Source organism: Tachysurus fulvidraco, chromosome 5 (genome assembly GCF_022655615.1).
Source record: "Tachysurus fulvidraco isolate hzauxx_2018 chromosome 5, HZAU_PFXX_2.0, whole genome shotgun sequence".
Taxonomy (NCBI): domain Eukaryota; kingdom Metazoa; phylum Chordata; class Actinopteri; order Siluriformes; family Bagridae; genus Tachysurus; species Tachysurus fulvidraco.
In genome coordinates this window covers 24900891-25178325 of record NC_062522.1, presented here as the reverse complement: position 1 = coordinate 25178325, position 277435 = coordinate 24900891, and the positions used below count along the sequence as shown (strand labels likewise).

The 277435-nt window shown below is 37.4% G+C and overlaps 10 protein-coding genes and 1 long non-coding RNA gene across 36 annotated transcripts in view; 6 read left to right on the top strand and 5 right to left on the bottom strand.

Annotated features, from left to right (window-relative positions):
• Nucleotides 1-4113: 4113 nt before the first annotated feature.
• mych (myelocytomatosis oncogene homolog) lies at nt 4114-7220 on the top strand. The gene is made up of 3 exons (XM_027147473.2): nt 4114-4450; nt 5191-5734; nt 5998-7220. The coding sequence occupies exons 2-3, from the start codon at nt 5203-5205 to the stop codon at nt 6495-6497; spliced, it is 1032 nt and encodes a 343-aa protein (XP_027003274.2). The 5' UTR covers nt 4114-4450; nt 5191-5202; the 3' UTR covers nt 6498-7220.
• Nucleotides 7221-26936: 19716 nt separating this feature from the next.
• Nucleotides 26937-59407, bottom strand: mtss1 (MTSS I-BAR domain containing 1). 5 transcript variants are annotated; one of them, XM_027146686.2, is made up of 15 exons: nt 58522-59407; nt 47587-47648; nt 46989-47062; nt 45995-46079; nt 44559-44650; nt 43342-43416; nt 41774-41931; nt 41451-41558; nt 41185-41282; nt 40967-41057; nt 33396-33500; nt 33066-33222; nt 30346-30372; nt 29570-29850; nt 26937-29398 (listed from the first exon to the last, which is right to left on the bottom strand). In XM_027146686.2, the coding sequence occupies exons 1-15, from the start codon at nt 58591-58593 to the stop codon at nt 28637-28639; spliced, it is 2247 nt and encodes a 748-aa protein (XP_027002487.2). In that variant the 5' UTR covers nt 58594-59407; the 3' UTR covers nt 26937-28636. The 5 variants fall into 5 exon arrangements, with proteins under 5 accessions (XP_027002487.2, XP_027002485.2, XP_027002486.2 ...); XM_027146684.2 differs by having other exon boundaries at nt 33396-33506; nt 58522-59406; XM_027146685.2 differs by having other exon boundaries at nt 30346-30369; nt 33396-33506; nt 58522-59406.
• Nucleotides 59408-60892: 1485 nt separating this feature from the next.
• Nucleotides 60893-63709, top strand: LOC125141213. Its single transcript, XR_007140579.1, has 2 exons — nt 60893-60947; nt 61874-63709. It is a non-coding gene; the product is annotated as an uncharacterized LOC125141213 (long non-coding RNA).
• Nucleotides 63710-63834: 125 nt separating this feature from the next.
• osgn1 (oxidative stress induced growth inhibitor 1) lies at nt 63835-75066 on the bottom strand. 2 transcript variants are annotated; one of them, XM_027147023.2, is made up of 6 exons: nt 74860-75066; nt 70336-70402; nt 69980-70116; nt 69251-69442; nt 68848-68939; nt 63835-67458 (listed from the first exon to the last, which is right to left on the bottom strand). In XM_027147023.2, exons 2-6 carry the CDS (start codon nt 70385-70387, stop codon nt 66456-66458), a joined length of 1476 nt encoding a protein of 491 aa, XP_027002824.2. In that variant the 5' UTR covers nt 70388-70402; nt 74860-75066; the 3' UTR covers nt 63835-66455. The 2 variants fall into 2 exon arrangements, with proteins under 2 accessions (XP_027002824.2, XP_027002825.2); XM_027147024.2 differs by lacking the exon at nt 74860-75066 and adding an exon at nt 70501-70838.
• Nucleotides 75067-80263: 5197 nt separating this feature from the next.
• Nucleotides 80264-94655, bottom strand: pigu (phosphatidylinositol glycan anchor biosynthesis, class U). Its single transcript, XM_027146728.2, has 12 exons — nt 94288-94655; nt 94086-94150; nt 91996-92055; nt 89234-89296; nt 87832-87941; nt 87598-87698; nt 84663-84760; nt 84370-84524; nt 83867-84010; nt 83346-83470; nt 83039-83181; nt 80264-81245 (listed from the first exon to the last, which is right to left on the bottom strand). The coding sequence occupies exons 1-12, from the start codon at nt 94415-94417 to the stop codon at nt 81132-81134; spliced, it is 1308 nt and encodes a 435-aa protein (XP_027002529.2). The 5' UTR covers nt 94418-94655; the 3' UTR covers nt 80264-81131.
• A 3963-nt stretch (nt 94656-98618) lies between these two features.
• On the top strand, nt 98619-106850 carry si:dkey-6e2.2. Its single transcript, XM_047813660.1, has 4 exons — nt 98619-98669; nt 101017-101290; nt 102292-102367; nt 103780-106850. The coding sequence occupies exons 2-4, from the start codon at nt 101026-101028 to the stop codon at nt 104072-104074; spliced, it is 636 nt and encodes a 211-aa protein (XP_047669616.1). The 5' UTR covers nt 98619-98669; nt 101017-101025; the 3' UTR covers nt 104075-106850.
• Nucleotides 106851-110001: 3151 nt separating this feature from the next.
• Nucleotides 110002-136038, top strand: rbl1 (retinoblastoma-like 1 (p107)). Of its 2 annotated transcripts, none has more exons than XM_047813929.1 (22): nt 110002-110584; nt 115949-116082; nt 116318-116518; nt 118900-118964; nt 119857-119985; nt 120145-120290; nt 120366-120430; nt 121703-121889; nt 124156-124322; nt 125876-125988; nt 126630-126733; nt 127021-127158; nt 129037-129201; nt 129407-129548; nt 130372-130578; nt 133342-133511; nt 133846-134022; nt 134216-134287; nt 134364-134448; nt 134566-134714; nt 134821-134985; nt 135062-136038. In XM_047813929.1, the coding sequence occupies exons 1-22, from the start codon at nt 110423-110425 to the stop codon at nt 135230-135232; spliced, it is 3114 nt and encodes a 1037-aa protein (XP_047669885.1). In that variant the 5' UTR covers nt 110002-110422; the 3' UTR covers nt 135233-136038. The 2 variants fall into 2 exon arrangements, with proteins under 2 accessions (XP_047669885.1, XP_047669884.1); XM_047813928.1 differs by having other exon boundaries at nt 110007-110584; nt 130372-130605.
• A 5980-nt stretch (nt 136039-142018) lies between these two features.
• On the bottom strand, nt 142019-217811 carry chd6 (chromodomain helicase DNA binding protein 6). 17 transcript variants are annotated; one of them, XM_027147461.2, is made up of 41 exons: nt 217436-217811; nt 216379-216436; nt 215341-215436; nt 209501-209678; nt 200806-200858; nt 187659-188188; nt 186846-186990; nt 186379-186528; nt 184619-184684; nt 184458-184516; nt 183130-183247; nt 182773-182859; nt 182555-182689; nt 182230-182351; nt 180381-180624; nt 178417-178593; nt 172821-172964; nt 170922-171177; nt 170612-170822; nt 168262-168457; nt 167736-167900; nt 166462-166641; nt 163696-163806; nt 163019-163221; nt 158997-159196; nt 158374-158533; nt 157554-157643; nt 157297-157400; nt 157076-157205; nt 156615-156687; nt 156471-156519; nt 155757-156003; nt 154960-155168; nt 152992-154869; nt 151518-151663; nt 151212-151427; nt 150628-151098; nt 150346-150531; nt 148191-148334; nt 147988-148092; nt 142019-145108 (listed from the first exon to the last, which is right to left on the bottom strand). In XM_027147461.2, the coding sequence occupies exons 5-41, from the start codon at nt 200830-200832 to the stop codon at nt 144053-144055; spliced, it is 8790 nt and encodes a 2929-aa protein (XP_027003262.1). In that variant the 5' UTR covers nt 200833-200858; nt 209501-209678; nt 215341-215436; nt 216379-216436; nt 217436-217811; the 3' UTR covers nt 142019-144052. The 17 variants fall into 17 exon arrangements, with proteins under 17 accessions (XP_027003262.1, XP_027003268.1, XP_027003269.1 ...); XM_027147467.2 differs by lacking the exon at nt 209501-209678 and adding an exon at nt 198820-198869; XM_027147468.2 differs by lacking the exon at nt 209501-209678 and adding an exon at nt 193784-193906.
• Nucleotides 217812-231845: 14034 nt separating this feature from the next.
• On the top strand, nt 231846-258971 carry ripor3 (RIPOR family member 3). Of its 3 annotated transcripts, XM_027147207.2 has the most exons (23): nt 231847-232001; nt 238938-239046; nt 239753-239902; nt 240044-240122; nt 240328-240351; nt 240458-240511; nt 241067-241216; nt 241839-241902; nt 241986-242029; nt 243028-243153; nt 245420-245565; nt 245963-246038; nt 246150-246362; nt 246448-246831; nt 246934-247082; nt 247687-247867; nt 249746-249875; nt 251070-251231; nt 251310-251468; nt 256357-256559; nt 256665-256748; nt 257298-257388; nt 258530-258971. In XM_027147207.2, exons 2-23 carry the CDS (start codon nt 238949-238951, stop codon nt 258628-258630), a joined length of 2868 nt encoding a protein of 955 aa, XP_027003008.2. In that variant the 5' UTR covers nt 231847-232001; nt 238938-238948; the 3' UTR covers nt 258631-258971. The 3 variants fall into 3 exon arrangements, 2 of the variants coding, with proteins under 2 accessions (XP_027003008.2, XP_047669861.1); XR_007140602.1 differs by lacking the exons at nt 256665-256748; nt 257298-257388; nt 258530-258971 and adding an exon at nt 253337-253425 and having other exon boundaries at nt 231846-232001; nt 256357-256479; XM_047813905.1 differs by lacking the exons at nt 245963-246038; nt 246150-246362 and having other exon boundaries at nt 231848-232001; nt 246546-246831.
• Nucleotides 258972-264762: 5791 nt separating this feature from the next.
• LOC113643125 (bladder cancer associated protein) lies at nt 264763-265639 on the bottom strand. Its single transcript, XM_027147195.2, has one exon. The coding sequence runs from the start codon at nt 265511-265513 to the stop codon at nt 265250-265252; it is 264 nt and encodes an 87-aa protein (XP_027002996.1). The 5' UTR covers nt 265514-265639; the 3' UTR covers nt 264763-265249.
• A 7024-nt stretch (nt 265640-272663) lies between these two features.
• Nucleotides 272664-277435, top strand: part of tmem74b (transmembrane protein 74B) — a 6587-nt gene continuing 1815 nt past the window's right edge. The window contains exons 1-2 of one of the 2 annotated variants that reach the window (XM_027146296.2): nt 272664-272907; nt 276296-277435. The exon at nt 276296-277435 is cut by the window's right edge and continues 1815 nt beyond it. In XM_027146296.2, coding sequence (XP_027002097.1) covers nt 276346-276966 — 621 coding nt within the window. In that variant the 5' untranslated portion in view covers nt 272664-272907; nt 276296-276345 and the 3' untranslated portion in view covers nt 276967-277435. The remainder of the gene's footprint in view (nt 272908-276295) is intronic. The other variant, XR_003440642.2, reaches the window with a different exon arrangement.

Below are 277435 nucleotides of genomic sequence, written 5' to 3'. Positions count from 1 at the left end.
AAAAGTGGTTAAAATGTTAATTGATAAAATATTCCCTGCAATTAAAAAACAACAACAACAACATTGTTTTACTATACCCAGAAAAATTTCTAATGTGGTTTCTGTGGTCTATTGTCTTTGAGCTTCTTACCTTCCTTACTAGCTAGCTTGTTTACTATGAGGGTTGAAAGTAACGAGTAATTAAAATTGATTTGATTAGGAATCTGTGTGAATAAAAAAAAGGCATGAAAAGTAAAAACTTCTAAACTTTTCTAAAACTTAAGCAGTGTTTGATGTTCCATTGTTCAGAATAATCATTCATATAATTCTAGACTACTGCTATCACACAGGGTGATCAGATATAAAGATGAGTATATCCAGTATTCTCTGATAAAATTGATAATTGTTGGATTATTTTGCCTTAACTTTTTTGCTTCTTTGTTTATAAAATTAAAATGTTTTGGGTGGTATTTTTTTTTATTGTTCACAGTGAACTAGCTAGCAGAAGAAACAGGTGTCGGATGTAACTTCAAATCCGATGTTAAGCATTTTGAGTTTTTATTGCCAGTGACCAGACAAAATAATACAAGAACACTTAAAGAAACAAGTGTCTTTGTTGAATTTATTGAGTGCTTTAGGGTGCTGTAGGAACTCTAAATAAATGCTTTATTAAATGCAGGCATAATTGGAATATCCTTTTACACTTGTATTTAAACATTGGATAGAAACAGATGTTTGTCATTTCGAGAAATTTGTTCTTTTAATAATAAACATTTGTCAATTCATATACACATATTCCTTAGTTGTTATTAATATACTTGTATTAAGGGCTTGAGTAATGACAATGCCATGTAACAATAAAGGGCATGTTCCAAGTTAAGGCTGTTTTTCAGTAAAAATATTAACCACTATGGGGTGCTATATACACTGTAGTAGACAGCCATCAGCACAACACCACATTAGGTTCCAATTCTGTTAGCAGGTAACAGAAAACTGAGGCTGATGTTAGAATAGTCTCAGGCAAAGTCAAAGACTGGAAAAACATAGCCTGATCTGATGATTCCTAATTTCTGCTGAGACACACAGATGGTAGGGTCAGAATTTAGCAACAACTGCATGGTCCAGGGGGCGTAATGGTGTTTGGAATGTTTTCTTAGCAAACCTTGAACCCGTTAATACCAACCAATTATCACTTGAATGCTAGTGTATATATTATATGTATTGTTGCTAACCATGCATCTCTTCATGACCAAATGACAATTGCATGATGGATGATAATGCATAATGTCACAAAGCAAATGTCATATCAAGCTGGTTTCAAGAACATGACTATGAGTTTAGTTTAGTGGCCTTCCCAGTCACCAGATCTGAATCATATAGAACATCACTGGGTGTTTCACAAAGCCTAGAATCCCTGCATTTCCAACAAAGAGGCTGAACTGAGGTTTTCTGAGAGCAAAGGGAGGATATTTAAACAGTCTTAGGTCTTAGTTGATATTGTAATGCAACAATATAGTTTACAGTTCTTACAATTACAATTATTTAATTAACATTACATACACTGAAATATAAATGATTAAAATATTAAATAAAGGTCAGATTTAAAACAATTGTTATGTAATGGTAGCTCACATAATTGCTGCATGACGTGTATAATCTAATTAAAACTTTCCTTTATTCTATTCCTTTCACATACATCACCCTGAGTGTTTGCAAGTTGTTTAATTGCATCAAACCTGACTTCTACTTTCTTACAAGTTCAGATATCGTTTTCAACTTCCAGTTCAACTTAATAAGTGATACCTTGTCCAGTAAATTAATTTCTGTTTAGCCACATAAACTATTTTTTACTGAATCAAATATAAAATTGAAGTGAATCAAATTACAGTTACTTTATCTTTTTTTTTTTTATTCTATAACATTAAATCATTTCCTCAGAGTTGCAACAGGAAGTGTTGGTTGGATATTTTTTTGAAGCACCAATGCAAGTTGGCTATATAAAGGCAGCCAGTCCTGAAGCTGTGTTTCTGAGAAGCTCTTCACTAAACACTGGACTCTCAGAATGCCGCATCAGGTGGCAGGTCACCGAGGGCTTCAATGCAAAGCCTGTGCCAGTTCTCTGCCTTACATGGTGACAAGGAGTGTAAGTATACTGCCAGAGGCTGCAGTGAGTCTATGTCACCTGATGCCACTGGCATCTGGGGTAGTATGACCCCATAGTGATTCTACTGTCTTCTACAGACACTCATTTTGCATGCGCTAAATATAGAGTTACTGCTGCAGTGCTTTGCCGCAAGCTTGGTGGCTAATTCACACGTGGACATGAATACATGTCTTTTGGACTTATTACAGTTTATTACATCCTGCAGGCTGTATTAATTTTTTAAACGGATACACCAAATAACTGATTTGTCTATGGGAGAAAATATGGTAAATCGAGTAAATCAGTGGCACAAGCATTGGGCATAGCCAATACAACAATTTGGAATGTCTATAAAAAGAAACCACTGGTTGATTGCAACAGGTTGACAAAGGAAGACAACACCAGTTAATAAAAAAAAAATTGAAAACTGTGGAGGAAACCCCAAAAGCAAAAGGCCATGGGTGAAGGCATCCCAATCCACAATTCAAAGAAGATGCTGAGAGCAGAAATATGCTGGCCATACCACAGTATGCAAACCATTTATCAGCTTTAAGAGTCAGAAGGCCAGATTGGAATTTGAAAAGAAATACAGAGATGAGCCACAAAAGTTTTCGAACCAAACTTAACCTCTACCAAAGTGATGGAAAAGTAAATAACCACTCATAAACAAAAATATACAAGCTCATAGATCAAGTATGAATAACCATTTCACTTCCTGAAGAGTTAGCTGATGGAGGAAAGCCCCCAAAACAATCAACTGAATGGAGCCGCAGTACAAGCTCTGAAAAGCATCATTGGCAGTCTTGGATCCGCTCCAACACATTCAATCTGAGTCCACCTGAAATAGGTATTCTCGGCCTGATAGCGAACCAAATCTGGAGTGGTTTACTTTTGATAAGAAAGCAATCCCAACCCAAGAGGAGAAACTGGATATCAATGCATAAACACATTTTGGTATGGTTTAAAATTTTGCTAAGTGAAATTGACCTGAACTAAGCATATGCTGCATTGTAACAAATTAAATCTCCATTCATAACAAAATAATCCATGTTACTGGTTTTAATGTTATATGCTAATATATACACCGAGTAATTCATGTTATAAAAATGCTCCTATATCTGTAAGTAAAACAACATGATATGTCAAAGGAAACGGAATGTTGATACTGGAGAAGTTTTCCTCCTTCTCTGACTCACAAATGGAAAAAGTGACATTGTGTTTGAGGAACGAGAAAATAAACCATTTACTGCCTTTATCACTGCCTTAATCAGAACTTTAAAGGAAACACTGGAGCGATAAAACCCTTTGGATTTCGGTGCAATCCAAGGATGTTTACACATGAATTTCTATTCCAGGGTCTGCGCGTTTTGACCTATAGGGGGAGCCTGCATACAGCAGCCATACAGTCCAAACTAAACCCAAATTCTCCAGAGTCCACAATCATTACAAATATTCAGATATTCGTTAATATTCAGTATTAATAGAACACTTCCGGTCCAAAACGATCTAATGTGTTGGAGTTCTTGCCTCCCATAAAGCATGAAGGTAGAGAGAAAAAAAACACTCTTTTTTTGTGAGCAAAAGAGGAAGAGCACAGTGAGCTAACTAGACATTTTGTACGCTCTTTGGAGATTCCTACCTAAAAACATTCATTAACAGACGGGTTTGCCAGATGTTTCAACAGCAATTCGCTTATCTATGTGAATTTGAAGGGTTTATTTATTTTATTTTATTTCTACATTGAATAAACTGTATGGATACACATGTGTTTCGGAGTAACAGTCATCAGTTCCCAGAAGTGGCCCGCAATGGAACACATAAGGGAAAAAAAAAAAACAGCCGGCTTTTGTGCTCACTGACACGTGGAAAGTAAAACGCGCCTCCCGCCTTCGTTTTCTTGGAATTTCAGTGGAGCTTCGCCGGCAGTCAGATCACTCCGCGCCGCGCACTATATCCCCACACGTCTGTGTCTCACCTCCAAACCCCCCGATGGCACAGACAATTTACAACATTAACGATCTAACACATTTTCCACCACGCAGCGTTTGTCATAATAATAAACGCTCTGCGCATTGCATCATTTAGAGGTGGATTTTGGCGCGAATTTGGACGTGGAAGGACACTAATAAGCGCTTCGGTAGTATAACGTTAAATCCTTTCAGCGCGCCGCCCACCGCCTTTCCGTGCCGCGTGGTCTCGCGATATGGAGACGAGCCTTTTTTTGTCGATTTAATAAACTACTCTTCGCGTATTCGTGCTACTTTTGGCCTCTCGCAGCTCCTCGACGACGGGCTTCGCCTGCGTTCATTAGGGTCACTAAATAAAAAGGTAAGTCCTTAATTTTTCACGCCAAACGCGCAGCACTGCGACGTGGATGAAGCAGCATGGGCACGAAAATGCCGGCTGCGCCTTTTGCACGTGAGATTTTACCCCAGATACGTTTTTGTTTTTTTTCCTCCGTGTAAAATCTAACGCATCTTCGGATAAGACCAACTTTAATTTTTTTAAACAAGACCGACTATTAAATAAGATATTTTTAAATGAACCCAAGTGAACCGAGTTGAGAGGAAATGCCTTTATAAATATTAGATTACGTGCAATATAAATAAAATTACTTGTTGGAAATGCATGTGAGGCTTAACAGTACATCTGTCACTTTTGTATATTCGAGTTGAAAGTTAGTTTAAGGGGTGTTTTAAGGTGCCTTTAATACACTTGTGAACCTAGCGGCCTTTCCAGCTGTTGCATGACGTAACCATAAACCTGGGAGGGGCGAGTGAAGCCCCGCCCACCGAGTGCGGCCCGTTTAAAAAAAAAAAGTTGCTGGTGTTCTGATGGTTTTTATCCGATCGTGTGGAAAACACACGGTATAGCGTAGAAACAAGTAACTGAACCTAAAACTACATCAGACACGTACAGCGAACTGCGCATGCGCCCACACAGTCTGGGTCGCATGAATGGGAGAACACGTGGAAAGTTTATCCGTGCAACCACGTGGCCGCGGAAGCGTCTCCGTTGTCAGCGTTTAATCGAACCGCATCTCACTTTAGGTTGTTTTTGTTTTCTAGGCTTCTGTGAACATGCTGCCGAGTCGTTCACCGCCACACGACTGGCTTGTCGAGTCGGAGCCGCTGCTGTTCGACGACGAGTTTTGTCAGAACTTAATCAAGGACCTGCAGTCGATCCCCACGCCGCCACAGTCTCCGCCGGGAAAGGGCGGCCTCGGCAGGTCCTTATCCAGCGTGGACCAGCTCGAGCTGGTGTCGGAGCTTTTGCTCGAGGACGGCGACTTGTTGCACTGGAACTGGAGCTGTGATCTGGGCGATGAACGCGTGAAGTCTGATGTCTCGGACGACTGCTTGTGGTCCTGCGCTGCGGAGAAATCGGCTGAAGAAAAAATGTCCGTCCTTTCCACGAGTCCCCTGCTTTCGGATATCGACACGGAAATCTTTGCCGAGATTGTAGGTTCTACGCTGGACTGTAGTGGCGCCGCTGCCTCGTGTCAGACGACAACGCAGAGCGAGAAGTTGATCCGGAACTCGCCCGAGTTCAGCGAGACATCCTCTGATTACGGCTCCTTGTCCGCGGCCGGTGAATCATCTAGCGATTCTGGTGGGTAACGTTTCTTATTCTTAGCACTTAATTTCCAGGCGCAACTACACCATGACTGTCTTAGTGAGATGGTCCTCTCCTGACCAGCACTTTCTTCAAGTTTTGGTATTCTTTGTTTTAATACCTTTGTATGTAAGCCTTCTTAATCCACATTTTGATGGTCATCTGGACTTCAGTAGTTTTGCACTCTTTTGCTTTAGGTTTCTGTTTTATTGTTTTTTGTTTTTTTTTAACATTAAGTGTTTTTGTTTATTGTGATACAGAGGAGGAGATTGATGTAGTGACTGTTCGACGCTGCAACACATTCACACGCTCAAAGCAGAGAGACTATAGCAAGCGTGAGCAGGAGCAGGCACTAAAGCGCTGTCACCTTGAGATCCAGCAGCAACACAACTATGCTGCTCCTCGTCCAGCTTCACCCCCGCCTCCTTCACCGAGTGTAAAACGTGTTCGCGGAAATACAAGACACTTCACCTCCCGCCATGCCTGTGACCTAGACGACGACAACGAGCGCCGTAGAAGTCACAACGTTATGGAGCGGCAACGGCGCAATGAGTTAAAGAACTGCTTCCAACGGCTGCGTGACCACGTGCCTGAACTATCTTATAATGACAAAGCATCTAAGGTGATGATACTAAAACGAGCTAAGGAGAGCATCCGCAACCTGGAAACAGAGAGACAGGAGCTTAGTAAAAAAAGAGACAGACTGCGGCATAAACAGGAAAATCTCAAGGCCAGATTAGAGATGCTCAAAAGACTTTGAATGGAGTATCATTTGTGGTATGGCTTAGAATTGACGGGCCGTCAGTGTTGCTGCACATGAGCAATGCAGCACTATTTATGGACTGTTCATCTCTAAGGAGATGGCTGCTTTTTTGTTTTTAGTTTTTGTAAAGTTCCTCTTGGAAATGTGGCTCTTCAATGATTGAGTTCTCAGAGTAGTTCTTTAAATGCTATTCCAATCGTCTTAATGAGGAATTAAAAAAAAATTCTTTAACCCTTTGTCAGTCTAAACTATCTTTAATCTGTACAAATTGTCACCTTTTGCTAATCCTTGAAAATTGACACCCCACACACCCTGTCACTGTAAATGATTGTGCTACTGAGGTGTGATTTTTGGGCTGGATCCAAAAATGGTCAGATTTCAGGGGATGAATGTAATGTCTGTACATGTTTGTTTATGCTGGTTAAGATGTTGATCTTATAATACAGTCTAGGCATTTATATACTGGAATGACGACTGTTGTTTGACATTTGCATTATAGTTTGGAGTGTCATTCAGAAAATGAGTTCATATTTGAATCTTTCTTTTTTTTTTTTCTTCTTTTAATTCCTTCTCTGATCTACCTCTTCCAAGGAGACTGGGATTATAATTATTGCCTTCATAATGGCAACTGTAGAATTGTTGTATTGTCTCACCTTAATTATGTATGATAAATTATTTAGGTGTTTTGTTTGCAAAATTAAAAGATTGTTGTTTTTAGCAGCACTTTTTATAATTTTTTATTAAAGATTTAGACAATATGTCTGCCAATAGATCACCATTATTTCCTGCTATGTTGCTCATCATTGATTTGTGTCAAGATTAAGATTTGAATAAGCTTAAGGTGTCCGATGTCATTTTCAACTTTTAAGACCTGTAAATGGCGGGAAGTGTTTAATTCAGGGTGAGTGGTTGTCATTGTTTAATGACCCTTGCTCACTGCATTGGGTCTGTAAAATTGTGGAATGTCATTTGGCAGATAACTTATCAGAGCCTTCAGAAGCTAATTGAACAGTTGATCTTTGGCTCACTCTTTTTGTATGAAACTTTAATATGAAGAAGCATTGAGGCCCTATAATAATGCTTCTGGGAATTACTTTTGAGAATGGTCTAAGAAGTAATCAGTCTTATCAGTATCTTGCATATTACTTATGAACACTGTATCACTGTTTATAGATTTAATGACACCAGTGAAATCCTAGTACTATAAGCATCATCTACTTTTCTGTTCAATCACAAACTCCTCCGCACCAAAATACAAAACCTACTAGATGCTTGGTGGCATAGAGACAGCATACAGAGAAGATTCGGGTTCAGTCTGACTTTCCAGGACAAGAAAGCTTGGGGGAGGGGGAAATACCAGAAGATTGAACATGCCTTTTATACACTGGCCCCTGACTACATTATTTTTTTTGTATCCACATCTAAAGTACTTTTTTACTTATTTTTTTTCTACTGATCATGTTTGTCAGTAGGTTAAATAGATTACATGTTTGGCAGTAAGTTATCAAACATCACACCTGAATAGTGGAGCACATTTCACTGCAAAGTTGTCTTTTTTTATCTTATGTAATTTCAAAGAAATGTTGAAACAGAATAATTATTTTTTTTTAAAAAAAGGCATTCTAAACATTTTTCCCATTACCTATTTTGTCTACTGCAGTGACAGCAGCTGTAATAGTAGCTCAAAAATCTTAATGCATAATTTTCTTGTAAACATACCTTGGGTGTCCATGACCCTGTCACTAGTTCACTGGTTGTCCTTTCTTGTGTGTGTGTAAATAATTTTTAGAATAGTAGACAATTGTTAATCTAAATATATGAACCTTGTAGTTTCAGTGGAAGATGCATGTAAATTGTGGAATATTTCCCATGATGTGGGAATGGAGCTCTTAGTTAAATAAAATGATTTATAATGTCATATTCAAATTCATATTACAATAACGGCAACAAGCTCATTATGCTCAAAGAAAAGTTGGTTTTCCCATTAGGAAGGGTTAGGAGAAAAACAAACCTATATATCCAACATGTAAACTAAAGAAAAAGGCAAAGCTAAATTATTATTTTATTTGCATTGTGGAAAAGCCTCTTAGCATGAGATGAGATCTTTCTATGCTTTAAATCACAGGTGTCAAACACAAGAGTACAACCTACTGCTAATATGTTTCATTTGGCTAGGGCAAACCTGCACAAAAAATATATAAATGGCCACAGTAATTATTAGTCAACGTATATACAGTCATGTAAAAAAAAATAGGACACCCCATGAAAGCTGTGTTTTTTTTAAAAAGTTTAACATTTTATTGTTCATTTTAACTTTACTTTAACTTTAATTTTAACAATATTGAAATATTCAAGTAATATAACTGATAAATAAAAAGAAAAATGTATTTTTTAAATGATCTGTAAAATGTATTTTTTTAAAAAAAAACAATAAATAAGGACACCCCCACATTTATTTGGACTTAAAATGGATAAAATGACCCAAAGGGGTGTCACCTCAGGTGCAAATTATTATAACATTATTACAGAGCATTTTGAAGAAGGCTTGTCTTATTTAAACCTCAGATATTTAGTTTGGCTTGCTCTTAATTGTTGAAGTGAGAGTTAATCAGCATGCTGAGTTTCAAAGAGCTCTCTGAGGCCATTGTTGATGCTTATGAGTCTAGTAAAGGATATAAAAAAAGATCTTAAAAGAATTTCAGATCGGCAATTACACTGTCTGAAAATCACTTATTTAAGTAGAGAACATTGAAAAAAAACTGCGGGCATGGCCAGGTCAGGCCATCCAAGCAAATTCATCACAAGAAGCAGACCACAAGATGCTTAAAGAAGTCTCCAAAAATAAAATATCATCACGGGACCTACTGTACAGAAATCTCTTGCTACAGTTTATGTCAAAGTGCATGAATCTACAATCAGAAAGAGAGTGCACATCTTTAATTATCATTGGAGATATGCAAGGAGGAAACCTTTGCTGCCTAAGAAAAACATGAGGGCAAGACTGAAGTTTGCAAAAGAACACAGCCCGAATTGGCCAAACGAATTGGCCAAACGTCTGCAATAATGTGCTTTGGACAGATGAGTCTAAAATTGAATTATTTGGAGATCATAACAGAGGGCATTTCAGGAAAAGAACCACGTAAAAAGTGTGAAACATGGAGGCGGAAGTGTTATGGTTTGGGGATGCTTTGCTGCAGGTTGCATCAAGTGCTTGAGAAACATGAGACCTTCTGTCAAAAAACTAAGCAGAAGTGGAACGGGACCTTGCAACATAACATTAACATACCAGTAAATCCAACAAGAACTGGCTGAAAAGTAAAGTAAAGCTCTAAATCCTATAAATCCTATTTCAAATGGACTGTGCATAAAAGAAACCCCTCAAACATCACACATCTGTAGGAATTCTGTATTGAAGAGTGGGGGAATCTTTCTTCGAGGTGATGTCAGAAACTGGTAGATGGCTACAAGAAATGTCTCATAGAGGTTATTTCATCCAAAGGGCATAGGGTTTCCTAACTTTTCCTCAGTTGAAATAATCATTTTGTTGATTTTTGCAATTACATCACTTTTATTTACAGGTACAAATTAAAACAAGATATAAACTAATAGTATAGAAATTATAGTATTGAACTGGTTGGAAAGCTTGCTTGGATTGCTTGGATGTTTGGTTTAAAATGTGTCTAGTGTCAGAGCTCTTCCAAAGTTGTCTGTCAGTGTAATGATTTACGAATGGTGATGTTCTCTTCTTTTTCTCCAATTAGAGTCCATTAGTACACCCTGCCTACAAGCTTATGACTTTATTTGAGGTCTCTCAAGTTCATAAAACAACATTTATAGTTTTTATTAGTTTTAATGTTTATCTTTATAGAACCCAGAATATCCTATAAACTTCTATAATGTTTCCAAGGGGAATCCTTTCAAACTTACATAAAAGATGCCCAAGAATCAGACCCTTGGAGATACCACAGGTCACTGACACCACATTATGGATTTTATATGGAGTTATTACATCTCTCAGCTGATATTAATTCAGGAGTAATATGAGATGGTGAGCTTGTTAATGTTATCGCGAGTGATGCTGGAGGAAAGTGATTGTCTAGCTTTTGAACATTATTTAATGTATGTGAGATTTCTTTGTGAATCTTATTCTACAATGTTCTACTAATTGTTTTAACATTTATGAACAATAAAATTCACATGCCGCATAGTGACCACTCACATTTTGCATAGTCCAACTCAGAGGGCAGAAACTCTAACTGAAATAAGCCTGCTGCATTTCAAGTCAAACTTATGTCAAAATGTAAAAGTCTGATTCAAGTCTCAATAGAGATTCAGAAGGGCATCTGATGTTAGTGTTACACTTAATTAATAAGGCTGACACTTTTTATGCCATGTCGAATTACGACAAAATACATTTGAGGGCTAAGGGTCTTTCTCAATGCCCCAACAAAAGCAACTTAGTGGCACTGAATTTGAACTTATGTCCTTCTAAACTATAGCCTTAACTACTGAGACTTCACTGCTTGCAACAATATTTACTTTGTGATGGACTCCAAATCCCAAAATGCATCACTGAGGCTAGAGCCCTACAAATATGATTAAAAAAAGTTAATGTGGTGCAAAGAAAAGACAGCTGGCTATTAAGGTCAAGTCAGGTCAATTCCAAATTCTTTTTCAATGTTTACAATAGGTGCATAACGTTTATACTTGGACTTAACTGGTAAATTAAGCTCTCAATGATGCAACAGTTAATTTTGTGGGCCATTAGTCTTTTTTTGAGTAGCTTAAATTAGTGGCAAAGATATAGAAGTGAGTATGTGGAGGCAGAAGTGCAATTCAAAAAATCACATGATTGTTCTCAGAAAATCCCCTAGCTGCCTGTCACAAAGCATGTTCAATGACTGCAAAGGCTTCGTGATTACTGAGGTGGAACCCCCTACATGCTGGAGGTTACAGATTGTAGTCATAGCATGCTGATACGCTTTGTTTTGTTACTAGTTGTGTGATACCAAAGGGTCAACTATGTAAATGTAGGAAAAAGTCCCAGACAGTGAGATGGGAAATAAAGAATGAGAGTTTAAGTGTTACGTCATAAAAAGAAGGTTTAATACTAGGTTAAGTTATATTTCTCTCATCAGTTTCTCATATCACTGTGGCAGCTGGGGAAAAGAACCACACATATATTTCACCAAATCTATGTGTAAATAGTTGTCTGAATATGATTTTTAATGATACCTAATGATATTTCTAATGATATTTTCCTAAAGATTGTCAGTCTACAATCTATGAATAAAGGCTGGTAGACAGATAGAAGTTTCACAATGTGAAGGGTTTAACCGGGCCACCGTCCATGTTTTCTGTGCAAAATGATCAAATATAGGGTTCAATTGGTTTTATTATGTTCTAGCTTTCAGGTATTGTCAGATTTGGCTGACATTATTAACCAAACAACCTATTAAGTTTTGTTAAATTATTAACCTGCATAAAATAAAATCTTTTTTATCCACTAGGACAAAGGACTGCACATTGTTATCATACGATGGAGATGTAGATGCTGCAGATTGTTCACATACTGGTGAATTCTGGTGTAATGGTTAATGCAAAATAATATAGCCACACACAAAGTGCCTTGTAAAAGTATTCAGACACCTGACTAATTATCTCATATTACTAAATTACAAATGGTGCATTGAATTTTCCCTCATATGTTTTATTTTAAAATGCTGGAACACAAAACTAATTATTATAGGGTAGCCGTTTTTTAGTTGGGAATTATTTACCACTGTGATTTAGCAGCTGACAAGTAATACAGATGAAAGAAATTGCCTTAAGAGAACACAGATACTTTATTATTGGCATCTAACTACATTCTTGAAGTTGCTGTGGATAAAATGGATGGACTTAAGATCATTCTGAGATCTCATCTGGAGTTTGCCAGAAAGCATATGAGTGACCCAAATGGGATGTGAGAGAAGGTTTGTGACCATAATAGTGCTTTTTGGCTTCTCAATGTAGCATGTATGAATTCTAGGAAACCTAACATTACCTATGACTCAAGACACAACCCTATGGTGGTGGCAGCATAATGCTGTTGGGTTGTTTCTCATTAGCAGGTCCTAGGCATCTTTTTAAAATTTAAGGAAGAATGGATAGAGCAAAAATAGTGTAAAAGAACACTTGTTTCAGTCAAATTAAAACTGAAGCTTGGGAGGGAATTCACCTTTCAGCAGATTATGATCCCAAGCAAAATACCCAAAGAACATTGGAGTGGATCAAGACCAAATAGATAAATGTACTACAGTCACAGTCCTGATCTCAATCTTAGTCAGAGTCTGTGGCACTATTTGAAGATTGCAGTCCACAAATGTCATCCAACCAACCTGAACAACCTGGAGCCAATTTAACTTAATCTTTGTGTGCAAAGCTACACCGATCAGGCATAACATTATGACCATCTTTCTAATATTGTGTTGAACCCACTTTCGCTACCACAACCCTGACCCCTTAGGCATGGAAGTCATTAGACCCCTTTATGGGGTGCTGTGGTGTCTGGCACCAAGATATTAGCAGAAGATCCTTTAAGTCCTGTAAGTTGTGCGGTGGGGCCTCTATGGATCGGACTTGTTTGTTTAGCACATCCCACAGATGCTCGATTGGATTGAGTTCTGGGGAATTTGGAGGCCAACACCTCAAACTCGTTGCTGTGCTCCTCAAACCATTTCTAATCAAGGAGAATTTTCACCCATGACCCTGTCACCCTGTCCCCAACCTCTCTGACCAGGTCGTCTAGCCATCACAATTTGGACCTTGTCAAATTTGCTCAAATCCTTATGCCTGCCCATTTTTCCTGCTTCTAACACATCTACTTTGTGGACAAAATACCTGTCAGTGCTTGTAATGTTATGCCTGATTGGTGTATGTACCCAAAAAGATATAAAGCAGTCATTGCAGCAAAATGTGCCTTGACCAAACATTAAAATGTGTGGGTTGAATACTTATGCAAGCAAAATATTTTAGGATTTTTTTCTATTTAAGTTTTTTTTTCACAAAAATATTTCCCACCAAAAAATGTCGCTTTACAATAGTTGATTTTTAGTTACAGTGTTTTAAAATAAAATATATTTGGAATTTAGTTATATTTGATAATTGGTCAAGGGTCTGAATACTTTGGCACTGTATATACGTATATAGTTTTTTTTGGTACAAAGGATTCACTAAATTGTGCAGTAGCAAAAGCCCATTGTCAAAAAAAGTATCGCAAACAATGGAACACCTGTGCAACAGAGAAAATCCATGTGTTGTCACATGAAGGTACAAATTTTTACCCCCTCTGAATTTTTTTTTTTGTCAAAAAAACACCAGGGGACATCCCCTTTATGATCAAAATGCACAAAGGGACTTTCATGCTGACAAAATCTTATTGACGTTCTGTTTTGCTATATAGTACAGTATATGTTTTATTAGAAAGTCTTTGGATTTAAGTCTTCTGAATGTTTCTTGCCAAAAACATAAGGATACAAAAAAATCAAACATTTGTAACAATAATTATCATTTTGGTTTGGAACCTACTTATGAACTATGGGAGTGTACCTGTAAAATGTGTCAAATAAAATGTTTAAGCACCATTATTTTTGCTTCTTTTAGTAGATTTTAGTAGATTTTGAATGAATGAATGTATGGTGGATTCTGATTATAAGAACAGAAGGTGGATGTATATTCAAAATGGTGTGAAATTTGTGAGTCATACCACAACGTATGCACATAGGGGAAGAAACCCTCCTTTTACAAGAACTGCTAAAACTGAATGTGAGCGTGGTTTGGGGTGGGGGTAGAGGGGTAAGGTGTGTGTGTGTGTGTCTGTGTGTGGTGTGTACGTGTGCAGGGTATTTCGTAGTACCTCAATTAGTAAAGGCAGGGGGCAGAGCTTTCTCTTACAAAGCCCCACAGTTACGGAACTACCTTCTAGTTAGTGTTAAAATCTAGCTTTATATGAATAGCTTTTCTTAGGTAAAGGAGCAGATTTGGAGGGTTATTGGTGTTTGGTGAACTGGGATGTTTGGATACTGTTGCCCTACCAACCTTGCAGGTCACTCAGGTTTTCTGACTGTGAAGTGGTGGGAAGCATTACTGTATGTCCCAAGAAGCCCTCATGTCTGTGTCACCTTCTGGCTCTGCCTTTCAGATATGCTGTCATAACTAGTTTTGCCGGAGTCTATTTTTAAAAAGCACCACACAAATAAGTTTGAATTGAAATTTGAATTGAATCGATCTGCATGGACAGCCAGTCACTCATGGTTGCTGTGGATGGGGCCACCCGGTGACAGTCACGGGATCTTTGAACCACTGTTGCATTAGCCAGCTTTATGGTTGGGTCATGTCGATAGGAAGTGAGCTCGGAATTATTACCTATTATTTCAATCAACTACAAACTGTTTTATGAAGGACATTATTTACATTTACATTATTCACTGTCCAGTGTCACCCAAATGAGAGTGGGTTACCCTCTGAGTCTGGCTCCTCTTAAAGTTTCTTCCTCATACCATGTCAGGGAGTTTTTCCTTGCCACTGTTGCCTTCAGCTTGGTTATTAGGGATAGATGCTAGAGATATATAGTAACTTAATTTTACACTTGAACATGAGAGAGAGAGAGATAGTGAAAGAGAGAGAGAGAGAGAGAGAGAGTACATCTACAGTTAAACACATATTACATTTTCACTGGAGCTTTCTCAAGTATTTTATGGTGTCTATTTCCTGTTAGTTTTATTCTTCTTCCTGTTTTTCTGTGGCTTACACTTTGTGGTATTTGCCTCTAAGTTCTTCAACAAAGAAAATGAGAAAATAATATTGCTTTATTTTGGGCCAATCATAAGGAAAAGTTCAGCTTTGTTATTATCATGATGCCTGACCTTAAAATTTACTAGGTAAACAAATCACCTCCTGTTGACACCTTAAGTAAAACTTTTGTTATTTGCTGTTGTATTTCATTTAGATAAAATGCCCACCATGTATAATAATCTTTTGGTCATGTAACAAAAAAATTATAATTCAAAAGACATTTGCCTCAACACAATGTCTGCATCATCAGTAAAGCCTAATTACGTGGGATTAAGTTTACATGGGGATCTTGTTTAATTTCACTATTCCACCTCCTCTGAGAAAATTGACTTGCCTCTGAATTTGCAAGCAAATTCTGCCTTAAAGTTTTTGACTGCTGCAAATCTACAGTAATTGTCACATGTGCATATTCATGTTAAGTACTTCTGAATACACAAACTTTGTTGTGCCTTATTACTTCAATTGCTCTCGGCATATGCCAGCCTTTACCATGTCAAAGCAGGTCCAGATTTTTAAGAAAAAAACAAACAAAAAATCAACAGCCCACATGGCACTGATTTTCTTTTGCTGACATTTTTAAATAAAGCCTATGGCTTCTGGGGAAAAAACTCTTTCATTTAGTGTTTTATTTAATTAAGTCTTGTTCAACTGTAGGACATGCACAAGTATATGGCTGTTAAAAATTATTAATCTTGACAGACATTATTGGCAGACCCATTTTCATCCCATTTTACAATTGCAAAATGTTTTAATGATTTAGGGTCATAATTAAATATGCTTCAGACAAATATAACCTTTTATGTCAGGGGTGGCAGATGCGGACCCAAATAAAAGACTCAGATGAGAGTACAAATTACGAATCTTTAATAGAAACAGGGAAGGGTGAAGGATAAAATGATAAGAGAGAACTCAGAAATGCATCCAAAAAAAAGAAGAGTCCAAAAATGCCAGGCAAAAATCTTAGTGAAACACAGTCCAATAATCTAAAACTGACAGGCAGTGACAACAACATAGAGCAGGCAATAGTCCAAGTCAACATACAGTAAAAAAAAACAAACCCAGAAATAACAGGCAGAAAAAAACAGTGAGCAGGCTTGCACAGGACTCTGTGGAGCTTGAGTAGAACTGCCACTGGGTTTACACTTGGTTTTATTGGAGATAACGAAGTACCTAACCAAGATCGGGAAAGGACACGACAAAGTGTGGGACTAGCTTACTGCAGGCAACAATTAGTGGAAAGTCCCTGCCCAATGCTGTAAGGAGGTGCTGGACAGCATTTATGTTTGGCCCAACGGGCATATCTTTTAAAAGATGCACTGAAAGTCACTGAAAGCACAGAGCGGGCCTTTCTCCAGACAACATTGAGCATGGCCAAGGCATGCCTCCAGCTCCAAGTCTCAGTCTTGGTCCTGAGGTCGTGAGGTAGGCCATGCCGGTTAATGGTGTGCTGGAGCAAGAGCTAATCGATTTCCTTGGTGGATGGTAGCTTGGGTAGGAAAAATGAAGTGGGCCATCTAAGAAATCTAGTCGAATAGATGGTGGTGTAGCCAGCTGATGGGGAAAGACCATTGACAAAGACCAGCAGTGTTGGTAGCTGTTCAGGATAGGGCTTTGTGGAGGACTGGGCAACGAGGCCGGAACTGCTGGTGACAATGGAGAGCAAAGAGTTGTGTGTTGTGGACTGGGTGGCCAGGTGTGTTGAAGCGTCCTCCTGGCAGCTCTCGGGCAGTGAGTTTGACTTTGATCTCCTCGTTGAGCCCAAAATAGGAGACATTGCACTGACAATGTTACTGAACACCAGTGACAGACCTAATGCGGCTAAAGTGGTCACGGTGGAGGGCTGATTGAGGTGGCGTACAAGTTCCTGGTTCACAACGGCAAGGTCCTGAAGTCTATGCACGTATGTGACTAAGGTCTGGGACAGGGATTTAAGGAGAGAGTGCATGCTCTTCAGACGTCTCCTGGGTCTTTGTCTGGCCAGATGGTACCATCAGGATTGGCAGATGCATACCCAAATACAGGACACAGAAAGTCTTGTCTTGATAATAAGATGGAAGTGATGCAACAGTGACAAGAGAGAGCAGGTAGAAAGGCAACAGCAGACACAAAGAGTCAGAAAACTAAAGGCAAAAATCTTAATTAATAATCCAAAACTGACAGGCAGTGAGAATAATATAGACCAGGTAATTATCCAAGTCAACAGACAGTCCAAAAGTCCAGAAATCACAGGCAGACACAATCACACGATGCAGGCAATAATCCAGGTTGATCGACAGTCCAACAATCCAAAACGGATAAACACAGCAATGAAATCCAAATTTGCAGAGTGTAATAGCAAAGTGGAACATCCCAGTTCCAGTGACGTACAGTAAAAGAGAATTGTCATTGTTTAACAACCCACACACATGGAAATGGAACCTACACATTCTTTGTCATGCACACACACCTGTTTCTTTGAGTTGCTAGAGTGGGCTGGTGTTTTTACATTGGTGGTCTGACTGGAAATGTTCAGTGTGGTTACCATAACATATGTGTTGGAGTACAGCACATTCATACATTACTCTTTAGAAGCACGGAATTTTCATAAAGAGAAAGTTTTCATCAATTTTCAAATTAAGCCATAAGTGAATCCAAAAACCAACAGCTGCTGACCTGAAGAATAGTTCAAGCTTTTAGGTAAATGTGTTTATTATATGTAAAACCTCTTTCTAATAGTTATAATATTTGGTAAGTTTGTGAAAGGTCTTCATGGTTACAAGTGTTGTATTCACTTATTTTAGTTTAATTTAATTTAATTACACGACTAAAAACTATTTATTAGATTTGAATTAACAGTTCTTTTCTTGGAGTTCTTGCCATCTTATGTCTGAATCATTAACAACCTTTTTTACTTTAAGGAATGAGGCCATATCAATTATAGTAATGCAACAGTTTTAAGTGCTGTACAAAGTTCTCCAGCCTCTCCTTAAACAAATGGCGGGTGATTTTCAAAGCATATCTGTCTTCAGCATAATCAACCATTCTGCTTGGCATTTGAGTCATTGTGATTTTTATTGTTCTCTAAAGCTAGTGCTGGGAGGGATTTAACATTTATCAATGGAAAAAAGCAGCTTTTCAACAATTCAGATCTAGATCTATAATGATCCAGAGGTGAAAGTGGCAAGGAAAAAACAGTATACTGTGGAAGATGCATGAAAGTAAATAGTATAAAGTGAATTCAATGGATGGAGTATGATAGCTAAGAGTAGAATTTATAAATATAATCAGTGTGAATTTGTTTCATTATTTCAGTTTGTTGATTTTACTCGTGAACCCACATTTGCAGGTATTATTCAGTGTCTACACTGAGTTTTCACAGTTATGCCAATTCTTTTTTTTATTTGGGCTTGGAACTGATCTGGAACTGACTGAATTCCACTGAAGATGAATAAACTTCATTTTATACTTCAACTACTTCACTATAACAAGTGCAATGGAAAAATGTTTAATTGAAACAAATATTATAAAGTTAAATAAGAAATAAAGCTAGATCGTATTAAACATCTGACAACATAGATCGTATTAAACATCTGAAGAGGTATACAAAGTTTAGGGTATGGATCTCTATAGCGATTAAAGTTTAAATCTGTGTTTCTCAAAAACTGAAGATCCTATTGAGCTGAAATTGTTTGTGCTCCATTGGGTTACTTAAAAATACAACCAAGTTCAGTCAATCAGCTTCATGCAACCTAATACTGAGCAAGTTTCCTGTTGATAATATGTCAAAATGTGTTTTAGCTGAGAAAAGGAAAAAAAATTGTGCTTGAAGCCCTAATATTGTTTGAGGGCGATTCACAGTAAACGTGTGATCTTGAAGCTTGGCAGTTAACAATGTCTGTATATTCTTTGAATTCATCTTTAGACGAAAGAAATATTTCTAAAGGTTTCAAAAATGCTCACACTGAATCTTTGAAAGTATTGAACTGATGTGTTCTTCAATGTTCTTTCAAATGGTTTTCAAGTTTGTCATGTGTTTATGGCAAAATGGCAGTCAAAAGAAATGGTGTACACTACTGTTCAAAAGTTTGGGATCAATTTCCTTGTTTCTGATTTTATGTTTTTGAAATGGATTAAAATGGGGTTTTCATTGGAACACAAGGAAATGTCCAAGTGATCCCAAACTTTTGAAGGGCAATGTATGTTTTTTTTTACCCATAAATGATGGAATTGTTGACATGATTTTCATTTAACTAACTCCAGCAAGTGTTTTATGACTGCTGAATTTCTTAATACTTGTTTAACCATATTTACCTCTGATTGTTCCTCATCAAGGCTGACGTGGGTCGATGTCAGGTTTTTTAATCAAAGTTTTGATAATCGCTATCTTAAAAGATTTTGGCACATAGCCAGTGTGAATTTATTATCTTTAGAATGGGTTGGATAGCTACTGGTAGAATCTGTTTAAGGAAACATATGGGTAAGGGATCCAGTATGCAGGTTGATAATCAGAAATCAGTGAAATTAAGTCAGTCTCATGAATGGGAATAAAACAATCTAATTATTGATCAAATATTAAGAAAATTAGAAACATTATCTACGGCATTATCTATCAAATTTAGTATTAAATTAATGGTCTGAACTTTCTGCCTGATGTTATAAATTTTTCTATTGAAATAATTCAATAAAAAATAGATGTATGCTTTTTGACAGTGTTTTTATTCCTAGTTAATTTTGCTAAAGTATTAAATAAAAATTTAGGATTATTTTTGTTTTCTTGAATTAGGCTGCAGAATTACACCAAATTAGCAGCCCTAAGAGATGTAAAAAAAAGAAAAGGATTCAAAACAACATTGCAATGAGGGTTATACACATACTAGTTTTATAGCTTTTAAAAACATTAGAATTATAAGGTCAAATTCTAATACATTTGTTAGCAAAAAAACCCTGATGCTTTCTATATAAGTCTATAGATGGCAAACAATTTGTATGGTGGCCGAGAAGTGCAAAACAAAATAATAAATCAGAAAACAAAACAACAAATTCAAAAACAAAATAAATTACAAAACACAATGACAATGCAGAAAACAAAATAACACATCAGAAAAACAAAATAACACATCAGAAAACACAATGACATTTCAGAAAAAATGGTTCTGCTGCTTGGATTATACATCTGTCACTCAAGATATACAGGAGGTACAGCAGGCTGTGGCAGTAGAAAGTATCATGTTCATGAAAGTATAAAAATGTATTGTCCTTTCTGTGGATTAAAATATGTCAAATGTCAGCAGTTCATGTAGAAAATTTCAGAAGGTTTTAAAAGAGACATGGACTACACGGGAATAGCACTGAAAGTGGAAATTATTCTTCAACACAGCAAAAAAACTACAAAAAGATTGTATACAATAAATAAGTAACAAAACAAATCACACAATATAAAAGCTAAACTTTTTTATAACCCATTTTAAAAATGAGGGAATATAAGGTTTAAGAGACAAAATTGTATTAAGCCATGAAAAGGAACATTTATTTTATGGTAGAATTATGATATTTCTCTTCAAAGTTACCATGTCTACAATATAATTTATCCAGAAAGCTGTGGAATATTTTTAATAGTTTCTCTTCAATTTCACAATATCTGGCAATATAATTGTGCCAGGAGGCACTTTTTAATCCAATATAAAATGCTTATTTCAAAATGTTAATCATAGCATTTCAGAACATTTCATAGTTACCTACTCAATGCTCATCCAATTTTCTGTGGATTTTTGAAGTAATTGTTTTATTAAATTAATAGACAATGCAATCAATTAATTTTAAACATTGTTCACAATAAAAACAGATTAAATACACAGCAGTAAAATTCTCCCAGCTTAGAGATCTTGGAAAGATCTCAATTGGCTCACAGTCAGAATATAATAATGTAGCATGCTTAGTTCAAGTCAAGTGTTAAATGCATTGCATAATTTGAACCTTCTTTATTTTCTTCATGTAAAACATGCAACTTGTGTTTCTGCTGAAGTCCTAAACACATTGTCCAGTAACCTAGTCCATGCATATATACTCGTATACTGTAGCATTCCTTACATTGTTTAATCTGGGATAGTTTTGTCTTCGAAACATACCTGCATTCTTTCTGCAATTTCTTGGGGAACAGGATTCAATTCTCAACTAAAACACTTGCCCATCAAACATGCAATTGAATATCCCATATAGTCCTTTATTATTATAAACCTTGGGGATTTGCCCAATTAGCAACAAGATTATTAATAAGATTGGACACTGATGTCAGGCTTGAAGGCCATGTTTGCAGTCAGTATTCCATTTGAAGGTGTTTAATTTGGTTGAGGTCAGGACTTTTTGAAAGCCACTCAATTTCTTTGTGATCTTCATGAACCTTGTTTATGCATGGGGCATTGCCATGCTGGGTTTTGGGTTTTTCATTGTGGGGAAGTATTAATGCTCCAGCATCCAAAGACATTCTTGACAATTCTGTGCTTTCAACTGTGCAGCAACAATTTTGGGAAGGCCAACATACTGTATGGGTGTGATGGTATGGTATCCATAAATATCTGCTCTATGGTCTGTGTGTCTTGGGTCATCATTCCATTCATGTTTAAATAAACGTGATTTTCACACAAAAAATATAATGGGGGTCGTCTACAGAAAAAATCACTTAGTTTGAGCTGACAGGAAATATACAATAACTCAAATAAGCACTCTTTACAAGTCTCTTTACCTGAATTCTGAAAAAGTTGGGACGTTTTTAATTTGAATAAAATGAGAACTAAAAGACTTTCAAACCATATGAGCCAATATTTTATTCGCAATAGAACATAGATAAGATAAATGTTTAAACAAAGAAATTTTACACTTTTATCCACTAAATGAGCTGATTTCAAATTTGATGCCTGCTGCTGGTCTCAAAATAGTTTGGACGAGGGCATGTTTAATATGGTGGGCACAACGTCTGGCTGTTTAGCAATCACATATGTAATAATTTATTTAGCACTGCAACAAATGATTCCTATTATGTCATTATTGTGTAGTCTGTCCTTTTTGATTTATGATTTATGTATTTTGATTTTGCATTATTTAATTACATACAGTGTCATATCAGACCAGCTTTGGCTTAATTGATATACCCAACATAAACAAATCTTTTAAAATCATGAATAATACAAGCCTGTATTATAAACATAAAATGCACAGTCTAAAATTCATAATATTCCAGTTACACCAACCAGTCAAAAGGTCTGCTGCCTGTAAATTAGATGTTGTATGTTTGTTAACAACGTCTTTTCACGCACCCACCACATGCTTCCTCTCCTTGAGGCCCCTCAAAGTGAAAACTGCATCTGACAATGAGGGCAAGTATTTTCAGCATGGGAAACAAAATGCATCATCTACTTCCACAGAGTATTACACCCACCCACCCACATGAGGTGTACTATGACACAACAAATGACTGTAGTTGGTTGTTGCAAAAGTAAAGGGGAAAATGTAGCTTGTAACTTTAATTTATCCGCACCAGGCTTGAGAGGTATTCTTGGGGGACCAAACATACTCAAGGCACAGGGTCAGGCGCTGTTGGTGTAATGACTTGCAACCCAATACTGGGATGACTATGTCATATATTGTTTTTTTCTTATATACCATAATAGTTATTTTAATTTGGCATTTTAGCAAGTAATCATTGACAAATCACAAAACTGCAACATGTTCACTAATAGGTCTTGACAGGTTTTTGCCTAATCTGTATTATTGGCAATAATATAACAAATCGATGTGTAAATTAGATTAGTGTAGATTTCTTTAAACATTTTTTACATTCTTTCAACAGCATTTAATGGCGGTTGTTCTTTCTGCACCATTTTGTATAAATGTTTTACTCTGTTGTGTGTGGAAGCTCCAGGAGTTCAGCAGTTTTTGAAAGTTTTTGGCTCATTAGATAATTGCATGAACGTGCAGGTGAACAGTGAGAGGATGTGGTTCAAATATGTTTTAACAGAAATGTTTGAGTTGCACTTCACTGCTTATTGTTTTTTTGTGTAACAGCTAATAGCTACTACTTTTGGGTCATTCTGTTACTCTTTTCAAGCGACTGCTGTCTTCCCTTTTCATGTCTTTGTATTACCGAACAATCTGTTCGCATGTATGTTTAAGGTCTTTGGTCTATGGCTCTGTAACATTTATTTAAGTGCTTTTCCCAGTCAGCCACATGAGCATCAGAGATATCAGGCACTGATGTTGAGTGAGAAAGCCTGGGGTGTAGTCCGCACTGGTGCTCAGTGGGGTTGAGGTCAGGGTTTTGTGTAAGTCACTAACCTTCTACCAGTCCGAGCTTGCCAAACCATATCTTCATATTTTTTTTACCCCTTATTTCTAGTGTAGGGAAATTGAGACTCTACAGCACACAAAAACATCCTAAGCAACTTTGTGTCAACAGGTGTCCACATACTTTTGGACATTTAGTGTACTTTCTGTTGTATGTAAATATGAAGTGGATATATGTATTATACATATGGGAAATAACAAAAAGAAAATGTATCACAATTCACATTATGTAAAAACCCAGGAATTCTCTCACTCTTTTTCTTTGAAGAAGAAGATTCTTTGAAGAATGCACAACTTGCACAATTTCAGTTATGTCACTAACAGGCCCTCCCTTTGTCAGAAGCACACCCCATTATGGAATTCTCTGCCATTGGCTGGAGGCCTCAGGCTTTCACTCCCCTCACACAGTGGTCTCAAATACAGGACAAAAGGTCAGTGGTAAGGGTTAGGTGCTTTTATGGAGAAATCCAACACACACACACACACACACACACACACACACACACACACACACACACACACACACACTCTCCGCCTCTTTCTCATACAAATAGATACATACATGGACGCCCACACACCCACACCCACACACGCACACGCGCACACACACACACACACAGAGTGTCATTCTCGTTCTTACACACACAAGCACAGCTCACTAAGTCCCTCCCTCTAACTGAAAGATAATACCAGTCTGTTGGAAAATATTCGCTGGGGAGATGGTTGGTTAAGAGAAAGATGGTAGAGGCAATGACCTAATGCAGATGGTTTGCAATTACTGGACTCAATGCTTTCTCCCCAACTCCCAAATTTAAATATAATTTAATTAAATTTAATTAAAGAATTTGATCTGGGCTCATAGTGTGTTGCACTCTAGAGAGTTTGATAAGTCTATAACTGAAAACAGACATTTACAGCATTTGGCAGACATTATAAAAAGCAACTTATTATACATAAATACATGAAAGTGTGAGAATTGAGACGATTAAGGCAAGTTATGTGGCTAGAATGACTCTTATTGCTGAAACCTTTGTCCTCTACAACCCACAGAGGTATTTCAGTTCATTCAGAATGTCACTTTTCCAGGTAGTGAAATTACTGGAATATGTTACACACTGTCCCACACTGAATGAAATATATTTCTGAGCCAATATTACAGAGGCACCTAGTGGCAAAGAAAGGTTATAGCACAAGAACTGTGTACATTAAAGCCTCCAAATATGATGGCATAGAAGAGACGTTTCCTGTTCCTGTTCCTCTCGGCTATTAAAACACACCCATTTAATGACCCTCAAACTCACATGTTGTTCTGTTTTGGTTTCCACAGCAACCATGGACATAGATGGGGACAATGGCTATTTGATCATAATCATAATCTTGCTGGCTAAACATTGCCTTGCATGGATCTGTTGAGATATAAACATAATCTTTATTACTCATAAAAATCCTACAAAGGAGTTTATGATTGTCAGTATAAGTTAAGAAACAGTGACAAGTAAAACAACCTCCAGAAATATCCTTATTGGGATATCCCCAAATCCTCCCTTTGAGCCATATCAAAATGTCCCTTCTACTTGTCCAATGCAAGCAAAGTACTTCATGAATCTCACTTCAACAATACCTAGCTTTTATTAATATTCCCGAACAAAAGTGATGCCTGTGAGCAAACCTCCAGTCGACCACTTCCACATGTTCAGGACATGCCCCTAATCAATTTTTGGTCTAATACATTTGACACACTTAAGCAAGCCTTTAATTGTGATTTACACCCTTATTTGGAATTGCTTTGAAAGCTTGAAGCCAACTATGGTACAATACTGCCTTTATACCCTACTGGGAAGGTATGCCATGCTCCTCAATTGGAAGCATATCCCTTCTATTCTTTCATACAACCTGGAACCCAGTCTTTGTACTTTAAAAACAAACAAACAAACAAACAACAAAAAAATCCATACAAGATGATATATAAATCACAAGCATACATAAAGTTTGTATGTGATCCTGCCAGTGATCCTGAGTGCTTCTTCTCCCTGGACCTTCCTGATGCCCCACTTCTGGTTGGAGTCTAATCACTTAAAACCCAAGCTGACAGCCTGAAGATAAATGGGACTTGTTGTGAATAATACCACTTGGAGAGCATGACGGTGGCTTTGAATCACTGTTTGATTTTGCGCTTAGGTCTCCACAGCAGTAAACATTTCATGGCTTCAGCAGGAAGGAATTCCTTTTAAAACTATAATGAATTCAGAAATTATGCGGATGATCTTGTTTATAAAGGCTCCTGGCTACACAACTCCACTTGACTATTTGGGAGCTGTAGAAATGTAATTATTTATAATAATTACTGTATGTCACTGCGTCTTGTTCCTCTCAAGGTTTGTTCCTAATATCACATCACAAACCTCAGGCTTGCTCATTGGGGATAAATTTACATTACATTTTTAAACTTTGTAAATTTAATTCAGAATTTGTATATTTCTCTAAAACTGAAGATAATGTCTATTGTTAAAAGCTTTATATAAAAGTTAAATAAAATAGCATTGAAAGTGCAAACCACTCATTAGTTTGAATCAGAATTGAATATCACAATTAAAAAAAAAAAAAAAATCAGCTAAAACAGGGCTACATTCATTTTCAAATATTCTTCTTTTTTTCTTTAGTAACAATGTTCAACTCATGTCACATATTTAATGATACAGATACAAATGATAATTAAAAAAAGATTGAATACGAAATTTATTAAATGCACTACACTAACTGCCTCAGTTATATGAAATCACCATGCTTTAGCAACACAAACTGCAATATTTTCACAAGGTCAATACTAATCTTAAAATGCTAGTAAAATCGCAGCAAAGATGTAGTGTACTACAAAACACTATGAATGCTTATGAATTGTAAAATTCCTGCTATGAGGGTGTACAAGACACTTTTTCAATCTGAACGGTGACAGATACAAGTGTGAGTTTCAGCTAGGAGCTAAAACTTGGAGTTAAACTCCCAAAGGCATTAAAGGGTGCCATCATTGCTTAAAACAGTTTGGAGCATAAGGGTAATCTACAAATAAAAATGTAGGAGGACTAGTAAATGTCAGCCCATAAACATTTGACAAAATTAGTAATGTGTGTAAAGTGTTACAGGCCCATTTTAAAATTATTAAATCATTTCCCTGCATCATTTAAGTAGAAAAAACTAATCGGAACCATGGAACTATGTATTTGCAATATACAGTAAGAATATAAATTTTGTGCCTCACACAGAAATACACTAAAGTAGGCATTAAGGTATGGCATATCAGACTTTTATTACAATAATTCTGTTCCGTGTTTGTATACAGTACCTAGTAAAACTACAGTTTTCTCCAAAAATTAAATGATGTACTAATGAATTCAAATTAGCTGCTCTTTGGATAGGATTCTTCCACAACTTTAACACTACACAAGATGTTCCCATTAATGTAATTCTTAGATTAAGAAAAGATTGGCTGATGATTTAAAGTTAGAACAAAGGCAATGTGCTTGCTGTCCAAAAGCCCATGACCAGCATTAGCTTTCTCTATTACACAGGACAGCTAAACAAGTAGAGCTATAAATATCATGCAACCAGAAAATAACAAAAAAACAAAATCATCTTTCTTTAAGCTATTTCTTAGACAAAAGCATCGATATAGAGCTAAAAAAAACTTTAAATGAAAGCCCAAACTGCATAAAACATTTTACAATAAATGGCACAGCTTTTATCTCAAATGCCAAGGACAAATAAAGCGAAAACACACAACTATATAGGTAGACTATTTAAGATAAAGATCCATTCAGCATAATATAGCATGTCTAAACCTATCAAATGTGTTTGGAAACTGCAACAATTCAGCCTCATAGTTTGTTCTGCTATAAGCAAACAGATCACCACTTATGTATGCCACAAGAACAGTGGCTTGTGCTACTAAAACTGCAAGCTTCTCTTACACTTTTTTTTTTTTCCATTTTAAAAGACTAGATGATGAAAAAAAAATTCACCAAGTGGAAAAACAAGGCTTTTCAACAGTCACCAGCAAAAAAAACAAACAACAAAAACCCCAAAACACAATAACCAATAATGACTGTTTTCAGAATATGTAGACACATACAGTATATTGCTTAGACAGAATCACTTCTAACAGTTGGCAGTGTAGAATTTATAAGTGTCACTAAACCTGGAACACAATAGCATTATTCTGAAATGTTTACAAAAAATAAAAGAGGTGAACGTGAAAGAAATCATTACAGAAAAATACAATTATTTAAATAAAAATTAGAAGATAAATCCAGAATTCAGTATCTATTCCAAGTATGACACAAAAGTCTATAGGTTTCACCCAACAAGAAAGCAGCAATTACTAAAATTAAAATTCCAATAATGTTTGATTCTACTTTCTCTAAAGTCTCTAAAAAATATCCAAGTTTTTTAGAACAGCCTAAGTTTTCAAAGCTTTGGTCAAAATGGATCATACATTTCTAAATCATTTCAAAATCTAGCAGATTATACAGCCACAGTGATTAATATAAGCAATGAAAGAATGGCCACATTCTCCAGAAGTTTCTTCATCAGCATATCTGGACTCCACACAGACACTGAATAAATCCAGACTTCAGGCAGATAAAGGCAGTGGAGCTGTAATTCTTCAGATAAATCTCTATAAAAGTACATAATAAAATCAAACAAATCTAATCTAAATATATTCTCTTCTCTGAACAAATACAGACTGGAATCTGTATTGTTTCATATCGGACAAAAACAATATAGTAAAGTTGAGTATATGAAAGCTGACATTCACATGGACACACCAGTGCCAAAAACTCCTAATTATAATTAAGCAGCCAAATAAAATAATTTTTTTTTGGGAAGGCAGACTGTCTAACCCTGATGGTAAGCTTAAAAAATTGAGATGTAAAAGTAAAAAAAAATAATAATAAAGGTAAAAATGCCTAAAGCATGTAAAATAATCTTCAGTTGAGATAGTTGGTAGTGATGAGAGGTGCTGAGCGATCATTGGTGATTGTGCGTCGTAGTTTGACCCCCCTGCGGATCATGCTTAACATATCAATTCCACCACTCTCCATCTGTCTGGAATCATTCATGTCGTCTGATTGATTTGCAGTATCTGGAGCTGGAGCAGATGACCAGCACTGTAGTGCAGCATTCTGTTGAGGTAGTTGACAATTCTGTTGATTTTGCTGCTTTTGATCATGCTGTTGGATTGAATGCTGTTGTTTGGGAAACTGTGGATTCTGAGCTGGTTTGTGCTGCATCTGTTGCTGATACTGTTGCTTGTAGTGATGTTGAGGTGTGTACTGGTGTTGTGCTTGAATGTACTGTTGATACTGCAGCTCCTGTGGTGTTTGATTGCAGCGTTGTTGATATTGTATTGGGTGGTCCTTTGTGTTGTAATCTTGGTGATATTGCAGTTGTTTTTGGTTGTACTGTTGATGATTGTCGTTGTGGGGTTGGAACTGCCTTTGCTGTTGCTTGCTAGTCTGGGTGACCTGTTCCATGATGCCTACTGGTGGCTGTCCAGGGAACATCGCATAGTACGGGGTTGGCACTGTACTTGTGTTTTGAGTAGAGGTACAGTGTGACAGCTTGACATGTGCCAAATCTGAACTAGGGTGTTGAGCAGCTTGAGGGTGCACTTGAGTGAACACTGCCTCCTCACTTCCACTACGGCCTGGAGCCAAACCTGCTTGGGATTTAGCAGGCTTCAGTGGCACCTATGAAGATACGTCCGCATCCATTAAAATAAACTCTCAAAGTCAATATTTTCAGAAATGTTGACCCATTATACAATTTACACAAAACCACTAAGACATAATAAACAATTACAACCCACAAAAACAGAACAGCATATCATCATCACAGGACTGTTAACACAAAGGGATTACCTGTGGTGTGGAAATGGGGATGGGCACTCCTCCACTGATGGTGCCACGGCGAAGGTTGGCTTTGCTGGACGGCTTACGCCGGATGGTGGCCGTGTGTGTTTGATGTAACAGTAGTGACTCAGGCTCAGACAGCAGGCTCACGGTGGATGCTGGTCTCTTGCTTTGGAATAGTTTACGGTAGTTCAGGCTCAGCTCACTATTTCGTGGAATTGTACAGGACTTATCAAAATCAGATGGACTGGGGGTGTCGTCACCTCCATGGAGGGAAATATAATCATAGTCTGAGAAAGCAGAAAGACAAACACATAAGAACATCAGGAAAGGACAAGATCAGTATAATTACAGACCTGAGGTGGTTTATAAGGTGTGAATATGTATGATTCGTGTAGAAAAATTATACTGGCAGAGTTTAATGTGACCAGGTGAAAGTGATGTTTCTGGAATGTTCAATGGAATTAGTTTATCAGTTTGTACAACTGCTTTGACTGATTTATTCACTGAGAAATTAGATACAGTATGTAAATCTGAATATGGGATGAGGTACACATTAGATCTTATGTGACTCAGCACTTGTCAACTGATGAATAAAACATGTACATGCTTGCCAACACAAATACAGAAACAAACACAGACACATTTTGCAGTGTGCGTATATAGGATGGCATTGTTCTATGAATAGAAGCAACTCATTCCTGAAATATTGGTTACATTTTCTGATGACCAAAATGAAATAAACGGAAATAAAATGTACTCTACAATATTAGTCAGAAACCTACCATAGAGAGGAGGTTCTTTCTTTACTGCTGGAAAAGAATAATACATTGTAACTTGTATGCAAAAAACTGTTTGGCATACAGGCAGCAGTTTGACAATATTTAAGCTATTGATCTTTACTGTATATTGAAACTAACGTCTAATCTTTAGCAATGTGGAAAAAACCAAGACACCCCATGAAAGCCTGTTTTATTTTTATTTTTTTAAATAGTTAAACATATAGCAATTTTATCTTAATTTTAACAATACTGGAAGATTCATGTAATATAACTAAACAAATAAAACCAAAGAATGGTCTTTTTAAAATGATCTGTAAAATAATAATAATAAAAAAAACTTGGATAAAATTATCTACAGGTGCGTCACCTTGCCTTATTTAAACCTCTGGGCCTGTATTCGTTAAGATTCATAGTGCTAGAGTTGCTCCTAGTGACGTAACTAAGAAAATTGTTAGAAATCTGTGCATTTCCCCTTAAAATTAAAAGAGAAGAATTAAAGATACTAGTAAAGATAAAAGTAATTCATAAAGTATATTATGCATCATGTATTAACCCTTAAAAGGTCTCAATGTCAAAAAGTGCTAGGACTACAGAGGAAGACTTTAAGAGGTGAAGGTAAAAGGTGAAGAGGGAAAAGTGTATTGATTACATTTAATAATGAACGTGGGTTAAAAAATGCTACAGATTAGATCATCTAAGGATTATTTTTATGATCAAGACATTTATTATTACTTTTGTCAGATTAAAGTTTTTTCTGTGACCATTGTGTTTTTCTTTCATTGACCGAAGGGTACCAACAATTTTGTCCACGTGTGTATATATATATTAAATAATAAATATAATATATACACAGCTTGTATAACAGTGTAAATTTGCTGTCCCCTCAAAATAACTCAACACAGCCATTAACGTCTAAACCGCTGGCCACTATAGTGAGTACACCCCTAAGTGAAAAGGTCCAAATTTTGCCCAATTAGCCATTTTCTTTCCCCAGTGTCACGTGACTCGTTACAATGTCTCAGGTGTGAATGGGGAGCTGGTGTTAAATTTGGTGTTATCGCTCTCACTCCAGTGTGTCTTTCATACGGTCAAGCATTGTGGAGCGCAAGGTCTCTAACATCAACCAGCTCCATGATGCCATCATGGAGGAGTGGAAGAAAACTCCAGTGGCAACCTGTGATGCTCTGGTGAACTCCATGCCCAAGAGGGTTAAGGCAGTGTGGGAAAATAATGGTGACCACACAAAATATTGGGGACAGCAATTTTACACTGTTATACAAGGTGTACACTACTTTATATTGTAGTAAAGTGTCATTTCTTCAGTGTTGTCACATGAAAAGATAATATAAAATATTTACAAAAATGTGAGTGGGGTGTACTCACTTCTGTGAGATACTGTGTGTGTGTGTGTGTATGTGCGTGTATATATATATATAATTTCCTTTGTTGTAATACTAATTTTGTTGATTTTATTTGCTTAATAAGTGAAAAGGGATTTTCGTGTTTTTTTTTGTCGTTTATAATCAATTACACCTCTTTCTTCTAAAAGCACAAATTAAAGCAAGATCAGAATGTTGAAACTGCTTTATAAAGAACTTCATTTCCTTTAATATGAAATAATAGGCTTCATAAAATTGAGATAAAACAATATATCGTGAACCTGTTCTTGGCAACAGACTGCAAATAATCACATATGTTGATCCACAAGAGCCACATTGACAGTGAAAGACAAGTTATTAGTGCCTTGCAGATTGTCATGTTCTTTGAAACATTTTTGTTCAGTCTTCCTCGTCAAATCTGGTATAACTCAGGGTTGTGCACCTTGTTGAAATTTTTTTTCAGTTCATCCCTCAGCATGTCTGTGGGATTCAGGTGGATCTTTGAAGACAACTTTGGAGGTATACTTAAGCTCATTGTCTTGCAGGATGACACAGTTATGAACTAGTCTTTACTTTCTGATAGATATCTTGAGGCTTTGCTCCAGTACTTTCAAATAATCCTGCTTCCTTAAGATGCCATATATTTTCTGAAGTGCAACAGTCCCATTTCCAGTAAAACACCCTCACAACCCCCATGCTTCACAGATAGAATAGTGTTCTTCAGTTCTTCTATTTCTTTTTTTTTTTTAAATGATGGACTTTTAGGCCATGTAGAATCTTCTTAATAGTGGATGTACATTCTTACCTGATACTCCGTGACCAGTTTATTGGTTTTTTGTTTTGGGGTCCATCTGAACTGTTCAGACCAAAGTATGTTTATTCCTGGGAGTTAGTTTATGCCTCTATTTGTGAATAGTGCAGTGTCTGGATCCTAAGATTTTTTTTTTGATTGTGGTACCTTAAGTTGTTTTTTCAAGAAAGAAATTGCTCGGAGATATGAAGTAGACTTTGGATGTCTTTAAGATTAATAAGAGACAGTAAATCTTGTAAGATTTGACCTACTGGAATTCTGAAACATTTACCCAAGCAGAAATAAATCTGCCTGTAATAAATAGTTTTACAATTTCCTGATGTGAATGATGACAACTGACTTTCCCCAAAAATATTTTTGTTTACAAGAGATATGTGGAGTTATGTGTATGACTTTTGTAAATACTGTAAATATAAAAATGCCAATCACAAACAAATTTTAGAGTGACATGAGGGGGGAAAATTGCATTAGGTAATATTTTTTGTAAAAAACTGTAATAAGGGGTGTGAGACTAAGGTTGTGTGTGTTCTCACCATGTTGTGAGGGTATTGCATCTTCAGAACAGGATGGGGTTGTTGTCTGAGTACTGTATCCACTGGAGCAGTGCAGAGAGTCACGACTAGTGTGAGGAGTCTCAGAGTTGAGTGTACCTGCTAAGGTCAGAGCTAGTTGCTCTCTGGCTGTCTTTGCCTATATACAGGAGAGAAAGCAGCAGTTGATGCATCATGATATATAAACTAATACAGAGCCATCAGACCCATTCCCAAACACAGAAATCAATGACCAGCTTTTCAGCTACTAGTTTCACTAACTCAAACTTTGCACTGATACACAGCTAGCTGGTTAGTCACATACGTGTGTACCTTTCCTGATGTGGACTGGGCTCTAGCTCTTTCCCCATAACCACTGTAAACTTGGTGTGGATGTGGTCTAGAGGTTCCATTCTCTGTGCCAGCGATATTGTGAATCTGCTCCTTCAACATACGAACAGACAAAAGACAACAAGATCCACAATGATGAAAAAAAGGGTAAGCATAAGGCAGCAATAACAACTGCACCAGTGTTGATGGCATACTCTCTGCACATACTGAAGAGTCATAAGATTGAATTTTACTACCCTATCATACCTTGCCATTGCATCTTAAAGACATGTTGGGTATTAACATTCCTTACTGAACATTTTTAAGCTGCCCAAGCACTACTCCAAACAACAGCAAGTTCCCTGAAAAATTGCAGAATTGACTCGGGGTCAAATGACAGTTCTATTCACAGAACTACTATTATGTACATAATGAGCATTCTGTTTCATCCTCTATATAAGCAAGAGGAGGTGGTGATCACTTAGATGTCTAGTCTAGGCCATAATGTAATGTGGAACTGACCCACCTTAGGACTAACCAAAATAGTACTGGGAGATGATCTCTATACTGAAAGAGGTGATGTTAAACTTCTAGAACCTGGAGAAGTTACAGAGTTACATTCATCCAGCAGCAGTGTAGACTTAAGTTAGTGATTGTTGGCAGCTTTCAGAGAGCTCAAAGACAAACTGCATAAGAGCAAATCCTTCAGTATGGCTCATCATAACTTAAGCATTGAAAAAAGGAAGCTAAACTGGTGACCAACCACAGGGTGCACATGTTGCATTGGACTTTAATATGCACACAGCAGGATATATAGAAGCTAAAGAATGCTTAGAGTAGAGAATAGGGGTTAGCAGAGGAAAATCTACTTCACCTGTGTGTTGGCAATCTGGCTAAGGATAACCAACATACATGTGTTTGCGGAAGGGGATCATTGCAAAAACAATGGAAATTTCTGAGAACTTCAGAAAAAGAGTTATTGTTGCTCATCAGGCTGAAAATGGATAGAATATCCTCTATAAAGAGTTTTGACTCCAAAAATCTATGGTCATACAGATTCTGTACGAATGGAGGAAATTTAAGACCATTGGTAAATTCCCAGAAGTAGACACCCAACAAAGATCACTCCAAAAGCAAGACATGTAATATTCTGTTGCGACCTAAGGCCTCTTTTACTTTGGTTTATATTAATGTTCATGAGTCTGCTATCAGGTCAACACTCAACAACCTCGTTGTGCAAGCCAGAGTTGCAAGGAGAAAGCCACTACAAAATAATTTGTGGAGGAAGGAGATCAAAATAAAACCTTTTAACATTTTAAGTTTTAAAATGAGAAGCATTATTTTTGGAGAAGGGAAAATAATGAATTCTAGCATTATAACCTTATACGTTCTGTGAAACACGGTGGTAGTAGTATCATGCTTTGGGCCTTTATTGCTGGATCTAAGCCAGGACAGCTTGCCATCATTAATCTAACAATGAATTCAGAATTATGCCATTAAATCTAAATGAAAATGGCTCACACACCAAGGCAAGATCACAAGCACCCAAGTCTGTCTACCAAAGAATGATTAAAGAGGAACAAATATAATGTTTTAAAATGGCCAATCAATGTCCTGACTTTAATCCAAAAGAAAAATTGTGGCTGGACCTGAAGAAAGCAATTCATATAAGGACACCCACCAAAATTCTGAGTGTTGAAGCTTTTCTGTACCAAGGAATGGAAAAAAAACAAAGCTGTTATGCATTACTAATCAAAAGTTACCGGAAACTTTACTTGCAGTTATTGCTGCACTAGGGCTCATAACAGATACTGAAATCAAAGTTCAACATATGTAATGCTGGATGACCTCTCTCAATAATGAAATAAAAAAGTATAATATTGTTTGCTCATTTATTTGATCGCTTTGTTTACTTTTAATACTTGTTTGAAAATCTGATGTTGTTTTGGGTCATGTTTATGCAGAAGTATAGGAATTTCTAAAGGGTTAAACTTTCAAGCGACACTGTACATCAACCTGCACCAGCCATGTGACCAAAACCCAGAAATACAAAATCACAATACAAAAAGAAACATTTTCAGCACTTACACTAACCAAAGAAGCCTGTAATAAACTGGAAAACAAGCTTTAATTTTTTGGCATTAAAATCCTCATGTTTCCTTTTTTTTTTTAATGAAAAGAACGAGATGATGATTAGGGCCACCTTTTGCTCGGCATAAAGGTTTGGTGGGAAGTCATGAAAGGTACATGACTTCATCCTGCTGTTCAGCAAGCCATTTTAAATAAATGATTTTAGCAGTATGTATGGACACCAGGATGAGTATCCATATGTGCATACATACTAAGTATCAGAATATCATTAAATTTTAAGGTACTCAAGAAATCATCTAGATTACAAAACCTGGTTATAAACATAATTGGCTTCTTTTACAGCATGAGAAATCAAACTCCAGCCTAATCCATAATGCAACATTGGTTTGGTGAGGTATTCTAAATCATGCTTTTAAAGAATCATGGTCACCTTCGAAACGCATGCTCTTTCAAGCATTTTCTTCAGTACATCAGTATGGGATCACACAACACAAAGCTTAACTCAAAGGACAAAGCCAAAACTCCATGGCTTTCAGATGTATTGTGCAGCAATTGAAGAGAGCAATTGAAGAGAGCAAGTGGAAGAAATCACAACTCGATGCAGGTCTTGCCTCTTACCATACACTCCTGTCCATGTTTTCTTCAGACGTGACTTCGGTCAAGACTACTGTACCTTCTACATGGAAAAGCTTGAAGCTTCTGCACAAGAACCTAGTAAGATCCACAACATCTCTTCTCTTCTCACCCCCCTGGTTCCTCCTGCTGCATCTTCCCTGACTGTGGAAGACTTTGCTTCTTTTTACCATGAGAAGATTGAGAAAATCTGCTGGACCTACACTTCTGCCCGGACTGCACACACATTTCATAGTCAGGATTCCCTTACTCCTTCGTTGTCACATTTCTTAACTGTAGCAGCAGAAGTCTTTACAACTCATCTGGTTTTGCAATCCTACCGCCTCCCCACTGGATCCACTCCCTACACTATACTTCAGACCATCTCAAGACATTCTGCCCCCATCACCACAATCATTAATGGATCCCTAACATCTGGTCATGTACCAACTACCTTCAAGGGAGCAGGGATATTTCCATCATGAAGAAGCCTGATCTGGATTTATCAGATGTGGCATCACTTCTCTTTTTTCTTTTAAAATTTCTGTCTGTCTTTAATAATCAACTGGCTATATATCTCTCACAGAACAACTTGCAAAATCCCAAACACTATGGCTTTAAAGCAGTACATTCAATCGTCTTGAATGATGGCTCATCAGTTGAAGCTCAATTCCAGCAAAACTGAACTGCTGATAATCCCAGGTGATTCATCCCCAGGTCATGATCTTGCAAGATCCCTGCACAACGAATCTCCCCATCATCCCAACGAATCTCCCCTTCAATCACAGCTCGCAACCTTGGGGTAACCATGGACAAACAACTGTCCTTTTCCATGCATGTTGCTAATGTTGCCTTCTCTGCAACGTTAGAAGGATTCGGCCATTTTTGTCTTAAGACATGTTCAGTCTCTTGTCATCATAAGACTGGACTACTGCAACTCACTGCTGGCAGGTCTACCTATAAACGTAATTTGTCTTCTGCAAATGATCCAAAATGCAGCTGCATGACTTGTTTTCAACCTTCCTAAGTTTTCTCATACCACCCCATTGCTGCGCTCCCTCCACTGAATTCTAGTAGCTGTACGCATCAGATTATGCCTACAAAGCCAAAAATGGACCAGCTCCCTCTTACCTGAAAGCCCTTAGCACTCCGCGCACTGCACCTCACACCCTCAGAGCTACCAGCACTGCTCGACTGGTCCCACTAGCTCTGTGTAAGAGGTAGATATACTCTATAGGTGGACACTTTTCTGTTCTGGCACCGAGGTGGTGGACAGCTGATCATCTACAAATGCTGGTTGAAGACCTACTTCTTCATGAAATACTTGAACTAGCACTTTCGACCCTGTTTGCGCACCAGGCAATCTATGTGTGTGTGTGTGTGTGTATTTATACAAAAATAATAAAAAAAATTGAACAGTGGTTTAGTCTCTTGGTGTGTTAAGGCTGTAACCAGAGTTAATGTATTGCGTGATAGTAACTTAAAAGCATTTTTGTTTGTCACTCTTGAAATGGGCACCTGCCAAATGCTGTAAATGAAAGTGTAGTAGATTTATAAACTGAGGTAGTAAGATGATGCTGGACCGGTCAGATAACTATGATCAGGAGGTGGAGTAAATCTATATCATGTTAACTAAAAATATTCCTCAGGGCTTGTTTGGTATTAATATATTCCATATTTCCTGGAGTTCAATCTCCATGCAATTTGCGATAGTATATTATGCATGTACTTTATTTTGTATAATAAACCCTTTTATTTTATCCTCAACTACTCGGTAGTTCTTCTGCAAGGTAGTATTAAGAGTGCATTATAATGCTAGAAATATTCAAAAACGACATGTTAAAAGGCATGCAAATTAATAAATACTACTGACAAGTAAATAGGAAAGGCCTAAAGAAGCTACTCCATTAGTTTGTCATAGGGGCCAGTTCATAAAAAGCATCCCAAATGAGGGGCCATAGAGATAGGAGCCCATATGTTGTATTTTTGCACCATAAGACACCTAAAGCATTTTCCCCTACATTTAAACATACAACAAGCAATTCAACGTGTTGTATTTTTGCTACCTTCAAATGGGTAAATCAGAGAGCCATATCACATCCATTTTGCACATCAAAAATTTTACAATATGAAAAAAAAAAGTTTGTTATTTTTTGTCAAAATAAATTATTTTAGTATGCCTATTTAAACAACAGCCATCCCAATAATTGGCTAACATTTAAACTGCCTTCTAATTAGAGAAATTTCATTTTTTAGATTCCGCAAGAGCGGAGAAATCAGATGTATATGTTGTCAGAGCAATACACATACAGTAGAGCAGGTGCTAGGCTGTGAGGGATGCACAATTACTCATTTTAATGCCATTAATGACTTTGCACGTGTAAGGAGAGCTAGGGTAGTAGAATAGGGTTAATGTTCTTTCTCAGAATGTTCAGATTTTTTTAGTGAAAAACTGAAGAAAGAAATAACTAACAATACTAACAAAAGTTCTCATCAGTCATTGTCCTGTCAGTAATTGCATCTCACAGGAGAGGCTGCTCTCGCTACTTGCAGACCTGCCAACCTTGGAAAAAATTTTTGAGTAGCAACTTACTGCAGGGACACGGTGCAAGATCAGGCACATTTGCTGGTCAGTGTTGATTAAGTTCACATGCTCACTCATCACAATTTTTTACTTAGCACATAGTTCTCACTCACCACCATATCTAGTTATTCAACATACAAGTAAACCATGAACAACTCTTTTATTGAAAAGGCAACATAAAAACTATTTTAACAACTCTATGTATTGCCATAAATTAGATCAAATGAACTAAACAGTAATTTCATATCTGACAACACATACATGTGTTAATTTTCTCAGCAATAATGCAAGACTCTAGACTTCGCTATGGTTTTGACTGGCTGATCATATCATGACCTCCCCCTTTCTACTTTCTGCTTTTATTTCCCTGCTTTTCACAAAAAATCTGATGTCCATCAGATGTGATCTACAGGACTCAGTAACAATAGAGTAAGAATACGATTGATATTTTAAAAAATACATTAGTTTCATCTTTATAGCATGACTGCGTGATATAAAAGGGATACACAGACGCTCGCGGATATTGATTTCTGCGTGCTCGCGCCAGTTTGTCTTTTCAGTTAAAGTACGACGGCAATGACTTACGTTTCCTACATAAATACTGGAAAATAAAGTACAACTTGATCTGTGCGTAAAACTTAAACTTGAGGCACAACACCGGACACTTGGGCCTAACGACGCCTGTGGTTCGGCAGGCTTATTAAAAATTCTGGCCATTTAACTTTGAAACGTTAAGTCCTCACTTGTAAAAAACAGTCACTGTAAGAAGAATTGAAGACGGACAGAGACAGATGAAAACCACATTCGTTTTGACGGCTCTCCGCTTGTAACGTTGAAGAGTTATGATTGGTTGAATTATTATTTTCCCAGGTTGCTGCCCAATGCGGTTACACCCATAGGCGCATTGCCTGGTGCGCAAATGCAAAGACAGTTGTACTCAAAGGCATCAATGTTTTCTTACAATGCGTATTTTGAAGTGACAAATCGTAGCAGCGTACTTTGATGTCTAAATGCGTATCTGCTACACAAAATGCGTAAAGGCTGGCAGGTCTGTACTTGGCTAACAACTCCTGCTCTGTGCTGTAACTGTAGCTCGTGTTGAATGAAACAGGTGTGCTTCACTTCATAACTGTAGAGTCCATTGTCCGACTGAACTAAATTTATTATAGACATGTCTTTCACACTAGGCTGTTTGAAAAGTCGGAACAAATTACCTTGCAGCCAACTGAATAGCCCGGGCCTAGATAATGCTGAAATCTCTAAACTGCTAAAATTGCTTGACAAGCTACATAAAGGTCTTTGACATAGAAACATCATTTCATAATGAAAGCTTATTATGAATCTGTTTTAGATTAAATATATTTTGAACATAGATAGTTCAATTCTAGCACTAACTCTAAGGTTATTGCTTGGAATAAGTTGCATTTAATGAACCTGGTCACATCATTAACCATTACTATAAATTGGATTCAGATTTCTAATTAAATGTATTGGAGAAAGAAATTTAAGTTAAAGTTAAATTTTTTTTGTAGAGTTTTCTGTCGTAGGAGAGCAGCAGCAGACTATGATACGATCATTTTATGTTTTAATTTAGACAATATAGGATAGAAGGCAAATAATTCAACTAACACAGCAGCTGATATCAATAATGTATAAAAACATTTGGGGATCACATGCAGTATTAGATTTTTTGCTAATCAACAAAACACCTTCAGACATTGCATACATGACTGGTTTACTAAAGGATGGTGATATCACCAATGCTATTTGCTGGGGCCTGTACAAGCAACAGAGCTGTTTTCAGCATAAGGTTACTTTTCTGAAACAGGCACAAGCAGATGAATTTTCTCTTAAAAATGAGGCAATGCTGGAGCAAGTTTGTTTTTCCACTGAATCCAACTACATAACATTGAAGTGAATCATACAGTGATGCCGGGAGTGCAAGAACTCCATCAAAACAGATAAAGCCAGTTACAGCTACAATTAAGAATATATAATAAAAACATGCAATAGTTTAAATACACTAATTTGGTGTTTACATTGTTCTTGTAAAAAGGTGTTGCACAAAAGCGGCCTGAGCAATGAAAGCAAGAGAGGAGCAAGAGAGGAAGAAATGGCAAATAAAATGAGAGCATAATCAAGGAGTGAATAAAGAAAAGCAATAGGGGGGGATCCTTTAGGCAATGTGTAGAAGTGCTCCTTACCTAGAGTAACACTACAAACAGATGAATTTGTCACCAAACGTTACACAGTTGTATATATTTGGATGTGTGTGCACTCACGCTACCTGTCGTACGTCTTGCATTTGCAAATGCAGGCCATCCATAACACTGGAGATAGAATCCAGAGAGGGAACATGGCGCACTGAGGCATAGTTACTAGAAAGAGGCACACGTTCAGAGGAAGGACAAAAATAAACAGTGTTATCATTCATTACATTATATTCTTTAGACAGAACACTTTCACTTGATGTTAACAGAAATAAAGACACAAACACACAGACACCTGCTAATGCTGCTTTTGCGTGACAGTGTGTTGCTGGGAGATGCCGGTGGGGTCTGGAATGTGTAGCTGTATTCAGAACCTTTAAGGTCAAGAATAACCTGCAGATAAGAAAGGAGGGAAGGAGGGGTGAGAGATAGAAGAGAGAAAGATTTACAGTATCTGAATCTTGACCTTTATCTGTAGTCTGCCAAGTGCTGTAAATGTAAAATGTAAATGTAGTTACAATATCCATGCTGTAGGTGTAGCATGTGTGAAAGCTGGTGTACCTGTTCACTGGCAGGTGGTAAAGCACTGGGATCTACAGTCAAGTTACAAAGGTCTTCAAGAATGGACTGTAAATGTGTTACTTCACCAAGCACACTAATCTCTTCATCCTACAATAAACACAACAAATAATGAACAAAATCACAAGCAACATACAGGCCCATAAAACAAAGCACTCTGTAACAAAGAGTAGCACCAAAAAAACAACAACAAAAAAACAATAAAAGTTTCATGTGTGTGTGTGTGTGTGTGTGTGTGTGTGTGTGTGTGTGTGTGTGTGTGTGTGTGAGAGAGAGAGAGAGTGAGTGAGTGAGTGAGAACTCACAAGAACAGGTTTTAGCATTGTAACAAAAGAGCAGAAGCGTCCTCTTTCCTCAATGAGTGCTCGACACGCAGCTCTCTTCTCGGTCTCTTCTAACTCGGTATACCGAGTGTTAACATCCTGCAAGGCACTGTCCAATTGCATCCGCACCTCGTCCTTACCTGTGCACATCCATGCAAAACAATTGTAAAGTATTTATATAGTAAAATGTGTCTGGAAAGGCATATTTATTCATCCAGGTCATTTGACTGTCTTGTAATAGGATGAAGTAATAGAAAGAATCCTGATGACCTGACATGGGCCTTCTACTCTACTTAGTTCTAACAAAACAACCTCAGGAAACTAAAAAAATATATTAATCAGTGGACAGCTCAAACATACTGTACATTTAATAGAATTACTCCTTGCATATCACACGACATGATCATGGACACATGTTACAAGCAAAAAGAATCCAGGTTTCTTTTTAATAGGGGTGCAATTATGCAATGCAAAAACATTTGAACACCTAATCTGTGCACCCCACAGTGTGTGCGTTGGTCCTGATCGCAACAATTGACACACATTGAATGTTATGCAATTTCATGACCATTTTATAACAGATAAAACAAGCTCTTCACTAGCTTACAAATAATACCATCTAATCTGAAGGCCACACGAAGTTTGAAGGTCTGTAGCTATTGACTCTGCAGGAAGCTGGAATCTGCGCACTGTGCGCCTCAGCACACGCCAACCCCGCGCTGTGATTTTACATTACCTACAACTTTGTGGCTGAGTTGCTATTGTGCCCAATTGCTTCCATTTCCAGATATACTTCCATAATACCACTAACAGCTGACCATGGAATATTTAGTAGTGAGGAAATTTCACGAATACCAACCTATCACGGAGCAATGCTTGAATGTACTGAGCTTCTGAGAGCGACCCACGCTTTCACAAATGTTTGTAAATGCAGTCTACATGCCTAGGTGCTTGATTTTAATACGCCTGTATGATTTACAGGGGTGTCCAAAAACCTTTGGCAGTATAGTGTACATCACGTCTAAGTTGTTTGTTTAGCACATTTTGCTTTTTAGTTGTCAACTGAGACATCAACTCCAAATACAAAACACACAAATAGTACAATCCCACCCCCAACCTGATTGACAGGTCTTTATACAAGGCAGCGGAAATGCAAATGCCAAGGAAATGGCAATTCCATTTGAATTCTGGCAGACTTCATACACAATGCTAAAAAAGTGAAATTGCAAATGAGGTCATTTCTTTGTTTTTTTTTTTTTGTTATGACAGGATCATCACTTGTAAGACAATGGAATTGCAACTGGAAAGGGACTTTGATTTTCCATTTGAAATTGGATTACACAGTACATTCCTGTAAATAAAAATGTAAATAAAAAATTTTTTTTTGCATCTTTATTTGAACTATGACAAATGTATGCATCCACAAATAGAAAATGCAAATACACTTTGTAAACTTTTGAATTTTTTTTTATAATGTTAAAGTGCTGTATACACAATTTTATTAAAATGTAAGTTTTTATACCCCCCCCCACTCTTCTTCTAATTCTTACCTTTTTTTACTTTCTTCTGCAGTTTGATTGTATCAGATGATTTCTTCCTGATGTCTGCTCGTGCCTTTTTATACTCTACAGAGATAAATATTGAACATTTCAAAACCTTTATAAAATAAATGCAAGTTTCAATAGCAAGAAATCATACACAATACTGCACATTTTCTAAAGATATTTAAAAATTCGGCAGGGTTTGGGTTTTTTTTGGTGAAAAGTAGTTCGAGTTTTTTTGAGCAAACATTTCGAATCACATTGTGTCACGCTTACTTTATATAAATGACTGACCATTTTTTGTTGAAATGCTAATAACATTAATAATAACAAGACAAATCCCTTCTTAAAAATTTCACATTCAGGGTTATAGGTAACATGCATATTTGTGTAAATATGCTTCCCGGCTTGGAAATTTAGTCAAAATAACCCAGCAACCTTATGAAGTGATTTCTACTACAGAAAGTGTACCATAAGTTTCTATATTTTTTTATGTTTCCCTGCAAAACACTGCAACATTCGTAGAGGTTGCTTCTGAAACCAATTTGTTCACTTATGTCTGTGTACAGCTTTCCTAGTGCTTAACTTACTCAGTTTTCCCAAAGTGACAAAAAGACCCGAATCATGGTGAAGTTTTACAAAGACAAAATCACACCTGGCAGGTATGGCTATGCTAACTGGCTCCCGTCAAAGACGGAACCAATGAGATGGCCGCTTGCAAGTGAACGATAGCAGGCACATGTACATGACAGCTACTACTGACTACATGGCGAGACAGTTGCTCTCTTCAATGCCATTCCGGCTTTGACCGAGTTTTCACGATTCACCACAGAAAATATGAAAAAAAAAATTATGGGAAGATGCTCTACTATCTAACTGATAATACTGGTACTCGGGTACTCCACCTTTTAGGGAGTACAGTACAATCTCATGAAGAAGAAGAGTACAATACTAAACAATATTGAGAGCAAAAGAGTACTGTACTCAACTCCAAGCAAGAAAAAGGGTATTGTACTCATGGTTTGAAGATAATTATATAAACCCCTGTGGATTTATAATTGTATTCTTAGAATGCTGCTGATATTCTGGTTAGTAAAAGAGAAAAAGTATAGCATGTTTCCAATACCTAGAACACCAAACAACTACACGACAGATCAAAAAATAAATAAAAGAGGTGGATGTCTTGTTCAATAAATCAAGAGGTATTGGTCTTTAGAAATCTAAACCTTTAGCGTGATCCTTATCAAGCTGATTGGCCACTTTTTTCCACTCCTCCAACGTCAGCTCCAGTGGACTGATCAAGTTATCCATGAAAGCGCTGTAACACAAAAGTGCACACACACACACACACACACACACACACACACACACACACACACACACACACACACACACACACACACACACACACACACACACACACACACACAAAACAGTGTATAAAGATCAAAGGAATAGAATATGATAATAGAAAAGGTCATACAGGAATGTGTAGACACAGTTCAGAGAAACATGTACTGACATGATGCCTGATTCTAGCTTAAAGCATGAGAATACTTTTAAAACCTCCTTATACAGGTTTGGATAAATCATACATATATTAACTAGCCTAATAGGCAAGTAAAAGCTGCAATGTGTTGCCCAGTCTCATTTTTGCAACCCCTCCACTGACTTAAAGTTGAGGCTGAAAGTTTACGCTTAACCACAAGCACATACCACAGGGTTTTTTGTCCCCTTTCTCAGACACACTTTTCCATGGAAATCAGGTCAGAGCTTTGTGATGGCCATGCCAATATGTTTACTTTGTTTTCTTTAAGCCATTTAAGCCCCATTACAATTTGGGAGGCAAGTTTAAAATCACTACCCTACTGGAAGACCCAGAGACAAGTTTTAACTTGACTGTGTCGTCACTATTTCTACACAATTCCCCTTCTTCATGATACCACCTATAAGATTGAATAAGACCAGAAAATAATTAATGTAGTAACTATGGTGTTAAATTCAAGTGAGCTACAAACTGTCTTTTTCAGCTGAACCCCTTCAGTATAAATTAAGGAAAAACCTATGCTTGTTGAAAACACATGTTTAGTCATTTACAAAGTTGATGCTGTTTTCGTCTATGTAACCTTGCCATTCATTTACGTTTTGCTTAAAATTGCTCCCGCCAAATGTTCTTTTTAAGAAAGCTGGATTTGGATTTTCATTAGAAAGCTGCTTAAAATAGCAAATGTAACACGGCTTGGTTTTGTAAATGCTGATGCACATAAATACAAAATTTTAAAATAGTCGTCCATGTCTTTTAGATTCTTTTTGCACTTTTTAGCACTTTGACTGACCTGTGCTTGAGTTTCTTCCTTGATTCTTTTCTGAGGACAATGTGTCAGCCCATTTTAAGGAGTTCTAGTAATTAAGATACTTTGTGCAACAAAGAAAGAAATGACCACACCCCCCCCAGTCTTATGCATTGACCCATGTGTAATTCAATGAGCTATCACTTTTTCTGATAAGGTGAAAGTCAAATGCTACAGCGTTTAAGGTTTTAACAAAGTTAATTTTTCACTTGTAAAAATATCATTAATATCATGAATATATTTTCTGTGAGCAAATGAATGCAAAGTGAAAATGGCTGCTAAAGGAAAATAAAGATAAAGAACATCCTTACGTAGTGAAAAGTTTGAGTTTATTCTCAATGCTTCGATGTCTCATGCACATTCTGGTCAACGCTGAGCCGATTTCTTTTGTTGCCCCTGTCAAAAAACAAAATAAAAATCTTAAAGGTCAGAACAAACAGACTTTACTTAGCTACTTAGTTAAACAAACAGTTGGCTATGTATCTTGTTAATTCATGTGCCTGGTCAGAACAACTTATTTATAATTATTTAACTGTGCACAAGCAGGCAAAGGAAACAGTATTATCACGTCATATTTCAGCCTGATTTATAGGTAAACACTGACTCTAATAACGGGAATTTCTGCTGTCAAATCCAGGGGCTCCTTAGGGTAACATTTACACTATTAAGCAGCGATTGCAAGGTCAATTCTTAACTATGCCACAGAATTCTCATGACAATGAGTACAAAAGATTAAAACTGACAATGCTCTGGGTGGAAGGGGTGTATATACTCTATAAATAACTAGCCAATAATTTACATCTGTGAGCTAATGCCTGCAGAAGTGGGAAGATAACGCTTTTTACAGCGCCTTATGTTAGGAGACAGCTAACTGGCAGATGACACAGTCATATGTTTCAGCAAAGCCAGATTAGAAACACTGCTTAGTCTTCTGATTAGTGTCATTATTTCTTGCAGTTTTTAAATAGTCTCATTTTCTCTAAGATACAGACAAATAAAGCGTCCATGGTTTTATACCTATTCCCAGATCTATATCTCGACACAGTTCCGTTGCAGAAGACTGCAGAGAGTTCCTGAACTTTCTAAATCATGTCCAGTCAATTGCATTTGCCACAGGTGAACTCAACTTACAGCAAGATAATAATCAAAGCAAACATTAACTTGAGCTCAGTTTGCCTTTGCATTTACATTTCATGCCTAGTTGTTTGTGTATTTCAGAAACAGTGAATATGTGTATATTGTATTCATATACACACTACTTTTAATTACTTATTTGATGTCAAATGTGAATAAATGACTTCTCACCACGTGTTCCAGTTGCAATATCGGCAACCTTCTGGAAAGCATCCAGAAATGAGCCAATGACAATGATGGTTGTTCTAAGTAGAAACAAAGATAAAAAAAATAAATAATACATTACCATAAGTTGCAAAAGTGGATATAATGTGTATATTAAACCGAAATAAATCAGAGCCATGCAATTTTCACTGCAATATCTATGGTGTCAGGACAGAATAGTATAGTATAGTGTAGACATTTATTAATTTGTTACAATGGATCATTGTTGTGACTAGCAAGTGCACAAGTGTACATGTCTGGGTAGTCAAAGAGGAAATTATTTTTAGCTAAGCCAGTGAGAGCCAGATGATCATTGCTCATTACACCCTACCTTCCTACACCCGCCATTCTGGGAGAAAATTAAAAAGTGTAATAAAATAACCCTCCCATATGTCTACATAGGTCTATGTTTTTATAAAGTGTTGAAACAAACATCCTAAATAAGTGCCTCATATAAGACCATGAGTTCTGATCATTCTCTTTGTGGTCACACAGTACAATATAGCTACATGTATGCTCCTGAACAAAACAACAAATGTGTATGTAGGAAGCAGTCAGTTGTTACCTTAGTTGAGACTGTAACTTGGCCCCTTTTGAAACAAAGTCCTCCCAGGCAGGGTAACTTGCCTAAAGGCAAACAAACAAACAGAGGAAGGAGGAAAAAGAGCAAGGTTAGTCAGAATAAACAGATGTAAATCATTAGAGTCAGGCAAAGTCTCAGTTATCCTCCAGTTGACCTCCTTTTACTCCAATGTCATAAATAAATAAACAAACATACCAAAACAATGAAACTCAAATTGGATTTCACCAATAAATCTTTTCAGAACATTTTGATTGAAAATACTTTTATAAAAGTATGAATCCACGGTGTCATTTTAGGGTATTCAAAAAACTGTCTTATTGTTTAAATAAATATATATAATGGTATATATAATGGAGCAAAGTACGGCAAAGGTGCCAGGGCAGAATTTCAGAAAAAACATGACAGAAAAATTCAAAGCTGTATTGTAATGACACCAAGAGTCGGTTCAACACAAACGTGTGAATTTGCAGATGTGTGAATTTTTCTCCAAAATCTCTGAAAATCGAGCAATAATGATGGTAATGATTAACATAAACTAGATTTTCTTTATGATTTAATTCTTGCGTACATATTAATCCCTTGTTTTAACAAAATTTACTTTTATGTTTTTCAGATTTTTTTTTTCCAGAAATTCCTGTCAGAAGGCCCAGTATTAAGGAATAAAAAGCTAGCAGAAATTTCAGAAAATCCCGGTAGCTGCTACACCATGAATACATCAGCTTTTTCTAGTTTGGACTATTTAGCTTGCACTGATGCCACAAGCTGGGGGACATGGTGGCTTAGTGGTTAGCACGTTCGCCTCACACCTCCAGGGTCGGGGTTCGATTCCCGCCTCCGCCTTGTGTGTGTGGAGTTCTCCCTGTGCCTCGGGGGTTTCCTCCCCCGGTCCAAAGACATGCATGGTAGTTTGATTGGCATCTCTGAAAATTGTCCGCAGTGTGCGAGTGTGAGTGAATGAGCACGTGTGCCCTGTGATGGGTTGGCACTCCGTCCAGGGTGTATAGGGGGTGTATATACAGGGTGTATATCGTCCTGAGATAGGCATAGGCTCCCCGTCACCCAGATAAGTGGTGTGATGATGCCTCCCGAGTGTTCTCTCATCCATAAACAAGATTTCACTAGCACAATATACAGCATAGTGACATTTATTGTTGATCATAGTATATTATCAGGCCTTTATGCATTTTGTGCAGGAGCTCTGTGAAAATATCAGGATACAATACTAAGAGCAGTCTTTTACTGTGAAGATCTGTGCAAGTGTTTTAAACTCTTCAGTAGTAACAATTAATATAAATAATTTATTTTTCCCCTCAGCTGTTCCCTGCTCCGGGTCGCCACAGCGGATCACGTGGTCTGCATAATATATTTGGCAAAGGTTTTAAGCCAGATGCCCTCCCATTTTTATGCGGGCTCGGGACCGACACTGAGAGTTAACACTTCAGTGGCTGGGTTAGCTCCATGCCTGGGAATCGAACCCAGGCCATGGCAATGAGAGCACGAGCTCCTGCCGGTGGACCACCTGGGGGCTTAATATAAACAATATATATTAAGTAAATTTATTTAGAATTTTGTTACATTAGGTCAGAGCCAGCATCAAATTCCTATTGAAAACCTGTGAAAGAACATGACAAGGACTGTGGAAGCAATCCCATCACAATCTCTCTACTAATCTTAAAATGGAAATGACTGTAAAAGGTGGTGGACAGGTGAGTAAGTATTAAAGTACGCTTAAATACAGAACTCATTTGCAGTGTTGGTACTAAAGATAAAAAAAAAGCTGTTCTTGTCTCATTTTTTGTCTCATATTGCACTTCTCCAGGATGCATTTGTACAGCTGAATGGTATTACAAACATTTACTCCAACTCCTTTTTTTTAGCCTATGCTACTAGGTTCCTAAACAAAGCAAAGAGGAAGTTTAAGCTAAGGAAATGCTCTCAGTCCCTGCTGATTTGTTTAGGTGTTTGTCAGGGAAAACATTAGCTGTTACATGCAAATAAAGTCTTAAGCTCATAAAACATCTTGGAAGAACAAAAACAGCCTGTCAGGACATTTTATTTGCTAATCATCTAAGAATTGAGAATTTTTTTTTACACCTGTGCTCTCTATATAGTACACATGCATGCTGAAATGCAGCCATCTCAGTACATTTCAGGGTTATCCTGAGGAGAGTCCTCTTAATGATGACAATGTTGGCATACATTAACCTGGTGTTTCACACCACCACTGGCAGCTCAAATTAGTGACAACTGTGGTCTTTATGACTGTTTAATAGTGGTACTGAATTGAAATATTATGTCATACATAACTGAGATCTACATACAAACAAGGTTTCCACATTTCACAGCGTGTCTTTGTTAGCAGAGTTTTACAAAACAAGTCACTTATAACAGCACTTTTCTTGCTACTTTCTGGTTGGTAATGCTTTGTTTGTTTGTTTTGCTTGTTTGTGACCTCCCCGCAGACACTTTAACCATAAGGTTGTCACAAGAAGTGTGTTATCATCTAGAAATAGCCAGTGGGTTGCTCAGTCAAAAGCTTCAGAAAAGAAAGGTTTTAAACAAATGAATGCCAATCCCTCCACGTTCCATCTCCCACAAGTTCAGGGTTTGCCTTCATCTACACAAAAACCCCCATTCAGTTAGAGTGTCTTCTTTTACAGTTCTACAGTATTATAGCTTTCGCAAGTGAAACAATTTGAACCAAAAATAAAGGAAAATAACCTGTTGGTCCAGTCTACTGAATCACAAAATAGCAATATGTAAAGAGCAGCAAGCAGTAAAGGAAAAATCTTTTAAAGGTTGATGCTTTTAATTCATATTCTAGTCTGAAGCAATAAAGCAGAGAACAGAACATCAGCTTTTATGATGTTCACATTAGATCCCTCTCCTGCTTGCTCAATACTAGCTAATAATTCAGATCTTCTTACAGCACAGTCCAATGAAGTGCGTACTTCTGCTATTAGGTTTTAAACAAACTAGAAACATTGCCATATGTAGAATACAGACGAAAGCTCAGACTGTTTAAATTTAGGTATGACTTAAACCGGATAAAGTTGAACAGGTTTAAAATAATCGGCCTAAGTAAAATTTTGGGGGATTAAATGAAATTCTTTCACATGCTAGAATTCAGGGAACATATGTTTTTTAATCAGCTATGAACAAAACTTCACAAGAAGCTGAACTTAGTATGTTTTCGTCTATAATTGATCAAAAATGGCTTATAACATGATATAACCTATATATAATCAAACTTACTTATAGCTTTTTGGCACCTTTTTATGTTTCGCTCTTCCAAAGTGGGCGAACTGGTTTTACACATGACCTTGATTCTTAGTTAGCGTGACAGAGTAAATGCTTTTGGTAATACTATGGTACGTATATGGAACAAGTAGGACTTGATTTTTACTAGTTTACTAATAATTTTAAAAAGTAGGCAGGTAGTTGCCTTCCCCATAAGCAAAAAGAAATACTAAATGCTGAAAAATAACAATGCGTCAGACTGAACTTCAATGAACTGTCGCATGCAGGCTACGCGTTTCAGGTTTTAATGGTTTCTAAGGCTCGACTGAACGACAAATAAATAACCTGACTAACTAATTCAGTGCAAGTATTTGCTTTAAAAGAAATACTGATATAAGCTGACTAGGTTGACTACTAAATCTAGTATTTCAGGAGAATTTTGCAGACTTTCTTCATTTAAACTTCACCAGGTAACCAGACTAGAGCTACAGAACTACAAACTTACAGAACTGCAAAATTAAAAAGATAGGCTAACCACTTTTTACTAGGAACACATGTGCATGCATTCAGTCATTCCAACCAGCCCGTCCTGTGGGAGTGGTGCAAGACATTACATTAGACACCAGTCAAGAGTTCTTATGTTCATATCAAACATCACAAAATGGTTCAACAGATTAGGCTAGATGTGGTGGTGTAAGGGTAATATTAAAGGCCATCAAATGTATAAATGCTACAGCCAGCTGAGCATTGCTGCTGAACACATGCATCCCTTTATAGCCACAATCTACATTTTAATGAATAATACACCACATCCTACCAAGAATTATAACAAAATCTATGGTTCAAAAACATAAGATATTGCCTCCCTTCCTGCACTCAAAAAAAAATTAACTTTCAAGATTCAAGATTTTTATTTGTCACAAACACAATTATATAGAGCATACGAGCAGTGAAATGTGAATCAGGTCCGGTCCATGGACAGTGCAATTATTAAAATAAATTAAAAAAAATAAAAAAAAAACACAGATGAAAATATAGCTATGAAAGAGTGAAATAAAAGTAAACAATAAAAATATAAGAATAAAATATAAACGATTATGTATAATCTGGAATTAAATATAGAATGAAAAATGGTGTGCATGAAAGTAAACTGTAGACATAAATATTGAGATACACAGGGATGTAGAAAAGGCAATGTGCATATGTACATTATACTGTAGTCTTAAATATTAAGATACACAGGAATAATTGTTAGTTTTACCAAACCAACCCTCGTTCACGGTACAAGATTGCAAAGTACACTGTAAATATTAAACTAGATTAAAACATTATGGCCACAGTTATAGTTTCCATGCACTTATTTGTATTGAACAGCTGTCACTGAATAACCCTGAATATATGTTCAAACATAAAAGCTATCCTTAGTATAATCTCATGTCTCTTAAATCTGTAGATTGCTGCAGATTTCACTCGAATCACTACCGTCTCATTAATTCAGGCATTTATGCCAAAACTGAATGGTTATGCAAGCAAACAGGCTAGCATCTACTGGAGAAAAGGAGTTGTTGCAGGACATCAAATTTGCAAACTAATGGCTGCCAATAAGCAGGTTTGTGATCTGTATTATGCTTGTAAATATTTTCCACTTTGCATGGTGATTCCTCACGGTCTTTGCTTTTCTACAGAATTATCTTATCTCAAAATCAGAAGGTGTACATTCTCAAAACACTTTTTGTATCTTAATAAACCCTATGAAAACCTCATGATATGCATATGTTCACGTGCATTCTTTTGAGAATATTTAAAGTAAAAAAAAATAAAAAAATAAGATCACTAGACAATGCAATACAGCACTTATATTTGGGCAAAATGTACATAATATAGTCAAGAAAAATGGCTTAAAAATTTTGAAATATCAAAAACTGGCTGCTGCAGAATTTTGTGGCATGCTGCCCATCTTGAACAAACTATTCTTTTAAAGTAAAATCATTTATTACAATATTTGAAAGCAGTTGCACATTAAAGAATTTGTAAAGAATATTTGCTATTGACCAGAATGATGTATTTATCAATTTAAAGCAAAATAATTAGCATTTCTTTAAGGCAGTTGCACTTTAAAAGTCCTAAAAGATTACAATTACTATTACAGGTCACTTCCTTTGTTTGAATCATTTGCCACAGGTTTCATGCCTGTCTCAGCGTTTAAATTGTACTTTTTTTCTTTTTGGGTAATATTTTACTCAGTCACTTTCGTTTATTATTATTAATTTTCTTTTTTTAACCTTCCTATCGCAGTTAATTTCATTCTTCCTTGTTTCCAGTCTTTAAACAGCTAGCAGAGAAAAAGCTCTACTTTTTAATATTCCAATCTCATTCAAGTGAAAGATACCTTATCATTAAGTATGTCATACTTTTATCTTGTCCATTGTGTGAGCTGCAGGATGTTATTAGCATTAATTTTTCTCGTGATAAGTGTGTGTTAGTTACCTTTCTGATGGAGAAGATCTCGATTTTAGAGGTGAGCATTCAGTCAGTAAAGAGGATTAATGATAGTTAGAGCAGTGTAGCTTCTGTACGGGAAAATCTGGATGCATTAAGCGGAGTTAGTAACCCTCCAACTCTGGTATTAGAGCCCTTACAGTGGGGCGAATTGGTGACGACTCGTTGGCATAGCCGCAAAGCCAAGGCTAACGCTAAGACTTGCCCACAGGATCGCCGCTCCTCTCTCCTCACCACTTCTTCACACGTCTTTCAGGTTTGCTCTCCTCAGTGAAGCACCCGTTGAGAAACCTTAAAGAGCTCTGGTTATAGGAGACTCCATCTTAAGGCATATGAAATTAGATACCAGATGCCATATGTTCTGGCCCCATCCCAATGCAGCGTGGCAATGTAGCTTATAGCAGGTTATGGTCACTGAACTGCTGGATCTCCAGGTGGTGCTCTGAAAACAATGTGGGCTTCATAGATAACTGGAGCACTTTTGAGGACAAAGCTGGCCTGTTAGGACAGGACGGTGTTCATCCCACTCAGGAAGATGCTGCTCTCAATTCTTGCAGCATAGCACAGTTTAAGAACTATGGCTATGGTTTTAAGTCAAGTTAATCAGTGACAGTCCAGAGCCAGGGCCACGGAACAGACAAGCAGGCTAATCTGACTGTCTGCTAGCTGCATGAGTCGTCACCCAGGGTTCACAATATAGAGACTGTCTGTTTCCCGATCTAAACAAAAGTCTATAAACACTATATTTGTTATAGTAACCTTATTAGCATAAAATTAGATCATAGTGAATGCACAGCCAGCACCTTTGATATGAAGCTAGGACTGTTAAATATAAGATTTCTTGAAATGATTTCTGATCAGAAGGTTAGTGTTCTGTGTTTAACAGAAAAATTGATCAAACCAAATGAGTTTGTCACATTAAACAAAGCTTGTCCAGCCAGTTAAAGTTATATATATCAGCCACGCCTAACAGGCAGGGACGGAGGTTATACATGATGATTAGCTAGGCGGCAAGCAAGAATCTAGACACGTGTTCAACTCATTCGAAGTTCTTCATACTAACATAACATATAGAACAGCTAACGTAACAGCTAGAAAATGAGAACGTTAAAGCAGTCTAATAGATTATCAGTATTTCAATTAGCTTGAAAGGAAAGCCTTCATAGCTACAAAACATCTCTTCAGTGTATCAGTGATCAGTGTATTTTTTCAGGATAACTACTAAAAATCATACTTTTTTATTTAATACTGTAGCAAAATTAACTAGGAATAAAAACACTGACGAAAAGCGCACACCATCAATTTGTAGCAGTAATGACTTCATGAATTATTTCAATGGAAAAATTTATATAAGGCAGAAAATTCAGACCATTCATTTAATACTAAAAAATTTGATAGCTAATGCCATAGATAATATTTCTGATCAGTAATTAGACTGTTTTACTCCCCTTCAAGAGACTTAATTTCACTCATTTCTTCTTCAAAAATGATCATCAACCTGCATACTGGATCACTTACCCAGTTTTCTTTAAACATATTACTAGTAGCTACCAAACCCATTCTTATAAATTATTCCCTTAGCATCAGCATATGTGCCAAAATCTTTTAAGCTAGCGGGTTTCAAAGCTCTGATTAACAAAAAAACCTGACCTTGACCAAGCCAATTGTCAAAATAAAGGCCAATATCAAACCTCCCCTTTATCTCCAAGATCCTAGAAAAGGTTGTAGCTCAGCAGTTATTGTTCATACCTACATAGGAATAATATTCATGAAATGAATCAGTTGGGATTTAGGCCTCATCATAGCACAGAGACAGCATTGGTTAAAGTGCTAAATGACTTGTTACTGGCCTCTGGTCAGGGTTCTGTCTCATTGCTGGTGTTGCTTGAACTTAATGCAGCTTTTGTTACCATTGTCTATGCTATTTTACTTGATAGGCTAGGTTGTTGGTGTTAAAGGGACAGCCCTCTTCTGACTCAGGCCTTATTTGACTTATCACTATTAGTTCGTAGATCTAAATGATGACTACTCTAAACATTCTACGGTAGTGTCTGGTGTTCCGCAAGGTTCTCTTTTAAGCACATTGCTTTTTTCTCTGTATATGCTACCCCTTGGTGAAAATATTATATGATTCTAATAATAATCAGTGCATTGGCTCCCAGTCAAATTTCATATTGATTATAAAATACTATTACTAACCTATAAACCACTTAATGGGCTCGCACCACAGTACCTGAGTGATCTTTCATTTTTTATGATCAGTCCCGCCTATTTCGATCAAAAGGTACAGGCTATTTGTTATGGAACAGCCCTCCAATTAGTGTTCGGGACTCAGACTCATGTTTAAACCCCGGCTGATTTAAATATCTCACTCACTCATTTTCTACCGCTTTATCTGAACTACCTCGGGTCACGGGGAGCCTGTGCCTATCTCAGGTGTCATCAGGCATCAAGGCAGGATACACCCTGGACGGAGTGCCAACCCATCACAGGGCACACTCACACTCTCATTCACTCACAGACTCACACACTACGGACAATTTTCCAGAGATGCCAATCAACCTACCATGCATGTCTTTAGACCGGGGGAGGAAACCGGAGTACCCGGAGGAAACCCCCGAGGCACGGGGAGAACATGCAAACTCCGCACACACAAGGGGGAGGCGGGACTCGAACCCCGACCCTGGAGGTGTGAGGCGAATGTGCTACCCACTAAGCCACCGTGCCCCCCCCCATTTAAATATAATACATTTAAATAAGTTTAGCTTTTTATGAATAGATTTTCGTGGGTAAAGGAGCAGATATTGAGGGTTCATGGGCATAGAAGTGTTTTGGGATATCTGGATGTTTTCAGGTTTGCTTACTGTGTAGCTAAACTATAAACTGTTGTACAAAGGACATTATTTTACATTTACATTATTTACTGCCCAGTGTCACAACCATCATTCATCCATCAATCATTATGTCAGGGAGTTTTTCTCTACCAGCATCACCTCAGGCTTGCTCATTAGGGATAAGGATAAATGTTAGAGATATACAGTAACTTAATTTTAAACTACACTTTTTTTCCTGGTTCTACACTTCTGTAAAGCTATTTTGAAACAATGGGAGTGGTTAAAAGTGCTATACAAATAAACCTAATTAAATTGAAACAGCTATGCTTAATAATTTAAAAACCTTTTCCACCCGAGAGCCCCCGGTACAAGGGGTAAGGCTGCACCATTTTCACCGAAACAAAACACAATTCCAACACTAAGTAGCTAAAAAACGTAAACATTGTGTCCATAAGAAAACTGATCCAAGAAATCCTTCACTACAAGATACAAACAAAAGCTAGGGTTACACAGAAAGCTAAAATTCTACTTGGGGAAAAAAAAAAAAAAAAAAAAGAATTTCGTACAGCCATGACGCTACATTTGCTCTTACATTTTTGTTTCAGAATTATAAAATCATATGCCAATATAAAACACATCCTTACAAGAAACACTAATTCCTTGTAATAAACAGAATCTAATCCCGTTTTTGATTTAATATTGAAAAATGGTTGGGAAAAGGAAGACGCTGTGTATACGACAAGAGAAGAGCTAGATTTATCGACAAAAACAGTGTGGGTTTTTAAAGTTTTTAAACCCACAGCTCATCTGACTAGAACACATGAATAAGTTAAATCAGCTATCAGGTATGTAAACACATTATAAATTAGTTTTGTTTATTTGGTCCAAAGGTTATTGCTGTTTTTATTTGCAGAAGTACTGGCTAGCTCACAGAGATGCACATCACTGTATGGTGGAGAGACTCCAAAGCAAAAAAAAAAAAAAAGTTATATTTGAATGTAATGAACACATTTAGTGATTATATAAATCAATTATATTAAGTTTTTAGTTTGGTAGCTGAGAAAACACATAGCACATGTGCCAACACAGCACTGTAGACATTCCTCTACAAAAACCTCTCTATAATACCTCTGATACACAATAGATAAATCAAACATGAAACGTTTAATGATGAGATGTCATAAAATAGATATTCTGAGTTTTTAGGCATTCACTACATGTATCCAAAGAGATTTACAATTTCTCTAAGACTGTAAAAATTGTGCGTGTTCATTCTTCCCTTACTCTGACCTGGTAATATATAAACGCATTTTAACTTTTGCAACAATATTATGTATTACCTTTATGTGGGTACCAGAATTATTCAAAATACACCTCGTAGTTTTTGAGATATACTCATTTTAATTGAGCATGTCGTTTTCAAACAGGAGGCCTATATCTCATATGTGCCATTGCAGTACAGGAATAAATACAGGAGCACTGTCTTACTTAACTGCTATTTTCCCATCATTTATGAAACTAATCTAAAACAACTGGGTTTTTAAAACAATAAATAACAACATTACAAATGTGTGTTTGTGTGTGAGCGCATGATCAAATAAGCAATTAAAATTGTACAATGAATAAAACTACAACACATGGTGTAAAGCTGATTAAGTAAAGCTCTCAATAGTAATACAAAACATCTTCACTGGATTTTCATGAACACTAAATTTCATGTCTATTCTCTGACCAATTTCCGAATAAATTTGTCCTTAGTCACCACCATAAACAAGGCCAAATGTAAGTAAAAAAAATATATAAATCGACGAGGTTCCTCCAAAATATTGGATCATTTGGAACAACGTCGTTTAAAGAAGCAGTTACTTCTTTGTGAAAAGGTTTTCTATACTTCCTCTAATTTGCAGGAAGAGCTCTTGGATTTGCTTATACAGTAATGCTGATCAGTTAGATAGAAAATATTACTAATAACAACATCAATCACCACTTTCAACAGCTCACTCATTACTTTAAATAACAAAAATTAATCCCCAACCTAATAAACGCCTACATTGCAAATGCACGAGGATTTTAAGATATTAAATTTTTACACTTATACTGTGGGTGAATCATTTCCAGTGATTTAGCACAAACACTTATTACTGCTGTTCTTCCCCCTTCACCTTTGAGTCGACCAACCAGAGAACTGTTGCTAGCCGAAACGGAGCCTCACGTTATGTAGCCAAACAGCTGATAAATAACTTATGCAACGTTCACATGGCAGAACAGAGCACATATAACACTCAAAGATTCGTATGTAGTTCATACAATAATCATGTTTTGTGTCCCGTGATGTTTATTTTACCTTCATGTCGTTCATGATGGACTGGAACAGCCCTCCTAAAGCACTGCACTCCTTCTCCATTACCGCATCCATTTTCCACCAGCGACAAAAAAAAAACACAACTCACCAAGACCTAGTTCTCTCGATGTGAAGAAAATGTTTGGATATTAAAAAAATAAATAAATAAAAAAGGGAAAAAAAAGATACTGGAAGTAATGTTATTCGGCTGCCCAGAGAAGTGTAAATGCTGTGATAAAGTAGTGGGAAAGTGCGTATATGTGTCGGTTAGCACAGCTAATATCGGTTTGCTAACCGGCTAACTAGCTTCTACGGCTAGCCTGGTCAAATGTAAACCGCTGTAAATTCATAGTGTTTGTTTGTTTTTGTTTGTTTGCCAAATGAAAAAAGTCCTCAACCGCGTTAGAAGGCAACCGAGTCGTAAACCAGACGCATTCGAGCAGATAAGTCGCCTCTTAACCGCAGGGAACTCTGTTAAAGACGCGAGGAAACTGTCTGTCTGTCTGTCTGGTTACTAACTTAACGTTAATCCCGTTGGATCGATGACGTTCGCCGGATTCACTTCAGGTTTATCTTGGTGTTATTTTTTTCTTCCGTCCGGTTTAATCCGAGTGCCGTCGAGCTTGCTAACGTGTTCGTGAGTGCATTGGGTCGTTTAAGACTCTTCTCAGTACACAAATAACACGGCGGTTGTATTCCAGAGAAAAACTGACACGGTTGTTTCCACACGCTCCGTCCGTCTCTGCGTGCGTGTAAGAAGTTCCTCCAGGCTGGTTGGAGTCCAAACAACTCCCTGTTCCCTAAATAGGAGCCCTAAGAACGCGCCACGCTGGTTACTAAACCCTCCCTCTGTAGTGCAATACAATAAAGTCCTTTGGGTTCAGTCCTCGTTAGTGCACGTTTGGGGCGTGGCCACATCCTATCGGTCCCGTTTCCGTAGGGATAGATTTAAAAATGACAAATATAAAAGCACGCGAGCCACGAGGCCTGCGCGAGCCAATGAGCATCGCAGCGCACGTTTATAGGTAATTAAAGTGACTATAAATATGGAACAATTTGCGACTCGGCTAGTGGCTACACTGGACTGTGAATTGAGACGTTTGGTCACTTTGTCATTGTAATGGATGAAGATGGAAATCTGTTAACCTTCGATAGCTTTTGCACTACACACAGTATCTCACAGAAGTAAATAAACCCATCACATTATTGTAAATATTTTATTATATTATATCTTATTATATATATATATATATAATAAGATATAATATATAAATAGATATATATATAAATAAATAACAGATTACAGAATATTGGAAATTCGATCAATATTACGCTCAATTATAGTTCAATCCACATTTTTCAAGATTTAAGCAAAAACTAGAATCTTTTGTAAACTCTCCTAAATTAATGATTGGTAGAGGAACTTTAGAGCTGTCTCTCAAAACAGTATGGAAGCTCAACCTACTTTTCAGTCTACAGTATTTAGGTTGTTGGCCACAGCCTTTAAAGCAGTGTTGTATAAAGTACTAGAAAGCAATACTTGAGTAAAAGTACAAGTATCGTACTAGAAAAAGACCTGGGTAGAAGTGAAAGTTACCTTTTAGAATATTACTCAAGTAAAAGTCTTAAAGTATCTGATATATAATGTACTTAAGTATCAAAAGTGATTTTCTGATATTTAATGTACTAAAGTATTTGAAGTAAAAGTAGAAAGTAAAATTTTAGTGATTTTCGCTAGGCATAGTCCGGTCGGGGTGGTCGTCTACGACAGAGGATGCCAACCCGCGGCTCCTGAGCCGCATGCGGCTCTTTGCCCGGTTTTATTCGGCTCTTACGTTCATATCGAAGTTTGTATTTGTGTCTTTTTATTGTGCGTGTTGGCTTCGCATGAGTTCAATACGGTATTTTCGTCAGTTTTCCAGTAGGAGCAAGATCATTTGAGTAAATAATTTGTGTCAAGTTCGCTCTCAAAATGGCATGGCATCTCAAAATGTGGCTCTTGTTCTCTGACCGGTTGGCCACCCCTGGTCTACGATAACGGGAGGTCCTCCAGCAGGTGCTTCCATGGCGGTTTCAGTTGTGCTTCCGCCTACTTTTGGCAACAATAAGCAGTGATTCGCCAAACCTCCCTTATTGCAGTCACACACATTTCTTCTGATTTTATTTTGTAGTAACGAGTAACGAAGATGCTTAGTGGAAATATAACATAGTAAAAGTATACATTTTATCTAAGAAATGTAGTGGAGTAAAAGTGAAAGTTGACATAAATTTAAATAGCGAAGTAAAGTACAGACAGATACGTGAAATTTCTACTTAAGTACAGTAACGAAGTATTTCAGAATCAGAATAAGAATCAGAATCAGATTTATTTGGCCAAGTGTGTTGACACACACAAGGAATTTGGTTCCAGTAGTTTGTGACTCTCAAAGGTACAGACATAAATAACACAATGCTATACAAGAAAACAATGCAGATGATGAGATACAATGTAGACAGAATGAGTATAAAATGAGGATATAGAATGAATAAAATATCTGAATATGGAATATGAACGATCAGTAATGTACATAAAGTGTATGAGTGCAAATAACAATATTGTGCAATATTATGCTTTTTGTGCAATATACAGCAGCAGTAGTGTGTGTAATATACAGATGATTTGATGACTGACAGTCCTGATAATGCAGTACTTATGATAAGAAGCAGTGAATATAATTATGGTGAGATGTTGATCAGGGTGATTGCCTGGGGAATTATTATATATTATAATTATTTATACATGTACTCCGTTACATTACAACACTGCTTTAAATTATAACACTGTCTTATCATAAATAAATATGTTACATGACATATGGGCCAGTTATATTTCCACATCTTACATACATACTTTGTCATTTCCTGTCCTCGGATAAAAATGTGTGCCATGTAACATGCAGATGATCCTTCACTTAATGCCTTTTCCAGGTTGAAACAGATCATCAGCAAAATGGAGCTTGTTTTCTCACATGAAGGAAAGGTTTTTCACAGCCTTTAAATTGCAATCTCTCTAGGACCTCAGTGAAAGTTGCTAAATAATAGCTCTTGATTTGGTGTTCAGAATCAGCTCATTTATTAATGAGATTGGAGAAGGTAGAGATGCCAATATTATATAATGATGAAGGTCCAATTGCCTGTTGATTTGCAAAGAGTTATACTGTAGGTAGTGAGGGAAACAATTTCTTCCATTGTGATGTCCACAGCTGACATGGTGCAAGCTTAATCCTGAAAGGATATCAAAACGTTACAAGATCGTACTTCAGACATGTTGTTTTCACTCTTTTTACATTCTGTTCCTTTCGCCACTCAACATTAGTTTGTCTTAGGATGAACATGTTAGTCAAATGAAGAGGAGAGAGAGAGATGTGTGGCGGAGTGGAGGATTCGTAACAGCAATTGGAGCAGTGAACAAAGTGGATATTTAGGAACTCCAACGGCTGGTTTGCTCTTGCTGGGACTCCATAAGAGGGCTGTGTAGAACTCCTGGCTTGACAGCTTTGAGTGGCTTCGCTTTCACCTGTGAACTGTATGGAAAACAGCAGTTCAGGCAGAACTGCTTACTTTACTGGATACCATAACAGGATACTTTAGCTTGAAGAGGCTATGTTTTTGATGCTTTCAGAGGGAGGGAGTAAACAGTTTTCCACTTTGGAAAAGGTTAAAATCAAGTCAAATTCGTGGGGATATTGAGCAGTTATAAGCTGCTAATTTATGTGAGATAAGGGAGAAAAGAGAAAATCTCTGCCATATTGTTGCAGTTACTGTATTTTTGGCCAGCCACAGCCATGATAAAATGGAAGGGTTGGATCTGATGATCTGCTGTGGCGACCCCAAACGGAGAAGTTAGCGGACTCTAGTAGCTAGAGAAGACATTAAGAAAGAGCATGGAGAAAATTAAGACTAGCCCAAGTAAATGGAGCTCCTAGTACAATTTGACATTTTCCTGCAAATGTCCTTAATATATTTAGATATTTAGATCATTGTAATGCCCATGGTCTTGTTTATACTATATGAAGTCACAGTTGTTGTTTTTTTTGCTTAATAAAGAGAAATGAAAAATAAATGATTGTTCATTTCTATTTGCATGACGTAACTTACACTGTAGTTCAACATAGTTTTAAAAACCTACATGTGTTCAGTACAGAAACTGCTTTTACAGGACATTAATATCTGGAATTGCAAGCATTTTCTGGAGCAGAACTATTCAAACTGACGGACTTAGCAGTGACAGAAAATTCAAAAGCTTTTTAAATGACCATTTCTGACCTACTAACCTTTAGGCACCAGGAGATTTCCATTTTAACAATTTAAATAGAAAGAGACCAAATGTTTAGTCTTAAAATATTCCTTATAACTGCTCCCCGGGTGCCACAGCATAAATGGCTGCCCACTGCTCTGAGTGTGTGTTCAAGTGTTTGTGTGTTCACTGCTGTGTGTGTGCACTTTGGATGGGTCAAAAGCAGAGAACGAATTCTGAGTATGGGTCACCATACTTATCCGTATGTCACGTCACTTAATGAAAATGGCAGATCAGCCTCTTGGCATAGGAATTATAGGAATGATTGACTTTTACATAGGAGTTTTGAGTACTGGTTGAACATCAACAGGACACTGAAATAACAGAACATTAAAGCCACCTGCCTAATACTGTGTAAGTCCTGGTTGTGCCGCCAAAACTGGTTTGACTCATTGAGGCAAGGACTCCACAAGATCAGTGGTCCATTTGTAAGTTTGGTCCTTAACATATTGGACTTGTTTGTCCAGCTCATCTGACAGATGCTCAGTTGGAATGATGTCTAGGGAATTTGGAGGCCAAATCAATACTTTGAACAGTTTGTCATGTTCCTCAAATCATACCTGAAAAGTTTTTGCATTGTGGCAGGGTGTATTGTCCTGCTGAAAGAGGCTTCTGCCATTAGTGAACAATGTTTGGGTAGGTGGCACGTTATTTTACGTGTCAGATTAACATACGATTACCAGGACCCGAGTTTTCTCAGCAGAACATTGCCTATAGCATCACACTGCCTCTTAACCTCCTGGTGCCATCTCTGCCACACATAAGCAAACACATGCAGCTGGCCACCTTGTGCGACACTGATGCTCTGACCCCCGTCTATCCAGCATTAAACATTTACATTTTTCCAAAAAGTTACATAACTTGTGCTATTTGAGTTCTTTTAAGCTAGCCCATCCTTTACGATCCCACAAAACAGTGAATGTTTGCTGATTGGTGTACATTTAACCTCAAAATCTGTGACTAATGAATGTAATACAAAATGCATTATTTTCTTATTTATTTTTTAATAACCAATGAACATAAAAGACAGAATAGACAGTTAGGCTGACTGAATATATATTATCTCCCCAGGCATTATTTCTGCCTAAATAGTTCTCTTTTAACAGGTTTTTAATCAGCAATCTGCAGTTGTCACCGGGTTCCAATATATCTAACATTATTTAGAGTGTATCACAATATGCATCTGACATGCACTGTACACTGAAAGAGCCCTTCATGGTTTCTTTTAACAAAGAGCATAACACATTTAGAGACCGGAACACAAAATACACAAGACATTCTTTTTACAATTAGAATTTTTACAAAAAACTTTTAAACTGTCAAACCAAAAAGGGTGAAATTTTTTTTATTAATGCAACTATTCATTTAAAGGTTCATGTATGTGTTATTAGTAAAATACCTATTTAACGGTGTTTCAAGTAATAAGTAGTATCTTATCTTGTTGGTCTTAAACCTGGAAAGGTTAGATTCTTTTCTCAACCAATTCCAAAAAAAAATAAAAAATCCTAAAGAATGTCTAATAGCAAATTAGCAGAATTGGTTCAAATGCAGTTTTTCTAAACATAAAGCCTACTCGATGTAATCTCTCAAAGGGGAAATTCTCTAAAGTAATTATTAGAGTATAAAGTTTATTGTAAAAAAGCAAAAAAGTACTTTAATGTATCTTAAAGTCTCCTTGTCTCATCCAGCCACTGACTGCTTAATGTTACCAGTATACCATTAGTAATACTAATAATAGTAGCTGACTGCTAATTGACTAAAATAATTTCCATAGAAAATACACTTGTGCCAATTGGTCAACTTCTGTGACCTGCTTCAGCTACTAACTTGCATCTGAAGATGTATAAACCATTTCTCAGTGCAGTGTTAAGCCCCGTGGGTTTATCTAAAATAATGTTTCTCGATTTGCTGGGGCAACTCAAGATTGTCTCCCCATTCATAAGACATTCTAACTAATTTGCTAATATTACCTGGCTATAATGAACTACATCAGCCTGTTTTCTTTGCTATGATCTTGTTAGATTAGCATTGGTTGCAATAGCAAACAATTAAACTGGCTAAACAGCAGGACAACTTTTAGCCAAATGTAAATATCAGTTATTTACAGGATATCTTACTTGTCATTAATGAATTCATTAGCAAACTATATAGTAATAATCATGGTAGACAAATGTAATTACATCCTAGGTAAACAATTATAGAGGGTGCATGATTTCAGAGACTAGACTCTCTCTCTCTATATATACACATATATACATACATACATACATACATACACACACACACAATACATTTGATATATTTAAGCAATAACTGAAAAAGTACCAAGACTGATACAAAAACGAATTTGCTTTGCAAATTTCAATTTTCTGCATGAAGAATCTTCTCCTTACACACATTCTTAACATTTTCATTGGAAAAAAACTCGGCATAATTACAAACATATTACATAGGATATTACACAATCTCACACATCACTGTTAGCAGATTTGTTAAAAGACAATAAATAAAATCCCTGATTCCTTTGAGACCAGCAGCTCAAGCTGTTGATGTATGTAGAGTCACGAAAAGTAGCATTCTGAGGTCTCATTGTCTTGCGGTGAGAGACTGCTGATGTTGCAGAGTGTGTGGATTTGGTTGAAGAAAAAAAATAGATAAGTTTAAGATCATCCTCAGCTATTTAATCAGACCAGATCAGGATGTTGTGGTGGTAGGGAACCTATATAGGGAAAGTTTTTAATTGTGTACAGGAACGATAAGAAGTGAAGGCCACACGGTTGAGCCAGAAAATGGCTTTGAATGACAGAAAAGTTTGTCTAAGAATTAATTTTTTTTAGAACAAAAAGAGCCAATAAACACCCTTGAATTTACACAAATATGACTAGTCATTAAATAAGAAATGCTGCTATATGAAAGGATCAGTACACATCTGTTTTGTTTTACATGGCATCGTCTTTTAATGCACTCAAGCTGCAATGTCTCAAGCTGTGAATGTGGTGTACAGTATTCGAATCAGGCTTCCTTTGCCTTCCTGTTTTCCCCCAGTGCTGAATTTGGGAGGGCACAATACTGTGTAAAGGATTTCTTGGTAAACAAGATGATTTAATTTATTTTAAAAAATGTAAATATTGCAGTTTCCCAGAATTTGTAGTGCTAGGTTCGCACGATCAACTGGCTACATTTTTCTGATTTCATGGAACAAAATTCCAGAAACTGAATTTGAAGTTTAATTTTCAGGTGCTGTTATGCTGACTTATTCAAAAAGACATTACTGAAAGAGTTATTTTGAGCCATTCAAGTGTTTTCTCGTTATTTTAACACTGTGAGCTTAGCCTTTTAAACTTTTGTAAATCTGGTGAAAAGTTATCAGGGTTTGACTTACATTCACCTTCACTGAAAGACTGGTAAGTGTGACCAATCATTCAATAATAAAGGCTCCCTCAATGGAGTTTACCTGCTCATAAAAAAGAAGGGAATCAGTAAAGACTGAAATAACCATTGGACTGTGTGGAAGTGGGTGGGTACAGTATAGAATCTTCAAGCTATCCCTTTCTCTTTTTTGTTCTTTTCTCTCCCCTACATCCAAGCTGTGATTGAATGGTCACTGACTTTCACTCCTCTGTCCCCTTTTTTTTTGCATCAGATGGCATGCCGTGCCAAGTCCACCACCCTTGAGAAAGCGTACAAAGTTCTCACCCACTAAAGGACCCAGGGCATACATCCCTACTTCCTGCACACATTCATAGGTAAAGGGGTCCACCTTAACTGGGTTGCGCCGACAGCTGATTGGTTGTCCTGGCTCCATCCCCAGTTTCCGTCCGTCCTCAGGCAAAAACGACAGATTAGGTTGTGAGCCAATCAAAACCAGTGCCAGTGAAACCTGAAGCACAACCTGTTGCCCATCCTCTGCCTCCAGGACACACTTGCCGTTGGGTTTAAAAGACACAACACGGTGTTTTGGGAAGCTCAGATATCCAGGGTAGGAGCAGGATGAGTTAGTGTGTTCATTGTCTGGTGATGCCACATGCTGGGAGAGAAAAGTGTGGACTGAATGGCTTAGCTGGTGCTGCTGCTGGCTCATCATCTGGTGAACTTTGTGGTACTCAGGGTAGAGAAGACGGGGCAGCTGGTTGAAAATGAGTGCTGGGTCTAAGACACCCCTGCGAAATGTGTGATACACAGGCACGTTAAGGTGGTGGGTGCAAAGAACTGCGTCAGCTGCAGTTAGCCCTGCTCCAACCACCAGGACAGGCTCTGATGTCCTGCACAGACGTTCACTTGAGATGACTGCCTCAAACTCCTGAAAGCTGTGGCACACAAAGGGTAGCGATTCTCCTTCGACTCCCAGGTGAGCTGGGGAATCACTGGTACCTGTAGCCAGCACTACATTCTCTGCCTGGACCAAGAAGGGCGTCTCATCTCCATTATTGTTCTTCTGTGTTCCCTGGATGTGCCAACCGGAGACACCTGTGCGAAGAGAGACTCGCTGCACTGAGGTCACTGTGGTATTATGGGCGAAGTTTTTACTAAGGCCCATCTTATTCACATAGTGCTGGTAGTAGGAGGCAATATCCGCTGGTGTGGCACGGTCATTGCGAACATTCCTAACAAAGCCACACACAAAATACAAAAGGTAATAATTAAACATTTATTCTCAGCATATCAAAACTAGCCTTTTCATTAATAATAGATTATTTAGTTTTAAAAAATTAAATAAATAAACAAACACTTGGCTTCTCTCTAATTTTAAGACCCATTTACTTTTACTTTTTTTTAAAATTGTGCTTGTACTATTTAATGTGCACTTCTATTTATGCTCATCATGGAAGAAGCTTCTAATTAATCAAGTTATGACAATAGAACTGCTTCCGATTTACTCCTTGGTTAAAAGTTGGATTCAACTAAAAGGTCCTAACTTGTAATTTCTACACCAAAATAAATCTCCTCCTCTACTTATAACTCTGACCCTACCATCTGTGTGGTTTAGAAGAAGAGATTTATTAGACAAGGCTAGGTTTTTGAAATCTTAAACACTTTGGTAAGCCTGTTCCAACTGCTACCTCCGCTTTCTGTTCTTGGCTGACAGAAGTGGAACCCAACGTGGTCTACTGCTTTTGTAGCCCATCCACCTCAAAGTTCTCAGGTGCTCAGAATATTCTCAGATGCTTTTCTGCTCACCAACATTGTACACAGTGTTGTCAGATCAAATCAGTCTGGCCACCTAGACTGAACTCTCAATACTGTGATCAAGGTACCAGAAAGGCTATTTCACAAACTGTTGGTCTCTTACGAACACTGCACTTACATTATCACACCTTATTTTTATTCTAATAATTAAGTGAACATAAGATGAGGCTGTTGACTTGTATCTGTGTGATTTTGCATTGTGCTGCTACTGCTACTTGATTGGTTGACTAGACAACTGCATGAATGTGCAGCTGATCCAAACTGGAACATTTGGTCCATTTCAGGAGCCAATTGTTATAGGACATATCAATCCTAAATTGGTCAGTGGAAGACTGAGAGTTCATAAAAAGTAGACCAAACTTTCCTTTTTGATTTTATGCTGTTTTAAAAATGCCCTCTTTCACAGTTAGCGTTGTGCTTTTTATCTGTAGGCATGGCTAAATATCATTTTGCAAATTAATTTAATAGGGAAAAAATAAAATGCTCTGGAATTTTAGCTGTGTTAATGTTTGCTGCCACCGTCAGGTGAAAGGAAAAATTGCAATGTGCCCTAACCAGTACACATAGAGAAGAATTCAACATAGACATCCGAGTATTTTTTAAATCTAAAACAGTGACTATACATTTTGCTGTTTTGAGAGGAAAATTATAGATCATCCATATTTGTCCCCTACTTCGCAGCACAAAGGAACGGAAGTTTGATTTCCTACTTCTGAAAGCAAGTACTGATCCATAGCACTTCCTATTTTTAAAAATGTGATGTCTTACAAAGCATATTTGTACAGATCCTTAAATGACTTTCATACCTGCGTTTCTCCCTCATCCATTCCTTCAGGTTGATGCCAGGAAGCTCCATCCAATTGGCAAGGCTAAGTGTTAACATGGATCCCTCCATGGCCTGTAAAAGAAGCAGAAATACCAGATAGTATACTAGAATCCAAATGGTATAAGGATGAGCACTCTGACCCAAAAAAAAAAAAAAAAGGCAGCGGTGTTGCTCTTTACCTTCTCTTACTCTGCCCTGGTAATATATATATATTATATATATATTCTAAATACCAGAATTCTTCCAGTACTACCAGTTTTTTTCCATTTTAAATTAAGCATGTCGTTTTCAAGCACGAGGCTCAAAATAGGCCTAGGGCTGAACAGACAATGCAAAGTTAATCTTCACTCCACTCAGTGACAGCTGTTTCTGTGAACACTTACATGCCATGCCCCTCCAGGTGGTCCTTTTCCAAGCACGAGGTGGGTCATGGCTCTTTCTGGCTCATACTGCCATAGCAATGGTGAGGCACAGTCCAAGCCATAGTCACCGTCTGGTAAGAGCAATGAATCAAAGAGTACAGCCAAAGGATTTGAAGATCTCCCTTCCAAGCCTTCACACATGTACTCCAGGTCCTAAGAACATGTTTGAACATTCGGAGACAAACAAAGGCATAAAAAGTTGATTTCCTCAAGCAGTTTGAGCTTTAATTTTTTTTAGTTTTCCCCCTGGGGTGACTATTAAAAGCATGCAAAAATGTACTGAAATTGGCATATTAACTGCAAATATCCATGAGGGTTTTATGAATAGATTTACCTGAAAGAAAAGTTAGCATCCCCTAATCCTAAACTAATTAACCACAAAGAGCTCCCATGACCGTTAACCTATAACCCCACCTTTAATAAGCACACCAATCATTTTGGAGCAGAGCGTTGAAATATGGTTCTTTTATCTTGTAAGGGCGAGGATCGCAACCTTACGTCAAGCAAACAGGACATAGATCTCTACTTAGTACCGAGAGGAACAACCACCAAACATTTCTTAACGATAAAGAACATCCAATAAATGTTTGTATGCGCACATACAAATCATACAATTAAATAACTATGATTAGGTGTTCAAAAGGAAACCAAAAAAGAAAGAAAAAATGACAATATGTAGGTTTGTATTACCTGTTCAAACAATGACAAATTCGAGTTCTCTACTAGTTTTTGGTGCAGGATTGGATTGGGGTGGAAGGCCTCACGGGAGAAATAGGGTGTATATCCTGATAGTAAGTATGAAAGGCAAATTCCGGAAGGTCCATTTCCTGTTCAAAAGACAAACTATTTTAGATTTAGAAGGAAAAAAAAAAGTCTTTATTCTTGCTTCACATTTAAAAAGCAGAACTTAAAAATAAAAATACATTTTAAAATAACAATTCATTAAAAAATCCTCTTCATTCCTCTGAATCATAAAGTTACAATTCTGTTATTCCAGCAAACATCCAAATCAAAAGGTTTTCACAAGTAAGCAATGACACACTTACCAATAATGACCACAGGTAGGATATCGCCCGAGTCTTTATTATGCAGATCCATGACTGGAGCATTCAGCTGTGTCAGAAAGAAAAATGCAAAGTTTCTCACATACAGAATTGATTTTTATTTTTTTTTATTAAATTTTTACTTTTTATGCCATTGACAAGACTTACTTCAGCTTCAGTTGCTGCAGTGGTCAGACAGAAGTCACTGATATGACGAGGTGTGAAATCAGTGTGTGATTGCACGCAAAAAAAAAAAACAGCGCAAAGAAAAATCGAGAAGCAAGTCCAGCTTAGCTGAGGTGAAGAAACAGAGCGCCTCTACTCGTGTCTAAATGCTCCTACTATAAGGGGTGTGTTGCATAACACTATACAGTAAGCGTGACTATGCAGAAAAATTTAAAGGGACAGCACGACACACAGCACTTACACAACGCTCACACAGCACTTACTGTACACAACCCTCACACAGCACTTACTGTACACAACCCTCACACAGCACTTACGGTACACAACCCTCACACAGCACTTACTGTACACAACCCTCACACAGCACTTACTGTACACAACCCTCACACAGCACTTACTGTACACAACCCTCACACAGCACTTACACAACCCTCACACAGCACTTACGGTACACAACCCTCACACAGCACTTACACAACCCTCACACAGCACTTACTGTACACAACCCTCACACAGCACTTACACAACGCTCACAGCACTTATACAACTCTCACACAGCACTTACGGTACACAACGCTCACACAGCACTTACACAACCCTCACACAGCACTTACGGTACACAACCCTCACACAGCACTTACGGTACACAACCCTCACACAGCACTTACACAACCCTCACACAGCACTTACGGTACACAACCCTCACACAGCACTTACGGTACACAACCCTCACACAGCACTTACACAACCCTCACACAGCACTTACTGTACACAACCCTCACACAGCACTTACACAACGCTCACAGCACTTATACAACCCTCACACAGCACTTACACAACCCTCACACAGCACTTACGGTACACAACCCTCACACAGCACTTACTGTACACAACCCTCACACAGCACTTACGGTACACAACCCTCACACAGCACTTACGGTACACAACCCTCACACAGCACTTACGGTACACAACCCTCACACAGCACTTACGGTACACAACCCTCACACAGCACTTACGGTACACAACCCTCACACAGCACTTATGGTACACAACCCTCACACAGCACTTACACAACGCTCACAGCACTTATACAACTCTCACACAGCACTTACGGTACACAACGCTCACACAGCACTTACACAACCCTCACACAGCACTTACGGTACACAACCCTCACACAGCACTTACGGTACACAACCCTCACACAGCACTTACGGTACACAACCCTCACACAGCACTTACACAACCCTCACACAGCACTTACGGTACACAACCCTCACACAGCACTTACGGTACACAACCCTCACACAGCACTTACACAACCCTCACACAGCACTTACTGTACACAACCCTCACACAGCACTTACACAACGCTCACAGCACTTATACAACCCTCACACAGCACTTACACAACGCTCACACAGCACTTACGGTACACAACCCTCACACAGCACTTACGGTACACAACCCTCACACAGCACTTACTGTACACAACCCTCACACAGCACTTACGGTACACAACCCTCACACAGCACTTACGGTACACAACCCTCACACAGCACTTACGGTACACAACCCTCACACAGCACTTACGGTACACAACCCTCACACAGCACTTACGGTACACAACCCTCACACAGCACTTACGGTACACAACCCTCACACAGCACTTACGGTACACAACCCTCACACAGCACTTACACAACGCTCACAGCACTTATACAACCCTCACACAGCACTTACGGTACACAACCCTCACACAGCACTTACACAACCCTCACACAGCACTTACTGTTCACAACCCTCACACAGCACTTACACAACGCTCACAGCACTTATACAACCCTCACACAGCACTTACACAACGCTCACACAGCACTTACGGTACACAACCCTCACACAGCACTTACACAACCCTCACACAGCACTTACACAACCCTCACACAGCACTTACACAACCCTCACACAGCACTTACACAACCCTCACACAGCACTTACACAACCCTCACACAGCACTTACTGTACACAACCCTCACACAGCACTTACACAACGCTCACACACAGCAAGCACCTTATTAAACCCCCTAACAAAGATCTATTTGCTTGCACAATCCCCAGGTCCATTAATAAGCCCCAGTGAACTAACTTTAACAGTACTGTCCATCCATCCATCCATCCATCCATCTACCGCTTAACAGTACTGTCGTAATGATATAACTAGAATGTTTTCCCCTTCAAGCATTTGGGAAAAGTCGAGTCCCTGGGTAATGGGAAGAAGAATGCAGAGCAATACACATTACTCCTGGGACGAGGGGTGTGTTTTTATTTTATTAGGTCTGTTCATGTGAAGTTCCAGATTGCAGAAGCAATTTGTACACTTGTGTACAAGACCAGTGAGTGAATTGCACTTTTGTAATTGATATGACAATCTTCTGTCCACTGCAGCAGTTTGTAAACAAGTGATACTGAATTCATTCGTTCATTCATTCACTCATTTATTTTCTACCGCTTATCCGAACTTCTCGGGTCACGGTGAGCCTGTGCCTTGATACTGAATACAAGACTACAAATGTTGGTATTTGATGGTGAAGCCACACTTAACCTTTTACTAAAAGTGGTTTTAAATTTTAAGTTCTTAACTAACTTTAATAAATTCAGATTTCTGATTCATTAGCAAGCCATTTACATAAATGATTTCTATGCCTCTTCCCATTCAGATGCAGGAAAGAATAACAGTTTGGACATTTTTGTGGAGCACTTCCTCTCTCGTGATCATTCACCCTTCGATTTTTCAAACAGCATTTTCCTCAACGTCATGCAAATAAATCTAGGTGGCCAGTTAAGCCCTTCTCTTTATGGTGAAGAATTCTTTACTCTAAGGGAAAAATCTTTCTTCTTAAAAGTACAATAATTTTGATGAAATTAATTCTAAATACAGTGGTGTGAAAAAATGTTTACACCAGATGTAACGGGACACCCACATTCCAAAATGTTCAACTTTTGCTCGTCAGTCCACAGAGTATTTTTCCAAAAGTCTCGGGGATCATCACCATGTTTCCTAGCAAATCTGAGATGAGCCTTTATGTTTTTGCTCTGCAGTTCTTTGGATGTTGTTTTGGGGTCTTTTGTGACATCTTGGATAAGTCGTCGCTGTGCTCTTGGGGTAATCTTGGTCGGTCGGCCACTCCTGGGAAGGTTCACCACTGTTCCATGTTTCCACCATTTGTGAATAATGGCTCTCATTGTGGCGGGACTCTGGAGTCCCAAAGCTTTAGAAATGGCTTTTCCCAGACCGATAGAGCTCAATTACTTTCTCTCTCATTTGTTCCTGAATTGCTTCGGCATGATGTGTAGCTTTTGTGGATCTTTTGGTCTACTTCACTTTGTCAGTCAGGTCTTATTTAAGTGATTTGTTGATTGTGAACAGGTGTAGTGGCAGTAATCAGGCCTGGGTGTGGCTAGAGAAATTAAACTCAGGTGTGATAAACCACAGTTATGTTTTAACAGGGGGGCAAACACTTTCACACAGGGTTTGGATTTTGTTTTCCCTTAATAATAAAAACCTTCATTTAAAAACTGCATGTGTTTACTTGTGTTACCTTTTACTAATAAAAACATTTTTTGATGATCTGAAACAGTAAAGTGTGACAAAAAATAAAGATAAAAAATAAAACCAGCGTGAATGCACATTCAAATCACGATGACGTCACAGAGACTCCTCGTTACATAAAGTGCAAAACTCGAGCTACTTTCCTCAGAAAAGAATCAGAAACGCCGGTTATAGACTGTATTAGACATATTTTCACCAATATTGAAGGTTATTTCCTCGCCGACTCAAAATTCGTCGTCCGTTCGTTTATTTTGACAAAGAAAACCCTACGCGCTAAGCTTAAAGCTGCGTAGTAAAATTAGCATAACGTAAAAAAAAATAAAAAATAGCATAACGTAAAAGAAATTTGCATAACATTTTGGATTGATTTGTGATGAATAAACACCGAATAAACATAAAAAATTAATTTTGAAATGAATTTGGACATTTTTGATCCACTTTTAAAACGTCAGCGCTAACGCTAGAGAAGTGACATCACGAGGCAGCTTTGTGCACGTGCGTCATGCTGCTTTACACCGGTACAACAGACTGAACTTCACGCCTGTATGCGTCAGATACTCGTTTTGTACGCAGCAGCTACTTAGTGCATGTCAGTGTCTGACTTCATTATCACCGCTATCACATTTACACTAATAACTCTATGTGCTGGAGCTAAATTCATCTTTTTTTTAGTCCCCAGACTGAGGACGTGCTGCTAAGCTAACGCTGCTATTAGACAGAACACTTACCGGCCACACCGCTGAATGCTGGAAATGAAGAGTTCAAATATCCCACTATATCTATATAACGTACTTAAATCACGTAGAAACATTCGACGTCGTTCTCGTTCAGTTTGACACAAATCACCTGGTATCTAAAAAGACTTTTTTTCTTTCTCTTTTTTTTTTCGCCATATACTCAGTCCGGACCAATGGCCTGCGTCATGTAATGAGGCTATGAGCTGTGATTGGTGCGGATCTTAAAGTGCTACCGAATCACAGGTTGTGTTCTTTCTACGGGCGCCAAAAAAAAAAAAATCAATCGACGCTGATTGGCTTAAAATGGTTAACGTCTAGTTTTGACCAATCAGTAGAAACATTGTTTAAACCCCCTGCCCAGTTGATTTTTTTCCCCCAGTTGTAGACACGACTTTTTGCTCTAATTATTTACTCAAAGTAAAACATATGACTTATCAATAAAGGAATAACAAAAAAAATTAAGCATCTTCTATTTGGTAAAAGCATAAATATTATTATAATACTGTTACTGTATAATACTACTACTACTACTACTACTACTACTACTACTAATAATAATAATAATAATAATAATATTTCAACTTGATTTATTTGTATAGCTCTTCTAACAATTCACATTGTGTCAAAGCCGCTTTACAGAAGTATAGAAACAGAGAGAAAAAAGAAAGTAATACATACATTTAAAGTTAAAAATTTATTTAAAAATATCCATATAAAATACTACTGTATATATCTCTAAAATCTATCCCTAACGAGCAAGCCTGAGGTGATGGCGGCAAGGAAAAACTCCCTGAGATGATATGAGGAAGAAACCTTTGAGAGGAACCAGACTCAGAAGGGAACCTCGTCGTCATTTGGGTGACACTCTACAGTAAATAATGTAAATGTAAATAATGTCCTTTCTACAACAGCTTGTAATAGTGCAACCGAGAGCTCCTGAGGAACTACTGAGTCATCGCACAATGGACCCAACACTAATCCCTTCAATGGATCAGAAAAGGCATTACAATTACTTACATTTACAGCATTTGGCAGACACCTTTATGCAGAGGTTGCATTGGATGCATTAACTCTGGTTCACTAGGTTACATACTTAAGATACCGTGAGTTTAAAACACCGTTTAAAGTTTTTTATTTAGTAGACACATACAACAAACAGGGAAGAAAGTGCTAGTTGAAATGTTTCATGAATAAGTAGGTCTTCAACCGTCGTTTGAAAATATGAAAGTTTTCAGTAGTGTTGCATAAGAAAATGGGCCACCATGTATTTTTGTTTTGCTATATAAATTTTGATAAATTAATTTTTTTCCACAAATGTACAGCTACAATGGAGGAGTCTCTGTTATTACCGTGCACATTGCAGACCAAAAAGTGGTAGTTTGTCATCTTTTACCATTTTCTAGACATTGGCACTTTGAAAAATAACATCCAGCACAAGCAGAATGGCCAAAATGCAGAACCAACGTTTAAATGCATGTGAAGTGTCATGTAAGATGAGAAAACCACAACAGACAGATAATCCATGTACGATTGGCTGTCTTCAAATGAAATGACTATTTCAGGTCTTACAAGCACAACTCCAGCTGACATTCACAATGTTGATGTACATATAAATTCTGCAAACAGAAACAAACTGCCATACTTTGGAAGATCCACCACGTGTCTCTGTGTGTCTCAAGGCCGTTTCAATGTCTGGCATTCAGAGAATGGTCTGTGATGTGCCATTATAAGGGATCTACTATAAAGTATAACATATACAATATCTGTTTTTATTTTATTATTAAAACTGTATGTAGCACGATTTGGATGAATAATATTTTTTGTATGGACAATTATGTGAAAGCACCTTAGCAGACTTGCTTTACTAGCTATCATAATCACATAACAATACAACTTTCAAAAGACTATACACAGTTTTCTTATGTTTAGTATTTCTGTGTTTGCTATGGAGCAGATATTTACTGAATTTTGACATGTAATATTATATTTAACAAAGTATCGTATGTTTTGGTGTATATAGTACTTATTTAAGAATTATAATGTATTAGTTTAATGAGAGTGTGTGTGTGCCCTGTGATGGGTTGGCACTCCATCCAGGGAGTATCCTGCCTTGATGCCCGATGATGCCTGAGATAGGCACAGGCTCCCCGTGACCTGAGAAGTTCGGATAAGCGGTAGGAAATGAATGAATGAATGAATGAATGTATAAGTTTACTCCTAAGATCAGTTGTCTTTTTGGAGACACCAAAGTGGCCTTGACCAGGAAATGGTCTCAACCATGACAATAGCTGACAGGAACATTGGGTTTTGTGATCAAATTCTAATATATCACAAATTTGCTTATCCTGTATGGGATAAGCAGCAGTGAAGATGGATTGGATGGATGGATGAATGGACTCTCATTGGAATCCCATTTCAATTCCTGTCTCGTTTTTTGATTACAACCAATGTATCCATGATTCACTAAAAAAAGTGATACCATATCACTGGCCATATGAATTAGACACAGTGTTTTTCAAGTAAGTAAATAAATAAGGATCCCCATCGCCGTTGTTATAATTCTTACAACAAAATTCTTTCAATTTTGGCATTGATTCTTCTTTGAATTGGTGTTCACGTGGATTGGAGTGAAAGGTTGTTTCCTCAGAGACTGAAAAAACAAAAAAAAACAATATCAAATCAATAATTAAATTAAATGAAAATATGACCTAACTCATTGATTACATTGCAAAATGCAAAAGAACCCACAAACCTGCAGAGGATCTTCTTTTACCTGCTGCAATAAATATGAACAATGAGCTACTCTGCAAATCTTTGGCAACTTATATTGGGAAAAAAATCCCACAAGATTGATGTCTGAGGAGGGCAAAAAGAAGCGGACACATTGTTTCCCACTGATCTACACAGGCTAATATTTCAGCCATACTGAATGTACAGTTTGCAATTCAGTATTTATAGATAAATTACACTTAGTGCCCTTTGTGGACTTTCATGGTCAAATTTGCATGTGCTTTTACAAGCATTTTAATAGAGCTGCAAAAGTATGGGACAAGTTTTCCACCATGTTCACCTGCAAGGTCCAGCAGAGGATTCATCTTGGACCACTAGATTCCAATCCTTGTGCCAGATATCCTGAACTGGCTGTAAGAATCTAACCATGGATGTAGATTTGGTATGAACATCAGGTTTTGAGCAGAACTTTCAGGATCAGAATCAGAATCAGAAAGATCTTTATTGCCAGGTATGTTTTCACATACAAGGAATTTGTCTTAGTACAGAAGCTCCACAGTGTAAACAGAATGACATTGACAAGACACGAACACATATATAATATAGATTGTATGTGCAAATTGAAATGTGCAAATTGAAATATAAATAAGTAAGGATGTGTTTTAAGTAAATAATGTAAGAATAGTGTTGTGTGTTGGATTGCCTGAGGGAAGAAACTTCCTATGTCTGGTCGTTCTGGTGCTCAGTGCTCTGTAGCATCACAAAGAGTGAATGTGCTGGATGTGAGTAGTCTAGAGTGATTGTCTTTGCCCTTTTGCTCGCTCTGGAGAAGTACAGATCTTGGAGAGTGGGGAGAGTTGTGCCAATGATTCGCTCATTGATATATTAAATGATATATTTAGTATCATTATAAAATTTCTGCCCACTTGTCCTTAGCATATCCATTAAAAATGTTCACTTATGAAGGTTGTGGGGAAATGATTTTAAGTCATTGTTTTTAAGTCATTGTTTTGTTTCCTTTTATTTCTAGTATAATTTTGTGTCATGTAGAAGCCAAATCAAGTGACAATGCTAGTTAAATTCAAACTTTACATTAGTCTTGTGGTTCCTGTCTCACATTAATATAAAAAGAAAGTGCAAGGTAATTTGGGATATCAACTGTCTCTTTGTGCCATTTGTCCCCTTGTTTAAGGTGGCTATTTGTTTCAAGGTCTGAGAGAAGGAATGCTGAGCATAAGAGGTGAACTCATTCCTATGATAATTAAATGGTCTAAGTAAGACTGTGGGATTCAGGGTGGATGAAATTCCAGGATCTGGTGTGGGGACTGTTGCATCCTTTCATGCTTTAATTGTCACCTGAGTGTTTTGTCTCTATCTGAAGGGACTGCCCCTAACAGGTATAAATACAATGCATTACAACTTTAAATCAGACTTGATGACTGCAGCGCCCATGTACACTCTGACTTGAAGACTCGCGTTCATCATGTCTCTACAATAAAGACTGCTGCACAAGGAAATCCAAGTCTCTTGGTCTTCTCTGGAAAAAAGTTCACAGAAAGGTACAAGTGGAAGGAAGTGTAAACTAGTCAAAAAGAATGAAAGTATTCACACAGGATGAGTCAATACTGTCAACGCTTCCGAATGTTTAGATATAAGAGATCCCTTAAGAGAGTAATCGATAGTTGCAGTTGTTGCAACAAATTAGCTAGTTAGCTGCAATATATGTGGAATGTCATTAGCTAGATTATACCATAAATATCCTACCAAGTTTTCATTGTTTTATCATTTATCTTAAACTTCCAAACAACTGGACAACTACAAATTTTGCCTGATATAATGAAATAAGTTCATTAGAATAAAAATCTTGTAAATCACTAACATGAATCGAGTCAATGCTAACTCCAACATATGGAACCGAGGACCTGGGGCTCGTACATTAGTTTATCACAGCAGTGTGATGGTTTGTCTATCTTTTCACTTGCACATGGATAGCTGAGCCACATTAACATGTAAAGAGCAAAAAGCATTTTTTTCCCTTTACCCTTTTAATTTAATTAAGATCACTTAAGTATCAGTGAAATTAAATATTTGTAAAGTATAAATACTTTCGAAATTATAGTATACACTGGGAAAAAAGCTTGTGGAACAGACTATTCAAATGTGTGCATTGATTCCATGTGACTGAATTAAGTAATATTAACACTTTTTTTTGCACTTTTGTACAAGAAACATGATTTGATACCATATGTTGCCCTTGTATTAATGCCCTGAATTAAATAACACTAAGCACTGAAAACCACACACACCTGTGTAAAGCACAGACCTGAACAGAAGCTGAGAGTTGAACCCACAACACTACCATTACAATTCCCATTTAAATCTATTACCATCATTAGATTTCACAATGTACAGTAATTTGTCTGTTTTTTTACTACATGCAATGATCAAGCTCAATGTGCCTCATTCAACTGGTAACTAAGAAACCTGTTTAAGTTTACTATAAAGAATGAAATCGTGTTTTGCTTGGAAACAATATATTTATGCAATTTTTAGCAAACCTGGCTGACCACATAGTTCTTTATTCAGTATTGTAACTAAGTATAATGGACATGACCCATGGCCACTAGGAATGCCATCCTACTAGAGCCATACAAGAGAAGTCAAATAAACAAATAGCAATTTATTATTTGCATGGTATGTTCTCATTTTCAGCTTAGAAACATTCCAACAGTATTCCACATAAGTCAAACTCTCCATTAAAACAACCCATACCAAGGTAAACAGCACATAAATAACAACTACAAAAAAAAACAAACAAACCCAAAACATAATGGTAATTATTACAACACTTTCTGATAATCATTGTAGATTTATCTTGAGGAAAATCCTGAGATGCTGCGGCAGCCTTAGCATCTGCTCCTGGAGCAATGAGCTATTGCTTCAAATATAAATTATATATACACAATAAAGAGGTGGCATTGAATTACTCACTTAAGTATGTAAGTTTGTTTAATTTTCTTACACCTTGGGAGAAAGGAAGATTAGTGTGTTTTGTTAGTAACTAAACCTGAATGATCACCATTCCCATATTATACCGAAGCATGAGCCTTTGAATGTTGTAATCTTACTTTGGGTAAGTTTAAATACACCTAATGATGCCATCTATGGTGAGGGACATATGACTAGTGGCAATAAATTCCACTAGTTGTGTGAGTAAATAGCCCTTTAACTGATGTCATGGTTTAACTGATGGATTTAAAGGGACCCCAACACCTTGCATTACGAATACAAGTTTTACACAATTGAAAGTATTCTGGCTCACTGGGTCACCTACACGTATTGAACGTAAAATGGCAGGTCACTCGTAATATTGTAATTTTGGTATTCGTTATGGTCTGAAAGGTGGGGGGATTTTACAGATTAATAAAATACAGTAAGTTTGAAAAAGAAAAGTTTACAAGTGTATAAGAAAAAAAGGTTTTTAATAAAAGGATGGAGGAAGAGAAGAGGTAATCAAGCTGCTAGTTTAGAGGTTATTTTAACACAAGTGTGGCCTCACTGCCATCCTTTCTTTGCAGGTACAGCCCCAGGCTCAGGTGATGCTCCCGACGCAAGTATGCGTAGAAGTAGTCCGACATGAGTAGAATCTAAAACACACAAAGTAATAGGTACACCTATTTATTATAGCGAAATCAAGAACATAATTCTTTTTTAATGTCCTATGGCATCTGCAGACTGTAGTTGTGTAGCTATAGGTCAATATTTTCACATCCAGGTAAATCTATGGTCAGTAAGGGCATACAGGTTCATGATTAAATGGATATGGACAACATTACTGTTACACAACTCAGGTTATATTGTTATACAACACTTATTTAGTGTCCTGTATTCCGCTTGTCTGGGTACAGAAAGCAATGGCATTCTGTATCATTCTATATCCACTAAACAGTCTATATTATTAAGTTCAGAAATCAGTGGAGAGGAGAACACCAGCCAAAACATTACTGAAGTGAGATGAGAAAGAGGACAGCACATCAGTATAACAACAAACTAATAAAAAAAAAAAAAGCATTTCAAAAAAGTTATAAATTGATTTGCATTTTAATGAGTGAAATAAGTATTTGCCCCCTTCACAAAACACACTAATACTTTTGGTAAAACTGTTGTTGGAAATCGTTTTTCAGAATCAGAATCAGCTTTATTGCCAGGCATGTTTTCACATGCGAGGAATTTGTTTTAGTGCCAGAAGCTCCTGTCTAACAGAATGACATATACAGTATAATTGTATGTACACATTTACAGATGTGAAATGTGCAGTTTAAATATACATATGAAATATACATATACAAATATAGACAATTGTATGTACAAATTTGCAAGTGTGAGAAATGTGCAATTGAGGTATGGGATTATTGTCTGGAGACCTTAAAGTCCTGGACCTTAACGTGCTTTGTCTTGAGCCACTCCTTTGTTGGCGTGGCTGTGTGTTTTGGTTCATTGTCATGCTGGAATATGATCCATGACCCATTTTCAATGCCCTGGCTGAGCGAAGGAGGTTCTTTTGATCTGGTGAAATTGTCCTGTCCCCTTAGCAGAAAAACACCTACAAAGCATAATGTTTCCATCTCCCTGTTTGAAGGTGGGGATGGTGTTCTTGAGGTCATAGGCAGCATTCCTCCTTCTCCAAACATGGCAAGTTGAGTGTATGCTCAAGCAATTGTTTTCTTGGTGGCTATGGTCCCAGCTGCACTGAGATCATTGACAAGATCCTCCCGTGTAGTTCTCAGCTGATTCCTTACTGTTCTCATGGTCACAGAAACTTCACAAGGCGAGATCTTGCATGGAGCCCAGATTGATGGAGATTGACAGTTATTTTGTTTTTCTTTCATTTGTGAATAATTGCACCTGTTGTCACCTTCTCAACAAGCTGCTTGCCGATGGTCTTGTAGCCCATTCCAGTCTTGTGTAGGTCTACAATTTTGTCCCTGACATCCATGAACAGTTCTTTGGTCTTGGTCTTTGATATAGAGTTTGGAATCTGATTGATTGGTTGATTTTGTGGTCAGGTGTCATATACAGGTAACAAGCTGAGATTAGGAGAACTCCCTTTAAGAGAGAGTGCTCCTAATCTCAGCTCCTTACCCGTATAAAAGACACCTGAGACCCAGAAATCTTGGTGATTGATAGGGGATCAAATGCTTATTTCACTCATTAAAATGCAAATTAATTTATAACTTTTTTAATGTGTTTCTCGATTTCTTTGTTATTCTGTCTCTGACTGTTAAAATAAACCTACCATTAAAATTAAACTGATCATTTCTTTTTCAAACAAACAAAATCAGCAGGAGATCAAAATTGTTTCCCCTCACTCTATTTTCATGTCTAAAATCTCTAGACATTATTTTTTAAATATTTTTAAGGAAGCATGAAACCTGTTTACCTGTCCAACATTGAACAGCAGTGTGATGGCATAGTAGAAGTTAGAGTTGGCACTGCCAGCATAGATCCAGAGATGCCAAAGCACAGGGAAGAGGACTGAACAGGCCAACAAAATGCAGGAAACCAGGAAGATGTTCCTCAGGACTGAGGAGAAATATGTCATTCATTTTTTTGTACATATAACAAAGAACACAGAATTAACTACTTTCATTCATTTCATGTAAAACCCTTTCATCCTGAACCAACTGCCCCAGCCTTGTTCCAGTCGGTTGTGTTTGAATCTAGCCAAATATGACCCTGTTACTCACATCTGTAAAGGTGGCTCCAGGCAGGCAGGAAGGCCATATAGAGTGATATGTCTCCCACAGTGGGGTATGATTTAAAAATAGAGATGATGGCAATCTGCATGAAGATGAGAAATACTGGATGATCCCTGTTTTAAAAAATAAAAATAAATAGAGACAGTATATAGGGTAAGAATATGAAAAATAGTCATGTTAATGAATCTTTTTCAAAAATGTATATTCACACGACTGAAATCCTAAGAAGAGATACTACTGTAAGTCAGCAAGGCATTCCATTTAATTTAGTTTAAAAGTAACCGTCTTTTCAAACATCCTTTTAAACCACAGCCTTCTTTATTTCTGTCACTCACATTCAAGGGATATGAGACACAGTCATGTGAAAAAGAAAGTACATCGTCTTAAATTCTATGGATTTAGATAGGACATAAAAAAAATTCTTTGGTCCTTAGCGGGTTTTAAATTGAGGAAAATATAACCTCAGACTGTATACAATGATGACAATGACAAAAGAAGCTGAGACTTACTTGAGTTTGATAGACAGAGGGATGGTGTACAAAAATATGTTAATCTGGAAGACGCAGATGAAGAAGAAACGAAAATGCTCAAACATCTCAGCAAAGAAATACCAGAAGAGGCCAATATTTGGAGTAAGATCTGGTACTGAGAGGCTATAAAACACAAACACAAAGTTATATACAAAATATCCACAACATCATAGGAAGAACCCAAATATAAATTCAAATATACTATTATACAATTCACTGAACTTGTGTTAGAGACAAAATGCATGTTTATTTAATATAAAGAAAGATGAAATAAAAGCCTGTAAAATGACATAAGTGTCAATCTCCATGTTGTCAGAAATTCAACAAAACAGCTAAGTCCTTACAACAAACTAGCCAAAATGTGACAAATGATGTAGCATTTGTCAGAGGCCATCCACATCTGATACTATTTTAACCACTTTTAATATCTTATCAATTATTAGATTAGAGGGGCAAGACAATTCTCCAACTTATATACTGACATGAATCCGTAGACTGAAGGAATAAAGTCCCAAGATCCAAGTAAAAAGAAAGAGAGGCAGACAATGACAACCAGACTTCCCACAAACATGAAGGCATACTGCAGGGTGAAGAACCAAAAACTCCTCCTGCATGGGTTAACTGGGATATACAACCTCTGTGAGAGAGAGAGATTAAAATGATGAGATATGAGACGGCACAGCTTATTGTTGTTGGTTGCCTGTAGCTCATTTCAAAAGCAATATAATACATTTTATTCTAGTATTTCTGTAGTCTAAATACAATGAAGCATCACCTGTAGCAGGAAAAGAAGGGCAGGTGCAAACAATGTGACAGGATAGATGCTCTGATAGGTTGCCAATGACAAGAATATTGCACTCAACAAAGCATTTCCTGAAAAATACACAAACAAAAATCACAGAGGCCATATACAATAAAAGACAGGAATCCTGGCTAAAACTGAAAAGTTGAAAGGGATATGTCCACAACTACGGCTTCATCTAAAATTACATTTCAAAAAATACAAAATCCTATTACATACTCAAATCTCTCTGTCAAGTGTAAACTGATTATATAATCCAGTTACCAAATTTGAATGATTTTCTATTATTTAATAATGTTTATAAACTAGAATATTGATATATTAACATGGACACAAATGCAAATATTAAAACCATCATTAAATCCAATAATCCTTTCTATTAAGACAAAAATCTTCTGCTTGCTGTTGCATTTCTTTTAATGCTTTAAGTGGCTGATAAGGTACGTCTCAATCGGCAGGTCTGTGTGTGTGTGCGCACGTGTGTGTGTATGTATGTATGTGTATATGTTCACATACACACACACACACGCATGCTTTAAACCCTTTAGAAATGTCTAGATTTCTGCAAAATATGATCCAAAACATGATCAGATTTTCACTGAAGTTCTAAAGGTAAACAAAGTGAACACAATCAAACATGAGCCAAAAATATTACACTTCATTTAATTATTGAAAAAAAAAAAATTATCTAGCATTATATATATCTGTGCATTGCAAAAGTATGAGAACCTTCATTTTCAGTATGTTATGAGCCCTTGCGCAGCAATAACTGCAAGTAAAGTTTCCGGTGTCAGAATAGTCTGCTGGGTTAGAAAGGAATACAGGGCAAGTTCTAAGCAAATAAAATCTTTTACTTTGGCTTATGTTAAATGTTCATGAGTCTGCCATCAGGTGAACAACCTTGGCATGCAAAGCAGGGTTGCAAGGAGAAAGCCACTACACTCCAAAAAAGTCCTAAAGATCATGTGGACAAGCAAGAACACTTTTGAAAAAGAAAATTTGTGGATGAATGAGACCAAAATAAAACTTTGTTTTAAAATAAGAAGCATTATATTTGGACAAAGGGAAATACTGAATTCCACCATAAAAACATTATACCTTCTATAAAACATGGTGGTGGTAGAATCATAATTTTAGGACTTGTGAAAATCTGATGATTTAGGTCATATTTATGCAGAAATATAGGAATTTCTAAAGGGTTCACAATCTTTCAAGTGACACACCCCCCACACACACGTATATACAGGTGCATTGCAAAAACATTGAATCAAATTTTTTTGCAAGTTATTTCAGAAAATGAAAAGTGTATATATTCTAGACTCAATACATAACAAAATGTTTAAGAGTTTTACAGAGTGCTGTATCAAACCATATTCATGAAAGAAAAAGGGCAAAGTGACTGGAAGAGCAAAGTGTGGTAGGAAAAGGTGCACAAGCAACAGGCATGATCATAGCTTTGAGAAAATTGCCAATGAAGCCGATTCAGGACCATGGGAGGGTTTCAAGAAGAGCGGACTGAGGCTGGAGTCTGTGCATCAAGAGCCACCACACAGACGTGTCAAGGAAATGGGCTACAAGTGTCACATTCCTAGTGTCAAGCCACTCCTGAACCAGAAACAATGTCAGAAGCATCTTACCCGGGGCTAAGGAGAAGACAAACTAGAGCATTTCTCGGTAGTCCAAAGACATTGTTTCAAACAAAATTAATCTTGCATTTCATTTGGAAATCAAGATCCCACATTCTGGAGAAAGATTGGAGAGACACAGAATCCAAGCTGTGTGAAGTCCAGTGTGACATGTCCACAGTCAGTGAGGATTTGGGAGTCATGTCAATTGATGGCAAATGTAGCCATATACAAAGAGAATTTAGAGCACTTCATGCTTCCATCTGCTGACAAGCTTTATAGAGATGTTTATTTTGCCCACAGTGCCAAAACAACTGGTTTGCTGACAGTTTTATTTCTGTGCTTGACTGGCTGGCCAACTCACCTGACCTGAACTTTATAGAGAATCTATGAGTAATTGTCAAGAGGATTTTGAGTTAAGTCATGAGCTGTGAGCCATAATTATCTAAATTAAAAGAGAAAAGGCTTGAAATATTTCAGTTCATGTGTAATAAATTAATAATATATAAAAGTTTCAAAGTTTGAATTAAATTGTGGAATTAATATTCTACAAACACACACACACACACACACACACACACACACACACACACACACACACACACACACACACACACACACACACACACACACACACACACACACAGTTCTGACAAGACTTCTGAAAGTGAGCTGTGGTATCTGGCACAAAGCTCTCAGTAGCAGATGCTGAATGTTGTAAGTTTGGGCTACCGTGGATCAAATTTGTTTGTCCAGCACAGATATTTGATTCCTATGCTTGCCTTACGGTTACGCGATCCTTACGCTTGCCCATTTTCCTGCTCACAACACAAACTTTGAGAACTGGCTGTTCACTTGCTGTATAATACTGTATACTCCACCCATTGACAGATTAAACATAACTTTAATGTGAATTAAATTGCTATCCATTACTCTACCTTCTGTACAGACGAAAAAAATGTGTAAAGTTAAAAAATAAAGTAAATGTGAGACAAATATGAAGTAAAATCTTTAAAAAGATACAAAATGTTCAGCATTTCAATCAATAAGTTTACATGTTTGGTATTTCAGTGTCCCTTCTTGCTAAATATATTCTGAATAGGTATTGAAAGCAAAAACAAAAACAAACAAACATGTATTTAATGTAATAACTACACTGAACCTACAAACCACATCTCTTCCTTTACTAAAGTATTGCTCTAACAATTAAATACAGAATATTTACACAAAGAGACACTGATTTTAAAATGACAATACGATGCATGCCGGTGAAATTTATTTACCTTTTAGCGTGCAGAGGATGAAGACTGCAATAATGGCATTGTTTAGACCACAGGTAGACTTTGCCACACAGGATAGGATACTGAAGGGATTCAACAGGTAACTGGATGCCCAAGAAATTTGAGAATAAGCAAATAACATAAAAAAATGTAAACTGAGATACCTGGTGTCATTTTTCCTTCAGTTTGGTATATTGATTAAATAGAAATAAGAAAAAAAATAATATCAAGACTTACAACATAGCCACTTTGAGAGGAATGTAGAACATCTCTTTGGGTGAGCGCATGAGCTCCAGACAATCATGTGGATACCGGTCAGCCTCCAAAGCATACTTCTGTTTTCTGAACTATAACCAATTGGAAATAGCATGTTTCAAGTACAAAAAGGTTTATTAGACAGACAGAGTTCTTCTTAGAACTGCTCATTCATTTCTCTTCCTTCCACTATACTCTCAATGGCACCTGCCAGAGCTCCTGAGGTTGCATGATGTTTATTAGCAGGACACTTGTGAGAGAATATCGATGGTCACACAGTCCACTGTTAGTCTACACAGTTCCATGCAAGGTAGCTTGTAAACTGGCAGCTTTAGCTTGCACTCTTAAATATCTTCAGTTGAATCCGGAGACAGCCCATGATATTGGACACGTACATTAAATTACTGCATGTGATTTTCCTTGCTATCACCCGTCTTTTTTCTTTTAAACCATGATATCCAATAAAGGATATAGGTGAATATTGCTAATATATGTTAGCACTGTCATGAATGTATGCAGTCTGACATGTACAGTACCATCTACCCAATCATGCAAAGTAACATCCACATGGATGCTAGGACCCAACGTTTTGGCGATGCTCTGACCCAGTCATGTAGCAATCACAATTGAATGCCAGAGGGTGTACTATCACAGTGAAGCTGAATGCATAGGGAACATTCAGCTACAGTTAAACCAACATATTAAAAGACTGCAACAAGATGTGCAAACCTGTTGGAAAAGTGTGTTCTACATGCTGCTGTCTGAAAATAAGCCGAAACATATCCTTTACTCGGATGATCATATTCAAATGCAAATATATAAACACTGGAATCTATGGAAAAAAGACATTCTTCAGCGTCTCAATTCGATAGAGCACCTGTGGGATGGGCTGGAAAACAAGTCTAATTCATGGAAGCCACACCTAACTTCTGTTGCTAGACTTTTAGGTGCCAGATTTGGTAGCAAAAGGGGAGCATACATACTGGTAAAACTACTGGCCTAATATTGTGTATGCCCCCACCTTGTGCCACCAAAGCAGCTCTGCCCTGTTGAGGGATGGACTCCACAAGATCTCTGAAGGAGTGCTGTGGCATCTGGCAAGATGATGTTAGCAGCAGAGACTCAAGTCAGATATAGCCTAGCTATATACAGAACTGACTGTCTCGGTACAGAGCAGAGCTTTGTAAGTCCATTAAAAAAAGCCAACAAAAAGTAAAGAAAGTAATTTATTTTTCAAAAATAATTAACACCACTACACTGCTTAACATTAATACGGACCTTCATTTAGTAAATGATTTAGCAATATTTCAAGATCATGATCCAAACACTTTTGGTTAAGTTTATATGCAATGATCCAAGTATCTCTTTAAGCCCTTATACTCACCTCATTTTTGTTATAGATCTTCACTGACAGATAGAGAGCCACTGCTGTGATTCCATCTGCTATCTGTTAACAGAAGTATAACATAACTGCAATAACCTCAGATCATAATTCAGACCATTCAGTCTTCCACTTCAGGGTACAACACAGCCCTCAAGGTAAGCTTGTACTATTCTTTTAATATTCTAGGGTAATTTCCTGGACTGCATAACCTACATCAATCTGCCCTCTATTCCAAAGTAGCAAATATCTAGCGTGGGGAGACACTCCACTCTGTTCATACGTGACAAAGAGACCACCAGAACATGTAGGCATTTAGGTGAAGCCCCACTGCCAAGCTATACATTTGTTGTCTTACAGGAGATACAAGAAACACCTACCTGTTGCCAGTATTTCTGATCACATAATTAAAATGGGTGGGCGTAAACAACAGGTACCATGTTTTAAGTTCAGGATTAAATATTGTGAAATAAAATCTGAAATTATGATCTGTGGTCTCATTCATCTTTTAAATCACAAACCCAAAATGTTATAAGCGTAAAGCTAAATCTATTAAGTAGAGGAAACCAGCTAACTCGGTGGGTTACTATGAAGAGTGAACATTATGCTAGAGGACTAAAAAGTGCATGAAACTGGATACTCCAGGACCAAGACCACTTTTGGGAAACTCAAGGCAGACATGAATTCTATTGTGGATTTAATTAAGATTATTTCTTGCCATACAGTGCATTCAAAGATTATCCAGACCGCCTTCACTTTTCAACTTTGTTATGTCGCAGCCTGATAGTACAATCGTTCAAACAAATTTTTTTCTCGCTAATCTACACTTTGTACCCCATAATGACAAAGTGAAAATAAAATTCTAGAAATATCTGTAAATTTAACAAAAAGAAAAAACCCACCTATCACATGTACATGTATTTACACCCTTTACTCAGTACATAAGTGAAGCACTTCTGGCAGCAATTACAGCCTCGTCTTTACACACCTAGATTGTTTGATTTTTTGCGATTCTTCTTTGAAAATCCTCTCAGACTTGGTCAGGCTAGATGGGACAGCCAATGAGGTTCAAGTCAGGGCTTGATGAGTCACGTCAAGTTTTTATTGAGGATATCTCTGCTGAAAAACCCCCACACAGCATGATGCTGTCACCGCTATGCTTCACTGTAAAATGATGACTGGTGCCTGGTTTCCTTCAGAAATAACATTTAGAATTGAGGCCAGACAGTTCAATCATGGTTTCACCAGAACAGAGAATCTTGTTCCTCATGGACTGCCAGTGCTTTTTTTTTTTAATTACAAACTCTAAGCAGACTTATGTGTTTTGCGCTGAGAAGAGGCTTCTGTCTAGCAACTCTGCGACTGGAACTTTGTTCCATCTTCACATGTGATCTGTGGAGTTCAGTCAGAGTGACCATTGGGTTCTTGATCACCTCTCTTTCTAAAACCCTTCTCTCTGATTGCTCAGTTTGGCCCGGAGACCAGCTCTCAGAAGTCCTGGTTGTGCCAAACGTCATCCATTTGAGAATTGTGGAGGCCATCAAGCTCTTGGAAATCTTCAGCGAGAGTCACATGAGCTAAATTTTAAGTGCAATTAAGGGTCTGAATACATCAATACTGGTTCGCTTGGTCTAAGGATACCATGAGTCTAAAACGCTGTTGAGAAGAATTATAGCACTTGTGTGTGTGCGTGTGTGTGTGTGTATATATATTTTGGCTTTTCCCGTTAGGGTTCACCACAGTGATTCATGTTTCCACCGAACTCTATCCTTGGCATCCTCTACTCTCGCACCAGTTACCTTCATGTCCTCATTTAATACATCCATCTCCTTTTTGTCCTTCCTAGTCCTCTTACCTGCCAACTCCATCTCCAACAACCTTCTACCAATGTAACCATCTCCCTCCTATGCACTTCCAAAACATCTCAATCTATCCTCTCTGACCTTGTCCCTAAAACAGCCAACCTGAGCTGTCTCTCTGATGTGCTCACTCCTAATCCTGTCCATCCTAGTCACTCCTTAAGTGTACCTCAACATCCTCATCTCTGCTACCTCCATCTCTGCCTCATGTCTTTTCTCACTGCTACATTCTTTTTTTTCTTTGATTCTTGCTTACACTTTGTCACACAACACTCCTTACACTTTTCTCCATCCATTCCAACCCATCTGTACTCGCCTCTTCACCTCTTTTCCACTACCCATCACACTGGAAGATTGAGCCCAAATATTTAAACGCCTGCACCTTCTTGACCTCAGCCCCCGTAACCTCACTGTTCTTCTTCCCTCCCTCTCGTTCATACACATGTATTCTGTCTTACTAGGACTGACTTTTATTCCTCTTCTTTTTAAAGCAGACCTCCACCTTTCCAGGTGTTCCGCCACCTGCTCCCTAATCTCTCAACAGATCACAATATCATCTGCAAACAACATTGTCCATGAAGATTCATTGTTCTCATGTTTACTTTATTCGGTCCTTTATACGTCCCACTTCTTTTCAGCTAGCCTGAATGCTGTCCTGTACTTCCTTGTTTCACCACCATGTTTCCTTATCTTGTTTTCTCCTTCCAGATGGCACACCTAACACTCTCCTCCCTGTTTCCCTGATAACTTCTGCTGTAGATTCCCAGTCATCTGGAAGCTGACGACTTGTATGTTTAAATTTGGCACATTCTACGCCGGATGCCCTTCCCTGGCTTGGGACCGGCAGAGAAATCACTGGCTTGCAACCCTTGTGGCTAGATTAAGCAAATCAGAAAAAGTACTTACCATAAACACAATCTCTGCATAGTCCACCAAAAAATGAAAGAGGTATATGATAAGGGGTGTCTGAAAGAAAGAAAGAAAAAAAAAAGACATTTACTTGTGATGCTCATGAACTCAGTGTTGTATGAGGCCTTTTTTGTGCACACATTATCTGTTGAAATTAAAGCTTATTCACAGATTAGCTCTGAACACTACTGAGCACCTCCTTTCTACAATGAGGCTATAATCAGTCTTTCCCCTTGCTGGTATTTTAACACTTAAAAGAACAATCAACTTTAAATGTTTAATAAATAAACAAATAAATAAGTAAAAATAAATAAATAAATAAATAAATAAATAAAATTCACAGCATTTGATTGCATACATGATTTTTAATATAGCATTGACAACAATATTGAAATATAATTGAAATGCAAAATATATTATATAGAAAATCCATACAAGCAGCTAATTATTTTTATCTTTTACATAAGTATGACTTAAAAGTGGGTGCTGTCAGTACAGTAGTTACTCTATTTTCAGATGATTGAGGTCTACTTCTAAAATTATTTGTCTGGTAAAGAGTTTGATCTTGTTAACTGCAAATAAAGTTTAAATAATTACACTTGTTGCTAAATAGCAGTCAAGAAAAAAGCTATAACTCAACGGCACTCAATGGAATAAAAATGTACTCAATTAATTCGGCTAAAATTGTTTTAGAATGCAAGTTATAAGTTGTTCTCCTTAACATTAAGTGATTACTTAATCTACTTAAACTGCTTTCTCTACTTATTTCTCTACTTATCCACTTTGTTAAAAGTACTATACAAATAAAACTGAACTGATCTGAACACTGTGCTATCCTCATGAAACTTTGGATAGGGCTCCACTACTGTCTGATGCAATATAAATGGAATTGGGGCATTAAGTGGTTTTGTTTGTGCTCAATCAAATCATTTTTCAGCAAATGCATTTCCCCCCCCCCATTTTCCACCACCTGAAGTTATTTGCATAATATGTAAAACACAATACCCAAATTAGCTTTAGGGTATTTTTTAAATGTTAACCTCAATAATTATCAAAAATATGTTGACATTTGGTGTATGGATTCACAAGGAACTATAAAGCAATCACAGCAGGAGATTTTGAGCTTATACGCCCAGTTTGGTATGTGGTCATATACAGTCAAGTAAAAAAAAAAAATTTTAATTATTATTTTAACCGAGGAAATAATTAGTACACCCTATGCCCTAATAGCTAAGGTTTTCCCCTGTTGGCTGAAATAACCTCAATGAGACATTTCTTGTAGCCATCTATCAGTTTCTGACATCAACTGGAAGAAAGTTCCCCCTCTTCTCAATGCAGGATTTTTTTTAATGTTAAGATTGAAGATGTTGTGATTTCGCTTACGTGTGCGCACATAAAAGTGATGGGATATCTATGATATCATCCTATATCCCTATAATGTATAGGGGGTCCATGCAGGTTACTGACTGTGTGGAGTTCATCTGGGTGGAGTTCCTCTGTAGATTTCCACCCACATCTTAAAACATGATAGTAAGGAAATTGCCTACTTTAAATTGCATTGACATTTCAACGTTTCTGGTCCTGGAGAAACGTTGTCTCATTTCACTGCAACAGCTATATATGGTTGAAATGACAATAAAAGCTTCTTGGCTTGACTTGATGTGCAAGATGCCCTGTTATGGGCTGGCATCACATCCATGATGTATTCCCTCCTAGTATTCAAAACAATCAGCTGCAAAGATAAAGCAGGCACTGAAGATGAATGTATATTATTTATAATATAATGTATGTGTGTGTATGTATGTATATACTGTAAATGTATGTATATATACATATATGTACTGTATGTGTGTATTACAAGCTAATTCTCACTGCTCCTATAGTCCTTATGCTGATAAGCACAATAAACCATGTTTAAATACTTCTTTAATGTGTGACCATCAGATTTGTCAACCCAGACGTTTTTCTTCTTCCAGCTGCTTACAATAATATTTATCAGATGGTTAAGCCAAAACTGTGCCATTACACAAGTCAGTAGTGTGACAGAACGCTCAGTAACACGAAGCAATAATGTTCCATATACTCACTTCATGAAATACATCCCCAGAATACGGCGAGACCCCAAGATCCAACAAGGCAAGACCCTCCACAACTGCAACAACATAAACAGCACATTGAAAAGCAATTTATTCAGGCAAATAGCGACATTTTGCTGACTGTGGTGTTTAATACAGGCAACATTTTAGCTGAATGAGCACGTAATTAGCGCCTGCTGCAAACACAACATACCTCTTTTCCACGAATTTAGAGGAGATACAACTTCAACCCTTTCGGAAATCAGTGCTGCTAAACTAGACCGAAATAAGACAGCTCTTATCGTTACTGCTAAAATCAACACAAGTGTTAAGGGAGCCGCCATTTTCAGTGAACAAACACAACTCCCCACCCTTTTATTCACTGCACTATGGGAAATTGAGTGTGTGTTTCACTGCACTACACTTATTCAATGCCTGTCAGAAACTTACAACAGACTACAAGTGCCAAAAACTAAACTAAAGCTTCACTTCCTGCCTTTGGGGAAGAAAAAAAAAAGAAAAGAAAAAAAAATAGGCATCCTGAAAAATTCTATTATTCAGTTATATTTCTTTGTGTCGTCGGAGTGAAATCATACTAATATAGATACAGGGGTAAGTGTCTATTTCTAACACGTTTGCAGTTAACAGCATGTAGCCCAGTGATACAAGCCATGCTACTTTAATGCTAGCGTGTTAGTATTGATTTTAAATGCTAGGAGTTTCATCCTAACACGTTTTAACACCTTGTTACGATTGTTCATCCTCGCCAGGAAACTGCTGGCTGCTGATGACAGAGACATTGATTGTAATATCTATTTAAGGGGGGAAATCATTTTAAGAAATTACTTTTAAGTGTTTAAGGAATTATTTTTTGATTGTTCAGTGCTTTTGGTGCCAGCTACTAAAATCTGCTTTAAATAATAATAATAATAATAATAATAATAATAATAATAATAATAATGTTTTTTAGTATTATTGTTGTTTTTATTACTAACAACAATGATAATAATAATACTAAAAATAATAATAATAAAAAGATGATGATGATGCATGTAACATTATGTGCATGATTTTAGTATTTTTCACTTATGACTTCTAAGTGATGTTTTGAGATTAGACATGCAAGGATGCTGTATAATTATATTTTACACAATGATTAAAATGTTTTCTTACAGAATGCATTTTTTTTAGAGTTAAACACTGGCTTAATAATTGTTTGATATGAATATATCTTATATATATAAAGACAGGGTTTGTATTGAAATAGCAAAATCTTTGGGGCTCAAAATGTCTTAGTACTTGAAGGGGTGGAAAGTTTTTGGTAAATCTCCTGTGTGCATGGGATTGATGAATGTGCAGGATAGAAATTCAGCTAAATCTGGTAACCAAGATTATCCTGCAATATTAAAAGTTAATTTAAGTACATTAAAGTTCCCTCTTTTAGGCTAACCTGCAATTTTGTAAATTCCCAGTTAATTCCCATTAATTCCCATATATTCCCATTAATTCCCATATTTTCCTATTAATTTCCATGGAAAGTTTCCAGCCATAAAAATTCCCAGAATTTTGCAACCCAACAATGGATCACTAGCTGTTAAAGTAATCCAGTTGCTAATTAAACACTTGCTGCAGCAGACTAAATGTGAAATATAAGTTTGAGGAGAATCAGCTATTATAACTTAACTCTATCTCCTATTGTCTGCAAATGCCCTCAATCCTAGTACTGAACACATCTTTCAGGTTTCCTTCAAATCCATATCACAAATCATGAATTACAGCTATTTAAATTATCCAGCTTTGCCTCCTTGGAATGTATTGATGTGTGGCAGCCTTTTTGTTCAATCATAAACAAATGTTAACATGTTTTTGTCAATTGAGATTCACACTCACTGAGTTTGACATTACAATTTTGAAGATAGAAAACTCCTAAAAAATTCAATGAAAAGTTTGTAAATGTAGGATTCCTCATTTCCTCACTTCTTTCTTTTTTTTAAGAATGGGAGCAAACATTAGCAAATGTTAAACATAGAAGACTTTTACTGCAGGACTAATTTAACTGCGCACAATTGAATAGCGCCCACAAGTGGCCAATATGAGTGCGACCCTGATACTTGGACACTCCCTTGCTGTCACAAACATTATTTCATGGTGCTAGCTTAATGCTAATGCTGTGAAGTGTGTGCAACTTCTGATTTTTCTGCATTTTTAAACTACCCTAGACAATAGTAAAATGCATTTATCATATTAACCATGGTATTGTAGGAGCTCATCATGGCTCAAACACACACAAGCAGCACACACAATTCGGATTTTGAAACAACGATCACCTCAGGGGCTAAAAGTCTGCCAGTTTAGGAGTGTCATTTTTGGAAAGCTATATTTAATTATTTTTATAAATAAAAAATGAAATGGATTTCTGCTGAGATGAGGTATGCATTTTTATACTATGGCTCTTTAAGTATACTTTAGACTAATGGTCCATATATCCTGCTCACAACATCTACGGCATTTTGCAGAGGCCCTTATACAGAGTAAGTTTTATTTTATATGACTTTTCAATTTACGGTTAAGGACCCAGTAACCTTCAGATTGGTAGACAAACACCTCAACACTAGGTTATGACATCCGTATGACTATGTACTGTAAAGTTTGTGGAAACTTAGATGACACAGTGTCTGTTTGAATAAAACACCTTTAGTTTTTATGAGCATGTTACAGGAGGATTTTTTCTTACCTTACAGACATTGCATAAAATTCCTCAAATGTTTCTCTTAGCTAAGGGAATTTTTTTATTCAACTGTTCTTTGTTTGCATGACATTAAGATAATTAATTAAGAGAATTATTATTTTGTGAAACATTTTAATAGCCAAAATGAAATGTGAACAGGAAAAGAATTTGAACTTAGAGGCAGAATTGTATCCATTTGGAAGAATACATCGAATTTAAACTTGCATTAAATACATCAAAAACGTGGGAGGAAATAACTAAAAAAATTGTGACATCTTTAAATCAAAAGAAGCGATTAATAAGTAGGAAAATTCATTGAAGAATGTCCAACAAAACCTTTCATACTTTATAGTCACATAAGTGGGCTAATTCCTTTAGGCAAGGGACACAAAATGAGAAATATGATTAATAAAATATCTTCCTTAGTCTACTTGGGCTATGTAGATCAACTACACAGAAAATAGATGCTGCTTTCTCTCATCATCTAGCACTGTGGATCAATGGTTTCAAAACTTTACTGTTTTATGTAATTCATTTGAAACAAGGAGCAAGTGGATAGATATGGCTGTATGATAGTAAAGACACCACAACACTGAGGCAGATTTCCCTGTTCTAACTCAAGTTTAGGGTGAACTAGATAGAGGATGAAGTCAGAGAGTGATGACAGAATAACTAGCAAGTAATGGAAAGGTGGATAAATCGGATGCCAACCTAAAGTAAAAATAGACCACTAATTCTATCTGAAATATACAGGTAGGCTATACAGGGCAGTACAAAAATCGAAGAATCTTATAACAAGTATTTTCATCACAAGAGTGTGACTTTATTCCGCCGGCCGACCAAAGCACTGACCTCGCCTGCTACAACTCGCGCAATGAGCAGACAACTAAAGCACTGCGAGAGGAAGCTAAAGCGAGGCATACGTGTATGCATCTGGGCTAGGCTTGCAGCTAACCCACACAGACCCACGATACCATCCCTCATTCTAGCAAATGTAAGACCACTGGATAATAAAGTGGACCAAATACAACTTATAAGATCTGCGCAGCATGATCTGAAAGAATGCTGCATTTTAATCGTGGAAATGTGGTTACTTGACAACATACCGGACTCCGCTATTCAGCTATCTGGGCTAACATGCCTACGTGCCAACTGAGTCTGTAATGAGGGAGGTATTTGTGTTTATATCAGCTATGCCTGGAGTCAAAATGCTGGTGGCACTGTTCTTCACTGGTAGAGCTTATATGCAACAGTAAAATATCTGGACATTTCTGCAACACCAGAGACACACAGAATCTCTGGCAAGGCATACGAACTCTAACAAACTATAAACCCCTACAATGGACCTTTGACAGTGACATATCTATACTTATCGCCTCAGCCTGAAGATCGCCACGCTAAAGCACCGGGGCACCACAAGGATGTGTGCTCAGTCGGCTTTTTGGCACACATGTAGAAGTCAGTCTTATAAGTTACTATAGCTTTTTTACTATAACCTTGGTGTGTCTAGCTCAAACCCTCTAGCGCCACCAACAGACCAAAAATCCAATTATGTTCATGTTCATAACTGCTGATTCATAAGTCCTAGAGACAAAATTCTATGCTAATATCAGAATCAGCACCACAGTGACACACACACACACACACACACTCACACAGACACACACACACACACACACACACACACACACACACACACACACACACACACACACACTTGCATGTACTTTGGTATGTTTTATCTAGAGACACCCGAGACAAAAAGTTATCAAAAGCTTTTTGATAGACCAATGCCTTCTCGTATACCGTGGCAACATACAGGGTGGCGAGCACGCCAAAACAGACGTGAGGCTGGATCTTCGCAAAACGTAAGCGTTTCGACACGAAACTTGGTATATGTCATTATAGTTATGACCTGAGGGTGCATGCAACGTTTCGTGACAGCGCCACCTGGTGGCCACGAGATTTTAAAAGCAATGCCACATCGCTACGAAACTTGGTATGGTTCATCAGCAACATGTTCTGAGCGCATCTGAATGGCTTGACCCCGGTATCGCTGCTTGCAGCTATATGTATTATTATTATTAGTAGTAGTAGTTTTATCCAAATGAGGAGAAAATAAAAATAGACATAGAAGAAAAACAAATTTGCTGATCATTATAAAGCCAATATAATGACAGCAATCCCACCGATGACAATAATAATAATTTCTAAATATTTATTAAGTATTATTGTAAATGTGGAAATATTTATTCACTAATAATAATGTCAGTTAACTTGTAGATTCGTTTCAGCTCGCTCAAACAAATCATAGAACAAGTTGTATTAAAAAACAAAACAAATGGTTCTTGCAGCTTTTTTTGGTTGGTTTTTTGTCAATCGTAACAATTGGAAACAACTGTGCATTTTCATTATTAATTAATTCTTAACATTTACCTTTATTCTTATATAAAAAGCTGTCATTGTTACAAACAGCTAAGCAAACCCAGGGAAGCTTTGGGAAACTAGCACTCTTAATTACTGTGCTATGGAGACCCAAATGCAGGAAAGACTTTGAAAGAAACAGTATTTATTTAAAGTCTCTTAAATACAAACAAAAAGGAACAAGCCTCTCCTCAGGGCTGTAGAGGGTAATGAAGTAACGATGTCTTAACAAAAAGGAACATAAATCCTGAAGAAACATAAAGTCAATCTGTACGAATGAGTCATAATGTTTTTAACCAAAAATAGATTCAACAAAGAGTAGCAAAGGACAGGCGGTTCACAGGAAAGACTTCAACGCTTTGTTTCAAAAACAAAGGCCTTTTATACACATGCTAACCAGCCAAGCACAGGTTTAACTTGTCTAGTGATCTTAAATGCTCCTAAAAATCTTGGGACAAACTTTCTTTATTAAACTCTTAAATAAAAGTTTTTATTTGAGGGCCAGACCATCTGTCCTACCCTGAGGTGCTGAGTCACACTCTGTCTTGTCAGCTTGTTTCTCATAGCAGGCATTTTTTCACATGTGATTTTTAGCTACCAAAACAGTCTTTGAATAAATTCTAAGGTCTTTCCCACCCCAAAGTGTCCAGCATGATGGGAAGAATGGCCCGCTTAAAGAACAAAGGGAAACAAACAAGCATCCAGCAGGAACTCCATCTGGTTCCATCTGGTAAAACCTCACAGAAAGGACAGACTGTTCAACAGGTGCCAAAATGCTGAGCATTATGGGGAGCAGTTTTTTTGAGCAGTCGTGATGACAGGGCATGAACAATTTTTTTTAACCTGGTTTGTAAGAAATTACAAACATCAAACATCAAACCTTACCTGCTGTGGGCCCCTTTTGCTTTGTTTTCTGGAAATAGGGCAGGTTTTAGTGGTCAATACGTACACTTAAGGGATGCTTGGACCTCTCCAACCAGTGGGTCCATTCTTCTAGTGTGAGTATAACAGATTGAAGTTCTTGATGAATGCGGCTTCTAAAATGAAGCAATAGACCTCTGAGAAAGAGACGCTCTTCCAACCCATTTCCACCGAGAAGCATCCAACTAAAGAATAAAAGGTAGTGTAGTGTCTGGATGAAATAGAATTTGGGCTGTGGAGAAAATTTTCAATAGAATTCTGAGCTTCAATGGTCCGGTGAATATGAGGTGGTGAACCCTTGGTGAGAGCAGAAATGGGTGCTGCAATTTTGCTGAAGTGATGAATGATCTTTCTTGTAAAGATTAGCAAATCGAATAAATCTCTGTACCCCCTTCAATGTCTTGCGCCAGCTGGTGATGGCTGATACCTTGGGATTTGTCTTTGATTGATTCTTGAGAGACGAAATAACTTAATAATAATACTTGGGACACATTGAATTCACATTTTTCAAGCCTAAAGCCTCGCTAAAGACTGTGCCGTTTTGGCCACGATTTGGTCGTCTCAGACAAATTCTGAAAATTCTAAAAGATATCTAGAATCCTAGGGTAAAATCTATAGTTTTTGATCGCTAGTTTGACTTGATCACCAAACAGTCGATTAATGGCCGTTGCGATCAGTTCAGAAGATTTCAGGTTTTGAATATAATTTTAAATGGCCTGTTTCTGGAGCACTGAGGGAAATTAAATTCAACTGTAACTCAACTTTTATATGCAGCTGTTAAGGCTAATCATAAATACAATGCATTTTGATTAGTTAGTTGATTAACTATGCATGTACCTTACATTGATAATCTACCTTCCTTTACCACAGGAAACACTGATGAGGCCCAGAAAGCCTAACTGGTCTACAGAGCAGAAGCTGCTGTTGGTGCAGCTAGTGAAAGCCAGAAGAGAAGGACTACTGACTGGCAGGCATTCTTGTCGGGAGACAGCAACCAACCGAAGATGGGCATGGGATGAGATTGCAGATGAAATCTCCACTGCCTACACAGATGTTCCCCGTACGGGAAAGGAGTGTGAGAGACACTGGTTTATAGAGCAAGCCAAAGCCAGAGAGGCTATGGTAAACCAAACATCACCTTCAGGTATGAAAGTAGTATGTGTGTAATTGTGTCAGAAACTGAATGGCCACTGTTGTTATTGCAGGGGACTGAACAGTACCACTGATCAGGAACTATTCACAGGATCATACATGCATTCAGAAATTGCTATAGGAATATTAAAGATGCAGAAATGAAAAAAAGACATTCTTGAAAATCACATTTTACTCTGTTCACTGTGATTATACCGTTAGTTTGAACTTATTCTGTTTTGGTTAACTTATTTACTGCTCAAATAAGTATTTACACCCTTTAACTAACACATTGTTAAAGTAAATTTAGTTTGTAATATAGCACTCGATTTTTTTTTGATAAACTTGAATTATTGTACTCTTTCTTGCAAAAATACTCCAGAACTGTCAAATTTTGAGGGTATCCATCAAAAGAAATGTGCTTTTTTCTTCTCAAAGATTTGTGATTGTCAGTCAGAGGCACAAGTCATGACACATGCTACATATAAACGTGACAGAATCTCTTGCCTGTAAAAATGTACAACCATAACATGGACGTGTTTAATATTGCTTTATTAAGCAATAAAGTGCGAATTGCAAACATCATAGTTTTTATTTTAATAGTGATTTACACTGGGAGTGTAGGCCGTAAGTAGGCCATATATAGTGTCATTGTTAAATCCTGTGCAGAGAGCAAATTGCAAAGAGAAGCCAATTGGGATTCAGCTTAACTTCTAGGATTTGGATGTTAATTGCTTGCATTGTGCTTCGATAGCTTATAATGTCATGCTAGCATTAAGATTGAAAACTGACCAGTCAAGCTGGTTAATAATAGGAAAAAAAGATTTGGAATAGCACCCTCAGCCCAACATGGAAGCAGCTACATCCTCAGGTCCTTAGAGTGTTTGGGTTCCTATTTAGCAGCAGTTCCAATGTAAAACTCCTTACAGGATTTCTAAACTTTTCCCTATAATGAGTAAATGTCTCCTTTTGATTTGAATGTCTGTGGATATTTGCATTTTTTTTCCGTTGCAGAACATGTCAGTCCAGTGACCAAACTAGTGCTAGAAATCCTCAGGCTACAGAAAAAGGACACAGAGTTTAGAGACAGGTAACTTTTCTTTTCCAGCTGGGTAAATAATTTACACATCTCCACAAAAACACAGGTACGGAGATAGAATGGACAGCACAACTCAAGCTTATGTGATAGTAAAACACTAGGAGTATAAAATGATAACATTTAAACCCAATAATCAGACTTTTATAAATGTTAACTACCTCATTTTACCTGCATGGACAAAAATTCAGTTCAATCCATCAACATTATATAAAGAAATTCAATGCTGAACATGGTCAGTTTTTTTCACCTCTGGAAAAGGGAGAGAAACAAATAACCTCAGATGACGACAACAAATAAAAGATTTCAATATCTAATTGTTTTTCCACCTGAAAACTAACATTCAGAGACCAGATGGTGAAAAAAGTAGTAATATTAACAAAAATGTTATAATATGGAAAACCATAAATAACCAAAAATAATTAAAGTAAATGTTTATTAGGCCCTCACACAATTTCTGTCCTTGTGATCCTTGTCCTGTTCCATGAACCACTATTGATCCAATTTAACCTGCTGGACAGATGGCCTAACCTTTAGTTTTTAATATAAAATTGAGCTCCCCATTGTCTTAATGACTACAAATTTCCTTGTTTCCATGGCTTCAAAACAAACATCCCCTCTCCACCACTATGCTTCTCAGATAGTATGTTTGTGAGCTTACACCATGCTGTGCATGACATTCAAATTCAATTTATTTGTATAGCGCTTTTAACAATTCCCATTCTCTCAAAGCAGCTTTACAGAAGTATAGAAACAAAAGAGAAAAAAAATTAAATAAATATATATAATAATCAGAAGAAGAAGGAAAAAAAAGAAGAAAAATAAAAGCAAATAAATGAGCAAGACGGAAGGGATGGCGGCAAGGAAAAACTCCCTGAGATGACTGGTAAACAATCATCTTCAGCTGTTTGGTCATCATGAACAAGGATATTGTTTCAAAACAGCTATATCATGCTGATATTTTATTTTTGGATGGAAGGAGCTTTATAATATCAACCCTTCCCTAAAAGCCAAAAAAGCCAAAGAGTTAAGTCTATTGTGATTGTGCTGTCATGAAGATAAACAATTCATTTTATGTAGCTCTACTTAGTTAAATGGTCTGGACTTACAGTAAATAGACCTTAGATTGATTTGCTGTTATACCCACTTCTGGGAAGGCTTTCCATTTTGTAAACAGTCCTTTTAAATTCCCTCTCTGATTACCGCTTTCACTTGCACAGTGCTCACAACAGACATGGACCACTATATAGTTCGCTGGTTTACCTTGACACAATTAGAATTTTAATAAGCATCTTCAGCAAGCATTGTAACACTTTTCTTGAATTAAAAATGCTTCATTCATGTTAGCAAGTAGAACCTTTAAACCTATGTGATTAAACTGTCACAAAATTGTTGTCTTTTTCTAGGCTTGAAGAGGACAGTACAAGCTGTCAAGAAGGGGAGGAGGAACAAATTGAGGTGAAATATGTTCCGACTACACTTGCACCTTTTATAAACGTTGAGGTGCCCGTAAATCACACAAATAATAATAGTGAAGACAATACTCCGGCCACTCCCCTATGCCCACTATCACCTTCTGCAGAAAAAAAGACCCTAGAGATATCTGTTCTTCGCCGCCAAGAACGTGTGCTACAGTTGCAGGAGGAATACTATTCCCTCAAAATCAAACATCTCAAAGCACGAATGTCGATGAACCTTTGATGGGACATGTGAAGTCATACGGGGAAAAAAATGACTGTTTTTCTCTTTTAGAACACTAGGAATTGTAGGTCTAGATTTCTGTTGTCATAACTGTGGCCTCAATTATCTGTTGAATCAAAAGCTGATCATATGGACCACAAATCTGTTTCGTATCTTATTAGTTTACAGAGAAACTCAACGAATCCTTTATGTGTTGTACCCTGATGTGTGCACTTCACGATAAATTGGCAGAGTATATTCCAGTATTTGATATGACACCTTTTCACCAGTAGATTATGGCAAGATAGTAATTTATCTTCTAACTTGTAATACTGCGTTTAAATTGTGGACAACCAGGTAAGCATTGTATAAAAACTGCTGTTATCTGCAGATCTGGCTTCTGTCTGCCTAATTAGAGCTATTAAGTTTTTGAATGTCCAACTGGTTTTAAACTTATAAGCAATACCTACTTAAAGGAAGGAGACAGAATTTGAAAGTTTTTTTTAGGTATTTGTAGAGCAAGGAGCAGGAGTCTATAGGTTACAGGCCAAGTTTAGTACTGCACTGACAAACACTTTAAAATAACAACATAGTCAAAGTATAGTATATAATATTTATGTTTATGTTTTCTGTGAGAGGCTGTGACACTATTTTTAATGTTTTAGCTATAGATTTTCCACTGCAGATCTTATACAATAACAGTTCTCTTCAGACCTAGTATAGTACACCCATCTCAGGTGATCTGACCATAAGCTGTCAACTGAGAATTCACTGTCAACTGAGAACTGTTCACACCTGGTAGTTCCATGTTTCGAATGTGTGTTTAGTGAGCACTTGCAATTTGTTAGTCATCACCACTTACAACCCAAACGTAAAAATACTAGTCAGTGCCAAATGGAAAAAAATCTGGTGTTATTTCCTAAACAAACCATCACACGCTGAAGGTCTATTAAAGTTTTACTCATATTGGATAAGCTTCTGGGATAAATTGAGCCATGAGAGTGACCAGGCACCAACAGGAATAAACAGATATGTAATATTATATATTGGACCAAATCAAAAACTAATTCATAACAATTGTTTACATACCTTCATATACCTAGTATCTTCTTTTATATTTGAAAAAAAAGCAAAAACACTGGAAAAAACATCTAAATTCTGTAGACAACTGGTCAGTGAATTTAACCTGTTGCACACCATTCCTTTTATTGAGGCAATCCAGTGAAGTTGACTGATTAAATTGTTTTCAGTATCTGTTGGGTCCTAACCTGAGCAATGATCTTCCTGTACTGCAAATTATATGTATTTATTTGAGCTTCATTGTGACTTCTTTACATGCAGCGAGAACATCAGCAAACATCCAGCTTGGCATATGTATATAAAGTAGTTATTGCATTGCAGGGATTCATTGTTTTTCCTGCCCACAAAATAACTGGCAAGACGATTCAATATGCTGCCTAAATATTAAGAATAATCTAAATTAAAACGTTCAAGATACTTACTCCAAAATCTTGAAAAAGATTCCCTGGTGTCATTGGTGTCATAGATTGCACACACTGCAATTTCCAAAGTCCTATGAAGAATGAGGTTGATTTTGTGAATAGTAATGACTTACTGTTTAAAGGTACACCATCACTACATGGTCACAAGCTTGGATGCTAGCTACCTGTAGCCTGGCTCTGTACATGATTGAAATATTTTCCAGAAGTCAGCACTTTGAGGAAGGTACACAAACCCAAAACACTTTCTCTTTTAAGCTTAATAACTGAGCTATTCTATGTCTTGTTGCTTGCAGACAAGGGTTATACAGGCCAGTGGTTTTAATAACCCCATATCCTGACACAGAGACAAAGCCCCAGCAACAGTTATTTGTGGCTCACAGCAAATCCACGGTCAGAATTGAAAACACTTAGTATTCTGAAGGCATGATTCAATTTTCTGTGTGGCCTGAGTATGTTACCACAGCGGACATTCCAATTGGTGGCTGTGTGTGCAATCCTGCATAATATACAATATAGCCACTATCAAAAAAGTGACAAAATAAGACTGATCCCATTAGACATAGTCTGTTTTACCTGAAGAAATAACACACTGGCTAGAATTTTATTGTACACAGCTGCAATGTCTGTAACTGCTGAAACATAGATTACCCTTTTTCTTTATATTGGCAGTTCTGAATATAACAGAAAAACAGTATAGACCTGAGTGGGAAGACATTCATTTGTTTTTTTCTCATTGAAATAGGTGATAAAGCATATTTACTTCTGCAGCTTTATCTGTCTCTCTCTCTTACTGAATGTGTGACCCCTGAAAAGCTGTGCCCTCTTAACCAAACAAGGCCATGCACTCTCAATAAGAAGTTATTATAATATGTTATGTTGTGTGCTGGATATTAACATCTGTTTGAGACTCTACATGTATGTGTGCTGGCTCTCAACAAAGTTAACTCAATTTCCTTCAATTGAAAAATATATCCATTAAGTCATCAGTGCTTGCTTCTTTGAATTCATTTTAAAATGGTTCAAAGCCAAATTCATGTAGTCGTACACTGTACCAGTGTCGCCAGCACCTGGACCTGAAGACTGTCTTGGTGAAGCAAGACATCCATGAAGTGCCACCCCTTGTTATTGGATAGCACCGATTCCTCTGGCACTGTGACCTCAGGAGCTGGCTTTCCACCTATTGTCTTTAATTCACACTTCTCTTACTTCTCTTCTCTTCTGTTACATCAGATAAATTTCATTGCATCATGCACACCACACAAGGACAATAAAGAAAACTTTGCCATTACTCAGCACATCGACTTATGTTTTTGTATTTCACTTTATCCTGCCACCCATGAACATTTAAAGTTTTGGTTGCATCTAGAAAGACTGAGCAAACTACAAAACCTTTGTCGGGACTAATTCTTATTTCTAATTCTATATTCAAATATAGATTTACAGATTTATTTTTTTTTAAATATTTAATTAAACAAAATTGCCATTTATTCGAAATGAAATGTAATAATGACCTGAAATATGTCGAGGTCAATACATTTATTCTCATTGTGAGCCTATAAAATTAAACTTGCATCTTTGAACGATCAGAAATGTTCCGCCAGCAATTTTTCGAACTTTTTGAACAGATTTTGGTCTTCTAACTAATTTCTTCCATCTTGAACACTACTGGCTGTTTGTTGTAAACGTATCGCTTTTATGTCCTTTTAATGGCTCACAATTTTCAAATGACAGTTGAAGACCTACTTGTTCATGAAACACTTTAACTAGCACTTCATTCCCTGTCTGTTGTATGTATGTATGTGTTTAAAATCTTTGAACAATGATGGCAGTGGTAACCCTCTCTGCTCCAGGGGTGCTGTGTCATAGCTGCCCCTGTGCTCCAACCCTAACCTCCTCAGTTGGGATATGTGAAGAAAAGACTTCCACTGTGCTTTAACGTATATATGGAAGTAATAAAGGCTTCTATTCTTCTATGATTTAGACTCCTGGTATCTTAAGTCTGTAAGCTAGTGAACCAGAGTTAATGTATCCAGTGATAGAGACTTAAGCACTTTTGTATGCCTCTCTGGATAAAGGTGTCTGCCAAATGCTGTAAACAGTTCTCTCAATTCTCTCAGTTCTCTCAACAGTCACTCATTTCGGACTTTTTTCACGCTCTCCCGCCACACATTGTATTTGTCACACAGAAAAACTGACTATTTATCATATATTTAATAAGCCGCGGCACCCAAAATGTATCTGTTCAAACCGCTGTCTCTATGGAACCAGGCAGGAATCAAGCGCGTCTCAGTTCTTAGTCGAGCCTGACACTTATCAGCCAATCAAAAAAGAGGCTACACAATAACCAATCAGAAAATAGCACTTTTGTATGTGGGTACTTTTGAATGCAACAACCAATGAAAAAAAGCAAATCCTGGAATTGTTCACCATCATCCTCGTTCACCCACAGAGAAAACCACTGGAGATGCGAGCATTACTTTGAGCACAGAGTAAGTCATGATCTCCTGTTGTAATGTTACAACAAATTCACAACTTGTTTGACACAAACGATGACATTTTGACTTGTGTTAGAGAAAGTTTCCCAGATAATCAGCATGAGTTTTTCATGAGTGTCTGTAATTTAGCCAACAGTTTTACAGCCTGTTCACTGACAACACCTGCTCAGAACAAGTAGTCTAGGCCAGTGGTTCTCAAACTGGGGGCCCTGAGATGGTGCCAGGGGACCCCGGCTTTATGACATTTAAAATAATGAATTTATCATAAATTCTGTCTAATTAAATCTCACCAACAGCACTACATTGTATATTTTACTATGTTTTGTTTAATTCAAATATTAAGTTTTGGAATGTTTTATGTCATAAATGTATTTATTTTTTTGGGTGGGTGGGTTCCAGACACATTTAAAATATCTCACTCTTTACTGTCTTGAGAGCCCTGTGTAAATGTAAACATGTGTACCTGTAAATATATAATTATGTGCAATTGTATGCACAATTAGTAATCATGGATTCAGGGATAAATCCAGGCTTGTTTGAGAAAGTTGATAACCTGAGTAATGAAACCTATTAAACTTATTATATTAATCCAGGGTTGGATTTGTTTGGGTTTGTTGGAGTTGGAGTTTTTTGGAAATCTTAGTTGGAGGAGCAGCTGCGCTCTATGGTACGTGGAGGAGATGCGGGCGAGGGAAGCGCGCCGGTGTGCTAGTGAAGCTGCGACAGAGGGGATTTAGAACTGCGCTCCCATCGATTCACCAGGCGAACCTCTGCTCACTGCCGAACAAAATGGACGAACTGTTTCTTCTCAACGGAACAAACAAGGACTTTTCACACTCCACTGCTCTCTGTTTTACTGAACTTCCAAAATACAGACAGCATATAAATTGTCCCACAAAGGGAGAAAAATACACTGGATCATTGCTACACAGTTCTTAAGGATGCATATCGCTCTGTACCAAGGGCAGCCTTGGGGAACTCTGATCACTGTTTGGTCCATCTTATTCCAACATACAGGCAGAAACTAAAATCTACTAAGCCTGTAGTAAAAACAGTGAAGAGATGGACTAGTGAGGCAAAGCAGGAACTACAAGACTGTCTCATCCAAGATGGCGATAAATCTGCATACCGAGAGGAGGTAAAGCGGCTGGTGCTATGGTGCAGTCAGAACAGTCTGGAGCTAAACACCCTCAAAACTGTGGAGATGAGAGTGGACTTTAGGAAAGACCCCCTCAACACTACTCCCCCTCACAATATCAAACAGCCCGGTGTCATCTGTAGAGGCCTTCAAGTTTCTTCAAGACCTGAAATGGGAGTGCAGCCTAAACTCTATCATCAAAAAGGCCTAGCAGAGGATGTACTTTCTACTTCAATTAAGGAAGTACGGTCTGCCACAGGAGCTGTTGATGCTGTTCTACACTGCAGTCACAGAATCTGCAGGGAAAGTCACTACTGACCCTTGCAGGGAAAATCACTACTGACCCTTCACACCCTGGACACACCCTCTTTCAGCTCCTCCCTTCTGGCAAGCACTACAGATCTGTTTACTAAAACTACCAGACACAGAAACAGTTTCTTTCCCCAGGCAATCACCCTGATCAACAACTCACCATAATTATATTCACTGCTTCTTATCATAAGTACTGCATTATCAGGACTGTCAGTCATCAAATCATCCGTATATTACACACTATTTCTGCTGTATATTGCACAAAAAGCATAATATTGCACAATATTGTTATTTGCACTCCCACACTTTATGTACATTACTGATCGTTCATATTCATATTTTATAGATTTTATTCATTCTATATCCTCATTTTATACTCATTCTGTCTACATTGTATCTCATCGTCTGCATTGTTTTCTTATATAGCATTGTGTTATTTATATCTGTACCTGTGAGAGTCACAAACTGCTGGAACCAGTGTCAACACACTTGGCCAATAATTCTGATTCTGATTAAAACTTACTTCATGCAACAGGCCCCTGAAAAAGAACCAGACAAGTACAAATCTGTATGATGCATGAATGCTCACTGTAATAGTACAGCACCACTCGCCCCACTGACACAAAACTCTAACCGTGCGGTTAAAGTAGATTTTTAATTATTCTTGGGCAACAAAACACAACACAAACAACAAACCACGTGACTGTGTTTTAAATCGGGAAATGACGTCGTTACAATTGGCAAATTACCACCGCGAACGTAGCAGAAATCCCGCGTTTCTATTGGCTTGAAGCAACCCGATTTCGCGCCATTCCGATTCACCGGAAGTGAAGGAGTGTAACTGGAGGACAACGGCTCCGTGTTGGGGTTTTGTTTTGATTTTGTTTTTTAAACTCGAATAAACAATTTTAAAAGCCTTAAAATGCGTGAAGACGAGTCTGATTCTGACTCTGGCAGATCAGATGAAGGCGGTTCGTTTCGGAGTAGACTTGAAACTCTTTGTCAGGAGTTAAACATAGACGAGGAGACGGTGCAGGAGGCGATGGGCAACTTTACTGCAGTATGGAACACATACACACTGGAGGTGAGATGATGGCGACACCGTGTCCTGTTAGCTGTAGACCTGTTTATTCATTATATCAGCTCTCTGCACTTTTCTGTTGTCTTTTTCATTTCTTAAGCATAAGAAAATCGATATGAATGTAAAAGCTGTCTTTTGACACTCTTGAGTGCACAGACAAGTAAGTGCAGTTGTACAGTTTGTTGAATGTAATTCAGAAATCCCCGAGTAATGGAGTAAAGAAACAGTGTAAAGTGTGTGACATGGACATGTAAGTCAAGTCAAGAAGCTTTTATTGTCTTTTCAACCACATTGCACAATACTTTACAATATCTCAGGTAACTGCTGCTACAATACTAATGTGTTCATTCCAGTATTTCTGCACACGCAATATTGTAGTACATACAGTATTTACACTGGTTGTTTCTGTTTATTGTCTTTTGTGTGATGTCTTGTATTTTTTGTTTGCACTGTCTTTTGACCTGCACTGTCTGTCTTGTCCTGCACTGTTTACACCAGGTTGCACAGATGCACTTTATGTATCTAGGACTAACTTACTAAGTCCTTATAGCTCTGTCTATGTTCTATGTAACACCATGATCCTGGAGAAATGTTGTCTCATTTCACTGTGTACTGTAACAGCTATATATGGTTGAAATGACAATAAAAAGCTTCTTGACTTGATATAGCTGTTGCAGTACACAGTGAAATGAGACAACGTTTCATTTCTCAGGAAGACAGTGCAGGACAAGACAAACAGACAAGAAAGACAGTGCAAACAAAAAATACAAGACATCACACAAAGGACAATACAAAGGAACGAACAGTGTAAATACCGTATGTTCAACGATATTGCGTGTGCAGAAATACTGGAATGAACACAGTATTGTAGTAGCAGTTACATGAGATATTTGTAAAGGATTGTTCAAAATAGCAATCGACTGATATGTGAGACAGCATGTACAAAGAGCAAAAACAGTGTGCCAAACAGCATGTAAACAGTTTGATGGATACATATGTATGTATGTATGTATGTATGTATGTATATGTACAATTCTACAGTTTTCTAGGGCATCTCAGGATGCAACACTCAACATGTGTAATATTAAAAAAAAAAAAACTCAATCAAGTCATGTACTGTATGTTTGAGCAAAAAGAAACAAAATTGAAATATAATTCTTTTTTTTTTTCCATTGGTACGCTTGTACAAACGAATGCACTGTTATTCTTTCATACTCCTCAGCTACATCAAATATATTCTTGACTGTATGAAGTACATGCTTAAGTCCTAAAACACTAGTCATATTAGACATGGTTCTGGCTTCAGAAATCTCAAAGCAGACAGGCAAGCCGAAGCTTACAGTGCACTGGGAGGACAGGGGAAGAGAGCACAGTGCAGGTCCATAGATACTGGCTGTAGAGCCTGTAGAACTGCAGGCCAGTTCCTGGGGAAATGCTTGAAGCCTCCTAGAAGAAGAGGAAACTCCTTCCTTCAGAACCACCGCAGATACAGCGGAGAAGTCCTGTAGATGGCTGTGGATCAAAAGTAGACATTCTTGGAGGCATGGACCTTTTATAGGGTTGACATGTGAGCTAGTGACATGCACTGACACTATTCTGGTAGGAATATTTGAGGAGTGAAACCTATGCAGAACCAGTGGCAGTTAACATGAGTTAAAAGTGCCAGGGAGGACAATATGGCACTGGTTGTGTTAGGTGGACATGTCTGTGCCATATTCTTTGTAACTAAATAATTGTGTGATGTCAGTGGCTCTGAGCATGCATTGACAGTGGGACTTGCTATAGCTGTAGCCACTTGGGAGGACTGGTTGCATTAGACATGTTGGCCAGGGTAAAGGATAAGTTGGTAATCAGCAGAATATACTTAGTCCTTGTGTAAAGTTGTGCAAATTGAGTTCATCAGCTAGCATAGATGAGCAGGTTCTGAGTGTTCTGTCTAGGAACATTGTCTGTGACAATGCATTACCTGGGACAAGTGAGATAGAGTGGGCACATAGCCTGGATCAATAGTCCTCACACATCACTGGTCATAAATTCCTGCTGCACCTGATCAGATACTTTAGTCTCCTTTTTAATAGGAGTGTTTGTTTGAGGAGCTGTCTGTTAGGTGGGGTAGAAGAACTGGTCAGATGTTTTTTTCTGTTTTAACCAAAATACACGAATGTAATGGGAATGGGTGCACATTAGTGCAGCAGAGAGTAACGATTAAGCTTGATTGTCAAAGTGATGTGGAATGCATTTGGCTACATTACCTTTGGGGTGTTTGTCAGGTTTTTTGTTTTCCTAAAATATTTGGTCAACTGGCATTGTATAAAAATTGGTATACCACTGGAATCCTAGTCATCCTAGACTTTTATCTCATTTACTCTTCAAACTGCTTATCAGATGAGTTGTGTTCTATACACATATGTCTGCCCATTAAGTATCTATACTGACTTAAACACACACTGACCCTGATGTGACTGTGTGTTTTGTGTCTCAGACAACCCACACACAGTTACAGAGAGAAGCAAGGCTGTGCTCCTGTATATGTTAATAATCATAGAACATTATTTTTAAAGCTGACAGTTAATGGTATTTTTCACTTAGTATTTAATGCTTTTCAAACATGTAAACAATAAGTTAAGTGACTTTCAGAGAATAAGTCTCAAATGTTTTTGGTCTATTTCATCAATGGAAAAGGTTCCAAACAAAACCACAGCTTGACTTTGAACGTTACTGAATGAATCAATGAAATCAAACAAATCGATTGAGTTTCTCTAGCAATGGGTCATTGAATCATTAATTCACTGATTAATTCATCATTAATTCAATCATTAATTCCAAATCTTATTTTCTTCTGCTTATGGTTTCATATTTAAAAGTATCCTTCCATATTTTTATGTTTAAAACATTAAGCTCAAAACATTGAAGCAATTGTATTTGCAATGTAAATGCATTCATGCCAGCCGTGAGCTGCATTATTTTAGATCTGCATCATTTGCAGACCATCACACCGTCTTCAAACTACCATTTTGTTGGTCATCTTTGTGCTTGGATCTTAATCAGTGAGCATTTGAAGGCTTTGGCAGAAAGAGATTAGTGTTAATTCTGTAATGAACTAAGAACTCTACTCCAACTTGACTATAAACCGTTGTAGGAAGGACCTTTATTTACATTTACATTATTTTACATGTGTAATTACAAAGTTGAATCTAATGTAATTTTTTTAAATGAATCTAACTGAATTTATTGAATTGTTTTTTAGTTTGAATTGAAATGTTGTGGCATACATTTTATAAGGTAAGGACAAAAAAAAAAAACAACAGGCTGCAATGGGCTGTCTGCACAGTCTGCTTAGGCACGAGAGTACTTGTGATTTCATGTCAACAGACCATGATGTTGAACCAATCTTTGACTTCACTGATGCCCTGGCCTCTGAGAAAGGGCTAACATTGTCCTTACACTCACTGTTGTCTTCCTGCTTTTAGTGTTGGTGAGGCCATCCTTAAAAATATTCTTGTTTGCCGTAACCCGACCGACATTGTCAATTTAGGACGGACTCTTTTTTTATTTTTTTTATTTTTTGCTTTAAGTCCGAAATTTGCGTTAAGCCCGACCGATTTTTTTTCTCTTCAAACAACTGATACAAAAGTAATAAAATAATATGAATTATATTTATAAGTATTTTTATAATTAATTAAGTATTGTAAATATATAAATTGCCTAGGCCTACATACAAACGAAGGCTACGTTCTTTCTTTTAAATAAAAACCCATGATGTCATCTATGTTTACACTATTGGTTACCGGATGTCACGTTCGCTTCGTCTCATACGCTCATTCACTGTCAGTCAACGGTTCGCGCTTGGTAATGATGGCTGCAGTAAACAAAATGTTCGATGTCACCGTTCAAAGTCATACGGGTTCGGGCACCATAATACATCTAAAACATTAATTAAAACAGCTCAACACCGCTTTAACTTGGCACAAAGGTCTGGAAAAACTTTGCCCAGCATCAAAATAAGGTTTGAAATGATGCGCCCTAAGGCACGGGTTGAAGACCCAATTTGTTTAAATTCATACCTACGTAATCACCATCACCAAAATTATACTTGATTACATTGAAACTAAACTTGGAGAAAAAAAAAACATAGACCTACCGACCCTTTTTTTTGCCTGAAAAATCCATGCTGAAGAAACACCTGTCATGGCAAGTCTGGCCAGGAAAACCACTGTATTCCTTCCACCAGTGATTTAAATCTCCATATATGAGATGAGTCTTCAGTTGATTCACATGTTCTAGGAACAAATATACATAAGCTTATCCGCAACACAGGAGCACTGTATTGCTGCTGAGGATGGGTCCACGTGGACCTGCAAATATTTGGGCCTGCTGTAGATCTGCCCATTTGGAGACCATGATTGTGGCTTTCAACTGCTGTAGACAATCTTGCTTATGGGTCTCTATTGTTTGAACATTTGATGGCTTTGGCAACCTATAATGAAATTATGCTAATTTCTAAGTTGCTCAAAGGCTTCAGGTGACACAACCCCACCTCGCATCTTGTTCTATAATGAAATTTTTTATAATCACCCAGATGAGGATAGGTTCCCTTTTGAGTCTGGTTCCTCTTAGTGTTTCTTTCTCATATCATCTCATTATGTTTTTTCCCCTTGCCACTAATGCCTCAGTCTTGTTTTTAGGGGTAAATACATCATTTTAATCTCTAATTTTTAATCTGTTTTTTTTTCTATAAAGCTGCTTTGGGGGAAAAAGGCACCAATTTTAATTTAATTATTTAGTTAGGTACATTTTTTTATTTTTTGTGGTTTGAGGTGATCTTGTAGCTTTTGTAGATGTGACAGCACCAATGTTGATGAAATGTGATAATTTGTGATAAAAATAATAAGTGAAGGTTTAATCTACTCTGCTGTGTGATTGTATCATCACCTGAGACAGATGTTTACAAGGCTTTCAAGCTTATCCTCGGTTCCGTCTTTTTTTTTTTTTTTTTTGGTCATCTAGCAAAACCTCTACTTTTGTTAAAAAGATAATAAATTCAGAGTCAGATAATAGGTGATTACATCAGTGATCTCTCTCTTGTACATAATTTTTTTCTCATTAGAAAACTTGCCCCCAGCGTTATCTGTATTTCTACAAAGGGGTTTGGGTTTCTTGGTGTTTAAACAAATGAGTTGTGTTTCTTTTTTATCATTATCATTGATGCACCAAGCTTGACATGCATATTTTGCAAACATCTGTTGTTAGTATATCTGTTGTGTAAAATCCATCAGTTCCATATAATGGTGGAACTGTGGTTGGATCTGTGTTGCTGTCTAACTGTCAAATTTTTCTAGCATATTGTTTTCTGTCTTTTACACACAGGGTGAGGTTTTGCACTGGTTGGCCTGCTCTCTCTATGCAGCTTGTAGAAAAACTTGGACTCCCACTATAGGTAGTGGCATGGTGGAAGGTAATTGTGTCTCTCTCACAAGAATACTACGTTCCTCCAAACTCAGGTAAAGAAATATGCATTTCTATCTGCCTGACCAGAATTCAATACTTGCATGATTATAGCATTAAAAAAAAATGAAAAATTGTAAGCAATAGGATAATGACTTTTTCCTTAAGTCAAAGGCATTGTAGTTTTTTTTTAGTCTGTTTGTAAGGAACTTCATGATTACATTAAGTGGTGTGTGTGTGTGTGTGTGTGTGTGTGTGTGTTTTCACACTTTTATTTGTTTTGAATTTCAGCCTTATCCAGTTCTTCAGCAAGATGAAGAAATGGGCAGATATGTCAAATCTCTCACAGGACTTCCGAAATCGTATAAGGTGCCTCGAGAGGAATTTTGAAGTGTCCACTGTGATCTTTCGAAAATTCGAGCCAATATTTTTGGACATGTTCCAGAATCATCAAGTTGACCCTCCTCGTCAGCCAAGAGGCAGGAAGCATAGGTGAATTTTCTTTCCGTTCCCGTGTGAAATATAGTAAGCATGCTAATGGACAAAAAAATCCCTTATTTCTAGCTCACTTTGAGTAATAATAATAATATTAATAAATTTCTAGGTCCCTTTCAAGACACTCAAGATCAATAACATTTAATAAAGCAATATTAAAAAGAAAAACAGTTATCTAACAGTAAACATTAAGGAGATTTAAGTGCAGCTTAAGATCATGTGGAATAAGTGCATCTGAACAAATAGGTTTTGAGTCATGTTCTGAATGGGGTGAGTGTCTGTGTTACGGATGTTTTCTGAGGGGAGAGTTCCAGAGACGAGGAGCGGAGAGTACGGGAGGGAGCGTAGAACTGTATAAGATCTGAGAGGTATGGTGGAGCAAGATTATGAATGGCTTTTAAAGTGGGAATAAGAATATTAATATCAATACAGTGTTTGATAGGGAGCCAATGGAGTTGTTGAAGGGAGGGGGTAATGTGATGCATGATGGGAGTTTGTGTTATGATACGGGCAGCAGAATGTTGAATAAGTTTGTGAAGGAGATTTTGGAGTAGGCCTGAGTGAATTACAGTAGTTCATGCGGGAGGTAACCAGAGCATGTGTAAGAGTGGCAGCAGGTTGTGGGGTGAGGAATGGGAAATGAGCAATGCTACAGAGATTTGGAAACGCTGTTAATATATGATTTGAAGGACAGACTACTATGAAAGATGACCCCCAAGTTTCTAACCTGTACAGAGAGAGAAACTGAGGAACCATCAATGAAAAGTGAGAGACTGTTGGAATTGGACAGAGTAGATCTCGAACCAATAAGCATAACAGTCTTATTACTTTAAATTTGAGAAAGTTAGAGGAAAACCAAGTATTTATTTCATTTAAGCAGTTAATTAGACAGGAGGGTGGGAAAGATTCAGGTTTTATGGACATATGAAGTTGTTTATCATCTGCATAACAATGTAAATGTATACCACCTAAAAATGTGACCAAGGGAGAGAAGATAGATTAAGAATAGAAGAGGGCATAGGACAGAACCTTGGGGGAGACCATTAATGACTGGGAACAAATGAGAATGGAAATCTTTTAATTGAACAAACTGAGTACGGTCAGAAAGGTATAAAGAGTAGTAATATTATAGTGTGTCAAAGGCTGCACTCAAATCGAACAGGACAAGAATTGTTAAGAGTCCGGCATCAGCAGCCATCAGGAGATCAATAGTGACCTTCACTAAAGCAGTTCTCGTACTGTTTAGTACGGAACCCAGACTGGAATGAGTCAAAGAGATGATTGTCTCTCAGATGAGCATAAACCTGGGTGGCAACTGCTTTTTCCAGAATTTTGGCAATAAAAGGATTTGATATTTGAGAATTGGAGTTATTGTAGCTGTCTTATAAGAAGATGGAACAAGGCCAGAAATGAGAGAAGAGTGAATAAATGAAAATGAAGAGTTATAAAAGAAGAGGGTGCAGGTAGACAGGTTTTTACTAGGTGAGTTGGTAAAGGATCAAGCTGATGTGGAAGATTTAGACAATATCTGAGATTTCAGATTTAGTGGGAGGATTAAAGGAAGAGAGAGAGGAGAATCAACATGTATACTATAGAAGTGTGTAAGAGATATTGTATGAAGAAGTTAATGAATATCAATCATTTTATCATTGAAGAAAGTAATTGAAGCATCACATTGAGGAGTGCAATACAGGTAAATGTATCTGAGGGTTTTAGAATATGGTTCACTGTGGAAAATAAGGCTTTTGTGTCGCCGTCACCAGATGTAATTTGTTTATTGTAGTGAGCAGATCTAGCTGTAGGCAGGGCTTCCTTATACAGATTGATACGGTCACTATACATTTCCTACATATCTATAAGTAAATAGATGAAGTGTGTTTCTGTTTTTGTGACACTATTTCCTGCACATGCCTGGCTCTGACTGATCGTTGGATGTAAACCAATACACTTTTGTCACTATTTGTTTCATGACGCAGGCTTTAAAATATTTGTTGAACCTTAACTGAATTTAGTCAGGAATAAACTTTTAATAAAGGAAACATGTGGACTGAAAAGATTCATTTTTCCATATCTGAATTGTAATCTGTCATCATTTGTTTTGTATGTATAGAACTAAATAATACAAATAGCCAAGTAATGACCATATTTAAAATATAAATTTCATTCAAATAAGCAAAGTCTCTGACTTTAGTGACTATAGGATATATTTTTACATCTAGCATTTTGGCAAACTTCATTTGCTTTTCTGGCCCTAGTGGATTCTATATTTTATGTTTTAGGAAAATGTTTTATTAAAGTCTTATAGAAACTGCATATTGTAATGTTCTTAATTTAAGAAAAAACAAACTGTTTTTTTTCTTTGTTTGTCTTTTGTTTAGGCGTCTTCTCTGCCACACCAGTGACGTTTTCAAGTTCTGTTGGACGCTGTTTGTGTATACCAAAGGTTAGCACTTATTAAATTGACGTGTGCTTGTTGTGGTATGAGGGGTGTGTGTCTGTGTGTGTGAAGTAATCTCTTTCTCTTATTCTTACACACACACACACACACACACACACACACACGATTCCCACGGCTGCAGTAGCTTGCATTTCTGCAACAAGCAGTGTGAGTGAATGCTCATTTAATGAAGCAGATCTTGTTTTAGAGACATGGTGGAATCGCCTGAATCCTGGCACAGTTGATGCTGTTCTGTTTTTGCCAAATAAGATAAGGCCATTAACATAGTTGCCGTTTAGGCTAAATTGAAACCATTTCTGTTGTAGGGCTATAAATATATGTTGTGTTCTGTAGCCTTTGGGGAAAATAACTCACCTGTTTGGGACAGAATCGGTGACATTCGAGCTAAAGTCTAAAAGGGAGCAAAGATCACTATGGTTGATGAGGACAAAATGACCTTGAATTTAAATACTAATCGTAGAGGTTCACATACCTTTGCCACTAAAAGAGATATAATATTGGAATAATTTTCCTGAATAAAAAATTAAGAAGCTTAATATATTTGTTTGATTGGGTTCACTTTGTCTGCTTTTGGGACTTGGGAAATTTCTTAAGTATTCACAAACTTTCAAGCGACACTGTATACCAGCGGTGTTCGATCTTATCCACAAAGGGCCGGTGTGGGTGCAGGTTTTCATTCCAAACAAGCTGAAGCCACACCTGATGCCAGTTGTTCTTGGCCTAGACTGTGGTGTGGCTTCTGCTTGGTTGGAATGAAAACCTGCATCGCTCCCCACAGGCTCCCCGTGACCCGAGGTAATTCGGATAAAAGCGGTAGAAAATGAATGAATGAGTATTCCTTATGTTTTTTAGCCATTGTTTTGATGTCCTATTACAGGCAATTTCCATATGATTGGAGATGATCTAGTAAACTCCTATCATCTCCTTTTGTGCTGTCTGGACCTGGTCTATGGAAATGCGCTTCTCTGTAACAACAAGAAGGACCTCATCAATCCACATTTTAAAGGTGAGGAATTATTGAAGGTTGAAGATTGAATTGTGGCTGTGAGAAACAACGTTTAGCCTCTACTTTCATTTGAGGCATTTTGCTTTGCACATTACAGATATTTTGTGTTGACTGCAATTGCCTAATTATTGTCTGATGAAACTTATTTATTTTTTCCAGGCTTACCAACAGATTGCGTGAGCTCAGAAGAGGCTCCCTGCATGCTTGAGCATTTGTGCAAACTACACGACGGTCTAGTTGTTGAGGCGAAAGGGATAAAAGAGCACTATTTTAAACCTTACATCAGATGTCTATTTGGGAAAAAAGTGAGGGGAAACGTATATGCATTGTTATTTTATGTCACACATGTACAGATGTCATAAATCATCATGTTTTATTAGGTTCTTAAGGGAAATAAGGACACGCTTACTGAGTTGCTGGACACACCAAACTTCCAAGATAATAAGTATGTGTTTCTTTTTTTGTTTTTTTCCCCCTCCCTCATGTACAGGAAACACTTTACAATACATTAATGAAATATATATTAAGAAATCTATATTATAAAGAAATATATATTAAGCATTGACTAAAAAAGTAATTATTCTAACAATCGGTAACAAAAGATGGTTATTACGATTCACATTTTATTCAATCAATTTTTAAGTATGCTATTTTTAATCAGAGCATCAAGAACTGAGAGTTGCTTAGCAGGTAATTTGTCTGTAATGCTAATTTACAAATGATGTTTAAGTAATTTTATTAATGATCAAATGACACTTCAGAGTGGTGTTTCAGACCCCATGTGACCACTAATGATGTGAAACACATGAATACTTCCTTGTGTGCATGTTGAGACCTTCCAACAAGGCAACAAAGTGACAGTATTTGTTATAAATAATTCATTCATTCAGTGTGCGCTTGTAAAAGCTCTCAAAGCTGTTTAGCAAAAATCCAGAAGTCAATTTAAATCTGAGGAAATCAATCATAGACATTGCACAAATCGGAATGTCCAGAAAGACTTAAACCACTAGGACTTCTAGACTTTGCACCCCACATGCATCAGTAAGCTTTGGGCTACTATGACACGGTCATGGTTCACTGGTTGAACTTCTTTGGAACACTTTTGTTAGGTACAAAACACTGCATACCCGAACACCCCACAAGACCAGCAGTTTTAGAGAGAACCTGCCCAGTTATCTAGCCATTGCATTTTCTCCCTTGTCAAAGTCCTCCAAATCCTTATTTTCACATTTCTCCTGCTTTTCAAACACATCAACTTTGAGAACCCACTGTTGACTTGCTGTCTAATATATCCCACTCCTCGACAGGTGTCACTGTAACTCGATAATTAATGTTCTTTACTTCACCTGTAGTGGTTTTTATGATGTGGCCTAGCTGTATAGAATGAAAAGGTTTGCTAGACCCTTTAGCGGCTTTTAATATTTAATGTTTCTTTAGAAGTTCTCCTAATGAAACCTGGACCCTACCTCCAATTTCATAACCAATCTTTGTAGAAATTGCCCCCATTATGGATCATTACCTGTCTCTGGGTGGGAGCAATTCACCATTTACACTGTTACATTAGGCTATAAAATATTTGTGTTTTATTACATACATGGTACATTATTTACCTAATAAAGCACCATTGTAAAGACTTTATTGTCAAGGCTATCTCTCTTACAATAATTAAGTATTTAAATGTAATAAAATGAAAATCTTTCCATGTGTCCTTGTCCAGCAAAGCCATAAATCGTGAATATGAAGAATATGTTCTGACGGTCGGTGACTTTGATGAGCGGGTGTTTTTGGGTGCTGATGCCAATGAGGAGATTGGCACACCACAAAAAATTACCCCAAAGCCACAATCCAGTCAGCTGTCAGCTCGAATGCAGGTAGAGAACAACCTTCAGCAGCACTTTGAGAAGGTATGAAATACATCTATAACATTGTCCATTTGACTAATCAAACTATTAATTAACCTGAAATGGTTTGCTCATTGAAAAGCTTTAATCTGATGGGCAATTATCACAAAGGCTTGTGCACTATTGATTTACCTGCTTGCTATTTACTATTTTAAACTAATCATTACCAGCACTTTTTCAGTTTTTCTGGATTAAGGAGAATGGGGAGGGCACAATATCATGATCAGCTATGCGGAAAGGAACTGTGACAATCATGAAAGCTCGGTGATGGATTGTTAAGTAATTCTGCATTAATGGCCAGGAAATCTCTAAATGCTGGCAGGTCTGATAAAATAAACGATAATATAAATTAGCATAAATGTCAGGGTATATGGTGGCAGTGTATTGTAATTTAAAATATTTGTATGCATAGAGTCCCTTACTCTTTAGTTAGCATGCTCTGAAGGGCACAGTTACATGAAATATATCTATAATGGGACATCACTTTTTTTTAATACATTTATAAATTTCAATTTTTATTCATTTATGTTGTAAAATAAAGCCTTTCCATTGTCTCTAATAAATGGAACCCAGTAAGTTTGTATCTTAAGACTGGGGGAAACATTCTAAGTATTTGCATTTCACGCTGGCGGGTCATAACCAGGTTGTAAAAACTGCTTCAAAATGTCAAAAGAAGAAAAAGAAGCAGGAGACAAAACAACAGATATTAAGTTTAAATGCAGTTTTCAATAAATTGCCAAACAGCCATCATCATCAGCTGATCAAATGTTTAAGACCATTGGCCAAAAATACCCACCATAGAACTAAGTGTCAACAAAAGGACTCAGTAGTGAGTAGCCCCACCGTTCTTGTTGATAACTTCAAACACTTGTTTCAGTATGCTTGATGCAATTGTTTCCAGGAGCCTGGTGGGAATGTTGCGCCATGTCGTGAAGATGGCTTCATGAAGGGCATCCACAGTCCAGAACTGACGTCCCTTTTTTTAAACTTCCCTTGCCACCCATCCCCAAACATTCTCAAGGGCACTTGGATCAGGGGAACTCGCAGGATGGTCCATAAGTGCAACATTATTGTCCTGGAAGAAGTCCTTTGTCAGATGGGCTTTGTGAATTGCAGCGCTGTTAAAACGACCCAGTCATTACCACACAGGTGAGGGCCCTCAGTCAAGAGGGATGACTGCTGCAACATGCCCACATAGCCAGCCGCTATTTGACGCCTCTGCACAACCTGAAGCTCTATTTTCCCATTGAAGGAAAAAGCACCTTAGACCACAATGGAGTCTCATCCACTGTGCTGGGTAGAAAACATCTCCACTGGAATCTCCTTGTCATGCCAGTATCATTGGAAACCATTGGGACCACTTAAATTTTTTCTTGTCCGAGAATAAAACTTTTTTCCATCTTTCCATGTCCCTTGTTTGGTGCTCCATTGCAAATTCCAAACAGGCACATTTGTAGTGAGGGAGGAAACATGGCTTTCAAAAAGGATTTTTTTTTCTTCTTCTCTAGCAGATGACGTCTTATTATGCTGGTCATATGGTTTAGTATTGCATCAGTAATGGCCTTAATTTGGGGCGAGGATCAGCCTGTGTCTGACAGTCTGTCGGATCCTCCAGCTCAGTGCAGGTGAAATTTTTGATTATTATTATTATTATTGATTATTTTGTTCCATAACTCTCAGGATCTTCTAAGAAATTTAAAATTACTGCCTCACCGTGTCCAACCTCGGCAGCAATGGCACGTTTCGAGAGCTCTTGCTTGTGCAGCTCAACAATCCTGCTGTTCAAAAACAGAAAGCCTTTTTGCTTTGACAATGAAATTAAAGCCATATTTTTGCACAGATTTGCAATTTTATAGGCCATGGTCTTAAACATTCTGGTCATCAGCTGATTACAAGTTTGAGTTTAAGTGCAGTTTTCAATAAATTGCCTACTATTCCATTGCTCTTGTTTCTTCTTTTAGAATTTTTAATAAGTACTTACAACCTGGCTATGATCCACCAGTGCGAAGTGTGAATACTTGTACCATTGTCCTTGGTCTTAAGATTTTGTTCGTGTGTGTGTGTTTTTATATATATATGCGTGTGTGTGTGTGTATGTATGTATGTATGTATGTATGTATGTATGTATGTATGTATGTATATATTTATATATATATAAAACAGAGATACAGAATATACAGTGTAGTTTGTCTGCAATGCTTCAATAAAATGTTGCTTTTTTCATTGTCAGACTGTGTGTGTTGCTGGCTAACATAATTTCTCTGCCCAGACGCGTTTGCTGGCCCCTTCCACGCCATTAACGGGGCGTAGGTACCTGAAGGAAAAGGAGGTGCTTATAACACCAGTCTCTTCAGCTACTCAAAGTGTGAGTCGTTTGCAGAGCATGGTGTCTGGCCTCTGCAATTCTCCTAGTGATGCTCTGCTCCAGATCTTCAAGTAAGTCTTCGAAGTAACAGACACCTTTGTAACGGTGCTAACTATAGTAGCTTTATTACTTGTTTCAGAGTTGGAATGTGCTACTTATGTTTCTCTGAAATATTGTTCTCTCTTTCAGTTTTTTGATAATATGCCAGTAACCATCAGTGTTAAACAGTGTTCTTACTTGTTGTAGTTTAGTCATGTAAATTAGTGTGTTTATATTTTAAAATCTGCTAATACATTTTCAAACCAGTTTTGGTTTAAAAATGCACATTGGTGGGTGTTCACAAAGTTTGCTACTTCAGCAAAAAAAATTTAGGGGTTTTTTTTTTTTTAGTTTTTTGCAAACACTAAGTTAATACAACTGTATTTACAACATTATTATTTCTTATTCTGACTATTCTTTTTTGCATATTTGTAACTACAAATAGTTTTAGGTTTACTTTAAGTAAATTTAAGAAAAAGTCAACCTGAGTATGCACAAAATACAGTTTTACAGTTTTCAGTTATATCAGTTTATTTATTTTAGTCATCCAGCAATTCCAACATCATAATCTGAACTGAGAATCATGGAGCTGGCCATATCATGGTTTGTAACCTTGGGTTCAGGACAGCTATTATATGGTTATTGGTTATTATAATTGATTCTTCTTATTATTAGGTCCAAACCTTCTCCCAATAGACATCTTGTACTTGGATGAGGATGTGTGTGGAAATTCAGATTTTTTTTTTATTATTTTCTTCAAAACTTTTGTAGTAGCACTGTGTTTGTTTTTTTCTATTTTGTGCTGCTCTTACAATACAGTAAACAAAACGAGGAGGTGAACACTGCTGTATGTTTATTATATACCCAAAATATTGGTGCAAATGTCATCATTTGAAAATTTTCTTTCTTAATATTGTCCTGATTTTAGCAGCAACAGAGAAAAAGAATGGCCATTCACACATCTTGCACTAGAGCCCTGTGCAAAAGTTAATCGTAAAATAAAAAATCTCACAGATATCTAAGGTCTCTATAGCTTATTAACAGTATATAGTAAAAAGAAAATAAATAATACAAAAAATGAAAAAATAAACATGCTTATTTAATGAATTAAATACTGAATTACTTGTCCTAGCCAACTCCAGACTGCTATGGAGTAGCAATCTTATCTAAATGACAGACTTGCCTGGGTTAGTTTTTGTAATGTAAATACCTGTTTTAGTTTTCTTCTCCTCTTCATTTGTTGACACCATGTTATATAGCCAAATGGCAAATCGCGGGATTGCAAGACTTGAGCTATTTTTGTTTTAACACCCACTCCTGCATGATTTGCGTTTGGTCTTGTGGGACCCCTGGGACCCCAAACCCAATGCAGTCCTCTACCTTGCAGCATAGCCAAAGTAACTGCTTTACTTTGTTTGGTACTGGAAAGGAGCACATGTGGTGTGTGGTTTTTGTATTTCTTTTGACTTATGATCCATGATAAAGCCCAGGGATGCTTTACAAGCTCTTGCATGGTAAAACTGATTAGGGGGAAGGCTCTTTATTAACATATGTTGTACATTGTGTGCATTTTTACCCTTTTTAGGTCTTGTTCTCGTGACCCAACTGAAGCCATTTTAAATCGGGTGAAGAAGCTAGGAGAGACTTTTAAACAGGCCTACACCAAACAAGCAGATGATCTTCAAGGAGCCCATATGGGTTAGGAAACTTGTAATAATTCACGTTATCTGAATCTATCTGGCATGTTGTTTAATGTGTATTGTACAGAGCTTTCGCTTTTCTACTACAAGCCTGCAGCCTGCCAATTTAAATTTGTGTGTGTATTTCCTCCAGTTAGTTTTAGGTTGAGCCCTGTACTCTGTTAGCATTATGCCAAAAATTCTGAAATCGAACACATTTTGTTTTGTAAGATAAATGCAGTTTAACTTGGAGCAGTGTTTCCATCTCGGTTTGTTGCATTGCAGCACAAAGTTTTTGCATTGCAGCACATATCTAGGTGATTCTCACTGCTCCTTTTGGTTCATATTTGTAGACGAGCAGTTGCATACATTCATGAAAAAAGTGCACAGTTCTTCAGAGTTATGATTTCACTTAAGACAGCAATCATGTAGTGCTTGCCAACTTTTATAAATGAACAAATAACCTCAGATTGCAATAAAAAAAAACAACAGATTTGAATTTAGTAAAAAGTAAACATGCAGAAACCCTTGTTTAGAGAAGTGAGGTGAGGCCCTGAGGACATGAGGTATATTTTCTTTTTCTCATGACTATAATGTGTACACATGCATAATAATCATATTAATGCATTTCTTAATTATTGTTTGTCAACTTGGCTGTAGACTTTGCAGAAAACCGACTGAAGATAGCCGAAATTCTGTATTTTAAAATTCTGGAGAATGTTATGGCTCAAGAGATTAAGAGACTCCAGGGTAAAGATATGACTGTAAGTATTGTTGTAGATTACAGTTTGATTTGATTTCATTTTTGTAGTGCAAAACTGATAAATAGCACTGACAAAATCTAGCACATTAAAACACGCACATACACACTGCTATTGTCAAAATAGTTAAGCCATTGTATTGAAAAGTATTACAATTTCTAATTACTTAAAGCTTTTTAAGATTTTTCTTTTGGCAAACTCTTGGCCAAAGACTTGATGATAAATGCCTGAAGACAGCTGAAATTTGTTTCACTGTCTCATACGCATGTTGTTTTTCCCTCCTGTATCAGGTGCTATTAGAACAAGATGTGTTCCATTGTTCTCTTTTGGCCTGCTGTCTGGAGGTTGTGCTGTTTTCGTACAGTTCTCAACGAACCTTCCCTTGGATTTTAGAAACCTTCCAGCTTAGACCATTCTACTTTTACAAGGTCAGAATAAAAATATGTATGCTGTTAATGATCTGCTCTTGAAATTCTTGTCTGTTATAATCAGCATAAAATTTGAACCTAACTAATTTTGCAGACCGATCTGTCCAGGTTTTAGTTGCAAGAAGTATTTTTTACAGCTTCAAAAGTTGTTTCAATGGTTATACCAAGTAACTGTCATTTAATAGATTAAAAGTACATTTAGATTTACGTGCATTTTATGTAATCTGCAGTACAGTGCATAAAATCATGCAGAGATGGGCCAGCAGCTTCACTTATTGTTTATATCATGCATCAATCAGAATAGTGACCTCAGTACGTGGTATCTTTGTTGGTACCAGACAGGCTGTTATAAATTCCTGATCCCCTGGTTAATTGGGCACTTGTTTGTGTGTATAGGTTATAAAGTTTATTTACCATAATTTCCGGACTATTGAGCACACCTGAATATAAGCCTCACTCACTGTATTTTAAAAAAAATATTATTTTGAACATAAATAAGCCGCACATGTCTATAAGCCGCAGGTGCCTAAAGGTACATTGAAACAAATTAACTTTATACACAATTTAACAAAACACAGCTTGTAACAAAAAATAAACAATTAGCAGTAAACAGTAAGTCATTGGTCACTATTTTACTCCTCCTGTGCACTGAAACCACTGAAGTCATCTCCTTCGGCGTCGGAGTTAAAGGCAGGGTCTCCGATATTTGAGAAATGCTTCAGAAAACTGAGTCGGGACCACAAACTAAAAATCAAAACAAACGTATAGCCAATGAACAGAAAGGGGCGGGTCTTGTCAATATGTAAGAGAGTGTACAACGAAAGAAAGTGAAGGCTTACGATAAGGCAAGAAGTAGGACCCATGTTAATATAGGATCAGCTTTCCAGTGCTGGAGAGAACTGAAGGAGCAGGAAGTTGGCCACATATTCACAGATTGGAGTTTCCCGAATCAATAATTCCTGAGTTAAACACTGTTACTACACAAATAACACCTCTTTTTTATCCTAGTAATGTAGAGAGGCAGCTACAACCGCGTTCTACTTCTTGCCTTATCATAAGCCTTTCTTCACTTTCGTTCTTTGTTTTTATCCTCTGTGTCAATGTTAAAACCGCTTTCTGCTAATGTCACACGTGCACTGAACACTCTCTCCACCGCATATTGACAAGCCCCGCCCCTTTCTGCTCGTTTGTTTAGATTTTTGTTTAGAATTTTAGTTTGTGGTCCCGACTCAGTTTTCTGAAGCATTTCTCAAACATCGGAGACCCTGCCTTTAACCCGTTCGGCAATTTCATTAGTTTAATGAAAGCTTCATGCTGCCAAAAAACCACAGAATCACAGAATCTTAAAAGCACATCACAGAATGTGTTTTAAAAAAGAAAACGAGAAAAATCCATACATTAGCCTCGTCATCGTTTAAGCCGCAAGGTTCAAAGCGCGGGAAAAAAGTCGCGGCTTATAGTCCGGAAAATACGGTATGTGGAATACAAGCTATTTTTTATTTTATTTATTATTATTATTATTATTATTATTATTATTATAAGCTATTTTTTATTTGTTTATTTTAAAGAATGACTTTTTTTCTCACTGCATCATTGGTTAGTGAATTATTTTTACCATCATCGAATTGCCATTTACATATCATTGGATAATAATAAGCTTCTCAATATGGGTACATCACTGAGAGAAACTTTAAATTTGGTTGTAATGTGTTGTGAACTACTGAGAAAACACATTAAATAAGTTCTTAATTCAGCCTATAGTTTTGTGCAGTGCAAATATATTCAAAGAACATTTTAACATTACCTGAGTGTGAAAACTGCATTATTATGTTTCAGTGGATGATAAAATAACTGAGTTATCTATACATATATCTGCAGGTGATAGAGGTGTTTATCCGCTCTGAGGACGGCCTTTCAAGAGACATGGTGAAGCACTTGAATGTTATCGAGGAGCAGGTGCTGGAAAGCAAGGCTTGGACCAAAGACTCTGTACTGTGGGAGGCATTAAAGGATGCTAATTTTAAAGTCCCTACTGTAGCAGAGGTATGGATACAGTGAAAATGTGTATGTATATGTATATATACACACCACAATTAATTAGTTGTTTCTCATTATATATTATTGATTTAAAAAAAAACAACAAAATTAATAATAATAATAAAGATATTATACAAGTATGTTTCTCTCTGCCTGATTCCGTGTCTATTTTGTCTGTATGTATGCGTCTTCGTGCCTCTGTCTTTTGTAGGTAAATTTTCCTAGTAGCCTTGATTCAGGCCGCAACAGCATTAGTGGGGTCCCCATCCACCTTCCTCTGGTGGCTCTGTCGCCCATCATGCACCCACGTCTCCGAGAGGTCCGCACTGGCATAGGCTCAAGTGGTCGCAAAGGTATGGTGCCAACACAAAGCAGAACATGGTCATAAAAATGCTGCATTTTAGATAATGTATATCTTTTTATTATTTTTTTTTTGTACTTAATAATTTACATTTTTTTAGATAATTATGCACAACCTGATGGTTGTCTATCAATGTGCACTTTATTAAGAACAATAAACTAATACTGGGTAAGGCCCTGCATGCTACAGTCAAAAGCATTGAGACTGAATTTCTGCATTGCACTGCTCCCACATAATTAGCTGATTATGTAATTGCCTGAGTGAATAGTTGCGCACAGGTTTTTTTTTTATAATTATATAAATATATACACACAGCATTTTATTTTGAACATGTCCAAGGATTTCAGTGTATAGAACGATACAGAATTGCCCTGATCATTCCAGAACTTTTAGAGAGGATTGCACACAAATTTATTCGTCCACTCACTCACTTGCAGGAAAGATGTTCCTAATAACATAGCGGGTGTATATACTGTGTCATTACTGATAACAGTTCATTTAGGAATTATTTTGCTGTAGTAACTTCAAATAGCAAATTTAATATGTAGCTATAAGATTACCTTCCACATAATTACAATGCCCTATCATCTTATAAGGACATAAGAAATGTCCCTAAAACAGATGTCCTCTTATTTGTAGTATAATTTAGCCTAGTCTCTTGTTGGCAGCATAGCAAGTGTCTTTTCTTTATATAAAAAAAAAAAAAAAAGTGAGCTGTGTGTGTGCCCTGAAAAGAAAAATGCACAATAGTTTTAACAAACAAAATTCAGACATAGATCATAAAATTGAACATTTTTAATTTTTTCTCGTCTCAGATGCTCCTCCATCTCCCATCTCTCTCCATGACCGCTTCAGTTCTCCAGCAGCGGGCAGTGCCAAAAGGCGTTTGTTTGGTGATGATGCACAGTCTCCAGTAAAGCGAACATCCGTCACACCCCTGAAATTCATACCCAGCCCCTCTACAGAAAACAACAACCAGAACTCATCCACAGCAACTGTTCTCTCCATGGCTACCACTAATGGTCAGCAACTCAACATCCCTTTTCCAGGTGTGTGTGTGTGTGTGTGTGTGTGTGTGTGTGTGTGTGTGTGTGTGTGTGTGTGTGTGTGTGTGTGTGTGTGTGTGTGTGTGTGTGTGTGTGTGTGTGTGTGTGTGTGTGTGTGTGTGTGTGTGTGTGTGTGTGAAGTAATTTACACACAGTGGAGATCAAAATAAGGAAGCAATTTATGAACACTTGATTTGTTTCAGGAATAATGTAATCTTCATTGCTCAACATTGAAGGAATTTTGTTGTGGTTTTAGAAAGCTAATAGAACAGTGTTTTACTAAATAAATGCAGTTTATTTAAAAAAAAAATCCTTTATTTTGTAGGAAACACAATGATCAGAATTAGAGAACAGCAATGTCTGTAGCACAGAGAAAGATTACGTCTAAAATTTCTGAAGGTTACAACAGTCAACAATTAGTAGGATGTGAACAGGCCCTTGCTTTGAATGACTTCAGCTGAACTGGCTAACAATCCCAGCTGCAGTGTTGAACCGATCCTAACCACCTGTTGAGATTCTCCGCATTATCCTGTCCTTTTTACATTTGTCTTTTGTGGATGACCAGGCGTCTTGTGGGACTCGAATGAGTTTGTGATATTGTAAAGATGCTATTCTAGAAATCACAGATTCAGAATGACCAACTTCTCTCGATATGGCTGAAAGGGTCATCCGTTTGGCCTTCATCTGGACAACCTGCTGCCGGAGGACGGCTCACTATCTTGCAGTCAGAAAATCTGGCACCCGGTGCTAATTTCTTTAACTATCTGACTAACCCTATTTAACTGGCTCCCTCATTTTCCAGTTAACACCAATAACAGGAAGGTATCTGATGCCCCTTTTCCACCGGAAAGAACCGGGTGCTGGTTCAGAGCTAGCGCTAGAACTGGTTCAAAGTTGGTTCCACTGGTGAACCTTCTAAGAACCAGTTTGCCTTTCCACCGGCTAGAGAGCCATCACAGCGCCGAGTGTGCTCTCACTGTATACGTGTCACGTGTCCCAGCGACGTTAGTGAAGCAGTGGCAAACACAAACACAGCAACAATGGCGGATGTTGCTTTACTGTTAATGCTCATGGCTTTGCGAACCTACATTGGCATCCAAACGCGGCGAATAAAACATGTACGTGCGGCTCCGTGTAATCTGTATAAACGGAGGTTGTAATCGATAAAGTACACAACGTTATTTTATCATTAACACACAAAAAAAGTTAGCCTTAGCATGTAGCTACCTACTATCATGTGTGCTGATAATGTATCATATTGCGGTAAAGTAAAAGTGTATTAAACATTAGTAAACTTAAGGTACATTATCAAATGCGCTAACAGTAGCCCCGCCCCCAGCTCCTAACTCAAGCGGTTCTTAAGTCTAGACCAGCAACGTTTTGGTGCTACTTAAGAACCACTTTTCCTGGTTCCTGCTTTGGCGGTCGAAACAGAAAGAACTGGTTCTAAATTAGGCTCTGGCTTTGAACCAGCACTCAAACTGCCTCGGTGGAAAAGGGGCATGAAAGTGTTCTCTAATGAGATTTGAAAAATAAGACTGGTCAAAAGTAAAGATTTTTTTATTCTGTGCTTCAAAATATATGTAACTCATGAAATATGCTTTAAAAAATGTTATTTTACTCCTGTTTAGATCATTTCACATAGAAACCTTAAAATATATTAGGGTGCTTTCACACATGCCTTGTTTAGTTCGGTTGAATCGTACCAGAGTTCGATTGCTTGTTTGGTGCGGTTCGTTTGGGCAGGTGAGAATGCAGCAATCGAACTCTGGTGCGCACCAAAAGCAGACCAAACAAGCGTACCGAGACCTCCTTGAAGACGTTTTCAAACTAACTCTTGTACGGTTGGTTTGTGGTGAGAACACGGTCCGAGATCGAATAGACCTAACTGCTAAAAGTATTGCGCATTTTGGACTAAACCAGCTGCCGTAGTGGGTCGTTGGCAGTATTTTCGGAAGATGAGCATGTCACAGTTACACAAAAGTAATGCTCGCCGCCTCCTGAAGTGTCTTGCGATGCGTCTTTGCCGTTTGCAGTGCATTAAAATTATATTTTAAAGCAGCATCTGCGCTTCATTCTGAAAATTAAGACTTTGCATAGAATGTTGTATACAAGTGATGTAGTAGATTACAACCACAAACATAATTGCAGCGTGCAGTCGTCTCTCCATGGTGTACTGTATGCTGTATTTTCCTCTTTTTGTTTACTTCTGGAGTTTCATTGAAATTTCCCGCACGTTTATTCTGACCAATTGAGAAGCAGTTTAGGAAATACGCTCAGACATGTGGCCAATGAGTGATGTGGATGTTATCACATGACTGCATTTTGGTTCGTTTCAACTGGTGCGGAACAGAACGATCAGTGTGGTGTGAAAAGGAACCAAAACTGCTAAAAAGCTACAATGTATCATTTTTTGCTTTTGGTCCGGACCAAATGAACCGAACTATAGGTGTGAAAGCACCCTTAGAGAACAGCCTACAATTTCCTACATGTGTGTATATGTTTGTTGTTTTAATTGATATATTTATGTTGCTATTGTATGTTTGTGTCTCCTTTGCTCACCTGTATTGATTTGTTTATTACCAAATTATTCATATAATGTTAATTCTCCATTTAATCACTTTTCAGTTTTCAAGGACTGATGAGCTCATGCAAAAACTCTGAAATCATTTTAGTTGAATTTTTAGTTAGAAGCTAATCATGTGCAAAGGCTAATAAAGATTATTGTGCTCTTTGCAGTGATGAATAATGACATGGGAAGTATCACGGTTATCCAGGTACAAGCAAACCAGCTAAACCCACTGACTGCCCAGATGCTGCTTACGTCCCCAAACAAAGCCCCAGAGCTACATACACAGCCAGCCAACAAACCACGCCGCACAGGATCTCTTGCACTCTTTTTCCGCAAGGTGAGGTGGAGTACAACAGTCAGCTACCTGCTTTTTCTGTTTAGATCTGTCAAAATGTGTTTCTGTTCAGTTATGTCTCCAAAAGGCAAAATAAGCTACTACATATGAGTAGGATTTTTTACAAATAATTACATTTCACTTACATAGATCAATTACAAAATGAGACGGACAGTATATGTCCAGTATAATTATATTAATTATAAGTTAAAAATTGGTGCTTTTAATCATTTTAAAATTTAAACATTGAAAGCTAACACTTTTATTTTAGACTAAAATTACTGTTGAAGAATTGACCATCAAAGTACAACTATTTATTTCTTTATTTTTGATAAAGGTGTATCATTTAGCAAGCGTGCGTCTCAGAGATCTATGTCTAAAGCTGGACATATCAGCAGAGTTAAGGAGCAAAATCTGGACATGCTTTGAGCAGTCCTTGGTCCACTGTACAGACATGATGAAGGATAGACATCTGGATCAGATCATGCTCTGTGCAGTCTACATCATATCCAAGGCAAGTAATAGAATAGCTTGAAGTGAGTGCATGCATTGGCATGTTCTGTGGTTAACTATCACATACTGTACCACAACAGTACCCGGTCTTAACACTATAAAAGTATTTAAAAAATAATATTGAACGGATTCCGACAGTAACACCTTGGCAACAGCTCTGTTGCTGCATTTATAAAAGATTCTCTCTCTCACAGATCTCAAAAGAGGAGCACACTTTTCAAGACATAATGAAATGTTATCGGAGTCAGCCTCAAGCCAACAGCCATGTAAGTAGCACAGATTACTATTATCTTTATGAACACCAAGTGGTGTGGTAATAACCGTTTATGACCCTGTGCCCAGATATACCGCAGTGTGCTGCTGAGAAAAATAGTTCACGATCAACAGACTGATGAAAAAATGGAGGTTGATCCACCAACAGACCAAAGTACTGATGCAAACCTGCTTTCAACTAACAAACCTTTTTATTCTTCCGTATAAATACTTAAATGGTTTGTGTAATAACAGATCCAAGATTTATTGTATTGCTTCTGTTTGGATTCAGCCACCGTCAGGACAGATCCTGGTGCCAAAGCAAAGGCTGATAGCGAATCAGACGAGGACAGGGGTGACCTCATCCAATTCTACAATTCTGTTTATGTTTTGAAAATGAAATCTTTTGCACTCAAATATGCTCATCCAGCAGCTGACAGAGTATGTATACTTTTTTTTTTTAAATAATTTATTCTGATTTCGATGATTTTATGTGGCATATGTAGAACTCCTTTCTTTATTCTTCACTTTTCTCATGAACCCACAGGTGGATGCATCCCAGTTATCTCCATTCCCCTCACTGAGAGCTCAGCCTCTTTCCCCACGGCGAATATCTCAGAGACACTCTGTCTACCTGTCTCCTCACAAAAACGGTTCCTGCCTCAAACCCAGCTCTGCTTACACATACAAGTTTACTGGCAGTCCATCTAAGGTTAGACTTTTCTCACATGGCCATTGTTTTAATGTTCATATGTTTGTGATTTATTTACTCTTTTACTTTCCTCCAGGAGCTGAGTGACATCAACCAAATGATCCGTCAGGGAAGTGTGAGCAAGAAGAGAGCTTTTACCATGGAGGGAGATGAGACCGAGTCTCCCACCAAACGTTTGAGCCAAGAAAGTGAGGATGTGCTGCTCAAACGTCTACAGGATGTTGTGACTGAGAGAGCCAATCACTGACTTTAACACACCTTTGATGTGTTCCCTGTTGGTGGTGAAGTTGCAACTACTAAAATTTGTAATATTCACAGCACAGTGACGATGCAGCATGATCATAACATTTGGTTATGGAATTTTATCTTGTGCGCTATGTCACACTCACACAAAAATCACACTTACAAAGTTGAAGCTGTGTGTGTGTGTGTGTGTGTGTGTGTGTATATATATATATATATATATATTTGGGTGTATAAATGGGGCTTTATTGATAATTTTACTGACCACATCATTAGTGTGTTCACAAATTGTTCTTTGTGGTACAAACCCATGTGTCACTGTATTGTGTTGTGTAGTATCTACACATCAAGAAGTATTATTTTTCTAATCCAAGATGTTATTCCATTTAAGTAGAGGAATTTGTCTGATGTACATCAATAATAGTGTTGGTACATAATGTCATACCAATCCAATCTTTTTACGCCTTAAATGCTTTGGTTAAAACAAAGTGCGTGCTTACGTGATCTATAATCAGTCTCTGTGATTGCTCTTATCTCTTACTATATCTTTTTTTTATTGTTTTGTTGAGATTTTTATACTGCCATTTATTCATTTGGAATATTCTCAGGAACAGCCTTTAATCTTTGGACCTGAATAATTTTAGGGTGAGAATAAAGCTTTATACTTCTGAAAATATTGTTGGAAAAGCACAAATCCCTATTTGTGTTTTTCCATGATGTTTCTGTTTCATATTTCTGTTTGTTGTTTAGAAGTGATTTTGTGCAGTATTTCTTGTAAACACAACCAATAAATTATTATTGGTTAAAAAACTTTGAATCTTTTTAAAACCAGGAATCCATATAGTATGCAAACATGCATGTCTAAAGGACTCTCATTGCTCTGACTAGGCATGACGAGTAACTTTATTTCAACAATCCAGTTCCTGTTAGTTCGTTTTATGTGTAACTTAAAATGTTTAATAACCGTGCAAGTGAGACTTTGTATCCTTACATCTATGGGCAGATGGTAAAAATGTACATTTTACAGCATTTGGCAGGTGCCCTTAAAAAGCACTTCTGTACATTGTTCTGTTTGTACATTGTTTGCATGTTCTCCCCGTGCCTCGGGGGTTTCCTCCGGGTACTCCGGTTTCCTCCCCCGGTCCAAAAGACATGCATGGTAGGTTGATTGGGATCTCTGGAAAATTGTCCATAGTGTGTGAGTGAATGAGAGTGTGTGTGTGCCCTGCGATGGGTTGGCTCCCCGTGACTCCAAAGTAGTTCGGATAAGAGGTTGAAAATGAGTGAGAGAGAGTGAATTAAACAATACCTGTGTAGATAAAAATTGATGAGTCCTTCTATTTTAAAGGAGAAATGGTGTCCCATTAACAATGTGTGAGAAAAAAAGACAGCTGATTATTAAACCAACGTATGTGCAGTGTCTGAAGGTGACGTCCTGCCAGACAACAATGGTGTCTGAAGGAGGTCAGGTGAGAATGAATTGTCATACACATAGTAGTATGAAAACCCATGAGAAGATATGACTTCACCATGACCAAAATATAGGAGTAGAGCTGAAGGCAGAGTACTGAGCCTTGTATGATGCGAGTTGAGCGTCTGTGTAGAGCAGGTGCTGAGCCCCTCCATGTCACCTGAAGGTAGGCAGCAAACTGTGCTGGGAATTCCAAGAATCTTGAGGATGAACAAGAGAGTTTTGTGGTTGACAGTGTAGTGTCTGGTACAGGTCATTTTAGATTTCATGTCCCAGGCACCCTAAACTTCCACATCTAATCTTCAATCAACCGATGAGCAACCCAGTTTTACACACACACAACTGGCTCCAGAATGACTGGAGCCTACACAAAGACCAGATAACCCCATGCGGCTTCTCTGATTGAACTCATAGGGGCCCTCAACCAGAACACACACACACACACAACTAATAAAACAAGTAGATAAGGTACTCAAAGTTTCTCATTCTTATAACCCTTTTTGTAATATGTTTCTTCTTTTAAGGCTTGCCTGACTTAAAATTATTTGCATGTTAATGTATACCTGTTCTAATGCTGTATGCCCCTTTAAGGTCTGATGTCAGAATGTATATGAAGCTATTGTTTTCTTTTTACTTCCCTAATGAAAGTGCATTTTGTTTTGTGTTTAATTTTTGTTTCTTTGCCTTTATAAGAACACAATATCGTATTAACATCAGTTACCCTTCGATTACTGATCTGTGTACGTAATGTACCGCTGCCTTCATTACCCTTCATGTTTAGTATCTAAATGACCACAAAATTATCAGTTACTCGTTTTTCAAACAATGGTGTATTTTATTTGAGCATGAAAGGCGCCATACCGTCTTAATACACCCCGGATCAAACTTTAAAGTCATCTAAAAGTTTGATAGCTAAACCATGCCCACAGACACCTGAAACAAAGGGAGTTTTTCCAAAATCTTGGCGTAGTATTGGTCATCTCCCCAAAGATGGGTGGAGTCCTTTAAATTGTCACAAACACCACTAATCCGTGGTCAGACTTTCGGAACAGCTTGGAGACGACTCCATCTTCCTTCAAAGAAGTTCCAGCAAGCTTCACTTTCAAGAACGACAACTATTCTGATCTTCAGGAGAACTTGGAAGAACGTCTGACCCCACCCTAACTGACTTTTCAGAGATTTCTCTGTTGCATCCGGACTCTTGTGCAGTAAGCCAATGCAAGTAACCGTTTCCTTTACCAACCAATTTAGATGCGTATTTTAAGTGTGAGCCTTGTATTGTGTCTTGAGTGAATTTAAGCTTCTGTGACGATTTCCCAGTTAGGGTGTGATTAATTTTTGAGTTTCAGCTTGCCATTCCTTTCCTTCCTTTCTCTAATTTCTTCTTTCCAGTCTCTTCCTCCCTTTCCCCAATTTTAATTTCTTTTGTTTTTTTATTTTATTTTCATCTTCATTTTCTCTATTTCTTTTGTTTGTGTAGTTAGTTTTATGTTGTGTTTGTCTCATTCATTAAATGCCATATTTTTGTGCCAAATAAGTGATTGTCCTTGCAGCAACCTTGCAGCACTTCATGATATTTAGAGAAATACATATGTGAAAGTAACACTATTGCACATGTGAGAGACTGACTTGGTGAAGGGCAACAATCACTTAGTGAGAACTTTCTGGGAACCTTAAAAAAAGAAAAAGAAAAAGGATGTGGATCCAATTAATATCTTTATATCTGTTTGTAACACTAGATGACAAATTACAAAAATACCCAATGCTTTAACAAATTACAGGATGGTAAAATATAATGCCATTGGCTCTAGCTGAAAGAACAGTTAAATTGATAACCGAATGAATGGATAAAAATAAACAGCTAAATGAGAAAATAAAAATATTAATAAGATATAAATCAGAAAAACTTGATTAAAATTATTATATATCTAATGGTAAACATTCTTTTGTATCTAATGTCAGAGATAAACCTACAGTGCATAAGTATTAGTCAGGCATTAATTTAAAATGTCCAAAATGATTTATTGTGTATTGAATAAACAAATAGAATACATACTGATCATTTAAGCAAATTACCCACCTATAAGAAGTCTAGACTGGTTGTGCTGGACTCAATAGCTGTATAGCTGAACGGTTGTACCCTAAAGCAAAATACACAAGAAACAACGAAGATGACATTTCAGTGGATGTCATTTATTGTTGTATACTTAAACTCCTGCAATAAACCACCATTAATGCAATCTCTTGTTAAGTCATTTTTATTGCACAAGAAAAGATCACATACCATGGTTTTAATTGTGATTGGTCCACAAGGGAATACAGGAGCTATTTGAAAATAAAAATAAGAAAAGAAAAAAACACATCAACTTGTTACTGTGGGTTTTAGACCAAGATGACCTTTTACTTTTTCGTAGCCTTTTTCTGCAATGTACAATGTACTTGAGAGAACTTGCAGAATTTATACTTGGTGAACAATGGCTATTACCAAATGAGCTGTGTTCTGTTTTACTTGTAATCAGAACTTCTGAGCATGCATATAGCCTGTTCTCCAAAATTATAAAACAAATTCCAATCTCAGAAATTGTAACTGTTGAGTGTCAATATATTCATTATGACCACAGGGCTCAGATTTAGGAAACAAAGAACCCACTTGTATATTTATGGTATAATGTGTGTTGAAATGTCAAGCATTGGTAGGATTGTACTAAGCACAACTCTTGAGTTTCAGTGTGCATATATACTGTGTGTGTGTTTGTATGTGTGTGTAAGTATGGTATGGTATGGTATGTATGAGGATAAAACCTTGGCACAGCTGAGGGGCACTTGAATGTAGGGCAAGACTTATATGTAATTTTTTTTCATCCATTGAAAAGAAAAAAGAAAAAAAAAATGTATTATAAACTTACCCCAGACATATAACCACTGCCCTACAACAGTCCCATCTGAATACCTGAATACAGGTTTGTGTCTAACATTGAATTATCAGCTTCTAGGACATTTCTACTTGTATATGAAAGGTTATAAAGGATAACACATTAGGAGAGAGGAAAATTCCGTCTTTTCTGTTGGGAAAACACAAACACGATAACGGGCAAGACTATGGATTACAACAGAACAAACAATTATTAAAAAATAAAATCTGCCAATTTAATAAATATCAATAAAGAAAGGATAATGAAAACACACATCAGTTTTACCATAACAAACAAGTAGACCTTAGGTCTGGACCCATATATTGCATATTCTTTTCTGATTTAATTGTATAGAAGCATGTTGACAGCATCCAAATCTATGTTTTCAAACAAATGGTTGATTTTAGAAAATTAATACACATAACGACATATATTCAAAACACATTCTGTGTATATACTTTGCTTTTCTGAAGAGTCTTAGAAAAGGTAGAATTAAATGAAATGATAAAGCAAAGCTTAAAAAATACATGATGGTCTGTTGTGCTTCACAAAACAGTTTCAAGGGAGCAAATCGTTGGTTACAGCAAACTTGTGGGGGAAATTAATGTGTGTGTTGTTGAGGAAGCTTAATAAGTCAAAGACTAAAATTTCCTCCACCCCATGGCATTAGCATTTTCTCCATCAGTAATGTTCATCACATAGGAATTCTCTCGGCCTGTACAGTTTGTTTCCATAGTGTGGCTGGCTTTTTAAACCGTTTGAACAAGCAATTAGTAAAGTTACAATACTATTTTATGTTTATTACATACTGCCAAATTATTATTAGTTTATTGCTGTATTAGCAAGAAATGATTAAGTGTACAGAATACTGAAGTTTCTGGAATACTGCACTTTTTTTTTTTTTTTAGTTTCTTTGATCAGTGCCACACAGCAACATATGGTCCTCTCTGAAAGTATTGGAATAGCAGGCAAATTCCTTATGAGAAGACATACAATTTTTTCAGCTTTCATATCCTGATATTAAGCCAAAATAATCACTAAGGCATCTTTGGTGCAAAAAAATATTTAAGTTGCTTAACAAATTTAGTTGGAAATATCAGGAAATGAACGTCGATCTAGCTCATATTCCACTTTTGATGTCAAAACCAAACAAATTGGCCTTGCTGATCCAATTCTTTGAGATTACATGTAGTAATAGTCAGAGTAAAATAGTGAAACTAATTCGATCAGCCATAACATTAAAACCACTATCAAGTGAGGGGAATAACATTGATTACCTTCTGTCACCAGTCAAGAGGTGCAATATATTAGGTTTAAATTTGCTGTGTTTGTAGCCGGAAAAATAGACAAAGATTTAAGTGGCTTTGACAAAGGGCAAAATATGATGGCTATAGATCATCTTCAAAAATGGCAGGTTATGTGAGGTGTTCCTGGTGTGTAGTGTTTAGTACCTACCAAAGGTGTTTTAAAGAAGAATGACTGATGAACTAGTTGCAGAGTCATGGCTGCTCAAGTCTCACTGATGTGCCTGGGGAGCAAAGACTAGCCCATTTAAACTGATCTTACAGAAAAGGTACTGTAGTACAAACTAATGAGAAAGTTGGCACTGATAGAAAGTTTTCACAGTGAATCACAGTATCCTGCATATGGGTCCGTATAGCCACAGACTAGTCAGAGTTCCTACCAACAAAAGCGCCTACAATTCTTACATGAGCAACAGAACAGGACCATGGAGCAATGAAAAAAGGAGGCCTGGCTGATGAATTGCATTTTGTTTAAATGGTAAATGGTATCAGGTAGCACTATAGAAAACATCGATTCATGTAGACATTTCTTTGACACATACTACTTCCCAAACATTGCTGCTGAACAAATGGACTTCTTCTTGGCAACGTTATTCCTCTTTTCTGACATTTACCTATTCCAGCAGGTTAATAAACCCTGCAACACTGCAAAATTCTTCAGGAATGGTTTGAGAAACATGACAAAGATTTGAAGATGTTGACCTGGCTGTTAATCTCAATCTGATCAAGCATCCATGTGATGTGCTAGACAAATATGCCTGATCCATGCTGGCCCTATATCACAACTTACAGGATCTGCTGCTAATATCTTGTTAACAGATACTACAGCATACCTTCAGAGATCTTGTGAAGTCCTTGCATTAATAGGGCATAACTGTACTTCAAGCACAATATCAGGCAGGTGGTTTTAATATTATGACTGATTTTTTTTTTTATTATAATTTTGAATCAATTTTTAAAGTTTGTGCATCAGGATAAAGACTGATTCTTAAACAGTGTACTAGACAATTTGTAGTGTTAAAGTAGAAATGTAATTTAGTATTTTAGCAGATCTACTTTATAAATGGCCCTATATAAGGAAAACATGCACAGCTTCCAGCCAATCAGGTATTAGTATTTTCTGTGGCTATAGTATAACCTTTAATATACAAATCAACACCTACATGAGCTGTTGTTAGGGTAGTAAGAGCGCTTCCCATTCCAAAACACAGACATCTTAACATATACAGTCCAACATGAAAATATAACAAATACTATGAGTGAAATGCTAATTAAGAATTAAGTCAATTTCAAATGCTAAATAAGCATTTTCAATAAACTGGTAAATGAAAGAAATGCCTAATGAAATATTAAATAGCATATTTATATTTGGTGATTGCTGAGGCAAAAAAAGATGATACAGAGTTCTAAGAAGTGACAAGGCAACGAAAAACGTAATACAAAAACAAGACCGAATATAAATGAGAAATATAATGTTCAGGTTTACATGGATGAAAACTGTCCTCTGCAGAAGCAGATGTGTATGTACATGTGTCCACACAAACAAATGTCTACACAATAAACAGAAGAAATAAGTAACACATATGACAGAATACAGTTCCAGATAAATATTCACCATAAGGAACGTGCAAAAATGTTTTCACATTAAAAACAAAGTTAAGAAAGTGAATTCAAGAAATGTTAGGCATAGAAAAGTAATACAACCTAAGGAACTTAAAAAGACCCTGCTGTGAGATATGGAGAGAAAAATCTGTCAACAAAAATCTTGGGTGTCCAACTAGTATACAATATGTGTAGATACAAGAAATACTAACACTGATTTACAGTTTCTCCCAATGACATAATAATGATAAAAAATAGTGTGCTTTTAAACAAAAGTAACAGCCATATACAGCTATATAAATTTACAGGTTTAAAAAAAAAAAAAATCTCAACAGATTCTACTCTACACTATTTTTAGGTGCATTAGGTCAGACAAAAGCATTTAAACAAATCCTTCTGCTCCAGAAACTGTTTCTCATCAACTCTGGGTCATTTTACTCTATATGTAGGGCAAAACACAGCCATGATATCAGTTAACATAGAAATGTTAATTTCACTAATGGTGGAAGTTCCAACACAATCTTTAACCAATGGCTCTATATCTACACTAAGAGTTGCTCGGATTCACTAGGAAACGACACATGAACTCTTAACGTCAAATCCACAGTCACTCTGCCCTTACTTGAAATTATTCTCACAGCATATTCCATCTGTGGTGTGTTAGAAAGTAATTAATTTACTTAAAAAAATGACACTGGACATTATATTGCAACTCCATGCCCATTAAAGTTTTTGGATTGATCTTTTTAATTATAAATGTTAAGCACAGATTTCTTTTCTATTCTTAAGGTTCAACTGCACAAATTTTTCACTTTGCATTTATGCTAGCTTTCTACTGATTCATAAATGTTTGCTATTAGAATTTAGCAGCAGGCAAATAGTAATGTGCAACTAGTGTTGTCCATCATATGAGAAACAGCAGCAATTCCACTAATAATCCACCCATGGGGAGTGGGCTTTAAATAAAAATGTTAAATGTTTTCTATGAACAATCTAATCAATTCATTTTGTAATCAAATGAACATTTTTATTTTTTTCTGTAACCCTGTAAGCACCATAAATTAAAGACAAGAGTCAGGTATCACTGCAGCCATTTTCTGACTCTCCCTGGAACTCAGGAATTGTGTGTGGATAGTATCCAGTAAGAAAAAAGAAAAGAAAAACAGAAAAAAGCAGGATAATTTTGATGAAATCCTTTGTCACTTCTAAAACTGAGCTAAGTGCCATACACAATCAGAAGAGATCAAGTGAACCCATTTTCCTCATTGTCCATTTCCATGATGCAAGTGTGACATCTTCACATAAAATGTGATGTTGTATTGGGTATTCTTGTGGTACTGAAATGTGAGTGTGTACATGCTGACACTTTATGGTAATTTCAGCAAACTCTTGGAAAGGGGTATGTCAAGATTTCACCTGTTTTTATTCTGCAGCAGATCTATAAACATTAAGAAGTTGATAATCAAATTTCTTTACACAAACTTTTACCAGCACAGCACATAAAGATAGTGTTGCTCATTGGAGAGCAGAGTCTACTAAACATCCTGTGTTACATCCAAGACATCTTCTTTTGGCACAGCCATGCTGAAAGTTTTCTTTACCTCCCCTTTTACTTCCTCTATTGCTTTGGCTGCACTGACCACAGATGAAGGGTTGCTAGCATCATCACTTGTATCCTTACTTGTGTCTGAAGCTGGCAAAGATTCTTCCAGACCACCCTCTTTATGCTTACATGCCAGTGTTTCTATATCCTTCTTCATTTTCATCTCTCCATCCTGCATCTCCAATAAACCATTGTCTTCTTCCACCACTGCATCATCTTTAACTTTCTTTTTCTTCTGCTTAGTAATTCCAGTGCTATCTGATGCTGATGGAAGTGCCATAATACTACCATGGGGCAGGAACATGTGGGGATACAGTAATCCATGAGGCATTCCTGGGATCAAAAAGGGGTTGAAAGTCAAATGGCTCCCACTGCTTGTAATGCTAGCAGAACTGCTAGTAACAGTTGGGCAGGGAACAGCAGGTAGCATTTTTTTCTCGTTCTCTCCAAGTGTTCTCTCATCAGTACTAGGCTCAGGACTAGCTCTCTCTTTAGAAGCTGATGTGCTGGAGCTGACTGCATGGGTAGGGCTTAAGGCCACAGTGGCAGAGGATATAGAAGTCACTGTTGCCGTGCTGGAAGAGCTGGCAGCTGTGGTTACTGTGGAGGCTGAAGCATTTAGTGACTGGTTTATCATTCCACTAACATGAGTGCTATACATGGGTGGTTGCACTGACATACTATGGAGCATCATTGGTAGCATACTCAGGCCATTCTTAGAATCTTCTCCTGGTAGGGCTGTAGCCAAACCAGGTGGAAATCCCATGAGCCCACTTATTGGAATGCCAGGGACATTGCGTAGGTTGGATAAGTTAACCAAATCCATGCCAATTAGCCCATCATTCATAAAGAGTGGTGCAATGCCTGCCGGAAGCTCAGGAGCTTTAGGCATCTCACTGCGAGGTCTTCTGCCTCTACGACGTGTGCTAGGATCTCGATTCACTGGTTCACTGAGAATCCGGGTGAACTTTCCTTCTGGAAGGAAACCCTGAAAAAAAACAAAAAGAAACTTTATAACATTCAGATAAGACTCAGATAACACTGATAGGTTGGGTACTTAAATCAATTCTACAGTTACTGATCATAAAGTAAATGTTTAGTTTATCATATATAGTGACACCTATAGGTGAGCAAATAAGTTAATTTCTAATTGTCATGTGACCAGGTTTTGTGTTGGTTTGGTACAGTATATACAGTTAGCTAGAAACGAAAAAATTATTGCTACTGCCAGTCAGGCTTTTTTGAATGGTTTGAGTATTTCTATAATTGCTGTGACTCTCCTGTGATTTTCATGCATAATCTCTACCATTTACTCAGAATTGTACAATAAAGAATCCTGTGAGTGGTTCTGCAAACAAATGACTTGTTGATGAGGTCAACGGTGAATGGACAGACTGAACAATAAGGTGACAGACTGACAGAAAGGCTAAGGTAATTCAATTACTCTATATTTTGGTGAGCAGAAAAGCATCTCAGAATGCACATGTCAAACTTTGTGGTGGATGGGCACAACAGCAGAAGACCACATCGGGTTCCCAGTTCTGTCAGCCAAAAACAGAAAATGTAAGTTGGTAGTGTGCATGGCCCCAATGTGCCTGTATGCACTCCCAACATGTCTGGCCATGCTCCTAATGAGATGGCTAATAGTGTCCTAGGAGATGTTCTCACAGACCTGGATCACAGCATCAGAGAACTCCTGGACTTGTGGTGCTACTTGGTGACTTCGGCTGCTCTGAAACATAATGTTCCAGAGGTTCTCAAGTGGATTCAGAGCTGGGGAATGTGAGGGCTAGTCAATGGCATCAATGCCCTTGTCACCAAGGACTGCCTGCACACTCACTCCCACTGCCATGCATCAGAAGGAACCCATGGCCCACTGCACCTGCATAAATTATGACAATGTTTCTGAGGTTTTCATCCCGGTAGCTAACAGTAGTAAGGGTATCATATTCCTCCCCAAACCATCACTGACACATTGTGAAACTAGTCATGCTGGATAATGTTGCAGGGAGCATAATTTTCTTTATGGCATCTGCAGACACTGTCAAAATTTCTGTTACACATGTTCAGTGTGAACCTACTCTCATCCATCAAGAGAATGGGGCACAAATGGCAGACCTGCCAATTCTGGTGTTCTATGGCAAACGCCAACTGAGCTACATGGTGATGTTCTGTGAGCACAGGCCCCATTAGTGGTTGTTGGGTGCCACCCGAATGGATTGTTTCTGACAATTTGTTCAGAAACATGCCCAGCAGTAGCCTGGGCATGTGGACAACCTGTGCAACCTGACTGGGTTGTACGAACTGCCTCATGTAGTGAAAAGGATCCTAAAAAAGACACAAATCTTTTAGAAAAAATAAGGAGAGAGCAACTGTTTGTGTACATCACCTACAAAACATCCCTTTTTGGGATTGTCTTGCTGTTGCCTCTCTAGTGCACCTGTTGTCTGTCATTTGCACCAAAGAAGCTCAAACTGATTTACAATCACTTCCTTACTCGCTAGATTGATCTCCTAGAGATTCAACTCACTTGGTGTTATACTGTGATGGTTAAAAGTTCCCTTAATTTTTATGAGCAGTGTACACACAGTTTGTGTGTCAGCCAAAGCTGTAGAAGCAAAATAGGTGGTATGTGAAATAAATAAACATCCCATTTAGAAACATATACTATTTATATGTGCCTATTGCAATAGATTGTATCTATTCAATTTATCCATTTTGAATGAATGATGCAGCAGGTGCAGTTTAAAGAGCAGTATTTATACCACCCAAGGACCGGCTTTCGGTCAGTAGAGCGTTCAGTGTCAGAAAGGGATTAAGTGGCTAAATGACGAACCTTCGTCCAGCTGTTGTCCATGGCTCATTGTTGCCAGAGGGGAGCAAATAATTTCAGGCATTATTCACAGCAGCGGGCAGGGCTACAGTGAGTCTAATCACCAGCAGCTACAAGAGTGGTGACCAAGGCAATGTGTCACAGCACACATTTCATCGCAGCCTTCTGTGCTTGGGCCTGCATAGCCAACAACCCAGCTGAGTCCCCACTGTAACTGCACACCGTCTCCAACATCTCATGAAATTGGCCCAGTATCAGTGAGATTGGACTGTGGATGATTGAAATCAAGGTTGCCGGTGGATCACGTAAACAGCCGAGCATGGAAATGCTGATTACAAAAAGAGGCTATGGCACCTGGATGCACTGTTGGGCAAACACAGGCTTGTGGTCGCGAAGTTATGCTGTGGGCAATGTTTTCTGGGACACTTTAGGCCCCATTATTCCAATAGCACAACAGCTGACAGCTGTTAAGTATCTGAACATCACTGCGGACAAAGTGCACAAGTTCATGGCAACTGTGCTCCCTGCCGGTAATGGCCATTACCAACAGGATAATGCGCCATGCCACACTGCCAGAATCGCAGTGTGGGGTAAATTTCCGTTAGTGCCTTTGCCTCCAAATTCACCTGATATTAAACCAATTGAACATTTGTGGTTCCACATGAATCTCAGTGTTGAAGCAGTTCTGTACTGAGGATACATTTCTTCCAAGTTGTTAATGCAGGACTGATCACCAGTTACCTGGAACTTTGCTGCACAAGAGGTGACAACAGATACTGAAAGTCACAGATATGTAATGCTGATTCATTTTTTCTCAATAATTAAATGAAAAAAATCAAATATTTTTTGCTCATTTGTTTGATTATGTTCACTTTGTTTACTTTTAGAAAATCGGATGATGTTAATACTTATGCAGAAATCTAAGAAAAGCGTTCTAAAGGGTTCACAGAATTTCAAGCGAGACAGACAGACAGACAGACAGAGAAAGAAAGAAAGAAAGAAAGAAAGAAAGAAAGCCAGTTCACAAGACTCACTGAATGCTTCACCACATCTGCCCAGTCAGGAGCCACAAAGTATTCTATGTTTGCATCTAGCCACTGTGAGAGCTCCTTAATGGCAGGGGCCATTGCACCACCCAGCTAAGAAGCAAAAATCAGTATGATCAGTGGCATCTCACATTGTTCATATAACATAGGAACAGAAAAAAAATAAAAGGGCACTTATGTACAGTTCTTACCCTGCGACCTGTGTTTCTGTGTACTACTGGAACTCTCTCTTCACCAGTCAGGGATTTCACATCCAACTTGGTAGGGTCTTTACAACGATGCCTCCTCTGCTTTGGACGATCAGCAAAACTGTGCAACATGCTTGCAGTCTGAGACTAACAGATGATGATTGAATTAGAACAAGAACAATTTAAACTTGTATGTTTTTTTGGCAAACAACTTCTCAATTTGCTTATTTTGAAAGTAATAATTAAAAAATGGTTAACTATACTGGGTAAGTATGGGTCACGTTACATAAGTCAAATAATTCATTTTGTTTTTGCTATACAATGAAAATATCTCAACTGGGTTACGTTTGGGTGAATGACATGCTCAGGCTAAAACCTTTCCCTTATGAGACTGGATGCATCTTTCTTTTTTTGGCAGACAATATGGACTTAGAAATTAATCCTGCTGCTACCATCATCAGTAAATATTAATGAGCATGTTCCCGAAGCAGCCATGCAGGTCTAATTTTTTTTTCTTTACAGCTTACATAATGATTCTGTCATCAACTTCTGTTGTTTTCCTTGACTGACAGATCTGATATCTGGTTCTTAGTGCACCAGTGGTTTATTTCTTTTTCAGGACATTCCACATTATTGTACTGCTATGCCCAATGATTGTACAGTGGCTGCAATCAAGTTTACCCCATTTCCCAAAATGGCATGCCTATGCTCCAATAGGTCTTAATGCCCAATTCATCCTATCTAACAAGTGCTTCAGAGTGCTTCACTTCTTACTCATGTTGTAATTTGTTCAACACATCTAGATATGAATATCAGCAAATAAACCTGAGCATGTGATCTACTGTCTCATATTCTTTTAATCTCAAACCTAAATGTCTTTTGGCAGCAAAAACAAGAGAATTTAAATTTAGGAGGATTTTCACTTAATAAAAATATTAAATTGTTACAGTATGCATGTCTATATATTAAAGGACAATCCACATCACCTACTTTTATTATAGAACACCTTTTCTGTTAAACACAAAATACATTTCATTGTTAACTTATTCACATTTTTCCTTACTCAGAACCTCAGTTCCAGCCAGACTTTTGAACCTCTCCTTTTTCATCTCGTGTTCCTCATTTCATGAGACCGTAATGCACCCAGTACAGCCTCCCTTGGTGAACAGATCTTGGAGTATTTAAATAAAGAACGATTCTTGGAAAGGTACAGAAAAGAGTAGGGCTTTCAAGTTTTCCTGTGGACAAGGGGACCGCCATGAGATTTCAAGTCTCATGAAATTAAACTGACTGAACTACTAAAACTACAGAAGCACTAGAAAGGTGTTGGTAAAAGCAGCTAGCATGGTAGTTCTTTACCAATCAATCACCTACATGGCTTTTGTAGTTTTCATGAACAAGATATCAAGATGCAGCCAAGTTTGGAGAGATGTCCTTTATGTTTGGCTAGAATCAAGCATCCCAGTTATTTGCAAAGCTCTCTGTTTACCAGTCAATCTATCCTCACCCAAGGTCAAGAGATGTGGGTAGTAAATGAAAGAAAAAGGTCACCGGTACAGGTGGCACAATTGAGTGTGCAGTGGCACAATTGATCCAACTGCATGGTTGAGTTCCTGGGCTTGCTCTCCATGATAGGATGAGAAATCATGATCTGGGGAAATTTTGGAGCACAGCCATTGTTCCTCTACTTTTGGTGGAGCCAGTTGAGATCATTTGAGCACAAATTATCAGAGTGATATAGGTCTCCTGTTCAGCTCCCACTAGATATTCCCAGTTAGCTTGTAAACTAATGGGAACCACCAGGAGGAGAATATTTGTTCTTGGGGCCTGTCGCAATCTCAACCATTGCAAGGGTAAGTGAACGGAAAATGAAAAAATTAATGAAAGAAAATTTTCTGAAAATAATTACATTCATAACATGCATCTAGGGAGATTTTCAAGACCAAAATGTAGAATCCTCATATTAAAATAGATATAATACAGAGACAAAACAATTAGGTGGCACTCACCGGATACCTGTGAATGTCATTGTAACACAAACACTCATATTAATCTTTCATTCACTGTTAAACACATTAGTATGTTTGGGTAAAATATTCCATTAAGAATCTTACACCATTCCTTCACTTTCAGACCCCATTAAAGTTGTGTGACTGACCGTTGAAAAAGCAGGAAGCTCCATTCTGTAGCTTGGGTTCTGTCTGAGCCATTCCATTAAGCCTTTACTGGCTGCCTCTCTATCAGCGCTCATGGTTAATGACTCTGAAGAAGGGGAATGGGTGGGGCAGTCAGGCTGAGAAGAGGTGGAGGACACAATGGGGTTGTTGTTAGTCTCTGGCTGCCCCTAAAACAAACAAACAAAAAAAACAACCTCCTTTTACCTTCTCAAAAATGACTGACCCTCATATATCAAACGAACAATCTTTTTAATCTCCCTTACCTTTGCTTTAGTTAAGTTTATGTCCCGTTCCTTCATCAATTCAAGGTCAAGTGTTTCCACATTTCTCCTTCGACCTCTTCTCCGCCTCATTATTGAATCATCATGACGAAGGCTACCATTAACAATCTGCCCTGTAACAGGGTGTACAAGTCCTGCTTGCAGAATACCTGCCATGTCCAATCCTATTAAGCCCTCCATGGAGCCCAAATTAGGCATCTTGTGAGGAGCTGATTGGACTGAGTGGGTCACGTGTCTCATAGATTCGACCTCCCTACCAAACGCAATTTCTGTTGGCTTAGACAAATCCATGGCAGCTTCTTGCCAACCATTTAGTAGGAGGGTACCCCCATGGTGGGGAATGCCAAGTTGAATTTTTTCTACAAGATTGATTGGTTTGACCTCCGAGTTAAATTCAAACCCACACTTAGAACGCTTGAGTTCAGAAAGAAATGCAGGTGTTATTAACCGATCCTGGAAATAATGGGAAAGAAAGAAAGGGACATAAATGTTGTAATTTTATAAAATAGCATGCTCTGTCATTGTTGTGTCTTTTATTTCACATTTACAAAGCTGTAACCAGTTACCTTGTGTATATGGGAAATTGAGTGTGGAATGTTCAAACTGTGGTCTTGAGGTAGTGATATTCTTGATGGTAAAAAACCTGCCCTTTGCTGGGCACTGTTGGACATGGAGGTGCTGATGCCTGATGTGGGAGATTCGTACTGCTGACTGGGGGCAGGCCACTTCCCCTTTAAAATAGCTTGGCAGATATTGTCAATGCGGTTGATGATAACTCTGTCCTGAAAGAGCAGAAATGTAATAAAGTGTTAAGGTTTTAAATAAGAACACTGATTAAATAGTGAAACTATCAACTAAATGACTGCACAAACCTTGGGCCACTCAGAAAATGAGTAATGGGCTTTCTCTTGTAACAGCCGAGCAATGGTTGGTTCCTTCGGATCACGAAGACTGCCTGCCACCTCACATATGGATGGATTAAACTGTGGTGCTTCAACATAACTATCTCCCAATAAAGCTGAAGATGCATAGACAAATAAGGTTCATAGATACAAAACACAACACCAGTATAATGGGTATCATACAACAGATAAAATCACTCTTACTCAGATTTTTGCACAAATATTCCCTTTGCTTCTCCTTTTTTCATGTATTCTACTTTTACTATGTTACAGAATGTTGAAAAGCAATTTAAATGTCATACTGTGGATGGTTGTTATGTGACAAATAAAATGTGAATTTGATTAAATATTGTTATGAAATACTATTACAAGCTAAAGTTAGTGACAAATAAGTTACAAATAAGTTAGATATTTTGTTTGTAAGTAGAAATAAAATAAAGTTTAAGATTAAGATTTAAAAAAAAAAAAAAGAACAATATTTTCTATGCATAGCACTTCAAAAAACATTGGTCAGATCAAGACAATATTTGAGATGTGTCAGTCCTTTGTACCATCTTAATGCTGAGATCTAAAAGCTTAAAGCTTTAGAAAATTCTGAGATCACGATGCAACCACAACTGGTTGAGTTGATATAGAATGACCCTACTATCAAAGGTACACTAACATAGATATTATTGTGCAGATGGAGGAGGTCACTCCAAAATGTTTGAATATATTATACTATGAATAGTTTTGGTTCTAAAATCAGACTGACTGAACACTTGTGTCCAGATAACACAATATATTCTCTATTGTGGGACAGATTCACTAAGTCATGAATCTGTCAATTTCCCAATTCTTTACCATTATGTTGCTTAGCAACCAAAGTTTACATCTAACCAATATTATCTGGGAGGCTAACTATTCTCAGCAGAGCAAGGACAGTAAAATGTTAGTGTCATGGAAATTGTTTCTAATCATTATTTCATCGTTATTTGACATCCCTCTTTGTAGTTATACGTTACAAATCTAAAAATGTCAAAATTTAAAATTGTGCACTAGAAAACAATCCACTAGGCAAAGAAAACAGCAGACTGAATAAAACATTTTCACTGTTATTGTCATAACCTGTGTCGAATTATATATGAGCAAGTGATGTTTAATAAAATCCTACTGTTGTGCATTTGTTTTTGCTGTTGTGTTATTTGATGCTATTGCATTTTAGGGTAGCCCTAGTGCAAAACTGGGCAAGAAGAAACACCTAGAAGGCACTTGTTCCAATATCTCTGTGTAAATAGTTTAAATGAAAGTGCATAGCAAACAAAAAATGTTTGGTTAAACTTGGATGGTGACAAAGTGTGTGTGATGTACTTTTTATATATAATTTCACCACAAAGTTTGATGTTTGATTGGTGTCCAAAATAACCAATAGAAGTTAAAATAGAAACTGGAAAATTTGCTGTACCTGTTGCCTTTGTGTCCTCTTCCTTTATCTCATCTTTCACTTCCACATCAGCAGCCTGTTCCAGGTGTGGGATCAGTGTGGTGCTGTCAGGTTTGGGTTTGACCTCTGACTCTGCTGAACCCAAGAGTAACTCCTGTTTTATGTCATGGTCAGCATCAGGGTCTGAGAATACAGACTGATCAGGTTCTGGGGTGGGAAAGGTGGATAACAAAGGAAATGACGAAGGCAAATTGTTGGGGGAGAGTCTGGGGTTGGCTGGATTATTCTCTACTAGTTCCAAAGAATTTTCAAGGGGTTTTCCAGAAGCTTCTTTTACCAACAGTTTTTCATTCAGGACATGGGGGGATCCTTCAAGTAGTTCTTCTAGAGTCCCTTTGCAAGGTATATCATAAGGTTCTGTTAAGGGCACTTTATCTGGCTCCAGTAGGAGCTTTTCACAAGATTCTTCTAAGTACACTTGATCCTTCAGCTGTTCCTCACTTTGTATGGTGCACTCTACCTTTAAAGGTTCCAAATGATTTTCCATCAGCGTTTCTATAGAGGACACATTATTTGCTTTACTTTCAATGTCCCTCTTATCAGTTTCCAAATTACTATGGCTGCCTTGCAAGATTTCCTCTTTCTGAAACTGATATTCTACATTTTCTCCTCCGTCTTCTGAACTAGGATTACAATTTGTTAGGTCAGGATCACACAACTTTCTTTCTAGGTCCTCGCTAATGGACCCCGGTTGATCAATACCTACATCTGAAAGTGCAAGAGGTTGGGGAGAAACATATTCAGGTGGACTGGCAGATAAATCTGGTTGTTCCATGGAAGGCTCTCCAGAATTTAGTTCCTTAAACAACATGAAGCTTGGTGCTAATGGTTCTACTTGGTCACTCTGTGAATCAGAACTGGGTATGCTTAAACATCCTGTAAGTGGATCCTCCCTTTCCTGTCCATCTTCAGACTGAGCAGGGTCCAGGAATTCTGTTTCCAGTGAAGTTTCCCCCAAGATAGGGTCGCCTTCATTGAAAATATCTGAGGTTTCAGCATGATCTGAGCTTCCCCATGGGGTTTGAAATTCATTTAGTTCGACTGAAGGGGCCATTAAACCAGTCTCCTCTGAGGAACCCTGTTCTCCCACAAGAACATCATTTCTAAGTTTCCCATCTATAGAGTCGGTCATGTCTCCTTGTGCCCCAGTAATATCTCCTTGCACATCATATGAATTTAGCATACTCTGACCAGCTGAAACGGAATTAAATGGAAATCCACTGAAGGGCTCTTTGCTAGTTTTGCTGTGTAGAGAGCCAGAGGCCAAACTTTCATGTTGTAAAGACCCGAGGTCCAAGGAGTCACTAATTGTGGGGCAGTCCAAGAAGCTTTCCCTAGAGTTTGCAGGCATAGTCATAGTGCTTTCTGATTCTGATGTTGCTACTGATGTTACTTCTGAGGTTTGGTGGTGAACATGTGCATGCATGTGCTGTTGTATTTGTGTGGAGTGCAAGAGGCTATGATACTCTGTGGGCTGTGGAGAATGGCACTGGCCCAGATAGCAGTGTTGATGAGGCAAGCTTGACAAGCTTGACTTTTCTTTCTGAACATAGTTACGGTAGGTCTCCAGGAAAGACAAATGAGAATCGTTCAATATGTAAAAGTCAGTTCGGCTAAGGCCATGCTTGGCTACACCAATGAGAAGATCACGATCATGTTTGCCACATTCCCACCAAACAGGCAAGTAAAGACTTGGACGACACAGCTTCAGTCGCTCCTCTAGAAGGGGGTGATGCAACACCTGCTCACGAACCTTTCGCATTAGCTCAATACGGTACAACGTGCGAGCAGCCCGTTCTTCAGTAATGGGTTCTATACATAGACTGGGGTCAACAAGACCTAGAGTGGAAAACAAATGTCATAAATATAATTTAAGTAAAGAAAAGCCAATCCATTCAGCATGTCACCCCTTTATCCATCCAACTCTACCTTCATCTTTCCTTGGTGGCAGTCTACAAGCAGTGCGGCACATAGAAACAAAGCTCCAAAAATATCTCTCCAAACTTTCATCTGTTTTCCTCTCCAAACGAGCAAAGATACGGAACTGTCGCCAGTCAAAAACCTTCTTCTCAGGGTCATACACCACCCCAAATGAGGACACAGTACGATAGAAATCAGCTTGTTCACGGCGTGTCCACCTGTAAGATGAACACACCACAAAATTTCAAGCCAAATTCATTCAGTTGAAATAAAGGGACTCAGAAGCAAGCAAGTAAGGAAGCATGTGTAGTGTATGTAGTGACAATTTGAAAAGTGCTGTTTTGCTTGAATTCTATTTGTTCTTCTTGTAACACCAAGTGGATTACCACAAGGACAATAATTAAAACAATATGAAATTGGTATCAGTTTTGGTTGATTTTCATGATTTTTAAAACGGGTGGAAAAGAGAATGTACCACATTGTGGCCATTTTCTTGCTCTCCATTGAACATACTGTCTGAACACTATAGTCTCAGCTGTGAGAACTGACAAATGTGGATCGTTTGTTTATGTACATGATCTAGGTTAATTAAGACTACAAAATTTTGTTTTTGCTCAAAGTGATATCTGTTTATTACAATGGCACATAGTGCTTCAGAGTGCTATCAGTCAGTTCAAATGAACATCTGCATTTATATACTGAATATATGCTCAAATATGTACAATAAAGATATTAATGTAGAATACTGCATTATCTGACATGTATACATAAACTGTTTGTCTCTCAAAAACTCTGACATTGCTCACCTTCTTTGCCACTCAAGGAAAAGTGGATCTGAATTAGTCATACAGCTTCGTAGCTCCTCACCCACTTGCCAGGCAACAGGCCCGATGCCCTCATGCGTGAGAATTTCATGCCGAAATGGTTCACGACGTGTGTAACGCTGATAGGCTGTGATAAGTCGTCTTAATCTTGCTGTAAGTGCAGATGGTGTTGGCCATAGTGCCTGACCTTGCTCAACGACCTCCTCAGCTAATCCAACTGGACGAGTCACTAAAGCAAAAATACATTGCTTCTGTGACAACAGCACATACATATATATTACTGACATATAAATATATCATAATAATCTCACACTAGGGGTTGCGTGACATAATTTTAATTAGTCAACCAGTAAAAAAAGAAAAGTACCAAAAATGATTCAGAACAGTGAATAGCAATATAGCAATAGCTATTTTGCAGCCCTTTAAACAGTTTAGCAAATAAGGAGTCAAACCCCACTTCAGTCAATGAATCCATGCAACAAAATGTAAACAAATAATACTTCCCTTTATGAGCAGCCTGACTTAAATGGGTGATGCTATTACTAAATCGGCAACTATGATGTGACATGCAACTTACTCCATTAAATGCATACTGTTGTATAGTGCATAGCCACTCTGCTAGAATGCATGGATTTAAATTTCAAACATTTTAATATTCCAAGCAAAAGTCTTTCAAATAGTTCTCAAAAAACCTACCTCTAAGAGAACTGTCATGTTTCATGTCCTCTGAGAAAGGGTTTACCTGCTTCAAAGTAAAGAATATTGTATTCTATCAAATTTGATGTCCACTTCACCTACAATTTTCCAAAAAATATAGCTCATCTGACATTTATTCATTACCTTTTTCTCTTCTGTGTCCTCTATTCCCTCTGGATTACCACTTACTTCTTCTTTTATATCAGTCTTGCTTACACTGCAAAACAATCAAATAAAGTGTATTATAGCAGTTACAACAAATGACAAAGTATGAAGTAATTCAAGCAAAATAAAAAAATGTGCATATAAAATTTCAAATTAAATTTTATTTGTCACATACACATACACATACATACAGGGGTACGACATGCAGTGAAATGCTTTATGTAACTGGTATTAGAATAAAAAAATATTCAAAAAAGCAAAAAAAAAAATGAAATAATAAAAACAGTATAAACTATATAAGAAAACTATATATATATATATATAAAAAATCTGAAAATATAAAAGTACATTATACATTTATATATAATATACATTTATTTGTAAAAGAAAATATACATTTATTATAAGTTTAATGTAATTAAATGATTAACATAATTTACCTGTCAGGTACATCTGGTGCAACCTCAGTACCACCCTGCTCTGCTGTAAGTGCAATAACATCTGGCATGCCAACCCGCTCTAAGAAACATAGCTGAGAATCTGCACGCATGGCATTGTACCGCTCATACCCTTCACAATGACATACAAGAGTTAAAGACAGTTTAAAAATAATTAATATAAAAAAAAATACAAGTTTATCCCTGTCCTTTTTCTAACTTACCGTGTTTGTATACTCCAATCAGCAGAGACTTATCTGCCTCAGCATCCCACCAACCAGAAGGGATTTCCATGTAGTCAACTTCTGGCAGGGCAAACTCTAGTTTGCTACCAAACAAACATAGCTCATGATTTAATAAAAAAATAAGGAAAAGCAAACAGCGCATCACAACCAAATCATAAGAGCATAGCCACTGCTTAGGCTGAAACCTTTTAGGTGAAACTAAGTAAAAAATAAATAGTAAATAGGAAACACGATACCTGGCCGAGACTCCTTCAAGAGCCTGACTGGCAGCCTCACCGAGTACCTCTGCCTTAAGGTAATAGAGCATCCTCACCCTCAGCAGCACCCTATATAATAGGAACATCTTTGGTTTGCATGTTACCCTCTGGGATCATGCTAACAATAACAACAGTAATTATCTTCTTTGCTAGGTCTATGTTTATCCCACCCAGGGTGAGTTCCCACCTTTCTCCCAGACTTCCCAGGATAGGCTATGTACCCACTGTGACACTGTTCAGAATAAAGCAGTTACTGAAGAAGAATAAATAATGTCTCGGTTAAGTTTATTTAATATAACTAGAACTGCACAGTCATGATAAAAAGAATGTACACTCTTATTCAATGTTTTTATTTATCAGTGACTAAGTAACGATTTTCTGGTCCTTACAAACTTCTACAGATATACAAATTAACCTCGGGTGACAACAAAAAATAACCCCACAACAGATTTCAATATGCAGTCATTGTTTCCAAAAACATGAAGCCAACATTCAAAAATCAAGGGTGAAAATAATTACTAGGCTAAGGCAAAGCTGCTTCTCTCCAAAAAAGAATATGGCAGCATATAAACACAGGGTGGTAGAAGGATGGTAACAATTTAGGGTGACAAAACCTCCAAAACTGAATGCTAGTAAACTTTTTGAAGGAATAATTACCCCCCACCCCCAATTTGATGCCATACTATCCTACAGAACCCAACAATTTCCTCTTTTCTAAACCTTTTTTATTTTATTTTAAACGATACAACCATTTTAAATACAATTTCAACACAGAAAGCAGTGTTTTGAGGGGTCTCACTTGTTACAGTGCTGTTTGAGGTGTTTCTTGTAGCTGTCATCCTGGAGTACTACTTCTGGGTTACAGTGGACTAGCCAGTCAGCATTCTTTAGCTCCGGAGGACTTAACTGGTTCTTTACTTTCTTACCTTTACGGCCCCTCGGTACAGGAACAGACAGTCCTGCACAGAAAGTAAGTATCACTGAAGTTTCAATGACAAGATACCAAGATTTAATAAAGTTCATGCTTTATGTCAAGTTTTAAGTAAGGAAGTAAGTCAAATAAAGTTAAAATAGTGCCCTCGGGTATTACTGACACACAAACTATTTATGGTAGATTGATATTTTTGCTAAACACACAGAAAACATTCAATGCTGCATTTTCTCTTCGCCCACACCTCCAAGCAGAAGATTAATGCTTCTATATAATTCTTAGGTTTGTGCATATGGACTCATGCCTATAAAAACCTTAGGTTTTCAACAGGTTCAAAACCAGAAACTAAAATGATTAAAAAACTAAATAACTAAGACTGACTAAAACAATTTTTTTTTGGCAGTAACAATATACATATTGTATTATATTCTCCCATATAAGGCTCTACATTCAAAACATTCCACAGACTGGATAATGAATTAGGCTATAACCTGAGTGGTTATGAAGTGCTTGATTGTGCCCATCCTTTGTGGGTGTGATTAAGTCCCAGATGAAGCTCTTGATCTTGTCGTCACCTCTGTAGTGACGGACACAGTAGGCAAGTAGTGCTCTGCACAGGACTTCCATGTCTCTTTCTGTAAGGTGCCACTTAAAACGTCCATGATTTAGTATGTCCTTCCACCGCCCCCATCTATACATACAGTTTGAATATTAATATGTTCACATTTTAAAATCAGGAACATACATACAATTAAACAAAAAAACACTATGGTTAATGACATTGCAAACAGAAAATGGCTTTTATCTCTTTTTAGGAAATAAAAAGATAGTTATATGTGACTGTGGTTTTGTGAAACCTGTGAGGTTCAGTAAGCATTACCTGGATATCTTGTTTGAGCATGCATGCATACACCCACACCTACACCCACCCTATGATATTCCAACAAGTGTTGTAGTAAAACAAATCACAGAATTTGAAATAATTACTACCGTACATTTTCTGTGGAACTTTCTTTTCAGTTTGCAAAAGTTCTGAATGAGAAGAAAACCTGGGAGCTTCTCTCTTTTTTTTTTAAATACAGTACTTTATAATGTATGCGCTGGGCATCTAACACATGCCACAGTTCAGCCAGGGGTGAACTGACTGTCCAAGTCCACCTTAAAAGTTTTCAATGTGGGATCGTAAGCTCTAGTTCTACTAATATTGTGCAAATTAGGTTAGATCCTATAAGTGGTACCTGAAAGCTAGCAAGGGTAAACAGAAACCATTCTTTGACTAAATGTCATGTTCCTCAAACCATTCCTGTTTTGTTTTTTTGTAGTGTGGGAAGGTGCATTATCCTTCTAAAAGTGTTACCATAAATGTGTGGACTTGGTCTGCATCAGTGTATAGATAGATTGGTTGGACAATTCAACTGACACATAGGACAACTGACAAATAGGCACACTGGCTCTTGTGTTTATACCAAAACTGTTACTCAGGAGCTCCACAGGGTTAATATTCATGATCAGGGTGATTATAGCCAGACCTTTGGTTGCTTGTGCTAGTGTAACTAATGTAAGTTTTAACCCCTCTGGACACTTCACAAACACTACCTTCCTGTGTACTTCTATGGCTGAAAACCTCCACTTAATTAATGGTATATAAAATTATATCAGATAAATTTCTTTTCAAGTTTTTTTTAAAGTAATAATAATAATTATTATTACACACAAAAGAATTTTTATTTACTGGATTTTTTTTAACCTTTTATCAGTCTTAGATATATCAAAGATTACTAACAACATTGGCTTTAATGCATTATTCCTTTTTATGCAGCAACAGATTTGATTTTTTTCCTCCCTCATATGCCCCTTGTTGCTGTTTTTTCCCTATTGACTGCCATTATAACCAACTTTTTTCATTGCATGACCATTACATGAATAAACCACGCATTCTTGCTTGTTAATAGCTCTCTCGGATGGGAAGAGGTGAATTTTATAATTTTTACTGTTGACCAAACGGTGGCGCCATTACCCCATTACACAGACGTGTGCAAAAAAAAAAAAAAAAGCTTAGTTTCAGGATTTTTTACATTGAGTACTATGGAAGATATCAGCATACTATAGTTTGTGCATTTGGGTATTTGTGTGTGTTTGTATGCTCGTGCATGTTTGCGTTTTTTGTATTAAAAATAAGCCATTTGGTGTGGGTTTTTTTTTGCACATTAGTGATGTCACTAATTAAAATGGGGATTTAAAAAAAAAATTAGTAGTTTTGATTAGAACTGAGGTTGATTAATATTTTTTGGCATAAATCTGTTAATCTGATGTTAATCTGATGTAAAAAAATAAATGTATTGCCTGTTTTCAGCCTCAAACCACATGTAAGGGTGTAGAATTTGAATACAGAAAATTACAGACCTGGTGAAAATTTTGATTTTAAATTTTAAAAAATTTGTAGCCCTGGTGAATAATTTTTAATCATCTTTCCAAAGTACATGTTATATAAAGGTTTGTCAAAAATCATTCCTCTAGCTGAAACACAGAGAAAGATGTGGCCAAAAAAAATGGGGAAATAATGCCCCCTAACGAACAAAAATGTCCCAAGGTGTGCAGAAGTGTTAATTGCATAGAAGTGGAAATCTTCGGCTGAGGACAATGTGAAACGTGTATTTCCTACATCTTTCAGAGTTCAGTGTGACGAAAACTGAAAGACGCTGATCACCCAGACTGTTGCATGCCCAGAGTGAATCAGGGGTGAATCAGTAATGGAAGTGACAAGGCCATCTAGCACAAGATGTTGCAGGCCAAAAAAAAAAAAAGGAATTATCAATCCATTTTTTAAGCAAAAACCTTTGTATCTGTACTCAGCCTGAGCCTCAGCTGAACCTCCACCCAGTGCTAATGCTAAGGAGGCACTATGCAAGTCTGTGGGGCTATTAGCAATCTGCACAATGCTCACCGTAACGAACTGTTTATTATCGCTGAAGATTTCAGACCCCACCCCCGCCTACTCCACATCATTGTTATGCTAATTCCAGTACACAGACCACTCGTCAGATGTTCTAAACCAGCCAACAGGAGCCACTTCTGTTCTTCAGGACTGTTTTGAGTGCACTGAATGAAACATGTTTTAGGAAGGCTGCAACCAATCGTGATTCCATCAACTTGGTGTAGAACACAGCATCAGTGAGCAGCTACATCAGCAAGTGCATTGATATTGCTTGAAGTGCATCTCCAAGACCATCACCACATGTTCCTACCAAAAGCCATGGATGACTGCAAAGGTGTGCATGCTGATGAAGTCTAGCAACTCTGCCTTCAGAACAGGGGACATGATGGCCTTAATAACAGCAAGGGCCAAACTGTCCCGAGCCATCAGAAAGGCAAAGCCGTACTTGCGTACATGCCCAGACAATCCACAGCCACTTCCTGGACAGCAGAGACCCCCAGTGCATGTGGCAGGAATGAGCATGCAGGTGATCACAAACTACAGGACAACTTCACCTGTCTGTGACAGTGATGCCTCCCATCCAAATGTGCTGAACGACTTCTATACTCGGTTTGAGGTGCAGAACACAATCCCCTTCACAATGCACTTACACAATCCACATGACAGAGAATGATAAGATGACTGTGTACTGCACACTAATTTCACTGGTACCTGTGACCAGTGACAAGAAAGGCTACTACTACTACTACTACTACTACTACTACTACTACTACTGCTAAAGAAGCTGAGGGTAAAGGTGATGGACTGGCCAAGCATGTCTTCAGACCTAAACCCTACTGAGCATCTGTGGGGCATCCTCAAATGGAAGGTGGAGGAGCGCAAGGTCTCCAACATCCACCAGCTCCATGATGTCATCATGGAGTAGTGGACGAGGACTCCAATGGCAACCTGTAATGCTCTGGTGAACTCCGTGCCCAAAGGGGTTAAGGCAGTGCCAGAAAATATTGACACTTTGGGCCCAATTTGGACATTTTCACTTAGGGATGTACTCACTTTTTAGCCAGTGGTTTAGACATGAATATTTGTGTGTTGAGTTATTTTGAGGGGACAACAAATGTACACTGTTATACAAGCTGTACACTCACTACTGTACATTGTAGTAAAGTGTCATTTCTTCAGTGTTGTCACATGAAAAGATAGAATAAAATATTGACTTAATGTGAAGGGTGTACTCACTTCTGTGAAATGCTGTATGTGTTTTTACGAAAGTGCAGAATTTTGCAGTAAATAATATCTAAATATCTATATATTACTTTGCAGTAAATAATATCTACAAAAGTGAATATTAAAAAAGCCACTGTCAAATGGTCTGCTAAACATTTGTTTTTAATTGTAAACTGCTATATAAAAACTGTGGACCTTGTTTGCAAAGACCCACAGGTTAGCTGGTATTGATAAGGAATTCATTTAAAGGCACTGTTCTTGAAACTAGACAAATAAAGCAAAATTATACATACTGAATTATTTTTTATCTAAAGGCTTGATACAAGGTAGTAAACAAGTGCGACAGAGACTGACCCAAATATGAGCAAGTTCTTCTCCACTCTGAAGCATTCTGCTCGAAGATATCGCTTGCTGCGTTCACCAAGGCGCCGCGAACGACAAGGACGCTCCTCTGAGTCACTGTCTAGCTCTGAAAACTCCATCAGCTCATCATCCTCAAACGAGTTGTAATGTCTTGTTTGTTTCCGCACACGAGGTGTATCAATCACAAGACTCTCCTACACAATATGTCAAAAGAAGCCACATTATGATGTACATAAATTCAGTTAACAACGCGTCCATATGCTAACAGTATAACCATATATCCCTAGAGCACACAAATGCACTTCTTATCTTTATTTACCTTGATCTCTTATTTTGTCATTATTCTTGCAATTCTCCTAAATTTTAAAACAGTTAAATTAACAAGTACTAATGTAACAAAAACATTTTTGTGTGTTTATACGTTCCTGAAGGAGAACATACATGGAAACACAAAAAACATACAGATGTGTATGAGTTCTGAAATAGGTGTAAACATAAACAATAAAGACAATTACTAATGTAAACCTCAATTTATCAGCTTCAAATTTCTTCACAGAAATTAGACTTTCCCAGAGTCCTTCCTTCACAAATTCCCTTTTGCTAAACCCCAAGGTTGGTACTGTGTGACATTTTTCTTATTAAAACAAATTGAGAACTGCCATTTTTACCTTCTCTTCCATTGAGTCAATCTCCAGCTCAGCGATTTTTGCCCATTTTTGCCAGAAGTTTGGGTCATCCAGAGAGATGTCAGTTCGGTTTCCAGAGGAAACAAAGCTGGCCTAGGAAAATGTATAAAATAGATATAAATATAAATGCTTGTAGAGGAAATATCAAGTTTACAAAATAAAAGATTAAGACATTGTATGCAGGAAAATGGAAGCATCACAGGGCAATCCAAAACTGGGGGAATACCCAATACCCACTACAAATTGAAGAGAGAAGAATGAACGGAAAACCCAAATAATAAGAGCAGACTCAGCAGTAAACACTGCAACGTATGTAGAGGGACTACCAACTCTGAGATTCTGTCATCACGTTAGCCTCAAGCTCTGTTAGCCAGTTAATTAGCAAAATGGCAGAAGGCTGCAACACTTGAAGGGAGAAAACACTGAGGGTGGTCCAGCTTGACAAATAACCAATACTGTTTTACTCATTCAAACAGCCACAACATTCCTTTTTCCTGGAGCACTTATAGTTGAATGGCCAAAATACAAAAGTATTTTTGATACGAGTATTATTTTACAATCTGCCTGTGAATTTTAGCCTTTTCCATTCAATACCTGGTATTGGATGAAAATACCAGGTATTGGATGTCAAGTGAAAGGTATTGGATGGAAAAGACTAAAATTCCCAGGCAGATTGTAAAATAATACTCATAATATCAGAAATGAAAACACACACCAATGGAGAATGGAAGTTTGAGAGGGCTACAGCCACACCTCTGCTCATTCTCCAAAGACTTCATATACTCATTTCATAACCAGTGAGTAAAGCAAACAGAACTGATTTAGTTTAGACGACCATGATTAGCTGTGCTCCAAATTAAGTAACACACCACGCACTATATACTTTACTGTCTAGTGCATGAATCAAGACACTAACATTAACACTAACATCTTTTTTCTTATTCAAATGTATAAGCAGTTTCCCAGTTGAAGGCAAAAAGACATCAAATGCATGTTAAGTGATTCTGCTGTAGTTTTAGCAGAATATTAAATTTTTAAATTTAGAAGCCTGTTGTTGGCTATGTTTAAAATGTTCTCAATGACCAGAGAATTCAATGACCAGAGCTGGCAAAAGTACACACATCCTTTACTCAAGTAGAAGTACAGATACTAATTTTTTAAAAGACTCCAGTAAAAGTAGAAGTAGTGACTACACTCTTTTACTCAAGTTAAAGTAAAGAAGTATGGGCTCTGACATGTACTTAAGGAAAAAGTCTTTGCGTCTTTCCACCGTTATAGATAAACGCCTCCAGCTCTGACTGCGCGTGCACGCCGTGCGTACCTGTGCTTTTCTGTTCAAATAAAGCGGACAGCTGATGACGCACTTTTGAAAGACTACAACACACGTGTAAAAGTATGGAATAAAAGCAAAGTAAAAAAATATTGCTCTTGGATCAAACTGATTAAATAATTTTCTTTCCCATCGACGACATGTCCTGCATTTTAACGTAATTTTTATTGTTTATTTATGAAAGTAAAAATTATCCTTATAGTTTTAGGGTGGCTGAGATTACAGACAGGGGGCGGAAGCCACCCTAAAAAAGGACTAGAACCGCCCCTGGTTGACACAATTCGCAACGCATTCGCCAGGAATCCTTTTTGACGCCGATTATTTCAAACATCTCCCTCATATATGGCCATGTGTGTTCAGGAATGTCCTCGTAGTTAGTTATTTTAACATCGGTGACTCCCTGAATTAACATTAGCCATTTCTTTTGTAGGCGTGCTGCTCATTGTTAGCTCCGCTATCCTTAGTCTATGTCTGATAGCCAGTAAATAATACAGTACACCAGTCACATGGGGAAAAAGCCGCACAATGATAGGATGATAGGCTGGAAACAGCGCTCAATGAGAAGAAATAATACTAAAAGTAACGAGTCCGTTTTGAAAATGTAAGAAGTAAAAAGTACAGATATTTGTGTAAAAATGTAATGAGTAAAAGTAAAAAGTTATATAGTTAAGTTAAAAGTTAAATAGTGGAGTAAAGTACTGACACCAGAAAACTTTACTTAAGTATAGTAACGAAGTATTTTTACTCCGTTACTTCTCACCTCTGCCAATGACAGTGCCTGGTAGCCCCTGCCCCTCTTCTGCTACTCAAACATTGCGTTCATGTAGTGTCCAACATTCTAGACTGATTGTTTTTTTTTTCAGTTGAATAAATTCATCTTGGAAAATCTAGCGTTAACACACTACCGAAACTATTTGTAGTACAAAATTGCATCGGGTGCAACTATTTAATCAATACTACGACTGTGCAAGACACCAACCCCCCCAACTGCTCCCCGGGCGCCGCAGCATAAATGCCTGCCCACTGCTCCGGGTGTGTTTTCATGGTGTGTGTGCACTTTGGATGGGTTAAATGCAGGGAACGAATTCTGAGTATGGGTCACCATACTTAGCTGTATGTCACGTCACTTCTTGAAGCACTCAAAAATAAATAATTTCCTCATGTTTACCTTGTATTCATTGTGCCCGGGGTATTTTGAAACTAATATGATAAAATATTAATGAAATATGGGAGGCTTGAGGAACATTAATGTGAAGCGGCTGGCCTTTGTAAAACATGCTGTGAGTTTAATAAATGCATCCTCAAACAATACAGACTAAAGACAGAGATGTGTTTATTAGACAGTCAGAGACAATACTACAATTTTTGATACAAGACATTTAAATGTAATACCTAGACACGTCTGTGCTCGTGTTTACCTTAGCAAATGTAGATCCCTTTCCCTCAGTCTGAATGGTGATGGTCTGTGTACGGCGTTGCAGAATCTGATCAATATCTTCTTCGCAGAACTTTGAGCCTTCATCTTCTTCATCCATAAGTGCACCATATGCACCTTTCCTCAAGAGATCTTCCACTTCCATCTTAGATAACTGCTGTACCTGTGACAGTAAAATAATGACAATAACAGAGATGCAGTGTAAAAAGCTTTATTTTGACAATAATTTATTTGGCTTTAGTTTATGTTAAAGGGTTACACACGTGTGAAAAGTTTTTGAGAAAACAACAGAATAAAGTGAAATCATACAATTTTAAGTAAACTTGTCTAGAGGCGTGCTGAGGACTATTTTGTAATTGTACCTCCAAGCAATCTTATTTAATTTTACAGACTGACTTGACCATTCCTGCCTGCTCCCACAATATTTCTTATCAAATTAAGGTGGTTTTATTTCCCACTAGAGGGCTGCATTGGGATTGGGCTCCCACGGGACCCAACGCAAATCTCACGGGAGCGGGTGGTTTCACCATTGCCCGGGGCGGGAGTGGGCGGTCAGAAAATTTAGCGGGAGATCCGCGGGACCCGCTGGGATTTGGCGTGTAGCCTAATAATAAGAATGGAGTCAACACATGATGTTGAGAAGAAGATTAGTATTAGCATTAGTATTAATTTATCTTATTTAAATGCAATCATGTTTAATTCTGTTTTTCTGGGCATTAGCCTGAACTAATAATTAGTCTGATCATTTGTATACAATCAAAATTTTCACAAGCTCTCAAAAAAAAACTCGCTGGAGTGGGCGGGAGTGGACACAAACATTGCGGGCACGAGCGATCCTGGTCAGAAATTCAGGAGCGGGTGGGTGCGGGTTTATAAAAACAGTCCCGCGCAGGGCTCTATTTGGCACTATAAACTAGATGGCCAAAAGTTTGTGGACATCTGACTTATCACACCTATATGTGCTTTCTAATCATGTCATTCCAATTTTAGTACCCAGTTATTATTGGAGTAAAATAACCTCCAATTTTCTAAGAAGGCTTTCCACCAAAATCTTAGGGATTTGTTCATTTAGCCACAAAAACATTAGTCAGGTCAGACACTGATGTCTGGTGATAATTAGTCAGGCCCAATACTTTTTCCATGTTAATGTTCCATTTATTGGAACATTTTTTTGGGTCTTGTGGTATTGTTGTCACCTCTAAGGTACACCTCTAAACCGTTGCTCTTAAAGTACAATGTAGTAATGGGAGCACACACCCCATTTAAACTGCCTTTGCGGTTGATATCCTGTAGAACTGCCTTGTCCAGACCGAGCTTTAAACTGGCTTTGTCGAACATCTCCCTCTCATATGAATTGCGTGTAATAAGGCGATAAACCTTCACAGCTTTGCTCTGGCCAATGCGATGACATCGAGCTTGGGCCTAAAAGATTGAAAAAGAGGGAGAAAATGAAGAACCATTTATCACATTTTAGAGGTTACTTAAAACTGCCATAGTCCTATATTTTGTGGCACCACCAATTTACTTCAAAACACTGATGTTCTTCTTTGCTGCTTGATGGATCTTTATGTATATGCCTCTTTCCTCTCCCTTACTTTTAAAAATGATAAGGGAGACTCCGCCAGTGATCTTGGGCCTACTGACAAAAGCAATAGATCTATAGCATTTTATCATAGCAAACAGGCAATGAATACAAGGGCTGAAGACCTGCAGACTACACACAACAACTTTTCCTGACCTCCTTCTGTATGGTTATATGTGCTATATAAACTGAGTTATTGACCTGCAGGTCATTCTGTGGGTTCCAGTCAGAGTCGAATATGATGCAAGTATCTGCAGCAGTGAGGTTGATGCCCAGTCCTCCGGCTCTTGTGCACAGTAGGAAGACAAAGCGATCAGAGTCCACCTTACAAAATCTATCAATAGCCGCTTGTCGCAGATTCCCTCTGACTCTCCCATCAATGCGCTCGTATGTGTACCTGAAACAAAGTAGCTTAATTATTAAAAAAAAAAAAAAAAACATCTGCAAATGATGTGTACTCAATGCAAGTCCATTATGGAAAATGTATTTTACCAGAATTTCCTCCATTTCTTTTTTCTATTTTTTCTCAAGAACAAAATAAAAAAATAACCACTGACATGGCTTTGAGAAGCAAATCTAAATCTGGCACCACAGCCTGGTTATCTGCTATAGCAAAAAAACTGGTATATTTGTGTGTTATGTTAAAATGATATTTACACCAGAAAATGATATGATTCTTAAAGATCATATAATAAATTGAATATTAGATCTGATTCTAAAAAAAAGTAATAAATAAAATGTAAACATAACAAATGACTGGATCACCATCCTACCGCACAAAATCTAAGTGTTTGTATATTGTTATATCAGGAACATTGGTAACTAAACACGTGTACCTTAAAACTAGAAAAATCTAAAATAGATTTTTTTTGTAGCTCAGGAGGCTCTACTTAGAAATGCTACAAATGTTTTAGTGCTTCTAGAGCAGCATATTTCTCTACCCCAATTAAAGATAAGGAAAGTAATCCTAGATTTTATTAATACTGTAGCAAAAATAAAACCACTGCAGAAAACTAAACACCATCAATAAGCAGCAGCACTTATATGAACTATTTCAATGGCAAACTTGAAAATATCAGGCAAAAAAGTTTAACTAAAAAAGTATACATTTAATATCAGATCAGAGTTAAAAAAAATAGCCCATTTCCCTTTTGCGTTAATTTCATTGATTTATAAAACATCTTTCATAGTAGATCTATTACCTATAAGTTTCTTTAAAGAGATAATACCAGTAGCTACTGAAACCCTTCCAAAAATGTATCACCTTAATAATTCCCTCGAACTGGCTATGTACCTAAACCTTTTAAACAGTTGAATACTAAAACTAGCAGAGCAATTATGCTCATACCTACATAGGAATCACATATATTAAATGCTTCACTCAGATTTAGACATCACAACACAGAGACATCGTAAAACATGGTATTAGCTTATAACATCAACACACAGTTATATGTTTCACCAAAGCCAAATTAGATGCATCAGCTTAATAAATTTAGGAATGTGTAAAGGGCATTAAGACAGTGGATGTTAATTCTAACAAGAGAGAAGTGTTTGTACTAAGACAGACTGCAGAAGACAGACACATGAAGACTGTAGCCAGAAGTAAGCTGTCTGGCTAGATCGTATCTCTGCATGGGATTTCTGTTTCATGCGCAGCAATAAAGGACCTTGGTGTATTGGAAGTACTGAGTCCAGTCTTTCATTTGAAGCTCATGTAGATATTGTTACCAGAATCGCTTTCTTTCAAGATAAGAACAATTGTGTCACAAAACAATGCAAGTTATTATTGTAATGCCTTACTGTCATTTAGTCCAGAATGCAGCTAGAGTCCTAAGCAGAATCAGATGATATAAACACACCACTCACTTCTATCTTATCTACAATGCATTGGCTGTGAAATGTGGAATCTAATTTTTGGTACCTCAAGTAGTAAAGGCTACAGCAGGTGACAGATCTTTCCCTTACAAAGCCCCGCAGTTATTGAACAGCCTTCCAATGCGTGTTTGATAAAGTGTTTAGCCATGCCTTTTTTTTTTTTTTTTTTTTTTTTTTTTTTAGAAATGTTCATAGGTAAAAGAGCAGATCTGGAGAGTTCATGAGCTTAATTTTTTGGTCGTCTTTGTCTTTCTCTCTATTTCTTTGTCTATCAATTTTGTGCTTGGATCTCAGTCATTAAACATTTGATGACTTTAACAGAAAGGAATTCATGTAAAAACTATAATGGATTCAAAAATCAGGCTGATACTCATGAGTCAAAAGCTCCTACACAACTGCACTTGATTTAGTGTACAGTTATTGAAAGCAATTTATTGAAATTGTGATGTCCGGTGTCATCCAGATTCCCTTTTTTGCCTTCTTCATTTTGATGGGATAAAAAACAACAGGTGCCACAATAATAATATAAGATAATATATTATCATCAATATATTTATTATAAGATAATAAATATTACTCACTTGTCACCTGTAAGTGGTTTTTATATTACAGATAATGCTTTTAATATAGAAAAAATTAACACACATTTTGTACCTTATAAATATGCACTCACCTTCTCTGAATGAGGTAGTCCTCTAGTATATCTAGGCACCGAACCATCTGAGAGAACACCAAAACTTTATGTCCCCCAGCAATGAGTTTGGGCAGAAGCTTGTCAATAAGCACTAATTTTCCAGCAGCCTGTATCATAGCCTGCAGCTGGAAATCTGGTGCCTCAGGATTGTGGGTTTTCCTAAAACTATCCAAAATCTTTTCTTCAGCACCTAAGAAAATCATTACAGAGTGCATTGAAGATATGTGCTAATGTATTGTTTATATAAGTGTTTGTGTGTGTGTGTGTGTGTGTGTGTGTGTGTGTATACCCGTGATGAGATATGGATGGTTGCAGCATTTGCGTAGCTCCATCATGGTGTTAATGAGGTTGGGCATATTGTGCTGGTTGGCTCCCTTTGCCAGAAATGTAAAGTTTTTCTCTAAGATGGCACGATAATATTTTTTCTGCATATTGGTTAGTTCCACCTCAATGATAGTTTCTTCTTTGGGGGCCAAATTCTTCTCCACATCATCCTTTAGACGCCTCAACATCATGGGCTTCAAAATTGCTTGAAGCTTCTTAACCTGTTGCCATTCATGTGATTTAGAAGACAAACACAAAATTCACAACAGTTGCTAGGTCTTGTACGTTTTAAATGAATTAATACAAACAATGAATAATAAAAAGAGTAAAAATTTACATTATTTGAAAAACTAAATTACAAGTTAATATTAGTATGCAATTTAAGTTTGGATTCAGTCATTTGATTAGTACTGGGTCTACTTGTAAACTATATTAGCAGAAATCGTAGGAAGCTAAAACGGCACAGTTTTATTCCACAAAAACTAAAGTGAATTAGATTATTTTTGTGTGTGTAAAATGTAAATGCAATAATTCTGATTTCCCTTACTGGAGATCAATTTACGAATGCACACTGCAATCAGTGCTTTTCCAAACCCTTTCTCCTTTCTGTGCAGTGACTGAAAATGGAGCAGGTGTACACTGTGTGGTATTAGCCTGAATGGCAAAAACCACATGCATACTGTCAGCTCTCTCTAAAATGCAACAGCTCTTCCACAGAAAAGTATGCAGATTTATTTCTTTTACTCTAGAAGCACATTTATTTTTTGTTCTATTTTTATACACATCAAATATACTTCAGTAAACTTGGTCAGGATGCATTTTTTACTTCTAGCTAGCTAGCTACATATTAGCCAAGAAACTACATAAACCTTGCCAGCAGTTTTGTTATTTTTATTTGTTGATTATTACTAAGTCATGGGTAAACCTAAATAATGTGAATTACTGTTACATACAGTGAAAAAGTGTTTTTTTTCTTTCATGTTTGTCACACTGTAATGTTTCAGATCATCAAACAAATTTCAATATTAGTCGAAGATAACACAAGTGCACAAAATGCAGTTTTTTATTATTAAGGGAAAACAAAATCTGAACCTATACATGGCCCTGTGTGAAAAAGCGCCTTCCTCCTAAACCTAATAACTGGTTGGTTTGGATGTTGTTGTGGGATCTTTTGTGACATCTTGGATGGGTAATTTGGGGCAAACTCTTTCACACAGGGTCATGTAGGTTTGGACTTTGTTTTGCCGTAATAATAAAAACCTTCATTTAAAAACTGCATGTTGTGTTTACTTTAACTAATATTTAAATTTGCTTGATGATCTGAAACAACTTGCAAAAATATTTGAAAATCAGGAAGGGGGCCAACACTTTTTCACACCACTGCACTTGCCAGTGTGAATAACAACAGTAAAGTGTACTCAATTTAGAGAAAAAAAAAGTATCACTAATTGAGAGAACAAGGGTGGCCAACATGTTCTGTTCAACATGCTTACACTTTCCTAATGCTCTCTCTCAAAGTAACACTTTGGAATATCCCGAAATTAAACTCGAATCATGAGCAAAGTTAAAAAGAGGCAAAAAACTCACAAAAAATCTGTCATAATTCAGCAGGTCAATTGATACTAGTTACTTTATAATTAGTGAATGATTCAGTTATAATTTGTTTAATCGGAGCCGGCTGGTGCAGGTTCAGGATGATCTTTTGGTAGTAAACAAAAGTGCTTAATAAAATAAAATAAAATGCTCTTTGTACAAATGTTCCATGTGTATTCAACACCCCCTTGAGAAGAATCTTCAGCCAGATATTAATGACTAAATTAACAAACAATATGGTATAGGACTAGAAATGAGGGGAAAACCGCACCTGCTCTTCAGTTTTTAGATCTCCAAACTCCTCAAGGAATGTGGTCTCTGAGGGAAACTGCACTGGCTCCAAGAAGTTCAGCAGACTGAAGAGTTCCTCCACAGAGTTCTGTAGAGGTGTACCTGTAAGGAGCACTTTATGCTCCTGAAGAGTAGAAATAAAAAAATAAATTAAAAAAAAAAAAAAAAAAAAAAAAAAAAAAGAAGCAAGATGAGTCCGCATTCTAAGAGCCTTGACTTTTCGTAGGTGTCTGAACACATCTGGGAAGTTTTCTTTGCTCTGTACATACCAAATAAAGGTATGTATTAATTTCTGCCTAACATAATTACAGATTACTACAGATTTTTGGATTACAGTTTTAATAGCATTTTAGTTTTCTTTAAATAAACAACCAGATTCTGCCTAGGATTAAAATGCATCTTATTTTGTATAGTATTCAGTATTTAGGGAAGGGATGCAGTCATGCATACACATCCACACAATTATTACAATTTTCATCTCAACCGGAAAAGATACTACTTAGAATTTAAATACAGATATTTAAAATATTTTAAGTAAATTTTAAATAATACCATTTTGTTTTACAGCATCTAAGGCAAAATAATATACATTTATTTAGCCCTGGGTTTTATTGCTTTCAGTCTTCAGAAACTGAGGTTTGTTACACCTCTCAGGGAAGGACACAAACATCATAAAGAGGAATAATAATAATAATAATAATAATAAACAAAACCACAAAACATCAGAAGAGAATGTCAGCTCAATATTTGACAATGAAGTTTTACTCTAGCAAAGTTGGTGAAACCCCCTCAAAGTTTAAAATGATTGAATGCAGGACTTAACGGATACGAGAGTAATGACTAATCTAAACTGCTACCAAAAAAAATGCTTATTTAACATTGGTGGGTGAACGAATGAAAACCTATAGTCATATGAATTTTAATTTTGAATTGTCCCCATGTACATAATAGAGAATATAAGATATTTTATAAGTGGAGTAGACTAATGTAGATGAAAGTTGTTGCTTTCTTAGTACAATGGAATATAACTACTAATACAAAAATGTTACGTTTTAATATCTAAAAGTTAAAATATTAAAAACATTCCAGATGGCTTCTATGGTGCTATTAAGTGGCTGTTATGGGGTACCAGGTGGTTGCTATAATCTTGCTAGCAAGGTGGCCTTCAATAATGCATGTTTTTGCACATGGCTTCACACGGTTTGCCACATGATCATAAGGCACCCTGCAGGCATGCTTCCTAGAATTTAAATACACTTGTGTCTCACAAAATACCAACCACGTTGTGCATGGAACAACATACTGTAGCTCAACACATAGTAGTTAGCCCAGGTCAGGCTGCCTTTGGCCAAGTTGACAATAAATAGTATTGAATAAATCTTTAAATATGCCATATGACAGCACTGGTTAAAGTTGTAACTGGTCTCCGAGCTGTTACTGGTCTCTGATCAGGGTTGTCTCTCCTTGTTGGTGTTATTTGATTTAAGTGAAGCCTTCGACACCACTGACCATGCTATTTTACTTGATAGGCTAGAAAATAATTGTTGCTGTTAATTGTTGGTGTTAAGGGGGCTACCCCATACCATCGCAAACTTGGTATTAGCTTCCAATGATATGATGGTGACATGCAGCTATATGTTTTAGCTAAGTCAGATGATAGACACCAACTTAAGATTGAAGAATGTGTGAGGGACATTAGACAGTAGATGCTTACTAACTTCCTCCTGCTTAACTATGATAAGACAGAAGTGCATTTACTAGGACCACAGGCAAAATAAGCTTTCTGATTACAGATTATCTCTGGATGGTTTTCATTTCATTTCTCTATCTATTTCATTGTGTGCAGCAGTAAAAGCCCTTGGTGTGATTATTGACTCCGGTCTCTCATTTGAAGCTCACATACATATCACCACAAGAGTAGCTTTATTTCATCTCAGAAATACTGCCATTAATTGCACATCATATTTCTTCTTACCTATACGAGTGTGCAAATTTTTACCAACAGAGTAGGGCTTTACGGTCTGCTGACCAATACTTACTAGAGGTCTCTCGGTGAAGGTGTAAATAATGGGGTGATCGTTCTTTCGCAGTGGCTGATCCTAAACTCTGGAATACCCTCCCTTCTGAGTTACCTGCCATCACTGATCTGCCTTTGTTATAGGCAAACCTAAAACTCAATTATTTAGAATGGCTTTTGGTTTATAATAGTTGTCTTGGTTTTGTTATTTTATTGCCATTTTATTGCCATTTTAACTGTAATTGTTTGTAATTTTTTTAATCTATTTTCTTTAATGCTTTGATGCACTTTGGTTCATTCCAGGTTGCTGTAAGGTGCTATTTAACTAAATAATCGATCGAAATAATTCATGATGTCACTACCTGATGCAGAAACACTGGTTTATGCCTTTGTTACCTCAAGGTTGGACTTTTGTAATCCTTTACTGTCCGGATGTTAAAGTAGGAGCATAAGCAAGCTCCAGTTCAGAATGGCCTTGTGCCACAGAACCTTCTTTTGTTGTTTTTTTATGATCAGCAATGACTATTTGTAGGTGTAGGCTATTTGGTAGTTCCACAAGTATGAAAGGCTATAGCAGGGAACAGCGTTTTTTCTTAGAGACCCGCAGTTATGAAACAGCCTTCCAATTATTGCTAGGGACTCAGACATAGTCTCAGAGTTGAAGACCAAGCATTTGTTTAGTCTAGCTTTTTATGAATAGCGTTTTTCAAGTTAAGGAACGGATCTGGAGGGTTCATGGGCATAGAGCGTTTGGTGAACTAGAATGTCTGGATGCTGTCGCCTTTCAAGTTGCAAAGGTTTGCTGACTGTGGAGTGGTTGAACCCTTTATATCCCAGGAAACACTTATGGTTGTGTTATCTTCTGGCTCTCCCTTTTATTTATGCTGTCATAGCTATAGTCCCTGTTTGCACTTTGCACATACTGTAAAGTACATTGTCTGTAACTACCATATGACTCTTCTTCTGAACCTACTTCATCAGTCCCGAAGCCCTACCAATGGTGTGCACTCTGCTGGGGATAGATCTGCATGGACAGCCTGTGACTCATTGGATGGGGCCATACAGAGACTTTCACAATGCCTTTGAAATACTGTTGCGTCAGAAAGCTATATGGTCGAGTTCCTCTTGGTTGCTTAATTCCACACAACTACAAACTGTTGTAGAAATGACATTTACAATTACATTATTTGCTGTCCAGTGTTACCCAAGATAGGATAGGTTTCCTTATGGGCCTGGTTCTTCACAAGGTTTCTTCCTCATATTATCTTACAGAGATTTTTCTTGCCATTGCCACCTCCGGCTTGCTCATTTGGTATGGATGTAAGAGATATTTAGTAACTTAAATGTAAACTTTCTTTTCCATTCTGTTTCTATAATCATGTAAAGCTTCTTTGAGACAATGTGAATTGTTAAAAGCGTGATACAAATTAATTGAATTGTTTCTGATGGAAAGGTGTCACACAGAATACACAGTGCAATGCGGTTTGCTGCGTGTGGGGCTGCATACCTGCAGACTATTCAGGGTGCCCATGCTACTCCCTGTCCATCACCGAAAGTGCCAACAATGAGCATGTGAGGATCAGAACTGGACCATGGAGCAATGGAAGAAGGTGGCCTGGTCTGATGAACCATGTTTTCTTTTAAACCTCATGGATGGCCAGTTGCGTGTGCATTGCTCACCCAGGGAACACATGGCACCAGGATACACTATGGGAAGAAGGCAAGCCAGTGGAGGCAGTGTGATGCTTTGGGCAATGTTCTCCTGGGAAACCTTGGGTCCTGCTTTCCATGTGGATGTTACTTTGACATGTACCACCTACCTAACATTTTTAAAGACTATGTACACCCTTTCATAGAAACGATATTGCCTGATGGCTATGGGCTCTTTCAGTAGGACAATGCACTCTGCCACAAAACAAAAAGGTTTCAGGAATGGTTGATAAGCACAACAACAAGCTTAAGGTGATGTCTTGGCCTCCAAATTCCCCAGATCTCAATCCAATCGAGCATCTGTGGGATGTGCTGAACAAACAAGTCAGATCCATGATTCACCTTGCAACTTGGACGACTTAAAGGATATGCCGCTAACATCTTGTTGCCAGATACCACAGCACACCTTCAGGGGTCTATTGAAGTCCATGCCTTTATGGGTCAGGTCTGTTTTGAAATCAAAAGTGGGACTAACACAATATTAGGTAGGTTGTCATAATGTTATGCCTGATTGATGTATAATTAATATGATTCTCTAACACTGTAAAAAATGTGTAAACTGAGTGGGAATTGTTTGATTTATGGCTGCTCTAAGCCATGTACCCACACAAAACATTTCTTAAAAGTCCCTGACTGTGCCATATGTTGAATAGAAGTGAATGACACTCTTCTCATGCCCTATTGCCAAATTCATGCTCAACACTTGAATATACTGAGAGATACAGTATATTTTAAAGCGATTATATACTTAGAGGTTTTGGAAAAAAGCAGTAGCTGAACAATTTAAGTGGTAGGTGATTAGGGGTGGGCGGAATGACCAAAAATCTGTTTCACGGAATAAGTTATTTTATTTCATGGTAGCAGTATATATATCACGGAATAATAATTTTTCAGGTAAATCAACAAAAGGAACGTGCTTAATATATTAAATACCACTTTAACACTTTAAAAATAAAGAATAGGCTTTCTTATTTTATTAATTTTTCCATGCCACTGATGTCGCGCCTCGTTTCACAAATTCCTCCTCCTGCTCGGGATTGGTTTGTGGGATTTCTTTATCAGCATGCATGTCTTTCTCCATGATTTTCTTCTTATATATGCTTATGTGCCACTTCTCAATCGTTCTTAGATTCAGGCGTGCTACACGTGAGGTTTACCACACCCACTAATTTAAATTTCACGGTATGCACGGAATAGAAAAACCTGTAACGGTAGACATTTTATTCCGTGGAAACGGAATATACCGTCATACCGCCCAGCCCTATAGGTGATAGTATAAACTTTTTACAGTAAAATAATTTGATCGAACAGTAAATTCAGACTTCTTAAAAGTGGTGAGATAGGTTGTTTGAATCACCCACTATAGATTTCCACCATTAAAAAAACAACAACAAAAAAACAGGTCCTGCTGTACCCAGGTTAAATCATGTGAATTTTGGTGGTTGTAATTTGAGAAAACAATATTTAAGCTAATAATATAATATAAAATAAAATACAACTAGTCAACCAGTAAATTACTTTTTTGAATTGCCGAACAAATAGTACAAATTACCAGTCCCACAAGTCTTAGAGTGTAGGAGCAATCTAATACCTCTATACAAGAGTTATTAGTTAGATATTACAGGAAAATCCCCCAATTTCCATTAAGGGTTCCATCTGAATCTGTAGACTAGCTCAATTAAATTTATTTTCATTACTGGCTCCATTCTGGCTTTGTTGTTGCTGAGATCGAACACAATTTTGTAGAAAACAAACAGTATATCATTAACACTACCAATACATATAAAATAAGAGCTTACATTGACTAGACAAATGGTAAAGAATATTGGTAAAAGTCTACTAAACCAACCAAGTTCATGAGTTTGAGTCCTTCCAGCAGTTTACAGTTACGATTCTTCAGTCGATGGGCTTCATCAATAACCACACAGCGCCAATTAACCTTTTTCAGTTCAGGGCAATCAGCCATGATCATCTCAAATGTGGTGATTACACCATGAAACTTAAACAGGCCAGATATTATGTTTCCCTGCAAAGAAATAAACAAAGACAAAAAGAATTCCAATCAAATAAACATATTAATCTTCAGGATTTATATCTATTTAACTTATTTATATCTATTACAAGGTGCAAATTCAACCAAACAACTATTTGCCATGTCAGATCCTTACTGGTAAGACTTCACAAAAACAGTCCAAAGAAAGACAAATGGGATCATGAGTAGTTATTTCCCTTCACTTTTCTATCATAATACCTCATCTTTTGCTGTGGAGGCTGTAAAGGATTGGCAACAAAGAATTGAGAATCGTACACAATAAAAGTGGTCCAAGGAAGGAAACCTGTTAAACTGACAACAAGTTCAGGGGGCTCAAGACTCACTGATACAGGTGGGTAGTGAAGGCTAGCCCATCTAGTCTGAACCATACTATAGACAAATTAATGCTGACTGTGATAGAAAGGTGTGTGTACACTTTCTTACATCACAGCTTGCTGTGTATAGGGCTCTGTGCCACAGAGCAGACAGACCAATGCTGACCTCTGTACACTGCCAACAGTGCCTACATTGGGCATGTGTGTATCAGAACTGGATCATAGAGCAGCAGAAAAAAGAGGCCTGATGTATTCCTTTACAAAATGTAGATGCCCAGGTTGCCTGTGTGCGAATTACATTTATTACTTAATGTGATGGACAGCTAAAGTTACAATAATCATGTTTCAATGACATGAATGTACATGTTCTATACATTTTGGTGAGGTTGTAGGAACAACTCATTCTTACCTCTGGTCTTGTTTGACCATTTGTCTCATTTTTACAAGACTTTATTATAGGCCAAATGCAGTTATTCATAAATGGTATTAGCTTCCACTGCTGATATGCAACCCAATGTTTCAGCAAATTAGACAAAATACTTGCAAAAAAAGTTAAGGAATACTTATTTCCCACATGAGAGAAGTTCTACTAGGGCCACAATCAGCTAGGTGCAAGTTACATAATCATGCAGTAACTTTGAATAATCTTTCTGTTAAATTAGGACCAGCAGTGAAAGATCTTGATGTAATCATTAACGCCTGTCTCTCGTTTGAATCTTGTGCAGATAATATTACTAAGATGGCCTTTTTACACATCAAAACCATTCCAGTACCAGTACTTCAGCAAAATTGTGGTCTATTATGATCTGCCATGCCTGCATTGATCCAACTTTTTGGGTTCTTTAAAGTACCTGAATTAATGATAATAATACCAACTATGGCAGGACACAAGTGCTTTTTCTGTCAAAGCCACCCAACTATTGTATAGAATTAGTGTTCAGGACTCAGACACAGTCTTAACAACCTGCTCTCTTCTTTCCCTCTGTTGAGCTGTTCATGGACTGCTTCTGCCTAACGCGAGTTGTCTGTCTGATTCTGACACTTCTACCTCTTGTTCTCCAGACCTCCCTGATTCATCCTGACATTTCTTCTCTTTGGATCTTCTGAAATTGTGACTCTCAATTAGATACTGTAAACTTGAACATAAGAACCACAGCTGTAATCTTAAAGATTATGCTTTTCCTTCTAAACATCCTTTCAACACACAAAGCATTTGACCTTAGTGTACATAACTGTGAAAGTATTATGACTAATCCTATTAATGGGTGTTAACCTTAAAAGTATGGATTCCCTTTTGGATCTGGTTTCTCTAAAAGGTTTCTTCCAGCCACATTCGACTCTCTCATTAGGAATCTTATCATAAATCTACACCTATAGTTTTGCAAAGCTGCATTGTGACAATGTATATTTTAAACACAATTACAAATGAAACTGAATTGAATATACCTGTTCGTCTCTGTGATACATCTCGTACTGCAGGATCATCTGGCGGCTGATCTGGCTACCATGATAAACAATTACATTAATGTTTGTCCATGTGCGGAACTCTCTCTCCCAGTTTGTAATAGTGGAGAGAGGGGCAATGATAAGGAAGGGACCTCTCAAACCCATAAGGAAGATCTCATAAAGGAACGTTATGGACTGGATGGTTTTTCCAAGCCCCATTTCATCAGCTAGGATACAATTTTTCCTAAAAAGGAAGATGACAGTATATGACATTTGATTAATAATTTTTGTGTACGAGTGTTAACATCACTGATGAAAAGTAAGTGCTAAAAAATGTCCATGTTTGTTTCTTCACTTACAATGTTTATTTGAGAGTAAAGCTGATTTCTAAGATATACACTCACATAACATTTTATTAGGAATTTCTGTAAACCTACTCATTAACGCAATCATGTGGCAACAGTGCAATTAACAAAATCATATAGATGTGGGAGGACATGATGGTTCAGTGGTTAAGGCTTTGGGTTACTGATCAGAAGGTCAGGGGTTCAAGCCCACAACCTGCTGAGAAATCAACTTTGGGTCCTTGAGCGAGGCCCTATACCTCACCTGCTCCAGGGGCTCTGTACAATGCCTGACCCTGTGCTCTGACCCCAGGGCTTATAATAACTTCGGATATGCAAAAGCTTAAAGCATTTCACTGCATGTCGTACTCTGTATGTGACAAATAAAATTTGGGTTTGGGTACTTTTCAAACTGTTCAAATGGACCATCAGTAATGGTGAAAAAATTTGATCTTAGTTTTGACTGTGGCATAATTGCTGGTGAGAGACAGGTAGGTTTGAGTATTTCTTTTAATGCAGATCTCTTGGACTTTTTTCATGCACAGCAGTTTCCAGAGTTTACTCAGAACTGTGAGATTTCACAATCCACAACTGTTAGTGGCAGTCATGCATATGAAAATGCTCAAAGAGGGTCAAAGGAAAATGGTTTAAGCTGACAGGAAGTCTACTGTATAACTATTCAATATAATCATGACCAGCAGAATTGCATTACAGAATGCACAACACTTTGAACATTGAAGCAGATGGATTATTAGTCACTGCTAGTTTGGCTTGTTCTGTTCTGCAGGTTTCACCTATGTTGCCAAGGCTGCATTGACCTCATTATCACTAAAACTGGACAGCTGAAAAATAGAAAAAGTAGCCCGGGTTGATTTCATTTTCTGCTGAGGTACAAAAATGGTAGGGTCAAAATTGGTACCAATAGCATGAATTCTTTGACCCAACCTGCCTTGTGTCAATAGTCCAGGCTGATGGTGGTGGTGTAATGATGTGGGATACAGTATGTTGTCTTTGAACACTTTCTGCCTGTAACAATCAAACACTGCTTGAATGCAACAGACTATATGAGTATTGTTAAGACCATGTGTATCCCTGCATGACAACAATTTGCCCATCTTTTAAAGGCTACTTCCAGCATGATCATTCACCATATCACAAAGCAAAAAAAGTCATCTTGACTGTTTTTTATGAACATGACAATGTGTTCAGTATTATTCAGAAGCTTTCCCAGTCACTGGATCTAAGCAAATTTTAGATGTGGTAAAATAAAAGATTTACGAACATCATCAAGAACTGAGGCTGTTTTGAGAACAAAGGGATGCCCTACCTGGTATAGTGTTCCTAATAAATTGTTTAGTGAGTGTAACGAACATTTTTAACCACAATCTTGTCAAACCAGTGTCACCCAGTGAGTTTTAAAAAAGTTTATATAAAAGGTTTTTGAAACTTTTTTTAAGCAGGTCAGTTTTCATACCATACTTTTTGTAAAATCTGAGTGTTATTACCTGTTGTACCAATTGAAAAGAAGCCAGTTCATGCCCTCTAGCTGGTATTCTCGGAGTTGGTTGCCATTTCTGTATTCACGAGACTGTTCAAGCTTTTGCCAATGCTCTGGTGCAGGCCTCTCCTACAGTGAAACAATGAGAGGAAGTATGTAACTACTGAGAATTATTTAAAAGCATAACATTTCATATAAGAAGTCATTGCATTAAATACAATGCATTACCTTCAGGTGAAATAAAATTATAATAGGTGAACACTGAATAACAAAAGTGTGTCTCAGTACTCAGTACTAAATTTCTTTCAGTTGATTTCAATGTAAGAACTTACAACAGGTGTAAGGTCTGGTATTTTCTTGAGCTCCTCAAACTCACGAATCTTCACAGGGTCTACATCCTCCTGCAGTTCCCAAGTGCTTTCTTCATAGGGTAGAGAACACCATTTTACCAGGTAGTGTGTCACCTCCTGTTAGTACATATGAAATGACTTCTAATAGCAGTATAAGCCACAGATTGTATTTACTCTATTACTCCTACAATGATACTCCCCTCTCCAGTTTCTGTGTCTGTAGTGATCGCAATCTCCAAAACCCGATCCACTTCAACATAGTCAGGATTAAAGAGGTCTTCATCCAACTGGAGAGATTGACACTGATATTACTAATACAGAACACCATAAAAATACGACTAAATAAAAAAAAACACCACCTAAACAAATGTTATGGATATCAACAAATGGGTGAGAATGACATAAATTCCACATAATCATGTTCATTGTTTTTTTGAGCATGTTCTATATTATAACAATACATACCAACCAGGTTAATAAAAGCAATTGATTTAGATTTGGATAATCATACCAGCAAATTATTTTAACTATACTACCCCGTTCACACTCAACCATACCTCTGAGAAAATGTGCTTCATTTGTGCGTATTTGTTCCTGAAGCGCTTAATTTTTTGATGAATGCGTGGGTCCTTTTCCAGCTCTTCCAATGTTGCCCATTTACAGTGAAGGTAGGAACTAGCAACGAAAGAAAAAAGCACAGCACCACACAGCAGGACAACAAATTTTATTATGTATTATTGACAAAATTCTCTTATTTCCTGTATGGTGACTTGGCATTCAAATTTGTTTGGAGTTGATGGAAAAATGTGTCATATGAAAATCTTGTGATGTTGTCAGCCAAATTTCATGACAATTGGGACAAATTTGGAGATGCAAAAAAAAACAACCTTTTATTCAGTGACAAAGGCTGGCATTACGTCTGGCAAATCAAATTCCTGAAGTAAAAATTATTAGTTATTAGCATTTTTGCTATTTTTTTGAATTATAGCATCCACTTGTTGGACAAACGTCATTGAAAACTTTAGAAAAAGGGACAGTTTATAGGGCAGCAGTAGCTCAATGGTTAAGGCTCTGGGTTACAGTTCACATGGTCAGGTTTAAGCCCTAGAACTGAGAAACTGCCACTCTTGGGCCACTGAGTATGACCCTTACTTTATTTTCTACAGGGATTCTATACAATTGCTGAAGCTTTTCCAAATTGGTTAAAAAAATAAAAGACGACATATTTTGTACTAGAAAATGGGAAAAAAATAAACAAAAACAAACAAACAAACAAAAAAAAACACACAACTCTTCTGATAAAATTCAAATTGGCTGGTTGACTTGCCAGTTTTTGGGATGGCCTTAATATGCCAAAATTTATTGGAGAAATATATAAGGTTATTTTAAGGTTATTTTCAAAACCTGTATTAGATTTGCTGGTGGAAAATCTAATACAGGTTTTGACCATGTTTCTAAAACCATCTTCATTGCATTGGGGAGAAAAACGTCTTTCAAGTGCACATTTGAATTGAACCTCTTCTAGATTATGGTAACAGTGGGCATACAGGTGTTAATAAGTCCTGTTTAGTTACTTAGTTACTGTTTGGGAAAAAGAAAGTATACATGATTTAATTTAATCTCTTGGACACTACTGTTATGCCTTGCATATAGGTGTTAAGTCCTCTTTAGATATCATTTGCATAGAATGCTGAAATTAACAGAAATGAACTAATTTTGTGTTTATTAAAACTATTTCTGTGTTGATCTGAATGTATCCTTGGGATACTTTTTATACATTTTAAATAAAAAAAAGACCACTCGTAAAAAAGCGTGAAAGGCTGATTTTAGGTGGAATGTAAGTGCTTGCCACCCATTAAACATTAAGGTTAAGAATTTGACTTACAAATTTCGGTACTTCACATAAAACTCTTCTGACTCTTCAACTAGTTCTCCAGGGAATGTCTGAAATAATAAGAATTATAACAGAAAAATAGGTGAGGGAAATGTTCACACTTCACACACTACAACAAACAGTGATTAAAATAAGAAAAGAGGCCACGTCACCTCCTTCTTAATAGTCCGCACAGAGAGAATCTTTTCAATGATGTTGGCTTCATCTTCAGGGGGTTCCTGAGACAAAGAGTAAAGTAAGAATAGACAAAGACAAAATCAATCATTTCTGATAATATTAGAGCTATACCTATTTAAAATCTGTGCTTGTGTGCAGGTCCTTTCACTTTTTGACTTTTTCCTTTGACTTTTTTTTTTTTTTGATCTTTTTCCTAAGATGTCATGCCAAACCATGTCAAATGAAAATTCATCAAGCATATGATTCTGCACATAGACATAGTGGTGTGAAAAATTGTTGGCCCTTTCCTGAATTATTTTATTTACATGTTTGATGGCCACTTCTGGGAAGGTTCACCACTGTTGCATGTTTTCACCATTTGTGGATAATGGCTCTCATTGTGGTTCACTGGAGTCCCAAGGCTTTAGAAATGGCTATATACACTTTTCCAGATTGATAGATCTCAATTACTTTCTCTCATTTGTTCCTGAATTTCTTTGGATCTCGGCATGATGTGTAGCTTTTGAGGATCTTTTGGTCTACTTCACTTTGTCAGTTAGGTCTTATTTAAGTGATTTGTTGATTGTGAACAGGTGTAGTGGCAGTAATCAGGCCTGCGTGTGGCTAGAGAAATTAAACTCAGGTGTGATAAACCACAGTTATGTTTTAACAGGGGGGCAAACACTTTCACACAGGGCCATGTTTGGATTTTGCTTTCCCTTAATAATATAAACCTTTTTTAAAAAATTGCATGTTGTGTTTACTTGTGTAAAAAATAAAAAATCAGGAAGGGGGCCAACACTTTCTCACTAGTATACAAAGCATCCGAGCTAAAACCAAACATCAACAAGGAAAGATGGTAGCCTGTCGAGTGATTGGGTATTTCCAACCCTTCCAGCCAATAGCGCGTCGTCATGGAACTTGCGTCATTGCCCATTCTCGGTAGAGTATCCATTATCTAGTGTATATATACACTAGCAGAAAATTTTGTAATTTTTGTATTGAATTTATGTTAACATTTACAATTACAAAATAGTAATTAACTTTTCGAGTTCGAGTAATTAACTTTTTCGAGGATTTTGCAAATTTTGCAGATCTGTGAAAAAAATCTCGAATGCATTAGTTAGGTTCAATGAAAATTTCACAAATTCACGAAACGCGAATTCCCGAGGTTACTGTATTTGTTTTATGTTCGACCATTATAGACTTGGGCCATGCTAGCTTTCAATTTCAGTCTGTAGTCAGCGCATGATAATGATTTGTATGGTCTTTTATTGGTGCTTTAATTGTTTTTTTTGTATCCCTGTTTTAAAGATGCAGATACAAAGTTCTAGAAAAAAATTAAAATACAAAAGAAGGACAAGCAGGTCAGTTTAACCTTACACATCTTTCTGTTCTGTCTCTATCTCTCTCTGTCTGAATTTTGTTGTTTAGGCAAGTTGTTTGGGGGGGGGAGGGGGGGGCAAACACTTTTTCACACAGGGTCATGTGGGTTTGGATTTTGTTTTCCCTTAATAATAAAAACCTTCATTTAAAAACTGCATGTTGTGTTATCTTTGTCTAATATTTAAATTTGTTTGATGATCTTAAACGTGGCAAACGTGCAAAAAGATTAAAAAAATATCAGGAAGGGGCAAACAGTTTTTCACACCACTGTATATCTATCATCATGGTGTTTGTGTACATTTTAATGGATGGGATAGAAGGCAAAAAGTAGTGTGTAGTAATGTAGAATAGTGGGAGATCCTGCAGTTACCTCTGCTTGCCAAGCGAGAGTAGAGGAGGAGAGTGCTGGAATTCGCTCCGTTCCCAACACAGCAATGGTTTCACCATCATCATCCACAACCTTGAAATCTAGATCTTCATTGTACTTCCTACGCTTCACCTGACGTCCAGATCTCCTTTTCTGCAGACAAGGGAAAGAACAAAACCAATGAGTGAAAGTTATTAAGTTATGACACATATGCATGGTGAGTGAGAGAAAGTAATCACAAAGATCACAAACATAGGCAAAATGAGTGATTGATATATATATACACACACACACACACACACACGCACACATTATATATATATATATATATATATATATATATATATATATATATATATATAAGCTAGGTAAAGTTTAGACCTTTTATTCATCAATGGAAATACAACAACATTAAATGTAATGGACAGAATGAACTGCAGATATGACAAAAACATAAATGGGGAACTCACAGTGTTGTCCATAGGGTCTGTGCTCTCTTCTCCTGTAGCCAGTGTACAGAGTGAGGCTGTATCATCGCTCTCAGCTGCCTCCTGCGAGGCATCGCTTTTCCGCTTCCCTTTTTTCCTTTTTTCCAGGGGGACAACACTCTGCTCTCTGCAGAACAAAAGAAAAATTCGTTAGAACATGAAGCTTTGCATTTTTTTGTAGATCTTACATTACATTTTTAAGATCTCACACATAAATCATATAGTGAATCACACTAGGCAATGATGCGTCTCTACTAAGGCAGATGAAGCAAATAAAGCTTGACAATTCTTTTTAGTTATAATGTGCTGATAATAACTCACTAATTTATTCCTAAACCTGACTGCTCAAGGGGTGTTACATTTCTATAACAGCATAGCTAGTGAGTAGTTGCTGCTTGGAAAACAATGTCTTTAACTTAGGTGTATCTAAACGTATGGCCTCAACTGCAGCTATTATAATGTAAGTGGTAACAGGAACTTGTCACACTGAGATAATATTAACCCTTCTGGACACTTTATTTATGATATATTTTTATTTAATGTAGTGGACATTTTTGTACATGAGCATCATGAAAGGGTAAAGCAAAGTGTCCACAATGGTTAAATACAATATTAAATTTAACAATATGTAAGTCTATAAGTTCAAGGAAAATAATCAACTGCAAATTGTTTCAGCATCTCATCACAACATTTTTAATTATATTCCTATAAAATTATCCAGTCATAAAATACCCTATCCTGTTGCATTCTTGACCTAAATAACGAATGCAGTTTAAAGCCATAATTTGTACTCACTTTGGCTTCCTACCACGCTGCCTTGGTAGGGAGGTCACATCCTTTCCCTGTGTTTTTGACTTGACTTCTTGAACTTTCTTGACCTTTTTAGGATCCTTTACTGCCTTCCCTTCTGCCTTCTTTGTCTCTTTTATTTCCTTCAGCATTTTTGATTTCTTCAGGAGCAGTCCCTTCCCTTCTTTCTGTACCTTCTTTTTCCTTGGTCTAATGTCACAGTCTCTGTCCTCTCTTGTGTCTTTCTTGTCTTTTTTTTTGCGTTTTTTCCTCACCCTGGGCCCACCTCCGCCATCATCCTCCTCGCTATTGACTGGTGAAACAGAAAGGTGGGGACTAGGGCTGGTAGACCCTTGGACTAATTCCCTCATCCCAGAGAGCTTTGCATGAGCCACACAGTGATTAGATGGCCCATCAATGATACGGATCTGCTCCTTGCCAAAGTGGCCTATTGAAAAAGTGGTTTGTGCACTCTGCTCAGAGGCATTGCTGGCGGAAGTAGCTGAGGCGTGCATTAAAATGTGTGTGGCGGTCATCTGTAAGACAATAAAACAAGCATAAATAAACTTCTCACTCAGATGAAAGAACAGCAGCAATTATTGGTTTACTGCTCAAAGTATTACACTAATACGAATAGATGCAACATAAAAATACAATTTAAAAATACGAGCCATTTAAATGCTAGTTATAATGAACGTACACACAATTTTAGATGCAACTTGAGTCATGAATTTACCAGGGGTGTTTCTAGAAATGTAACATATCCCCAGAGGCCTTACTCAATTTTTTTCAAGCTAAACAAAATGTTTTACACTGGTTTAATCACGGCAAAACCGTATTAATGAATATCAGGATTAACTAATATCTAAGAACAACTGTGTGAATTCATTACATATGTTTGGGAATTCAAGTAAATTCACCAGGTTTTATTCATGTTACTATAGTCACCTTGACAGGAGTCAGTCACCATTTTTCCCAACAACCCTTCTAACTTCCATTAAAGTGTGTTAATTTAATAGCCAATATGAAAACACTGCCCCATGGTTTGTCAAAATAGCCTTTTAAATAAATTACTTTTTTAATTTGTCAAAATGTACCTCAGCCAGCCCTTAGTTCACCAGATGCATTGAACTGGTTCTGAAGCAGGTGAAAACCAAGCAACCAGGAGACACCGCTGCCCTTCAAGACTGTTTTAAATGCACTGACTGACAAATGTTCAGGGAGGCTGCAACCAACAGCAATTTCACAACATCGGTGACCAGTTACATTGGCAGGTGCATCGATGACTTGACTGTCTCCAAGACCATCACCGCACGCTCCAACCAGAAGCTGTGAATGACCACAAATGTGCATGCACTGCTGAATTCAGAGACACAAAGAGGCAAAGCGAGCACATGCCCAGAGAATCCACAGCAACTTCCTTGACAACAGCGACACCAGACACGTGTGAAAGGGAATCCAGGCGATCATTAACTACAGGACAACTTCACCTGCCTGTGACAGTGACCATCAAGAGCAGCATGAGCAGCTGAATCACTATCTGGTTTGGAATTGAACCGTCTTGGACCACAAAACCCCACAGTGGATAGTGAGGACAGCTGAGAAGATCATCTGCCTTCCTTCTATCAAATACATTTAAATTACACGCTGAATCCAAAAAGCCAACAACATTGTGGCTGACCCAACTCATACACACTGTTCACATTCCTGCTGTCTGGGAAAAGGTACTGAGGCTTTCTGGGTAAGACAGACTGTGTAACAGTTTCTTTCCTCAAGCCATCAGACTCTTTAACACCTAGAACTGAACTGTAGTAAACATCACACTCACCTGTACTAAACGTACACACACTGTTTACATTCTGTTTTGCACACCACAATTCAATGCTATTATATAATATGCACATATATGCATTTATATGTTTACAAGAACCCTCTTATAGTTTATACAATCCTGGCCAGCACTATTTTGTATTGTTTTGTATTGTCTGTCTGCATTGTCTTTTGTCTTGCACTGTTTGCACTAGACATTATTATCATTTTATTTTAGGAAAAAAAATCTTTCCTAAAATAAAACATAATTCCTGTTGATGCTGAAAAAAAGCATGTACACTATTGGTGCATCGTTCTCTTCACAGATAAAAGCAGGTTCATATTAAGCCCATATGACAAACGTCAAAAAGGACTGGAGATGCCGCAAATAAAGTTATTCTGCCTGCAACATCATCCAGCATGACAAGTTTGATGGTCAGTCAGTGATAGTATGGGGACGAATATCCTTGGAGGGTGACACAGACCATGGCAGTGCTAGCCAGTGGTATAATTTGGTCCAGGAATGATAGCATCACCACAGACTGGAGCTCAGTGATGCCTTCATCCAGGTCTAGAAGGACATCACCAGGACACTATCTGCCATGTCATCAGGAACATGCCCAAACAGTCAGGAGTGCACATAGGTATGGTGGCCACTCTACTGACTTACATTACAACTTACATTGATGAAATTTATACAAGTTGAATCAGTCTTAAATTTATTTTAATTACCTAATTTGATGTGAATTTGAATCAGCCCTGGTTTACACTGACCTCTGACACATCAATCTCTTCTCTACAAATTACGAAATAAGGAAGAATTTTCAACCTGAAACCTGTCAAATATCTCATACTTAGTAATTCCACCAGTTTAAGCACTCCAAGTATTATGTCTGAAAATGCCCCTACAAAAAAAAGAGGGAGTAGGGCGATAAATAAAAAAATAAATAAAAAATAGGATGCACAGCATGTGCAAGGTTTCTCTCTAACAACAACAACAAAGACATACACAAACTTGATACTTTTTTTTTTAATAATTACTCTATAAATATGTTCCATAATGTGTCATTTTATTTGCTAATTATCCTAATGGATAAAAGAATATACGGATTCATTATTCGATTCAATTTATTTTTATAGCACTTTAACAACTGACTGTCTCAAAGCAGCTTTACAGAAACAAACAAAATAAAAATTGTGAACTCCCTGAGAAATGATATGAGGAAGATAGTAAATTACATAAATGTAAATAATGTCCTTTCTACAAAGATTTAGGCCACGTTCACACTGCATGTCTTAATGCTCAATTCGGATATTTTGCTCAGATCTGATTTTTTTTGTTTGGCTGTTCACATTACCTTTTAAAATGTGGCCTATATCAGATACCAGTGTGAACAGTTTGCTGTTTCGAACTGACCCACATGCGCAAACGAACAATAACAATGACGTCACACGCAGCATGCCGTTGCGCTAAAAAGTTGGCGAGGTTATGGAGGAAGTATTGTATCATCTGGTGCAAGCAAACATATCATGTAAGGCTATAATATGATGTATTCAATGCAAACCTTATGAGCTGGTTCACGTAATCACTTTATATAACACTCTTAACACACACACACACGTTACCAGTCACGTTTCTGTCACGTTTTCAGCGGCACAAAAAAAAGTTTGCGCCGGCTCACTTTTTTTTTTTTTTTGCGCCGGCGAAAACGTGACACAAACACGGCAACTGGTAACGTGTGTGTGTGTTACGCAAAAAAAAAAAAAAAGACTTCGCCGGCGCATAATTGTGACGAATGTCGATGTACATTGAGGTAAAAGTCGCATCAAATCCGCCTTGGCTGTTCACACTGCAGCCACATTGGAAAAAATCAGATTTGGGTCTGATTCAGGACCACATATGGAAGCGATTTGAGTGTTCACACTACTCCTGAAGAAGTCTGACCTGGTCAGACTTGACCCCCAAAAAATCGGATTTGGGCCACTTTTACCTGCAGTGTGAACGGGGCCTTATAGTCGAGTGTAACTGTGCAACCAAGAAGTCCTAAAGGAACTAATAGGTCAGGGTCATTTCAGAGTTCATTACAACTTCAAATGAAGTAAATTCCAAAAGTTTTGGAATGTTCACTGACAAAGACCTGTGCACAAAGTTGATCAACGGAATTAAGATCCTCTAGTCTTTCATTTAAAAAAAAAAAAAAAAAAAAAAAAATTTTTTAAAGTACTCCAAGTGAAATTGAAAGTACATTAAAAAGCAAAATGAAAGCACATCAAGGGAAGGATTTACTTTTATTACTTGCAAATCAACAATAATGAAGTTTAAAAACAAAGAAGTCTGAGAGTTTGATGAACAGCGCTTCATTGGGAAAAACTGGTAATCCATGGGAAACAATCATGCAATAAACAATGATAATGTGGGGTGAACAATGATAAGTGGAGTGAACCTGCTCTATTGATTTCTATAAAATAACTGCTCTATTGAGCCATATTGACTTCACGACAGTCATTACCTGTTCAGGATGTCACCTGGTGTTGTCTGCTTTGTCAGGTGGCACTTCTTTCTCTACATACATTTTATCTGCTACGTGACGAGACATACGGCTAAGTATGGTGACCCATACCCATCCAAAGTGCACACACACAGCAGTGAACACAAACACACCGTGAACACAGTTGAGGGGGGGTTCGGTGCCTTGCTCAAAGGCACCTCAGTCGTGGCCCGCCTGAGACTCGAACCCACAACCTTAGAGTTAGGAGTCAAACTCTAACCATTAGGCCATGACTTCACCATCAGGATCCCAAAAGAGATCGTGAATAAACAGGGTTTTCTTTCTTTCTTCAGAGACCATTTGTGTACTGTACAAGCTATTAGGAATTAAACTGTTTTCCATCTGATTCAAATAAAAAAAAAAAAAAAGAAAAATAGATAAATAAATTGTGCTGATTTTATTTAAACCTTTTATTTGACACTGGATTTGGCAAAGAATTATTTGTGGAATCCACCGACCCCAGTGTCTCTCAAGAAAACAAATTTGTCCAATTTGTTACTTTTCCATTTGCAGCCCAATACCTCCTATCAAACATGGTGTGATCAGAACAACAGACCGATAGAGAGGCCTGAATGTTTATGTGACACATTAAGCTAAGGATTTCTTTCACTGAACTCTAATTTTTAATCAAGCCTACCACAGCAGTACACATGTGCAGAAAAACAGACAAGGACACACACATGCATTCAAATACCCTCAGCAGGCATCTGCAGACAGGTATAGGGATAATATCAATGAATCACAAGCTTTCCATGGTGGGCATGAATCAAGGCCGTTGTCATGGCAACAGACTCGCAACCAAGCTGAGAGAAGCAACAACGCAAACATGCGATCTCGGTGGTAACCCTTTGGTCACCACAGGCTATGGGGCGCATTTAGAAGATTCAGACATTCATGTTCAATTTTAAAATAAATCCATATAAAACTGCCTGGAAACAGAGTTTCAGTTTAGATTATGCACAGTGACTTGCTTGCATTAAAAGGTGTATATATATTCCATGCTAAATGCATACACACAAAAGCTCCATGAATGAAATTATTATACAGATATGGTGTAAAATAAATGTTTAGATTGGCATAATTTCCTGGCAATCACATACAAACAAACAAAGAGGAAGACCAAGATAGAGAGACAGACACTCGCAGACAATCAAGTGCCATATGAAATCAATACCAGCTCCAAACATCCATTTCTTGCCACACCTGCATTCTGGTCAAAGAGAGCTCCCTTTTGCACATAAAATGCATAAACATCTTTGGAATAGGTTTATATCAAACTGAGGAATACTAGACAAAAAAAACCCCACACATATTACATATATTTAATCAAATGCCACAATCTTACAAACTTACAGATTATAATTGTTCGTCAAATAAATATATCCCAACATGGCGAAATAAAATTATTCCAATTAAAAAAATAATTAAAATACAAATTCCAAAAGCCTTGCAAAGACGTTTTATTCAATTCTTTCTTTCCTATCTATCTATCTATCTATCTATCTATCTATCTATCTATCTATCTATCTATCTATCTATCTATCTATCTATCTATCTATCTATCTATCTATCTATCTATCTATCTGTCTATCTGTGTGTTTGTTTGTTTATTTATAATCCCCTTCACATCCCCTTTAAATCAGTTTATAAGCATCTGTGTTTAGTCATTTATCTTCACAAAAAGTTGTATACTGGAAAGGGGTGCAGTGGGTCCAAAACCTGATAACATTAGGTATGAGGTGCGTTCACACATTCAGACAATTATTCACACACCGGAATGCTTTAGAGTCATCCACCAATGAGGGTTTGATCCAGGATTGATCCAGCGACCATGGAGTTACAAGGAGGCAGGTCACGCACTGCACCACCATTCTACTCTTTACTGTATGGTCTCATCTGAAAGAATGCACAATACTAGTGTCTGTTAGGGGTATAACGCTACACAAAATTCAAAGCTGATGTAATACAGTAGTGTCAAATATCTTATATGATATAAATTTCAATTCCAGGAGTCTCTGTAACACACAAACCAGCCCATCTGGTGCCAATAAACAGGCCATAGTTAAAATAAAAGAAATCCATCCCCCTTTTTCAGATGCATGATGTGAACATTTGCTGAGGTTATTGATCTGTACTTGCATGAATTTTTGCCACATGATTGATGGATATCTGCATGAATGAGCAGGCATCAGATGAATGTGAAGAATCTACCAAAGAAGGACTGAAAGGGCCTAGATCATTGTCTTTAGAAATATTAAACTAGATTTGAGAACAGACTGTACTTAATTTTCTGCTAGCATTTTCCCCCCCGAATTTATTAAAAGTGCTAGAATAAATTTTCAAAAGTAGGTTTACGTGAATTATCTCAAAATATGAATTATCATTGCTAGATGGTTGTGTGTTCATAAGTTGACACAGATGTCCAACCCACAGAAGCCCTGATCTCAACGTCACTGTGTCTGTCTGGAATATTAATTAAATAAACAGACAGAAGGCTATGAGGCAAACTACATCTACAGAATGTTTGGGGTTAGTAAGATGTGTGTGACTTTAAATTGAATTAATCGGTCTCATAGAATATACCCTTTTTATGTAATTAAAATGACCAATTTTATTTAAAAAATCTATTTTAGTTAGTCATTGTAGTATTTGCACTACTTCCCTGACTACCAATACATGAAACAACCAAGATTTCTATTCTCCTTCATCATCACATTTTCAAACTTAAGAGCCTACGAGTCATTCTGTCCTGCAATCCTACCACCTTCCCATTAGATCCAATCCCTTCTATTATGCTCTAGACCAGAGGTATTCAACTAAAATTTAAAGAAGCCCAGTAAGAGAAAATTTCTTGAAGCAAAGGTCCAGAAGACCATAATGTCTAACTAGTTAATGTGATATATATTTAAGTAGCCTAGTAGTTGCATCAACATCTGCAAGCAGTCAATACCTGACTGTCAAATCAAATAAATTCAGTACAATTCAAAAACCTTTCGACAATATTTATTGTCATGTAACATAGAACTGAACATATGTATGATTGTAGATATGTATAAAGTTCTCTCATTAAATAAATAAAAGTAGGGCTACATTTCAAAATAAGAGAAAATAAATAAAATGCGAAAATTGTGTATGTTTAAATAAAGTGCTTAACTTTCCCCTTTATATCTCAGTGAGAGAATTGAGCTCTAGCTTGGCTTGGGTTAGGGTTAAACCTGGGCTTGAATGGAGTCAGGGCCGTTCTCATACACATGTGGAACTGCTCATTAGTGACCCTGAAACAATATTTAGATTTGATTATGTTCATTGTAGAGAAAGCTGCCTCGCAGTTGTATGTAGAGCCAAACATGGTCAGGATGTATAGGGCTACTTTCCTCAGACCTGGGAAAGCTGTCTCAGGGACTCTGTCTTCAGATTTGAGTGGATGTGTTTGTTCAAAACCTGTATGTTTTGTCTCATAATGGTGTTTCACATTGTCACTTTTAATAAGTGCCACGGTTTCTGAACATGTGAGACACACTGGTTTAATGTGAAGTGGGAAGTATGAACAGAAATGAGTCTGTCCATTCTGGATGTTTTCGCTGTCCACTTTTCTCTTTTTGGAGAGCGTCATTTGTTCTTTATTCTTTCTTTCTCCGTCTCACTCGTCTGTTTCTCTCTCTTTCTCTGTCTCACTCGTCTGTTTCTCTCTCTTTCTCTGTCTCACTCGTCTGTTTCTCTCCCTTTGTTTTCTACATGTATCGCTAATTCTTTCATGTGTAACTTTACTCTAAATTCTCTCTCATCTGTCTTGCGCTGTTGAGTCGCAGCGTTTACTTCAGGAATGCACAGATTTGATTGGCTAAGTGGTATCATGTGGGATGGCTTAATTCTTGTGCTGCACGATTAATTACATCACAATCGCAAACGCGATATCAAGCCTGTGCGATTATATGATGCAAAATGCTGCGATTTTCTGAAATAAATAAATAATAAATACATGCATGTGTGGACATGACAACCCATTCTCTCTGAAAGCTGTTTGCCTATTTCAAACACTACACCGCTATCCGCTAATAAAAAAAAAAGACCAGTGAGTTTCAGTTTAGGCAGTGGCACGTGTGGCGCATATGGTCATGTTGTGACTTTTTCCGGTGTGCAGCGCGGAACGGGTGAAGATGGATGCCGAGTAGACGGACACTGAACTGGTGGCCAGAAAAAAATGCTACCTCTGTTATATGTAGTGTTAATTTCGCCAGACGAGACGAAATGTGTTCGTCAACAACCTTTTTTTTCATGACTAAGACGAGACGCTGACAAGACTGCACCACTGTCCAAAAACGCTGACTAAGACTAAATTAACATGCATTATTGTTGACTAAAAAAGACGAGATGGAAATGTTTTGTATAAAATAAAAACTAAGATAAAATCTCTCTTCATTTTCGTCTACAATTGTCTCTGCTTTTTCATCAGCTGTTACGCCTTTAAAATATTCAGAACGAGTTTGCGGCTTCACGCTGTTGCTCAAGTTACAGGTCTCATACGCCTGTGGCTGCAACACGAAACTGCTGAACAATTGTATTGCTTCTGTTAAAGAAAATAGTGCGCTCCGTCTCTACGGTTAGAATCCTGTGTGTCCATGGCAACGGTGTGTTAGTTAGCAGCGGTCTGTTATCAAGAAATAAAATAGTGTGTGCGTAGAAAGAATTCGTCCACACGCCGCTCAAAAAAAAAAAAATTAAAAATAAAAATCCCGAGCGCAAGTCCACCGTCTAGGCGGCTTTTTGCGTTAAATGATATTTCCTGTCGCTGCGCAGGCGCTTTCATTGTACATGACAGCTTATGTCCCGATGAACGGTCTTTACATTACGATTAAAAGCAGTATCAATAAAGTAAAAAATGTGATGTGCAGTCAAGTTCGAGTGTATGCACTGTTTAAACGAGTGTTCTCAACTTCTCACTGATACTTTTGTGATTCGCGGAGTTTTGACAAGTTTTATAGCCTTGATATTGTTTCTTATTCAAAAGTGGTGACAGAAAAAACTCTTTACCCCCAACCTGAAACCTCTTCCACTGTCACAATCACATCATAATCAATTAATAATTAGGCTTAAAAGCAAATGTATATGTAAGGGAAATATCAATAATGGTGTGTGCAATACCATGTATAACTTGCATTTAAGTTGGTAATTTACTTTATATATATATATATTGTTTTGAAAACGTTTTGCATTTGTTGTTGCATAGGTTGTTGTTGCTAGTTTGAGTTTAGAAATACAAATTTCAGCATTATCAGTAATCTGTGTGTGCATTTTCCTTGAGAACCAAGCGAGTTGACTCACGATACCATTTGTTTATTATTTCGCAATCGCATATCGCAATCACAATATTGACCTCAATAATCACAATATGACATTTTCCCTAAATCGTGCAGCCCTACTTAACTCGCATGCAAATGGTCTGTGCATTTCCACTACCACTATTGTAAAGATTGCAAAATCTGCGCCGTTAAAATAGAAGCACCCCGTCAAGTTTTAAATCATAACCTTTTGTTTTGGCTCTAGGTCGGGGTCCGTATTGCACAGCTTCTGGGTCCGGACCTGGGCCACAGTCCGCCTGTTAGTGACCTATGCTCTAGACCATCTTGCAAGACCTTCTGCCCTTTATCACTACAATCATCAACGATCCCATATCTGCTTAATCCCAACACCAAATACATTAGAAGGGATATTCCCATCCTGCAGTAACCTGCGTTGGGTTCCCCAGACTTTAGCAACAACCCCACATATCAGCCAACTTCTCACTCTATTTTCTAAGATCCTTTAACACACTGTATTTGTTTGATTTTTGCTATTACCTCCCAACAGAGTTTTAGACTTATTGTATGCTTAGTCTTCAACCTAGTAAACCGGTATCGATGTATTCATTAAGGGACTTTTGTGTAATGCTTTGAATAAGGGCGTAAGACAAATACTGTAAACGTACATGTAGTACATATAGTAGAAACTCTGCAAAAAATTTATTTGCAAATTTATAGTGATATGTATCATATACAGTAGAGTCCCCTCTAACAGTATTGGAATGGAAAGAATTACACTGGAACAAAAAAAAAATCAGCTTTCATTTCAAATGATTTAATAGCATAATGTACCCAAGACAACAATCAAGAAGGTAAAACATTTCATCCCACATTGTCCACATATTAGATTTGGCTCTCCCATTTTCTCCAGGCTTGAGACCAGCACTGAGAATTAACTCCCTGTTAGCTCCAAGTTTTTTCATTTTTTATTTAAAAATTTTTTTTAGTAGCATTTTCTCAATTTATTCTAAAATAAGAAGTGAAACAAATTAAAACATGAATGCACATTTTAATGCCATCTAGGGTAGTAGCTTGATATTTTATCCATATTATTGCTCAACTGTATGGGGTTTTTCAGTGACGAATGAGAATGTTTACAGAGAAGGCGGCCTATCATTAAACCCTAATTTACAGCGAGTCTGCGCAATATGCGCTATGGAAGTAGGTGATATGCAGAAATCTGCTTTTATTGCATTTGTGTTGTTAGCCAACTTCTATCATCTTTTCTAAAGAAACAACAGGAATCAAATTAACTAAACAGTGTCTTTAACTCTTATAAGGCTAGGAATTTATTCGGTCAACCATTCATTATTATTATTACTACTACAACATGTGCAACCACTTTGTGGAAATAAAACAAAAATTAAACCAAAAAAATTGGGGGGAAATTTTCACTGAAATAAATAAATAAATGAATTAAAAAAATCATTGCCTTCACTTTTATTGATTTGGTCAGAGCTGACCACATACCGGTTCAATAGTGTTTGCCAGCATTCCATGTGTGAGGGCTGCATCATCCTCTGGGAACCAGAAAGGTACAATATGGTATCACTCACATTAAGGACGAGATCTCATCATGTTAAAACTGTTACAGTAGCTCTAGATTTAGTGAGAAAGGTCCCACAAACTGCATTATATATGGATACCTGAGAATGTTTTGTGATTTCAAAGGGCCATGAGCTAATATTTTTTTTATATATTCTACAATATGTTTCTATAAGAAAAAGAGACTTAAAACTTTAACATTTTTAAGTGTTTTCAAAATTAGGCAGAGTAACAGTACCTTCAATGATTAAGTACATATTCTTGCTATCTCCAGAGGTAGATAGAAGGAGGTTTTCACCTCCCGGCTGAGGTCCCCCCCAAGACAGTTTGCACTTCGTGCTTAAGGCCTTGAACCCTGAAATGGCTATAGATGGCTATCAATAATGTTATCAATACCCAATTAACAGTTATAGTTGATGTCCAATAAGCAATATTTTCAGATATAGAATTCCTTCAATGCCAAGTCCTGCCCTTTGGGGATCGAAGGCTTTATTGCAGATAGAAACAATATGATCTCTGGCACACAAAGCAGGTTTCAAAAAGCTTGTTTCCACACATCAGTCAAACCAGATTATACCAATCACATCTGGCAATTGTGTCAATCAACTCCTTTATAAAAGGGGTCAACCTAGTAAATATGTGAAGATTGCCATTATCCATCATATAGAAAGAGGAGTTTAATAAACCAAAGAAACAAACAGAGTTGATCGTGTTCATTTTGTATAGTGAATATTCTGATTGGTTTTACATCAGTCCACAAATAAATACATAATAAATATTTTTGGGGTGGCATAAAATTTGTACATTTTTTTTTAGGTTGGATTAAATGCTGTAGCACTCCAAGATGCATGGCAATCAAATTAATTTTTGTGTATGTAGGCAAAATAATACAATTTCTGTGATCCTTATTCCACATTACATTGGACCACATGCATGATGATGCAAATATAACTTGAAATTAATGAAAAATGTAAGACTGTAATGCAGGAATATATTCTGCCTAGTTGCATTTAGAGCCTGTTCACCAATGGAAGACCAGAGTGAAAAATAAATGAATGACCATCCTGAGTTGACCTCATCTGATACTGGCTTATGCACCCACTGGCTTAGGATGCTCAAAAATAATGGACCTTGTAGATGCCAGGACTAGTATGGGAAGTAAGATTGTGTACCAGGGTGCTGGTAGAAGTGGGATGGGAACAAATCTGCATCCCTAAAATGTCTGCTGGGCAGGTCCTGCCCACATACACTGTCTACAAGGAGAAACATTTGTACAATTCTTAATGTCAAGGTGGTCCAGATGCTACCGCTGTGTCATTACAGATTATGAGTGGATGGATCAGATAAACTAATTCACAAATGTCTCTATAAAAGAATCTGGATTAAATGGCCATACCACCCATGTGCCTTGCAGTATAGATTAAGCTAAATAGTGCTCCTTTTCCTGAGACACACACAGCAGCCTTTGGTCAATGTTCAGTGAAACAAATTATTTGAATACAATAAACTACTCAGAGAGTAGTTCTGAGCATAAACAATAGATTTATATTAATGCACTTATTCTAGTATGTATTGTTTCTATATAAATAGCACATACACTGAAGCTTGTACTGCAGTCACTTCACTTAAGCTAGTCTAAAAATCTAAGTCTAAAAATCCACATGTTAAAAATCTGTTGCCGTTTATCAAACTAAAATGTATATTTGTTTATATGGTGATGTGGTATAAGTGAAATAACATTTCAGAGGCTTAGCAGCACTCTGCGTGAGGGTTGTGCTGCATCATATCCCTGCCCTGGACCTTAGATGTTTTTACTATTTGAATGCAAGACTTGCCTGAACAACAAAATTCAGACAGAGAGAGATAGAAACAGAACAGAAAGATGTGAAAGATGTGTAAGGTTAAACTGACCTGCTTGTCCTTCTTTTGTATTTTCATTTTTTTCTAGAACTTTGTATCTGCATCTATTAAAACAGGGATACAAAAAAAACAATTAAAGCACCAATAAAAGTCCATACAAATCATTATCATGCGCTGACTACAGACAATTGAAAGCTAGCATGGCCCAAGTCTATAATGGTCGAACATAAAACAAATACAGTAATAACTCAGGAATTCGCGTTTCGTGAATTTGTGAAATTTTCATTGAACCTAACTAATGCATTCGAGATTTTTTTCACAGATCTGCAAAACCCTCGAAAAAGTTAATTACTCGAACTCGAAAAGTTAATTACTATTTTGTAATTGTAAATGTTAACATAAATTCAATACAAAAATTACAAAATTTTCTGCTAGTGTTCATAGATAATGGATACTCTACCGAGTATGGGCAATGACGCAAGTTCCATGACGACGCGCTATTGGCTGGAAGGGTTGGAAATAGCCAATCACTCGACAGGCTACCATCCTTCCTTGTTGATGTTTGGTTTTAGCTCGGATGCTTTGCATACTAGTGAGAAAGTGTTGGCCCCCTTCCTGATTTTTTATTTTTTACACAACACAACATGCAATTTTTAAAAAAAGGCTTATATTATTAAGGGAAAGCAAAATCCAAACATGGCCCTGTGTGAAAAAGTGTTTGCCCCCCTGTTAAAACATAACTGTGGTTTATCACACATGAGTTTAATTACTCTAGCCACACCCAGGCCTGATTACTGCCACTACACCTGTTCACAATCAACAAATCACTTAAATAAGACCTGACTGACAAAGTGAAGTAGACCAAAAGATCCTCAAAAGCTACACATCATGCCGAGATCCAAAGAAATTCAGGAACAAATAAGGAAAAGTAATTGAGATCTATCAGAACCTTCCCAGGAGTGGCCGGCCGACCAAAATTACCTCAAGAGCGCAGCGAAGACTCATCCAAGATGACACAAAAGACCCCACATCATCATCCAAAGAACTGCAGGCCTCAATTGCCTCAGTTAAGGTCAGTGTTCACCATAAGAAAGAGACTGGGTTAAAAATGGCCTGCATGGTAGAGTTCCAATTTCAAAACCGCTGCTTAGCAAAAAGAACATAAAGGCTCGTTTCAGATTTCCCAGAAAACATCTTGATGATCCCCGAGACTTTTGGGAAAATACTCTGTGGACTAACAAGACAGAAGTTGATCTTTTTGGAAAGTGTGTGTTCCATTACATCTGCCATTTCAGAATAAAAACCTCATACCAGCAGTAAAATGTGGTGGTGGTAGTGTGGCTTCAGGACCTGGAACCATGAATTCTGCTGTCTACCAAAAAATCCTGAAGGACAATATGCAGCCATCTGCTCGTGACCTCCAGCTAAAGCAAACTTGGGATCTGCAGCAGGACAACGATCCAAAACACACCAGAAAGTCCATCTCTGAATGGCTGAAAATAAACAAAATGAAAACTTTGGAGTGGCCTAGTCAAAGTCCTGACCTGAATCCTATTGAAATGCTGTGGCATGAACTTAAAAAAGCGGTTCATGCTCGAAGACCCTACAATGTGGCTGAATTACAACAATTCTGCAAAGATGAGTTGACCAAAATTCCTCCACAGCGCTGTAAAAGACTCATTGCAACAGACTCATTATTTCCTTAGTTTTTATTTAATTCTAAAAACCCTCAAGATGCCTAAATTTTCCGTGGATTCTAAGGCTCCTGGCAGTGTTCCTAAGCATCAGAAGTACAGTAGGTGATGACACTACAGGAAAAAGTTATGTTTTAGATTTGTTTACGTTTTTACACCTTATTATTTCTCTTTATGTAATTTTATCTGTACCCTATACATACAGTACATATTTATTTTATTGAATTGTACCTTTGTTATATGACTGACATATGAAGTTTACCTAGTTTACCTTTCTCACAATGACAAAGAAAAGTTAGCCATTAAGTTTACAGCCCTATTCGTTACTTGGTTTTACCTTACTGTGAGTGCAAAAGACTGCAGCAAATGAATTAGTATACTGTAGGGGTAACATTAGCATACCGTACTGTAAATGTGCTAGTGTGGCAAATAGCTATTAGGTGATACTGTACTCTATTTTTACATCAATCTTTTTTTTTAAGGGTGATGTAACTTAAATGAAATTAACATGGTTTGGGAGCATGATTTGGGTCATATTTATGGGGTTAAACTCTGAAATGAGCATTTTAGTGACTCGTACTAAACATTCTTGAACCTAACCTCGCGAATGTTCAAGGAATTACTGTATTCATGAAACCGTATCAAAATGTAAAACTGCTCTATCAAATGAAGGGCTGTATACCAAGACCACCTGTTTAAAGAATAAATCATTCTGAATTACATTAAATTAGTTTTATCCCGGGATATTACCTATGCATTTGTTATTAAAAAGGATAAACCAACAGCAAAACTAAATAGTTTATGGAAGAAAAGAAAGCCCATACTGAAACTGAGAAAAAGAAAGAATAGCCAATACAAAAATTTGCAGTCCTGAAAAAGAAAGAAACCACTGGAGTACTATCAGTCAGACGTCATACAGCTGGCCAAGTAATACAAGAGCAGCTGTTGACAAAATCTGTAAAAGAGCTGTGAATAAAAACCACAAAAACAACAATCAGTGACATCATCAATGACCTCCAAAAGTCAAGGATGAAGTTCACAATCTTACAATCCATTGTTCAAAAAGACTGAGAACAGTGATAATGAGGCCATACCACAAGATGAAACCACTCAGCAGCTGCAAGAATCATAAGGCCAGACTGAAATTTACAATTCAGAGAAGAGCCACAAAAGTTCTCATTGCTTAACGTCTACCAAAGTGATAGAATTGCCAAAGTGTGGGGATAGAAATGTGGTCCAAAAAACATAAAGCTCATTGGTCAAGCAAGGTGGCGGAAGTTTCATGGCTTGGGCTATATTTCTGTTTTTGTTTATGAGCTTGATTTCGCTGTTGTGTTTTGCATTTTGTTTGTGCAAACGATGATTATTGCAATATACCTATTTATCTCTCCCACCCCATAATAAAATATTATCTTGATATACTTTGAATTATCTTCTTGATGAAATCATGGTCTCAAAGCATGAAGCTAAGAAACGTGAATCTGTTCTTTTATAAGACGACCAATGGCTTAACCACTGAGCTACAACTTTTGAATTGTGTCTTGAATCATCAGGTTTCCACCCTGCTTTCAGTTCACAAATTCAACATGGAGAAAAAAACAGAAAGGAAAGTAACTCTGAAGAATGCAGAGCTTTCCTCGGGTAACTACAAAGTGGACTCAGTTTCACTGATTAGTGGAAATATCATTGACTTCATGCATGTATCATGCATTCACAAAGAGAGGGCACAAATATTTTAAGACAGTAAGAAGTACATAAGATGCCCATACATCACACTGCACGAGCTTCTGTTTGCTGTCTTTCGGAGCCTAATGGCAACCAAATGGACTGTAAAAGAGAGAGGCTTTCGCGCTCAGGCTTAAAAGAGCTGTCTGAAAACAGGAGACCTACTTTTCTCCTATCCGAGATCATAGTCAAAGAAATGCTCATCTTTCCCTACAGGACCAACCATTGCTACCTTGCAGCACTGGGCATATTTTCATCTTTCACTTTCAAAGGTAAGTGAAACAGCTGCTTTTAACATCATTGAACCGCAGCAAGTTATGTAGACACTTAACCCAGAAGTGAATCCATGTACAAACTATGCAAAATGCACAAGATAAAAGCTTCTTGACTTGACGATAAACTAAAACATCAGCACTGAACACTACATGAGGACAATTTAAAATGACAGATTCATGCAGATGTTTCATAGGCTCTTGCTGCATTCTTCATGAGCATGATGGACTTAAAATAAAATCTCCAAGTCAGACTATACATCTGGGTAGGCAAATACAGTATTCACTATTATTTATTAAGTTTAACTGTGTTAGGTCATTTGAAGCTGCTGAACTATTTATTAAAATCCCCATTTTTTAAACTTCAGGAATATTGCACACCACCAGTTACATCCTTCCTTCTCGCTTTGACCGGTCTCTTATTTTAGCATGTAATCTTGCATGTCATGCAGTCTGTGATGTCTGTTTATGTTAAGAAAAAATATCCAAACCTGGCAGTTACTGCACGATTACTGACACTGGAAATACTTTCTAATTTCCATAGCTTGCCATCCACGTCTCATCCTCTATGTGCAAAGTCCTCACCACTGTTCCATTTTTTGTGGTAATTTTTTTTTTTTTTTTTTTTTTATAAATGCAGTACATATGCATGTACAATATCTAGCACAGACCATGCATTCACACTCACACACACAAATGCACATTAATTTCCTCTCTGTCTCTTTCTATTCTATCTTTGTCTGTCCATATTTAGACTTAAATTCACAGGTAAGAGTTAGCTCATGTTTATTCTTTTCTATTTATATAAATGTCACATTATTGAACATACTGACTTATCATGCTTATTAACTCTATACTGCAAGAAGCAAATCTACTCAGAACTTTAGAAACTAAGCCACTGATCATACATGTTCCCAAATAAAATTGAGATTTTATTTGGGAACAAATAAAGAAGAGAAGAGAAGAGAATTAGAGAAGAGAATTATTCTATGAAATTAATGGGACTGATCAGTTTATGAGACTAATAAATTATATTTGCAGTGAAGCCCCTATATTGCTAATGTGTACCTTGTGTTTCCACTATTTCCAGCATAAACAGAACCATTTTCCATTCACTCACATGCACGTGGCAAGCAAAATGAACAAAGCATTGGAGGGTTTTAATTAGTGAGAAAAGCAGTGGATGTTCAGTTTGTCTTATCAGAATTAAATAATACAGAGCTTGAAATGCATACGAGATTTATAGTGCAAGAGAAAATGTGAAAAAGAGTCTGATCGGAGAACACACAAGATGCAATTCTTCAAAGAAAGTGAAAATGAGGCAGATGAACGAATACAAGTATTGCAGGAAAAAGTATGAACATTGATAGGTAAGGACTGCTGCAAACACTGCTAGCAGCATAAATGGTAGCATAGTTTGAGTGAAGAGGGATGAGGCAAATCCGGCAGTGGTTTGGGGTGAATAGGAAAAAATTGGAAAAAAACAGGAAAGGCTGGGATGAAAAAAAAAAAAAAAAAAAAAAAAAAAAAAGACAATGAGACCACAACTGATTGTGGTCCTGAGATGGTGAAGCCAAAATGGTGCTATTTACATGTTTAGCACTTTGTTCATTTATACGACCACCAAACACTGTTACACATTACCAATCATGCATCAACAAACCTGCATGATGTTGTGCTGGAGAAACTTTGCGACCTCGGCTTGCTACAAAGACCAGGCTAAAAACAAACCCTAGCCAATCAAAAACAAACTCCTGTCCATTCTACTCTTAAACATTTGCTCCCTGGAAAATAAACTTTATTACATACATATATAAATCTCAAACCAGTACTCCCTATATTCCATCAGCATGTGGATTTTGTACGCAAGGGGCAAACACACTGGATCTTGTGTACACAAACATACATGGCCCATACAATGCAGAGAAGCGCCCCCACCTCTGTGGCTACTCAGACCAAATCTCTATGCTAATTCCAACATTCAGGCCGTTCATCAAGCGCTCTAAACTCGTCATGAAGCAGGTGAAAACCTGGCTAGCAGGAGCCACCTCTGCTCTTCAGGACTGTTTTGAGTGCACTGACTGGAATATGTTCAGGGAGGCTGCAACAAACAGCAATTCCATCAACTTAAAGGAGTAACCAGTTACGTTGACAAGTGCATTGATGACGTGACTGTCTCCAAGTCCATCACCACATGCACTCCCCCCAACACACACACTGAACTGCTTCAATACCTCAATGAACTCTCGCTGTTTACAATTTCTCTAGTATTGCACAATGTACTTTATTATATACAGTATGAACACTTTACTGCACTATTTTGTATTGTCTGTTTTAGGGCTGAAACGATTCCTTGAGTAAGTCGAGAATTATTTGACCCGAAGCTTTGTTTAGTCCATTTACTGTAACTACACAAGGAACACTGCGTTTCCCTGCGTACCATTATTATTGAAGCACAACCCGCTAAACTCTGGACATGTGATGTAAACACAGACGCTGCAAAATTAAAAACAAAGGAACGGGGAGAAAATGGCGGGGGGAAACTCCGTACAGTGTGTTCTCTGTAAGTTTTTACTGGCATACCACAACAGTACAATTGCGATGCTTCAACATCTCATCCAAAAACACTGAGTCTTCGCATCACTTCCACTGAACAGAGTCAACACAAGGTAAAGTTAGCATTCACATTTAGCCTAAATCATTAAAATTGCTAGTTGAAATGAAGGCCTGTGAAAATTTAAGTTGCTTGTGACTATATGTAGTGACTATTTAAGACCATTTAAGACCATAAATCAATATGGTGTCTAGTTATTATGTCCCCAAATTGTCCAAGTTCATGGAAGCCTAACTTTTCTTCATGTTCATAGTATCACTGTCTCTGTCTCACACACACACAGATTCCCACAGCCTGACCACAATGCCCCTTGAAGAGAGACACACAGCTGCAAATATTTCAGAGTGGGTTGAAGACCTTTTTGCCAAATTCGACATTCCACCAGAGAATGTAATATGGCAATTAAATGCACTAAATGTTTTTAGTTTTCATGGTTATTGATGTATGTAATTTCAGCATTATTTTTCTAAAAAGTAAACAAATTAGCTGTTAATTTTAAGAGACCGGTCATATTTTCTCTAGCATATTTAGTACTCCTCTTTAATAAAGAAAAAGGACTTCTTATCCAATTACTCTATTAATCGACTAAATAATCAACAACTTAACTTACTAAGTCCTTAGCTCGGTGTTGTTTTATGTAGCTTTATGTTATTTCCTGTAGCGCTATGGTCCAGGAGAAACGTTGTTTCATTTCACTGTGCACTCACTAAGTTTTTCATGAGAACTGATCAGCCATAACATTGAAATTCACTAACAGGTGAAGTGAATAAAATGATTGTGTCTTTACAATGACACTTCAAGAGCTGGGATATAATAGACAGCAAGTTCTTAAAGCTTATGTGTTGGAAACAAAAAACCTAGCAAGTGTAAAGATGATAGTGATTGTGACAAAGGCAAAATTATGATAGCTACAAGACTAGGTTTAAGCATCTCCAAAACGTGCTTGTAAAGTGTTTCCAGTATGCAGAAGTTACTGCCTTCCAAAATGTTTCCAAAAAAGGAAAACAGGTGAATTGGTGAAAGCTATGTTGGCAACTCAAGGCTCACTAATGCATGTGGAGCATAAAGGCTGAATCCCACAGAACAGCTACTGTACCAAAGAAGCAGATGTGGATCAAAAGCAAATTATGTACAAGCTTTGCTACCTGGTTTTGTCTGAACTTCTTGGTAATACCACAAATCTGTTTAATCATTTAAAACTTGAACACAGACTGATCTATGGCCAGCTAATGGTAAAGAAAAAAAAAGAGCAAAAAAAAAAAAAAAAAAAAGACTATCACAACATCATCCAAAATGCAGTCACCCATTAAGGAGACAAACGTCAGTCCAACTTCTTAAAAAAGTATTCAACAGCATCTGTTGAATACTTTTTAGCCAAAGACATGTGCCCTATTAGCATGGTTGAAACCGAAGTATTCAAGAAATTGATAAATACTTTATATAAGCTTTATGCTTTGCCATCTCAACACTATTTCACAAGAGTTGCTCTGCCTGCTTTATATGAAAAATGCTGTCCTGAAATGGCTAGTGAAGTAAAAAAGTACTTTTCCACCACAACAGACCATTAATTAAGCGATTTTAACAAAAGCAAAAGCAATATCAGGAATAATAGCACTTATTCCAGTTACTGTGTGACGGTCTCTTATAGCTCACCTTTACTACTACCACCAGAGGTACTATTATTATTATTATTATTATTATTATTATTATTATTACCACTGAACTACTCTTTGATGCTTTCTTACACTGTCAGCAAATTATGTTCGATGATGGTTGAGATGATCACATTGATGATTCTATAATAAATACTAAAAGTATTTATTGTAATCTTAGAGAATGCAACAAAGGATTCCAGGATCAACTGTGCAATGGGGTCTGTGAGAAGCTCGTAAGCAGCTCTTCCTATAGTTGGAATAGAAAAAAAGAAGAATCTTGCAGAGGCACAGAAGCTGCTGAATCTGCCTGATCAATCCTTAAAACGGAATGTCCAACTCGATGGGGATCTAGGCAGGCCACTGAATTCACTGATACACTTTCTAGAGAGAAATATGTGTGTATTTTCTGAATCCAACCCTCCTCCTTTTCAATAATTCAGTAATGAAAGTGCAGGAGGACAACACAGAGCTTGCTAAAAGCATCAGACAGAAGATAGTAGACTACCTCAATGACAAATACAGTGCAGCACAAGAGCTACTCCACATGGCCTCTGCCCTGGACCCAAAGTTGAAGGTAAAATGTGTCAGTAAAGACAACTGAGGCTCTATTGAAAAAAAAAAAATAAACTTGTAATACCACAACCTTCAGATTTAACATATAATTCTTATTTTCCTTATATGTTCTCTCAGAGGGGACTGGGCAACTTCTTCAAGGTCACTACAGACAAAGTTGCAGGACCTCCTTTGCAACAGAAACAGGTAATTGCTCTTGAGTTACAGCCGTACCTGCAGACAGAGACACTAGTTGCTAAGGAAGACCCATTGAAGTGGTGGAGGGAATCTCAGAGGTACAACACACTGCTTTCCAACCTGGGATGAAAATCTCTGTATTCCAGCCACAAGTTGTTCTTCAGAGACGGTCTTTATCACTGGTGGAAATATTGTCTCCTGCTTGCGTTCATCTCTGAAACCAGCTCATGTAGACAGGCTAGTGTTTCTGGCTAATAACCATTATTCAATCTGATAAGTTGAATCAAGTTAAAGTTTAACTTGTTTTCTGTGAGTTCTAAGCCATTATAATGGGCCAGCCTTCAATATTATTGGATTGAGTTACTGACTGGAATTTGACTGTTGATCATATTAAAAATGTTTAGGACTCTTTCAGTTTGTTATGGTACATATGTAAGCAAACCTATTTATACTTATTTTGTCATTTTTTATCTGTTATTTGTATTTTATTTATTGTTTGTTTAAATTGATTCTGGAAGTGCACTATATTTTTGGTCTTATTTGTTTTCTTATGTTCTTTTTACAATTAATATATTATATGAAATGTCTTAAGGTTAGAGACTGTAGCAGTGAGATAAATACATAAGGCAGAGATGGAGGTAGCAGAGATGAGGATATTGAGGTTCTCTTAGGAGTGATGAAGATAGACACGATTAGGAATGAGCACATCAGATGGACAGCTCAGTTTGGCGGTTTTTTGGACAAGGTCAGAGAGGCAAGATTGAGAGGTATAGCCAGGTACAAAGGAGGTAGAGTGGTTATATTTGTAGAAGGATGTTGGAGGTGGAGCTGCCAGGTAATAGGTCAAGAGGAAGGCCAAAGAGGAGATACATGGATAGGACATAAAAGTAATTGGTGCGACAGTAAAGGATGCAGAGGTCAGAGCTAGGTGCAAACTGAGGATTAGCTGTGGCGACCCCGAACGTGAAAGTAGAAAAAGAAAAAAAAATTATATAAGGAATGTTTACTGTTTTGTTCAATAAATGTAACATATTTCCAAAGACAGTGAGATTTTAATTATGACCAAAATAATCGTGATTATGATTTTTTTAGATAATCGAGTAGCCCTAACTTCAAACTGCTGGAGGTTGCTAAAAATCTAAGGTCACCTATGCCAAAAAGATTTTGCTGACCCCTGTCCACTGACAAAATAACCTATAATATATACAGTATCAAAACTGGACCATGGGGCAATGGAAAAAGATGGTGGAAAAAGTCTGTGTGTGCATCACTTCCCTGTGGAAGAGATGGAACCAGAATGCAAAAGAAGGCAACAAAGGCTGTGTGACACTTATGTTCTGTAATGCATTCATGTGGATGTTACCTTGACACACACCACTTCCCTAAACATTGGTGCAGACCAATTACATCCTTTCATGGCAATCAGTTTCCCTAATGGCAGTAACATTTTCCAATCAAAACGTTTTAAGGAATGTTTAAAGGAATATGACAAAGAATTGAAAGTTTTGTCTTGGCATCCAAACTCTGAAGATCTAAATCCATTCACTTGATGCGATAGACAAACCATTTCAATCCATGGATGCCCTAACTTGCAACTTATACGACTTAAAGGATCTGCTGCTATGTCTTTCTGGCAGATACCACAACACACTTTCAGAGCTCTTGTAAAATCTATGACTTGATGAGCCAGAGTTGTTTGTCGGCACAAATGGGACCTATACAATATAAGGCAGGTGGTTTTAACGTTATGGCAGATAGGTGTGTGTGTCCCTAAAGTTTGAGAAATGACAAAACATTTTTATACAAAAAAAACAACAACAACCCACACAACTGTTACTAGGCCAATAGAAAAAACTGCACTTTAGGTTTTATACAGAGAAACTGACCAATAACATACACTTTAAATACAACATTACATAAAAATTCACAATGCTTCACTGATCCCAAATATAGATCCACTAGAGTACAGAATACTCTATGTGGAAATAGACTCATATCCTGTGTCTCAAAGCAGGGGTGGGCAAAATGGCCTTCAAATAATATCTCAATATTTGTAATAATAATGGGATATTGTAACAAATAAAAATGCTATTCCATATTAAAATAGTAAAAATAACTCATCCTCAGTGTTACCAAGGAGTTCAGTTAATATGTGGTGTTTTATCATATCAAGCATGAGGTACAATATAAGAGGTCATTATGTCATTATATGCTTAGCAGGGGACAACCCTATTACAAGTTTATAAAAATTGTTGATTTTTTTTTATTATTATTAAAAAGGCCACATTTAGGCTGAATTTATCAAGCTAGTGGCTTTGCTAGCTCTCATTCTGAAGCATTCTTAAGAACTTAAACTAATTTAAAAATGTTCGAGAATTTCAAATTTTATATTAGCAACTCCACTCATGACAAAAATGGATGCTGATTGAGGTACATCCGTAATAAGTATAGTTAACTGATTAGTTACGTGTCTAATTTTAGCTAGATGAACAATACAGTGATATATTTCATACTAATGGACTAAAAGAAATCTCCATTTACAGTAAGCAAGTACAACTAAAAACAACTTTTAAGCAGACAAATTTACTAATTTAATTTGAATGTACTAGAACTATATAAAGGGGCAGGGTTTACATCAGTATCAAAGAGCCCCAAAACTGGACAGTAAGTCTAGAATAAAATCAAATGACAGGTTCTTTTGAGGCCCACATATGGTCAGAATGTGATTCACAGCACCATGAGAGCAACATGAGAATTTTTCACAGCAACATGGACAAGGTTCTCAACTGAATCTCCAACATCTTGGAATGCCCCACCCATTATTAGAACTGTGTTCAGGTAAGTGTACAAACTGTCAATCATAGCAGATACAAATATTATTCAGAATTATTTCTGTGTTATCACATTAACTCATTAATTACTTAATGCCAACGATTATTTTAGCATGCATTCATGCATTTTTTTTAATAATTATTATTTTGAAATTCCGTTGCTCACTGCCTTTGAATACACATTCAGACAAACCATGGATCACAGAAGGAGGTGGGATGTTGATCGGTACTGGCTTGAGATAGGTGTAATCACACAATCTCATCCAATGAGAGAATTTGGGGTGGGCCAAAGACTGCTGCAGCACTCACACAAACCAGAACAGAAATGAACTTGTAAATGTAACTCTTAAATGGATATTTTCATTTGATATCTCTTTCAAAATGTTTCTGCTGGTAAATCTTTAAGAAAAGATAAGAAATAAAAAGATTTAGAAATGGTAACTTGCTGCTGCTCAGAAGGTACCTGCTATAATGTTATGAATGAGACATTAATGCCCTGGCAGTGGCAAATGGCATTGGCTTTACATTAATGATTGAGTTGAGATTTACAAGAAATATATTAACTGTAAAGTGTTTGCAAACCACATATTATTGCACTTTTGTTCATACAGCAATACTTTTAAAATAAAAGTGCACACCCTTCTTTTAAAGTCATTATTGAAAAAAATATATAAATTAATTGCAAAGAAACATAACCATCATGGAAAAGTTCAATATTGTTCTCAAATAACTTCAGAAAAGGAAGTGTATATATTCTAAATTCTAAAATGTTCCAAGCTTTTTTTAAAATTTAATTCTGTAGTGCAGTATCAAAGCATATACATGCAAATTTGACTGGAAGGGCAATTTGTGGTAGGAAAAGATGCACAAGCAACAGGGATGACTGTAACCTTGAGAACATTGTAAAGCAAAACCGATTCAAGAACGTGGGTGATCTTCAATAGGAATGGACTGCAGTTGGAGACACCAGACACATAAGTGTCAAGGAAATGGGCTACAAGTGTTACTCAGCATTACTTAGTGGTCCAAAATCCTCTTTTCAGATGAGAAGAAAATATGGAAACCAAGGTCCAAAGGCCTGGAGAAAGAGAGTAGAGGAACAGAATCCAACTACTTGAAGTGCAGTGTGAAGTGCCCACAGCCAGTGATGATTTGGGGTGCCTTGTCATCTGCTGGTGATAGTCCACTGTGTTTTATTAAGTCCAAAGTCAATGCAGCCATCTGAGAGATTTTAGAGCCCTTCATGCTTTCATCTGCTGACAAGCTTTATGGAGATACTGATTTCCTTTCCCCCTGCCCACCATGCAAAAACTACTAGGACCTGGCTTGCTGTGGGGGTATTGTCAAGAGGAAGACGAGAGACACCACATCCCGCAATGCAAACGTGCTGAAAACTGCTATCAAAGCAACATGGGCTTCCATTACACTTCAGCAGTGCTATAGGCTGATCACCTCCATGTAACACAGCATTGAGACAGTAATTTGTGCAAAACAAGCCCAACCAAATATTAAGTGCATAAATTTACATACTTTACTAAGAAGCTTGAATTTTCTGTCATGAGTTCTAATATGTTGAGTTGTGAGACAATTGCTTGAATATTTATATTGAAATATTTCAGTTCATGTAATAAATCTAAAGTATATGTAAACTTTAAATGTTTAAATTGAATTGTGGGAAAAATTAATGTTTTCTAGATATTCAAATTTTTTTAAAATGCACCTTCTTGTTAATCGCTCAAGTCAGAAAACACACTAATACACACGTTAATAAAGCTGTGTGCGTGTGTGTTTGGTAACATTCACGTTATTTTTTAACTACAGAATCAAAGTTCCTGAATGCTGAGAGAGCAATCATTTAAAATGCAACATTATCAACAACACAAGCACTGTTATTAGAAATCTCTTCTCGTTTATATGCCAAGATGGACCCTATAGTGCACTTCCAGAATGAGCATAACTTCGGATCAGAATACATGCAAAAATGCATGTACATGAAACTTGCACATTTCCTAACACTTATAAACAGTTAATTGGGAATGAGTATAAATTCATTCAGTCTGGCAAAAAAAAATCTTTGAATGTAAATATAGCTAATGAATCAAATCTTCACTTCCTTTCATGTTTTTGGATATTTGGTTGTTTATTTAAGCAAAACAGTAACCTTTGTGCAACACAGTACTGACGATGACCGTGTCTTGGGAAGACAGGCATCTCAAAATGCAAGATTAGATTTTTACAGGTTCTGTTTATAAATTCATTAAACCTGCTGCCTGACAGTATCAACAGAACATAAACTTGTTGGCTTAAATAAAAAAATCTTTAAACCTATAGGTATAATCAGTGGATTTTTTTTCTCAGATGAGAAAGCGGCTGTTTCGTCAAATGTGACAATGTGAGGGTGACTTGCAGATCGTTCAAGATCTAGTAACTTGTTTCTTATTATAGGCAGATTATGAACTGCACTTTGTATTTTAATTATGGACTATTAATCTTTGTATAATAATTTTTTTTATATTATGTTTCTTATATTCTGTAAAGCTGTTTTGCGAATGCAAATTGTTAAACGTGCTATACAAATAAATTTGAATTGCATTTAATTCAAATTTATGCAGTATACTAATGATGTAGTAAAGTTTTGTAATTGTTTGTAATAATTAATTATAATGAGTGGCAGAAATATGACAATTTTCAACAGGTAAATGTTTGAATCCTATAAGAAAATGTCTTTAATAGTTGTAAGTATCTTTTCTCCCATTTTAAAGATACATGGATTAATAGGATCCCTGTGGCTAAGTCCAAAACTGTGCTGACCTTTCCACTATTTTACTAAAGTCGACTGCAATCAAAGTTTTCATAGGACAGGAGACTGGGTAAAAGGGACAAATCATAACCGTGGGAACATGCATGACATCCAAAGTCAGGCCTATCCTCTCCTATCTGACGTTCATCAAACCTTGTTAAGTACCATGTTCCCTCTGAACTTCTAGAGCGGCTCGATTTGAACCGCTCTCCCTCAAGTTAGAAGGAAGATATAAATTGACTTACCTCTGGATTGGCACTCAAGTAGTGGAATCCCCTGTTTTTTATGAACAGCTGAGTCACTTCTTGTCTTCATAGAAAAAACTGAAAACTTATCCTCTCCTAAGAAAAAAAAAAGAAAATCCCATGATGTGTGTTTTCCCATAATTTTCTCTCCAACAATATTTTAGCTTTATAGAATTCTAAAATCAATTTAATTAGCATGAGGATATTTTTAACAGAGACCATGAAAGAGCTTTTATACAAAGCTTTGACATGGGCATCTGAAGGAAGTGAAGTAAAAAAAAAAAACCCACAATATTTCGATTAGCATGTAATACCATTTCCCTCCGAGAGGTAATGTTGCTATCCACATTTTTCCTGAATTCAAAATTTCCCATTAACATTCATTGCAGGAATTTGTATGAACAAAAAAGCATCAATTTAGTTTGAAACAGGGATTTTTTTTTTTATTTAATTAAATTGATATTAATTTAATTGTGCAATCATTGCACTTTGTTTAAAACCAACATGCTGACAGAGCACTTTGGGCAATACACATGTTCCCTCTGCCAATAAGACGGCACCAAATAACCCCTCAAAGCATGACGCCAATAAAGGAATACTGTCAGTAGGAATTTTGTTTTCAGAGACTGCACATTAACTAAAAATGATTCCTAGTGTTCGGGGAAAAGTCTGTGTGTAATAGACGCTTCAAATACTAACTGCAGTTTCAAAACTTTACAATAAAATAAATGTTATGCCATATAGAACTATTATGTTCTCCATAACTATTACGTTCACCTCACAACACGATCAGGAATAACACTACGACACTTTATAAGCTTTGAACAAACCGCTCGCTGTTTTAAAACCTGTCCGTAAAAAAAAATGTAATTTATTAATTTATTTTAAAAAAACCAAAAACAAAACAAAACACTTTAACTCAATCTGGTTGTAACTTCTAAACTGTAACCCAACACCAAGTCTAAACATATTAACACTATATTTACAAACATCAGAAGACTATCACTTGAATATTAGTGTATATTCTCAGAAGCCTACCTGCTCCTGACAGGGTCCCAAAGCTGAAGGTCCTGCCTCTGTCAATTATTTAGCTGCACTGCACAGATATAAAAAAACAAAAAAAACCTTAATAATAATAATAATAATAATAATAATAATAATAATAATAATAATAATCAGTAACTACTGTGTAATTAAATCTACTTTCCCTACATACCGCACAATTTGACCTGCTTCACGGTACTTTTACAACCGGGTTTCTAGTGCATTGGTGTTTATGGTGAAACCAAATCAGAACAATTAAAATAAATAAATAAATAATAGTTTGTATGCAGATCAGAGACGCAGAGACAGAGATACACGTTATATTAGCCAGGTTAGCGTTCACTGCTACATCTGATAGCGCCGTGACGGCGTGTTTATCGCACACGTTCCACGTGTGAAGCCCTGTGTGTCTCAGCAGGACCTCGCCTACCTGAGCTTCAGCCACCGGTTCCGAGCCCCACACCGCTTTACCGCCCCCGCGTTTATTCCCATGGACGCAACAACAACAAAAAAAAAACACTAAACAAACGCCATGACAGTTTAGAAAAAATGCATCAAATATTAAACGGGGTTGGAGGCGAGCAGCAGGAGGACAAACTCAGTACAAAATCTCTTAATCGTTATTAAACAACAAGACCTCAGCACTTCATTCATGAGGGATGCAGGAGTTAGAGACCGGGGCCGAGAAACACTCTATATCACACAGATTTATATGGCACAAATTCAGAGAGGGTGGGAATTTAAAAGACCTACTTACCTAAAATGGCTACTGCATCACCCAAAAAACACAAACAGCTATTATTTGGTGAAGTTTAGCGCTGGCCGCCAGAACCAACAACCTAACTTTGTTTAGGCCCGTATTATTTCGTTTCCTATTGGCTGAGGCTTAGCGCAGCCCGGTGCCTGCTGCTTTCTATTGGACGTCGAGCTGTCAATCTAGGCGGCACCGCCGCTCTAGCGTTTGTGTGAGAGCAAAAATATATTGCAAGAGACCATTGTACTCTGCTAGCTACTCGTGTGGATGCTGAGCGTTGTGTTGTGTTTTAAATACCTTAAACGTGTCAGAAGCAAGTCGAAAGGCCTTTTGTGCCGTCGGTTGATGTTCGCGTTGTTTGGATTCGCTGTTTTTTTTCGCTGTCGGTCTGAGTTTGGATCCGAATGCTAAAGCTAATCCTCCGGTTTTATGTTTCTTGTCCCTCGCAATCCACCAATCATGATGCTTTTTACTTCATCATTACAGCGGCTGAGGAAAAAAAAAAAAAAAACTAACATTCCACGTCTTTGCTCATGTTTCGTACCCCGGATGTGAGCTGTGGAGGATTTAGCGCAATGTCAGAGGCGCAGTGTTTCTACAGTGTTTGTGTTTAAGCTTTCAGGGGGATTGGGAACATTTTCTAGTTTTTCACACCCATTGCCAACATTTGGGTGAAAAATTGCTTGTATGGTTTTAAATCTGAACTGAAATGGAATTTTCTTAGTTAATTCTAATGAGAGAAATAAACACAATTATATATAAAAATTTATTTATTTATTTTTTTTACAGATGTTGTTAGAAATTAAACAATTAACATCCAGTTACAGATTAGCGGTTAATAGAGCGCACTCATTTCTGACCTCAACCAGAACAGGCTCCAGAGTAACAGTTTGTATTTTCCTTTCTGTCAACGTTGATACCCCAAAGTTAAAAACACCTAACCATCTTGCTTGAAGGTCCTCAACCAGTCCCCAGTTACGTGACATACAGCTAAGTATGGTGACCCATACTCAGAATTGGTTCTCTGCATTTAACCCATCCAAAGTCGTGGCCTAATGGTTAGAGAGTCTGACTTGTAATCCTAAGGTTGTGGGTTCGAGTCTCGGGCCGGCCATGACTGAGGTGACCTTGAGCAAGGCACTGAACCCCCTAACTGCACCCCGGGCGCCGCAGTCATAAATGTGTGAGCATTTTGGATGGGTCAAAATGCAGAGAACGAATTCCGAGTATGGTTCACCATACTTAGCCGTATGTCATGTCACTTTTACTTTCAAAGTGCACACACACCTAGTGGGCAACCATTTATGCTGCGGCGCCCAGGGAGCAGTTATGGGGTTTTGGTGCCTTGCTCAAGGGTACCTCAGTTGTGGTATTTTATAGTTATACCCGGCCCGAGACTCGAACCCACAACCTTAGGGTTAGGAGTCAAACTCTCTAACCATTAGGCCACGACTTCCCCATGTTATATTTAGTAGATCAATCCTTAACTCACTTGGACTGATTGTCATGTTGAGGTCGTGCTCAAACAAAAAAATACAAGACATCACACAAAAGACAATAAACAGAAACCACCAGTGTAAATACTGTATGTTCAACAATATTGCATGCACAGAAATACTAAAATGAACACAGTATTATAGCAGCAGTTACCTGAGATATTGTAAAGGATCCAACAGTTTGATGGATATATATTGGAAGTGTGTGTATTTGGTGTAGGTCTGTGCAGTCCATACAGTTGATGTACTTGTGTGTCTTGTGCTCAGTTCAGTTATTAATGAGTATGATGGCTTGTGGAAAAAACTCTTACAGTCTGTTCATGAGGGCCCGAATGCTTTGGTACCTTTTTCCAGATGGCTGGTGGGGGAAGAGTGTGTGTGAGGGGTGTGTGGGGTCATCCACAATGCTGTTGGCTTTGTGGATACAGCATGTGGTGTAAATGTTAGATTATGCTAGATGAACACCAAGAAAGTTGGTGCTCTATACGATCTCTACAGATGATCCGTTGATGTTCAGCGGAGAGTGGTCGCTCACTGCTCTCCGGAAGTCAACAACCATCTCTTTGGTTTTATCAACATTCAGAAACAGGTTGTTGGCTCTGCACCAGGCAATTGGCTGTTGCACTTCCTCTCAGTATGCTGACTCATTGTTCTTTCTGATGAGACCCACCATGGTCGTGTTATCGGCGAACTTGATAATATGGTTTGATCTGCGAGAACAGCAGTGGACTGAGCATGCAGCCCTGAGGGGCTCCAGTGCTCAATGTGGTGGTGCTGGAGATGATGTTTCCAATACGGACTGACGGAGGTCTCCCAGTCAGGAAGTCCAGGATCCAGTTGCAGAGGGAGGTGTTCAGTCCCAGCAGGCTCAGCTTCCTAATCAGGTGCTGAGGGATGATTGTATTGAATGCTGAACTAAAGTCTATGAACAGCATTCATATGTACGTGTCTTTATTGTCCAGGTGGGTGAGGGCTAAATGAAGGGCCGTGGCAATGGCATCGTCCGAAGAGCGGTTTGGACGCAAACTGTGGGGGGTCCAGTGAGGGTGGTCTTGATGTGCCTCATGACAAGTTTCTTGAAGCACTTCATAACGATGGGTGTAAGTGTGACGGGATGGTAGTCATTGAGGCAGGACACTGTAGACTTCTTTGGGACTTCTTTCATCCGCTAGCTTTGCGCATTCTAGAGGTCTTCTCAGGTCTAAAGAAATGTACCCGACTCGAAGTGACCCGAATCACTTTTTACCTGGAGCCGACATATGCATAATGTTTTTTTTTTTTTTTAAAAAAGACCCAACCCGAGACAAACCGGAAAAATTAGCAATTTTTTTTTAACCCGAATGTTGCATAACTCTACACTAAAGTAACCACTACAGAGTGGATTCAAAATTGATTGACAGGTCTGTTTCAACGAAAATTAGCTTACCGCCAGCCACACATCGCCAGCCAAATGTCGCAAGCGGTCTAGGCAAACAGAGGAGAGGTTTTAAATGGACTCGATGTTCAAGGGTAGAAATTCAAATGAAATTGTAGTAAATCAGGTTGTTTTAACTGAGATTATCCTGCAATATCTTTTTTCAACTACATTTAAATTCTATGTTCTAGGCTAACCTGCAATTTTGTAAATAATCCTATTAATTCCCATTCCCATGGAAAGTTTCCAGCCATGAAAAGTCCAGATTTTTTGCAACCGTATTTGGATCCAATGGCAAACATTATGTTCGTCGTCAAACTGGGGACAGACTGAGCCGAATGTGTTTTAAAAAGTCAGTGAAAGGTGGAGGGGGACATGTCATGATTTATGAGTCCAGTACAAACAGGGTTGCAAAATTACGGGAATTTTCAAGGCTGGAAACTTTCCATGGAAATTAACAGGAATATATGGGAATTAACGGGAATATATGGGAATTATCTGTGAATTTAAAAAAAAATGCAGAGTTGCCTATAACAAGGAACTTAAATCTTGCAGCATAATTTTGTTTAAAACAAGAAGATTTAATGCAATTTAAGTTGAATTTGTACTCTGCATTCCTCAGTCACTTGCACACAGCACACTGCTTACTGGAGGGCCATTGAGGCCAAACCCCCTGCATTTACTTGCATTCTTCTACAGTATATGTACATTAACACTTTATTTTAGGCTCATTTAACTAGTTGCTTATTAGCATGAATATTAATAGAATATTGTCTATTTATTAGTACTTATTAAGCACATATTAATGCCTTATTCTGCATTACCTTATTCTACATTCTTAATTGTACCAATACCTAAACTTAATAACTACCTTACTAACTCTTAATAAGCAGTAAATTAGGAGTGTTAACAAATTCACAGATAATTTGATTCACACCCCCCACACACATACACTCACTTGAGAAAAAATGCTTTATTTTACATTTTGATTGTCACTTTTTTAGAAGGGCAAAGGGTGAGGGATACAGACAGTAAGGCATTACAATAATCCAAAGTAGAAATAACAAAAACGTGAACAAGTATTACTGCATCTCTTCCGAGTGTGGTTCCTCTCAATGTTTCTTCCTCATACCATCTCCGGTAGTTTTTCCTTGCCACCGTCACTTCCAACTTGCTTATTGTGGATAAGGACAGATGTTAGAGATATACACAATGTTCCATATTATTATGCACATGACAATTTTTATTTTTTTATTGTATGATTATAGATTAATTTTATTCTCAGCCATTATTTTACAACAATAATGTTATTACATGTGAAAGAACTGATAATGACAACAGTTTTATTGATATTTTGAAAAATAAAACACAAAATGCATTCAATGGATTATAATGAACTCAAAACAGAACTCTGTCATATTGTCAGGATCTAGCCTGGACTTTTGCCATGTGTTCTTTGTTTACATTTTGTGTTCACGTGTCTGCCCTGCCCTTGCCTAACTAATTCCCACCTCAGCACACCTGTCCCTTGACAATGTGTCTAATTGTTTTCATTATTTTGTCTTTGTTTTGTCATTTGTATGGTCTTCGTGTGAATCTGTTTTTATTTAACTATCCTGCATTTGGGTCTTTTTTATCAACAAAGACACCCTGGTTTTCTGACATTTATGTGCTCCATGGACAGATCATTTTTCTAAAAATAAACACAATTTAAAACAAAAAACCTATTTGTAGTTAAACTATTTACATTTTAATATATGCACCCTTCTTGGAGTTAACTTTAACAATTCTCTCATCTATTGTAAGTCCATGTATAGGTTCTTGCAGAATTTCAGTATTGCCTCCCAGAGTTGTTAGGAGGTATACTGCCACCCAAAATTATAGATCTTCATTTTAAGGGTGCTCCAGAGGTTCTCAATAGGATTGAGGTCAGGGGATGATGGTAGCCACATCATGATTTTTCCTCTTTTTATGCCCATAGAAATCAAGGAATCAATGGTGTTTTTTCCAGCATGGGATGGTGCGTTATCCTGCATGAAAATCATTTCATTTTGGAAGGCACGATTCTCTCTATACCATAGCAGAAAATGGTTTGTTAGGAACTCCACATATCCTGCAGAGATCATTTTGACACTGTCAGGGACCCTAAAGGGACCTATGATCTCACTTCCCAATATTCCAGCCCAAATCATCACTCCGCCACCTCCTTGCTGATGTCTCAGTTGTGTTTTATAACAGGGTGGCCCTTCAGCACCCATCCAGAAGTCCATCCATCTGGACCATCAATTATAGCATGGAATTCACAATTGAAAAGTAACCTTCATGTAATTCTTAGCCCATTGCAAACGTTTCTCTTTGTGAGTTTTGGTTAGGGGAGGTTAAAATTCAGCTTTACGCACAAATGATCCTGCATTGAGAGGTTCTTGGGACTCCTGAGATGCCAGCAGCATCAAATACCTGTCTGCTTTTTTTTTTTTAAAGCTGCCCTCCTAATAACATTAATCTGTCCGAAAGAAACCTTTCTTAATAAACATTTATCTGATCTAATTCTTCTTGGCTGTGAATCACTGACAAATCTTTTGACAGTTCGATGATCTCTTTTCAGTTTTCATGATATATCAATTGTTTTCATGCCTTTTGCAAGACATTGCACTATTCGTCGCTTTTCATCTTCTGAAAGATCTTTCTTCCTCCCAATATTGCATAAGAACTGTGATTTGCTTAATAATGTGCAACAACCTCTTTAAGTTGGTTTCCCTTTAACTAAGATCACCTGGCAAACTAATTACCTAACCTGTCTAAGATTGATACCAGTTGTCTTAAAACATGAGAAATAAAACAAACACTTTCTTTGAAAAAACTAAAACCTAAAAACTATTTTTTTTCTTCTTTAAAGCTGCTTTGAGACAATGTTAAAAGTGCTATACAAATAAATTAAATGAAATGTTGCCTCTCATCTGGCTTTGCTGATATAGTAGTGAAATAAAGTAGCGATCAATTGTGTCAAAAGCTGCACTAAGGTAAGCATCATGAACAAAAAAAAACACAAGCTGTGCGGTCTCTGTGCTATTATGAGGCTTAAATCCTAAATGATTCCTTTGTAGGTATGAGCATAACAGCTCTGAAACAACATTTTATAGGATATTGGAGATAAAGGGGAGGTGTTATCTGAGAAAGATGTAGGTAAATAAATGTATGCTGGTTGGTGATTTTAAGAAACAAAACATTAAGGTGCTGGTCAGAAACTGTAATGTTATTTACAGCATTAGCTATAATTTTATATTTTTGCTTTTAAATTATTTGTCTAAATTTTCTAATTATTTGTCTAAATGGCTGATATGCTTCGGCATTAAAATAGTTAATAGAGTTATTGTTCCTGTATATTGATGGTATGTGCTTTTCTACAGTGGTAGTTAATTTTGCTACAGTAATAGATAGAAATTTAAAAATAGGACTATCTTTATCTTAAAATTGGTTTGAGAGATATGCTGATCTAGAAGCACTAAAAGATTTACTGTGTCTCAGGAGGCTTTACATTTACATTTACAGCATTTGGCAGACGCCCTTATCCAGAGCGACGTACATAAGTGCTTAATCTCTAACATTGAATACATTAATGCTGGTTCACTAGGTTACATACTTAAGATACCATGAGTTTAAAACATTTGTTCAAAGTTACAATGAAAAAGTTTTTTTTTAATGCAAAAGATAAGGAAAGAAGTGCTAGTTGAAGTGTTTCCTGAATAAGTAGGTCTTCAACCGCCGCTTGAAAATAGCCAGTGACTCAGCTGTCCGGACCTCTAGGGGAAGTTCATTCCACCACCTTGGTGCCAGAACAGAGAAGAGTTGCTTTCCTTCCATGCTAATTGAGATGCTAACAGTTTGTCATGGATGGCTTGGACTATACCATGCCTGAACACCAGGGGGACATTCTGGCAGGCTTTGTTTGTGTTGTGCCATGTACCTTTTCATTTTGTTTTATCATCACTTTATACTTTACCTGTTCCCACATCTGCACACCATTGCACACCTGTTCCTTACCAATTACCTTCCCTGTGGTTCTGCATCTATTGTGTCCTTAATGTTGCATTCCTCATGTTTATTGGATTTGTTCTCTATTTTATGCTCTTGTTTTTTTATTTTGTTGTATCTTGTTTATTTTGTAGTTTAGTTTATTTTACTTCCCTCGTGTTTCTTTTTGTTTAGTCAGTCTAGATTTGAAAAATAACACATTATAGAACATAATATAAGAGAACACTTTCAGATTCCTCCCGATTATTGGTGTTAATCTGGCAGAATAAAGATTTTTTTGTTGAAGTGCCTTGGTTATTTTGTAAAACACTGTTCCAGTAGCATGTTTAAGCCACAAGAAAATTTCTTCAAATGTTGAGCAATGAAGATTACATTATTTCTGAAAAAATCAAGTGTTCATAAATTGTTCTCAAATTTTGATCTCCACCGTATAAATATTGTTTCAGAGCACCAACTGGACATCTGGCAGATCAGCGACCATAACCTGCTGTATGAAACATCACCACACTGCATTGGGTAAGGCCAAAGAATATAATATAGTTACCTCTGACTCACAAAGGCATGCATCATTATCTCCTACATGGAAAGCTACCTTTGAGATCCTTTACTTGCCTAAGACTCTATGATTACCTGCTACCTCCAGTGCCCAGTGCTGCTGGAGCCCCTAAAGGCCTAACTATTCTCACATGTCTCCTATAACCCTTGCTCTTTCAGGTTTCTCAGGTGAAGGTGCATAATTGAGGAGAGCAAACCAGTTAGACGTGTGAAGTGGAGAAGAGTGGTGCTCCTGTGGGCAAGCCTTAGTGTCAGCTTTGGCTTTGCAACTATTCCACCAAGTCTTTCTTTTAGCCTCGAAATCCACATTTGAAAAGCAGCAGAAATGCATACCCATAGAATGGTGGGCATCATAATTGTCACGATGTGACACGGTGAGACAAAGGCGAGTGAGGATCCAAATGCAGTTTAAAGGTTTTTACTAAACAAAACACAAACAAACAGGCAGGCAACACGGAACAAACAGGAAACGGGAACATGGACATGCACACACCAACAACAAAAACGACCAACCACATTGAAGTGAACAGACAGAGTATATATAATGAACGAGAACCAATCACAAAACAGAGACAGACAAGGACTAAGACAAAACACCTGGGGAAGAGAATGAATGTAATTAGTGTCCATGGTAACAGATAGGTGGGCGGGGTCAACAATTAACATCAGGGAGAGACGGCAGACAGAAACAAGGGGAAAACACAGACAGACACATTACAGAGCCCCCCCCCCCCCCCCCCCCCCTATGAGCGGCTTCCAGACGCTCCCAATTCCACAAAACCCAGTTCAGGCGGGTGGAGCAAAGGCGCAACCAGGGTGGTAGGGCGGGTCGGGTTCGTGTAGTGGTGCAGGAGGCCAGGGCGGCGCCGGCAGAGCAGGAGGCCAGGGCGGCGCCGGCAGAGCAGGAGGCCAGGGTGGTGCCGGAGGCAGAGCCAGAGACCAGAGCAGGACCGGAGACCAGGGTGGTGCTGGAGGCGGAGCCAGAGACCAGAGCAGGACCGGAGACCAGGGTGGTGCTGGAGGCGGAGCCGGAGGCCAGAGCAGGACCAGAGACCAGGGTGGTGCTGGAGGCGGAGCCAGAGACCAGAGCAGGACCGGCGGCCAGGGTGGTGCTGGAGGCGGAGCTAGAGACCAGAGCAGGACCGGAGACCAGTGTGGTGCTGGAGGCGGAGCCAGAGACCAGAGCAGGACCGGCGACCAGGGTGGTGCTGGAGGCGGAGCTAGAGACCAGAGCAGGACCGGGGACCAGGGTGGTGCTGGAGGCGGAGCCAGAGACCGGAACGGAGTTGGCAGCCAGGGTGGTGCTTTGGGCCTATGAACAGGGACAGGAGGTAGAAGGGCTGGCAAGTCCAGCGAAGCAAAACACAGGAAAATAGAAACATGCATAGGTTCAGGCCAGGCAGAGAGTTCAGGTAGCTTGGGTGTCATGATGTCGACCGCGTTCTCTGACTCAGTCATATCGGTCGACCCGGCCGATTCGGCTGGTTCCGTCAGCTCGGGCCGGTTCCTTCGACTCGGTCGGTTCGGCAGGTTCCGTCGACCTGGTCGGTTCGGCAGGTTCCTTCGGCCCGGTCGGTTCCGTCGACCCGGACGGTTCTGCAGGTTCCTTCGACTCGGTCGGTTCCGTCGACCCGGTCGGTCCGGTCGGTCCGGCAGGTTCCATCGACCCGGCAGGTTCCGTCGACCCGGTCGGCTCGGCAGGTTCCATCGACCCGGTCGGTCCCGTCGCCCTGGTCGGTTCGGCAGGTTCCGTCGAACCGGGTGCCCATCTGGTTCTGTCGACCCGGTCGGTTCGGCAGGTTCCGTCGACCCGGTCGGTTCGGCAGGTTCCGTCGACCCGGTCGGTTCCATCGACCCGGTCGGTTCCATCGACCCGGTCGGTTCCGGCGACCCGGTCGGTCCGGCAGGTTCCTTCGACCCGGCAGGTTCCGTCGACCCGGTCGGTTCCGGCGACCCGGCTGGTCCCGGCGACCCGGCTGGTCCAGCTGGCGGCTTAGGGATGCCGGCCGCCCGAGCCGACCTCATCGGGGTATCCGCCAGTTTGGAGACCAGCCGGTTAGCACGGACCTCAGCCGAGCTCGCCAGTACGGTAGCCATGGGAACTGGCTCAATCACGGATGTGCACGGGACTGGTCTGGGCGGAGGCACTGTGGAGCATTCGGGCGTCCGTGGCTGATTCCACTCTGTGGCCCACGGATCCCGATGCTTGCTGCCCCCCCCCAAAAAATACTTACGGCCGGCTTCCGTCTCTACAGTCCTCACGCTCAGCGTGGACCCGTCCAGGAGCAACGCCAAGTTGACGAACTCCGAGAATGTCTTTATTTCTCTGGTAGACGGCATCAAATACCGCAGGATCTCCCTTAGTCCGTGCTTAAAAATGTCTTTGAGCGCCTTCTCATCGAAGTTGACCTCGCTGCACAGGTCCAAGAATACCTCCGTGTACTCCTCAACTGGGGCGTCCTCCTGACGTAGGCAAAACAGGATTTCTGCTGGATCCATGTGTGGTTGGTCGTTCTGTCACGATGTGACACGGTGAGACAAAGGCGAGTGAGGATCCAAATGCAGTTTAAAGGTTTTTACTAAACAAAACACAAACAAACAGGCAGGCAACACGGAACAAACAGGAAACGGGAACATGGACATGCACACACCAACAACAAAAACGACCAACCACATTGAAGTGAACAGACAGAGTATATATAATGAACGAGAACCAATCACAAAACAGAGACAGACAAGGACTAAGACAAAACACCTGGGGAAGAGAATGAATGTAATTAGTGTCCATGGTAACAGATAGGTGGGCGGGGTCAACAATTAACATCAGGGAGAGACGGCAGACAGAAACAAGGGGAAAACACAGACAGACACATTACAATAATGCTCTGAAGCTATGTCTTTTCAGAATAGACTGGGGATCTTTTCAAGATAGAGTCATAGATAGAATCATGTGCCCCTTTTCCACAGAGGTAGTTTGAGTGCTGGTTCGGAGCCAGAGCCTAATTTAGAACCAGTTCTTTCTTTTTCGACAGCCAAAACACCGGCTCTGAACCAGGAAAAGTGGTTTTTAAGTAGCACCAAAACATTGCTGGTCTAGACTTAAGAACGTACATACGTTAGGGGCTGGGGTCGGGGCTACTGTTAGTGCTTTGACAATGTACCTTAAGTATACTAATCTTTAATACACTTTTACTATACCGTAATATGATACATTATCAGCACACATGATAGTAGGTAGCTACATGCTAAGGCTAAATTTTTTCTGTGTTAATGATAAAATAATGTTATGTACTTTCTTGATTACAACCTACGTTAATACAAATTACATTGAGCTGCATGTACTTTACACATTGGATTTGCCGCGTTTGGATGCTAATGTAGGTTCACAAAGCCATGAGCATTAACAGTAAAGCAACATCTGCCATCGTTGTTGTGTTTGTGTTTGCCGCTGCTGCGCTAATGTTGCTGTGTAATGTGACATGTATACAGTGATGTCAGACTCGGCCCTGTGATGGCTCTCTAACCGATGGAACGGCAAACCGGTTCTTAGAAGGTTCGCCAGTGGAACCAACTTTGAACCAGCACCAGCACTAGCTCTGAACCAGCACCCGGTTCTTTTTGGTGGAAAATGGGTAATGGATAACTTCTATCAATCTATTTTTAAGAAATATAACTTTCTACTGTCAACCTGCCAATGACCCAAATTACTGCACTATAGTCAGCAAAGGATTGATTTCAAAAGAAGTAGAAGAAAGTTTTTGGAAAGCCCCTTCAGAACTATATTTCTGGTGCACAGAAGGTGCACAGGAAATCCCCTCACAGTGAAATAAACATAGTATTCAGACACATTTTTTTTTTATGCCTAGTGCATGTCAAAAAAATTTTCAATTTGTAAAACATAAAAAAGTATGTATTCATAAGCATAAAAATATGGTATGATAAAAAATTTAGTATAACATTACTATTTTTTGTTGAGCTGGGACATTCACAAGCATTGTGGTCAAATTTTGGCACATTCCTCATGTTAAATCATGTACCTCAATTATTAAGAGCATGTTGTGAAATCTTTCATGGCATACCTGTCTGGAGATGATTACGCACTGTATTCTTCTACCAGTCAACTGATTGCCTCTTTAAACCCCCCATCCCAGTCAGACAAATAGTGACAAGATTCTTGTCATTAAAAATAATTCAGTCACAGCGATTAAAGCTGAAGGCAACACATTTTGTTCCATTATACAATCAAATGGGTAAAAGAATAGCATAAAATTTCTCAGGAACAAAATTATTAAGCAACACTTAAAGCTACAGAGTCATAGTTCACACAGTAAACATTCCTTCCAGTAAATTTGTTTTAAAAATATGCAGATAAAAAGTTTAACTAACCATTTCAAGACATATATGGAATATTCCAGACAGGGCATTGACGCTTACCATACAAAGAGACATCTATTCTTAGATCCATTTGCCATGGATACGTTTACAAAACTGGTTGGTTTGTGTGCTTTTCTACTCAAATCAACACTGCTCCCAGGGCTAACATAAGATAAACTGACAGAATTATAATTTATCCCCACAGTATTGTTTGAACCCAGAAATCTAAATTTCTAGTGGAGATGCTGCAGTCTTTGGAACTAGTTAGTCTAGCTAGACTGGCTAATGTTATCTAAATTAGTATTACAATACTACATGATAAAAGGACAATAAAACAACCAAAACTGATATGAATAGAAGAAAATGAAAAGAAAACTTGAAGCTGATGTTAAATGTATGCTTCATTGATGAGCAGATGATAAACTTCATACATTACAATCAACCCTATTGCCTGTACAATGAATGAATGACTGTTGCTGAAATGTGCTCCTCATTTTCACCGCTTAGATGTCAACATCAAATTGCACAGGTCTCTGCACTGATTGGGCAGAGCTGCATAGATTCGCTTAATACACAAATGTATCAATTGCCAAACATCTATTTTTATCAGTTTGTTATATCTACAACAAATGGCTTTTGTCAGAAAAATGTCATTATATATTTTTATTCTGTTAATTCTTATTTCTTTTATTATTCGTTAATTCCTTTATCATTAATTATGTTTACCTTCTGCTCTGTGTTTATGTTCTGTAAAGCTGCTGTGAGACAATGTCTATTGTAAAAAGCGCTATACAAATAAACTTGAATTGAATTGAATTGAATTGAATTATTAGTTATCTATATTTAATGATGTTTAAAAAATACAAAAACAAAATATATGTACAAAAACACATTTTTTAAAGGAAAACCTATCACTCCTGAGAGCAACCCATTTTGTAGAAGCAGTCTGCATCTCTAGGTGCTTGATTTTATACTGTACCCCTGTGGCCATGGAAGTGATTGGAACACCCGAAGTCAATGATTTTGAGGGATGTTTCAAAACTTTTGCCAATGAAGTGCATGTAAATACATTCATATTTAAATCATAATTGTGCAATACTAGACATGGTGTTGTGTAGTATATTCAATTTTAATCCTTTCAAAGTACACAATTTGCCTTTTCTCACAAACATGTCTATACAAACATTATTGACATACTGTGACTACTGTGTAAAATATTATTATTTATTTCTTTTTTAATATTATTTATTAGTATTTTTAGGACCCCTTTTCAACATTTGTAGTAGTTAACCTTCATATTTGGAATATTAAGCTCATTCTTTGTATATGTTTATAATAATAATTGGATGGATTATAGGTCTTTAGATATAGTGTAAATCTTCATAAATACATTAATTACAACTAAAATAAACATCTAGAGGCAGATTCATTTCACTTCATCTAGTTTCTTGTCACTTCATTTTTTGGAATAATGGTGCATTTCTTTGCTCAATTTTAAATTACATGGCTATGCTGGACATATTTTGCATTCTGACATTTTCCCCTTCCACTATTAGTGAACCTAGTCTGATATTTTTCATTTCAAACATTGCAATTTTCACTTCTATCTGTCAAGTTTATTATGTATAATTGTACATAATAGTATAATAGGAAACACTAGATACAATTTCACTTATACTTTTCCCCTCTTCAATTCTTTTCTGAAAGTTTCCTGTGCCCAGAGTGTTGTAAAAGTGTTTTTCCCTGACCTACAACGTTTAAACATTTTCTATTCTTCTTATTATTTAATGTATAGTCTCTCTCTCACTCTCTCTCTCTCTCTCTCTTGCTCTCTAACGAGATGTCCTAGCCACAACATGCCTGTATTTCTTAAACAAATGACACTATAGCAGTTTAATTGTGTCAAACATTATGTAAACAAATACTTGTAGTAGAGAAAGTTTCCTTTGTTGAATTTGATAGACATATTAGCACCAGAAGAGGGCCATATTATGCCATTATTGCAGCAGGTTCCGACTATTTCTTATTCTGTATCAAATGTCAAATGAATTTCATTTATATGGACATGGATATAAATCCTCATCAAATCCTCATCCTCATTCATGAACAATTTCTTACTGGATGCAATGGTAATAGCATCTAGGATTGTGCATTAATGTGAGTGCTTATGCAAATAATGGAAATACTATAATCATATAAAACAAATACATATATAATTATTTCAATAAATAAATTCAAATAAAATAAATAATTTCATAAATTTAAATAGTATATATTACATAAATAATAATAATAATAAAATAATACCAAATCACCTACATAAAATTTAAAATGAATTAGTCTTAAAATGTGCTCAAAATGTGCAGATTGTAATGCCTTAGAAAGCAATCATCTGCGTTATATCTTTCAATCACACATACGTTACACCCTCTAGCATTCAAACACACAGTGTAGAGTTTTTACATGATTTGCATATGAATTGAACAGGACAGTTGTGAATTGGTACATAAACTTCAAACCATCCACCTAAAAGCAAAGCCAAAGAAAAACAAGAAAATTTGTTTCAGTACAGAAATAATACACTTCGGATTTTTTCCAAGAGTCTCTTTTGTGTATTTAGATTTAAATATAGTTAAGACAGAAGATATTTTATACTTTTATGTTTAAGAACAAAGTATAGAAATTATTATGGTCTAAAGTGTACATGTGTGACAACACGCACAACAGGAGATAGGAATGCAGTGAGAAAGGGTATGGGTTGTGAGAAGCATTTGATGCCCTGCCTCTTTTCTCTTTGTCCTGTAAAAGGCAGTTCTTGGAATCGGGTGTCGTTTCTGCTTCTCGAAGCCTTACAGTTTAGCCAGAGTCATGCTATCAGGAGCAAACAGACATCTGCTTATGCACAAAGAGACATATGCTGCTAGAAAGATTAACATGGGCAAGTTTTCCTTTCAGAGGTAACCTTGGTCTGGAATAGGACACTCTGAGTCTGGTAAGGCAAATGTTCTCTCATTACTAATGCCAGTAACATTCTTAATTATGTATTCATTTCTTGTTCATGTGTCAAAAACTTGTTCCCATTGTTTAGAGAGTAAATAGTTAGTGTCTAAATATCAAACACCATAAATGTGCATTTAAGCCTTCCTTGCTTATTGTATCAGTATATTGTAATGTTGGTATGCTCAGTGTAAAATTTCACATTCTGCAATGCTCATCAGTTTTGCCAAAATAAGCACAAATTTCTGTTTTAATGTTCCCTTTCCAGCTTAAATCTTAATATGAATTCATACAATTTAACAAATGTGTTGAAAATAGTTACACAGGTCTTATTTCCTACAGATATTCTGAGTGTACTCGGTGACATCACATATTGAGTTAAACTCAATACACTCAGAAAAAAACACAGCACACGATGTGTTGCTTTAGTAAACTCATCAGTGTTTTTTTTTGTGTCCATCATAACAGTGTGTTACTGATGAATTTTATTTTATTATAAGAAGTTTATTACAAATGATATAACACAAAGAGCCATATAAGCACACTGATTTAACATGAACTTCATGAAATTCATTTTAAACTTTCACATGCACTTGAAATTCAGCTGTTTTTATTAAAACAAAAATCTTTTAAAAAAATCTTCATAAAAACATATCTATGTTAAGCACTATCGAAACAGTACTCCAAAGTCTGAAACAGTTTCCAACATATAAATTATGAACAAGGTAAATGTGCTCATGTTACAAATAGAAATACAGTAAAACCTCAAGATATGAGTTTAATTCGTTCCGTGACCTTGCTCATATCTCAAATTGCTCATATCTCAAAGCAATTTTCCCCATTTAAATTAATTGAAATCAAATTAATCTGTCCCAGGTCGCAAAATTCCACTCCAGTTGTTTTGTTTATGTGTTTTGAATATGAAAAATGTACAGTACCTGTATTTATAAATGACAAATATTGTAAAAAAAACAACAACATACAGTTATAAAAGAGAATGTTAAAAAAATAAACTGGTTTTACTTTACGGAAGATTCGCACAGAGGTTGAGGGAGGAATAAACAGGCGGAGGAGTTAGGAGGAATTACACTTTCACTTTTGTTCACTTACTCGCTACTGTACACTCTTAATGCTACTTTACACTTAAATGGAACTTAACTAAACTTCACTAAAATTAATGAACTTAACTGAAATTCTCTTAACTGAACTTAATTACTACAATTTCTGTTTTCTTTACATTAATTTTGCTTAATTTCCTTCATCGCTTTTCTCTTCAATTGTTTTTGCCTTTTTTGTCACTCTTTCCTCACTAACATCTGCCGGTCGTTTTAATAAAAACTTGTCCGGTCGGCATATCGGCTGCGGTGTAGTCGCACAAGTTCAAATGTTTTAATGGATCCAACGCTCAAAACGGATCCGAAAATTATGGATCCGCAGATGGTTGGCACCTCACGCAGCGCCTTTGCGACTCTCCATAGGAAATCAATGACTTCCGGTTTATCGGCCGTCGTTTGTCGTGTGCAATGGAAAGGCGGCTTTAACCGAGTGAGATGCGGGAAGCTGAGGCGGGGGAAACAGGTTGTTGGGGATCTTTGTTTCGGCGGCGGCAGCTCGGATGCTCGTATCTAAAAAATTTGCTCGTATCTCAAGGCAAAAATTTGGTCAAATCACATCGTATCTCAAAAAATTCGTATGTCAAAGCATATACTTATTATGAACTTGAAAATGTTCAAAATATTTAGAAAAAATAATCATCAAGTGCATATATTTCATGCACTGACCTAAGGTGGTCTGCTCTCATTAACAAAATATATTCTCATTAACTGTCAAATGTCAAAGACACAAAATTGTAGTCTCAAAATCTAAACCTATTAAAAATGTTATACTGTACAGTATCTAGGTGGACAAACTGATGCTAAAATGATAGAATATCTAAAGATTTATAATCCATCCATCCAAGTCAGCAGCCAGCTTTGCCTGAAGGGGATCATATTTTGCTGTAACCATATGCACTTTGCTAAGAGGTCCATAAATATATTTATAGACTTTATACTCAAAATACTTAAAAAAAAAACTTTAAATATTTGAGGTGATCTCAGTTTTATATATATATGTTGTGAGGTGGGGCTTCCATGGATTAGACTTGTTTGTTTAGCATTTCCCACAGATGCTCGATTGGATTGAGATCTGGGAAATCTGGAGGCCATATCAACCCCTCAAACTTATTGCTGTGCTCCACAAACCTTTCCTGAACTATTTTTGCTTTGTGTAAGGGCACATCAGTTCTGATGCTCACATGCCCATTGTTGGGCACCCTGATTTCTTCTCCAGAAATTTACATTTACAGCATTTGGCAGATGTCCTTTTCCAGAGCAATGAACAAAAGTAATATATATTATCTGCATATCTTACAAAAGTAAACTAGCCAAATTAAAGCTTGGGCAACTTATCCTTCAACTTATCCGCCACATTTTCTTTACAGGATAGTGCATCAAATGTTCCTGGCTGTTTCAGAGGTTTTTAAATAAATTTGTCCAAATTGGGTTAATTTGTCAATTTGCATGAGTGACATGCATGCACTCTAATGCAGATATTTTTTAAATAACATTTTGACAACATTGGCTGTGGTGAAATGTATCTACACATGAGATGGTGTGTGTCGCATAGTTCTATAAAATACGATTGGAAAAAAGCTTGTAAAAACACTTATGCACTGCAATGCACAATATAGAAATTTGTTGAACAATTGGAATATTTTGGAATAAAAAACATTCTACAATTGTAAATGAATAGAAATAGGTTAGATGAATAAATACTCCTCAATAGGAATGCTTGCTAAAAAAAATAATCTAGTATATACACAATAATTCAGTCAAAGGTTTGACAAATAACATTTTTTTAAAAGAAATAATTTGTTTTACCCATTTATTTGATAAAAGGTGAATATATATATTCAGAAATATTCTGAAATATTATTACAATTTAACATTTTCCTTTATTAATATGAGTCCTGAAAAATTCTAACAGGTTATAAAAAATGAATAGGTGCAAAACAACTCTAAAACTGATGAAAAATCAGCATATTAGAATGATTTCTGAAGGATCATGTGACACTGAAGACTGGTGTAATGGCTATTAAAAATTCAAATTCAATTTATTTGTATAGCACTTTATACAATTCCCATTGTCTCAAAGCAGCTTTACAGAAGTATGGAAACAGAAGAGAGAGAAAAAAATTTTTTTAATAACAATAATAAGAAAAATAAGGATAAAAATAAATCAATAAATATATAAAATTAAGTTTAAAATTTTAAAATATTGACTTAATATTGATTTTAAAAATTTAAAATACTATATATTAATCCCTATCCCTAATGAGCAAGACGGAGGTGACAGCGACAAGGAAAAACTCCCTGAGATGATATTAGGAGGAAACCTTGAGAGAAAACAGGCTCAGAAGGGAACCCATCCTCATTTGGGTGACACTGGACAGTAAATAATGTAAATGTAAATAATGTCCTTTCTACAACAGTTTATAGTAATGCATCTGAGAGCTCCTGAGTAACTAATGGGTCATCGCAAACTCTGAGTTCAGGACAGACCTGATTGCTTGATAAAAACTAGACCATACAACTGACTGACACAACATGAAGGCATGAGAGTTTCCGGGCAGCTTCATCCACAACAATCCCGGCTGACCATGCAGATCAATCCCTGGCAGGGTGACCATCCGGCAACAAGACTCCAAACAGGTGTAGAACATCAGGACTGACAATCAGGCTAGAGACTGGGAGCTCGGGAGTGGCATATATACCTCAACAGAGAGAGCAAGAGAGAGAGAGAGAGAAAGAAAGAGAGAGAGAAAGAGAAAGAGAGAGGGAGAAAAATTGTTAGGTATGATTGTAATCAGGTGATGAACAATGTAATTTATGTACAAAGTGCAGACAGGGTCTCCGGCAAGACTAGCTATGACAGCATAATTAACAGGCTAGGGCCAGAAGGTGACATAGACATGAGGGCTTCCTGGGATGTAACGCATCCCACCAATCCACAGTCTGCAAAGCTGAGCTACTTGCACGGGTGGTACTGTTTATGCAGTAAAGAATTACAATAATCCAACCTAGAGGTAAAAAATGCATGAACTAGTGTTTCTGCATCATGTAATGACATCAAATGTTTATCTTAGCAATATTTCTGAGATGAAAGAAGGCTACCCTTGTGATATTATTTATGTGAGCTTCAAATGAGAGACCGGTCTCAAAAGCACACCAAGTTCTTTTACTGCTGATGTAATAGAAAGACCATCCAGAGTTACTCTGTAATCAGAAAGCTTACTTCTGGGTGCCTGTAGACCTAGTAAAACACTTCTGAAAAAAAGCACTTCTGTCTTGCCAGAGTTAAGCAGGAAGAAGTTAGTAATCATCCAATAATGTCTTTCACACAATCTTCAATCTTATTAAGCTGGTGACTCACATCTGACTTAGCTGAAACATATAGCTGGGTGTCATCAGCATAACAGTGGAAGCCAATACCATGTTTACGAATAATTGCACCAAGGGGTAGCATTTATAGGGAGAAAAGCAATGGGCCTAAAACAGAACCTTGCAGAACACCGAACATTACCTTAGTTTGTTTAGAGTAGTCACCATTTACAGCAGATCTAGGAACTTATATCGATCCGTCAAATAAGACCGGATCCAGAAGAAAGGCTGTACCTTTAACAGCAACAACATGTTCTAGCCTATCAAGTAGAATAGCATGGTCAATGGTATCAAAGCTGCACTAAGATGAAGCAATACCAGCAGAGACACAACTCTGATCAGAAGCCAGGGCAGGTCATTTACAACTTTAACCAGCACTGTCTCTTTGCTATGATGAGGCCTAAATCCTGACTGATACATTTCATGAATATTATTCCTATGTAGGTATGAGCATAACTGCTGACTGACAACCTTTTCTAGGATCTTGGAGATAAAGGGGATGTTTGATATTGGCCCATAGTTGGCTTGGGTTGAGGTCAGGTTTTTTAATCAAAGGTTTGATAATTGCTATCTTAAAAGATTTTGGCACATAGCCAGTGCTAAGGGAAGAATTTATTATCTTTAGAATGGGTTGGATAGCTACTGGTAGTAGTCTGTTGGGTAGGGGATCCAGTATGCAGGCTGATCATTTTGAAGAGGAAATCAGTGAAAATAAGTCAGTCTGTTGAAGGGGATTAAAACGGTCTAATTACTAATCAAAAACATTTGTTTGGTATTAAATAATTGGTCTGAATTTTCTGCCTGATGTTATCAATTTTTCCATTGAAATAATTCATGAAGTCATTACTACTACAAAAAGAAGGTGTTTAATTCCTAGTTAATTTTGCTACAGTATAAAATAAAAATTAGGATCATTTTTGTAATCTTCAATAAGGCTTGAAGATACACCGATCTAGCAGCACTAAGGTTTTTTGTAGCTATGAAGGCTATCCTTCCATGCTAATCAAAATACTGTTAATTTACTTTGATGTCATTTACGTTCTACTTTCCTAGCTGATAGTTTTAAAGTTTGTGTGTTTTCATTGAACCAGAGTGCTAGTTTTTTTCTCTCTAATTACTTTCTTTTTAAGTGGAGCTATAATATCTAGGGTGTAGCAAAACACTGACTCTAAATTCTCAGTCACCTGATCAAGTTCTGTGGGGGCAGATGGTGATCCAATCATGGATGATAATTCTGAGACTGTATGTAAATCTCACTGCAGTAGTAGAAGTAAATGTACGTTTAACACGGTGATGTGGCAAATTGCAAAATCATGTAATTTAAATGAAATGAGATAATGGTCAGAGATAGCTTCTGATTGAGGCACTGTGACTATATATTCTATATTTAATCCAAGAGTTAGACCAAGATCAAGAGTGAGAGCTCCATTATGAGTGGGTCCTATTACATACTGTTTAACCCCTACTGAATGTAAGATGGAATCTAGGCTGTTCTTAGAGGATCTTCTAACTTAACAAAATTAATATTGTAGTCTCCAACAATTACTGCTTTGTCTAAAGAAACAACTAGGTTTGAAATGAAATCTGCAAATTCACAGAGGAATTCAGAATATGGTCCAGGAGGTCTGTAAATAACAATTAGAGGAACTGACTCAGTAGACTTATTTTTGTGGCTACGTACGGTATATGTTATGTTAGTATGCAGATCAACTAATGAGTTGAAACGATTCTTGCTTGATGCCTAGCTTATCATCATGAGAAACTGCGACACCTCCTCCCTTCGACACCGCCTTCCTACAAACTACCATCTGTTTGTAGTTTTTTGTTTAGCTCAGGAAACAGACACAGTCTCTATATTGTGAACCCTGGGTGACGACTCAGTGCAGCTAGCAGACGGTCAGATTAGCCTGCTTGTCTGCTCCCTGGCCCTGGCTCTGGATTGTCACAGAATAACTTAAACTATGTGCTATAAGCAGTTCAGTGACCATAACCTCACACCGCATTGGGTTGGGCCAGAGCATACTAAAGCATTTTCTAATTCCCTCAGAATCAGGAGTTAAATAGAGGTGCAGATGCACAAAGGCACCTAAAGGGGATTCTTCTTGATTCAATCTAGTTGAATATGGCAGTAATGCTACAGCATATATACAAAAACCAGGTTATTAGATGTTTGTAAATGGTCTGTTCAGGCAATTCACAAAAATAATATGCATTAAAACATTGCAATATATTATAAATAAGACTTGACCTTACAATAATAATAATAATAAGACCTGGAAAGTACTCTACACTCACTGTATATTTTATCCATAGCTGACTCTGAAAGAAATTGAATACAGTTTTTACATAGTAATATTTTATCAACTGGTAACATATTTTAAATGGATAATATGCAAAAATAATATGCAAGTTGTGTGATGATATATATATAATGTTTATCTACATTGCAGGGGTTTGGGGGATGTCAGTGAAGTTACGTTTTGATTGGCCAGCAAAAGATGGCATGGTGCAGAGGAGTTGCTCCTTCACTGGAGTTAACACTCTGACCAACAGACATAGGTAACTATTATGTCTTTATAACCTCCAAATGGTTCCCAGCAAGCTGTTGGTGTTTTATGCACTAGTATGGGTATATTGTTATGTGAGAGTTTGTAGTGAGGTGGGCTTATTTCAGTATGTCATGTACAGCTGTCACAAGGTTACATATATCAAGTTATATAAAATTCATCAACGTTAAACCAGTTGTACCACTTAAAACTAGAATAAGGTGTTAATATTAGCCTATGACATATAAGTAAATTATAAGTTGAGCTCTCTAACAGCAACATGAAAGAAAACAGCCTGTTTTAGACATTAAACCAATCATGTACTGTATGTATCTTATATATAAAATATCTGGAATCTGCTTGTTGTGAGGGGCCTTGTGAAAGCACTTTAATGGATGTATTTGATGTACAGTATAGCAACTGTAATAATGGGAGATCATGTTCAATTATGTTTAAGGCAATGTGCACAGTATGATTAATTTTCCTCTTGGTATGATAGAATTAGCATAGAGAATTGAACTGACTGAAGAAGAATGACTCATTGATGTTACTTATTGAGACGTTAGGGCATTCAAATCCCAAGAGAGCTACAAGAGTACAGATATTTTGCTGCAGATTTCAGAGAAAAGTGAGATAGTACACATGGGTACATATTGAACTCTTTTTCATTTTTCATTTTTCTCCCTTTCCCATCCCATCTTTCCCCAAAAACTCCATAGGTTATCTTATGCTCGTACTTCTCTTCGCACCAAAGGCCTGACAGGAAAATCTACAAGAATCCTTTCTTCTACTCAGGTGGTTGGCAGTATTTGGGGACAGCAGCCTGAGCAGGTGGACAGAGTATTTCAGGTTTTACAGAAGGGGCTCAAGTATGAACTATTTGTTTTATTGTTATACACAGCTAGTGTGTTGATATTCTGCCTAAAATAGAAAATAAAAATTGAATGTAATATAAAGGAAATCTATTATAATAATAGCTGTTGGAAATGAAATAAGCTTTTGGCTCATAGGGAGTATCTTGAAGGTCACAAAACAGAGCTGGAATTCCTCTTATCCCAGCAAAGAGACTCTACAAGGAATTCAAGACTGGTAAGACGATTAGTTACATATCCCTTGCTGACTTAGCTGTTTACACGGAAAAATGTTAACAGTTTCAATTTTATAAAAAATGCAGTTTATTCATGCAGTTGACCACAACCTGTTAGGATTATGATTGTGCATATGATTGTAAATTGCATTAGCAAAATTAAGCAGAATATATATGATTTGAAGATGTTTTTATTTTATCTTTTAGGCTTTTTTCTATGACTTAGAGAAGGTGAGTTTTTTTTTTTTTTGCTTCTGCTTAAAGTTTTTGTTTCTTAGTTTTTGTTTATATTTAAAGTTTGGGTAAACTGGATAAATGTCTTTTCCCCCTACAACAGGATATAAGAGCCTTGGAAAGATACATACGGAGACTGGAGTTTCAAATTAGTAAGGTAAAACTTTTATTTTTAGCCCGCAGCTAAGTATTTATTACATGTGTGATGAGATCCATGCTTAAATACATTAGGATTAAAGTGAAGTTCATTAACAGAGGTTTTTCATGACACATACATTATGTGAGAGGATGAAGATAATTTGGCTCAGGTGAGGTTTTAGGTGTATATATCTTTCCATTCACACTAAAGGGAAAATGCAATCAAGCAAGAAGGGATTCAAATAATAAAAATTTTATTATTTAAGGCAATTAACCAACAACCAACAATAAACATTTATTGACATGTAAAATCATACTACAGAAATGTGGTCTTTGGCCTTCTCCAGTTTAAGCTACTATAGATAAAATAATATAAAATGTAAAGAGATAAAAGTAAGAAAAGCACACCTGACCATTAAAAAAAATTATTACCTATTAGCATGTCATACCAGCAACATAATTTTCATCAATCCTCATGGATGTAACCTCAGGACTTTTTATTTTTAATAAAGCTAGTGTTTGCTGTAAAATTTTCCAGGTCTGCATTGTGTATATTATTGTCTTGCACATACAGGTGGAAGGGTTATATGAGACATATTGTATCCAGTGGAGATTATGTCAAGGAGCTATTAATATGAAACGAGCATTTTCACTCTCGCCATCTTCACGGGAATCACGAGAGAGTCTGCTGGAGCTGAACCGCAACCACAGACAAATCTTAGAGGTATGTTTGAACGCGCGCGCGCGCACACACACACGCACGCACGCACGCACGCACGCACGCACGCACGCACGCACGCACGCACGCACACACACACACACACACACACACACACACACACACACACACACACATAATAATATATAATATATATTATATATTATATATAATATATATAATAATATATAATAATAATAATAATAATATTTTTACAATAGCTCTATCAACTAACTTTTTGAATTGATGAGCTCTTCCTGCTTCTCTGGCCAATATAAATAAAGCTTGACCATTGCACCAGTAATTCTATGTTCAAATTGAATTTTACATAGTTCAGTTGCAGGCAAGTATAATCTAACTCAAAGTTAGATTTTTCGCTTAAAGTTTCTTGAGTTATTGTTTTTTATTTGTTTGTAATTTCTTGTTTCATTCTTTTCTTTTTTTCATTGTCTCACCTGGATCATGATTGATTAGTTAATGGATCATTCAGCAGAAAAGTAACTGTCCTGTCAGCCTGTGGTTACTTCATAGCTATCAAGATTATTATTATTAGTTGTGCAATTACTTGTTGATACAAGATGAAGGCACAGCACCATAGTAAATTTTAATAAACTGCTGATGTTTATAGAATATGTGTTCTATGGAAGGAGAATTGGATATCCTACTGGGAGAGTTGCAAATAAAAATGAAAGGTATAAATCACCAATTTATGATTAGATATATTCTACTCACCCTACATTCTGCCACTTTGTGTAATCAATCCTTTTCCTGGCAGGTTTGATTGGTTTTGCTCGTCTCTGTCCAGGGGATCAATATGAGGTAAATATGACTTGTGTAATATCCCCACTGCACTTATATGGATATACAATGCCATTTGGCACCCATTATGAAAACAAGCAATTAATCTCTAAAAAAAACTTCACATGCAATATATAATATTTTGGGTTTAGATATACAGGTGCACTGCATATTTTATTTACACATTTATGAAAACATAAACAATTAAATCCTCCCAACAAACACACACTATACTGAAGAGAACATGAGTTCCAGACATTTGGTATGCTGTATCTAGGCAAAGTATCACTGATCCACCCCTATATTTTAGAGTTGGTGCAAAGTGCTTTATGTAGTCTCATTTTGCTGTCAATGCTAATGGTGTGCAGACCAAAAAACAATTGCTTTACTAGGTCACAATACGTGATACCAGTTGTAGTTCAAAGGACAGTTGTTGACGTTCAGGCTTGTGGGATGTGCTCTGGAAGGGCTTCTTTCTCTGAATATTTTCAAATAGCTTGTTTTTATGAAAGTGTCTTCACATCCTCCTTATTGTGTGGGTGACATTGTGTTCAATACATAACAATTGCATTTGTGTTTCGTACCATTGAACCTTTCTGTATAGTAGGTGATATGTATTGTTAATTTTAATTGTTTATGTAAATAAATAGTTTATAGCTGTTTTTTAAAAAAACAAAAAAACAAAAAACAAATTACTCAATTTGAGGAGGTCAAATAATCATCCAACTCTTTTGTGAGGTTTCTGAGTTGTGAGTTTTTTTGACAATGGTTCTGACAACGGTTTATATTCAGTGAGGTTGTGGAGACTGAGAACAAAACAAAAATAATGTACTTTTATAATGAATAATGATATTTGACTGATAATTTAATTGCATTTATTCACAATATTGTTTAGGATGTTAATGACTTTGACACATTATTTTGTGGTAAATAATAGTTCTAGTCATCCTGGTGGAATATGGTAAATTAGTGGAATAGTTGTACGCACATATACAAACCAAACCACTTTCACTATGTAGGTATTAATACGACTGGGACAACAGCGATGGAGAATCAGAGGGCGGATCCAGACTGATGACCAACAGCTATGGAATGAAGAGCAAATGGTTTTCCTCCCTCATATCCATGAGAGCTTTGAGATCAAGGTGATTTATGCGTACCCACACACCTGTTCAAACAGAAATGCCTCTAAAGGGTGTGATGACAGAATAGTCCCTTATATGCCATTTATGATAGCTGCATCAGGTATTACATGACCATAGACAGGTTTCAGCTACTTCTGAAGGAATGATAACAAAATTTAAAAGGACATTTTTCACTTGTAATATAATGATATAGATTATTTATTGCATGCAATTTTCCATTAAAAAAATTCCAAAAACAAAATACATTTCAAGAACAAACGTCTAAAAGAAAACAACAGGAAAACATGCACTTCTGCAGTTTCAGGTTTAAGGAGCGCAGGGCAGGATATAATCATATTATCAGATGTGCAATCAAGAACTGTGTCAATAGCAAAAACTCAGCTGGATGGTGCATTTTAAAAGTGATTCTTCAGTACATTTTGATATAATCCTTTTACAAATTGGTTGTGATTCTAATAACCATAGAAGTTATTTGTAAAGCGTTTAAGATTTTACACATGACGCTGTAGGTTTATTTAATCTCTTTCTGTCAAAAGCTTCCTTGCATACCTATTCAATATTTTAACAGATGTTAAATATTTATACTTTTCTAATGTTTAATGTCTAATGTTTAAATTTGACTAATGATAGTTTAGACAAGCATGCAGTGATAGAAATTATTTTCAGTGATAATTGTATTAGTGTACTCTGATGTTATGATGAGAAGCAGGTCTAGTAATATATGATCAGCAAAAACATCACTGGATTGTGGCACTGTAATATTAAGAATATCATGTAGGGATTATATGAACCTACTGTATATTATAGATTTTTTTTACAGAGGTTTTATTAGGGTATTCTTGGGGTGTAAAAAGTGACTTTCCATTGCTATATGTTTTTGTTCTACTGTTGTGTTGTTTCCATTTCACACTGCACTGACCAAAAACATTACTCATGTAAAGATTTGATAAAATGTGACTTATGAAAGGCTAAAAGGTTCATAACACAAGCACAATTACAGTTGAAAATTAATGGAGCTCATTATCATTTTTTTGCCACATTCATTTAGCTATAGTTGAACAGTAACCTTTTTAGGGCTTTGTCTTCTGGTACCTGGAGCGAATGCTTCCATAATAACTAGACAAATAGAGTTGTGCTTACAATTCTAGGAGAACTGCATTTTTATTCGGTGGACCACTCTTGCATTTCTTAATGACTTTCAACCCTTTGAAATCCTAGGGTGCATCCCCGACTGCAAATAATAGGGCTTTCAATTATTTCTCTCAATTCCAGCTATCACAAACATACAAATACATTACAAAATGCAAATACACACAACAACCGTTGAACCACACTTCACTATGTGGAATATAAATCTCCATCCAGTCCTGTGAAGTATTGGCCCAAGGGGTTTACTAATTTTGCAACAATCAAATGTCTGTTGCATCAAAATTTACCTTTGTGTCACAATATTATCTTTTCCCCTAAATGGTATGGAATGTAGATTTTTAATTTTAATTTTTTTTTTGCAAATGTTCAAGGAGTGAATAATAATGCAAGATGCGAGATGTAATTCATGTATGTGTTGGCTTGTTGAGTGGCTTCAACAAATGTGCTTGGTTTGGTCTTAATGACGCCATGCAAAGGTCCCAGCCAGAAAGCGACTGACAAACTGCTTCAGTTCAAAGAGCTTCTCTGACTGCATTGGGTGAGGTTTCGGGCAGTGACTGCAGTCACAGAGCTTTTGGGTTAACATAAAGGGCTGGTCCCTTTCTTCCAATGCTACGAAACATGACTGCAAGCAATACCTCTCTGGAGGCCAGACCAACCCTGCACAAACACAGCTCTTCTGACAGCTGATTAATCTAGCTGGCTCTCTGGTGGCACACTACAGGTTTCCCTCTCTAGTAAGAAGAGTTTGGATGCAGAGCCACTCATCTATCTTCTATCTTCTAACCAAAGATGTCCATGTATGCCTCAGAATTATCCTGGAGATCAGGTGACAAGGGACAGGGAACTTCCTGGTGGAGTTATGGGAGAGGAGGAAGTGGTCTAGAGGCTTTCTAACAATCCATGGCCTGCTGGTCTGTGATTTGTAATTTCTTTACCATAACCAATTATTTCACTGAAAGTATAACCAAAATAAATGAATATAGCCCAGACCTTATATTTAACCCCTGTTTGTGATTGCAGAATAGAAATGCTTAGCAATCAACATCATACACCACACATGTTGGCATGCGTTGCAAAGTAACATAACCATCATATGATGATATGTGTCCTTTAGGTAACAGAGGTGAAGAACCTGAGCTCCAACTTAGTTGGAATGGTGACATGTAAATGTGCAGACTTCTACAGTGCACATCCACAAATGATGATTGTTGACATTACGGAACTGGCAACCATCAAACTCCAACTGGAAGTGGTCTGGAAGTAAGTAGTACATCCTTTGTAAAATATTTTCTTAACTCAGTATATTTTGCAGGCCAGATGGAGTGAATTTTCGGGTCTAATTAAAACCTTACATCCAGCATCACAGCTATCAACTGGAGAAATACAGAAAAAATTCATGGATATACTATTTTTGCAGTGTACAATGTTACAATTTATATGATTTCTTTAATACAGCTAAAATCCCAGGTGACAGCAGTTGATATATATGACATTATCTTTTTAAATTCTGAAGGGTCACTTGCCTAAGACTGCAAACTGTAAGCTATTGTAATTTTGTTCTGAGCTTGTCTTGCCTTTAGAGACTTTAGACAATGGTTACAACAATGGCACTGAATGTAAGTTTCTATGGCCTTACTCAGTCTTACTTTATATGCAGTCCTTTTGACAGTGGCATGGTAAAGTATCTCATGTCATCTGCCAGTCGACAGTCTACAAACAGCAGGAAAATACCGGTGAGCAACTACAGTATGCACCTCCTAACTCTCCCACCTTCTCAGTCATGTACTTTTAAGTGAAATGTGAACTTGAAAAAAAGGCCATGCATCTATTGATCTATTTGACAGTCTATGCTGCACCAGTTTCAAAACACAGATGGCTCTTTCTCCATTGGCTCACATGAATCCCGGGGTGTGTTTCTGCTTAATTACCTGACTGAATCTGCCCAGGCAGTCTCTCCTTTGGTCTATGAAAGGGCCAGTCATCCTCCAATCTTCCCTGACATTTCCATGGATTGTCAGTCAGTGTACGATGACTGTTTACAGACACCCCTTCCAAAGGTAGAATTCATGCAAAAATAAATAAGAAAAAACGTAGTATTCTAAACACTGCATGAACTTCTAATTTTCAATTTTCAATCTACAGGGTGATAAAATTGGGAAAATGTCTTCAGAGCCCAAGAACGGCTCTCCTGTTCGAGGTGACAGCAAGCGGGACTCTTTAACTATTTTTCCATGTTACAGCACTCCTGACATTCTTCCAAAAAATGGTGTGGTGGCCACCAATCAGGAATTGGAACCAGAGAAGGCAAAAGTGGCTACAAATAATCACACAGACAAAGTTGAAAAAGGGGTAGAAGAAAAGCAAAAGGTCCTAGTGATGGGTGTAGGGAATTCCCAAAAAAGAGCAGTGGCCATGAAGGTTGGACTGTTGCAAGCACAGATTACTACTATCTTACAGGAGATGAGTTTTATCAAGGAGATAAAGCATCTAAATCTACAAATACAACAGCTTAACAAGGTCTTAAAGGTGAATCAGGTCTTAAAAGTGTTACAGTCACCACCAACTCTAAAATGAAGTTTAATCATTGATCATCCATTTGTATTGAATTTATTATTTCTATGTTTTTAGAGGAACATCTACATTCTTAAGACATCCTCTAGAGAGGCACTAGATGTTGAGGAAGAGGAAGTTCTGGGCAGTTTTGACTTTTTGTCCTTTGATTTCAACACAGAAGACACCAATTCCTGCATGAGTAGCAGCAGGCTCATGGACACTAGGTACAGTAGACTAGAGATTATTTACTAATGGTAGAATTTAGTTGGTCAGTCACTGAATGTAGAAGATGGCATCTGTATCGGATTAAAAAAAAAAATCACAGACATACATACAAGGGGCATGAAAGGACTACAAAGTAAATTCAATTAAGTTATTTGTATAGCAGATTTAAAAATAGACCATATTACTCACTGAGAAGGTATGTGGAAGGAACATCCTTCATTAGAAAGCTAAGACTTATTAAAGTAATACAATTACTAATGATGGAGGAAGAATGACTAAACATCCTGCAACTAAACGCAAGATGAATGTTTGCATTAATTAGTGTTCATAATGTAACTTCTTGTCTGAATATAAGCTAAATATAATATATAAATAATATTATTTAATATTACTTATTATCCTTTGCTTGTCGTCTTTAGAAAACAAAAGCATACTTTGAAAACCTTAACTGTAAAAGAAAAGTACAACATGAAAGTAAAAAGTAAAACAAATGAAAAATGGCAGCACAAATTTATTAAAGAAAATATTTTTTTAATATATTTGTAAATATTGCAGCCTCAATAGTAATACCATATTAATAATTTCAATTTTGCTTTATTTCAGGTTCAAAGGGAACACACTGACAAGTCGAGAGGTTATTTCAGAACTGTCGACAGAACAGCAACATACAGGATACATGGCCAAAAGAACAGACAGTGAGGACAGATGTCCACTCAGCACTGGGGAATACAGTCTGGATCTAACCTTGGAGATCCACCTCAGCATCTGTATTGCACTACTGAGAGTAAGAAAACATAATATTTGAAATATCTTTTCCAATTGCTCACAATCTGAGTAAGTTTGATTACACATGAGTATGGTGCCATGTACAGTATGTATGATGCATGCATGCCGTAAACCATAGGGAATACAACAGGACATACAGTGTGTCTTAAATGTTTGTAAACCCTTTTCTATTTCTATATTTCTGCATAAATATGACCCAAAAGATCATCAGGTTTTCACGTCCCAAAAGCAAACAAAGAGAACCCAGTCAAACAAATATATCATTCCTGGTAATTTTTTTATTTAGGAAAATGTTCCAATATTATATATCTGTAAGAGGCAAAAGTATGTGAATCTCTAGTAATTTTAAGGTCAATTACTATGAGATGATCAGTCAATGAGATGATAATCAGGTCTCCTTGAGTGTCTTTATTGAAAGAACAGAGATATATCAAAGACTGATGTTCATAATGTGTTTGTTCAAGGGCATCATTGCTCATCAGACTGGAAAAGGTTACAAAATCCTCTCTTAAAAGTTTGGACCCTGATATAGATTCTGTACAAATGGAGGAAGATCAGTAGTACATGCCCAGTAGTGGGGGTGATCAGGCCCAAATCCGAGAATAGCTAAAAACACAATTAAATATGACAAACAACAAAAACAAGATCAGGAAACACTGGGAAAAAGAAAAGAAACCAAAACTTAAAAGACAAGACAGAGCACACAAAAACAATACAAAGAAGACGATTCCACGCTGCCAAAGGCAACATGGCATGAATAAATAGGAGACAATTAGACACATGAGGAACAGGTGTGCTGAGGCTTGAAGGAATTAGACAGACCAGGGTGGGGCAGAGATGTGAACACAAAACGTAAACAAAAAAAAAAAACATGGTACCAGTAAAAAGTCTGGGCTAGATCATGACAGAAGTGGTCAACCAGCAAATATCACTCCAAAATCAAAACATGTAATAGTCTGTTGGATCAGAAAGGAATACAGGGTAACGTCTAAGTACAGTAACTAAAGGCATTTTTTACTTTGGCTTATGATAATGATCATGAGTCTGTCATCAGGTGAACACTAAACAACCTGTAGATGAAAGTGATGTTACTGCAGAATTCTTTTAGCTGTGTGCTGATTGAGGGATATCTTAACGCACAGTCCATTTCAAATCACCCGAAAGAATCTCAATAGGATTTAGATCTGGGCTTTGACTTGACCATTCCAGAATTCTCTATTTTTTACTTTTCAGCGAGTTCTTGGTGGATTTACTGGTATGTTTTGGGTCAAAGATATGTTCCAAGTTAGGCTTAAGCTTACATTTTTTTGACAGATGGTCTCATGTTCCTCAAGCACCTTGTACAATGTAGAATTCATAGTGGATTCTATGATTATGAGCTGTATGAAATGCTGTATTCAGATTATGCCAAGCATGCCCCCTGTTATGGTCTCCAAATAATTAAAATGTATTCTAATTCTTTGAAAGCACATTATTTCAGAAGTCTTGGCCTTTAAATTTGTGTTCTTTGGCAAACTTCAGTCCTGCCCTCATGTTTTTGTTATACTACAAAGTTCCTACATCTACCATGACAATTAAAGTTGTGCAGTCTCTTTCTGATTGTAGATTCATCTACTTGGACATCAACTATAGCAAGAGCTTGCTATAGGTCCCATGGCAACATTTTGAGTTTTTGTAGACTTTATTAAGCATCTTGCCGTCTGCTCTTGGGGTGAATTTGCATGGACGGCCTGATCTGGCCATTTTGGCATTCGTTTTAAATGTTAAATGTTGTTTTAAATGCACTTGTAAATAATTTTATGCATATGTTGCTTTATGTAAGTTGCTTGGAGCTGCTATGAGTTGCTTGGTGTTTAGCCATTGCATTATCTTACAGGAACTGAGGGGGACTAATTTGGAGTACATGCAACTGTACATCCTGAAAGAAATATCACATCAAACTGATGTACTTAAAAGAATTGCTTCTTTTACACAAAGCAAGACTCCTGATATATCATCAACAGAATGTAAGTGCCTAAATTAATAACATCTAATTGCTTACAATAATTGTGTGTTGTACAATGGCGGTTTTGCTCCTTTAAACTAATAAGCAGTAATCAATATAAAATAAATCGTTTTATAGTCAATTAACATTTAACACAGAAAAAGTTATCACTGTAAACACAAAATAGTAGCATCCTGTGAATATATACACCAATCAAATATGACATTATACTAACCAACCAGTGAAGTGAAGAAAGCTGATTATCTCATTACATTAGCACCTATGAAAGCATGAGATATATTAGGAAGCAAGTGACCAGCCAGTTCTGGAAGTTGATGTGCTGGGCACAGGAAAACGGCAAATGTAAGCAACTGAGACTTACACTTTGACCAAGGCCAAAATTGTGATGGTGGAGGACTGGGCATTTCTTGCCTGGTATTTGTGGCATGCAGTGGTTAGTACTGTATATACCAAAATCCAGTCTGTGGATGCTTCATCTCACAATTTAGTGAGGATTTCCTGTTCATGTCTTTGTGCCAGTTACTACAACACATCTTTAAGCCTTCTGGAGTCCATGCCTCCAATCTAACAGATTAAATATGAGTATGCTAACATACAGTACACTACTCAAAAGTGGCATCAAGTCAATAGCCAGGATTTCCAAAGCCTGACATCACTTCCAGCATGTGAATCATCGAACAAGATTAATGTTAGCTGTTATTGATCAGTTACTGTAATTTATTGATGTAGATTACTTTTGTTGATTAAGTAATAGAAGATGAAACATGGTGGCATGCTTAAATGAAATCAGTAGAGCATGATAAGAAATAACATTAGTGGTAGTGGTAACATAGTTAACATCAGTGACATCACAATATGCTAATTTGTTTAAATTCATACCTACGTAATCACCATCACCAAAACTGTTTACATTGAAACTTGAAAAAAAAAAATATAGACCTACCTACCGACCCTTTTATTTTTTTTTTTACTGTTACTGCAAACCAAAATATTTTTAAGGATGGCCTTATATAAAATTATTATATAAAGATGTTATTTGTTCATAATATACTATTAAGTCTATAATCCTAGTAGGTTCACTTTCTTAAAAACAAACATTTCTATTATTATTATTATTATTATTATTATTATTATTATTATTATAATATTATTATTATCATTAATTGTTATATATTATTATCTGTATTTTCTTTAGTGTGGTCTGGGGCACCGAAGCTGAGAAATGTTATGATGTTGTGGGATGAATGCTGTGAATGTCCTCCAGCATTTTGTTGCACTGCTGACTCATTTCTCAGGATACTACGCAAGCGGTTCATTCACAATGTGAAAGCCAAATTGCCAGGCCAGGCTGATACAGGTTTCTATTATATTCTATTGTGTTCTGTTCTATTCTTTTGAATTATTTTAAATTCATTCTCCAACATATTTCTCCTAGTCTTTGCTCGGTTATTGCAGCAGGTCCAGTCCCCCTCAGTAATGGTCCCACTCTCAGCATTTACAATAGACCTAGTGTCTATATTTCAGTTACATGTGTACCTCAAGCGTTGGAAGGTCACCAACTTTGCAGAGCATATCTCTCAAATATCCAGAGAAGGTAAGTGAACAATGTAGCTCAACAACAAATATATGCTACAAATAATGTAAGCAGAAATAAATCTTAAATAAATCTTTGAAGAAATAAATGACAAAATAATAATAAATTAAACTTTCATTGAGGACCAAACTTTAAATTGTAGTATTCTGCTATTGTTTATGATGTTAATCTTAACTGACTATATTTCACAAGATCCTGTAGAATATCAATGATTAGAAGACAATGTTCCACCTATGACAACCCCAGACCTCCTTGTCATAGAGATGTTTCTGAATTTCCTTAAATGACAGCAAAAAACCCTGACTTGAAAACGGCAGTTCACAAACAGTCTGATTTTAGTGATGTATCCAGGTATAAGGAAGACACATGAAGTCCAGGTGCACATTGCTCTGTACTGAATAATGAGCCTGAACGTTTACCTAAATAAGAAATTATAGTATCCTTCTACAGATAGTAATTGACACAGGACACTGTAAACTTCTTTGGCATGGGGACAGCACTACTTGGGGAAATGTTGAAGATGTCAGTGAAGACATCCACTAAGTGTTCTTCACATTCCCTGAGCACCCTGCCAGAAATGTTGTTTGGTCCAGCAGCCTTCCGTGGCTTAACTCTGCATAGAGTTCTCCTCACGTCGACCGTGGATAGACAGAGTACCTGATCTTTGGGGGGAGGGATGGTCTTTCATGCCGCTATGCTGTTCTGCAACTCAAACTGAGCGTAGAAGTCACTCAGCGCATCTGGGTGAAAGGCATCATTCTCACAGGCAGGTGAAGCGGTCTTGTAGTTTGTGATCACCTGTATGCCTTTCCACATACGCCGGGTGTCTCTGCTGTCCTGGAAGTGGCTGTGGATTGTCTGGGCATGTGCGTGCTTTGCTTAACTGATGGCTCGGGACAGTTTGGCCCTTGCTGTCCTTAGGGTCGCAATGTCCCCTGCTCTAAAGTCTTGGTCTCTAAACTTCAGCTGTCACTTTAGCAGTCATCCACAGCTTCTGGTTGGAGTGAGTGGTGATGGTATTGGAGTAGGTCACACATCAATGCACTTGCCGATGTAGCTGGTCACTGATGCCGTGTACTACTCCAACTTGAAGGAATTGCCATTAGTTACAGCCTCCCTGAAGATGTTCCAGTCAGTGCACTCAAAGCAGTCCTGAAGAACCTGCTGGCCAGGTTTTCACCTGCTTCAGAACCGGTTTAGAGTGTCTGATGAGTGGTCTGTATGCTGGAATTAGTATAACAGAGATGTGGTAGCCGAGGTCAGGGTGGTGCACCGCACGATACATGCTGGGAATGTTTGTGCAAACAAGATCCAGCATGTATTCCCCTCTCGCTGCAAAGTCCAGATACTTATAGAATTTACAGAGTACTGATTTGAGATTTGCATGATTGAAATCTCTGTCGATAATAAACAGTCCTTCGGGGTGAAAATTCTGCAGATCACTAATAGCCCTATAGAGTTCACATAGAGCCTCTTTAGCATTAGCACTATGACAATGAAAACCCTGGTGAATTCCCGTGGTAAATAAAATGGCCGGCATATAACAGTCACAAACTGCACTAATGATAAGCAGTAGCTAAAAACAAGCACAGTTCTTGCACCACTCTGTGTTGATGTATACACACACACCACCACCACAAGCTTTACCACAAAGAGCTGCATTTCTGCAATGCTGTCTTCATGAAAATGCAGCAGTTACTCTCACCGTATATCGCTTTTGAGTTGGATGCAGTACAGTTATTGTCCAGGGAACAAACATTTGAAAGAATATACAGGAGAGCCAGCTGGCTAGGGTTTGTTTTCACCCTAGCATGGACACCCGTCCACTTACCGCGCTTCCTTGAGCACCACTTTGTCCTCTCTCCTAGTCACCGGCACCAGGCGACACTGAGGACTGGAGGCCTGGTCTCCACAGCAAGCTGAGGTTGCGAAGCCTTTACAACACATCATTGTGCAGGTTGATTGTTGCACAATTTCTGTACTGGGTTAACGTCTGGCGGTTGTATACATGAACACCACTGTCTCAGGTGTCCATGTACTAAGAATAGTCAGGCTAAAAAAGTAAATAACACCATCTTGGATCCAGAGTTGCTGCTGCCTGGAGTATGGACTTGTAGCCATGCTGATTTAGAATTTCTTGCACGTGATGCAGATTGCCCACTCTCCCGTTGCCAAAGCATCTCCAGAACATCAAATTTCCATCACCATGCTTTACTGATGTTGTTAGGCATCCATACCTGAGCTCTGCATATGAAATATGCTTTGCTTGAATCCAAACACCTCAAACTTGGACTCATCAATTCATAAGAATTGGTTCTAGTCATCTAAAGTTCATAGTTTGTGCATCTTGACCCACTGCAACCATTTCTTTGAATTTCCAACCTTAGTAGGGTTCATAACTACTTGTCAACTTGAGCTCATGTGCACTTCTGTCCTGATCCAGTTTCTTGGCTTGTAGGCTAACCTTCCTTTATCAAGACAAGAACAGACTGATAGGACTAAAAGATTTGAAGGATCTGCATCATGTGCAAGGAATTCTCAATCAGCATGGATTCCACCCCATACTGAAGAGGCCTTCTGGGCAACAACTGACTAGGTATAACCTTAAATGGCAGCAAGACAACCCCAAGTAGTTTTCCTATGGGGGTAAGATGTATCTGGAGAAGACAGCAGCTGCTGGAATACTCTCGAGGCTGGCTTGGCCAGCTCAATCACTAGATCTTAGAAGATATGGAGGAGAAGTGTTCTAGTATTGATCTGTGAGAACAAGGGTGATGTGCAGAGTTATAACAACTACAGAGGTATAAAGTTGATGACCCACACAATGAAGCTAGTGGTGGAAGCAAGGCTAAGAAGGGAAGTGGATATTTGTGAGGAGCAGTATGGCTTCATAATGAGAAAGAGCACTACTGGTGTAAATTTTGCTCTGAGAATGTTAATGGAGAAGAGAGATGGTCAGGAGGAGCTGCACTGCATCTTTGTGGATTTAGAGAAAGCATATGACAGGGTGCTGAGAGAGTAGCTTTGGTACCATATAAAGATGTCATAAGTGGCAGAGAAGTATGTTAGGGTAGTTCAGGATATGCACGAGAGGAGTATGACAGCAGTGAGATATGCTGTAAGTCAGACAGAGGATTTCACGGTGGTAGGGCTACAAGGATCAGCTTCAAGTCCCTTCTTGTTTGCTATGGTGCTGGACATGTTGACAAATGTCAGACAGGAATCTCAGAGATCAATGATGTTTGCGTATGACTTGTTTGAACAAGAGGGTGAGAAATAGAACAAGTGAGGTTATAGGGGTCTGAGTTTAAGAAGGTGCAGGAGTTTAAGTACAGTATTTTCCGCACTATAAGGCGCACCTAAAAGCCTTAAATTTTCTCAAAAATCGGCCGTGCGCCTTATGTGTGCACTGAGTTCCAAAAATCTGTAAAAATGTTGTGCCACTTTGGTAAGCACTCCGCTTGATTGACTGTCGGACCATTTCCCGCAGACACAGGGACATAATACAAACACTACGTACGCTGGGAGCGATAAACCAATCAGAGAACATTACGTATTACTTACAGTATGTACGCTTACCTTCGCCACGCCTCCGGTAGGTATAACTACCTGTATGTTGCAAAACAACATTTGTTTCTTCCTAACCATTATGCGCTCCACACTCCAGTCCAGTAGGTGGCGGTAAATGCACCTTAAGTTGGTTTGCCATCCGCCAATAAAAATCTGATGCTTATGAGGCACAATTCAAACTACAGGCTATCAGTTATGCGGTTGCAAATGGGAATAGAGCAGCTGAAAGAATTCAACATCAATGAATCTATGGTTCGGAAGTGGAGGAAGCAAGAATATGAACTGATGGATTTGTGGGAGAAGATTGATTAAAAAATAATGTGTGTGTATTGTTAAATAGTAGAATAAAGTTCAACTAAACACACTGTTTTTCTTCAGTTACCTTTTTTTGTGGACCGTATGTTTTAGCATGCACCTTATAATACGGTGCGCCTTATGTATGGGTTAAGTACAGAAATAGACCCCGTAATTGAGACTGCGCCTTATAATCTGGTGCGCCTTATGGTGTGGAAAATACTGTATTTGGGGTCAACTATCCAGTGCGAAGGGGAGTGCGGAAAAAGGGTGAAGAGGCAAGACGGGTTGAAGTGGGTGGAGAAAAGTGTCAGGAGCGTTGTGTGACAGAAGAGTGTCAGCAAGAATCAAAGGAAAGGTGTACAAGACAGTAGTAATGCCAGTTATGCTGTATGGTTTAGAGACTGTAGCAGTAAGGAAAAGGCATGAGGCAGAGATGGAGGTAGCAGAGATGAGGATGTTTAGGTTTTCTTTAGGAGTGACGAGGATCAACAGAATTAGGAATGAGCACATCAAAGGGTCAGCTTATGTTGGAGAGGTCAAAAAGAATAGATTGAGATGGTTTGGGCATGTGCAGAGAAGGTAGTGTAGTTATATTGGTAGAAGAACATTGGAGATGGAGCTGCCAGGTAAGAGGTCAAGAGGAAGGACAAAGAGATGATATATGGATGTATTGAAAGAGTACATGAAGTTAACTGATATGAGAGTAATGAATGCCAAGGATAGAGTTAAGTGAAAACAGATGATTCGCTGTGGTGACCCCTAACGGTAAAAGCCAAAAGTAGAAGAATGTGTAGTTTGATGTCCAAGAAAGTAAATTATTGATTCCGTTTTAAATGAACTCTAACAAAATAAATTGCAAAAAACCAAATGTCTCTGGATATTTCTGAATACACCTGTATATACCCATACTCAAACATCTGTCATATTTCATATTTTTGGTATGGTATTTCTGGTATTTACAAATCATCAAAACATAAATATGTACAGGAATATCCTAAGTGTTTTTCTTCATCTGTTTTAGTGTATTTGGTATCATGTCTAGAGACCCCGAAGAGGAGGAAGGTCCTCAAGAAGCTGAAGGGAAGGATGATCACAGAACTGCAACCAATGGGGCAAACACTACATCTCTTGGCCAAGTTACTTACAGATAATAGTCAGAAGGTTGCGTTTTCAGCTGCTTCCTGCCTCTCTAGGGCCTCAGTCTGTAAATCCTTCAAGTTAAAGGTATGCAATAAGCAACTCACTTTAATGTAAATGTGTTCCAAAGTATTTATATTTGTTTATTTTTCAAGGTTAAAATATAAATCTAATTATTTCACCTTGCGTTAGGCCGTGGTCCACTATACATGGCTGTTGAAAGACAATGACATTCAAGTGCAGCAGCAGGCATGTTTGGCACTAAAATGCTTAAAGGTAACCATTTTCATTTCAACTAAAGTCTGTAACAACAATTCTAATAGTTTATTCAAATGCTGTAAATATACAGAAATTTGATCTGAATAGATTATCTATCTATTGTCAGCAATTACAATATCTAGAAACTAGCTCATGAGCAAAATGTTTCTGAAACTGTACAAAAAATCTAAACTTAAAATCTACATAAATATTACACCTGTCCACGTAGCTATATAATTACCCTCTCATTATCATCATGTGGCAGAAGAAAAATGCATAAAATCCTGCTGAAACAGGTCAAGAGCTGAAAGAAAATAGACAAGCTGAAATGCACCTTTTTACTAAACTCCACGTGCTTTTATTTATTTAGAAGAATCAGTCTAAATCAATACAATCTTGTTCTGACTGATCACCTTTATCCTGTTATGAAATTTGTTTATCCTGTTGGGGTGGCTAATTTACTTTATTTATTAATGACTGAGATGTTACACCTACAAAAATGGTTTATACTGTAAAAAGGTTGGGTTTGAAATCAGTAAAGATTAAAATCTGTGATCTATGTCCTAGGCTGTTGAAAGTGCTGAGCAAGTGGCTGAACTGTGGCACTCCACAGATGAAGAGTTAAGGAATGCAGCCAGAGAGACCATTCTTTCATTTGGTAACCTTTTAACCTGATGCTAGAAGTACACACAGTTTTTAAAGAAGAATAACAAACTAAAGTGGCAATGTATGCTATGCATTCTGATTGAGACGCTCTATAAAGATCACATGTGAATTCTAAATATTTAGGCAAATCCAACTTAGCTCTAGAATATTTTATATAAAGATGTAATCATATATATATATATATATATATATATATATATATATATATATATATATATATATATATATATATATATATATATAAAGATAATACCTTATTATCTACACTCAAAATAATTTATTAGGAAAATCTGTACATCGGTTTCTAAACAAATTTCTAAACAGCTAATTATGTGGCAGCAGTACAATACATAAAATCATTTAGATATGGGCCAGAAATTTGATGGATACATGAAGCATCAGAATGCAGGCTGGTTTGAGTATTTCTGTTGGTCCCCTGAAATTTTCACACAAAGAGTCTCTAGACTTTACTCAATGGTACAATAAAGAAAAACTGAGCAGCAGTTATGCAGACAGACATATGTTGATGTGAGAGGTAAATGGAGAATAACCAGACTAATTTGAGCCGAGGCTACAGTAACTCTGAGGCTCTGATAACCACTCAGATGTATAATTGTGGTGAACAGAAAAGCATCTCAGAATATACCTCAGAATCAACAATAATGTTGAGGCAGATGGGCTACAACAGCAGAACACTTGTTTTCTTCTCCTGTCAGACAAATAAAGAAAGCTGAGTCTGGAAAAACATATCCTTGTCTGACGAATCTTGATTTCTGCTGAGGCTCATATATGGTAGAGTCAGAATTTGGTGCCAAAAGTATGAATCCATTGACCAGGCTGGTGGAAGTGATGTAATGGTGTGGGTAATGTTTTCATAATTATTGGGCCCACTGATACCAATCAATTATTACAGTACTTGACACAGCAAATTTAAGTTTTGTAACAGACCATGTGCATCCCTTAAAGCCACAATACACCTATATTATAATGGCTACTTTCAGGATGAAAATGGTTTCATTAACATAATCAGTTCACTGTTTAATATTTTCAATGTTTAATATTAATTATACTGTTAATACCTATGTTTAATATAATATCAATGGTTAATATTAACTATTGACATTTTATTGCAGGGACAAAAGGTCACAAAGCTTTCCAGAGAATGGACCAGATACGAGCTGAGCTACAAGAGGAAGTTTATAAAAACCTAAAAACAGAAATAACAATCTTCTAGTGATCACACTAATTCAGCTAATTCTTTTGCTACTGTTCAGAAAATATAAGGAGACAAAAAACTAGTAGAATCCCTCACAGAAGCAACTCCAGAAAAGAAACCTAAAACTAAGCTTGCATGCAGAAATTTATGTATTGATGTAAAGCAAAATGAAGTATGTAGTCATATAGCAGGACACTACTTAATATTGCCTTTAAATATTATTTAGCTAACCATTTGAAATATTATAAACTGTGTGATCCATGTTTAATCAGTTTTGATCTATATTTAATCAACATTGCTTACATTATTAAATTCAATAATTGCAAATGTGTAAAAACAACAAAAAAAAAACAAACAAAGGCAAAAAATTTTACTTTTTTAATTTTTTTGTGTTTAGTCACGGGGACGATTCTGGTCCAGCTGAAAATAAGTAAATACATCTGGGTGTTCCTTTAAATACATTCATTCATTCATTCATTCATTCATTTTCTACCGCTTTATCCGAACTACTTCGGGTCACGGGGAGCCTGTGCCTATCTCAGGCGTCATCGGGCATCAAGGCAGGATACACCCTGGATGGAGTGCCAACCCATCGCAGGGCACACACACTCTCATTCACTCACGCAATCACACACTACGGACAATTTTCCAGAGATGCCAATCAACCTACCATGCATGTCTTTGGACCGGGGGGAGGAAACCGGAGTACCCGGAGGAAACCCCCGAGGCACGGGGAGAACATGCAAACTCCGCACACACAAGGCGGAGGCGGGAATCGAACCCCGACCCTGGAGGTGTGAGGCGAACGTGCTACCCACTAAGCCACCGTGTCCCCCCTTTAAATACATATTAATCTAAATAAAGATAATATTATTATATATTTGTTAGCAGCTGTGTGATAAATTTTTTTTTATTTTTTATTTTTTTAGCAGAAAAGATGTCCTGTTCTCTGTTGCAGTCTTAGTTCTTTTGAATATTTTATATATTTTTATTTAAATGTTGGCTATTTGCAAAAAGTTAACATGTGTACTTTATTGTGTCACTCTTTGTCTCCTGTAGCCTAAAATTGTAACATTTTCTTCGCAGAAGAATTATTTTTTATGACCAGAATTGCAGTATACTCATTAGGTAAACTAAATTGTTCCCACACACTGTGATGAGCACCATCACAAATACAACTTGAAACAGAAAATAGATATTTTCAATTCATCAAATTTATGGGATATATATGATTAAAACACGTTTGGATTAAGCTAAAAATAAATCATTGGGATTAATTTGGAAATATTTGTCAAAGGTCCAAAAAAAGGTTGTATTTGGCAATTCTGTCAGTCTGTGTTTTGCATTGCAACATGCAAAATTTCTATCCAGCCATGGTTATTTTTGTTGAAAGAGCAAAAATAAACAATATATTTGCACATATTGTGCCTAAAATGTCAGTTACTCAGTTAAATTCTTAATTATATATTCACGCTTGTTGATTCATACCTATGCTGATATTTTGTATAACAGCACTCTTGTATGTGATATGGCTTAATTAATAAGAACAAAGTTGAAAGATGTGGAGCTGAATTACAGTAAACATGAAATAAATGGGAATTAAGTGAGGTGAAAAAATAGTAGGACCTGCACAAAAACAAAATGTAAGGTGATTATGGAAGCATGTCACATGGGGAATTTGCTATCTTTAAATTGTTTAAAGTGTTTAGATTGTCATTCAAGATGTAAAGTATTGCACACAGTGTTAAAAGATGCCACGGCAAAAAGAAAATCTTTAAAACATTTACAGCATTTGGCAGATGTACATAAGTGCTTAAATCTCTAACATTGAATACATTAATGCTGGCTCACTAGGTTACATACTTAAGATACCATGAGTTTAAAACATTTGTTCAAAGTTACAATGAAAAAGTGTCAAAGGTTGTATTTTTTATTTTTTTTTTAAATGCAAAAGGAAAGAAGTGCTAGTTTAAGTGTTTCCTGAATAAGTAGGTCTTCAACCGCCACTTGAAAATAGCCAGTGACTCAGCTGTCCGGACCCCTAGGGGAAGTTCATTCCACCACCTTGGTGCCAGAACAGAGAAGACTCTTGTAGTATACTTGCCTCTTACCCTGAGAGATGGTGGAACCAGTCGAACAGTGCTGGTAGATTGGAGGGTGCGGGGTGCAGTGCGAGGAATGATGAGGGCTTTGAGGTAAGAGGGAGCTGGTCCATTTTTGGCTTTGTAGGCCAGCATCAGTGTTTTGAATCTGATGCGTGCAGCTACCAGAAGCCAGTGGAGGGATCGCAGCAGCGGGGTGGTATGCGAGAACTTTGGCAGGTTGAAAACAAGCTGGGAAGTGGCAGTAAAACCACTTGCCTGCTAAACAATATGGTGTACCTGCTGTACTTTGCCTGCAAGAACTGTTTGTTAGGTGGTACAACCACATACTTGCCAGGACACAAGGTTTTCTAGCAGAACATCGCCCAGAGCATCACATTGCATCTGCCGGGTTGTATTCTTCTCATAGTGCATCCTGGTGCCATTTCTCATTCAGGAAAGTGACACAAACATACCTCACAAACCACATGATATAAAAGAAAACGTAATTTATCCTTATACTGGTTCACTATGTCAGATTAAAAATACTATAATTCTAAAAACTTTGTTTGGAGATAATATATATAAAAAGCCCACAAACACTTTAAATTAAAACAAAGACTTACAGTGACTCAAGACAGGTAGGACATCAAGATGAATTTCATTACATTACCTAGGTTGGGATGAAGAGCAGTTCAGTTTTGCAGAGATTTCATCTGATGAGCTGCCATTTTCGATGAGATTTGACTACAAAAAAGGAGTGTCTGAGGGAGGAAAGGATGAGTAGGAAATGACCTCACCAAGAGACTGAGAGGGAGAACAGCAGAAGACCAAGTAGTAAACCATGTGGGACAAAGGTACAAAGTCTAAGTAGAGCAGATAATGGATACTCTCCATGTCACCTGATAAATCTACAAGGTAGGAAGCAAACAGTTGCCACAAATTCCCATAGGTCATAGACTACTGAAGGATGAGGAATGATGTTTTGGGTCGAGTTATGATTTACTCCACTTTCTTTCTGCTGTAATTCTCTCTGATTGCTGCATACCTACATCTTATAACCAAGAAACAGGGCAAGAAATCTTGCTGGGTTTAGAAGATATAAGGAAGAGGAGGTCCATGCATGATGAAAGTGAGATGAGGAATGCCAATAGAAAAAAAGAAAAGGGATGATAGGGTGCAGGAAGCTGTGGACACAGTGGAGATAGACTGAAGACTTTGGTGAGTGGTAGAGAAATATTGATAGCTGATTTTGGAAAAGATAGGGATGGTCATTGTAAAGGAGAGTCATCCCTTGTCTGTAGGAAGGCACCTATTAAATGTCAAGGAGAATGAATGTAGACGAGGGAGAAGAAAGAGGGGAATGGAGCTTGTCAGAGAATGGCTAATGTCTCTGAGGACAGCAAGTTTGGCGCTGACTGTAGGAAAGTCAGATATGAGCATGTTTATTACTTCAAGGTGACCATGAAGGTGGTAAATGACCATGTTAAGAGGTCGATTGGAAAAGTAACTCTAACTGGATGAGATATGAAAGCTGAGATTGATTTGTTGAACAGTGTGAGAGATGTTAAGCACCATCTCTGAGACAACAGCAAACCTGTATCATGACAACCAACATTGCTAGTTGTGGAGGGTTTATTAGGTTACTTGTAGTTCAGCCTCTGGTTTGTGAATGAGAGCTTCTGTATCTGTGAGCTGTGACAAGAGATATAGGCATACAGAAGTTTAAGGAGTGAGGTCAATGAGCTTATGTAGGGCTAAGGAGGAACTGGGAAAAATGGGAACAAACAGCACTATACTTAAAACTGTTTATCAAAATATATGCTTCCACCAGTATCTATAGCATGTAACTTTGACCATTATGTTGCTAAACAGCCCCATATGCAACAGGTTGAAATTCTATCATAGCCAGCCAGCCACCCCACCCCCCACACACACACGTTTTTTGCAAGATGTATCCCACTTTTTAACAAAAACTTGAGTGAGAAGGCAAAACAAATGTATTTTATTTCTTATTAGGACTCAAGTTGATATGTAAGTCATAATGGAATCTCACAATCATCAAACAAAATACAACAATAAAGAAAATAAGAAAATAATCCCTGTTCAAAGGTTTGCATACCTTTAGTTTTAATATTGTTTATTGCCCCATTTACTGAGGTCTGGAGATTGTAATGGTCACTCCAGAACCTTCATCTTTTTCTGCTGTAGCCATTAACGGGGCCAACCTTGCCTTGGAACATGAACATGAGGAGCAGCTTTTGTGCTGTAGAATGCAAATTGTTTACCAGTATTTTCTGATTACATGCTGTATTTATCTTGCCATCATTTTTAACTGACTTCCCTGTTCCACTGGTGCTCACACAGCCCCAAAACAGGTTTTTCTTTGCAACAGAACAATTCTTCTGGCAGTAGTAGACAGAACCTCTTATTTTCCACCTCTCTATAAGAGTTTGAACAGAACTGACTGGCATTTTCAAGTTTTGAGATAACTTATCTGCTTGAAGTTCAACTACCTCATTATGCAGGTCCATTAGGAGTTATTTTGTCTTCCCCATGGTGCAGTACCAGACAAGTCAGAGCATCACGAGCTAAGAACCTTACTGAGTATTTATACACAGACACTAATTACAATGAGTCACAGGAAACCTCCCTTTAATAGCCATTTAGACGTGTAAATCCTTGAGTGTATAATGTGGCCAAACATTCAAGGATATGTTAACTTTTCAGGGTTGTTTAGCTAATTTCAGCCATTATTACATTTTAAAAATGAGTCAAAACACTTATATTCAAGTATATTTTTGCTTATATAGTCTTTAAGTCCATCTATATAAGTAAAGCTAAAAGTTTACAGCAGTTATTTTTGATCGCTTTATCTCAAGTTGTTTACGGAGGCAAAAATACACATTCCAAATATTTATAGACCAGACTATTTTTTAGCCTTATAAAGTCTTGGATAATTTTGCATAGTTACAAATGCAAAAAACGATTTCATTGCATCATTCTATTAACTAGATTCTTAATATAGCTTTAGGACTTAGATGAGATCTCTTCATATTTCAGGTCAATTTTATGTTGAAACACAGAAAATTAAGATATCAGTGTTAATATTGTATGTAAGTATTTTTGATCTACTCCAAAAATTCCTAATTACTACACACTGTTACTTTAGGAGTTTAAACTTGCTATACTATTAGTGTTCCCATCATCGTCACAGAGAAACCAGAGTCTAATAAGGGAAATGCTAGGTACAAGGGAGGGATACAACCCAAAGGCAATATCAGTCCATTGTGTTACCCAATACTAATAATCTTCAGTAACTACTTTATTCTGGATCTGGAGCCTCTTTCAAATGATTATAATGGAGCCCAGTATCACAGGTTATAAACAACTTGATTAAATAATGTAATTTGAAGCATCCTATTTTCATATAATGGATACAATTTTTTAAGTTACTTAATTTATCCCATTAATGTTATTTTTGCAAATAACGACAGAACTTGATTGCATGCATGCTTCAATATCCCCCTTTGACCTTTACACGTACACACAAAATTGTCATTTCTATTTTTTTTTTTTTTTTTAGGTATTTTTGTTTGTGTGTATTGCTGGTATAATAGGATACAACACATTTTGCAGCAGCTCACCTTTGCACACTGCATACAATTCACTAGATGTTTAAATGCAATTCGTCCCATGGTGCCTGCTGTTCAGTATGAGGAAACATTCATACTTGTACTCAAAAAGATTCTGTGTTTGGGCATTATATTTTAATAACTCAATTTGTTACATTAGTACTGGAAAGTTTTAAAAAGCAGTAGGATTTAAGTGTGCTTTCATTCAAAATGAAAAAATGGAAGGACTCAAAAGAAAGCAATGTAGTTATTCTTATTTGGTCAAACAAAAACAAATCAATCGAACGCATATTGTCTCATTTTACCTGTCTTGACTGAGTAAGATTTCAGTGACAATTAACAAGCATAGAGCAAATATGGTCAACCCAAACTCTAGATGCCCCTTTATGTGCCCCTCATCATTGTTCCAGCATCTATAGTCAGAAACTCAAAAGTTTGTTATTACAATTAGATCATTCTGAATTTTATTGAATTAAAAGCTGCAACAGCATTTGAACAAACTGAGCTGCCCACAAGTACAGCTCGTTACTTTAAATACTCTTAAGCTCTAGAAAGCCCAGTTTGTACATTAACCAACACTGAAGTCACCTCAGACCCTGGGACTTAAACTGATTGACACAAGAACACAGGTATATGATAAAACTCAAACATGCTTGCTCAGAAACTTTTGGTATCCAGGTAAATAAAGGAAACTCAGGATGAAAACCCTATAAGCAGCCCATGGGCCAATATTTGTAATCTCTTGAACTGAAAAAGTAACAGCAGATGTTAGTTTGTGTGATTAAAGTATGACTTCAGTGAGGCTCTTATCTTCTGCAAACTTCTCAGCATCTCATTAGATATTTATTAATTAAAAGTCAAAGTCAGACATTGTCCAAGTTTTGTCCAAGAAGCAATTAGGATTTCTTGAAAACCTGGAGTCTAAGTGCCCACAATGCTGGGATCATGCGCAGAGTCTGGCAGTGGAGAGTCATAGCAGTGGTAAAGGAAGCAATTTCCCCAGCAGCTGTAGCAGATGAGAAACAATGCTGCGAGGAACACTAAGGCACAAATGGTGCATGGCTTCCTTTCCAACAGGAAGCTAAGCAAGTAGAAACCCATGAACATAGAGTGGTTAAACCACAGAGCTGGGTTCAGTGGCTTTGGAATCAGCAGGACTGGAAGTAACCACTGGAGGCAGTACATTGTCTCTCTGTTGTTGCTGGAGGTGGTCAGGTTTCAAAACAGATATCCAAAGCAAAGGCTGGATGTGTTGTACAACCACCAACTGCTGGTGGCGCTCAGTGTTGTAGTCGAGAAATTACGTCAGGCCTTTAAGAGAAGATTTAAAAGAAATTAATTATACAAGACTTGGATATTATTAAAGATAGTATATTCAGTATGACAGTATACACAAATCTCAACTAATTCTTACTTATGCATCCAATACAAGCATCATCTTTTGAGTTATCGCAACAGTGTGCAGCAATGCGCATCGCACATAGTATGAGCAGAAAATAAAGACCAAGCCAGGTAGGCAAAAAGATGCAGGGTGAAGTAAGGTATGGGAATATTTTGCCTACCTGGCAGAGCCATACTCGGTATATAACTAGATAATCATAGAAATTATTATTAAAATCTTTTTTACACCAGATCCACCATTTAGATCATTTTTGTTTATTGGCTCTAATCATCACCAATCTGTCCTTTTGCTTGGTTTGTATCACATTCGCAGCTGGTAACTGGTAAAGCTTCACAAAAATACATCTATTTGTATGAAAGTCAAAATACTGGTAACATTTTCTGTTTATTTTCTATGCCATTACCATACAATACTCAGAAGGTGTCTGAACTTTGACCATCACATATGAGACAAGGTGCAAGATACTACCCAAAAAATAAATAAATAAATAAATAAAAATCAATATTACTTTAGTATTTCTCAAAACACCTAGGGTGTACACTGCCATTTAAAATACTGAACTACATTACTACACCAGTAGGTCATGCTAATTATGCCCTCCTTGTCTAAAACACAAATGCTCCACAAATTCAAATAAATCACAGCTCAGTTCTGGTACAAGCAAACTTATACCATCTCCTAAAAGTAGTCTCTGGTTTAATACCTTGGTGTGGTTACTGGTCTGCATCACAGCTTTCACATTATCAATTGTTCTTGCAAAACATGCTCTGTTTCAGGCTAAACCATAAGTCTGAAACCCCCTAAACATACTGAGGCAGAATTAAAGAGCCGCTGACTTATCCAAGAAAAGGTCATCCTTACGATAAAAAAAAAAAAAAAAAAAAAGCTGGGCACACACAGACCTGTACTTATTAACTTGGGTCTATATTTTATTATATGTAACCACCTTCATCAAATTTTATATATACACACTTATACGCATGTGTGCAATATAAAAATGACGTTTTTAAATTGGCTGTGATCAACAGTTTCAAGAAGGGGTATAAATAGACTCAATGTTTATACAAGATATCATTTGAAAATTTACTGATTGACAAGGGGATGACAGCATTTTGTACAGATAGCTTGCTTTAATAGCACTACTCTATACATTTATAAATAGGGCTGGGTATCAAAAGAAATCTTCCGGTTCTGATTCCGGTTCCAGTTCTGCCCTACGATTCCCAGTTCTGATTCCGATTCCATAATAAAAGAAATGTGAAAAATAATGCACAATACTTAAACAATTCCATTTATGTTTATTAATCGCGCTTTAAATATTTTAAGAGCATTTCGATTCATATCAATTTAAATTTAAATAAATCGAACATCAAATTTAACATCCAGAATTACAACTTAGCAAAACAGTTAGCAATTTTTCTGAAGAAAAATTAACATGTCTGCTTTCTCTTGGAGAAGACAAGACTTTTACTGGCTTAATGTATCTCCAGCTGTGGAGAAAACCCTCTCAGAGGGGGTAAATTTGCTTCATTGTTGTACAGTAGCTTTGGAAATGAATCCACACTTTAGACCTTTTTTTTTAAAGACATGTTTAACACAAAGCGTACCTCAGCACAGCAGCGTGAGTGACTGATTTCTGTGGTAAGCTGTGTTAATTTGGTTGCGTGATGTAAACAATTAATATTCATGAGGTAAGACATGGCTATTTAAAGTGACCTCTCCCAGCGCTTTGCCCGTCATCACATCGGAACCGCGTTTGGAACCGAAACTTAAAAATTCCGTGCGGTTCCGGTTCCTGTTAAAAAACAGAACCAGTTCTGAATAAGAACCGGTTCTCGGTTCCCAACCTTAAAATCAAAGCGCACATCATATAAAGCATGGTCCTGCTGCTTTGTTTCTGTAAAAGATAACATAAGATAATGTCATTAAGATATACTCACAACCACGAGCAAACTTCAGAAAACAAATGGTCACTCGATGTTGATATTTATGATGTGTATTTTGATCAACATTTAAAAAAAAAATAAAAATAACGAAAACCTGAGAGTCTTCCGTAATCGTTTCTGCTGTAATGCTCTGCGTGTTTACACTTTTTAAGAGAGGCATTTCTAAAGTGCGGAAGCCGACTGATTTAGGCATGGAACAGATGAGATGCCCTTTGAGTCAGTCACGCCGCATATAGACCAAGCTCAGGTTTTGACAGCTCCAGTAAATAATATACACTGTAGAATATAAAGTACTGCAATTTTGGTGGCTATCTTGAAAATCTTCAGAATCATTTAAGACGGTTTTCTGAATTTCAAAACAGACATTGAGTAAATTTAGGTGTCAACAAATGTGCTTTGAACATTGATTTCCCAAATAGATTATACTGTATGTGTATTTCATGTGTACTTCAAATGTGCAGCGAGTTCAAATGTCACATCGACAACGCTGGAATTACTCGTCACCTTCTTTCTGTGCCTGACGTAATGTGCCAAAGGTTTGCTTTTGGGTGTCTGCTGGGTTCTTAAGTACTATTCAGTTATCATTGTCTCCTACATACAAGCGCAGATAACACTTGCCAGGGGGCCGGGGGCCATTGGAGCAATGTCGATGACGACAACTTCTATGTTGTCTATTAAAACATACAAGTCATGATGAGGAATTTGTGCCTTTAACAGTCACGGTTGTTGGTGCCAGATGGTGTCAGTTTGAGTTTTTCCCCAGATCTCCTGGGATTTTCACGTCTTTAGAGCTACACAGTCGTGTGGAAAAACAAGAAACATCATTTGAGCACAGGGTTTGCAGACTTATAAATCTTGTTGAAATAGATTGAAGAACTAGTTTTACACAATTCGTGTGTATCTGCATATTATTTTGCAACATCCTGCCAACTCCCATGTTGGGTCCCAGTGGCATTTAATTTCAGCTGTGTTAGGAGTAAATGCTGACTGTTGTTTATATTTTCAGTTGGTGTCTTCCATTTCTTTCATGAAAATAGGATATTATATCACTATTAATTTAATTTGAGCCAATGCAACATATTAAGCAGTTATGGTAATATGGTAAAGTTATTGTGTAGTATTATACATGTGTTCTGAGATTCTTTTCTGATGTCCTCTCACCAACAGGGAAAGCGCCTCTGGCTTAACCACAGTGCTAAAAGTCCTGCTTCCTTTTTTGAGGTATCACTCAGGTGTTTATCACATGTCCAGAGAAAACATTTACATTTCGCTATGATATATTTCTAATATACCACTTTATATATACACTAGAAAAATAAATAAAAGATTGCTGATACTAATTGAAAAAATGTCTAACATGTTATTGAACCTGGAAGAATAGTGGTGGACCATCATCTTTGAGGAAGAAATGTGGTCAAGAAACAAAATCCTGAATGATTCGAATAATCATTTAAACGTTTGGCAAAATGAAAACATGGGAGAAAAAAAAAACAGCAGAACTCACAGCCATGTTTAATTGTTACTAAGATAACCACTTATTAGTGAGGATAAATAGAAAAAAGGCTTCACATGGTCTGATGAGTCCAGATTTATCCCACACCCATCATTCCTAATGCAAACCATGCAAGCCTGTGGTGATGTGGTGTTTCTTCAGTTGGTCAGGTCTAGGTTATGTGAACAAAAAAATAAGGTCAACTCAAAACAGCAGAAGCCTGGTCTAGACTCACACATGGATTGGCCACGACAGAGTCTAGACCAGGCTTCTGCTTGGTTGGAATGAAAACCTGCACCCACACCGGCCCTTTCCGGATAAGAGTAGACACCGCTGCTTTAAGCCCATTGAGAGTATTTGGGATGTGCTGGAGAAGACGACTCTCCCATCGTCAGTCCAACATCTTGGCAATAAACTAAAGCAACTCTGGACGGAAATAAATGTTGGGCCACTGCAGATGCGTATTAAAACGATTCCATGGCGAATTTGTGCCTCAATAAAAAAAAAAAGGCAGTAAAATGAAATATTAGTGCGGTGTTTGTTTGTTTAGCATTAGTGTGCAGTATAATTGCAAATCAAAACGTTTACCCTTGTACAGCATTCTAGTGCTTAACGACGCCAACTCCATGCGGCAAAGTTACTACTGTAGCTTTTAAGGCGGAACGAAAAGTCCGAATAAGAAACAAACTTTCAGCTTCGTTCTCTGTTCGTTAACGGTTTACTAGCTCGAATAAAAACGGGTTATTTTCCACACGGTGTTTAAGCCGTTATAATACAGCGTAAATACACCACAGGGTGTATTTTTAGAAACTATGTTGTGCTATATTTAGCCATCGGCCTTGTATTTACGTGGACTTGGTTTGAAGCCTGGACGTCTCTTTAGCGCATTTCAACCGTTAAACAAAGTGTCAGAAACTCACCTAGAAAATGTTGACAGAAACGCACATCGTTTGTTATACAGAGAGAACAAATAAACAACACACGTTCAAACACAGTTAGGAACACAGTAATGTTTCACTGATTAGCTTACGGAACCTTAGCTTAAGTTAAACCAGGTTAATACGAAATAGTTGGCTTACTTTAAACCAGCCTAGAAAAAAATAAAAACTTAACTCATGTATTTCATATTGTTATGCATTTCATCAGTGATTTGCGAGTATTTTCCGGTTTTCTGAACAGTTAATTATAACAGCAGGCTCAATATGTCTGTCTTCGGATAGCTGGTTAGCACGTTACATCAGGAGTAACTAGCTAACGTCAGGCGTACTTTGACGAGCCAGAAAGGACAAAACTATAAATATATACATATATCTAAAACATTTTACCACGTTTCATAAACAACATACCAGCCATTCTTCGTACTGAACAGTGAGCTTTCACCCACACGAACTCCACAGCTTCTCACATAAGGTTATTTGGATTTAGCCAACAGTCAAGGACCCCATACGTGTCGTGTTCTGCAAAATGCCTGATTCTAATTCGCTCCATCATGCACACGCAATCGCTGCATGGTTCTGAGGCCGAATGCAGCTCACTGTGTAGATTAGAAGATCCGCCCACATCAGCCATTTGTTGGGTCATTCCAAGTAAAATGGAAGTAAAATTAGTGTGAAAGTCTGATTAAAACAAAATTAGGCTGTAGTCAGATTTAAACCTAGGATCTAAACAATGTTAAGTTGCAATCAGTATCTGAGAATTAAGTTGATTTTTAAAAACAAGCTGAACTCTTGCCACAATTATATATATAAAATAAAAAGAATATGAGATAAAAATTGTGGCGAGAGATGAAGGTGGATCAAAAGTTAAAGGTGTGCTGTTTTGAACCTGGATCACAACTGTGTTGTTGATTCAGATGATCTGCAGATGTCCAGGCTTAGATGTGCCTCAATAAATGCAATAAGATTTATTTATTTTCGGCATTTATTTTTAGGTCTAATTAGAAAAAGTCGAAATATAGTTTAAAACCTTTCAGTGGAGCTGCTTTATAGGAATAACACGAGTTAATTCATTTGACATAATGAAAGTATGAGTATGTGTCATAAGCATTAAACCCGGATCTTGACCCCTGGAATCTTGGGATAGAAACAACTCCACCTCACAGATATACTGAAATGACTGATGGATATTATGTAATTAAATTGTGTTTTTACGAAACATCAGACTGGGAAAATAGAATGTTACTTGGGCTCATTGCTTAGTATGCAGATATTTTAACTTCGTTTAATGTGTTCATATAATTTTAGAAAATGATGATTTGATATTGAATGATATTCTAGAATGACGGTCTAAATCAATAAAATATGCTATACATGAAAATATGCATTGCCAAAACCCGAATAAAAAGGTATTTTATAGTTTTTGTCTTGTATAGTCTATTTTGTCTTGTCTGTTTTGTCTTGTATAGTTCAAGCTAAATGCATAGTATAATGTTATTTATATTTGTACTTTTGAGAGTCACAAACAGCCAAATTCCTTGTGTGTGTCAACACACTTGGCTGATAATCCTGATTTTGATATTTAAAATCATTTACCTCAGATAACAATTAAAAAAATGTAAACATTGTACCTTAAGTATTGACAAAGAAAAAAAAATCTGCATATTAAATGCAATGCAAATGCTAAATCAAATGCAAAATGAATTCATTTCATAATTCATATGACATTAATGAAAAAGTGCAATTTAGATATCCTAACAAATAGAACACAGTTTTAATACTAAATTACAAATTGTATCATCAGTTTGTAAATTGTTTAATCAATATGAAAAATGCAAAATGAATAAAATGCATAAACAAATCTATGAGATTAACAAGAACAGATTTGAAATCATGGCCTCTGCAAATCAATGGAAAATCTGAGGGTGTGATTTCATTTTTGTGTCTCAAAACAAGCCTGGTGTGGCTTATTTATCATTTTTACACCAGGTCAATATTTTCATTTACCATTTTTAAACATTCATTTTAAGAATGTATGAATTTCATCCCATCTAACCATGTTAGCCACCCAGGAAAAAAATCATAAATGGCTCAAACATAAAAGGCCTTTGACCCAAAGGTGAGTTGAGAAACATTATGCATTATGATTTTCTAAATTAAATCTGCTTTGAGAAATTAAATTTAAAAACACTCAAGCAGAAAATGACAAAAAAAAAGCTACTTATATCTACTACTACTACTACTACTACTACTACTACTACTACTACTTATTACTGCATCACATTTATCTTAGAAATAAACTATAAGCACAAGAGCTTATGGTGATTTGTTTATGTTTATCCACCAGCGGACGAATTAATGATAGGAGAAGCGAAGGGGTGTGTTTTAAAAACGGAAAAGCGAAATTGTATTAACTTTTACAGCGTCATGCTGAAATTAATTGAACGGTACCTGCTAATATTAGACAATAGGTGCACTATCAGTACTAAAGAATTCGATGTTTTTGAAAGCAATACGAATAACACGCAATGTCCCCTTCCCCCCTTTGTTTCAAAGCATTTGGTTGAGACCGAAGGGCGGATCACGTCCTTAACGGCACCGCTGACTCGCTGTCGGAATTATAGTTAACGTTAAAATTGCTACCTGTTTAATTGCGGCTTAGTATTAACTCAGTTGTTGCTTTTTAACGCCTATTATATATAATATGTCGGTTTGCGAACGGTCACTTCTTCTTTGAGGTTTTCCTGGCAACACGCAGAATCCGGTAACAATGCTAGGTGATTGGCGCTCATCAGCACCTGAAGGTAGGTGAAACACTCCATACATCACTGGCGTCAATTTCGTCCCTGTTGCAGCTTTCCTTCGTTGTCTGCTGAAAACATAAAATAATGGTAATTATGTACTGAAATTTCAGTTGTGCACAAATGCGGCAAGGGAAGGTTAGTGGCCAGAACAAGGTCAAAGTGTCTTATAAATACTCCATGAATAAATCTCCTAGTACAACAAATGTAAAAGAGCAAATGGATTCTATAGACCATGTGCGTTTTTACACATGGATGAGATCTAATTGAATAGTAAGTTAAAGTGACACTAGAAATCTTGCACTCTAGTCAGTAACAGCAAGCCATAGACACTGGTATACTATCCAGGGTGTATTCCACCCTGTTAATTGTTTCTTGGATAGAATCTATATATACACTGCTCAAAAAATATAAAGGGAACACTTAAGCAACACATCCTATATCTGAATAAATGAAATAGTCTCTTTAAATACTTTGTTCTTTACATAGTTGAATGTGCTGTCAACAAAATCACACAAAAATTCAGTGTATTAACCCATGGAGGTCTGGATTTGGAGTCACATTCAAAATCGAAATGGAAAAACACACTACAGGTTGATCCAACTTTGATGTAATGTCCTTAAAACAAGTCAAAATGAGGCTCAGTAGTGCGTGTGGCCTCCACGTGCCCGTATGACCCCCCTACAACGCCTGGGCATGCTCCTGATGAGGTGGCGGATGGTCTCCTGAGTGATCTCCTCCCAGACCTGGACTAAAGCATTCGCCAGCTCCTGGACAGTCTGTGGTGCAACGTGGCGTTGGTGGATGGAGCGAGACATGATGTCCCAGATGTGCTCAATTGTATTCGGGTCTGGGAACGGGCGGGCCAGTCCATAGCATCTATGCCTTCGTCTTGCAGGAACTGCTAACACACTCCAGCCACATGAGGTCTAGCATGGCTTTGCATTAGGAGGAACCCAGGGCAAACCACACCGCCATATGGTCTCACAAGGGGTCTGAGGATCTCATCTCGGCACCTAATGGCAGTCAGGCTACCTCTGGCGAGCACATGAAGGGCTGTGAGGCCCTCCAAAGAAGTGCCATTCCACACCATTATTGACCCACTGCCAAACTGGTCATGCTGGAGGATGTTGCAGGCAGCAGAACGTTCTCCACTGCATCTCCAGTCTCTGTCACATCTGTCACATGTGCTCAGTGTGAATCTGCTTTGATTTTTGAAGAGCACAGGGCACCAGTGGCAAATTTGCCAATCTTGGTGTTCTCTGGCAAATGCAAAACGTCCTGCCCCGTGTTGGGCTGTAAGCACAACCCCCACCTGTGGACGTCAGGCCCTCATACCACCCTCATGGAGTCTGTTTCTGACCGTTTGAGCAGACACATGCACATTTGTGGCCTGCTGGAGGTAATTTTGCAGGGCTCTGGCAGTGCTCCTCCTGTTCCTCCTTGCACAAAGGCGGAGGTAGCGCTCCTGCTGGGTTGTTGCCCTACCACGGCCTCCTCCACATCTCCTGATGTACTGGCCTGTCTCCTGGTAGCGCCTCCATGCTCTGGACACTACGCTGACAGACACAGCAAACCTTCTTGCCACAGCGCACATTGATGTGCCATCCTAGATGAGCTGCACTACATGAGCCACTTGTGTGGGTTGTAGACTCTTGTCTCATTCTACCACTAGAGTGAAAGCACCGCCAGCATTCAAAAGTGACAAAAACTTCAGCCAGAAAGCAAAGGAACTGGGGTGGTCTGTGGTCACCACCTGCAGAACTACTCCTTTATTGGGGGTGTCTTGCTAATTGCCTATAATTTCCACCTGTTGTCTATTCCATTTGCACAACAGTATGTGAAATTGATTGTCAGTCAGTGTTGCATCCTAAGTGGGCAGTTTGATTTCACAGAAGTGTGATTGACTTGGAGTTACATTGTGTTGTTTAAGTGTTCCCTTTATTTTTTTGAGCAGTGTATATCTATGGCACAATGACACAATTTGAATCAATGTCCCTTCATTTTCACAGGCTCAGAAATAAATGGAGAAACAAATATTGACTAACATATGTATAAACATGCATTATAATCCCTTACAGTCAAAACGTAGTTTTTTGAAAAGCATACTCCATTGGATTGAAGTCAAGTTAACATTGTATTTCTTTGCCACGGTTTGGTTTCACATTTGGATCAAGATCCATCTGTACTATAAATATATTTTGGATCATAGTCCATCTGCACTCTGAATATGAGCAGAAAGTATAGCTCTGTTCACGTCAGAATTCATCATGCTACTTCTGTCCTTAATAATCACCACTGACCAAGCTCCATTGCAGTTATTCATGCACATTCATTCCCCCCCCTTTTCTTGGTATAGAACAGCTGTCTAGAACAACTTGTTTTAAAACTGTAAGGCTTATTAGATGTTTTAGAAGTGTATTCTAAGTCTACTTCTATTAATGTCTATTCTGGTGGTCTTTCTGTTCTTGAGTGTTACCAGTGGTTTGCATCATGAATCCATCTTTTGGTTATAGGCAGACAATAATAGACTATTATTGTCATGGCTGGATGCTTTTCTTCTCCAAGTAAAGAATCCAATGTAGTTTTCTTTTGTGGTCTTCCAGGCCTTTTTGTGTTGCTGAGCTCACCACTGTAATTCCTTATTTTTCAGAATGTACCAAATTGTTGATTTGGCCACTTTTCTATCTTTCTGATTGGTCTGTAATTTTTTTCAGGCTAATGATGGCTTTCATCACTCGCATTGACATCTCTTTTGGTGTCGATTAAGAATTTCTGAATGCAAATTCAACACTTTTTATCTCCTTAATTTGTCATGAAATAACATGGTAACAGGATACACCTGGCCCAAATTTCTTTTGAACATGTGAATATGGAGGGACTATGTAAAACAATTCTGCAACTATTAAATGGCTAATACTATCTTAAATACAGATTTCTGTTTTGTAAACAGATGAAACCAAGATAAGACACATCAGATATTTTCCAGCCTAAATGTAAAATGACAAAATAGGCAAATTAAGTGACAAATACATACTAAGTACGAATGAAAAACAATCAGAAACATAAATTAACAGAAACATAAAACAGAAAAAAATTGCATTAACCTGGAAGCAAAAGTGTGCATATACTTTTATAATTGGGGTGTGTCTGTCTTCAGAATGAACCATTCATCCGCAACCCACTTGTCTACTAGACAACTAATGAAAAAAAAAAAAATAGCTTGAACATAAAAGCTTGTTCATTCTAGGCATCCAGCTAGTAATGTGTCCACGCCTGCATTTTTAATAATTTGATACCTTTTAAATACAAGTATAAACTATATAGCAATCTGCTTAACTCTTGTTGCTTTTAATTGTGCTGCATAAATAATTTGACTTCTTGTTTCCAGCCACAACGTTCATCCCTTTGTTTAATCATGAGCATCCAATCTGAGTGTGGATGGAGTGTGTGAATTGTGTAGAGCTCCGTGAGCTCAGGCCCTCGGGACATGGCATCGAAAACACTTCTTTCTGTAATGAGGAAGAGGAAACCAGGGTATGTGGTGTTAATTCCAGGACAACAAGTCAACATTTCCCCTCTGACAGTGGTGGGGGAACTAGCTCTCAGATTCTTCAAGGAGATGTTTACTCGGATGAAGAACAAGAACCAGTCTATGAAGAGCATTCTGTTGATTACAGCTTCATGTTGGCATTGGTTTTTCTCATAAGTGGAATTGTTTTAGTTGTCATTGCCTATATCATTCCACGGGAGGCTCAAATAAATCCAGACCAGGTTACAGCACGCCAGATGGAAAAGTTGGAGATGTACTATGCGCAGCTCAGCTCTCACCTTGATAAGTGCATCATTGCTGGACTTGGCTTACTTACTCTAGGTGGGATGCTCTTGTCAGTTCTGTTAATGATTTCTCTATGCAAAGGTGAACTTTATCACCGCAAAAAATTTGGCATCTTAAGGAGATCTATGAAGTCTTATGGCTCAATAAACATGAGGATGGGACAGTTAGCATCTGGAAACGGAAGTGAACCTATCATGGAGTGTTATTCAAGCACAGATACTTAGGATGCACTTAGTGCTGAAGAAAATCTAAGGCAACCTCAGTAGCACAAGCCCAAACAGTGCCTGCCACTCAAATAGCCGATTCCCAAATGGCTCCTTACTTCTATAGACTGTAAGTACACAAAGAACAAATGTACATGAAGAGACACTTTACTGATATAAAAAGTACCATATATTTGAATCTTAGCTGGAATTATATAAGATCAACTTGTAAAAGAATACAAGAACACTGAATATATGAAACTCTCCAGGGGTGCCATGACCTACAGCGATTACATTTTTCCCTTCTACCAAACAAAATGCAGCATATGAAAGTATATATTAACTATAATAACTTGTAAATAATTTTAAATTAGGTTTGTTAAATTGGGTTTCAGACTGCTATCTTTCAGAAATCTTTCATGTTGCCTTAACCATTATAATCTGTCGATTACATTTCTGAATTAGAATAGGACATTTAGAATAGGCAATT

Coding starts and splice junctions, on each gene's coding strand:
- chd6 (XM_027147456.2), bottom strand. Junction 186,529..186,845: donor CAGACCCTATGGACAACACT/GTGAGTTCCCCA, acceptor CCTTGTCTGCAG/AAAAGGAGATCTGGACGTCA. Junction 170,823..170,921: donor CCATCCATATCTCATCACGG/GTATACACACAC, acceptor TGATTTTCTTAG/GTGCTGAAGAAAAGATTTTG.
- mtss1 (XM_027146684.2), bottom strand. CDS start 58,593: ATGGATGCGGTAATGGAGAAGGAGTGCAGTGCTTTAGGAGGGCTGTTC. Junction 46,080..46,988: donor TATTGCAACTGGAACACGTG/GTGAGAAGTCAT, acceptor GTTTTTTGACAG/GGGCAACAAAAGAAATCGGC. Junction 30,373..33,065: donor TGCAATACCCTCACAACATG/GTGAGAACACAC, acceptor ATTCTTTTCCAG/CAGTAAAGAAAGAACCTCCT.
- mych (XM_027147473.2), top strand. CDS start 5,203: ATGCTGCCGAGTCGTTCACCGCCACACGACTGGCTTGTCGAGTCGGAG. Junction 5,735..5,997: donor TGAATCATCTAGCGATTCTG/GTGGGTAACGTT, acceptor ATTGTGATACAG/AGGAGGAGATTGATGTAGTG.
- ripor3 (XM_027147207.2), top strand. CDS start 238,949: ATGTCAGTGAAGTTACGTTTTGATTGGCCAGCAAAAGATGGCATGGTG. Junction 240,123..240,327: donor CTACAAGGAATTCAAGACTG/GTAAGACGATTA, acceptor TTTATCTTTTAG/GCTTTTTTCTATGACTTAGA. Junction 245,566..245,962: donor CAACTGGAAGTGGTCTGGAA/GTAAGTAGTACA, acceptor CTTTATATGCAG/TCCTTTTGACAGTGGCATGG.
- pigu (XM_027146728.2), bottom strand. CDS start 94,417: ATGGCGGCTCCCTTAACACTTGTGTTGATTTTAGCAGTAACGATAAGA. Junction 94,151..94,287: donor TCTAAATTCGTGGAAAAGAG/GTATGTTGTGTT, acceptor ATGTTGTTGCAG/TTGTGGAGGGTCTTGCCTTG. Junction 83,471..83,866: donor CCTCTGTCTATCAAACTCAA/GTAAGTCTCAGC, acceptor TTTTTAAAACAG/GGATCATCCAGTATTTCTCA.
- osgn1 (XM_027147023.2), bottom strand. CDS start 70,387: ATGGATCTGCATAATAAAGACTCGGGCGATATCCTACCTGTGGTCATT. Junction 70,117..70,335: donor CCTACCTGTGGTCATTATTG/GTAAGTGTGTCA, acceptor TCTTTTGAACAG/GAAATGGACCTTCCGGAATT. Junction 69,443..69,979: donor ATTTGTCATTGTTTGAACAG/GTAATACAAACC, acceptor ACATGTTCTTAG/GACCTGGAGTACATGTGTGA.
- si:dkey-6e2.2 (XM_047813660.1), top strand. CDS start 101,026: ATGAGGCCCAGAAAGCCTAACTGGTCTACAGAGCAGAAGCTGCTGTTG. Junction 101,291..102,291: donor AAACCAAACATCACCTTCAG/GTATGAAAGTAG, acceptor TTTCCGTTGCAG/AACATGTCAGTCCAGTGACC. Junction 102,368..103,779: donor GACACAGAGTTTAGAGACAG/GTAACTTTTCTT, acceptor GTCTTTTTCTAG/GCTTGAAGAGGACAGTACAA.
- LOC113643125 (XM_027147195.2), bottom strand. CDS start 265,513: ATGTACTGCCTCCAGTGGTTACTTCCAGTCCTGCTGATTCCAAAGCCA.
- rbl1 (XM_047813928.1), top strand. CDS start 110,423: ATGCGTGAAGACGAGTCTGATTCTGACTCTGGCAGATCAGATGAAGGC. Junction 130,606..133,341: donor ACTCAACATCCCTTTTCCAG/GTGTGTGTGTGT, acceptor TGCTCTTTGCAG/TGATGAATAATGACATGGGA. Junction 134,288..134,363: donor AGCCTCAAGCCAACAGCCAT/GTAAGTAGCACA, acceptor CCCTGTGCCCAG/ATATACCGCAGTGTGCTGCT.